The sequence below is a fragment of the Camelus dromedarius genome, chromosome X (assembly GCF_036321535.1).
Source record: "Camelus dromedarius isolate mCamDro1 chromosome X, mCamDro1.pat, whole genome shotgun sequence".
Taxonomy (NCBI): Eukaryota; Metazoa; Chordata; class Mammalia; order Artiodactyla; family Camelidae; genus Camelus; species Camelus dromedarius.
This window is the reverse complement of record NC_087472.1, coordinates 23,649,073-23,937,430: the sequence shown is the minus strand read 5'-3', so window position 1 is coordinate 23,937,430 and position 288,358 is coordinate 23,649,073. Positions and strand designations below refer to the sequence as shown.

At 34.9% G+C, this 288,358-nt stretch overlaps 1 long non-coding RNA gene and 1 pseudogene across 1 annotated transcript; one reads left to right on the top strand and one right to left on the bottom strand.

Annotated features, from left to right (window-relative positions):
• Positions 1–12,690: 12,690 nt before the first annotated feature.
• Positions 12,691–13,105, bottom strand: LOC105098902 (large ribosomal subunit protein eL42-like; annotated as a pseudogene).
• A 56,229-nt stretch (positions 13,106–69,334) lies between these two features.
• LOC135320276 (uncharacterized) lies at positions 69,335–244,539 on the top strand. The gene is made up of 3 exons (XR_010379524.1): positions 69,335–69,374; positions 114,957–115,084; positions 243,731–244,539. It is a non-coding gene; the product is annotated as an uncharacterized LOC135320276 (long non-coding RNA).
• Positions 244,540–288,358: the final 43,819 nt, after the last annotated feature.

Sequence of the window (288,358 nt, the reverse complement as noted above, 5' to 3'; positions counted from 1 at the left end):
GCAAGACCCACAAGGGTATAGCAAACTGAGAAACCGCTCTTAAAGGGCTTGTGTGCTCAGACTCACTGGTCCCAGGGACCAGTGCAGAGGCAACTGATTGAGAGGAACCCAGACTTTATGTGAAAAAGGCTTATTTGATTATCTTAAAGTATCAGCCTGAAAGACAGGCATCTAATTTTAAATCCATCCAGGTGCCTACTAAATTACTCTCTGGAGATGGAGGCTGGCAGGTCCTGTCTTCCCTCTCTCCCTGTATCACTCCAGCTCACTGGTATCTCCCAGAAAGGAGCCCATGCCCTCTTTTGGTATCCCAAATTCTATGGCTGCCACCCAGGTGACACGTCTAGATTGCCTGGTTCTAGTGGCCAAGAGGGCTTATGTTAACCGGTCCCACAGGACTGTAATCAACAGAGAGAGAGTTCTTAAAGGGCTATCACCCCAACGCACAGCAAGAGGCAACAGTCCAGTGAGCCCCATATTTCTGTTGAAAGAGGCCTATTAGATTATCTTTATAGCTGCAGCCTGAGGGGCAGGCTTTCAATAAACACACATTTAAGGACTGACTGTAATCCTTTCCAGAGGCCTAGGAGGGAGGGTGCTGTCTTCATATTCTCCCTCTGCCAGGCTCCAGCACCAGCATCTTTCAGGGGAGAGCTTTTACATGTATTTGATGCTCTAGTTCTTGTGGCTGCTGCCTAGGGGATGCGCCTGATCACCTGGCTCTGGAGGCCAGGGGCACGTGCATTCCCACAGGACTGTAACAATCAGAAAGACAGTTCTTGGCTGGCTGCCACCCTCAGAGCACTGCACAGGGACTGAAACACACCTCAAGTCATTCTGTGAAAGAGGCCTATTTTCTGATCCTAGAGCTTTGGCCTGAGGGGCAGGCATCTGGTTTGGCACACATCTAATGTCCTACTGAGGTGCTCTCAAGGGATGGAGGCCATTGGACGCCATCTTTGCAGTCTCCCTTTGTCTCACTTCACCTTGCTGGTATCTCCCAGAAAGGAGCTTGGCCCCTTATCTGGTGCCCCAATTTTTGTGACTGCTGCCCGGGGAACACCTCTAGATCGCCTGGCTCTCGTAGCCAGTGGGGCTTACACCTGCAGTCCCGTGGGATTGTATACATTTGCATACTTTAAAAACCGCTGCCTGAGGATCAGGTGTCCAATCAGCCTGAATCTAGGTACTGACTGAGATCCTCCCCTGTGGGACACTGACACGTCTTGGCACACCCTCAATTTTTGGGAACCACTAAAAATAAAGCAGGCTACTTGGACAGTCACAATGTTCACTCTTTAGGCTGTGAAGTTTAATGAGCTTTGACATATGCTTAATGTCTTTTATCTACCATTCTGGCATTAGAATAGTTTCACTACCCTAAAAAAATCTCTTGTGGTTTCCCTATTCAATCCTCCCCCTTTTACCTGAGCTCCTGGCAACCATTGCTCTTTTTAACTTGTGTGTACTTTGCCTTTTCCAGAATATGATATAATTGTAATTATACAGTATATACTCTTTTCAGATTGGCTTCTTCCCTTTAAAAATATTGAAGTTTTATCCATGTCATTTTATGACTTAATGGGTCATTTTTTTTGTACTGTTGGGTAAGAGTCCACTGTAAGGATGTACTACAGTTTGCTTATCCATTCACCTCTTTTTTAAATTCAAGTATAGTTGATTTACATTGTTGTCTTAGTTTCTGGTGTACAGCATAGTGATTCAGTCATATTTGTGTATATATATACACACATACACACACACATACATATTCTTTTTCATTATACGCTATTACAAGGTACTGAATGTAGTTCCCTGTGCTATATCATAGGACCTTGTTTATTTATTTTATGCATTGTAGTGTGTATCTGCTGATCCCAAACTCCTGATTTATCCCTACCCTTTGGTTTCCATTTGGTAACCGTAAGTTTGTTTTCTATGTCTGTGAGTCTATTTCTGTTTTGTAAGTAAGTTCATTTGTGCCATTTTTCTTAGATTTCACACATTCCATTCACCTCTTGAAGGACATTTTGGTTGCTTCCAGTTCTTGGTGATTACGAAAAAGCCTGTTATGTTTTTAAGTTCTATAATTTTATATGGCTCTTTTTTATAATATGTGTTTCTTTGCTGAGATTTTCTTTTTTCATTTTAAGAGAATTTGTAATTGCCTGTTGAAGAACTTTATGTCTGCTTTAAAAATAGTTTGACAGTTTCAGTATCTGACACATCTTAGCGTTAGCATCAGTGGATTGTCTTTTCTCATCCACGTTGTGACTTCTGGTTCTTGATATGGTGGATGATTTTCAATTGTATCCTGCATATTCTATCTACTAGGAAATTCTGTGTTCTATTTAAAATCTCAAATTTTGTCAGGCATTCACCCCGTTTAGTTCAGCATGCAGGTCTTAGCCTACTTTTGTGGTCTCTGGTTCCAGTGACAATTTAGTTACTAGAGCCCTGTGGTACTATTTTGGTCTGCTCGGCTTATCATTGCTGCTGTGATTTCCTCTGGCCCCTGCTGGTGCTGTGCTGCCTAAATGGGCAGCCTGGTGGGGGAGGACGGTCTTTGGCTTTCAGGGTCAGGTGCTTGTTGTGTCAAGTTCTCCCTCCATGCTGCTTCCTGGCTGCTTGGTGTCTCTGCTTGGGGAAGGCAAGTCTTAAGCCAGTAGGCACAAAGAGGCAGGGAACTTGGTTTTGGCAGAGTCCTTCTTGCTGATTTGTCTGCCAGCCCTGCAGCCTGCTATTTCTCGGGGTGGAGGAGTTTCACTCAGGCCTTGTAGGGGAAAGAGAGCACTTCCTGGGTTGGGATGCTTCTTGTGATGGATCCCTCTCGCCAGTGCTGTATTTCCACTTGGTTAGGAGTGCCCTCCAGCTGCCCGGTATCTCAGGCCTGTTTGAGAAGGTGGTTACTTCCCCTGGCCACTTACTGTCAGCTGGATTCCCATTCCATCCAGGAAGCAGGAGCCTACTTTGGTCGCCTTCTTTTGCTGGAAGGTGACTGGGCCTTAGTTAAAGTGGGGTCTTGTAAGATGCCCTCCCTCTGTGTTTTCCCTTTAGGCCTGAGGTCTCTAAACAATTTGCCTTTCTCTTTCCACCTTTCATATTTTCCTTTGGTTGTCACTTGTGTTATTTACAGGATTTATAGTTATACCTAGGGAGGAGGAGCATGGAGAAAGGAGTTTATGCCACCTTTCCTATACTAGAAGAAGGAAAAGCTTCATTCTTAAGTGTTTCATCCCAGGTGTAAGCTTTCTTGAATGATCGCTTGACAAATGGATTTGTGATTACTTATGTTTGAGCTTTTCTCTACCTTGTTTCAAATGGCGTTTTTCCAATGTATAAATAGATAGGCTTCCAGTGTTTTTATTGTTGTGTAGGAAAAGTCCACCACATTTCTGTGTGTAAAGCCACAGTGTGTATCATTAGTCCAGCTTTGACTCTTCATAAATGTCAGAATTTGTATTCTGTAGACCAAAAATCTAACCTAATGACATACATCTGGCTGAGAAACATAATAGGAAGGAAAATATTCTGTCTAGGAAGATGTAATCCTGTTTTTAAAAATGTCATTTAAAAGAAACTAAAGTAGCCAAATCAAAGACATATACTTACCCAAACTTATAAAATTTAAGATTTAGCTTTATAGCTACATGCCCTGGCCACACAAAAAGACCTATATATGTGTTATTATGTTCCCCAAATTCTATTATTTATATGTATCTCAAGCTTCCTGGTCCATATATGAGATTTACGTGATTTAGTGGGATCAATAAATAATAATTCAGTTTCTTAACTAAGTTTGGAACAAATTGAGGGATAGACATGGAAGTCAGAAAAATGGAGATAAACTTTTTTTTTTTAACCTTTGTTATTTATGCATCTAGAGAACACTATTTTGTATTTAGGGCTAAATTTTTTTTAAAGTTCCATATGCATTTAAACCCCAAGTCTCATCTATGAGACAAACCTATGCACGGGAAAGTTTCAAGTCTGCAGAACAGCATAGTCAACCTTCCATATCTGTAGGTGCAGAACCTGTGAATATGGAGTGTTGATTGTACTACACTATTTCATATAAGGGACTTGAGCATCCCTGGATTTTGGTATCCGAGGAGGGCCTGGAACCAATCGTCCATGGATACTAAGGGACAGCTGTATTACTAACATCAGGTCTAGAGAAAAGTGGGAAGAAAAAATGGAGTAAGCCCCCAGTGCTTATTATTTTTAGTATATTAGACCCACACATTCAAGAAACATGCCAATAGCACTTACTTTTCAACCAAGTACCTCATTCCTCAGAGTAGTAAGTAAGGGGTAAGGCAATAGTCCAATAGCATTAACCCAGGGAAGTTTCCCTACATGGAAAGAGGAAGAGTGGGAGATAAGCAATCCAATAACACTCGGCATTAATAATTTTTTAAATTGCCAATGTAGTAAACAAAATGTGATATCCAATTCTTAACAGTTACATTTCTTTGATTATTATAGATGTTGGACTCTGTTTCTAGTATTTTTTCTTACACTTCCTAAGTACTAATTTTTTTGACCATGTCCTAGAGGGCGAACATCACACATCTCCCAAAATATCCTGGGCTATCTTTGCTGAAAGGAATTCTACATAGACTGGTTGGGCCATGAGGTTGACTGTTATGAAAATGTTTTCCCTTCAATTCAGGTATCTTGCTAAATGCATGTCATACCTGTGTATAGTTTGGGACCCAATCCGTTTCTAACAATTTGGAGAAAGACAGGAGGTACAACATTTTCTACCATAACTGTAATGTGTCCAATTGTCTGACAGAATACAAGTAGGAGTTGGTTATGCTCCTTGTTAATCACCCAGAGGTAAACACATACCTGGACATTATAGATTCCCTTTATACCTTCATGAATAGAAGAACTGTAACAAAATTTCCATACATATTTAGAAGACATACATTTTGCAGGTTTTTCACAATTTGGTGGAAAAATCCAAGTTTATTCTTTGCATTCCATTTTTGATTTAATGTTTAATACTCTTACCTCAAACTTTACATTTGCTCTCAGGCAAATATATAGAAGCAGCAGGATAGAGTGGTGGCATGGTGGTATAGAGGGTTAGGAGTTGGAATTTGTGGGTTTAAGTCCTAAGCACTTAACATATTTATGGAACAACTCCCACGGTCCAAATTGTATTTAATTTGAACAGCTGAAGAGATAAAATCTAACTTTTCCGTTTGCTAGTTGTTTAAACGTACAAAAGTCACTTCTTTTAGCTTTAATTCTTCACTACAGTCATTGAGATTATGAAACAAGATAAAATTAAGAAAACTACTTTGTGCATTAGAAGTACAGCACACATGTAAGAGATTACTATTATTTTGCAATCACATCCCCTCTTCTCGGGCAACTGATATTTTCCCATGCCTTATTGGGACCATCTGTAATTCAGAACAATTATTTATGCACTCAGGCTAAGCAGAGATGATCTCTATGTGCACTTTCAGATTTCCGTATGTAGAGACATATCAAGCTCCTACATGGTACATTTGGTAAACTGAGAAATGTCCTGATAATGAGTGAGTCTAATTATCAAGTTTCAAATACTGCCTGCAGGGCTGGTTTTAGCTTTAATAAGGAATACCTCACTTGAGAATCAAGTTCATTTTCTTCTTTGATAAAGAAGGCTTTGCTAGATTAAAAATACATACCCTTTGGAGATTGGTAAAACTTGAGACAAAATACTCATTCTGTTAGATGATCTTTATAAAATCATATGATCCAGGATTTCAGGGGTTTTATATCTGTAAATATATGGGGTGAGAGACAAATTGTAGTTTTCGTACTCTGTGTAAGGGAGAGAAAAATACTGATTGCAGAGAAGCAGTAAGCAAAACCTGATTGCCTAAATTTAATGAACCCACCTGACCCTTGTATCTCAGAAGCTTTGATCCTGGGAGGGATATTGATCTGAGATCTGAGCTTTCTTTCTCAATGACTCATGCAAAATTGCATTCATCTGTTGGGCCTAAAGAAGGGTAATCCCAATGGGGCTTCCTTCTTTAGCTAATACAAAGTTACCTCCTGAAAAGCTGAAGTGCTGTGGCTCCTGGAGGGCACCACCACTGTGTATGTGTTTTAGAGGGTGTGAGGGAGCAAGTAAAATGGATCCCTTATTTGAGAGGCAAATTAAGATGGAAGAGATAGGAAATAGCAAATTAGCTAAGCAGATATTTTTCAAATGTATTAAATTTATTGGTTTTTTTCTTGAATTATACAAGTACTTTTTAAATGAGCTTTTTGAAGTGTAATTTACATATAATAACATTCATCCATTTAAGTTTACAGTTTGATGACCTTTGACAAATATATTCATACCTGTATCCACCACTACAATCTAGATATGAGGTATTTCTATTGCCAGAAATATTTCCATGGTGATTTCATTCAGTCCCTGCCTCCCATCCATATCCCTTGGGAATTGTTGATCTGTCATGTAGTGTTCCATTTTATAGAATTTCATATCAATAAAAGCTTACAAGATGTAGACTTTTGTGCCTGATGTCTTTTATTCAGCATAATAATGTTGAGATTCATCCATCTTGTTAAGTGTATCAGTGGCACATTCGTTTTTAATTCTAAGGAGTATTCCACTGTATTGATATGCAACAGTCTTTGCGTACACTCACCAGTTGATGGACATTTGAGTTGTTCCAGTATTTGACTGGTATGGAAAAAGCTGCCATGGATAGTGATGTACAAGTTTCCTATGGATGTATGTTTTTATTTCTCCTGTGTAAATAAATACCTAAGAGCAGGATTACTGTATTGTTGGTAATTTTTTGTTTTGACTTTATAAGAAACTGCCAAATCTTTGCCAAATGAGCTGTGGCCTTTTTTTTCCATCATCAATAAGTAAGAGTTACCATTGCTCCACGTCCTCACCTAAACTTAATGTTGTCAGCCTTTATGCTTAGCCATTTTAGGGTATGTAGTGGTATTATATTTAATTTTTAATTTACAATTTGCTAATGTGCTTTGTATGTATCATGAATATATCTTCTTTGGTTACATTTCTGTTAAAATTTCTTGCCCAGTTTTAGAAATCAGTGTTTTTATCTTATTACTGAGTTGTAAGGGCTTTTTGATATATATTCTGCATACAAAACTTTGACCAGATAAAAATCTTTGCAATTTTGTTCTTAATCTGTTTGCTTCTTTATTCTTGAAAGTCTTTCAAACATAAGACATTTTAAATTTTGATGTATTCCAATTTATATATTCTTTGTTTTACAATCTTCACTTAGCCTAAGGCCACATAAATTTTCTCATTTTTTTTTTTTAGAAGTTTTATCATTTTAGCTTTACCTTTAGGTCTATGTTCCATTTGAAATCAGTTTTTTGTGTAGTGTGAAGTAAGGTTAAGGTTATTTTACTTTAATTGTTTGCATATGGATGTCCATTTGTTAAAAAGCCTTTTCTCCCATTGAATTACCTCAGTATCATTTTAAAAAAAATAGTTGACCATACACGTATGTATCTTTTTGAATTTTCAGTTCTGTTCTGTTGATCTATTTGTCTGTTTTTATGCCAGTGCCACACTTACTTATTTGCTGTAGCTTTGTAGTAAGTCTTGAAGTCAGGTAAGGTAAGCGTCCCAACTTCTTTCTTCTATTTCAAAATTGTAATGGCTATTCTAGAATATATTCTAGGTTCTTTCTATTTCAGAGTAAAGTTTAGAATCAGTTTCTCAAGTTTTTAAAAAAAAATTACAAAGCTGGCAAGAATTTTATTTGGGGTTATATTGGATCTCACATCAATTTGGGGAGAACTGAACTATAAAATATTGGATCTTCCACAGTAGGGAGAATTATGGCCTCCATGCCCTGTGTCCTCTGGTGTTAGTCCTGTAAATATGTTACATTTCATGACAAAAGGAATTCAGAGATGTAATTCAAGTTACTAATCAATTGACCTTGATATAGGGAGTCTATTCTGGATTATATGGGAGAGCCAGATGTAATCAATTACACAGGCCATTAAAAACAGAAGGCAGGGGCAGAATTATAATTATTAGAACTCTAAATGTTCATTTTTCAACCCAATATAAAAAAGAACAAGGTGAGGAAAAGTATCTGTGCGCTGATTTTAATGTAAAGGTTTTATCTATTTAATTTAAGGCCTTGTATTGGGTTAAGCAGCAAATTTTGCAGAACAATTAGTGGCTGTTGTTGTTGTTGTTGTTGTTGTTGTTGTTGTTGTTGTTGTTGTTGATACAAACAGTGAAAAGGACACATCATTTCTGTGTTTGGTGTTTTTTTCACCCAAATCCATAACCTCACTGCAATCTTGGGAAAACACCAGAAAAACCTGAATTGAGGTCATTCTGTAAAGTAACTAACTAGGATTTTCAGTAGTCTCAAGGTCATTAAAGATAAGGAAACAATGAGGACCTGTTGCAGGCTGGAAGAGATGAACGAGAAATAACACTATAATGTGGAACAGAAAAGGGATATCAGTGGAAAACTGACTAATAAGGTCGATGGTTTAGTTAATGATATACAATACAAATGTTACTTTCCCATTTTTGATCGTTGTACCATGATAATATAAGATGTTAACATTAGGGGAAACTGGGCAAAGGATATAATGGGATATTTTATAACATTTTTGAAAGTCTGAAGTTACTTGAAATGAAAAAATATGTATATACTAAAGGAATAAAATATCCAGCACTTAGTAAGTTCTGATGGTGTAAGTATATGACAGGTAATCTTTGAATGGGTCATGGTCTATCAAGATTTGACTACAGGAAAGGGTGCCAGCCCTTACGGGCTGAGGATGAGAAACCTAGATGTGATCATCCAGCACAGAAGGGTCAAAGCAGTACATAAAAGGAATTTTTATGTCTCAATTTCATGTTTACCAAGTACCACCTCTACTTGAGTGAGCTCAAGTGTAGCTCACCTGAAGAACAAATCTGTGCCAACAGGTTGGTCCATCCCGCAAAGGAGAAATACATTTTCTTAAGCCTTTCTGTGAAGCCAATGTCTTAACTAAAAGGAATAACCTTACCATAATGGAGTTTAAGTATCATTACAGATCATTCTATCCAAAATTTGGAGGCAGATAAGTCCTTGGAACTATTCTTAATTTGTTCTGTTGTAGGTGGCTGCTGCTTCTGCTTCGTCTATATCAGGAAGTCTGGATTAATCTTTCTATTCTGACTGCTGTCTTATTAAATATCTGATATTTTTCTTTATGCTTTTACATTTTTTCTCTCTAGCATTGTTTTTACATCTTCTGTATGATTAAAGAAATGTTCTTGTTTAGTTCAGTTATTAGAAGCCCTAGAAATGTGCCTTTGTGAAGTGAGCCAGCTACAATTTGGTACACTGTATTACCATGGGCTTTAGCAGTTAGATTGTGGGACCGACCACTTACAATTGTTTCTGCTGGAATTTTGTGATTTGTAATACCTGAAGGGCACAGTGATAGTTTTGTACAGTCTTTATTTCTTAAAAATAATCTAAGAAATCACAGACTACTGAAATGCATTGTGATTGAGAGAAATGGAAGAAAGGTATGAGGAGAAGAAATAAATGTCCTTTTTTAATACAAAGGAAATATTCTGCTAGTGTTATTTTAAGAAGGCAAACATTTTCAAATATAAGCCTGAATTCAACTAAGAGACTTCTCTGTTTTGGTATATACATATATCCCTACTCTACATTTCTTCTGAATGCTGCAGGTACTTTATTTTTTCTAACGACTAGCTAAAGTGAACGTTTGTTTGACAGTTTCATCACCAGTGGAAAAAGTCTGAAAATGGCATTCTTACAGCTCTCTGAAAGGCAAGATAGCAGGCACTCTGTGGACTACTCCACAAAATAGTACCAAATACACATTTAGTTGATTAAATGTAATGAGAAACCAAAAGTTACATTATATTTTAAATTCTCAGAAAATGCATGAAATTGTACACGGGAATATCTGTGATCTCTTTCTCTCCTTTCTCTATGGCTCTCACACACACGGACACAGTTTTAGTTTTGTTTGTTAAAAGTCTCATCTCAGTAATGTAAATGCAATTTAATGTTAAAAATTAACAATATGAATCATATTTTTGACTAGAGTTTAAAGATTGCATATTTTCTCTGTATAAACAGATAAAAAATTTCAGAACTTTTAGTAAATGTTTATTATTAAAATCTGCATGCAAATATGAATAGATGAGAACATTATTTGATAAAGATTATCTACCATAAGCTTAAGGCAAATATATTTAATGGAGGAGAATTAATATACTTTCCCTTTAAGATAAGGTACAAGGCAAAAATGCTTGTTATTGCCATCACTGATTGATATAGTCATGTAACCTTGCCACAAATATTACAATGAGAAAAGGAAATACGTTGATTGGAAGAAAAGTAACTCATTTTTGTAAGTAATATGAGCATTTAGATATAAGAACCCCTATGGAATCAACATGCAAATTATTATAATAAAAGTGTTCATAGAGGAACAAAAATCAACAATTTTTCCATACCTGGAATAGCTGACTAAGGTATTATTTCTATTATGAATGAAATATATTCTTTTTACTGTATATTCTTGCCTGTGTAATCAATGTTACATAAGGAGACGTTAGAGATAATGAGGAAGAAGAAGTATATGAAGAATGATTGGTGATGATTGAGAACTTTCCAAAACTGTCAAAGGACCTCAATCCACAAACAAAAGAAGCACTATAAACCTCAGGAAGTATATCAAAATGACACCTGCACCCCCAATGTTCATAGCAGCACTATTTACAATAGCCAAGACATGGAAACAGCCTAAATGTCCATCAACAGATGACTGGATAAAGAAGATGTGGTATATTTATACAATGGAATACTACTCGGCCATAAAAAAGAATAAAATAATGCCATTTGCAGCAACATGGTTGGACCTGGAGGTCTTCACTCTAAGTGAAGTAAGCCAGAAAGAGAAAGAAAAATAACATATGATATCACTTTTATGTGGAGTCTAAAAAAAAAAACAAAACCACAAACAGAGCATAAATACAAAACAGAAATAGATTCATAGACATAGAATACAAACTTGTGGTTGCCAAGGGGGTGGAGAGTGGGAAGGGATAGACTGGGATTTCAAAATTGTAGAATAGATAAACAAGATTATACTGTATAGCACAGGGAAGTATATACAAGATCTTATGGTAGCTCACAGAGAAAAAAATGTGACAATGAACATATATATGTTCAAGTATAACTGAAAAATTGTGCTCTACACTGGAATTTGACACAACATTGTAAAGTGATTATAAATCAATAAGAAATGTTAAAAAAAGGAAAAAAACCTCTGGAAGTATAAATACAAAAAAATTGAAACCAAGTTACATTGTAGTAAGACTGCTGAAAATAAAATGCAAGGTGAAAATCTTTAAAGAAGTTCAGTAAAAAAAAGACATGATATTATTAAGAACAACAAAATGACTGAGAACTTCTCAACAACAACAAAAAAGGAATAAGAAGACAGGGAATAATACATTTAATGTAAAAATAAAATAATTGCAAATTTAAAATTCTATGATGTATTGAATTTATCCCTCATGTATTGAAGTGAATTAAATATATTTTTAGAAAACCAAAATGAGATAATTTATCATCAGCAGGCCTGCACTAAATTTAAAAAGTAGTATTTAGGCTTATGGAAAATTATTCCACATTGCAGTTTGGAGGTGCACATTGTTAAAAAGGTTAAATCTAAATGAATATTCTCAGTATAAAACTACAAAACATTATCATCATTAAAAACAACAGTGTTTCCTTAAATACATATATATATGTATCTATAAATACATATGTATCTATATCTATATAGATATATGTATATCTATATCTATCTATATCTATCTATATATAGATATATGTATCTATAGATACATATAAAGTATGCAGAATTCAGAAAGGGATGAGTGATATTAAAGTAGTCTAAGTTCTTTATATCATTTGAAGTTTGATAAAAATAGTAATTAATATTGGATTTTAAATCATGTCTTCAGGTTGTAGTCTTTAGGGAAAACATTAAACAGGAATGAAAGAATGTGTAACTAACAAATTAAAAGAATGGTAAAATGTTATAATAATATATAATAATGTTATTATAAAATGTTATAATAAAACAATTTTAAAAGTTCAGGAAAAGAGAAAATAAGTTACATAAGAGAGGTGAGACAAAGAGCACGCACATTGTACAATGGTAGATTTTAAATCAAATATATCAGTTATTCCATTAAATAGCTTAGTTTCCTAGTTACAAACAAATTCAGTTTTGATAAAAAACTAGAGACACCCTTTAAATAAAATGACAAATAGATTGAAGGGCAAAATATGAAAAATACCAAAACCAACAAAAAGAAATCTGTTCTAACTGCAATCATATGACAAAAATAGACATAAAAATAGAAGCATTATTAGAGTTTAAAGAGAATTATTTCATAAGGATAGAGTCTCAAAATACCAGGAATATATACAAATTCTAACTTTGTATAAACCTAATGAAATAATCAAAATATACAAAGCAAAGGCTAACAGAACTAAAGGAATAATTAATCTATAGTCCTACATGGAGACTTTAACATGGATTTCATAGTAAATTTAGAACAAAATGACAGAAAAGATATTTTTTTGAGTAAGAATATCACTGTATTTATTTTCATACAGGCAGTTTTTCTACAGCTTCAACATTTTCCTCTCAAAATTCAAAGAACAAAAGATTCCCAAAACTTAGAACTGGATCACCTGGCCCTTTCTCTTCTTATTTCCTCCCAGTTCAAAATGCTTGCATCTCTTAAGAGCCAGCATCCTCTTGGATCTGCAGTTGGGCTCAACACATTCAAGTCTCATCACGATCTTCTTTGTGGTTTTAGCCTTCTTCCGGAAAATTGGCTTTGCCCGCCGTAGCCACTCTGCTTCCAATCATAGCGCCTCTTTCCCTGGGCATACAGGGAATCCTTGCCCTACTTATACTGGGTCACTTTGTGAGGCTGATGCTTTCCACACTTCTTACAGAAAGTTCTTCGGGTTTTAGGTACTTTGACCATCTTTGCGGTAGAGCTGCCTTTACGATGAGCTCTGGTCCAGCTCGGGTCCTGGGCACTGGGGGCTTCAACAGGGACCGCTACCGCCCGGCACTCGGCTTACCGGGAAGCTCGGCGTCCACGTTCCTCGGAAAAGATAATTTAATATAGAAAAACAACAGTTAGCAAATTTGACTTTGACAGAAGGAAGGAAATGCTCAAAATAAAGACATAGTAAAATATAAAGCAAATATACAATAGAAAATAAAGCCAGACATTGGATCGTTTATAATATGTCTGATTGTTTTCACTTTGTCAAGACCAATCAAGAAAAAAAAAGTTAGGATACAAATAACCAATGTTTGGAATGAAGAGGGGGTGCTACTTCAGATTCTATGGATTATTATAAAGACATTAGCAGGGTAATTTGAACAACTTTATAAAAATAAAATTTTTAACTAGAAGAAAGGAGAAAGTTTCTTTAGAAATACATGTGAATAAATGAAACAAGAGGACATGGAAGTCTGAATAATTCTCTATCTATTAATGATTTTGATGTCATAATTTGAATATCTAATGGAAACGTTTCCCAGTTAGTTTCTGTTTATGCATAGAATAAAATGATGTGTCCCTTTGAGAACTAGTGCAAATGCCGGCTAATTTTTTTTTTTTCAAATATGCTTACAGTCATCAGAGAACAGGGGATAAGATTCTGTTCAAGGTTGAAACATAACAAGTTAAGCTGAAGATCTGTAGTCATTCAATCATTTTTCCCCTAGTAGCATTTGCCAATTTCAAATTAGGGAAGAGGTTAAGAAATAGAAAGCTGAGAAGAGACTGAAAGCAGAAGCCAGCAGAACTTTTAGGAGTCTTAGCAATGGAGCAACAAAATAGGAGACTAGGGGCCACAGATGTCTGAAGTTCTCTGAAAACGCTGGCTATATTCTGAACCTGTGGTGGGTAGTAGACTAAAAAGCTAAGTTAAAAATATATGAAAAACAAAAATTCCAAAATCCTGAAATGCTACAGATTAAAAGATTACAGTTCATGACCCATCAGCAAGAGGACTCCAGTGAACAAGACAGCAGATTTTAATTGGGCACTTCTGGTGAACTACAATACAAACACAGGGCAAAATGATTGTAAACTGTGGATAATGAATCATCCATGCATCCGTGGGTAAATGCCACTTGATCATGGTGTATGATCGTTTTAATGTATTGATGAATTCAATTTGCTAATACTTTGTTGAGGATTTTTATGTTTAAGTTCATCAGTGATATTGGCCTGTAGGTTTTTGTGTGTGTGTGTGTGTGTGTGTGTGATATTTTTGTTTGGTTTTGTTATCAGGGTGATGCTAGCCTTGTAGAATGAAGCAGAAGGATCCATTCCTCTTAATTTTTTGGAATGGAGTAAGAAAGATATTTTAATTCTTCTTTAAATGCTTGGTAGAATTGATCTGTGAAGCCCTTGGGGTCTGGACTTGTGTCTTGGGGAAGATTTTTTTAATTACTTATTCAATTTAATTACTGATAATTAGTTTGTTCATATTTACTATTTCTTCCTGATTTATTTTTGGGAGGTTGAACGTTTCTAGCAATTTATCTATTTCTTCTAGGTTGTCCATTTTATTGGCAAATAATTGTAGTAATCTCTTACGTTCCTTTGTTTTTCTGTGGTATCGGTTGTAACGTCTCCTTTTTCATTTCTGATTTTATTGTTCTGCCCTCACCCTTTTTTTCTTGATGAATCTGGTTAAAGATTTATCAGTTTCATTTCCTAGTTTCATTGATCATTTCTGTTGTCTTTTATAGCCTCTATTTCATTTATTTCTGCTGTGATTGTTACGATTTCTTTCCTTTTACTAACTTTGGGTTTTGTTTGTTTTTTTCTCTAATTCCTTTAGATGTAAGGTTTGGTTGTTGATATGGGATTTTTCTTGTTTCCTAAGGTAAGTTTGAAATGCTAGAAACGTCCCTCTTGGAATTGCTTTTGCTGTGTTCCATAGGTTTTTGGTTCATCGTGTTTTCATTTTCACTTGTCTCTAATTTTTTTTTTTTTTATTTTCCCTTTGATTTCTTCAATGATCCATGAGTTGTTTAGTAGCATACTGCTTAGCCACCACATGTTTGTGTGTTTTGCAGTTTTTTTTTCTTGTAGTTGATTTCTAGTCTCATAGTGTTGTGGTTAGAAAAGATGATATGATTTCAATTTTCTTAAATTTACTGAAGCTTATTTTGTGGCCATGCATGGGATCTATCCTGGAGAATGTTTCATATGCACTTGAAAAGAATGTATATTCTACTGTTTTTGGATGGAATTCTCTACATACTGATACCAGTTAACTCCATTTGGTCTAATGTGTCATTTAAGGCCTGTGTTTCTTGATTGATTTTCTTTCTAGGTGATCTGTCTGTTGACATAAGTGGGGTGTTAAAGTCCCTTACTATTATTGTGTTGTTGTTGATTTCTCCCTTTATGTCTGTTAAATTTGCTTTATGTATTTAGGTGCTCCTATGTTGGATGCATATACATTTACAATTATATCTTCTTCTTGGATTGATCCGTTTATACCATGTCCTTCTTTGTCACTTGTTACAGTCTTTGTTTTAAAGTCTGTTATGTCTTATATGTATATTGCAACCGCAGCTTTCTTTTTGTTTCCATTTACATGAAATACCTTTTTCCATGCCCTCACTTTCAGTGTGTGTGTCTCTTTAGATCTGAAATGATTCCTTCATAGGCAGTGCATAGATGGATCTTTTTTTAAAATTCATTCAACCACTTTATGTCTTTCAGTTGGAGCCTTTAGTCTATTTTTATTTAAATTATTTATTGGTAGGTATGTACTTATTGCCATTTTGTTAATTGGGGTTTGTTTTTGTAGTTATTTTTTGTTCCTTTCTTCTTCTTTTGCTCCCATCCCTTGTGATTTGAACACTCTTTAGTGCTATATTTTGGATTTCTTTCTCTTTTCTTGTGTGTGTATTTGTTATAGATTTTGAGTTTGTGGTTAATGTGAAACAAATAAACAAATAAAAAATATGTACATGACTATTTTAAGTTGATGATCTTGTAAGTTCGAACATATTCTAACAATCCTACATTTTTACTTCCCTGACATTTACTGTTTTGACATCTTATTTTCCATAGTTTTGTTTTGTGTAACCCTTAACTATTAATTGTGGATATGGATGGTTTTACTACTTTCTTCTTTTAACCTTTCTATTAGGTTGATAATGGTTGATCTACTACCTTTACTGTATATTTGTATTTATCAATTAGATTTTTAATTCGATAATTTTCACATTCCTAGTTGTGGTCTTTACCTTTCTGCTTAGAGAATTCCCGTTAACATTTCTTTAAAGTCAGTTTTGTGATGATAAACTCTTTTAACTTTTGCTTGTCTTTAAAACTTTTGATCTCTAATTCAAATATGAATGATAGTCTTGCCAGGTGGCAAATTTTTGGTTGTAAGTTTTTGGGTTTTTCTCCCCTTCATTACTTTAAATGTATCATGCCACTCCTTTCTGGCTTGCAGAGTTTCTGCTAAGTCACATGGTAGTCTAATGGAAATTCCCTTGTGTATAGCTACTTGCTTTCTTCTTGCTGCTTTTAAGATTTTTTTCTTTATCTTTTACTTTTGCCATATTCACTATAATGTGGCTTGGTTCATTTTATTTGGGACACACTGTATTTTTTGCACCTGGATGTCTGTTTCCTTTACCAGGTTAGGGAAGTTTTCAGCTATTATGTCGTACAATAAATTCTTTGTCACTTTCCCTCTTTCTTCTCCTTCTGAGACCCATATAATGTGAATGATAGTGTGCTTGCCATTGTCCCAGTAGTCTCTTACACTACCTTCATTAAAAAATTTTTTTCCTGTTCAGCTTGGATGTTTTCTACTACTCTTCTACAGTTCACTACAGTTCACTAATCCATTCCTCTCTATCATCTAATCTACTGTTGATTTCCTTCCAGTGTGTTTTTTATTTCAGTTATTGTATGCCTCAGCTCTGTTTGTTTTTTCTTTATATTTTCTCTTTGTTAAACTTCTTTGTGTATCCATTCTTCTCCTGAATTTATTGAGCATCTTTATGGTCATTACCTTGAACTATGCATCAGGTAGATTGCTTATCTCTGCTTTGTTTAGTTCTTTTTCTGGGGTTTTGTGTTTTTCCTTTGTTTGGAACATATTCCTTTGTCTCCTCATTTTGCCTAATTCTCTGCATTTATTTGTATGTATTAGGTAGGTTGGTTATGTTTCCCTATCATGTAGAAGGTGTCTTTTGTAGGAGATGTCTTATGGGACCCAGCAGCATACTCCCCTCTAGTCACCAGACTTATATGCCCTAGGGTTGCCCCCTATGTGAGCAGCATGGGTCCTTCTGTTGTGGCTAATTAGTGTGGGTGTACTGGTAGGCAGGGCTGGTTTCTGACACTGGTGGCTTTCAGGCCCTGCCTTTTATGGTGACTTCCAGCCCACTGCTGGGCAGAGCTGGTTTCCTGCTGCTGATTCCAGGGTTGGTGCAGGCACACTGGTGGGCAAGGCTGGCTCCCAGGGAACCTGGCTGCAGAGCTTAGAGGGGCTGGGATGGATGGTGCCAGTCTGCTGGTACAGAGGGTTAATTCTTGGAGTGCCTAGCTATGGGTTCTGAAAGGCCTGGAGCTGGTTCCAGCCCACTGGTGTGTAAGCCTCCAGCACTAATAGGCTAGAGGAGGACTCCAAAATGGTGCTTGCTACTACCAGTGCCCTCAAGGTAGAGAGAGCTCCCCAAAATGGCTGCTGCAGGTGTCTGTGTCCCCAGGGGAAGTCCCAGTTGCCTCTTGCCTCTCTAGGAATCTCCAAGATCAGCAAGTGGGCCTGACCTAGGCTTCTTTCAAATTACTTCCTCTGTGCTGGGACTCAGAGCATGTAAGATTTTGTGCATGCCCTTAATGTGTGGCATCTCTGTTTCCTACATACATCCTCCAGCTTTGCCAAAAATAAGCCCCACTGTCCTTCAAAGACAGATGTTCTGGGGGTGACTCATCTTCCTGCTGCCCTATGCCCTGGTTAAGGAGTCCTATGTAAGGCCTAGACCCCTTGCACCTTTGGTAGAACGTCTTCCAATTTATAGGTTGCCTATGCAAGTATGTGAATCTTGACTGTACTGTATCTCTACCTCTCCTACCCATCTTATTGTGGGTCCTTTTTTATATCTTTACTTGTGGACAATATTTTCTGCTAGTCTTTAGGTCATTCTCATAGATAGTTGCTCTATATATAGTAGTAATTTTAGTGTGATTATGAGAGGAGCTGAGCTCAGGGTCTTCCTAATCTGCCATCTTGGCCACACCTCTCAAGGTACAGTATTTTAAGTTTTGCTTTAATAATCATTATTATCTGTGTCCTCTTTAAGAAATCTTTTTCTACCCCAAGTCATGAAAGTATCCCACATTGTTTTCTTCTAGTTTTATAGTTTTAGTTTGTACATACATGTCTGTGGTTTATCTCAATTTAATATTTGTGTATGGCATGAAGTAAGCATTGTGTTTATTCTGAAAAAAATAAGACACCCAGCTCTTCTACCACCATGTATGGAAGAAAAAATATCCTTTCCTCATTGCATGATTTTGGCATCGCTCTCGTTTCTATTCAGTAACAGCTGCCAGTTGTATTATTGCTAATTTTCTGTTTATTCTCTTTTCTTCCTGATTACTCTTGATTTCAGGAGTTTTACAACGATTTTCCTAGATGTGAATTTGTTTATATTTATCCTTTTTTTGCTTATGATGCTTCCTGAATCTGTGGCTTTCTTGCTTTCCTTTTTTTGAGGAAGACTCTTGGACATCATCTATTCAAATATTGCTTCTGATCTTTCCTCTCTCACCTTTCTTTTTGGTTAACAGTTACATATATGTTGGAAAGATTTCTCTCAAACTTTTTTTGTAAATTGTCCACCTTTTTCCCTCTTTCTCCCTTAGTCAAGTTGTATTTTAGTAACCTATCAGTTTAATAATTCTTGCTTCAGATGTGTTTAATCTGCTATTTTACACATCTATGGAGTCCTTAATTTCAGTTGATTTCTTACTTATTTCTGTAATTTTATTTTTTATAAATCCAAAAATTTTTTTAAAGTTTTCATATTTTTATTTTCTTGAATGTTACTTTAGTTATTTAATTGATATTCTATTATGAAAAATCCAAAATATGGAAAAATTATACAAGTATTTCACTAAATGTTCTCATACTCTTAACATGGATTCATCAGTTGTTCACAATTTGCCACATTTGCTTTGGTGCTCTGTGTGCTTGTATATGTTTCTGTACCCATTCATTATTATCTGTTGTTTCGCTGAACCTTTTGAGAGTGAGTTGCGAATATGACCCTCAACCCCTGTAGTGGTTTGAACAGTGGCTCCCCGAAATGTATGTCCACCTAGAGACTCAGAATTATTACCTTCTTTGGAATAAAGGTCTTTACAGACATAACTAAGGTAAATATCTTGAAATTATCCTTGATTAGGATGACCCCTTAATCTGAAGAAGGATGTGTTTATAAGAGATACAAAAGGAGAAAACAGAAGAGACCCGGGGGAAAAGGCCATAGGAACATGGGGGCAGGCTGGAGTCTACAACAAACTAAGGAGCACCAGGTGCTGCCAGAAACTGAGAGAAGTAAGGAAGGATTCTCCCACAGAGCCTTTGGAGGGAGGATCACCCTGCTGACAACTTGATTTCAGGTTTCTGCCCTCTTAGAACTATGGGAGAATAAATTTCTATTGTTAAAAGCCACCAAATTTGTAATTTGTTGTGGCAGCCCTAGACAACTAACAATCCCTAAATATCTCACCATGTGTATGCTAAGAACAGGGATATTCTTTTGCATATGCAGTACAATTATCAAATCAATCAGAGCATTGAGCATTGTTATAACACTATGTCTGTATCTGTAGTCCTTATCTAATTTCTACATTTACGTCAATAATATTATTCAGTGAGTTTATTTTTCTTCAATCCAAGATCCAAACCAGAATCACACATTTCATTTATATCCCTTTAGGGTTATAAATCTGAAATAATACCTTAGCTTTTGTTTTTCAAAACATTGATTTCTTTTTTTTTTTAGAATGCAAGCCAATTGTTTTGTAGATTGTCCCTCAGTCTCAGTTTGTCTAATTGTATCCTCAGTTCTAGTTTCAGGTTATATTTTAGAAGAAATGCTAGATGAATGATGCTGGGTTTTTGTTTTTTTTTTTCCCTCAGTGCCTCACATCAAGAGGCACCTAATTTTAGACTGTCCCAGTATTGGTGGTATTAACTTGGATCACTTGGTTAATGTGCCCTCCACATTTCTCTGCTCAGAAGTTACCTCCTTTTTAATCAATATGTAATCTGTCTCAGGGATACTTGAGAACTGTGTAAATACCTTGTTAACCAACACATTTTTATCAAATAGTGTTATCATCCATTGGTGATCTTGCCTTGATCAGTCAGTTATTACCGTAATATTTTCAAGATGGTGATTTTCTAAGGATCATTTCTTGTACATTTATTAGTCTTCTTTCATGGTAAATAAAAAATTTCCTTCCTCTCATGTTTACTTTCTTCCTCTTTGTTCCTTCTTTCCTTCCATTCTCTCTTCCTCTCTGTTTTTGTTTCTTTATCTCTACCCACCGCCCCCTCTTCTGTCCCCTCTCTACCCTTGGTGTTTTTATATAGACTTTTCAATGTGTGGATTCATGAATTCTTTTTCAATTAATTTATAATCTAATACTGGCATTTTTGTTTTTATTGTACTAGATTTAGCTAGTATGAGGTAAAGTTTCTAATTCTAATCCAGTATTCAGGATCACAGTGTTCTTGTCTTCTCTCATTGCTTATCTGTGTCTCTCTTTTTTTCATGATCAGAATCCTGCTCCCTCCCAAAGGAACATATTTTCTTCTATAGAACACCAAAAATAGTAGATACAGAACTGCTTCACGCATACCACTGCCAAAAGAAAACCTATTAAATGAAGTTGATTTCACTGTAGTTTTTTGTCTTTAGCCTGAGGATATATGCCTTAAAGTAACTTGTGTGTGTTTTTCCCCCTTGTGTCTTTATTCTATCCATTTTTAAAACTACTGTGTTTATTATTTTTATGTTTAGTTTGATTTGAGGGTTTTTGCAAATATTTGTGAATTTAATTTTATTTTGGATTATATAATCACTCAATATGCTTCCAAACTTCAACTTTATACAGAGTCCTGTATTCAGAGAAGTGTCACCCAGTCTTTTCCTCCTTCCAACTTGTTCTCACTCTTTGCCTATTGATAACCAATTTGACTGCATTCTACTTATCCTTCCTTTGGTTATTTTATAAAACTAAGCAAATTATATATTAAAGTGGTGTACTTGTTTTTCTCCCTAAAAATATCCTGGAAATCTCTCCACATCAGGCCATAAATATCATCCTTACTCCCTTCCATCTACATAGTAACCCACTGTACATGTATAGCATAGTTTGCTCAACCAATTGCATATGCATTGGCTTTTACACTGTTAAAACAATATAACAAATAATATCCCAATCCGTAAGGGCATACATTTGCATTTTCTTACTGTTGGTGGCATATCTTAAAGGTGAAAAATTATATCCCCTAATTTGTATCTATCTTATTTTAAGTAAAGTCTAACATTTTAATATGTTTAAGGCCATTTTATAATGTTTTTGTCATTTAATGTTAATGAGTTTTCACCATTTTCCATCAACTTTTAGTCTTTTTTTCTCTTTTATATCTCTCAGCTTTCTTATGTGATTTGTCCTTGATTATATGTTACAGGTATATATCCCAGTTTGTTGTCTATTGACATTGCTTAAAGTGGTTTTTGCCATGGGAAGTTGTTAAAATTAATTATTTTGAGTTGAAGGTATCAATATTTCCTTTATTGTGTTGCCATTTTGAGTCGTTGTTTACAAAACATTGTCTTTCATACCCAGATTACAAATGTCCCCGTATTTTCTTCTTGTACTTGTAAGGTTATTATTATTATTTTTTTTACATTTAAAATTCTGATTGATTTGAATTTTATTCCTGTGTATAGAGTACAGTATGGATATAGTTTTTATTATTATTTAAATGACTATTCAGTTGTCCCAAGATGATTTGATAAAATATCCATATTTGTCCCAAGGATTTGGGATGCTACTTTTACTCTGTAGTAAATTTTGCTTTGTTCTTATCTACTGGATTTCCTATTCTCTTCCACTGCTCTGTTATTCCTTAACCAATGTAACATGGTTTTAATTACAGAAGCTTTATGGTATGTTTTGAAATCTGTTAGGGCTATTGCCTCCCCTTATTGCTCTCATTTTCCTGAGTTGTCTTAGATATTTATGTATATTATTTTTCACATGAACTTCAGAATTACCTCATCTAGTTATAGTAGAAAGCTTCTTGGTATTCTTATTTGGATTACATTAAAATTATACCTTAACTAAGGGATGGGGGAAATAGGAACTCTTGATGATGTTTACATATCATAATCAAGAAAAGTAGTGGTTACCAATGGTGGGTAGGGGCAGTACAGAGGTAGAGGAGTGGGAGGTACAAACTACTGGGTATAAGATAGGCTCAAGGATGTATTGTAGAAAATGGAGAATATAGCCAATATTTTGTAATAACTGTAAATGGAAAGTAACTTTTAAAATTGTATAAAATTTTTAAAAAATTTAATTAAAATAAATTTTAAAAAGAAAACTGAAGTTCTAAAAAAAAAAAAAAGTGACATCATTCCATTTTTGCATTTCCCCCTTTTCTGTTTTATCTTCCAGGAGATACTTGTGGTTTTCCTTATATATTTTTATATATTTCTAAATTTTACCTAAGTATTATATATATTATTATTATTATTATTATAAAGGCTATTTCTGACAAATACATTATCTGGATCCCCTATGGGTATCTTTTTGTTGTTCATTTTCTTCTTGATTTTAGATTATTTGATCTTGAGACTTGGTATGCCTGTTAATTTTTAAAAATTCAATGTCAGATAATATATATGAAAAAAAAAACTATAGAGATAATTTGAGGCTTTTGAATCTGGCCTCTAAGCTAGGGAGAGAACACTTTAATTCAGCCAGAGCTTGGGCTGATTATAGAGGCTGAGCTGCAGTCTTTAAGGAGATTGATCTATTTTTGGTTCATCCTTACAACCCTGTAAAGATGATCCACCTGAAAGCAAAATTATTTTATGAAACCCAACCACCTTGATCAGTCCTAAACTCCAATTTCTGTCTCCTTCGCTCCAAGAGAGTGCTAAGAGCTATGCTCACTTTCTTAGCTTTCTGGCTGTCAGTTTTGAATTTGTAAATGTCTATAGAGGAAATGCAGTAGCAAATGTTAGACTCACTTCTCTGTGTTTCACTTCTCTCTGGGATCTCGATCCCGCAAGCCTTGCTTTTATTTGTAGCTTTCTGATGCTTTCAAATATTTATTAATAAAAACCTTTTTGTTTTAAAGTAAATCATAGTTTCACAGGAAGTTAACAAAATACTGTAGAGAGGTACAGCGTACCCTTCATCCCAGTTTCCTCCAATGGTTATATTTTATATAGCTATAATATATCATATAAGGATATTGACATTGATATAATATATGTGTATAGTTCTGTGTCATTGTATCCCACATGTACATCCTTGTAACTAGCATTACAATGAAAATATTCCATATTTTTAAAAAGTTTTAAAAATATTTTTTCAACTTTTCTATTGATTCTTGGAAGTAAGGTTGGTCTAAGCTAACTAGTTCATCATGGCCACAAGCCGATGTCGTAAAATTAGCTTTATAATGTTTATTTTTCATATTTATATTAGGACTCTTTCTGACTCTAAGGTCATGTACAGTATGTGAAAATTTAAGATATCATAGCTGTAAAGTCATTACGGCAATGCATTTAAGCCAAAGCCATCAGTTCTAGTTTACCTACATGGCAGAGATCTAGCTTAACTTTTCTGGTATATTCAAGTCTTGTTCTTGGACAGTTTTATTTTTGCACATGCACACATCTGAAATGTTCCTGTATGTTTCAAAATCGCGAAATTTAAGTTACAATGGGGACTATTCTGCTCCACTGTTAGAAGAACTAAAATTTCAGATTAAAGTATATAGGTATTTTGTAGACAATGAATAGATATTAGTGGCTACTCAGCAAAGTAATGCTGCTTGATGAAACATACTATAGGAAACAGATTCTGTTAGAAGTGCACAAGATGGCTAAGATGTGAAAAGCAGTATTTCAGGTAGAAATGTCATGAATGGCCATTAGTTGCCCCAGGGGACCAGTAAGTTAGAATTTTGTATCTGTAAGAATTAGAATTTAAGTCCATGACTTTGTATAATGGAAGGGAAAATAGAAGGAGGAGGAAAGTGGAAAGGAAGTACAGATAGCAGACAGCACAGGGTTTAAAAAAAAAAAAACAGTTCAGAGGTATATAAATTATTTAAAGTACTAAGTTTTGGGCTTTTACATATTTTTTAATAGAAGTGCCATATAAAAATAAATCCAAACTTAAATAAGGAGAGAGAGGCTTTACTGAGAAGAAAAACTGTTGCAATATGGAGAGCGCTCTCATCTCAGACATCTGCAAATGTCTCTAAAGCAAACACAAGGGCTTTTCTTTTGTAAAGAGGGGAAAGCAGGTAAGTGTGGGGGAGTCAAGCAAATGCGAGGAAATGATCAGAGGGTTCTCACTGTAGTCAGCTAATTCTCAGGATAAGCTGATAAGGGGATATATATATATATATATATATATATATATATATACTTTTTTTTTTTTCTTGTAAAGTGCTTGCTCAGATTTGAGGACAAGCAGAGTTCAGGGACCTGTAGTGAAGACAGAGGGTAAGATATGGGCAACTGTGAACACCTGATCAGGAGCCAACACCACACACAACATATACTATTTCTAAAGGCATTCCAGTGGATAATAGACTCCTGGTAGTTATGCTATAGAAGAAATTTGTTGTTTTTAATATGGTGGGAATTTGGCCTAGGTGACCTTCAACAATTTCTTCTAACTTGAAAAACAATTCTTTACATGATTTAGTGAGGGTTAGTATTTCTCCAAAAAACCCCAAAGAGGTCTCTTCAGTGTACGTTCCTGCACAGTAAGATTTGCTACATCATCTAGTTACTTTATATAGTATCTTTCAATGAAAGTTAGTAAAAATCTTTTAAAAGCAAGTTTTGCAATCATCATTTTGTAGATTGTATAAATGAATTATTCAAGACTAAGTACTTCAGAATATCTATTATTTGAGACTGAACAGAATTGCTGTGTACAGGATATGCATTTCTTTCCTAGGAATGCAATAATAGTATGGAAAGGATGTGCAGTATTAACATTTAGATAGGTATCACTGGAAAAGCAATGCTTAAAATTTACCTAGGATGGAGGAAAAAGGAGGAAAGGTTTTGGTTAAATCTTATCAGACCCACCACTAGTCCATCAATTCAAAGCCAGCTTGGGGAGTGATGTTGCTTTTCAAGCTCTCATGAAAAGACTTCCTGATTTGTAAAGGAGGCAAATTTATTTATGTAAATTGACTATTTGGCAGTACTTCTGCTTCTTTTAGTGTTGACTAGTCCTACCTCTGATAAGACAGATCTAATTTCATTTCCATTAAAATGCAATGAAAGCACATTTATGAATTTAATAATTTCTTGCCTGAGTTTGATAGGAGCTTAAAATGGTTAGCTATGGAGTGTTATTAATAAATATTGCTTTTTAAAATTAGAATAGACTAAGAAACACCTATCTGGTCAAGGGTTTTTCTTCTACATATTATGAAAAAAATTGAGTTGGTAAAAGGAATGGTAATTTGCTAAAGAGTTTGTTTAATTGGACCTTCTTGCTTATCTCATTGTCAAATTATTTTTAAACCTAAGCTCTCCTATATAATTTAAATATTGGTGTACTTTGTTTTGCATAACTTATTCATCTTCCTGAAGGGAAAATGAAGCAAATATAAATTTAGGCTTTTTAACAAAGCATGAAAAGAGAAAAGTGACATCATGAATTGTTTTTCTAATTTGTCTTTCAGAAGGCTCTCTTAAAATTTTATTTTCTCTCATACTTCCTATACTTTTATATGAACTGCCTATGTAAATATCATTATTTCTGATAACTTAGTATGCCTACTTAATCCACAGTTCTTCCTGATGAAGTAGGATTTAGCTGAAGTTCTTTTGCATAATCTGCATAGTCAACAACCATTTGCTCTTTAACAAAAAAAGGGAAAATATGTGTGAAAATTAAAATAGAAAAGGCTTTTAAAGATTATGAGAATCACTGGTAGCAGAGCTGATCCTGATTTTCTGCCTATTTTAAGTTTCTGACTTTCCCTTCCCCAGGGCCAGGGGCAAAAAATTTACCTATTTATCACTTAGAAATCACTTGATTGAATTGTTAGGTAAGATAAGACAAATAACTTTCTTGACATCAAGAAACTTGTATATTGGGAAAGCGGACTGAGAGAATATATATAACAAAGTGGAAACAGTGGGTTGTATAGATTCAGAGTGCTGAATCAGTGTGGCTACAACTTAGAGTTTCTTATACGTAGTTACTTAAATAAATGCCGAATTTACAAACTCTTAATTTCCTTGACAGTACTGCACATCTGTCAGTCAGTTCCAGCCTATACTTTATTAAATGGCAAATAAAGAAGTCTGGATTGGAACAATTTTGAACAAATTTGAACAAAATTGAAACAATTTTTCTGATATCAAACATTTGTAGATGACTTGTTATGACCAACTTTCAGTTTAATCAAAATATATGGAATCTATTAATATTTCTGTACTAGCTTCCTTTTTTATATATCTATTTTCAAATATAAATATCTTTACCATTTCTTAAACACAATCTAAATTTATCATGCTACTTAAAATTCACAATCAGTTTTATGTGCAGACCTGGGTAATGTTTCATATATGGAATGAAAATAAAAATAATATAAAATGAATTAAATCCAAAAGCAGCAGTTTTCTCTTTAGGCCTCATGAGAGCCTTGACTGAAGCCCCTAATCCAAAATGAGTTAAATTCAATCAATAGCTAACAGTAAATATTTGAAATATACATTCTTATGCATATCACAAATTTATAGAAAATTAAGAAGGAAAACATCATTATATAAACATCTCAAAACTTAATGGCACAATATTAATAATTCATCCAAAATCAAGAAATAACACTATTGGTGGTAATAGTTATCATTTTACTAGATGACCTAACCAGTGCATTAAGACAAGAAAGGAAGAGATATAAATATTAGAAATTGATACAAAGCTGAGAATGCTTTCAAATGACTTGATTGATCTGATTGTCAAATAATTAATATTTGACTAGAAGGAGTTTTATAACACGTCAGCAATATCCAAATAATATATTGCAATTAGAAAAATAAAGATGCATATTAAAACAGATAAGAGCTTTAATTTTATTTTAGAATAAACGTAATCAGAAATATAAAAGGCCTATACAAAGAAAATGGTAAAATTTATTGACAGACATAAAGTTCTAACTAGGAAGACCAAACATTTTTCTTTCGTTCTAAAGATTTGTGAATTTAGTCAACTTTTAGAAATTTATTTATAATAATTCCTTAATAATTTTGTCATCTTCATTTCTTCTATTTACTCATTTGTAATTCCTAATAGTAAAATCTTCTCTTTATGGGGTTGAATACCTATGTCACTTATCATTGCTTTTACATATTCTTTGTCTTTTCCTTTCTCTCTGCAATAATACATGTATTTCTTAAACATTTTTTTCCCAGCGGCTTTATTGATTTACTTTCATATAATAATCATGTTTTGTTTTCTGATGCTATTTTATGACATTCAGTTTCATTTTTAATCAACTTTTTCATTTTGAGAAAGTTGTAGATTCACATGCAGTTCTAAGAAATAATATAGATCCTCTTATACCCCTTACCCAATTTCTCCCAGTGATATCTTACAAATCTATAATATAATATCACAACAGAGATATTAAAATTGCAACAATTAAGATATAGAACATTTCTATTACCATAAGGATCCCTCATGCTGCCCTTTTATAGTCATTCCCATTTCCCTCCCATCCCACCCCATCCTTAAACCCTGGTGACCATTAATCTGTTTTGCATTTCTATAATTTTGTAACTTCAAGCATTTCACTAATATCTTATATAAATACAGAATTTATATAGTGTGTATTTGGCTTTGTTCACTTGGTATAATTCTTCAGAGATTCATACAGGTTGCTACATGTATCATTAGTTCCTTGATTTTCATTGCTTATTATTCCATGGTATGGATGTACCACAGTTTGTTTAACCAATCGACCATTGAAGGGTATCTGCATTGTTTACAGTTTTGGACTATTACTAATAAAGCTAGTATAAACATTCACTTACAGGTGTTTGTATAAATAGAAATTTTCATGTCATTGGTATAAATGCCCAGGAGTGCAATTGCTGGCTTGAATGGTAGTTGTATGTTTAGTTATTTAAGAAATTGTCAAACTGTTATCCAGAGTGACTATACCATTTTACATTCCCACCAGCAATATGTGGTGTTCTCATATCTCTTTGAGAATACTAATTAGGTTATTTTAAAATGTCTCTTCTCTTTCCTGAACTACATTTATTCTGGGCTCAATATTCTGCTTGTTGTTTTTAAACTTACTATTTCATTCTGTTGATTTTTATCATATATGTTAAATTTCAGTTGCCTGTTCATATATTTCAGAATGAAGTATTTTGTTGACTACTGTAGGTAAGTTGAAATTGGTTTTCTCTGCTGTTGTGTAGGCAGGTGTGTTTTCTGGTGGGCTTCTCACCTGATTGGGAAGCCTACACAGAAGCTTTGTTTCTCGGTCTAGGCTGGACATTTTGAATGGCAAGCCTCATTTTAAGATGCCTGTATAAAGAGTCAGAATGGCTTGGGATCCCCAAATCCCAGACTGTGGAATGCTTTAATTCAGGTATCAAATTCAATATTTGAAGGCCTAACTACACATGGAGATAAGCACTCCAGTTTTGAGGAATGTGTGTATGTGTGTGTATGCACACGCATGTGTACATGAGTGTTTTGAACACGGAGCAGGAGGCAGGGAATTGGCCTTCCTGTCCCTCTGTGTGGAGGATACATACAGAGAGCAGGATAGGATTAGGATGAGGTTGGAGACTTGTCAAGATTCCATAGAAGGTCATTAAAATCAGCACCCTTCTAACTTCACTTTTCACCATCTCTCTGTGTGGAAGAGTTGGACAATATGGAATGATGGTAGAGATTGGCACAGGTTTCTGATAGGCATTCAAATTATCACCTCTATATCCTCTTGTGCATACTTGCTTCAAGAATAGATCCCCACTGGGGTTTTCCAATGAAGATCAGCTCATAGTTCTATTATAGGTACCATATTCATGTATTTAGAACCACATTTAGAACAGGATAAGAGAATAAGCTGTCCTGGGCTCCATGGTTTAGATGATCCCAATTATAAACACACAGAAAACTTAAACTTATTAAAGGACATATAGCAACTTCTGTCCCTTAGCATCTACCACTCCTGGACCACAACCCTAAGCAAGCCCTCTTGTGAGTGACATTATTTAGATCCAGGAGAAAACATTTTCCCACCTATCTTGCTCTGTGCCCAAGTGTATCCAAATACCAAGGAATTTTATGTGTTGGCTACAGTTTGTGAAAAACATTTCAATGTTTTATGTAGTAGAAAACAAAAATTAGTTAACATGTTTATCTTTTCTCTCAGACAATATGAATCCGGTAGATTCTTCCTTAAGGACGTATTATTTCACAGTAGTTCCAAGCATCCCTTTCCTTCCTTTTCTTTATGTTCCAAAAATCTTGTTTCTGGAGGGACACATGTGACTTTCATAACCATTGTACAATGCAGCTGAGAAACATTTTGCTATATTTAACAATTCCTTTTACATGTGCATATATGTTGTTCTTTATGTTGGCTAGTAGGTGGGCATTGAAAGGTAACATTGCAAATATCTTTATTTATAATAATATTTGATAAGATTTGACTAAATTAAAAAAGTCAATTTATTTCAGCTTTATTTTAGCATTTTAAAATTTTGATAGTTAAACTGTGTATTTGGCTTTTAATTTTAAAATGTTGAATATTATATAACTTGAAAGCATATATGAAAATAACTATGTTTTAGTATATTTAATTTTATGAACATAAGTTCAAGATTTGTATATTTTGACGTGATCACACTTTACATTTTAATCTTTTATAGCATTACTGTTAATAAGAAAATCTTTATTTTAACAACATTAAAAAAATGAAAAAGTATGGAATGAATATTCATCGGTTGTGAATTACATAGATCTATATTTTATTACTCAACCAAATATCACTGGCTAGTCAATAGAAAATCAAGTTATACATTAATAATTAAATTCAATTTTTAATATTCTGCCAAAGTTCAGTTATATAAAAATAGTCAACCAGGCTTTTAACTTTTTTCAAAACAGCAGAATATATATGTTTTGTGTGACAGATTGTGAGCTTGACTTAGAGATCTTATACTCTCACCAGGTCCCTGAATTGTTAAAGATGTGTCCCAATCCTATTTGAATTCAAAATGTGTTCAAATCTTTTTGCTATTTTTTCTTACTCTTTTTAGTTCAAATATTTCACAATGATATTTTTGGAAAATAACACACAAAAATAATTCTGCCAAGTCTTTAGTAAACACTTTCACCTCAAAATAAATGCTTTCTTTTGTTATACACTTGACTGCTTTTTTTCTCTTCCAAGACTGCATATTTTTCTATGGAACTCCCATGGTATAAATGCCGCGTGTGTGTGGGTGGGTGGGTGGGTGGTTGTCAAAATAAAGATGTTTTTCCATATTTGATCTCAATATCCTTGCTACTTAAAGTAAGGTCTGTAGATCAGCAACTTCTACATCTCTTGGGAACCAATGAGAAATGTAGCATCTCAGGCCCTAGCCCAGATTTACTCAATCAGCATGTGCTTTTTAACAAGATCACTGTGTGATTTATATCCACATTAGTGTTTGAGGGACTCGGTTCAATACCTTGGCTATCATAAATTCTGTGTTTTCCCTTTAATTCTATATTTAGGGAGAATTCTCTGATATAATAAAATTTTTCTAATTCAGGTATTCATTGTCATGTATGCTATTCAGTGCCACTAAGGAGTGTTTTATTACTATTATTGTTGTCTCTGATATCAATTTTTATTTCTGTGGAAGTTACCTTCTATTTTTATTCTCTCATTATACTTGTTGATTTCCCCTTCTCCTTGTACTCTAAATTTTTATGTATACTTTTCAGTTATGTAAATATGTGCATATAGATTGATAATTGTGCTACTTTCCTGGAGGACTGACCATTTTGTCATTTTATGAAATCTTCCTCTTTATCACTGGTAATGTTGCTTGCCTTAAAGTCTACTTGATTTAGTAACAGTCCTGTTAGAGTAGCTTTCCTCTTAGTATTTTCATAGTGAATGTTTTAATTGTTTTATTTTGAACCTAAGTATTTTCATTTAAATTGTGTTTTTGGTAAGTAGCACATAGTTGTATTTCTCCCATTATGTAATATGAACATCTCAGTCTTTTACTTAGAGTGTAACTCTTATATTTAATGTAGTTACTAATACAGACAGCTATCTTAACATTTGTTTTTTATCTGACTCTCCTATTTTATATTCCTTTTCTCTCTTGCCTTGTGCTTGCCTAAAAAGCACAATGTTTTAAAATTTTTTAAATTTTCTCTATTAACTTGTTAATTACAAATTCTTTTTTACTATTATGTTATAACTGTAGAAGTTACAATATATGTACACTTATTATATCTTAGTCAAACACAAATTATTTTTACTACTGCACCCATAAAAAAATAACTTGTAACATTTTAACTTCACTAACCCCCTTTAACCTTTGCATTTGATCAAATATTTCAGTTCTTTATAAAATTTAAATTCTATGAGACATTATTTAAGTCAGCAGTCATTTACTTCTACCTGTAAATTTCATACAGCATTACTTTTATCTTGTTGTACTGTCATAATTTACGTGAGCATATATTTACCTTTTCTATGGCTTGTCATTCATTCCAGCAATTATGTCTTTCTCCCTGGGATTCTTCTGCTGAAAAACTCCTTTTAGTATTCCTGAATCGAAGGTCAGCTGAAAAGTAGTTTTCCAAGTTTCATTTTGTTATTATATTTCATTTTATTTATTTTATTTTCTGCCTTTTGATCTTGAAATGCTTTTGTTTTGTCTTTATATAACTAAAAACCAAAATCCAACTGAGTACATTTGAAGATCTAATTGGCTTTATTGAACGATTCATGAATAGGGCAACATCTCATCTAGCAAAGACAAAGGAGCTCCAAGGAACTGGACAAGATGGAAGTCTTTTTTTAGACAGAAGGGGACAGGGACAAGGAAAACGTGAATTACCTCATCTTTCTTTGGGGATCAAAGGGGTCTATCAAGCAGATTACCTCCCTTCCTAATGCTGATATGGAAATTCCAGACTGGTTAAGGTTACATTCCTGGAAGGGTCTGAAACTGCTATTAGACTAGATACTAAGTCTTGGTTTGGTTTGCTGATGTGGGACTTAGCACAAGTGACACTATTTTAGGCCTGTTTGTTTTTAACAATATATTATGGCAAATTTGGCTATGTACAAAGTTCTACTTGGATTGTTTTCTTTTTGGACTTGAAGCTATCTAAGTCTGGTTCTGATACTTGCTTTGTCTCTTCAGAGTGTATTCTTTTCTTACCTTTTAGTGTATGCCTTGTAGTTTTTTTTTCCCACAAAAAAGCCAGACATGATATGTCAGGTAACATAAAAAAATATTACTGTGATGTTTTATGTTAATCAGACTATAAGATGGACTGTCATTCATGGTATCTGTAGCTGTAGTTGCCAGAGGCTTCAAATTCCTCTTATGACTTTGTTTTTGTCTCCTTTGTTGACTTTAGAATTCCCTAACTCAGAGAAAGTCTTTGTTATGCAGCTCTTTTAGCTGGAAGCCACTGTTATATGGAATCAAATACCTGTTAGTATGGTCACAAGGTATGGGAGAAGAGAAGTCTTCTTTAATTTTACGATTAAACGTCAGTCCCTTAGTGGGCTTATATCTCTGAACTGTGACTTTCATCAATGTTTCTTACCCTTAATATCTCATTTTAGGAAGGCTTGAAAGGGTAGAATTGGATAAATGCTCTTCTCCCTAGGTATAATAAGGCTCTGGTAAAGCCTTTTCTCCTGAAAGTAGCCCTTTGTTTTGGAGAACACTCTTGGCATATTTCAAAACGGTTATGATTCCCTTTCCCGTCTCACAGCTCATAGAGGATCCTTCCAAGATTTTCACTGTGAGGCTCTCATAGGGCTCCTGAAGGCAAAATCCATGAAAGTGTACCCCGAACACACATGCCAAAACGCTGCAGCTCTTAGGAGTTCTCCCTCATGCTAGTTCACACTCAACTTCCAGCTATTTGCCAGAATTACAACTTAAGTGTTCATAGACTTTTTGCTTCCAGGAGGTCTCAGCTGTGGTCCTCTATTTACCTATCTCTCCAGATTGCAAAATGGCAGTTTTGCCTGTGACTACAGGGGAAAGAAGAGTCCTTAATTTTCAGTTAGTTCAACGTTTTTCTTTTTGTGATGATGGAAATAGCTACCTCCCAGCTCTTTACATGTCAGAGTTGAAACTAGGAGTCTCTATTGGTTTGTTTATAACTTCTGAAAGAGTAAATGTTTTTAAGATTTTTTTTTATTTCATAAAAAAGTATATCATGCTATATGCAGTCTTTGGGGACTCATTTTTCCTTAACATTCCTATCACAAAATTCTTTCATACTTTTTTGTGTGTTGTTAGTTCATTTGTTTTGAATACTGTATAATATTCCATTTTAATATACCACAGTTAATTCATCTACATCATTGTTTAGGATCCTTTGGATTTTTTCCAGTTTGTTAATACTATGAACAGTATCAATGACTATTAGCATACTATGCTATGATTATTCCTCTACAGTGTCCTGTTGGAAATACACAAGAATTTCTCTTTAGTATATATGTAGGACGGCAATTCCTGGCTCATATATATGTCTGTTCAACTTTAGGAGATAATACTAATGGCTTATCAAGGTATATGTGTATATATATATATATATATATATATATATATATATATATATATATTTCATTCTGTTAATATAGTGGACTAAAATGATTTATTGTCAAATGGCAAACCAACTTTGCATTTCTGGGATAAATTCCAACAAATTGTGGTGTATGATTTTTGTATATTGCTGTAAATTATGTACTGATATTTTGAAAGGGATTTTGTATCTATGTTTATACAGAGAGATATTGGGAAAAATTTTAATTTTCCATAGTATTTTTGTCAGCTTTTGGTATCAGGGCTTTCATGTCCTGGCTAGCTGATTTAGGAAGGATTTCCTCACTTCTATTTATAGAAACAGTTTTTTTTTAGATAAGGAATTATTTATTGCTTAACTATTTGATTAATTAATTAATTGAAGATAATATCTGTGCCTGGAGGTTTTCTTCCTTCCATCCTTCCTCCCTGCTTTCTTCCTCCCCCCCCAATTCATCCTTTCTTTCTTTTCCTCTTCCATTTCTTCTCCCTCAATTCCTCTCTTTCTTTTTCCCTAACTCTCTTTCCATTTTATGTTCTTCTTTTCTTAGGTGGTTTCTGATTATGAATTGAATTACTTATAAAGAATGGTTTTCTAAGTTTTTATTTCTTCATCTGTCGGTTTTGGTAATTCATGGTTTTCAATAAATATCTCTAGTTACCTAGGTTGTTGAATTTAGTGGTATAGAAAGATTTATAATATTATTTTTTTACCCTTTTAACGTCTATAGTCCTTTTAGTATGTTTACTGATATTCTCTTTTTAATTACTGCTCTATGCACTATGTATGTCTTTTTTTCTTAGTCAATCTGGTTAGTATCTTACATTTTTTATCATTTTTCCTCAAAATACCATATCTTAACTGTATTATTTATTGTTATCTCTCCTCTTTCTTGATTTATGATCTTATTTTTAGATTTACCTTCTATTATTTTAGGTTTAATTTTCTCTTTTACTTGTCTCTTACGGTACAAGATTAGGTCATTTAAAAATCTTTTTTCTAGCAGTTATTTATATTTACAAATTTCTCTCTAAGCATTGCTTTGGTTACATTCCACAAATTTTGATACTTGGATATTCGTTGTTGATATATATGTTAGGTTTTCAGCTGACAAAATTTACTATTTTTTCTTGTGATTTTTTTTTTTGATCCATGGATTATTAATACATGTGTTCCAGAAATTCCAAAATTGAAGGAATTTCTTTATATTGTTTGTTATGGGTTGAATTATGTTCCTGCCTGAAAAAAGGTATGTTGATGTCCTAATTCCTAGTATCTCAGATTGTGACCTTATTGGGAAGTAGGCTCTACGTAGATATAATTAGCTGAGATAAGGTCATACTGGAGTCAGATGAACCTTTTATCCAGTATGACTGATGACCTTATAAGAAGGCAGCCCTGAGAAGATAGACAGAGAGGAAGTCATATGGAGACAGGGAATCAGAGTGATGCATGTACAAGCCAAAGAATGCCACAGATTGTCAAACCACTAGAAGCTAAGAAAAGACAAGGAAGGATTCCCCTATAGGTTTTAGAGGGAGATTGGCTTTGGTGACATGACACATTGATCCCCCACTTCTAGCCTCCAGAACTGAAACAATGAATTTCCGTTGCTTTAAGCTCCCCCAAATTGTAGTACTTTGTTCTGGCAGGCCTAGGAAACGAATACACTATTATTTGTATGTTCAATTATGTTAAATTCATTGAGGATTTTGTCTTAGGGCTCAGCGTACCTTCTACCTTGATAAATGTTCCCTGCACTTGAATATACATGCTGCACTTGTTGGTATAGCAGTCTTTAAATGTTAGATCAAGTTGATGGTGGTTTGCAAATCTTTTTTATCTTCACTGATTTTTTTCTACATGTTTTGTCAGGTATTGAGAAAGGGATGTTACTTCTCTGTGAGTGCTGATTTTTGTATTTTAGTCTATTGATTTTTACTTAGTATAGCTTTTTATATCAGCTTTAATATGTCATATTCAATTTTTATAACTTTCCTTAACTATTTACTGTCACTCTGTGCCTTTTCCATTAAATTGTTTCTACTAAACACCATATAGTTTAGTCTTGCTTTTATATCAGGTTTGGCAATGTCTGCCTTTTGATTCTAGTGCCAGTCAATTTATTAACTGATTTAGTACAGATATTTACTTTGTCTTTTCTGCAGATTCAGTTTTCTGTCATATATAATTTCTCTTCAGCCTGATGAACTTCTTTTATCATTTATTATGTTGTATGTCTGTTGGGGGCAAATTCTCTCAACTTTTACCTGTTGAGAAAGTTTTTATTTCATATTCATAGGTTGCAAAGATATTCTATGTGTTCTTCCAGCAGGTATATAAATTAAGTTTTTACATTTATGTCTATGATCATCCTGAAATGAAATTTTGTGTATGGAGTAAGATAGGTTCCAAGTTCATTATTCCCTCATAATCATATCCAGTTGTCCCAGTACCATTTGTTGATAAGGCTGACTTTCTTTTCCCCATTAAATTGTAGGAATATGTTTGTGGAAAGTCAAATGACCATATAATCTTAGATCTGATTCCAAATTCCCTATTTTATTCCATTTATTGACTCATCTATCCTTATATCAATAACATTACATCATGGTTAATGAAGCTTTTTTGTTAAGTCTTGATACCTGGTAGTAAATATCTCACAACGTCCCTCTCCTTTTGAAAAGTAATGCTGGCTCTTCTACAGCATAAGAGCATCAGACTGTCACTTTCTTCAGTATCAGAGCAAGATTCTTTCAATTCAGAAACATCAATTATCCCTCCATTTATTTAATCATTCTTTAGCATTCCTTATCTATGTCATGTGGTTTTCAGTAGTGAGCTCTTGGAAAATTTCATTAAATTTATTCCTAACTATTTAATATTCTCATGTCATTTTAATAATTTAGAATCAAAATTTATAATATTTTGTTGCTAGTATATACTGATAAAATTACTTTTTTGTATTTTAACTTATGTGAATTATAGTTCTAATACTTTTTATTAATAGATTCATGTAGGCTTTTTCAAGCACATAATCATATCTGAAAATAACAATAGTTTTATTTCTTATTCAATATTTATATATTTATCTGTTTTTGGTCTTACTGCACTGGTTAAGACCTGAAATACAATGTTGTTTAGAAGTAATAAGAGCAGACATCCCTGACTTTTCCTTATTTTACGGGGAAACTGTTTGGTATTACAACAGTAAGTATGATGTTAGCTATAGGTCTTTGCTAGAAGGATGTTAGCACACGGAGGGACTTCCCTTCTATTTATAGTGTGTTGAAGTTAGTTACTATGAGTTTTGAATTTCTTAAAGTCTTTTCTACATCTCTTGAGATCATTATTTTTGCTTCTTATATTTAAAACGGATTTATGATAATGTAAGTGGATTTTAGAGTTTTAAACCAACCTTACATTCCTAAGATAAACCCTCTTTGTTATAATCTATATTCCTTTTTTGATATTGATAGATTCTATTTATAATGTTTTCTTAATGAATTTTGACTCTGTGCTTCTAAGTAATTTTGAACTATAAATTTATTTTCTTATAATATCCTTGTGAGACTTTTGTATAAAGATTACATTGTCTCATATAATTAATTGTGATATGTTCTCACTTTTTTATTTTCTAAAAATGTTTGTACAAGGTTGATGTTATTTCTTACTTAAATGTTTGATGAAATTCACCAGTAAAATTGGGCATTATTAAAACTATCTGGGCCTGCATCCAATAAGACTTGTTATGTTGTGTTTTCATTTTCATTCAGTTTGAATTATTTTCCTAAATTTCCTTGACATTTATTTTTTAATCCATACATTATTAATATGTTACCAAATATTTGGTTATTTCTAGATACCTTATTGATACCAAATGGTTTTAAATTTCATATAATTGTGATCCAACAGCATATGCATTATGATTTCAGTCCTTTGATAACTTTGAAACTTGTTTTATGGTCCAGCACATTGTCTGTCTTGTAGAACTTTTTATGTGCACCGAAAATGTGTGTATTCTGCAGTTGTATTATAATGATACCTGTTAATTAGTTAATGTTAATTTTTGGTGGTTTTCTTATCTTCCATATACCTACTATTTTTTTAACCACTTGTTCTATTAATTAACAATTTATGGGGCTTAAAATTTCTAACTTTGTTCTAGATTTGTATATTTCTCCCTTAAGTTCTGTAAGTTTTTGCTTTATACACTTTGAAGTTTTGTTACTATCTTCAAAAGATTCAGATTTCTTTTCTCTTCATGATTAATCTTTGTGTCATTATGAATGTTCTTTATCTTTGGCTATATATGTTATTTTAAAGTCTACCTTGTCTGACTTTAATATAATTTTGCTAGCTTTTTAATGATTAGAATTTTCTTAATATCTCAGCCAGTGTCTTTATATTTAAAATATGTTTCTTCCTTTTTGACCAGTCTGACATTTTCTGACTCAAAATTAAAATGATTACTCAGTTTATGCTTAATGCACTTATTGATATAATAAGATTTAAATCTATCCTCTTGATATTTATGTTATGTTTTTACCATATATTATTTGTTCCTATTATCTTTTCCCATCATTTTTGGATTAAGCAAGCATTTAAAAATATTTATTTTTATCTCCTATAGTTTTAGCTAAAATGTTCTGGGTTATGTTTCAGTTATTATCCTAAAGATTATAATATGCACCTTAAGCATCATATTATACTATCTCATGAATGATTTAGTTACATTATAACACCATAATTCTCTCATCCTTTGTGTTCATGTTATAAACCTCACAGGATATTACTTCAATTTTTGTTTCCAACAACCCAAGATTTTGAAAGAAACAGAAATACATGCATAAAATAAAGATAATACAATTTTTAAAATATTTAACCACATATTTACTTGGTCCTGTGCTCTCTATTAATTTCTCCTTTAGCATTTCTTTTAGTATAATTCTGCTTGAGATCAATTCTTTTAGCTTTTGTGTTTTTTTAAGTATTTTGCCTTGATTTTAGACTATATTTTTTGCAAGGTGAAAAAATTTTGATGGCATTTTTTTCCTTGACTTTCCGCACTTTAAATATATCAGCCTGTTTTATTCTGGCTTCTATAGGTTTTATGAAAAATTAACTGTCATTCTTATTGTAAAAGCTTCATACAAGGAAGAAAGGAGTTAGTTCACACATCTGGCACTCCATCTTTTCCGAGGGGGTTTCTGAGATGATTGCCTTCTGTTTTGGAGCTCTGGCACAATCTAGCCACCTCAGGGAGAACAGACGTGGCACATTCGGATGGTAGATACCATTGATCTTATCTCCTACTCTGCACAGATTGAGCAGACAAAAAAATCTCAGCTCTCAGCTTCCCCCTTGGGAGGGAAGTAGTTGATCCATGTGTCCAGCAACCCATCTTCTCCAAGGCTGCCTGAAGACATCGCATCTGTTTTACCAGTTCCGAAATTCTGATGGCCTGACGCAATCCAGCCATCCAGGGACAGAATGGGTGTTGCACCTTCTGTGGATGACATTATTTCTCCCCCTTGATAAACATAGGGTTAATGGATAAAAAATATCCCAATTTTCAGCTTATCCCTGGGAAGGAAAAGTGTTGATCTGTACATCCATCCAATGCCCCAACTTTTCCAGGGCTGCCCAGAGAACTAACATCTGTCTCACTAGTCTTGAAGGTTTGATAGATCCAGCACAGTCTAGCCACCTGGAAAAGAATGGAGATAGCGGTTTATGCTGGTGGATGCCATAGCTACCCCTAGCTCCTGGGCTCAGCACGGAGGGAGTTGACAAAAACTACATCTGCCTGCTTTTTCTGGGGAGAGAAAGAGCTGGTAGAGGCCCCCAGAATCTCTGGCCCAGCTGATTGGCAGAGGTCTTCTTCTGTATGAGTCAAGTCAGTGAAAACTGAAAGAGGTGTCTCCTTTGTCAAATGCATAGACACCAACACACAGAACCTATGAAAGTGAGGTATTAGATAAGTTCCTGGTTATGAAAGTCTACATTAAAAATGATAAAGGTCTCAAATAAACATTCTAACTTTGTACCTCAAGGATTTAGAAAAATAAAAACAAACTAAACCCAATGTTATCAGAAGGAGTTACAAAAAAAAAAAAAAGAACAAATACACAAAATAGAAAATGTAAAAATAATAGAAAAACAGCAAAACTCAGAGTTGTTTTTTGAAATACTTAAAAATTTAAAAACCCTTGGATAGACTAAGAAAAAGAGAGAAGACTCAAAATCATAAATAAGAGATGCCACAGAAATGCAATGGGTCATAAAGACACTACTTTGAACAATTATACACCAACAAACTGAATAGCCTAGAAGAGATAGGTAAATTCCTGCAAATATAAAACCTACCAAGACTAAAACATGAAGAGAGTCTGAACAGACCTGTGTCTAATATGAAGATTGAATTAGTAATCGAAAAACCTCCTAACGAAGAAAAGCCGAGTCAGATGGCTTCACTATTCAATTCTTTCCAAACACTTATGAGAAAAAATACCAATCTTTCTCAAACTCTTCCCAAAAATTGAAGAAGAGAGGACACTTCCCAACTCGTGAGTCCATGACTACCCAGATACTAAAGCCAGACAAAGACCTACAAGGAGAGAAAACCAAAGGTGAATATCTCTGATGATTGTAAATGAAAAAATCCTCAACAAAATACTAGCAAACTGAATCCCACAGCACTTTAAAAAGATTGTGTACCACGACCAATTGGGATTTGTTTCTGGAATGCAAACATGGAAACATGCAAAAAAAAGAAAATTCATTAATGTGATACAGAATATGAACAGAATAAAGGATAAAAAATCACATACTTGTCTCAATAGATCCAGAAAAAGTGTTTGACAAAATTCAACAACGTTTTATTATGATATCTCTCAACGAACTATATAAATAGTAGGATTATTTCCTCAACAAAATAACAGAATGAAAAGATATCCTATGGAATGGGGGGAAATACTTGCCAACCATATATCTGACAAGTGTTGAATATCCAAAATATATAAGGAACTCCTACAACTCAGTGGTGAAAAAACCCTGATAACCTGGTTTAAAATGGCTTAAGAACTTGAATAGACAATTGTTCAATAAAGGCATTACCAATGGTCAACAGATATATGAAAAATGCTCCAGGTCACTAATCGTCAGGGAAATGTAGGTGAAAACCACAATGAGATGTAACCTCACACCTGTCAAGATGGCTATTATCAAAACAACAAAATAGAAAAAGTGTTGACTAAAACTTGGAGAAACTGGAACCTTTGCATACTATTGGTGGGAATGCAAAATGGTATAGTTGCTATGGAAAACAATATAAAGTTCTACATAAAATTAAAAATAGAACTACCATATGATCCAGCAATTCCACTTCAAGGTCTTTATCCAAAAGAATTGAAATATAAATCTCAAGGAGATAGTATCACTCCTTTGTTCATTGCAGCAGTATTCTCAATAGCCAAGATGTAGTAACAACATAAATGTCCACCAGTAGATGTATGGATAAAGAAAGTGTGGTATTGAATACTAACTGAATACAATGAAATACTAATCAGCCTTTAAAAAGAAGGAAATTCTGTAATATTTCACAACATGGATCAACCTTGAGAACTTTATGCTAAGTGAAATAAGCCAGTCGCAGAAAGACGAATACTGCATGATTCCACTTATATGAGGTAACTAAATTAGTCAAATTCATGTTGACTAACAGTGCTTGCCAGAGGCTGGATGGAGAGAAAGATGGGAAGTAACTAACCATTGGTGATAGTCAAGAAGAATGAATAGGCTCCAGAGATGTGCTATACAACATTGTACCTGCAGTCAACAGTAGCATAATATACGTTTAAAATTTAAGAAAGTATAACTCATATTAAGTGTTCTTTCCACATTAAAATAAAGAATAGACCAACAACTCAATACATAAATGAGAATAATACATGAGGAGATATTTCACAGTAATAGAAATACAATTGACTCTAAAGCAAGTGAAAAGATTCTCAACTTCAAGCATAATAATTGTAGGCTTAATTTAGTTGTCATTTCTCACTTAACAGAGTTTTAATTGTCAGCAGTCTGACATACTCTTATTTGCTGATGTTTTGGAGATACAGTCACATTTATATAATGCAAATTGGAGCTACTTGGCAATATCTATAAAAATGCAACTGTGTAAATTATTTGATCAGTAATTTACCCACATATGTCAAATTTCATGTGTACACGGTTACTGACCACCATATTTTCCCCCAGTGGGAAAGATGGAAACAACTCAAGCTCTCCTATCAATATAGAGGTTAAATAAATAAATCATAGTACATACGCCAAATGGAATATTAGGCAGCTATGAAATGTGAAGCATACTCTATACAGAATTAGCCCCATGGTATAGTGCTAGTGAGATAATCAATCGGCAGAGTGATATATACATTACACTATTTTCTGTAAAAAGAAGATAAGAATGTATGTTCTAATCTTTATTTACATAAGGAGAAAGTGTTAGAATAACCAAAAAAAGGCAAAATAAGACATATTATAAGTGTTATATACTGGAACCATGGGAGAGAAGCAGGGTGAGTGGAAACACTGGGATATGGGTGGAAGAGAGATTCTTAATGTAAATGTTTGTGAGTTGTGTGTGTGTGTGGATGTGAGGGAGAATCATAAGAATGTTTTACCTTATCAAAAATAAATTTTATAAAAGAAAATTGGAAATAGTAAGACAGCAAGGAAGGGTCAAAAACTTTCAAATATTCATTTTTATTATAATTTTCCTTAAGACATTTATAACATATGTCTCATATAAGAAAGCCTTCCGTAACCTGAATTCAGAAATTTACTTCTATTTTCTTTTAAATGGTTAAATTTTTGCCTCCTCAATTTAAGTGTTTACTATACCTACAATTGAATTTTTGCATATGTTGTAAAGTAGGAATAAAAACTTATTTTCCCCATCTGAAAGATGAATTGTTGTAACATTATCTATCTGCCTACCTACCTACCTACCTACCTATTTATCTATCTATTTTTATTTTGAGATATATTTTACATAAATAACATTGCATAAAATACAATGTGAACAATAATTATAAAGTGTGTGTAATTTGTAACTACCAAGGTGAAAAAAAAAGATCACTTTCAGCACTTCAGAAATTCCGCATGTGTTCATCTTTTGCTTCATTCTAAATATTTTTACTTCTATTATAATTGTTACCTTCCCTTTCTTTGTAATTTTACCTCTTATGAATATATGTCTATAAATATATTTTCCTCAATTTTGAGTTTGATACAAAGTGAGCCATACTAATATATTACTCTCTATTTCATTTACTGCTCAGAATTATGTTTGTGAGACTCAAATATTGTTAAATATAGCTGTAGTTATTTCATTTGCTTTGCTGCCTACTATTCTATTGTATGAATGTCTCCAAATTTGTTCATTGTACTATTGGTAGATGTTTGAAGTTTTGTCCAATTGAAAAGCATTACCAATAGTGCCGCTGCTAACAGTTTTTACACATCTCCTGATGAACATGTACAAGGGTCATTCTACACTATATACTTAGATGAGATACTGCTATATTATAAGTCAAGTATTATTTCAAATTAGTAGATAATGCTAAAATATTTTCCAACATAGTTAAGCAACTTATACTTTTCCAATCTTGAATGAGATTCTCCATTGCTTCACAGTTTTACCATTAATTGGTATCATCAGAGGTTTTAGTAATTGCCAACCTGTTGTGTATGCAATAATGTTTCATTGAGATCTTTTTTTATTTTGTCTGCTTTATTAATGAAGCTAAAGATATTTTTATATGTTTACTGGTGATTGCTATTTCCTATTTTGTAAAGTCTAGTAAAATTTATGGCCCATTTTTAAAAATTGGTACTTGGAGTTTTTCTTAATGGCTCCCATGTAGTTTTTGTTTGTTGGCTTATATTATAAACATATCCTTAGTTAAATATGCATTTAGCAAATATTCTCTCCTTACTTTCTTTTAACTTGTCTTCACAGTTTTACTGTGCCTTTAGATAAAGAGAGGTTAAGTTTAGTGTAATTGAGTTTATTGATATTTCCTTCATGCATATGGCTATTTGCATCTTGTTTAACACATCTTTCCCTCAAGTTGAAATTATAAAAATATTGTCTTATGTATCTCCTAATATGTGTAGTTTTTCATGTCACATGTTAGTCATTTTTCTGCCTGGAATTGATCTTTATAGCATTTGTAAAAGTTGGGATATATTTCCTATAACATATAATTCAACATTTTTTAAGTATGCACATAAGTGGTTTCTAGTATATTCACAATGATGTATAACCCTCACCACTGTCTAATTCCACAACATTTACATTTTCCTTGTAAAGAAGTTAGTGTAAATCACTCATTACTCCCATCCCCTGACAATCACTATTCTACTTTCAATCTGTATGAGTTTGCCTATTCTGCATATGCCACCGAAATGTTATCATAAAATGGGACATCAGAAAATTATAGACCTTCTAGATTCCAGGAATATTTTGGAGCTTTCCAAATCTTTAGGGACATTCCTCCTATATTAATCACTTGGGCTACCATAACCAAATATCACAGACAATGTGATTTGAACAACAGAAATTTATTACCTTACAGCTTTAGAGGCTCAGGTCCTAGAGCAAGGTGTTGGCATATTTGATGTCTCCTAAGGCCTCTCTCCTTGGCTTGAAGATAGCCACTTTTTCATTGGATTCTCACATGGCCTTTTTTCTACATTTACTTAGACCTTATGTCTCTCCCTATCTCCAAATATAGTCATATTCTAAGATTAGGGCTTCATCATATGAATTTTGAGAGGACACAATTCATTACATAAAATCTCCCTCACCTTTTTTTGTATATATTCATTTTTATTGAATTATAGTCAGTTTACATTGTTGTGTCTGGTGTACAGCACAATGCTTCAGTCATACATGAACATACATATATTCATTTTCATATTCTTTTTCACTGTAAGTTACTGCAAGATATCAAATATAGTTCCCTGCACTATACAGTATGAACTTGTTTATTGTATATATGTCAGTTAGTATCTGCAAATCCCTGCATGCGCTCTACCACTCAAGCTATACAGTCCCCCCTCCCAAACTTCTTGATTAGTCTTTTGTTTGCCACAGCCATTCCTTATCACCTATCATCTCAGATGGCAGAGACCTAAGATTGTCTTAGTTAGCCTGTACAAGTTTGCAGCAAATGCTGCCCCCTATCTGCAAGCAGCTTTAACACTAGACCAGTTACATGCTACTAACTTAAAGACAAAAATTTGAACCAAGAGGGCCAGGTATGGAAATGGGGTAAGTTAAAATGCCACAAAATTCTCAGTTCTTACTGAGAATCAGTCTTTTTGTTTGTTTATATATTTATTTATTTTTGGAAGCACATTCTCCAGATTGCTGCAAGCCTTGGTAAATTTCTGGATTCTAAAAAAGTTGATTCTGATTGTTTTTTCTGCTTTTAAGCATGGTAGAATTTGAGGTCATTTATTCTGCCATTTTTGCTAATGTCAACCTGGAATTGATTTTTACATATAATATGCAATAAGAGTGCTATTTTATATGATTCATCAATTGTCTCCACATTACTTTTTGTAAAGTTCATCCTTTCTCTCTGTTCTGCAGGGCCACCTCTTTCATAAATCAGTTGTCCATTCATAGGTTACTCAGTTTCTAGGATTTTTATTCTGCCTGAATGATTTCTTTGCCCATCCATAACCAAATACTATGTTTTTCTGATTATTTTACTGTAAAATACATGGATTTAAAAAAATATTAAAGCAAATTATTCAACATTTTTATTTTCTTTCAGGAATGCCTTGGCTATTCTTTTTTTTTAATTGAAATATAGTCAGTTTACAATGTTGTGTTAATTTCTTTTGTACAGCATAGTGATTCAGTTATACATGTGTATATATTCCTTTTCATATTCTTTTTCATTGTATGCGGTAACAAGATATTGAATATAGTTCCCAGTGCTTTACAGTAGGACCTTGTTATCTATTTTATATATAGTAGTTAGTATCTGCAAATCCCAAACTCCCAATTTATCCCCCCACCCCACCTTCCCCTGCTGGTAATCATAAGTTTATCCTCTTTGTGAGTTTGTTTCTATTTTGTAAATAAGTTCCTTATTAATATTTCTTTTTTATGTTTATTGTACTAATATATTAAGATTTTCATAATTTTCATCAGTGAATTTCATTGTTATATTATCTTGTGAACCTATTTCATTTAACTTTTCAAATATATTAGCATAAAATTAACAGTTCTTTTAAGTTTTAATGTCTATATCCATCTTTAATTTTGTTAATTTTAATTTTGTTTAACCTTGTTAATTTTAATTCCTGATATTCATTATTTGTGCCTGCTATATTTTCTTATTTTCTTAGTCTTACTAGAGGATAAATTTTATTGATCTTTTCAAAGAAGCTACTTTTACTGACTATATCAACGTTGTTTCTGTTTTCATTTTTATTAATTTCTGTTTTGTACTTGTTTTACTTCCTCTAGCTTATTTTCCCTTTTGATATTTCTTGATATGTATTAATTTATAACATATTTTCAGCTTTTACCATTTCCTAGTAGTAACACAAAATCTCTTTATGTTGCTTATTTGTATTCAATCATGTTTGATATGTTATATTTTCATTATTGATCATTTCAACATATTTTCTAATGTCTATTATTTCTTATTTGATCTACGTCACTTAAAAGTGGATTTCTTAATTTTCAAATATGATGGTACTCGTGTCATCTAAAAATTGATTTTTAACTTAATTGCGGAAAATGTGTTCTGCAAGGTTTGTATTATGAACTTTTGATGAAATTTGTCTTGTAATCTAGTATGTAGTAAATGTTTGTAAATGTCTCATGTAAAGATCTTGTAAAGAATCTATACACCAATTACTAATACTATCACCTTAAGGGATTAAGGATTTGAACATATGAATTCTGGTGAGACACAAATGTATAGACCATAGCAATGGATAAACAGAATCTGGTAAATACATGCAATGGAATATTAAACACAGCCTTAAAAAGAAGGAAATGTGTCACATGCTATAATACAGGTAAACCTCAAGGCCATTATGCTATGTGAAATAAACCAGTCATAAAATGACAAATACCTTATGATTCCACTCATATGAAATATCTAAAGTAGTCAAAATCATTGGAACAGATAGTAGAAAGGTAGTTGCTAAGGGCTAGAGCAGGGGAAGGAAACTTGTATTTAGCGGGTTCAAAGTTTCAGTTTTATAAGGTGAAAAATTTCTAGAGATCTGTTGCATGATGATGTGAATATACTTAACACTATTGAACTATAGACTTAAAAATGTTAAGGATGATAATTTTAGTGTTTTCTTAAACTACAGTAAAATAATTATTTTGCATTTCAAAGAAAGAATATATTCTGCTGCTGTTAAACACGATAATCTATTCATGACCATAGGGTCATGATTTTTAATTTTGTTATTCAAATCTTCTGTAGCCTTATTTGCTGTATGTTCTATCATTTTCTGAGAAAATTCTTTGTCTGGGTATGGTCTTTCAGGATCAAAATAAATTTCACAAAGAACTATGGAGATACTGCTCTATTGTCTAATCTGATTCTTGTTTTGTTTTAGGGATTGCTTTTAGATTTTATTTCTGGGGTTAAGAAAATTACTTTAAATATTTGTGGTTCATATGTTTCACCCAAGTGTTTCAGAGTTTTAAACTTAAAAATTTTTCCATTACACTTTTCATTCTGACAGTTACTTCATTCTTTTATTCAGAGACATTTTGTGCTATTTATTTCTCTCCTTCTCTTCATTGTCTATAGTCTATTTATTTTGCTCCCTATTAAAAGGATATTAGAACTATTATTTTTCACTACATTCCTAGAAAATATCTCAATTTAATCTTATAGTTATTAGTTCTATCTTTAGCTTGGATCATTCTATTCAGCCAAAATAATTGAGTTTTCATTTCAGTAAAATTTGTAGAAATTACAAATGAGTGCCTCCGAGGGATTTGAGAAAATGTAGCATTATAAAAAGTAGAGTCAACAATGAGGATGAAAATTCAATATTAAAATTAATAGGAAAAGATAAAATATTCATTTTAAGATTTCCTAATGTGTTCAATTTACAGAATTTTTATGCTTTCACTTAAATCAGGTTGGTTTTCTTAAATTGTTGATTTCTTGATTATATATCCATATTTATATATAAAGGTTTAGATTGATCAGATTGGCCACTTTACTTAGACAGAAATGATTCCCCTTTTTTTCTTGTCATGACTGTAGGTTTGAATTAACAGGTTACCCTTGGCTTGGATAGTTGTTGAGGGACATATTGTAGTTACTAGCATTCCTTTAGAGTTTAGTCTCTTGGGCTTCTGAATTTAGGAAATCTGTGTCCTTTGTGGTGGCTGACAGAAAATTAAAGCACTGCTCTTATTCCTATGTAAACAGTCATATTTTAAAGTGTTTTACTTGTGTTTTTATTCTGAGGTCAAAACACCAAAAACAGCCACTATAAGAGAGAGGAAATGAAATTTTTTTTATTGACTTTTAATTATGTGAATAAAGTACCCATGTTCTTTACAGTTCCTGTTCTGCTTGTTCTTATAGTTACACACAGGCTCTGCTTGGAATAATGTTTGTGGGGTCCCCTTTTTCTCTTAATGAGACTGAGGGTTCTTCAGCTCTTTTTGCTTTTGCTATTCATTTGTTCATGTCTTTTTTATAACCTTAAAAGTTTCTTCTCTTTGTCTTCTGGAGATATATTATCCTTTTTACCATGATATTAGAGTTATTACAATATTCTTTTATTTTAATAGAATTTTGAGAAAGTGCTAAGGTTAATATATGTATCATGTTATCAATATTGAACTAAATTTCCTGTTTACTTATTAATATTTTAAATTTAAAAGCCAACTAACTCATTATAACAAGTAGAATAATACAAAAATGCATAAATTAAATCGTAATCAAACTCCCTCCTCATACAGAAAGCATTGATACAGCAGGCTTAATTGCTATCCTTTGTAACACGCGTGCAAGGTTGGCCTTAGCTAGCATCTGATAACTTAGATTTGGGGAAGGCTCCTATCATTCCAACTGGTAATAGTGGCTCACTGTGCCTGCATGTTTGTATGAATAATGTGGCTTATACTGAACACTTACCTTCCTTCTGGGAGTATGCAATTTTGATACCTGCGAGGCAGTCAGTGCCTAATTTGATCAGCCCCCAGTAAAATTCTGGGAACTAAGTCTCTAATGAGCTTATTGATAGACATTTCATTTGTGACTTCACAACTCATTGTTGGGGGAATTAAGCATGTTCTCTGTGACCCCAGTGGGAGATGGCTTATGCCTAGTTTTCTCTGGGCTTTGCCCCCCTTGACTTTTCCCTTTGCTGTGGGTTCTGGCCAGCAGAAGTCCTACCGAGACAGAATGAATTACTCGAGACTCTGTGGGAAAAGTCAAGAGAGCAAGAGGGAGTCGGGAGCCAACTCCAGGAGCTTCCCAAATGCTCCCATATTTATTGTGTACAGTCAAAGGAGGAATCACTAACAGTTGGAATGCAGGAATTTAGGGAAGGACAGGGTGGGATCACAATGAGTACAAAGGCTTTGTTTATTGTTGGCGGTTGGCTCAAGGTTAGAAGACCCTTTTTGGTAAATCATGTTGTGTTGAGCCTTTCAGCTTATCAGGGCGGAACTTATGAGAAACAGCTGCTTAACAACATTTTTCTTGGACTCAGGCAGCTGTGCCTGTCTTTGGTTGCCCCTCTCAGGGGATCTTACCGGTCGCTGGCTAACCAGCCTTCTCACCTCTGAGTCTACAGCTTTTTATAACTTGTTTACCATTCCAGCCCAAGGCTGTTTTGAGTATAGAAGACTAACAGCAAGCACGCCCAGCGTTTATAGCAGAGGGCCTGGGTCCTTGCTAAAACCTCAACTATGCAAGCAAGGGGGTTACTAAGCACATTTGCTCTTCTTTAAGGAGATAAGCTGCTGGGGTCTGTTACAATTTGTTAACCCAATCATGGGCTCCCACACTTTGCCATTTTTGCTTTATATCCTTTCACTGTAATAAAACACAGCAATGAGTAGCATTAAATACTAAGTCTTCTTAGTCCTCCTAGCAAGTCATGAAACATGGGGTGGTCTTGGGGCCCCTAACACATTGCTCTAATTTATTCCCACACTCTTGATTTGTGTATGTTGAGCCATACTTGCATCCCAGGGATAAATCCTACTTGGTTATAGTGTATAATCTTTTTAATGTATAGTTGAATTTGGTTTGATAATATTTTGTTGAAGATATTTGCATCTATGTTCATCCAGGAAATGAACCTATGGTTTTCTTTAGTGTCTTTGTCTAGCTTTAGTATCAGTGTGATACTGACCTCCATAAATGAGTTTGGCTGTCTTCCCCCTCTTCTGTTTTTTTGTATGAGTTTAAGTATATTTGGTAGAATTTACCCATGAAGTCCTCTGGTCCTGGCCTTTACTTTGTTGGGAGGTTTTTGATTACGGATTCAGTCTCCTTATTTGTTACTGGTTTGTTTAGGCCTTCTGTATCTCCTTGATTCTGCTCTAGTAGGTTGTATGTTTATAGAAGCTTTTCTGTTTTTTTCCAGGTTATCCAATTTGTTGATATATAATTGTTTATAATAGTCCTTTATGATAATTTTTATTTCTGAGACATTTGTTGGAATGTCTCTTCTTTTATTTCTGATATTTCGTGTAAGTCTTCTCTCTCTTCTTCTCTCCTTTTTCTCTTGTACAGGGAAAGCCATGGTAGAGGGGATTCCTCTTGGCACTGAGTTGTACCAGCAGTGGCAATGGAATGATGCAGGTAAAACCTTCCTACACTTTCTATGCTATAAATGAATGTCTGGGTGTGGGATTCTTGCATTACCATCTGAAAAATTGTCCCACTATCTCTTAATTTTCAATGTAGCAGATTAAAATTTGAGTTTACATTGATGCCTGAAATTTCAATACTGCAGAGTATATGCTAGTCTTTTCCTAGTCATGTTTAACTCCTCTTCCCAACAGTGGGGAAAAAAGCTCTCATTATTTATGCACATACTTAAGAAAGACACACAGAGGTAGTTTCAGATTTTTGAATCCATATCACTTCAAAAAGAAAATCTATTCACTTAGAATTCAATACTTCTTTTACACCACTTTAATAGGTAAAATTACCATGCAGTGAAATCCACATGTTCTTAAAGTTCATTTTGATGAGATTGATAGATGCTCTAGAAAGTTTTTTCGTATCCCTTCCCAGTAAATCTCCTCCAGAGGAAATCTTTTTTTTTTTTCTTTTTCACATTGGATTAATTTTGCCTAATCTGTAACTTTAAATAATATTAACTGTATGATATGTACTCTTTGTTTCTATTTCTGCTCAGCATGTTAACAGTGAGATTCTCCTCCCCCCACCATTTATGTATCAGTATTTTTCCTATGTATTGCTGAGTGGTATTCCATTGTATGAATGTTACAATTTCTTTTTCCATTCTCCTGTTGCAGGATATTTGAATTCTATCTCAGTTTTAGTTATTTTGAATAAAGCCTCCATGAATATTCTTATACAAATCTTTTCATGGAGATATTTTTACATGTCTCTTTAGTAAGTTTTCATCTTATATAAAAAATATAATCCTAGTGGAATTATGATGGAAATTGTTTTGAAACAATCTGCTCTATTTTCCTCCATTCTCAATCAGAATCTATTCTGATCCACTGGTCAATTTATCATTGTACCACTACCACACTGTCTTAATTAGTGTAGTTGGAGCATAAACTTAAATTCAAATAATTTGTCCTTGAAATGTGTACTTACTTCTTAAGATTGTTTCAGCTATTGTAACTTCTTTGTATTTGTACATATAATTTATAGTCAGCTTTTAGAGCAGATATGTTGGACATATTTTTATTTTACTCTTAAATATTTTATATTATTCAGAATAGCATTTTAATTTTATTTTGTTTGCTGATAGTATGCAGAAATACAATTTATGTTTTTGTATTGACCTTGTATTTTGGAATCTTGCTAAAGCAATTTATGGCAGTAGCTTTTAAGTTGTTTAAGAAGTTATTATATAGAGAGTAGTATCTTCTTCCATTAAAAGAACAGTTTTGTTTTATCCTTCTTAATGTTCAGACCTTTTATTCCTATTGTCTTATTGCTATGACTGGGATATCTAGTACAATCCTCAATAGACATGTTTAGAGTAGGAGCATCACTGTCCCTGTCTGGATCTTAGAGGGAAAACATTCAGAATTTTATTATTATTATGTTAGCTGTAGGTTTTTCATTGATACTTTTTTAGATTAACTTATTTTCATTATAGTTCTAGTTTTTTGAGAGCTTTTATCATAAATGAATGTCAATTTTTGTCAAATAATTTTCCTGTCATATATTTTTATCATTCATTATGTTAGTGTGGTAAATTACCTGGATAGATTTTCAAATGTGAAACCAACCTTGAATTCCTGGAGTCAGCTCTACCTAGTAATGGTGTATAATCCTTTTGGCATGTTACTAGATTCAATTTATTCATGTTTTGTTGAGTAATATTTGTCATAGTTCATGAAGGTATTAGTCAGTAGTTTTCTATTCTTGTAATGTATTTTTCTGCTTTTGACATCTGGATTATGTCATCCTCATAAAATGAGTTAGAAAGTATTCACTCCTCTGTTTTCTAAAATAGTTTTGTAGGATTGGAATTATTTCTTATAACATGTTGGATACAATTCACGTGAAAACATTGGGGTATGCTGTTTTCTTTGTTGGGAGGTATTTAATTGATGATTTAATTATTTTAATAGGTAAAGGGTTACTCAATTTTCTATTTCTACTTGGGTCAGCTTGATAATTTGAATCTTTAAAAGATCTTGTCCAATTCATCTAAATATTTGAATTTATTGATATATAACTGTTACTAATATTCAATCATAACTTTAAAAGACTAAACAATTTGCAGTAATAGTCACTATTTTCCCTAATACTGGAAATTTGGTTCCTCATTGTGTTGTTCTTATTTGTCTATCTAAAAGTACATCAATTTTATTGATCTTTTAAAAAGACCAACTTTACCTTGATTGATTTTCTCCTTTGTCCATTTACTATGCCATTGGTTTCTGCTCTTATTTTTTTATGTTCTTTATTACTTTGGGTTCGATTTGTTCTTTTTGTAGTTTAATAAGGTAGAAGCTTAGATCATTGAGTTGAGGTAATTGTTCTTTTCTAATTTAACCATTTAAAGCATAAATTTCAATCTCAATACTGCTTTAGCTTTATTCATAGGTTGTTTAGAAATATGTTGTGTAATTTCCAAATGGAATTTTATTTCTTTTATTTTATTATTTTATTTTATTTATGAAATTTCTAGATATCTTTTTTTGGCATTCGTTCCTAACTTAATTTCCTTGAGTCAGAGAATATAGCCTGTAAGGTTATAAAATTTGAAATTAATTGAGAGTTGTTTTATGGCCCAGTGTATGGTCTATGATATTGAACATTTCATGTTTGCTTGAAAAGAATTTGTATCATGTAGTTTGGGGACTAGTGTTTAATAAATGAAAGCTAGGTAAATATGTAGTTTTGCTATTAATAACTGAGAGAAGAGTGATATAATTTTGAGGTATGATGATGGATTTTATCTATTTTCCTTTATTGTTGTCCATTTTTAAACATTCATTATTAGGCACACTGAAAGTTATGGGTGCTTTTTGTTTCTTTACAAAGTGACAGTTCGTATCATTATGAAATATCTCTGAGGAAGTACTCTTGTCTTGAAGTTTTCTTTATTTGGTATTAGCTTCTTTATTTCTTAGTTTTGATTTTCACATCCATTAACTTTCTTTTTTTCTACTTTCTTATATTTAAAGTGAATTTCTTGTAGATAGCTTATATTTAGTCTTTCCTTGGTATCCAGCCTGGCAATATCTGCCTTTTAAAAGGAATGTTTGAACTACTGAAATGTAATCTAGTTATCTATATGGTTGCATTAAGTTTACTGTTTTGCTGCTTTTTTTTCTATTTGTGTTATATGTCATTTGTTCTTCTTGTCTTTCTTACAATCTTTACTTTGACTTTAAAACTATTTTGCAATGTTCCATTTTAATTCTGCTTGTGGCCATTTAAGGCACACGTCTTTGCCTTAATTTTAAAGTTGCTGCTTAAAAAATTAAAATATACGTTCTTAACTTTCTATAGTATGAAGTTAATATTGTTTCACTTCATGGTAAAATATAAAAACCTTGCAATAGTATAATTACATTTCATCCCTTGTATTTATGTAGCCTTTGTCATATATATTTCATTTATGTATGTTTTAAACCACACAATACACTGTTATTTTTGCAAGAGGATTTTGTCCCCATGTTAATAATGAAAAAATGCCAGGTAATCTACAAAATCATAACTCTTCTTGAAACCACCAGAGAGCTGAGCTCACAAGGTAAATGCTAAATTTCATTTCCCCAAAATGACAAGATTCTCTCAGGAGAGACAAGAAACAGACTATTTCATGGGAAAAAAGAGGAAGCTTGCATAGAATGCTTAAGAATAAATCAGCTGACATTGCAACAAATTTCAGACAGTCAAGTGTGAACATGTCAGTTTGGAAAACCTGGAGCCCCCCACACATGGGGCAATGATATTGACTTAACAGTCTTTTACATGGGCCTCTACTGGTTACTCACAAAGATTAGGGTCTGGACAGAGGACAAGATTAAGAATAGTTATTGGTGCCAGGGTACAGGCTCCACTACCAGATGAGTAAAATAGTCCCATACTCTCTCAAATCCTCTCTTCTGTGAAGAAATTGCCTTAAACCACTGCGGGAGGAAAAGCCAACTGTCGTGTCCCTAGTACTCAGGCACAGGCAAAGATTAAATTCTTCTGAATGAGGGATAGAACTACAACCCTTCTGGCTCAGGGTTCAGACAAAACCCTACATTTTGGGGTAGGTTACAGGAAAGTCCCGTCTGCCCTTTGGGAAAGAGTAAGAAACCTTCTCTCCAGTTCACACAAAGCAGGAGAGATTCTGTGCTTCTAGAGGAGGGGTAATAGTGAAAGGCATCTGCCAGTGGGGGAGAGGCATAAAAATGTCTGTTATAAAAGCCCTTCCCCAGGGGCAGGGCAGAGTTTGCTCACACAAGGTGAGAGGGATAGGAATGATAAGACCTCATCCACAAAGGCCAAGTGTGCAGGTCTTGCCTAAAATATGAGATTAGACAAGAAAAATTGGAAATCTTTTGCCAACTCTACAAAACTAGGACCAAGTAGCAAGCAAGAGCACTCTGGGTGTGGGCAAGGGTGCAGAGGAAGACCTCTCTTGTGGTACAAGTGGGAAGGAATTGCTGAAACCTGAACAGAAAGGCTAAGAACTACTCCTTAGTAACCCAGCCTCACATCATGGACAGAGTAACAGCCACTTATCGTGGGGAATAAAATAGAAGACTGTGTTATACTGAATGTAGCAATACAACAGCCCAACTCAATTACTGGCTACATTTACTCAACTCCCCCAACTAGGGACCAGGCAAAAGAAGTATAACCATTTGTGGCAATAAATACTACTTGAATCAGTCTTTGTTGTTCTTCGAGATAGTAATTCTGGTATTTAATTAAAAAACGTAGCAAATCCAAGAAAAAATACTCATTTTTATAAGACAGAAGAAATAAATAGAAACAGACTCAGATGAACCAGAATTTGGAACTCTAAGGAAGAACTTGAAAATAACTACTATGGAAGACATGACTGTGTTAATTAGCTGGATTCACAATATATATGTATATCAACATATCACATTGTCTGTCTTAGATATATACAATTTTATTTGTCAACTATACCTCAATAAACTTGAAAAAATAAAACAATCACTGTTATATGTGAAAGGATCTAGTGGTAAATGTGCACAACATGCATGAAGAGACGTGGAATTTCAGTAGAAAGATTGAAACAGTGCAAATGCTACAACAAACACAGACCTTGTAATCAAACTGCTTAATAACAAAGGTAAAAAGACATTTGGGGGAAGGCAAATAGGGAGAGGAGACTAAATATAGCTGAACAAAAATAAAAATTCAACCAACTTCTCATGAAACACTTCAAAAACAAAAAGACAGTGGATTGAAATTATTAAAATATGGAAAGAAAAAAGTTGGCCAAGAATTGTATACTTTCAAAAATGAAGGTGAACTGAAAGTTTTTCAGTGAAACAAAAACTGGTAGAATTTTTTTACCAGCTTGCCTGCTCTGTGAAAAATTAAAATCACACAAATTAAGTTCTCTTATCATAATGGAATTAAATTAGAAATCAATAACAGAAACAAATCTGGAAAATTCCTCAATATTTGGAAATCAAGTAATATACTCTTTAAAAAACTAATGGTATTATATAATAAATTCTATCCATTATACCTTCAAATACTCTTTCTGCTCTTTTCTCTCTCCTCCTTTTGGGGCTCCTATAATGCATATGATGTTTCATTTGATGATGTTCCACAGTTCCTTTAGGCTCTTTTCACTTTTCTTTTTTCTCTTTATGAGCCTTTAACTCTCCCTTCTTCAAAATTGTAGATTCTTTCTTCTGCCTGATGAACTCTACTGTAAACACTCTAGTACTTTTTTTTCATTTTAATCATTACACTTTTCAACTCCAGAATTCCTGTTTGGTTAATTTTATAATTTGAATCTCTTTGTTGATTTTCTTATTCTGTTTTTGCATCACTTTCCTGATTTCATTTAGTTTTTTAGCCTTTTCATTTGGCTGTTTCAGCATTTTTAAAACAGTTTTAATAAAATCTTTGTTTAGTAATTCTAGTGTGTAGGCTTCTTCAAGGATGCTTTCTGTCAGTTTATTTTGTTCCTTTGATTTGGCTATGTATTCTTGATTCTTTGTTTGCCTTGTTATTTTTTGTTGAAAATTGGACTTTTGAACATTATTAAATGGTAATTCTGAAAATCAAATTCTTTTCCATCCTTGAGGTTTACTGTGTTCTTTAATTGTTGAAGATTTAGTAGTCTATTTGATTAATGACTTTTCAAGATTATTTTTGAGAAATCTGTATTCCTTTTTGTATGATTACTGAAGTGTCTATTTATTTAGCTTATGTTCAGCTAGTATTTATAGAAATTTCCTTAAGTTCTAGGAGCTAAAAATTGGGGGGGAGCACCTCTCATTCTTTGCAGATTGTCACTTTATTAGAATTATATAAAAGTTATCTGGCTTGGACTGAGCCTAGGGATTAGCCTGGTGTAAAAGTCTGGGGTCTTTTAAGATATTAATGTATGTGTATGTCTTACCTGCCTCTTGCTTATGGCTTTCCGAATTCGCCTATAAACATGGGTGTTTTTGAATGACCTAAGTTTTCAAAGAAACCGTCCCTAGTTTTTCCTTCCAGACTTTAGATAGTCTGTTATATGTCTCAACTTCAGTCTTTTGTTCCAGGCTTCTGAAGGTTGTTGTTCACCTTGCAAAGTTCTCAAGAAATGACTGCCACTTTTCTGGCCTGTTAGTTCTGAATTTGGTGGAACAGACAAGTGCCTAGTGTCAGTGCTTCACGTATTCCCCAGACAGGTCAAAGCCAACATACACAATAATTTGTAAGTCCTAATCTGTTCCTTATGTAACTTGAGAGAGGGTCCCACACTGGGAATTGCAGGCTGTCATATTCAAGACTGCTGTTGAGCCAGGAAGGAAATAGGAGAGGGGCAATTAAAATGCCACAAAGATTTCCTACCATTTTTAAATTGCTTTTTTCTTGATTCAGTGTTTGATTCCAGTAAACCTTTGACTCTTTTCCAGAATTATGCCAGAGTTGGTTCTGACAGTGCTTGTTTTTTGGTGTTGCTATGGGGAGATGAGAGCTTGGGACAGTCTACTCTGCCATTTTACTGATGTCACGCCTATATAATTTAATTTTAAATAATGGGAGCACGTTCACAAATTTCCTGAAAATTTGCCATTCAGTTCTCATGAGTTGATTCAGCTAGCTCTAGCACACCTCTGAGTTTAAATTCATTTGAAGGTTTCTTATCTATACTTTGAATTGCATCATGCTATCCAAGCAAAACCATGATTCTTGCCCTCAGAGAATTTTTATTCTAAAGAAAGTTCCAAGTAGGATACTGTGATACATGCATTAAAAAGAAACTTCCAGGGAATTTGTCTGGTTTTGATATTTTCATAAACCATCCTAGATAATCTCATGATGATAGCATTCTGATCTCTGGTCCCATCTTTGTGAGTGTGTGTGTGTGTAATGGTTCTGTCATCTCTTCCTAATTATGGCTTTGTCTCCCTACTGTAAGAGTTTAAATTTTTTTCCTGGGTTTTGCAATGCTTAGCTAGATGCTGGTAATCCTCTGGTCAAATCACACAATCCTCTGAGCATAGGACTGACATTTCTCTTAATTTTGTACTCTTACTAAAAATTAATGGCATTGCTTTTATATCATCTCTAAAATTAACCATTCTTAAATGGCTGAAAATACACCCTTGTGCAATTTTAGAACAACAAGAAGGTTTAATAACGTCTGTTATATATTTTAAGAATTGCTTTCTGATCATGCCAAAATAGTAATTGCTCATAGTGGGGGATTTATAAAGTTAATTTAGATATTGTTACACTGAAAAATAAAATCCTTTCATTTTTAAAATGAACACGTCCCATCTGTTGTATGAATTACTCTGCAACTTTCGGGAAAAAGCAAAACTGGCCCTCCTGTGTTGTTCACATGCCGGTGCTACATGTTAAATAACAGGAAGAAATGATTCTTGAGCTGGGTTTGAATCAGTTGCAATCAATTATCCATTGAATATGTAAAGCTTGGCTATGTTATACTTTTGGTTTCCTAGTTAATTAGACAATAGGGAAAAAAAAAAAGATTACATACGAGCAAAGCCACTTCCCAAAGAATCAAGTTTAGGTTTTCATATGATTGCAAAACTTATACTAAATAGGCTGATTTATATAATGTATGTAAGAGCCTAAAAATAACTTTAATTATTTCCTTCTATCCTCCAGTCCTTCCTGCCACTATTCTTTTGATTTAGAGACTTGCCAAAATTTACTCATTGGCACACGCTTTATTTTTAGATTTGTTGTTCTTTCTCAACTAAAAATCAATGATGCATAGAAGTTTTCCATTTATTTGCTGATGTGAAAATAGTAATACATGGTACTTTAGCGGCATGTCAAAGGAGCATACAATGCAGTCATTCTCCAAGCTATAATTGCAGGCAGTGCTTCAGTGTAAAGCAATTTGCTTTTAAACATGAGAGAGCATATGGCCTGAGGAGAGAGAGTCAGTGCTAGAAACTATTATTTCTGTTATTTATTTTGGGATCTCTCCAAAATCTTCTCTATATTGCTTAAAACAAGCAAGACATTGATCACAGAGCTACCATAGACCAATATGTCCAAGTCTACAGGATCACCTCCAAGCACATTGGAAAATAAAAATATAAAGGGTTTATGGTATCAGGTGGTTGTAAAAACAAACACGGAAAGAATATTTTGGGTCAGTGGAGCTTGAACACTTGCTCGAGTGCCTGAAGAATACATAACTGCTCCTATTCGGAAGTCTCCCAAACAAAACTTGTTCAAGGCTGGAGTTGTAAATATATGTAATGGTCTTTTTTCCTTGTGGTCTGAAGCTTTATGGAATCATAGAGGATGATCAATATTAACCATAGAATATATATAGCCCTCAATTCCTATGGTACAGTTTAGGGTAATTCCAGATAGTCAATTATGTTATAGTCATGAAAGTTTAGACCAAAGAGGACATATGTGAGCGGTGACTTTTACCATGTGTAAAGGAACTGTTTATTAAAGTGTTTTATTTTAATGACCAAAGAATTATTGGCATTGCTTTTCTTTCTATCGCAGTAATTGGAGCTATTACTTCAGCATCTCCAAAGAAATGAGGAGCAGATTGGGGATAGAAAACAATTTTCTGTGAAGATATTTTTTAGAACAGTTTGTTAATGTCATCATATCACTCTCTAACCAAGCTGGAGCCGTATATCTCTTTTTTCAACTAGGCTCAGAGTAAAACAGAAATAATCATTTGATTCAAGTATTGAAATTATAAATATTATTCCATTGTATGAAAATTACCAGATTGCATGGCTGATTAATTTCTTTTTCTTTTTCTATAACTTGGTAAGCTGTATCAGTGACGTTACCCACAACAAACTAGAAGACAGAGGCCGTAGTTAGCCAGAGTATTATTTATATGATAGTGGCAAAGTGCTTTGTAACTAAATTACTGATGAATTTGTAGTTCAGTGGTGGATAGGAAGCCCAAACCATTTGCTCTGAGGATGGAAAATTTTGTAATATAAAGGCACAGGAATGAGAGTATGCAATGCAACTGGCGAAGTTCAATCTGCTGTTTAGAGAATGCTACCACAATGACTTTGCCCACAGCTGTTGATCAATTCCCACTATAAAGGCAATGAATTGTGTGGGAATATGATGACGAATCTTAAGCACTCTCTGTGTAACTAAAAGTACTTCTCCCTGAGAATGATCCACTTGTGATTTGATCCTAAACAACTACTTTTCAAACCGCAAATGAACCCATCTATCAAATAGGGCCTTGTTCTTTAGTTTACCTTTCTTGTTGTATTATGAATGGAAGCAAAAATCTGTTTGAACCCTTCAGTTTGAATTGTGGCCTGCATATAGGCACCTTCTTACTCTGAAAATGTGCATTTTCTTCATTGTTAATAAGAAATGCCACAGTTCATACAACTGATGACTATTTAGAAAGCACTTGACCTTTGCTGTGATCACCGTTATGTATCTCCAAAGGTCTCCCCTAAGGTGTCAAAAAAATTAGCATTAAATTGACTAACATGCTTTCTTTTTCAGCTTGTATGGCATAACCTTTAAATAAAAAGGTGTTTGTTTTAGAAATAAATTAATAAATATTTATTTTATTTATTCACAAAATGCACTGACTGTTATATCTGTCAAGCACTGTGCTAAATCTTTTCATATGCATAATTTCCTAATTCTCACAAAACCCTTTTTTAAAGAGGAAACAAAGACATAGAAAAGTCACATATCTAGTAAAAGGCAAAGCAATTATGGGAACCTATTATCTGGATCTTAAGTCTGAATTTTTGCCACTTTTTTTTTTTTTTTTTTTTTTTTCCTCATAACAATCTATCCCCACCAAATGACAATATTTTAAATATACTGTTAGTTATAAAGAAGTAAAAGTAATACAGAAACCTCTAAACTAGGGTTCCTCAACCTGGTCACTTGATATTTTGGGCTACATAATTTTTGATGGAGAGGCATTGGGGGTGGACTATAATGTGCATTGTAAGATGTTTAGCAGTATCCCTGCTTCTAAGTGTTAGATGCCGGTGGCAAATACCACCTACTCTTAGTTGTGACAACCGAAAATGTCTCCAGTGTTAAATGTGCTGGGGGAAGGAGAATAAAATAACTCCTCCTTCTGAGAACTGCTGCTCTAGAGAAAACAATGCCATGGTTCCTCTTTCAGTCATTAAATTTGTTATTTGTTTTATAGTTTTCAGTAGCCCAGTAGTATCAGAAGTCTGTTAAAAAATATACAAATTTATTTTCTTTAATGTTATTTCCATGGAAACTAGGAGAAGGTCATCTTCTATTGCTCTAGTCTCTTGGTTGAAGTTTTAAGCTAAACTAGTCCTGTGTAATTGTAGGAATTTTTTAAACTGAAGATCAATTTAATCACTTGTTATTGTGACATATTCTAAGCTCCTTTTGAAAAAAGTAAGTGCTGGCATATTCTTGTAAGTTTTCAAGTGTGATCCTGGGTAACAGTTATGGCATTGCTGAAGTTTTCTTCAAAGATGGGCTATGAAGGGAAGTCTGTAGAAATCTCAGGCTTTAGAGCATTCTTGAAGTCCATGATATAATCTAAAAGGTAATATTAAAACTGTGCTACTTTTAATTTGTTATTCTACAAGCATCATAGTCTTGATTTAACCTTAAAAGCTCTCAAATATTTATCTATAAATTACAATGTCATGGGGTCCCATGAGGAGCACAAGATAAGTGAATGTGTATATAAAAAGCTACCTGAGTATTGTGATTAAAATAATTCCTTTTCCCTCAAAATGTACATTTTCTTTAGGCATTGTCAACTATTAATCTTATACCAAATCCATAGGGTAGTTTTGCTATTTTCATTATGGACCATCCATCCTTTTTTTTTTTTTTAATTGAAGTCTAGTCAGTTATAATGTGTCAATTTCTAGTGTACAGCACAATGTCCCAGTCATGCATATACCTACATATATTCATTTTCATATTCTTTTTTCATTAAAGGTTATTACAAGATATTGAATATAGTTCCCTGCACCATCCATTCTATTTTCACTTTGAAAGTCATTTCTCAGTCTCAATACTCATCAGCTATCCCTTTGTCCAAGGGAGGTCAGTCTGCTCATGAGTCTCCTATAGGCCTTTATGAAAGCCCCAATATATCTTTAAATGAAACAAATTGCTAGGCTAATAACTAAGTGACAATCTCTGGTAAATTATAATATTTGGTGTTTATTCAAATACCACATGCTCCATTTTTAGTGACGTAAACACAGTCCTAGTTTTTTGGTACTCATGGCTGCTTCATTTGCTTGGCTAAGTTTTACATTGAGGGAAAAAGGTACAAAGATTGTGTTTTTAAAATAAGATGCCATCAATAAAACACAGTCTTTGAGCCATTAGCTTTATCTAAAAATTTTTAATCTCTACTCAGAATCTGCCTCTGTTGGTACTTTGACATGGAAGAAGACTTGTTTATATTTTATAGTAACAGAAATTTGGACCAAAGAAAACTTTCTGGAGCTATAAACTCGACCTATCTTTTATTAATTTATTAATTCATTCATTATTGAAGTGTAGTTGATTTACAATGGTTTTGTTAGTTTCTGGTGTACAGCATAGTGATTCAGTTATGTATATATATTTTTTCTTTTTCAGATTCTTTTCCATTATATGTTATTACATGATATTAAATATAGTTCCCTGTGCTATACAGTAGAGCCTTGTTGTTTAATCTCTTTTGTATATAGTAGTTTCTATCTGCTAATCCCAAACTCCTAAATATCCCTCCCCCTACTTTTCCCTTTGGTAACCGTATGTTTGTTTTTGATATCTGTGAGTATGTTTTTGTTTTGTAAATAAGTTCATTTATTTGACCTATCATTTAAAATGGACAATGTCCAAGAGATGGCTGGGCATTACTGATGAATTACTCTCATCTAACTGATTCCTCATTCACCTTGATTGAAATCTAAAGTTAAAAGCTGGGAAAGAATGCAGCCACACCCTTCCTTACTAGCCCTTCTCAGGAAGGCTCCATTTTATTTTGCTAGCAGTGCTAATTGCTCCCTATTACTCTGCCATTATGCTCCCCTTCCAAAATAAATAATATTTATGAAACATTGGAACAATAAATACAGTGTGTTTATTGTGTTTATTCAACACTGAGGCTTCTTTTCCAAATTGCATGGCTCAGCTCTGACTGCTGTTCAAGCAGAGCCATCATGCTTTCCAAACTGCCCTGCCAACTTGTTTGTCTCTGCATATGCATTTTTTTCTTTGAGATTTGGAGAATAGCAATTAGGCAATTCCAGGTGGTGTGGTTACCAGAAGATAATCACATTTTGGAGCCATCAGATGCTTTACACACAGAGACTTTGTAATTCTCAGGGGTATGATTATCTCACCCCATCTCTTCTTCATGCCATGTCAATATCCCCTTCTGTTTTCACAGTACTCACAGATTCTTTAATCCCTTCCCCCCAATTATGTCCTTTTAACCATATAATCATACTAAGAACAGTGTCAGAAAACAACAGCCAGCACAAAAATCAATACAGCACTGTACTGAGCCAACGTTTTAAGTTTTTTTTCAACATTTAATTGCAGTATGTATCATATTTTCCAGTAATTTATTGTTTTTGGAAAACTAACAGGGAAATTTATAGATATCCAGAATCTAAAGGGAACAGATTTTGATCTCCAGCTTTAGCCATATCTCATTTTTCTCCATATTTTCAACTTACCCTACCTGTTCCAACCTCCCCTAACATTTAGCACAGAGCATGGGATAGAGTAGGTACAAAGTACTTGCTTTGTCTTGAAAATGTTCCAGCCACTTAATATAATACAGCAATGCTTAAAATAGTAACTCTAAGCCTAAATGTCAGTTATCTTCAGAAGTATTTTCAAATGAGTCACCATATTATAATGACTATGTTTCCCAAACCGTATTCCATAATACCATAATGTGCCATGAAATGTTAATAGTTAGACTGTACAAAGTAAAGCTCCATGATTAATCAAGTTTTAGAATGTCTAGATTAAATAAATTTCATTAATCTGTTAAAGGTTCTGAATCATCCTGTAGTCCTGAACATTGGGACTTCCAAGAGTGATTTTTTTTTTCCCATGAAGTATTTCTAAAATTTACTTGGCTACAGAATTCTTTATTATTTGCAAGATGCATTAAAGGAATAGCCTCAAAAAATGTAAAACCCAATGAAATTTAATAGTTAAAATAAAAACGCTTAGAGGTTTATAGCTTGAGGTCCATATGTAGGCTTCAGGGGATCAGTGTTAGAGTCTGCATTTTTCTTGGCTGAAACTTAAACCATTGGTTATTTGTGTTTGTACTCTTATAGGAATATAACATGGATTAGTAAGAAATTAATTTCAGCTGGATCAGGAAAACCAAGAAAGGCCTAATTGGAGAAGGTATCATTTATGTTTGGCTTTGAGGATTTCAAGTTAGAAATGATAAAGAAAGAACATTCTAGAAAAAGTAGACAACTTAAGTGTATTGGAAGAGTAAAATGCTGAGTATATTTGAAATGTGGTAAGAGATCTCATTAAGTTTGAGGTTAGGATACAGTGTATTGCAGCTTAGGATGCATGAGTAGTATAATGGGAAATAATGTTGAAAAAATACGTTGGAATTAGATTAAGCAGTTTTTGAATCCCACAATAAGGTTTTCGATTTTGATCTTTCCATTTACCCATTTATAATCTTTGATAGTCTCCCATTTTCTAAATAATTTCCCATTTTATAAAGTAATCTGGTAGTGATAGGATAGACTGGGGGAAGAAAATAATGACAGAAGAGTCAATTCAATGAACTTAGAAGTTTAGGTGTAATGTGATGAGGGCTCTAAATTCGTCAGTGACAATCAGACCAGAAAAAAAAAATGGTTTAGCTTTAGCTTTTGTAATGGCAAGTGTAAGTGACTATTGAGGATCCATGTACTATTCACTTTCCCCGTCTTAACATCCGCTGTCTAGACCTATGCTGTGTCATATGGTACCCAGTAGCCACATGTGACAAATTACATTTAAATTTAAATTAGTTACAATTAAGAAAAATTAGAAATTGAGTTTCTCACTAGAACTAGCCATATTTCAAGTGCTCAAAATACCCACATGTGGCTAGTAGCTACCATACTGGACAGTACAGATAGAGACCATTTCTATATCTGGAGACAGTTCTATCAGAAAACTCTAATCTAAGCTATAAAACCTATGCAGAAATGTAGCAGCCTGAAATGAGTGATTTGGGGATGGCATAATTTCTGCCAGTACTGGCCCTCATTGAATCGGGAAGGAGGAAAACCTGGTATTTAGTGTCTCCAGTCTGCACTTTGTGCCAAGTCAGTGCTTGCTTTCTCTCTCATGCTCTCATGTTGCATGTCTCTTCCTCTGTGTTCCCACAGCGCTCTGCTTATCTCTGTTGCAGCTCTTATGACACAGCTGACACATTGATTTACTTGTCCTTCTCCTCCGCAATATTGTATCCTCAGCATCTAGCACAGTGGGTAACACAAAAGAACTTACAGAGGAATTGCTTCATGAATTTCTGTGGATGAATGAATGAGGTGTCAAAGCAGCATCGTAGTAAGTCATTAGCAGGGGCATGGCATGAGGTATTTTTGATTAAGGTGGCCTATTAATTCTGCTTCTCAAAGAATATATTTCATGAAGAATTTTTTATACCTAAGTTTTGTTTGCTGTAAGTGCCTTCAGAATTGAGTTTGAGGAAACAGCAGTATGGAGTAGGTATATTGTCCCTCCACAGGAAGGAGTTTACAGTTGTAACCATATAGAGATGAAGCTTTTTCTGGACAGACAAGTACAGAAGTGGAAAAGTGTAACTGATTTAGCATCTAGAAGGAAAAGTATAATTCATTCTTTTCCTACTGGGTATGAAGATGTATCAGAGTCCATTTATTAGCTGGGGCAGAAGCAGGACTTACAAGGCAGTGCACTGTGGCTAAGCATACACATTGCTTTGTGTTAATTTCCCAGGATTATTGTTTTTGATTCTCCTTGTAATGAAATAATAAATGCATAGAGGTCACCTAAGTTGGGAAATAGATTACAGGCTTGGTCCCAGTGACATCTTTTTCCCCTCCATAAAAGTGGACCTGGCTGACAGATGGAGAGGCTCAGGCGCCTGGGACTGTCGATTAAACAGCACAGCAAGTATGTGGACAAGATGGCTGTTTTTGGTAATTGAAGCTGGCCTGTTCAGTACTGGGAAGTAACAAAAATGCCCTGCTTAGTTCTTTCATGTTTGCCTAAGACATTAAAAGCTCTCAACTTTTTCCCCCCTGTCATTTCATAGGCTAGCAATGCTTTCCCTGATAAATGAGGCTGTGTCTCTAGGTAAAGCCTGAGTGTGGTTTCAGAATCTGATAGAATAATGGTTCTCCTCTTTGCCGGTCTGTTTCCTGAAATGCTTCCTCATTTTAAATCTCCAGTTCTTGCATTTCCATTCCCCCTGTGAGAGCTCCATTCTCACTGTTGTCAGCAGAAGCAGTTGCTCAGTGCGGTGCAGGGAGCCTGACGGATGGCTTTAATTCACTGGTCCCAGACCACCTTTACGATTGCTGAGGTCCTGGAGAGAGCTGGCCACCCAAGGCAGCAATCAGTGCCTCTGTGTTTCAACACCTGTGTCGACAGCCTGAGGACATGGAGATTGGTGCCAAGTAGAAGAAATAGAAACAATATTTCGTGTGATTTCTGCAATGCTGGGGGCTGCCAGAGTGGGAGAGAAGGTCTTGACATTACATCACAACTGACCACAGTCTCCCATTTGCCACTATTTCAAGCTCGGGATGAAATAAGGGTTGTCTCCTTGTCATGAAGTGACATCAGACAGAAAATATAGATAACTCTTCTCTAAATTGAAGTTTGGGAGAAAGTTTAATTTAGATATATATAGAGAGAGAGTGGGATATCTCCTTGAAAGAAAGGTCTCTGTCAATTATAATTTCTTTACTATCCTGAGTCTAGGTTAAATTCTTCTCTTTTCTATTTCCCTTTTTTTACTTGTGTTTAATTATTGCTACACATACCCTTATTGCTGTACACAGATATGCCAGGAAAGTGGCTAACTGCCTGTAACTCGTATAATACTGGGCAGACCCCTTCTACTCTTTTCGCTTGTATTTCAAGTGAGTGGATTAGTTCAGATGGACAGCTTATACTTTGAGATGAGTTTTTCAAATTACCTTCTTGTTATCTAATTGCATATTACAATTTAGCTTTGTGACAGATTAGTCGTTTGTTACTTAAGAAGAGTGTGGAGATGAGAGCAATTCATGACTAAACTCGTGTTATCATAAGTTGGCATGGAGTCATCATAACCGGGCCATGGAGAGCACTTCATAGTTTACAAAGAATGTTCACATCTCTGATTTTCATTGAATCCTCATAAGAACACTATGAGAAAGACTGGATCCTCATTTTACAGCGCAGCACAGTGATAAGAAAAGTAGATCACAGGATTTGGAATCAGTATTCCTACAATTTTAGTCCCTTTAGCATTTCCAGCAGTTACACTGTGCTTTCCTAAGGGGCAGACTTATAAATGCGGCCGGAGTGGCATTAGGCAAAATCTGGACAAAGAGCCAATTGAAGAATTCAGAGAGCTACCTCAGGCCCTTTCTGGCAGACCTTGTCTGGTTCAAAGTGTTTGCTTCTTCCTTCTCAATTGCTGTGACTTTGGGCTTTGCAAAACTGTGGGCTCAGCATTGCCCCAAAATGGAAGTCATCTGACCACAGAACATTGGCGTTTTCTACAGGCAAACATTCTGGGGCTATCATGTTGCCCTTCTTGCTGTGCCAGCCTTGATCTCACGCCACACTTAAAATAATTTGGCCTTATTTCTGAAACTCAGCTACTCCCATCATTCTCCCATTTGGATGATCAGATCCTTATCCTCTTATTTTTAAGTTCCTGTTGTATAAATAATATTCCCAGTACCCTCAAATCAAAGGAGTTGATTTAAAAACTAGTATGTTGGCTCCATCTTCCCATTGTAGTTAACTATATAGGTGACCACCATCTCCCCAAATTTGACACTGTACTGATCTTCCCTTCTGTTGGCAACACCTGAATAGATGACGTGTTTTCTCAGTGTGGAAAGTAGTTTTGTTACCCCAAAAGGCAAAAGTAAAAGACCCCAGTTATTGTCATGCACAAAAGATAAGAATTCAAATGGGAGACAGTGTGTTGTATAGTGAAAGATTTTAAAGGCTTTATTTAGGAAAGAAAAAGACACCTCCAAGAATGGGAAGCAGGTTGATTCAAGGGAGGAAAAGCGGGTGTCTTTTTTGTCCCTTCCTTGCTTAGAGGTGGTCTCTTCATTGATTGATGACTCTTGCCCTGGAATGCCTAGTCATGTTTGTCCCCTTTTGCAAATGTCCTTACCCATGATGCACACAGAAAAACCCATGCAGGGGGCATCTAAACTGCAATGCTAATTGTATTACAGTGAGCATTGGGTCATGTCCAGTTAGATCCTTCTCTCTACCACAAGGTTGTGGCTGTCGGGTTCTAACTGGTTTCCTGCTGGCATTCATTTAGAGGAAGTAAAGCGCTTTATGCTGGAGGCGGGCATATTCCCATCTTCCGGACCGTCCTCCCACTCCTCCACCTTCTCTGCCCAGTGCCCCCACTTATCTAACTACCTAACAGTTCCACTAAGGTAAGCATAGTTTTTTCGTCTCTTTGCATTTAATTGCTTGGTGATCTGGTAAAGAAATTCAGATTACGAGCCTTTGTTCTCCTTATCACTGAGCTATTACTCATTCTAACAGTATTTCTGAGCACCCTTATTGTTTTCAGCACACTTAGAATTTAGAAACACCCTCTCCCGGACATGTAACTTTTGGAGTTTGCTTGGTAAGGAAAAACATTTGCTGCTCCATAAAGCAGAATAATATGTTATCTAAGTAAGAGTGGCTTTTTTTTTTTTCCTATTTCCCAATTTTCTGGAGAATTTAGGCAAATCAAAAATAGGTTAAAACATTATTTGCGAAGAATTGACCAGAGTGGCTGGCACCTTTAAGATTGCTGAAGGTTTCTCTCACCTTAAGAATCATACTGTGGTGAGCTGCGGCTTTGTGAAATCTGGAACAAGATCCCTGAAGATCTGTATTACAGACAGATCTTCCTGAACTACTAAGTGTATATTTCTCTTTCCTATAGCAGATTTTGGAAACACTGAGCAAAGATGAGGAAGAAAATGGCACAAATCAGGGTTGGCTACTCATCAAACACTTCTATGTAATTGGCTCTGAGTTGTATATGACAGCAAAAGATTTAATTTGTGGGGTTGTGCCCACAGAGAGGTGTTGTCCTACAGGCAGCCTCTGGGAACAATTGACCATTTAACACATGAAGAAAATTATTTTACAATCTGGCTTTGTTTCTTGACAGATATTGTATTTGTTTGGCGATAGTGAGATGGAGAGAATTAGCAGCACACAATCAGGTCCTTTTCCTTTCTCAGACTGTAGAGGTATTAGGTATGGGAAGGGATCTGAAGATTATTTATACCCCCTCATTTTGCAGATAAGGGAACTGAGGCCCAGCGACAGAAAATCACTTCTTTTATTACATAGAATTATTTGGTAGTACAGCCAAGAATTGAACCCAATTTAATAGCTTTTCTTTTGCACCATTTTACTTCCCTTCTTTTTTGGCCAGTAGGTTTTATTTTGAGGTGACATGGCAAGAAATCTGTAAAGACAGGATGCGGGTGAAGTTACCTCGTTCTAGAGGCAGATATTTGCCAGATCTCTTTCCACAGGCTGGATATGCTTGCCTTTCAATAACTTCTTTGTTCCAGTCCAAAAAGTATTAAACACTGGCATTCTTATAAGTATTCTGAACCAAGGTGCACTTTGTAAGTTCATCTTTGTCAGAATGCAAATCAGTGCAAAATGGCTCACTTAATTTATGTTTCTGTCAACAGTGTGTTTCTCCTGATTACCTGCACAGACTGTGTGAGGAGACTGTTGAGATGCTGAGTGGTCTCTATTTGTGTTGAAGAGGCCACTGGTAATTGCATACATGCCTCCCTCTACCTTAGTCACACTTAGTCTCACTTAGTATATCACCTAAGAAGAGAAAGTCCAAGATTACGCTTTGTGAATTTCATGCACAATCATTAGTTATTGTTTTATTTGGGAGAGAGGGCACCAGGAACATTTTGCTTTGTTTCTGTTTTGTGTCTAAAATATTTATCTGTGTGGAGCTACACACGAATTTGATTATTAAATATTTGCAGTAGGAATTATAGATGTGGAAAGGAACATACGAACAGCTGGTTTTCAAAAACATTTCACTAGTAGCCCTTTTCTTACATAGAGTAATAATATGCAAATAGATTAACATAGAGGTACCTTACTTGAAACAAGGGTTGGGAATCTGTATTTCTGCCTGCTTGTTCTCCTCATATAAACATAATTTATAAGTTTTACTGAGCTTCAAGAATTCTATGAAGAAGGATTTTACAAATCTTTATCTTACAGATTGGAATACTAAGGAACAAACTGCTCTAAGGGCAGTTTGTTCCTTAGTAAACCACTGGGTTTAGAGCAAATTTGACACTGGAACCCAGGTTGATAATAGTTCAGTGCTCTTTGTTCCACTTCTGAACAAGAGAGTGAGATCCTGGTGAACGAAAACTGAGGTATCGAATTTTGAATAATTGAGCTACTCACAGTGCATGGTAGGTCTTAAAGTGCTCATTGTTCAATTATTATGTAAAATGAAATAAATGCTGAGTCCATGACAATTACCACTTTCTACCACTATAACATACATGATGAAATTTTAGATTCTTGGTGTCAATGGCTTATTATCTCCTAAAGGAAAAGTTATGTGTAACAGCACAGAAAGTGGCACAGAACAGATTATAAAACTACCAAAACTAAAACTAGCTTTTTTCCACATTTGAAAGGTTATGGAAACCACTTCAATTTGTTTATTTTCAGCCTCATAAAAATTTTATTTAGAGCCTGACTTTCTCTACATTTCTAGAACAAGCAGTAGCAATGCACTATCATTATTAATTAATGTGTACTTTAAAACAATAAAAATTTACCCTTTTTAGTATATAGTTCTTCAGATTTTGATAAATGAATAGTCACAAAACTAGCAACAGAATCAATATATAGAACAGACCCATAACCCCTTTAATTTCCCCCATGTTCTTTTGTACTCAATTCTCCACCCCAGCCCTGGCAATCACTGATCTGCTTGAGATCTCCATAGGTTTTCCTTTTTCCAGAATATCACATGAAAGGAATCAAACAGCATGTGTCCTTTTGAATTTGGCTTCTTTCACTCATTATAATGTTATTGAGATTTATCCATATTGTTGCATGTATTAGTAGTTTGCTTTTTTGTTGCCGAGTAGTATTGTGTTTTATTAGCGGTGGGAGGAAAATTATGCTCAGAGATTGAGATTGTCTTTGCCAGTAGTTTATTTAACACAGATTCACTACACAAATTTCACAAGCCAGTAGCATACAGGGTAATGTGTCTCAATGAGCCCATAAAGAAATATACCCCAAACAAATGATAGATTAATTACATTATTGTTTTGGGCAAGGAGATGACATAAAAGTCCAAATTAAGTTGAGGTGTACCTTTGATCTGAGTTTAGTTTCTCAGAAGGTCTGGCTTAACCAACCAGGAGGGACTTTCAGCTGCCAGTGAAAACCAAAACTCCCTGTTGCTCAAGAATGAAGGTACTGGTGTTGGCAGCAGGCTAGGGTGCTCTGAGGGTTACCACACTAGGGACCATTGCCTGGCTTGCCCCACTGCGTACAAGGAGTGCCTCACCAAGGCGGGAACAGATGTTCCTTCTCTTCCTAAGACTGCTGTGTGCTTTAACACCACTGCTGACTGACCAAGGGTAGCCTAGCCACAGCAGGGGAAAATGTCTCAAGATCTTTGAAGAGCTAGATCAGCAAAGGGTAGCTTTTGCCCAGACTGAAACTCTTGGATATTCCTCACAAACTCTGGTATTTGTAGTCTAAATATCCTCTTGCCATAGTTGTTTCTCCACACGTTCTTATCCATGAGCCCCCAGCAGGGCCTCCTAGCATCTGTACTAAGTGCTTATCAGTGACAGCAGATGAGATGATGATGTTCTGACACAACTCACTTCATTCTTCTATCAAAACAACTTTACTTCTAAAAACAACTTTTTTGTTTGTTTTCATTGTCTTTATCATAAACAAGTGGATTAAAACAATCTCACTGAAGTCATAAGCAAGTGAACTTGAAATCATATCAAGCCAATACATAACACCATTATATGAATATACGTTTCCCAATTGAAGGCTATTTGGGCTGTTTCCAATTCAGGTCAATTATGAATAAAGCTGCTATAAACATTTACATATATGTCTTATGTAAATAGAAGTTTTTGTTTCACTTGCGTAAATATGTAGGAGTAGGATTGCTGGGTCCAAGTGATAGTGAATGTTTAACTTTATAAGACACAAACAATTTTTCAGAGGTAGCTGCAGTATTTTGCATTCCCAAAAGAAATGTAGGAGAGTTAGAGTTGTTCCACATCCTTGCCAACACTTTGTATTACCAGTGACTTTTTTAACCCATCTGATAGTGTTTAGTGGTATCTCACAGTTTTATTTTCATTTACCTAATGACTAATAATTTTGAGCATCATTTTATATATCATTTTAAATTTCTATAGTTTCTTTACTTTTATGTCTGTACTAATATTTTGACCATTTTTAAAATTGAGCTCGTTTCATTATTATTGAGTTTTTAGGAGTTTTTAAATACATATTTTGGATATAAGCACTTTGATATCGGACTTGCAGATATATTTTCTGTCTATAGCTTTCTTTTCATTCTCTGTCTTTTGAAGGGCAAAAATTCTTAATTTTGATGTTCAATTTATATGGATTTATTTTATGCTTTGGGGCAATGCTTAAGAAATCTTTGTCATACTCAAGTTCACTAAAATGTTATACTGTGTTTTCTTCTAGTAGTTTTATTGTTTTAGGTTTTACATTTAGGCCTATAATCTAATTTTGAGTTACATTTTTACACATGGGGTGAGGAATGGGTTGAGGCTTTTTGTTCCTTATGAGTTTGACTTTTTCCCCACATGTAAGTTATACCATATAGTATCTGTCTTTCTCTCTGGCTTATTTCACATAGCGCAATGCCCTTTCTACCTCTATAATTCCTACTGCATAGCATATCCATGTTATCAAAAATGTTAGGATTTTCTTCTCTTTTGTGGCTGAATAATATTCCATTGTTTATATAATTCATTTTCTTTATTCATTCATCCATTGATGGACACTTAGGTTGTTTTCATATCTTGACTATTACAAATAATGCTGCAATAAACATGGGGTTGCAGATAACTCTTTAAGATAGTGATTTAATTTCCTTTGGATGTATACCCAGAAGTGGGATTGCTGGATCATTTTCCATTGCTTTGCTTTTGTTTTGTGAGTGTGAATTCCCAATTGTTTCAGTGAAATTTGCTGGGAAGAATATCCAATCTATTTAATAGCCTTTACACGTTGGTCAAAAAATCAGTTAACCATCATAGCTGCCTGTGGGCTGGCGAGCAACCTTTGAGATCGTCTGGCATGAGGGCTTTGTAGCCCTTCCCTCCTCAAAAAAGGGCTTTATACTATATAATGGCCAATCAGAAACTTTCTTTAGAGGAGCTGAAATGAAAGCCCTAACATGACAGATACCATGGGGAAATTAGGAAGGGTCGAGTGAAGAGGTACAGAAGGCAGGAGCAGAATAGGTAAGAAGAGAGTCAGGAATTAAGAAAATATTAAGAAAATTGAAAACAGGAACAAAGCATTGGCTCACTGTAGTGAGAACACTAGAGTTGGGAGTAATGGATTCCTAGTGTTGAAGACACCAAAGAAGGAATGACTTGGTACTGCTGATCTGTATTCCAGATGATACTACAGTTCTCTGTGACTGGTTGTAACATTCAGATTCTTTCCTGTCCTTTTATATTACGTATAGTGTTCTTAGTATGAATCATACTCATCTGTGTGTGTTTCTCTCCTTTGAACCCAAAATGGCTCAAAATCAAATGTCAGGTTTTTGCCAGAACCAGTAGTAGAGTCTGGCTTCATCTGGTATACTGCCTACTCAGAGATGAAGTATCTTCTAAAGTCAGTGGTATTGGGAATAGATTTTGAGAAGGACTTTTGATTTATCTATGTTAGAATTTTTACAAGAATAAATTAATGTGTTGTGTAATTGAAAACAAAGAAGAAGAAAAAAATCAGTTGACCATATGTCTGTTGGTCTATTTCAGTACTATTTTTTTCAACTGAAATATATATCTATCCTTTTGCTTTTTGCTAAAACACTGTATGGAGTACTGTTTTATAGTGAGTCTTAAAATTGGGTAGTGTGAGTCCTACAGTTTTGTTCTTTTCTAAAATTGTTTTGGCAACTGTAGTTCCTTAGCATTTCTATGCACATTTCAGAATTATCTTGCTGATTTCTGCAATAGTCCTGTTGGAATTCTGTTTGAGATTATATTGAATGTGTGGATATGTTTGGATAGAATGGGCATCTTAACACAAGTCTTCAAATTCATAAACAGACAATATATCATTATTTATTTAGATCTTCTTGATTTCATTAGTGTTTTGTATGTTTTGGTGTACAGATCTTGTACGTATTTTGTTAGCTTATTATTTATTTTACTTTTTTTGTGATGCTGTAAACTGTACTTTAAAAAGAAATTTTGAAGTTTTTATTACTAGATTATATAGAAATAAGATTGATTCTTTTCTGTATTAACCTATGTCCAGTGACCTTACTAGTTTTAGTACTTTTTTGTCATTTTTATTGATTCTTTGGGATTTTCTACTAGGTAGTCATGTCATCTATAAATATAGCATATTTTATTTCTTCTTCCTTTAATTTTTTTTCTTGTATTATGGCACTAGCTAGGACGTTCATTTTGACGTTGAGTTGAATGGAGAGAGCAAATATAACCTGTTTTGCAATCTTAGAAGAAAAGCAGTCTTTCACCATTAATTGTGATGTAAGATGTTTAATTGCAGATGACCTTTATCAGTTGAAGTTCCTTTTCATTTCTAATTTGCTGAGAGTTTTTTTTTATCAAGAATGGATATTGAATTTTGTCAAATGTTTTCCTCTTCTTATAAAGACAATTAGATGTGTCTTTTTTAATCTACTAATATGGTGAATTACATTGATTGATTTCTGAATGTTAGATGAGCCTTGCATTCCCAGGAAAACTCCTGTTGATCATGAAGTATTATTTATTGTTTATACTGTTGGATTACATATGCTAAAATATTGTTAAGAATAGTTGAATCTGTATGAGGAATAATGAGCTGCAGTTATTTTTTTCTTGTAATGAATTTGTCTGTTAATGTTGATCATAGAATGAGTTTTGAAGGTAGGGTTCCTCTTTAATTTTAGGAAGAATTTTTTGTAGAACTGGTACTTTTTCTTTAAGTGTGTGTTAGAATTCCACAGTGAAACTATATGGGCTTTGAGGGACTAGTGTGTTTGTGTGTGTATGTGATAGTTTTAAAACTTAAGTTGAATTTTTCATTGATACAGTGCAATGTATGTTGCTTGTTTCTTCTTGAGTGATCTTTGGTAGTTTGTGCATTTTAAGGAATTTGTCAATTTCACCTACATTGTAACCTGTATTTATACAAAAATATTTATAACATTTACTTATTATCTTTGCCTTTGGTATCTGTAGTAATGTCTTCTGTCTCATTCTTGATATTGAAAATTCATGGTTTTCTTTTGTTAACTGATTAGCCTGACAAGAGTTTTATCAATTTTATTGATCTTCTCAAATAACCTGGTTTTGGTTTTGTTGATTTTATCTACTGGTTTTGTGTTTTCTGTTTCACTGTTTTCACTCTAATTTTTGGTGTCTTTTTGGATTTAGTTTGCCTTTTAAAGTTTTTTCTAGTTTTGAGAAGTTTCTAATGTAGGTACATAGTAGTATAATTTCCCCTTCAACATTGCTCTAGCTGCTTTACAAAATTTTTATGTGCTGTCTTTAACTTTCATTCTATTCAAAATGCATTCTAATCCTCTCTTTGATTATTTCTTAGGCTCACAAGTTATTTGGAGTGTTATTTAGAAGTATTTCATTGGTTACTAAATATTTAGGGATTTTTCTGATATAGATTTGGATATAGGTTTCTAATGTGAATCCATTGTGGTCACATAACAGACTGAGTTATTTAATAATTTTTTGTGTAATGTCATTTTTATTTTTGTTCTATTGTATATGTGTGCTTTTTTCACTGACTGCTTTTAAGATTTTTTTTTCTTTATCACATTTTAAAAACATTCAATTATAATATATTTTTGTTCATAACTCTTTTGCTTGGAATTTGCTGAACTTCTTGGATCTGTGGGCTTCTAATTTTAATTAAATTTGATAATTGTTATTTATTTAAAATGTTAATTTCTCTTATTTCTGTCCTTCCTTTCAGTAACTTCAATGACATGTGCATCAGGTCACTTGAAATTGTGATAAGTCATTTCTGTTCTGTTCACTTTTTTTTTCTATTTTTCACTTTGTGTTTCATTGTGTGTTATTTCTATTGCTTTACATTCAAGTTCACTACTATTTTATTTTGCACTGTTTAATCTGCTGTTAATCTCATATTAAGAATTTGTCTTCTCAGATTTTGTATTTTTCATATCTGTATATTCAATTGAGTTCTTTTAAAATATAATCTCTTACTTTTCTTAACATTTTTTGTTTCCCTCTGCCTTCTTAAATATAGGAATATAATTATAGTAACTGGATTAATGTCCCTATTAATGTCCAACTAATTCTGTCATCATCTTAGTCATTTCTGTGTTGATTACAAGTGATTGATATTTTCTCCTCATTGTGTGTCATATTTCCACATCCTTGAATTAGTGGCAATTTTTGATTGGACACCCGACATTGTGAATTTTACCTTGCTGCATGCTGAATATTATTTCATTTCTTTAAATATCACTGAACTATTTTTAAGACAAAGTTAAGTTACTTGCATGCAGTTTAATAATTTTGAGAAGAGCTGACTCAGTCCTGATAACACTGGTTCTTTTTCTTTGTTTATTGGCCTTCACAATTGCATGTCATGTCTCTGTTTGCTTTGTTTACTTCCCACATTTTTTTCCTACTATACATGGGAACTCTTGATGTTGTATTGACTATGAGCGCCAGAAACTCCAGCTTAGCAACTGTACTTAAAATAGAAAGTTTGCTTCACCCAGTGTATTTATATCAACCACAGGAAGGAATCTGATTTGCCTTCTTGAGTCAATTGAACTAACCATTGTTGCTAGGAAGATGAAATGTTATGATTGGCCTGCCTAATCAGAAGAAACAAGATAAAAAATAGTACTGAATAGATAGCACAACAAAACAAAACAATAGTTCTTTAAATACTACATCAGAGTAAGATTGGTATGCTCACCTATTACTGTAGGACTATTACATTAAAATGTATTTGGAAAGCAACTTTCTAATATGTATCAATAACCTCAAAAATTTAAATTTATGACCTAGCAATTCCATTTTAGGGAATTAATCTTAAGAAAATAATCAGACAGATATACAAAGGTTTATGTAAAAGCACATTTACTACAGCATATCAGATAACAAAGAAAACTTTAAAATAATCTAAATGCCCAAAATTAGGTCAGTGTTTAAATAAAATATAGAATCTCTATAAAATAGAATATAATGTGCCATTAAATATTATTTTAAACATATTTGTATTTTATAATTTTTAATTTATTCATATTATGTGAAAATGTGGATTTAAACAGTAGAACTGTAACTACGCTATGATAACTTACGTGAGTTTAATATATATGTGTGTTATGTGTACACACAAAAAACTTCAGAAAAGACTAGATGGCAATACACTGACGAATTAACAGTTAACATTACATGACAGTTGACTTATGTGGAAATTTTAGTTTTTCTTATTGTACTTTTTACTTTCCAAATTTTTGATAATGAACATCTATTATGTTCAAAGTGTTTTCTTCCCTGATGTATATGAAAAATGGCTGTGACTTACTGTTGTTAAGAACAGAGGCCAAGGGAACCCCTATAAGGCTCTCAGCTGATTTCTCTACACAAACACTACAGGCCAGGAGGGAGTGGCAAGATATATTCAAAGTCCTGAATGAAAAAAAGATGCAGCCTAGGATACTTTATCTAGCAAGTTTATCCTTTAGAATAGAAGGAGAGATAACTTCACAGACAAGCCAAAACTAGAAGAGTTTAGCAACACTAAACCCATGCTAAAAGAAATATTGAAAGGTCTACTCTAAATAGAAAAGAAGCAGGATGCTACAGAAATGAGAAAATCATAACTGGAAAGGTGATAACTACCATGAATTACAAGTAGAATAAATATAAAATTGTAAAAGAAGATATCTAAGTCATTAAGAGTGGGAGAGGGAAGCAAGAAAATATAAGGATTTTTTTTTCTTTTTTTAATTTTTTGTTCTCAGTAGGATGGGTTTGAGCTTATATTACTATCTGTTTAATACAAACAGTTATAGTAATGGGTTAATAGACTTACAAAAAAGGGTAACCACAAGCCAAAAACTTACAAGTGAGTCACAAAAACTAAGTAAAATCCAAGATAATACAAAGGAAAATTAAGGACAGAAGCCAAAATATAAAAGGCAGTCATCCCCTTAGCAAGACTTACTGGTTTAAGAAGTGAGTACATTAAGCAGGTCTGATCAGACACTTTACCTGATACATTCCCTGTAGACCTTCATTCTATTCAAGTCTAAATTTCTATTCCTGACCAACATTTCTGAATGTTTTTCCTGGTCATAAGGAGACTTGGAGAAAATTGGATTAATCCAGCATAATCTTTACCAAGGCTAGAAATAACTTTATATGTCAATAATCATTTTAGCTTTATATTTTCCTTAAAATATGACTAACTAGTAACTTTCCTCATGCAACTCAGGTTGCATGAATTACTTCTTTTTAATATATTTTTAAAAATTTTTTAATTCAAACATGCACAATGTTTAGCCTCCAGGAACCCCAAATCTATATACTATATATAATCTATATACTAGAATTACCAAGTTTTGATACTTATGCTTTATCTACACCCCCCCCTTATTTAATGAAGCATTTTAAAGAAAGTTCCAGAAATCTTTTAATTTCACTTCAATATACTTCAGTATGATCTTCAAAACCATGGATATTTCTTTATATAAGTAAAATGTCATTATCACACATTTGAAGATTTGAAAATTTCTTTATTTTAAACTCAAAGAATGGGCAGAAAACAAATAGAACCCTCAAAAAGGGTTAATCAAACTTCAATAGAAGGATTATTTACAAAGGCATAGGCAAAAGATTAGGAAAAGCAACAAGAGATTGACACTACTCTGGAGCTAATGGCATCAGGAATCCATTACCACTACTAGGTTTAAAGGATCAAGGAGAGGGAAGCAACTGGCAGAATCTTGAGAATCTAGCTAAACGGTAAGATTCACCCATAGTGATCAACCATCCTGATTTTCCTAGGACTGAGGAGTTTCTTGGAATTGTGGGACTTCTGGTGCTGAAACTGTCCATTAGACAAGAAGCTATCTTTGGTGGGGGATGCATCCAACATGGCCAGTTCTCTGGTCTTGTGCTAGCACATCCCACTGGATAAATGGGAAGCTGAGAGCAACAGTACCCTTTTATATAAGCCATACAGGTCAGCCTCCATGGGCAGAAAATGAGTAGAGAGTGGATTAAGAGAGGTAAATAACATATAGCAGCAAGATTGTATTTACTTTATGTTGATCATTACTCAAATACCTGATTGCCTAACATAAGTATCTACTTGAACTTGTTTTGTTGAATCAGAATCCAGCACATTGCATTTAGTTTAATGTCTTTTATGTTTTTAATCCAGGACATTCCTCCCTGCCTTGTTTTTTTTTTTTTTTTTTTCTTTTTTTTTTCTTTTTTCTTTTCTCATTCTACTAACTTTTTTAAGAATCAGGCTCAGTAATTTTTGTAATATATCTCATAATCTAGGTGTGTTTGCTTCTCTGTGATGCTTTTTAACTTCCTCTACCCCGTATTTCCTATAAACAAGAAATCATCTATTAAGGCTTGATTAACTCAATATTCAACTTTTTTTGGTGCATCGTAGGTGGTGGTGTGCAATCATATTGCATCACCTTAAGGGGCAAATAATGCCTTGTATTCCTTCCTTTTCTGATATTGAGTATTTGGTAGGTTCAGATGATACTAGTGTAATTCCTCTATTATAGAATTCTCCAAAAATCTTTCATTTAATGATTTTATTCATTGATTATTATTACTTGAATAAATAATTCATTAGGAATTGCAACATAATTATTTTTCTAATTCTAGCATTTCTTCCATATGAAAGGAAAAAGAAATAAGTTTTACTCATAAGTGAGGACTATTTGGTTAATCTGAAAGATAATTCATACTGTTAAATCAGAAATAATTCCTAATCTTTTTTCTTTAATCATCTATCTTGAAAGTACAGTTTTGGATCCTTACCTACAATAATAACATTTTATTTTTTGGTTTCTCTTTTTGAGTATCATTAGGATTGTTTTTTTAAATATATTCAGGATAATTTTTTTTTTACTGTTAATGAGTTTTTATTGTGTGCTTGCTATAAGTTCAATGAGTTTAACTGAATTGGATATTAGAGATGGTACGTCATACCTTCTATATCATACAGACAAACCATACATCCTGGTTTGTCCAGGAAGATCCCAGTTTGTTCCTGTTTTCCTACCATAATTACCAATAATGCCTCCTTTCTTTCTTTAATATGTCCTTATTTAGACTGTAAATTATATTGTCACTTTATATTATGGGCGGCACTACTTTAGAGTTATATCTTGAAGTTCTTCGCTAGAATTCAAGAAATAGTTCATATAAATTAGATAAACCCTGAAAGAGACAGCTGAAGAGTTAAAGGTGGAATGATTCTATACTGTGTTTCCAGGTGGGTGCTCTGGATCCTTTCAGCCTCTGGACTCTCAAGCATTTTTAGGACTGCTTGGATGGTGTGTTCATCCATCAGATACTGGAGAGGATTTGTTGATACTGTCCTATGATACGTGCTATTAGAAGTGCTGCATTTCTCAAATGCCCAGCTACTCATTAAATTCAGTTCATTTTGTTCTTGCTCTACTGCTAGCCTAATGATCAGTGTGTGCCTGTGGAAAGTCAGTTCAATTGCCTCAGTGCATAACAAGGGCAAAGATAGGCACAGTGTTCTTTCCTTTAAATTACAGGCCATTTTAATACCTTATCTCTAGAAAGGAAGAAAGTTCAGAACTGGTAAATTGCAACTTACATAATGGTTAAGTTGTTAAGGAGTATTTTACTAAGATGCTGGCTTCTGAGAACTGGTTTTTAAAATGTTCAGAATTTTTCAAATTCTCTAGGGATCTTGAGTTACTTCTATAAAGATTTGCAATATATGGTAATGCTAATAGAAGCAGAGTGAGGTTGATTGAGGGCCTAGACAAGATAGCAGCTCAGTTTTTTTTTTTTTCATTTTTGCACCCCTTCCACAAAAAAATTATTAAGTGACCCTGTAATCCTCGCAAGTTGAACATCATGGAAGGACTACTTTCCAGTGTCATGAGAAGGGAAATAGCATCATTAAATAAGCCAAGATCTTGAGAGGTCCTAAAAACCCATATTCCCATAGTTGGCATCTTTCTGGAAGATCAATGGAAGAAAAGAAAAACTACACATTAATTAGCTAATTAATGCATTGAACAAATATGTATGTGTGTGTGTGTATGTATTGAAAACTTATTGTTTGCTAGGCAGTGTTCTTGGCACTGAATTCATCAGTGAAGATAACAATATATATGGACATTTCATTTTAATAGGGGGAGACAAAAAATAAGTGAAACAGAATAAATAAAGAAGATAGTGGTGTTTCTGGTGCTGGCTGAGTTGGAGTAAGTCGCTACAGACGATTTCTCCAATTGATTACAACTAAAACTACTGGGCAGAATACAAAAAGCAGCTGCCTGAAGATGCTGAAAAGTAAGCAGTGGCAGGAAGGTTGTTTTTTCTTTTTTTTTACTGCTTTAAAAAGTTATTTCCCTGCTTTCTTGCCTGGCTTTAACCCAGGGTGAACCAAGTTCCAGAACTGCACTTTGAGTACAGAAAGCAAGAACTCTGAGAGAACTCTCTCTTTCTAGCCAGAGAACTAGGAAAAGAGGATCCTGTAACTCCAAAACTGTGTGAAGAATCCCTGAGTTGTTTTTCTTTCTTTCCTTTTTTCTTTCTTTCTTTTCCTTCTCTTTTCTCCCTTGGCCAAGAAGCTTGCATAGTTGTAGTGGCAGAAGAGGAGGCAATGTGGACACCTGTAGTCCTGAGAGAAAACCTGTCTCTCTGGCTAGAGGAATCTGCAAAGGGATCCCCTGTGATCTGAAGAGGTGGAAGGAGGTATCTTGAAGAAGACAGAACTAAAGTAGTGCTCTCCACATTCTGTGTATGAATCAGTCAAGTCTCAGACTCATCACCAGTGTTCCCCTATGCACATATGCAGCAGGCCCAAAGAAACATAACAAAGACTTTAACGATGGAACTACAATACACAGTGCCACCCAAGATCTAGACTAACCATTGAGATGTTCATGTGCAAGATAGATCTGAAGAGTGTAACAAAGGCCTTGAAAACCAGACATTGGAACCATTGCCTACATACAATGAGAAACAACTTGCAATCTAAACATAACCAGGTTAATTGTCAGCTAAAACAAAACCCAAACCAAAATCAACATTCTCCAGAGAATTTTAATGGGACCCAGAATCTTACAACATAATATTCAAAGTCTAAGATATAGTCCCAAATTATTTGCCGTATAAAGAGCCAAGTGGCCAATTCTGAAGGTAAAAGAAAATTAACAGATGCTAACCCTAAAATACTCCCAGGTGATGGAATTATAAAGCCTTTAGTGCAGCTATTATAAGCATACTCCATGAGGAAAAGGTGAATATTCTTTTAAATGAATGGGAACAGAGTAGTTCTCAGCAAAGAATTATAAGCTATGAAAAAAATGGAAATTTCACAGCCGAAAACAGATCTACTTCACTAGGAAAAAATGAGTTTCTTGGCAGTATGCTTAGAAAGTTTGATTTTTATGGCAAATTCCATTTTTAGAATTTTCAGTATGTAAAAGTGCATTATAGTAATTTGACCATCAACACTGTGGAAGTGAACAGTGAGGAGAAAGATAATTGCTCTGGATTAGGCTTCAGTTTTGGACAAGTTAACTTGCAGTGGGCTATTAGGCATCAGACTAGAGGTGTCAAGCATGAAGTTTTATGTAAAAATATGGTGTTTGGGAATGAAGATATAAAAGGAAGAGTCCTTGGTATGTAGTGGTATTTAGCACCATTGGGTTTGTTGAAATCACATAATATGAAAGTATAGACATAAATGGGCAGACATTCCAGGAATGAGTAGAGGGCACTTAATTATAGGAGACAGAGCAAGAAAAGGAATCTGAAGAGTAGCCAGAGAATTAGGAAGAAATCAAAAAGAGTGTAGTGTCATGGAGAACAAATGAAGACTGAATTTCAAGAATGAGATAATGATCAACTGTTGAATGCCGCTGAGAGGTGTAGAAGATGAGGACACAGAGGTAGCCATTAGATGTAATAAAATGAAGGTCATTGTTGATCTTGACAAGAGTAGATTCAGTGGAATGGTGGACAGAAAACCTCAATGAAGTGGGTATAATGAAAGACTGGGAGGTGAGGAATATTAGCTATTTTAATAGAATAGTGAATATTCGCCCAGTTTTGAGAAAATTTGCTGAGAAGCAGGGAAATGAGGAAGCAACTTGAGGAAAATTTGCAGTCAAGAGAGAGATCACATATTGCTGGAACTGGATGGACCCAAGTCGAAAAACTGAGGTCAAGATTGGAAAAGTGACTGGCTCAAAATTGGATGGTGGCAATTGACTTTATAATTCACTGTTGACTTCCTTCCTAATAATTTTTCTTACACAAGAGTTGAAAAGTTAATATATTTACTTGTATATTTTTCTGCACACTCAAATAAACAAACTCTGAAGATTTAAGGTACACCACAGATAGTAGCATCACTGTAAAGAGCAAAACAGCTTTCTATAAGCTTCTCATAAGAGCACACAAGTAGAGTGTGGTTTGCAATTCAGTGGATATTTATTAACAACCAGCTTTGTGAACAGCACTATGGGAAGTCCAAAATAAGTAACATACCCATCTTCTGTCCTCAAAGGGCATAAAACGTAGTTCTGTGTGGGGTTAATAAGATGTACATAAATAACTACCATAAAAAAGGAGTGAACTTCATATCATGTTTCTTATTCTCACCTATATATAGCATTTCCTTTATTCTCTTTTCTATAACAGTGAGTTAACTGTCTCTTCCATCTTGCCATCTCTGCAATTTCTTTCACTCACCCTCAGTACCCGGCACATGTTTGTACATAACAGGAACTTACTACATTCTTATTGACTTGAGTTTAATTGATGAATTAAAATTACAATAAACATCCATCGGAACTGTGTTGATGGTCAGATTAGATAATGTTCTTCCACAAACACTCTTCATTATAAATATAGAATTTACCAATAAATGATTTTCTTAACAAAATAATATGTAATACATTTTTTCTAGTAAGTGGCAGATGTATAACTAAAATCCAACACTTTTGACTCCAGTGAAAGATGAGACTTAAAATATAGTTTAAGACTTTCCATCATTTAGATATCTACCCACCACAGTCAGTAGACCTGTTCAAAAGTCTCTGCATAGGTTGACACACCCATCCCATCCTTGTGACATAGGTGGCTGATAGGCTTAGTTCCCCTCCCTCACTGTAGTAAGTTTCTCCAACTAAGAATCTCAGGTAGATAATTATACTACGTTGTATACTTACAAATCTAGCAAGAGGGGTAGATCTCATGTTCAGTGGTCTTACCACAGTAAAATAAAAAAAATTAAATAATCAGTTACTAAGCACATTGGTTAGAAAAGTAGGTATTCCTTTTGCTTTTTTCAAACTGTTCCTCTAAACTATCACCTGCTTCCAATCAAGCATCTCACGTTTCTCATGTATCTGTTTTCTAAAACACAGAGATTCGTGTCACTCATTATTTTCTATCTAATTGGCTGGGGCATTGTATATATAAAGCAATCAGTGAATGCACTGATTTTTTTTTTTTTTCCGATTTTTTGCCAATTGAAGTGGTGTCACATGATAATAGTTTATAATCCATCTCTGAGTTTAGCGGAAGTTCTTGGTTCAGGGAGAAATTGGAAATTTATAATCAGGCTCTCCCTTAATTAATAAGACAGAACTTACTAAAGTGTCCTTATTCTGAGCTGTTTATTAAAGAAATTGTGAATATGAAAAGGGTTTAAACAAAATCATATAAATAAAATAAACATTATTTATTGTTGATATGAATTGATAAAAACGCAAAAAGAGTGAATTCATTCGAAAAATTGACTCAAATCTTCCCTGTGACTTTTAACTGCTCTGAGACAAAATGTGAAGATTTCTTAATCCTCTTACACAAGTTTATCTGTGAAACAGCATGCTTACTCATGGTGCTCTCAGATAAGTGAATTTAAAGACATATGTTAGGAGGTGGGCAGGGAATAGATTTGGAATCATAAGAATTCTGTTTCAAGATGGAATCTGGAGTTGCTATTTACATAAGTGCTTCCTGGTGCTTATTTGAGTCTTTAGTGGGGGAGGGGTGGGAATGTAAGGACAAACTCCAAGTGCATGAAAGCTAGAAACTTCTACAGGATGCTGCAGGAAGGATTGGGACTGGAGGCAGAGGTAGTTTCCAGATGGGACTTACTCAGTAGGAATGAATCTGCTGAGTTTATCAAGCAAAACCAGGCTGAGGTTTATTATATCTCTTTCTGGGGGATTAGTGAATAGAGATGACTAGGAAGATTCCCACTCTCCATTTAACAACTTATATATTTCAATGTTCAAATAGAGTTGTGTTTAATATCCTTGGAGTTTTCCATGACTTTGAACCTTACTAAGGTCAGAAAGAGCTTTTAGGCACCCCCCCTTTTTTTTTTAAAGGAGCCCTTGTTACCTGCCCCATAGCAGAAACCATTTCCTCTTTTCTGTTACCCAGGGGGTGAGTATTCCTTCTTTCTTCAAATACCCTAAGTTAAATCCTCTGTTTAGGAATTACAACTTTGGCAAAGAAGTACTGCATAGGAAAGGAACTAGTATAGAGACATTTTATCAAAATAGCTGAGTGGGAAATGGTTGTAACATTGATAGCAGCACAGTCTTCCTTCTGAATAAATTGGTTTAATCTTGGCCTTGCAAAGATAGTAAAATTCTAATTACCCAAACAGCAATTAATCAAATATTTTAGTTAACTACATTTGAGGGGATTTTAAACTTTGAAAGGAAGAGACAAAAGTATAATAAAACAACCTCATGGTAGACTGTTCCAGAACACTATTGAGCATTTGCCCAGGCTTAGTGGTAACGTGTACTTTTACAAAAATATAATCAAAGTAGAAATAATGATATTTAATCTTTTCAAAAATCAGAATGGTGACATTTTGCATGAAAAAGCACTTAATACCTAACTTACAAATTATTTGTGCTCCAAAAATTCATTTATAATAGAATGGTTTCTTACTCTGGCAAAATGAGTTCCGAGTTCCAATGTTTTAAATGCTTGGTGCTTAGATTTTTGAGATTTAACCAACAGTATACTTGAAATGTCTACTTACAGCAATATTTCAACAATACCTAACTGCCAGTGTGATTTATTTCTATGGGTAAAACCAGTTTGAGTTACAGTTTAGGATAGCACAATGCTTGTGGCCGATTCTGAGAATAACAAACAGTCCAGCCTGACTAGTGCAATAGTTTGTGTAAGATGGTGTTGGGAAAAAACATTTTGGATATTTAGAATTGGATGAAATTTTAATGAGTCATGAAGCTGAGACCAAGAGGTTTTCTGGTAAATTCATTTTTTTTTAAAATTCCAAACTCTAACCTGTATTATCTGTCAAAAGCCTTCTCCAAATTTCTGTAATATGTTCATTAATCAAGAGACTGTATGAAGGGCACAGAAGTGTCTGGAGTAGAGACTATGACATTAGAGACAGGATGATAGCACTAGCCTGTAAACTTCAGGAGACCAGGATTTGGGGTATCTTCTTCACTTCAAAAACCCCAGCATCCAGCACACTGTTCAGTAAATAATCTAGATTAATTCAAAAATGAACTTGAGAACTGACTAGATTTGAGACTTGTCCAATGAGGAGGTGGAGAAGAGACAGTCAAAGGGAGATTCCAGAGTTCTGAGCCAGGATGGCTTTAATTCAGTTGACAGTTTGGGTCTCATTTCTGAGAGTCCCTCCTGTTGGGGGAATGTAGAATGATCTAACTGTGGCCCTTGATTGAGAGTGAAACCCACACCTAACCCCTATGAAAAAAATTAGGTGGATGGATTGAGCTGTTATTTGAGGAACCTGGCACTCTCTGTTCATAACTCATGATGTTCTTATCTGGTGACATAATATATTACTGTTTTTAGTTTCTGCAAATTAAATATAAGATGATACAAAGTACTTTGGAGCTGTGTCTCTGTGATAAATTATACAGAACCCCAAAATAGCTGGTCATTTAAGTAAATTGCACATAAAATTCAATAATGCTGAATATGTGGGATGGTATAGACAAAACATTCAAGCAAATAATTAAAATTTGGTTAAAAATTAACAGATGCTTATGCATCAAACACAACGCAGATATCTCTGTTTGGAACTATCAATATAAATAAGTAAATTAGAAAGTTTTTGTGTCCTTTACATGCTATAATAGTTGAAAGAAAACAAGATCCCCAAACTTCCAAGTAGAAATTTATCATTCTGAAGGCAGAGCCTATAATATATTAACTTTGTCGCTTTGATATCTTCTTTTCTTTTACTTAAATGTTTATCAAGATGCTTGTAGCTGCAATTATAAAAAAAATACTCTAGCTAAAATAGCAAGGGCTTTTTACTATCTCACTTAAATATGAAACTATGAGATGCCAAGGATTAGTTAATTAAGAGACTCTGTAATGTCAACAGGAATCCAAGTTCATTCCTTCTATTCTGCCATCCTTAGCAATTTGGTTACTTGTGTTTGCAAAATGGCTGTGTTATTTTGCGATGCAGTCATTGCATTCTCACATTGTTAAGTTTTGTAAATCCTTTTTTGTAAGCAAGTAAACCTGTCTCTGAACACCTACCCTCACATGAAGGTAGGGTAAGGGTAGGTATTCTGGGACAAGTTTACTTGCTATCTTGAACAAGAGAAATAAGATTATCTGAGAAGAGAAATAAGATTACCTTGATTGGCTTAGGCTAATCACATCATATCCCTTGAGACTAGAGAGTAGCTCTCTGAAACATTTGACCACCCAATAGCTGAACAAAATTGGGAAATGGTAGCAAGGAATAAGGAGAGAATGTTTGCTTGGTAGGCAAAAATAGATAACTAGTAATACATGAGATTACATGTTGTGTTAGATACTCAGACATTTTATAAAGCCGTTGGTTCTGTTTTTAAAGAAAGGTCTGGGGCCAGCATAGTATTTACATTTCTGTGGTTGTGCTGGAAAAGCTTTTAAGTCACAAATCCATCAGTTATTAAGCGAGTACCTATGTCAAAGGAAAAAATAGTTAGACTTCTTTAAATATTTGAAGAGGAGTTCTCCATTTTAATGAATATAAATGCTGGTATTTAGAATTGATGAAGGATGAAATTGAATGGTTTCTATGACTTAATCTTGGTGATGTCTATCAATTTTAGTAGGCATTTGTTTTGTTCTTTGTTGGTAGACTGATCAATTTATTGATTGGATTGAAATTAGTTCAGATTTGCTTTTCAGCATATATGAAATCAGCCTGATGATAAATTTTTAAATGTGAGCATTGGATTTGGCATTAGGTTAAGAGCATGGTTTGTGCCCAAGCAACTGGAAATAGAAATACAGAAAAAAAGACAAAAACTGCTGTATCACTGTTTATTCTTTTATTCTTCTTCCTTGTTCTCACTACTACCAAATCTTTTTTTAAAAAATAAATAAACTACCTATCTAGCAACAGTGTAGCCATTTGATAATTTTGAATGTTAAGCATTTAGACTGAAGAGGAAAAAGTGAAATTTTCCTTGTTTCCAGAACATTAGCACAAGCTTCATTCAGGATGACCCTACATAGAAATAGCAAACATTTTCTTATATAGTTGACCTCTGTATATCCCCATATTCCTCAGAAATGCCTTCTTTTACAGGCCTTCTGTCACATTACTCTTCTCTCTTCCTTTGTCTTATTATTACTATTTTGCAAATAGAGAATTCTTTATTCAGGGGTCTGTTAGCTATTGTTCCCTCAGAAGATGAGAAACAAATATAAAAATGAGAAGGGGAGGAATGAGTCAAAAAGGGATGAAGATTGGAGGTATTTGAGCCAGAGGAACAGAGACTGTCATCCTAGTGTCCTAAAGTAAGAGAAGTAGTAGGAATGGTGTAGTTGAATCCAGATTCTTTCAGTTGACAGGTTAAGAGGCTGATATTGTAGAGAGGGGCAAATGGCTTAATAAGGCTCACAAATCTAATTTGCAAAAGATCTGGTACAAGAACTCAGGTCAACCTGACTCTGAGACATTTATGTCACTTTCTTTACTGTTTTACTGAGGTCTTTCTAAGCATCCAATGCATATTGCTACTGCAGTAGCATCTGAGCTTTTATAGAAGCAGCCCCTCTGAATGAAAAAGCAACAGCTGCAGGAATCTAACAACAGCAAGCAAAAACGCACTGCAGTAACCAAGCCCAGAAGGATTCCTTTCTCCAGCAAAGTTCTTTGGCAGGCTGCAGAATTAGCGAGTGCGAATGAGTCATCAATTGACTTTGGTGAATAAATTGCCACCCATAGATTTCTTTTCTCTTTTCCCTTTTATTTTCTTTTAGCAGATTCACTCATTATCTTTTTATACTCATAGTGGGGCAGTGACAGTAAATTCTGCCTTATTAATGTCTTTTTCACACCTGAACTGTCAGGATCATCACAAATAAATTTCTGTAATTCCCAGAAAAGAATTAGAAAAAAATAGAAAGCAAAGATTTCAGAAAATGAAAGTCTGAATGACGCAGAGATTTATGCTTTCCTTTTACTCTTAAACAACATGTTGTGATTATTACAATGTAAGTAGCTCTACTCATGTATTTAAAATTGTCAGGTACAGGAGAAAAAAGAAATTCTGATACATATTTTAAAGCAGAAATAATGAAATGCATTTTATTTTCATTTTTTTCTGTAAGAGGACTTTCATTGATCTTTTAAAAAATTTGTTCACTAAAATTATAAATAAAACTACACTTTATTAATAGCTATTAGCTCTAAGTTGCAGTTTTATTTTATACATTATCTAGCATCATTTGCCAAGTCAAAGAAGCTGGCTATTTTATAGAGGAGTATGCCTTCTCCCTAGGGTTTTAATAGCCATTAAAATGCTCAGCCCCTGAAGTTTCTACGGAAGTGATGCATATTTGTAGATCCAAACCATTTGCAGCATGAATCCTCACATCCTCCAGCAACCAAAGCTCATATTATACAGAGTGTCTGAGAATTACTTTTTTCATACTTTTATCAGCTAGCCGAACATCTCCAAGCTAGTGTCAGTGGGCTAGGCAATATTACAGGAGCTAATCTCCCATTATTTAAGCAAGATTTCTGAGAAGCCGTGCTATTTAGAAAAAAGAAGGCAAGGCCAAAAAATCGATAAACATAATTGAATTCTTTAAGTATAAATTATTAGAACTAGTTTAGATGTGGAACATGTTGGCAAGATCTCTCTCTCACATTAAATGTATAAAACAGCAAAAGTATTGAAACCTATTTCATTAAAAAAAAATTGAGTCTACACTTAAATTACAAGCGATTTCAGGACCAATAAGTAAATTTAGGGCACTATGGGTTGAAATTTAGTGAATGCACATCTCTCAAGAAATGACACTTGCTGAAAATCCACATTGCTCATTTTGGTAATACTCCTAACCTTGAGATATGTTATTGATAATAGCTATGAACTGCCACATCGTATCTTTTAGGACTGTGTATAAAAAAGGAATCTGGGCTGAATGAACCATGATTCAGAGTTAATACCACAAGCAAGACCTTGATTTCATGTGTTGTCACATATGTAGAAATTATGCATTGTCAAATAGCCATGCCCTGCCTTAAAGGACTGGATGGATTCTGCCTAAATTCAAAGAATAAGCCATTGTCATTCAAATGCTAATTTACCTGTTTTGATCACAGAAAAATAAACAAAGCAATGGACCCCAAAGAAAGATTACATTGTATTGTGAACTTTGCAAAGTTGATTTTGAAAGGCAGGAAAACTGGTTTTCATTTGGCTGTGGGTTTCTGTGTTCTTCTTGGCTTGAGCTTGAGGTTAATTGTTAATCTCTTTCCTGTTAGCTCTCTTTTATAATGTATTCGACACTTTGGTTCATTTTGAATGGGTTTAAATGATATTCCCCAGTTGTACTAATTCTTTCTGGTAATTTGTGGGAAGAAGCACCTATTTGCAAAATGCAGGTGTTTGTGGCTGGGTCATGAAGGATAACTTCAATACATAGTGAAAAACATAGAGATACAAATTAAATGATAGGCTCTTATGTGGGAAAAAAGCCATCACAAACAACAACTAGAAGGATCAGCACTTTTTAATGGGTTCCCTTTCTTTGGCTCTGTGGAGAGAGAGTATTTCAGTCAGATATTACCAGTGTTAAAATCATTACCCAGTATAAGGGCAGATGGCTGGCCGATAATTGTTTATAGGGACAGATGGCAATTCCTTGTACCCTCTTTCTGGTTTCTGTGTTTTTAAAGCTCAGCAGTTGCAATGTGAAGCCTTCTTAGGACCATAAAATACAAACCGCTTTAAATAACTCTGAACCAGGATTTTGACTGATGTGCTTAAAAGAAACAGTCACAGTATGAACCTCAATCTGCAGAGAGATGCTAGGTGTATAGCCCTGCAGGTTATAATTTATAGGAATAGCAGGCTAATTTGGGCTACATCTACACACAGACACACAAACTGGCATCAATAAAATAAAGAATTGTATCCAATCAAGAATTTTTACTGTAAACCAGACAAAGGCACGTTTTCATAAATCCTCAATAATCAAACACCAGCATGTGTTGAGTACTTGGCTGGTGTTTACAAGGGCTACCAAAGTAGTGCCAGGCCTTTTCCTGACCTTAGTTAGCTGACAATCTAAATGGGGAGTAAAGTGATACCCAGAGAGAGATTATTTCAATACAAGGCAGAGGATGCTAAATGTAAGTAACTCAGACAATAGCACTAGAGAAGATCAGATACAGTCATCACTGTGGATGTGAGCACTTACTAGGGACGGGTAGGCATATACAGAGCAAGGAAAGGATCAGTGATGGTTGTGCAGGTGGAAAGAATGATGTAAGCAAAGACACGGGGAGAGGCACAGACCTAGGCTGAATGTCCTGTATTCTTGTTTACTGCACAATATTTTTCTTTCTTTCTCCTATTTCAGTCTCTTCTTATACTGTGGTAAGAGATGGGAAATAATATGCTTCTTCGATTAATGTAAAGGAATAATTTAAAAGAATAATAGCTGAGCCTGTATATGTGAGAACTTGAGTTCTAGGTTACAGATTTCAGATACCGTCCTTAAAATACTTGGGAGTGCTATTGAAGGTTTTTGAGAAAATATGATGTGTGCAAATGTTATTTTCAGAAGAATTTGTCTGGTAGTGTTTTGTGAAGTAAAGTTGAAAGGGAGAGCCTGAATAGAGCCCATTTAGGAGATTATTGCCATACTTCAGACTAAAGACAAGATATCTTGAAAACAGTAGAAATCTAGGGCAAGAAAAGGAAGCTGATAGCCACTGTGAAGAAAGAGTCAACATAATGTAGCGGTTGACTGTGTACAGCCAACATGACGGGCAGAAGAGCAAATGTTTGTAACTTGAGTGATTAGAAAATAATTTTCCTTTACAATAATAGAAATAAAGAAGACTGAGAGAAGAGGGAACAGTCATACACTGGAATTTAGTTTTGATATGCTATGGAGACATGGGCGTGGAGCTGTGCAGAAGTCAGGTGGAGGTGATTTGTAGAAAAGACAGATACAGGGGAGTCATTGTTGAAATGGTAAAAGTGGATGATACCACGAAAGGAGAAGTACATAAAGGAAATAGTAGTATAATGGGGACCAAAGCTTGGGAGCAATATCCTCATTTTAAAACTAGATGTTAAATGTCTGTTTTCAGAACATATTTTAACTGTTTTTCTCTCCGTGTGTGCGCACGCACTCAGGAATCTTGTGGCGTCCGAGGGTGAAAGCTTATATATGTGTTTGCTTAGTGAATATAAAATCTTTTTTCTCTTTCTTATTTTATTATCCTTGGAAATAATGGCATAAAGTCTGCAGGAAAAGCATCCCCTTGATTGGGTGTTACATTAAGAAGAAGCTGCCAAAAACAAATAAACAACAACCCACAGCAAATAAAAATACAGAAGTTTATGCTTGCATCAGCAGAAACATACAGTTTTGATTCAACTGAAAGTTTTTTTCTGCATTTCAAATGAAGCAAATGCAGTAGTAGTAATGTTATGTCAAGGAGTTTATTTTCCCTAAATGGTTCTTATCAGGGTCTAAAATAATAAATTTTACAGTGATTTTTGTGTAACTCTCATTTGCTTTCAAAATAGTTTAATTCTACTTCAAAACCCCATAATCATTGCCAGATATAAAATTCAGGGGATATAAACAACCTCACCCCCCAAAAAAAGTCACAGAGAAATATAGTATGTTTTAAGCTTTGGGGCTGAACACACTGGAGAAGCAGCCTCACAGCAATGCAGACTTCTTGACATAGAGGACGCTGCCGCTCCCTGCTCAGTGGGCCGGGACCCAAACAGATATGCGCTGCTTCAACTGGAGGAGGCGGGGAGAGGTAGAATGGGCTTTGTGTCATTTTATTTAAATGTAGTCATTATATAGAGTTTGAAGGGACATTAGGCATCGTGTCGTCCAATCTCCACCTTGTTTAGGCTCTAAGCAAGCAGACACAAACTTATATTTGATTATTTCAAGTGATAGAGAATCACTCTATACAGGTTAGCCCATTCTGTTTTCAGAAAGCTGAGCAGGAGAATGTCCTTGAGTATACTGAGCTGAAATCAGTACTTCAGCTATGAGTGATGGTTTGACTTTACAGAGAGACAAAAAAAATCGGAATGATTTGTGCTTTTTTAGTTGTCTTTTTAATTTGGGTTATGTGTCATTTATCTGTGCCCTCTTACCAACCAGTGCCGTTACAATAGACTTGCCTAGCAGTCAGTTACTAGCAGTGCTGAGGCGGTGTGTGGACAGCAGACTGTGAGCTCTTTGAATGCAGGGATTATAAATTACTCTTCACTGTGTCCACTGTAGATAGCAGTTAGCACAGTGTCTGGCACATAGCAAGTGCTTAGGAAATGTTTAATGAAAGGAGGGAGGGAAGAAGAAAGGAGAGGAGAAAAAAGGAAGAAATATATAGAAGGAGAATGAGTCATATTATCTTTGTCAGTTCTGACTTTCAATTTGGCAGAATCATTGAGTGCAGTGTGTCTGGGTTGATACACTTTACATATTTATATATGTATGTATATATGTATTTATATAAATATAAATTTGCTGGGATTATTTTTATGGAGTTTCTAATCTAAACTTGTATTGATCTTTTGTACAGAGATGTATTTTTCTTTGAATAACAGGTCTTCGTTTTAACAAAAACCTCTTGAAATGCCTCGAACTCACATTTATTGTCCTATACCAAATCTCACTACCATTATTCCACCTAAACACATCTGATCCTAAGTATAGTGACCTGAGGGAGTTGTAAGGAACCCTAACAGTTTATCATGGTGCCATGAATCTTGAAGGGACTACCCTGATGTTAACAAACACATTGAAGCCCTCTGTTACAAGGTAGCTACATTATTTTAAAAGGGAACTGTGATGATTTAATCAATCAGTAATGATCAGGTTAAAAAAAAATAGTTCCTTATTTTCAGTCTCCTAAAAATAATCTGAAGGAATATGGAGATACTTCCCTGGGTTGGTGGAACTATGACATATCTTTGTACAGATGGGGAAGACTATGGCAAGAAATGGTAAGAAAGCCAACTCATACATAATTATCATGACTGCCTTGAATTTCATTTTGACCTAGGGTTTCATTGCCATGTATTAATCCCAAGGTAGTAGAAATGCTTATTAGATTTATGTCTTGATCCCATTTGATGTCAATGAAGAGAAAAAGTAATTTTAAGTCTGATGGAGAACCAGATTAGCCAGTAAGAGAAAGGATTAAAGTCCCTCTTTGCTGTATGTCAGCTAGCTCAGCAGAAAGAGGTAACTTCGGGACATTGTACTAGTGAAAAAAATCAACCAGGAAGCCATCCACTTTTAGGAGGTTTAAAAATTAAGTACATAGGGAATAGAGTGAGCGGTCTCTTTATAGCAAATACTTCAAGGTTACAGAAAATGATAAGGATATTAGGATACTGGGAAGGGTATTAAGACTAGAAATCAAGGTGGTAGAATAGATGTCAGCTGGATGTGAAGGTAGAGAGAATGCAAAAAAAGAAGGGCTTTATTAGCACAGAAATATTTAGCAAAGTCTTGGCATGTAGTATATTTAATCATTTCCAAACACAGGGTGATTTTGTACCAAGTACACACACACTCCCTCCTATACATAGCCGCTCCCTGCCCATGTATACACATGTGCACCTACACTCCCACCAGCTCAACTGTACTACAAAGTCTCCATGTGTATGTACGTACACAAATGGGTGTGACAAATACGTTTAAAATCGCTTTGAGAAAAGAACCATGGAAAAAATGGTCTAATTCAGTCTTCAACTGGTGGAATTCCATTTCCTTTTAATTGTTGTTGCACAATCATAGCGCTTACTGTGTGCCCGGCATCCTTTCATATATGAATTTATTTCATTCTCACATCAGTCTGTGAAGTAGAAACTGTTACAGTGATTTTCCATTTAAGAGATGTACAAGCATCATTCCATCTCCAGGGTTATTTCTGAGGTGCTGTTCTGTCATCCTACTTAGGCTACTGTGATATCAACTCTTGGGACGTTGAGGATGCCCTTTCCCCTGGAAAGAGGCGTGTTCAATCAAGGCAGATAGTGAACCTAGCCATTAGGTGCCTTGTGTCTTCTTGCCTTTCACAAGTGCTATTTAATGTCCTATCAGGTATTCTCAAAAGTCAAGTTAGCTTCCTCCTTTATTGACGTAGAACCTGCGTAACTTTTGTCTTTCTTCTTTCTCCTCTCAGAGTCCAGAGCATATGCTCGCTCCTCTATTTTCCTATGCAGGTTGGTGTAGTATTCATTTTTGCACGTTTAAGCACCTAAGTTAAGGACTATTTCACCACAGTTTAAACTATTCTTCTGCCTGGCATATCTCCAGCTGTCACCTTAGCAACAGTCCTTGCTTAATGAAATCCCATAGGTGTTAAGAAAGTAGCAAACCCTTATAACAGCAATGGCCATATTAAGATAGAAGATGTGCTTTCTGATTTGGAACTGAGATAAACCATTCATACTACATCTCAGTCAAAACAGTACAGGGCAGGAGAGGTGAATCCAGGAGCCCAAATTTGGGAAATAGGGAACTCTGCTGCCTTTCCCATTACGTTTCAGAAGTGGTATCACTGGGAATAATAAGAAAACCCATCCAAACTGCTACAAGCCCTAAATACTCAATTTGAAACTTACAGTAATTAAAATATATGAAACATTGTGTATGATCAAATGGAAGTTTTTTTGAATTAAAAAGAGCCCTGGAGATCCCATAGTCCAATGGCTTCAATTTCCTTCCTTGTATAATAAGAGAAAGAAAAGGACCATGTCTCACTTATCTTTGTTACTGAAATACTTGGCATAATACCTTTCACAACTGGTGTTCATTACACGTCTGTACAGCTGTTTTATACTGAGGATTGTGAGTGCCCAAGAATACATAGCTAGTATTAAAGACCAGATTAGAACCCTCGTTTTATGTCTGTGACCTATGATTCCGGCCACTTACAACAAGACAGGGCCTATTTTAAAGGTCACATTTTGAACCCCTAGGACGTTACCCTACACAGCAAGAGTCTGCTCAACCCTAGATGGCTGCTAAGGTAGGCATTAGTCCTGCCCTCTGAAAACTGCAGTGTTAAGAGAAGTTGGGGCATGTACTTCTAGCCACTTCTCTTAGCCTTTGTTTTCAAAATGGAAAGGCCTCAGGACTCTCTTATCTGTAGCTGTGAGACTTCATTTCTTTTCTTCAGGGATAAGCAGTTTTAAAAATGTATAAACATAAGCAAATTTGTCCGGAGAGGACAATGCCCTCGCATTCCCATCCTCTAGGAGTTCAGGCTGGGAAAATATAGCTGTTCATTTTAGCCATAATTAATTACTTTGAGGTATTACCTATTTCACCTGAGGGACTGCAAAGAAAGCATAGAAAGCAGGCCAAGTTATAACAAGGCATCGTTCCCAGCAAAATGGAAGCAGCAAGGGACACTTAAGGGAATAGCCACACAGCCTCAGTCAAACAGGGCGTTCTCTTGGGTTGATATTATTGGAATTATTAACTTCTGAATTGCTTCTAGGAGGAGCTACTTCGTATCTGACAGGACCCCTGTGGTTAAGTGGAAAGAGAAACCAATAAATTACCAAGCAGCACACATGATTAAGGAGTGAAGCAAGGAAAGAAAAGGTTTGAGGTGTTTTGAATGTATGGTTAGCCCAGAGATAAATTGAGCAATATAAAAAGATAACCAAAAGGCCATGTGTACTAGTCTTTGCCTGCCCCGAGCCCCATCAGCTGCAGTCCTGAGAATTTTCCACTAACTTCAGGATCAGCAGTGCCCAGTCCTTGAGCTAGTTCTGACAAAAGCAGCCAGAAAGTCATTAATAATAGTGAGAGTCTTAGATGCCAGGTATTGTTCAAAACTCTTGTAAACTCTTTTAATCCTCACAGCGACCCTTTGAAGTAGAGACTATTATTACCTATTTTACAGAGCAGTAAACCAAAAACAAAGATGTTAAATAATTTGCCAAATTTTTTAGTTAAGATAATTCTGGCTGCTATAATATTTATATGTCCCCCTAAAACTCAGGACTTAACCAAAGAGTAATTTATTTCATGCACACAAAATTTTGCACACCTTATAAATGGCAAAGTACCTTACTCAAAGTCAGTTGCCTCATAATTGAATTAATTTTCCAACTCATTATTATTGCAAAGCAGACACTTTAACCCCTGTATAATAGGGTGATGGCTAGTTACATTGCTGAAACAAAGAATGAATACATCACCTCGATGGTTGTAATAATGGCAAAATAACAAATGTGTTAGATTGGTATTATAACTATGTAGGTTTAAAAATTAGTTTTAGGATTGGAAATAAAACCTGCCTGGATAATAATAGAACTGTAGACATGCCGGGCATATCTAAGTGCTTCATATATACTTTTCACTTAACTCTCACAATCTCCCAGTTAAGTTAGTACTACTATTGTTGCCATTTTTAAAAAGTTTGTGAATGCATTTCCTTCCTTAATTCATTTCTTAATGTTCTTATTGTAAAATATAGATTATGAAAACACACCGAATAAATGTATGGCATGAGGAGTTACAATAAGGTAAACAAACATGTACCCAATTCAGTTCAAGAAACAGAATTGTACCCGCTACTCAGAAACTCTTCCATTTTCCCTGTCCAGTCAAAAACCTCTCCTTTCCCCTCAAAAATAACTTCTTTCTTGGTTTTATACTAATCCTTTCCTTGTATTTATTTATTATTTTGTCTATTTCTATGAAACTTGTTATATTTTTAAAATTTCTTTTAACCTACAAATTCCCCTTCCAACTCTGCTAAAATTTACCCAGTGAAAAACCTGAAGAATATGTTGCATGCTTGTGGTGTAATTAAGCATGTTCCTCTGTCCTGGTATTTCCTATGAATTGACAAGTAGAACTGAAGCCTGCATCAGACTCAAGTTTGTTTAGTAAACTATAGGCAGAGTTGTGTTCCTTAATCATAAGGCACATCAATGTTTGCTTCTATCTCTTTTTGTGATGTTAGCAGTTGTTAATGTTCAATGCCTAGATCTGGTAATTAATTAGGGATTGAAAATGGTAAAAAATTATATTATTACTTATAGATTGTACACTTAGAAATAGATGTATCTTCTCATCTACTGATTGATTAATTAAGGGTAAAATTCACATAGAAGAGGTAGGATAAATGCGTTATTGTTCCTTTTATTTACCTGGTTCAATAAAAAGAAGGATGAACTTCCAAGGTGAACAATTTATTTATTGTTTAATATCATCATGTGCTCATGGATTTAACATATTTAATAGATGTCAATCAATTGGAATTTTTTTGAAATTTTAAATTTATGTGCATATAATATCTCACATAAGATTTCTAATTTTAAGCATTTTTAAGTGTACAATTCAATTCAGTGGCATTACATTCACAATGTTCCGTAACCATCATCACTATCTACTTTCTAGTTTTATGTGTTTTTATCATGACAGAGTGTTGGATTGTGTCAAATGCCTTTTCATTATCAATTGAAAACATCATGTTTTTTTTCCATGTTCTATAACGTAGTATATTACATTGATTTTCGTATGTTGAACCATCCTTACCTTCCTGTGAGAAATCCTACTTTATAATGGTGTGTAATCCTTTAAATATACTGTTGGAATCAGTTTGCTAGTATTTTGTTGAAAATTTTTGCATCTATATTCATAAGGAATATTGATCCATAACTTTCTTTTATTGTAATGTCTTTTTCTGGCTTTGGTAACATAAAATGAATTAGCAAGTGGTCCCTTCTTTTTGTATATTTTATGAAGGTTTGAGGAGAATTGGGTTATTTCTTCTTTAAATACTTGGTGGAAATTATGTGTGATGCCATCTGTTCTGTTCTTTGTTGGGATATTTTTGATTACTGATTTAATCTCTTGTTAAAGAGCTGTTGAGATTTTCTGTTTCTTCTTGAGTCAGTTCAAGTAATTTTTGTGTTTTTAGAAATATGTCCATTTCATCCAGGATATCTAATTTTTGTGTGGAACTTCTCATAATATTTCCTTATAATCCTTTTTATTTTATATCATTGCAAATAACATCTCTTCTACTTTGACTTCTGATTTTAGTTGTGTGTCATCTCTCCTTTTCCTTTGTCAGTATAGTTAAAGGTTTGCCAATTTTGTTGATCTTTCAAACCAACTTTTTAAAAAGTCTCTATTTTTTATTCTCTATGTTATTAATTTCTTATCCAGTCTTTATTATTCACTTCCTTCTGCTACCTTTAATTTAAATTGGTCTAATTTTTCTAGTTCCTTAAGGTATAAAGTTAGCTTTTCTATGTTAGATCCTCCTTTTTACATGAAGGCATTTGGAGATAAAAATTTCTCTCTGAACACTGCATTTGCTGCATTCTGTAACTTTTGATATATTATGTTCTCATGCTTATTTGTCTCATTGTATGATCTAATACCCCTTGTGATTTCTTCTTTGACCAGTGATTGTTTAGGAATATGTTATTCTCCACATATTTGTGAAATGGCTTGAGACTCCATTATTCATAGCACAGTAGGCAACATAAACTTCTGCTCCCATTGGTTCCCTTTGGCCCCAAGTCCCATCTTCCCATCAAGACAATGCAGAGGTGGGCTGAAGTAGATACTGCACACATGGTAAGTGTGTCACAGTTGAATAATCTTGAGACTAAAGAGGTCTTAATCTTGTATAGGGGTTACTGGCAGACCTGCATCTGTCTCCTACCTACTGGTTAATGAAGTAGGGAAGAAAAAGAGCCTTTTCTTCTACTCTTACAAGTTCTTGTCTGAGACTCCCATTCTGGAGGTTAAGAAGTCCAAGATAAAGGTGTTAGCAAGGCAGGTTTCATTCAGAGGTCTCATCTCTTGGCTTGTAAGTGGCTGCCATCTTGCTTTATGCTCACATGACCTCTTTCCATGTGTGCACATGGCAGGTCCTTTCCTGTTTCTTTGTATGCTTTTTGATATTTGTTGTTGAAAATGAGAAATTTGAATGTTATAATGCAGTAACTTTGGAAATCAGATTCTCTCTCTTCCCTAGGTTTGCTTTTTGTTGTTGTTGTTGAAAGCTACGGTAGTTATTTTGTTTAATGACTTTCTTAAACTATTTTTTGTAAATACTGTACTCATTGTTGTGTGTGGTTACTGAAGTTTTTCTTCCTTAGTATGTATTCAGTTAATATTTGGACAGATTTTCTTGAATGCCAGGAATTAAAAAATATGAAAAAGAAAATGCATGCACAGAAACCCCCAAATACAGAATACTTCTCCCAGTCATTGCAGATTTGCTCTGTTGCAGGGACATTACTTCCACAATTAGCCAAGCTTGAACTTTGGGATCAGCCTTAGTTGAAAGCTTTGTCTTCTCTAGTCTTTACTGAGCATGATGTGCCTTTCTAAATTTCCCTGTATCCCAAGTCCTTTTGAATATACTAATTTCCCCAAAATACTCTCCAGTTTTGTCTCCTGGGCATTAGGTAGTCTATTTTATGTTTTATCCCCAAGCATCTGTGAGTTGTTATTTTACCCTGTAGCATTTTTGAGAAAAGCCTACCACTTTCCTAGCCTGACTTCTGAATTAGTTGGAATAGAGATAATTGCCTTGCATTTGTCCTTCAGTGTCCCCCAGACAGGTTAGAATAGATGTATACAATAATTCTGCTCCCTTTGGATCCAAGGACCAGGATCCCACACAAGGAATTCAGATTTCCATCTTTAAGACTGCCATCATGCTGGAGAAGGAGTAGATCAAGGGCTAGTAAAACTTCCTTAAAGCTTTCCTATTGTTTCAGAGTTGCCTTTTTCTTGATTCAGCATTCACTTGATTGTTCTAAATGTTTGACTGCTTTCCAGAGTTCTGACAAATTTGGTTCTGATAATTTCTGATTGTTTTGTGATGTTTCTTGGGTGAAATGAATGCTTGGAGCTCCCTACTGTTTTGCAGACATTATTCCTCTAATGTAATCCTCCACAACTTTCCCATATTTGGTCAGTAAAATCCTTTCCAAACTAGACCATGAGTTCTTTTAACTTGACCCTAATCGTTTTTGATAGCATATGTAGTATCTTGTGTGATAAAATGTGGCTGACCTAGAATCAGCTATTTTTCTAAGATGACCTAGTGTCTTTTAATAGAACACAGTATTTCAAGTCTACAATTTTTGTGTTAGAAAACTCATTACTATCTGTTTGGCCAATGTTTCTAGGCCTTTCCTGTGTATAGATCTGGTGAAGATAGCTAGCTGGCTAGCTACATACTTACATGCATGCATGCATAGATATAATCCTTCACATGTATACTTCCAATTCCAGTTCAGGTCTACAGGGTTTTTACATTACATCTTTATCTCTTGTACATTACATCTTTATCTCCTTTCTTCTATTTTACATCCAGTCTCAGTTGTTATTCTCAATTTAGTCTGCTATATTTCCACTAAACCCTTTTAGGCTGTGTTGGGCCTCTTCTGTTCTAAGGCCCATGAAATGCCCTGTTGCTTCCCTTTACTTGATTCTACACACCTCCTGATACCATACTAGTTTTGATATCTGTCCCGCTTATCTGCTGGTATTTTGAGGTTGTAAGGGTATCTTGTCACCTACTTTTATTGTAAATGTTGCTCGTGAGTTTTTAATTTTGATGTCTAGTTGTTCTGTCTGCTTTTATTGGAGGATTCAGGGAGATTCAAAAGCTAAGCTGCTGTTTCTACTATGCTCCCTAAATTCTTTCCTGTTACTACCATTTTCAATGTGGGAAAATTGACAGAGAGAATAAGTGACTTTCTTAATGTTACAGAGTAATTACCCAAGCTAGCATTCAGCCCTTGTAATTTAAATAGAGCCCATAAATCTACTCTGTGCTGTCAAATCAAGAAAATACATGTTTATCATTACCTGGGGAGAGAATACTTTTTTACCTGTCCTATGATTCCTGCCTAGAACTTCATATAAGGGGCCTTCTGCTTCTCTTTTTTGGAGTAAGGAGAATATGGAAAGTTATTTTAGAGAGAATATTTCAAGTTTATTTTCTAAATCCTACACACTCCTTCCCAAGAACTATGTTTTAACCAGAAGACAGAATAAATGTATTGAAAAGGCAATGCAGGGTCACCTCAATCTCTCTCCTCTCTCCTATCTCTCTTGGACACCATGCATGCTGACAAAGTAAACTTCATTTGTGCTTACAGTCTTCATGGCATAAGCAGATCAGTTCTAGTGACTCCCAACTACTATTCTACTCTTTCATAATTTATTTACCTGGGTTGATAAATCATGCCTGCCCTTTAGTGAAGTTCATTATCTTGACATTGGGAGTGTTGAGGAAGTGGGAAGCGCAATTTTAGCTCTAGAATCAAATCCAATTTTCAAATTTAGATGTACCATAGATAAAGCTGATTATTTGAACCTCATTTGGCTTCCTGTGCCCATTCTCAATCCAGAATAGTGATAAATAATTGTCATCTGAAATGTAACCATTACCAAATATAGTATCATAGAGTCTTAGTTTTTGAGCACAATCTTCACTCTTGCCCAACCAATTTTTTGATAATCAAGTGCCTGTACACCAAACTCAGGTAACTATATAACCTCTCTTGAACACCTCCAATTATATGACTATATCTTAGGTCAAAACGACTAGCTTTACTTTGCCAAATACGTCTTCTTTTGGTCTATTATCTTAATAAGTGTAGAAGTAGTATAACATAGTGGTTCAAAACCTGAACATTTTATCAGACACATTTGGAACTTTGGAACTTTGAACAAAGTATTAACCCTGTGTCTTTATCATGAAAATGGGGCTAATAGCAGCTTCCTAATAATATTTTCATGAGGTTTAAATTAGATCATATGTGAAAATCTCATAGAGGTATGAATAAGGACTCAAAGATGTGTTGATTCCCTTCCTTTTCTTACTAGGCACTTTCATTGGTTGGTTTACTTAATACACAAGTCTCTGTGTTAGATATTAATCTTCCTGTGGACCAGGATCATCAGCATTATCTAGGAGCAAAGTAGAAATGCAGACTCTCAGGCCCCGCCCAGACTGACTGTACTAGAATCTGCATGTTAAGAAGATCCCCAGGGGACACTTCTTATGCACATTTAAGGGTGAGAAGCACTGCTCTAATTGACTGTGATATGCTACCTCACCCTTTAAGGAGATACCAATCTTAAAAAGAACAAAGTGAACTTGTGGAAGAGTAAAGGGGCCAGAGGCTAATGGAAACATATAACACCTGAAGGAAGCTTGTAGTAGAGAAAGTGGCAGTGGCCCTGCCGTGGACACGGTTGTAGATGTCACCAAGCAGCTGTAGGTCTGAGCCAGGCCAGAACACAGGTGGGGTAAGGACAGTGGTACATCCAGCTACCCAGAGCAACTGAGGGCTCTGCTGCCTTGAAGGGCACTTGCGTATCTTAGCTAGAAATTGACTACCCCAGATGGATATCCTTCAGAAAGTCCAGGACAAGGCAGAGGCGCTTCTGTGGTTGTATATTCATTTTCTTCTCACTGCAGGCATGGGGCTTATCACCAGGCTACAGAGGGAAAAAGAGGAAGGAGGTCTGACAAAGTAAGAAACCCCAGGACAGAAATGTGGAGAGCTTAATCCTAATAGAAGGTTCACTGTTACTCTGGCTTTTGGTTTCTAGGTGGCAGAAAATTAAGGTTATATAAATGTAAATTGCTTGAAATAAATGGGCCATCACTCTAAGGCTTAGAAATCTTTGTTAAACAGAAATTTCCATCACAATATTATTCAAGCTATGGTTACTGTGACATAAGAGCCCTAATGGCTATACTTTATAGTGATGGGCAGGACTGATGTATTAAGTATATGGGCAACTCTTAATTGAAACACAGTAGGCTGTGGTCTTTTAGTCTGTAGTTGTAAATGTTTGCAACAGACCAGCCTTCCATGTAGTCTAAGTAGTCAGTTGTGAATATGGTGAGCTTGCAGCTGTGCTTGGAAGGTCTCTTATACCAAAAGATGTTTTCTCCATCTGCTCACTGATGACAGTTTCTTTAGCTGGAGGTAAAACATCATGTTCCTCTATTAGAAAAGTGCTATGAAATGAAAGAAAAAACAAGGAAGAAAGAAAAGAATAAGTAGGGAAGGTGAAAGTCAGAAAGCCCACGATGTGGGTATTCAACGATTGGCAAGGAATTGAGTGTTACAGTTTAGTTGGAAATAAGAGAGAGGGTTAGGGTGTGCACATGCGCACATACGCAGGCTTCAACTTTTGACCTTGAGATGGACCTATGTGTTGTTCCATTCGTATGCCAAGGCAGGGTTCAGTGTTATCTGTGAGTAAACAAGCATTGGATTCCTACTGAGCCAAGACCTATAGTACAAATGTTTTCCAACTTCTGAACACAAGTTGCCCTACAGACAAACCTCAACCTGGCAAACAACCTATGTTCCAACACTTTAAGTGGCGTCTGGCTTCCCAGGCCAGTCCACAAGAGCTGATTTGATTGCTAAACAGTAAAACTAATGGCATAAGCTTGAGAGCTGAAATGCAAGGGCAGTGGACCATTTAGAGTGGAGGAGAGGAAGACAAGGAAAAAGAGTAAGCAGAAAAGCAGGGAGTATGGAAAAGGCAAAAAAAAAAAAAAAAAAAAAAAGATGAATAAAAGTGAGGAGAAACAGAAGCTATTGCAAGAGCCCCCTAAGCCTTTGCCCATGTAAACTATGGCCTCTCACCCTTTTCATCTATTCTCTACCTTCTTCCTGCAGTAATGGAACGAAACTATAAGTGAAATCATGATGTCCCATTGCTCATAAATTGTATTTCATTATTATTGTAATACAATTCTAGAGTTTTCAAGGTTCAATGTGATTTGTACTCTCCCTATATATTCAACCTAATGTTCTATTTCTTTCACCCTTGCTAAGGAACCTGGTTTCCTTTCAAGTCTTTGAAGACACCAAATTCATACCCCAGGCAAGAATAGGGATAGGAAAAATAGTTATTCATACAAACTGCTATCCACTCTTCAAGTCTTAGCTTAAATGTTCTTTATCAGTGTTGCTGTTATTATTACCCTACCCCCATCCCTCCAATCTGGATTAGGACTTCTTATACACTCTTAGATATCCTGCAGTTTTCCTTTGTGATACTTATCAGAATTATAAATTCTTGTGAGCATATCTTTAATTCCTGTTTTCCCCATTAAACGATAGGCCCCATGAGAAGAGAAAACAAGCCCTGATTATTCACCGTTACACTATCAACACTCAATCTAGTACCTGACTTAAAACTTTGAATGAATGAATGAATGAATGAATGAATGAATATAGGGACTAGAGAAGAGTTATTTACTTCCTATTCTCAGTGTATGAGTCAGGAAGTTTGTAGTAAAACATTGAAGACTAAATAGGCACTAGGAAACTATCATGACCTAAAAAATCCTCTCCCCTGACATCCTAAGTGTCCCCATGCTAACTTAACCCTCCTAAATTTACCCTCTTCTCAGTTCAATCCTACCACTTTAAGTGTTATATTCTAAAGGTTTTTCCCCAGTCTACCCTTTTTTCCATTTACTGCCATCATAATTTCCTTAAAGAGCTCCACATTAGTTTTTATAGGGTATCTTCCTTCTGGGATCTCCGGTGAAGTTGAAGAGAGAACAGGAGGGTGAAAGGGAACAGAAGGTACCTAAGGGGTTTGTTTGTCGGGGTTGATTTTGTATTCATTGACAGCTTCCAAGTCAACTGTTGCCATAGACCAGAAGTTACAAACTTTTTTCTGTAAAGAACAAGATAGTAAACATTTTCACCCTTGTATGCTATATATTCTCTGGTACAACTACTCAATTCTGCTGTTGTAATAGCAAAGCAGTCATAGACAGTTCCTAAATGAATAGGTATGGCTGTGTTCCAGTAAAACTTTATTTATAAAAACAGATAACAGTCTGGATTTGGCCCACAGGCCTTCGTATATCCACTCCTGCGTCTAGAGAGCTATTGGCCGGAGGCAGGGTGCCTCGTCTCATCACCTTGTACCTGTTTTAGACACTCCTCAGATTAGAAGCTATCCCCTAAGAAAGAATTCCTTAGTGGAAGGGCCTGATGGGAAATAGGACACTTAGAACACATCTGCCAGCTCTTTCTACCCCTCCCCTCTGACACCACTATTTTAGATGAGTAACGTGTGAGTAGGAGTCATGAATCTGTCTGTACCATTTCAAACCCTGACCTTTCTACAGCTTGTGTAATTACAGGTAACATAGGACTACATTAATATAGCAAGGGATTTGATCTTTTCTATCTCTTTTTTTTTTCTTTTTTTGGTGAATTGGATTTCTAGAGAACCAAACAGTACTGGAAACCCCTCGGGCATATCACAAGCTTGAGGACAAATACATGCAATTTATTACTGCATTTCTTTCCTGAAGGAGAGGAAAGGATATGGAGTTGTTTGGCTAGGGTGCAGCTCTCTGAGGAAGGGAAGAGCATACTAGGGAAGGTTACAGAAGATGAACGAGTTTGGAAGAAGCTGGTGAGTTTGGCACCATGCAAATCTCCTTACTAGCCTGGGCTCTGAACCAGATATTGCCCCTTCAAAATAGGCACTACATGCTGCAGGAGATAGCCCTTTGCCAAGGGGCATTATCCCTGAACAAAACTCTCGCTACTCCTCTTTGTTAGGTACTGCAGTATCTTCTCATTGTCTGGAGCAAAACCAATAAAAGAAATTTAAAATATGAATACAACTTCCTAATTGCGTATTTATATCCTATTTGGATGAAGAACTCTGGGCATTCTGACTTTGAGTGGCAAAAATCAGGCTGGGATATATATGGTATGCTTCTAGTCAAATGTAGCATAGTGCTTAAGAAAGTAGACTGGAGTCAGGTTTAGGTTCAAATCCTGGTTCCCACATTTAGTATGTGATTTAAGACATGTTACCTAAGCTCTCTGGACCTCAGTTACTAAAACTTTAAGATGAGATAATATGTGAGAAAGTGCTTAGTTCCCTGCCTGGCACGCAGCACTCAACATCTTAGCTGTTAGTATTGTCCCCTTTACTTTCCTGAGCTATTGCCAAAATGGATGCAAGAGTGTATAGAATGGTAAAGAGAGAGCAGCTTTGGAATCAGACAAATCTGAGTTTAGGTACTGATTCAAAGACTTATTAGCTGTACGAGCATGGACAGGTTATGTACATTAGTTTAGTTGATCTTACTGAACTTCAGTTTTCCTGACTGTAAAATGGGGATGATTTCACAAAAATAATATATTAATAATAATTGTTGTGAAGATTCAACCTTACTAAATGTTAGTTCTCTCCCCACCACTCTCTGGACCTCAAAGTTGTTTTAACAGTACAATACATTTCGTCTCTATTTTCTGAGTTCTCCATACCATCCTGCGTATATTGTAATGCCTCCTTGTTTCTCCGGATTCCTACTGTGGTGTCTTACCTTAATTCCTCCACCTACAGTATCCTGGATTTCAGCACTCTTGAGATCTGAAACCTAAGGTAACAGACTCCAAGGATGGTGCACTCTCATCTTGAAATGAGAGGCTAGACTAAGGATGTAGAGGGCAATCATTGTGAATGAACAGAGAGAGCTATAGAAGATGTCTACAATGATTTCAGACTGAAGCAGTATCTTCCCTGGGGATTGTAATGAGGAATACACAGTCATACATCCCTTGTACCCAACACAGAAGACATTCTTCTTTTCCAAATCTGTACAAATGTTGGCAGGATGTTCTTCAAGTTTTTCCCAATACTTCATCATGCTCTCCCAATACTGGTTTAGAGCATCACCTTATAACAAAGTATTTTCTTCAGCAACCCCTAACTGGACACTTCTAGGCCCAGCACTTCTGAACACATGAGAATCAATATTTCAGTAGATGATCCTGTAAGATCCTAAAGAGCTTTCTGAATCATCAAAGAAAGATAAATTGAGATGAACTGAAAGCTAATTTAAGCACATGAATTTTGAGTTCTTAATCTGTATTAGGTGACTTGAATTGTGCTCAAATTCTGTAAATGTTGCTAAACGCTCTGTATTTGCATGGAAAATGTACAGAATATTCAATTCACTGAAATAGTCCATTACTGCTGGACTGCTGGAAGACCAAGAATGGGCTGAATTAGATTGTTCTACTATAACAATCTGTTACTAAATAATATTGGGCTTGATAGCAACCTGCTGGTACAATATATACTAAACAGAAGATAGCTTTCCCTGGAACAGAAGGTGGATCACTTTTACATGTGCTATTAAAGGGATTTATTTACTCAGTGGCTTTTGATATCTCTGTGCGTACATGTAGGGTTTTAAATAATGTTCTACTGGAGCTTCCTTATAAAAAGAAGCTTGCTACATAGTGTATACACATGCACCTCTTTGTAATAGGCCATAGCTAAAATCTTTGCTCTTCACACCATTATCTGATCCCATCCTATTTCTCTAACTATGGCTATTTCTCCCTATGGCTACCCAGCAAAGAATCTAGATTTCATTAAAGTTCATTCACATTTTTACTCAAATTCTCCTTCCTGCCTGCAGTATCCTTTCTTTTCTTTCTCTCTGCCCAGCCAAATCTTAATATTCTTTTAAGACCCGTTTCAGTCCCCTCCAGGAAGCCTTCCCTGACTTCTATAACCTTCACACATGTCATTCCCTCTGTATGGGACATACTCTTTTTCTCTGACTGATTCCCATGTCTTGGCATACCTTTTTGTACCTCAGGGAGGCCTTCCCTGCCACACTGGACGACGTTAGCTTTTTTCTTAAAAGTTGAGCTGTGCATTATTTAGAAGTATAGTATTTAATATACAAACATTTGGGGATTTCCCTGGCTATCATTTTGTTATTAAATTCTAGTTTAATTTCACTATCATGACTGAACATATTCAGTGTGATTTTAATCATTTAAAATTTGTTGACTTACTTTATGGCCCAGTATATGGTTTATTTTGATAAATGCCCCATGTGCACTTGGAAATAATGTGTATGCTACAGTCATTTAGTGCAATGTTCTATAAATGTCAAGTAGGTCATTTTTGTTAATTGTTGTAGCAGATGCTCTCATTCATGTCCTTGGGCTGCTACCATGTGCTTTGGCTTACTTCAGTTGTCCGCGACTTGCAGCTCTGTGACTGAGGGCTTTGCCAAAAAGGTGGAGGGTCATGCTGACCATGTGCACATTGTAGGCCAGAAATGCAAGAGAATTTACTCCCCTAGAGAGTAGCCCTATAACTGATGACTCTTGGGAGCAGTTGTATAAATAGTCCAGATTTATTACTCCTTGGTTGGGATAATACTGAGGAAGTTTTTGTTTGTTTTCACTTTTTCTCAAAGATGACTGACAAGAATAAGCTCCAGTACATAGCAGTAGTTGGCTTTTATTTCCTTCAACAAGTCCCCAGCCCACTACCAGTATTCCCTGGACCTCCCAAATCAATAAGTAGCATTTAAGTCCTTGTCTCCAAATCTGTTTCTGGGAAAGCCTAAACTAAGACAATTTGTTTGTATCTTCCATATCCTCACTAGTTTTTTTTTTTTTCCAGTTGTTTTGTCATTTAGTGGGACAGATACGTTAATGTTTCCTAATCTGATTGTGGCTTTGTGCATTCTTTCCTTTCTGCCAATGTGTGCTTTATATATTTTTAACCTATATTATTGGGTGCATGCAGATTTAGAATTATTCTTTCCTGTTGAGTTGGCATTTTATCATTATGAAATTTGTCTCTTTATCTCCTACCCTCTTGCCTTTTTTTTTTTAATTTAGCTTACTTTGGGTTAATTGTATGCAGAGTGTATTTTTTTCACCCTTTACTTTTATGTTTTATATTTCCTTATATTTAAGGTATGTCTCAGACAAGCAGCATGTATTTGAATTTTATTTTCATTTTTAGAGTGATAATACTTGTCTTTTATTTAGAGTCTTTAGTCATTTTTATTTAACATAGTTACTGATATATGTGGATTTATATTTGCTAATACACCATGTACTTTCTTTTTGGCTTATCTTGGCTATGTTCTTCTCTTTATCCTTTCTTGGCTTCTTTTGAATAAACCAAAATTTTATTCTAGTATTTCCTTTATTAACTAATTAGTAATAAATCTTAAAATGGTTACCCTAGAGATTGCAACATGTATTCTTGTCTCATTAATATGTGATATAAATTAGTGCTTTTATTACTTCACAAAGATGCAAGGATCTTTAAATATTTTACCTCTATTCACACTCCTCTTACATTTTGTGACATGTTGCCAAGAATTTTTATTTTACACATATTTAAAGTCACACAATTTAGCATTATTATTGCTTTAAATGATCAATATTCATTTAAATTTACCCTTTCAGGAGTTCATCATTCTTTTTATACATTACTTTACTTTTACCTTAGATCATTTCCCTCTCATAAATATTTCCTTTTTAGTATTTTTAGGGCAAATTTGCTAGTAATTAATTTGTTAAGCTATTTTGTCTGAAGATTTTCTATTTTGCCTGCATGTATGAAAGTATTTTCATTATAAATTGTATGGTGAGTTTGCAGCTATTTGCTTTCAGTCCTTTAAAGAACTCCTATTTTATTCTTCCTTTAGTCTTTCCTGTAAGAAAAGTCAGCTATTTGTCTTACTGATGATTTTGGAACTTTTAAAAATTTCCTTTGACTGATTTTGACATTGTCTTTGATTTTCAGAAGTTTTACCTTGATGTGCTTTGTGTGGATACACACACACACACACACACACACACACACACGCACACACACTGCTTGGGGTTCATAGATATTCTCTTACCTACAACTTGATGGTATTCATCACTTTTGGAAAACTATTGGCGGATACTATTCCAAATATTCTTCTGATCCATTTTCTCTCTTTTCTTCTTCGATTCTGTTTACACATATAATAGGCCTTTTGTACTTTTATTTTCTTCTCTGTGCTTCATTCTGTACATTTTCTACTGACCTACCTTCACGTTCACTCTTCATCTATTGTACACTATATAATTTGCTGTTCAACGTAACTATCAAATTCTTAATTTGGGTTATTTAAACTTTTAAATTGTTAATTCATTTTAATTTTTATTTCTAAGATTTCCATTTGATTATTTTTATTATTTATTTCTCTGTGAAATTTCCCATCTTTCTGTCTACATTGTGGAAGACACTCATCATAGTTATTTGTAAGTTTATGTCTGATAACTTCAGTATCTGGATTACCAGTGGGTCTGTTTCTATTGACTGCCTTTTCTCTTGGACTTAAGTCAGTTGGTCCTGTTTCATGCCATACCTGTTAACTTTAATTGAATAGTAGACATTGTTCAAGAAAAAGTTAGAGGCTCTGGATCTCATTATTTTATACTTTTCTTCTTACAGGAAGATAGAGTATGGTCAAATTGCCTTGATCCTGTTGAGGCTAGTCTAGTTAGATTTTGTCCTTTCTCTGGGATACATCCCTCTCAGAGTCTTAGAGAAAGCCTTGATCATTTACCAGGGTGCTTTGTCCTTTGCAGGTCCTAACGCTCTATTTTTTTGACTCCTTAGTGCCATAACAGTGTGTAATCTCTGCTTAGCCTTTTCACCTCCTGCAGATACTTTTTGTTTGGTTTCTCAGAATAACCCTCCTTACAAGTAAAGTTTGGAACGTACAAAACTCCTTCAAGGGAAATTTGTATGTAGAATGTTAGATTTACTTTGCTGTGGTTCTCTTTTCTCTGAAAAATTGGCCCTTAATTTATAGCTTTTTTGGTAGTCCTAAATGCTAACATTTGTTTTCTAAGCCCAGTGAAACTGCTGCAAGCTCAAGAAATCTGCTTTTTGTTAGCATTCATGCTCCTTGTAAGAATTGGAAAATGTCTTAAAAGGAAGAAGAGCCACAGTTTTAGGGTTTACTTCAGTGTGCCTTCATCCTCTCTTGACCTTGATACATCAAGTCTTGGTGCCACTCGTATGTCTTTAAACAACTCTTTTTGTGTTTTTTATACACGTTCCAATTTGTCTTCATTCTCCCTGTGAGCTTGACTCAAGTCTTGGGTGTGCTTTTATGCCTTCAAACCACTTTTTATTCTTAATATAACATTATGACTTTTCTTGGTGGAAGGGGTTGTTAGATACCTGCTACTCAATCTTCGTCAGAAGTACCTTTTGATACCTTCATTTTGAAGTTTCTTACTATTTATAGAAGTATAGGTTAACAACTATTTTCTTTTAGAACTTTGAAAATATAATTACACAATTTCAGTTAAGTTATCTACATTTGTACTTTTTGCTCCCTTGAAGCTAATATATTTTTTTCTGGCTGGATTTAATAGTTTCCCTTTCCTTTGGTTATTAGAAGTTCTCTAATGATATATAGGTGTTGTCTTATTTGTATTCACATTCCTGGCATTTATAGAAGTTCTTTAATCTGTGGCTTAATTTCTTTTATCAGTTTGTAATGTTTTCAGACAATACCTCTTCAATATTATTTCTGCTCAACATATGAATCTCCTGTTTGTCTATTTTTAGTGTGTAGTTTTTCTTTAATTTCTCAAATCCATTACTTGTGCAAAGTTGGTTATATTTTATTCAAAGCCAAAGAATTATGTATAAAACTGTACATAATTTTGAGGTTCTGTATGATGTTTTCTTCGTCTAGAGATGATTTAATTTTCATTCTTGTAAATAGCTGGGTGAAGGCAGTAGCAATCCCAGATTTCCTTAATCCATGAAGGTTTGAGTATCCTTGTAAGGGTTTGTCTATTTTAGTAGTGTAGTAATGGAGTGTAGGTCTTCAAATTCCCAACTGAAAACCTTAGATATTTAATAAGAATTCTCTTCTTTTATGACTTTTGAACTATAATTAGTAGTTTTGATAGTATATAATAATTATAAGTATATATCCAAACACATAATATGTAGAATATATACTATTTGTGTGTAATTTATATTACATTATATTATTTTATATAAAAATATTATTTTTATGTTTTATCCACATATTCTTGGTGTCTTCAGTAGATGGACTGCTCTGAAATAACTAGACTGCCATTGTCAGAAACATAAGTCTACCAAAGACTAATGAAGTAAAGCCGGATAGAGGTTGCATAACTACAAATAAGCCTGGAATTCAAGAAACTTTCAGGGTGAGTAAAAAAAGAAATTTCACAAAGACCTACTTATATTACAGAGTTATTTAAAGTAGTCAAATGTTTACAAATAAGGTATTTCATTATACAAAGGTGTTTATATTTTGAAAATATCGCTTAATGAATGGTACATACTTTTTAAAAACACAATCTTTAAAATGTTTCCATTTGGCTCTTTTAATATAATTACATTTTAATTTTTTCGGTGCATGTGTGAGTGAGAAACTATGCTTGTCCATCAGTGAATTCTGGAGCACTTCTCATATGCGGTGCGTAGTGCTAACAGTACTTGTAAGCTGACTGTTCCTATAGGACTTCCTACAATTTAGGGCATGAGCCCAAAGGCCAGGAGCCACTACATACCTACCTACTGGCCAGCAATTAAAATAAATTGCTAAGTACCTAGGAGGGAATAAAGGGATTTATAGGTTCTAATATTATCAAATCTAATCATAAAAGTAATAGTAAGTGGCATAGCTGATCAAAGATTAGGATATTATTTGATTTTCATGTAGTAGTTCAAAGCAAGCCGGTTCACCTGAGGATTTGACTAATTACTGTAGCATCATTAGACCAGAGATACACCACCTAGCCCTTTCGGATATGCTATTTATAACTGCATTATGAAAATTCAAAGGAGAAAATTTAATGTCGAGCAAGAAATCCCACGTCATAATTTCTTTATTCAACGTGTATGTGTTAAGTACCCATTATAACCCAGGTTTTTATGTGAAGTGCTATGGCTATAAACATATGACTCTGTTTTCATGTGATTTGAATATAACAAAAACACAAATCATAGGAATAGATGAGATTTTCATGGAATCCAGACTGAGCAGAAAAGAAAGTGAAGCTAGAAATCGTTTATCTGGTAGAAAACATGGGAGTGAACAAATAGTAACTATGAATGAGACTGGAGGAAGTTGGTTAGGCAGGAATGATGGTAGGAAAGCTGGAATAAAAGGAAGTTTTGGTTTATATGTAGTTTTGGAATTTTAGTTTTTAAGAGGTGGAACAGTTCCTGCTAATCATTTGGTATCCAATAAATGATCATGGGAATGGGTGTCCCATGTGGCTTGATTGTGATTGAGCCAAGAAAGCCTGAGGCCAGGATTTTGGATGCAACAACAGTGCAAATATTGAGGTTCTACAGTCCTAAGTTGAAATGTGTGGTAGTGGCCCTGATACAGGTAGGAAAGGACAGATGAGGATGATCATGCAGGCAGCAAGACACAGAGGGAGAAGAGGGCTTACAGAAGGATGAATGAGTAATTGTGTGGAAGTGGTACTGTTAGCAGTGGACTTTTAGAAGATAGCAATTCTTTTCTGTCATACTCTCACCACAGAGTATCCATTTTAAGACCACTTTCAAAAGAGCACAAGAATCAGCAGAACATTATTTTCATCTCAGGTCTGCCATCTACTACTGTGATCATTGAGGTGACCACATAACTTATAATCAAAACTGAGGAAATTTGGAGAGTGAAATAGGATGCTGTTAAAAATTATATGAAAACAACAGTTGCAAACTGGGACTGAGCAGGGCAAAAAGATACACATCATTACCCTATGGGCAATTCAAGTTGTTTCACTTGTAAAATGTGAACGATATCCACTCTAAGACAACTGTGTGAAAGTATCGAACCCCATTAGTGAGTACTCAATTAACATTTGTCAAATTACAATATTTTTGTCCTGTCTTGTCCCAGGGACTGCAAGCTCACTGAAGTTAGAGGATGCAGCTATATTTGTAGCCCCTCAATAATTAGTACAGAGCTATGTATTCAGTGAGAATCCAGCAAGTGTAACTTTTGTTCTGTTTTTATAATTTTGTTTGAAGCCTACTACAATTTACGCTCATGCCTTGATTATTTTGAAGACAAAATTCATCCTTAATACAGATAAGAAAATAGGGGTGGGAAAGTTTTGCAAATTAGCGAATTCAAGTAGACTGTTATGAAAGCGAGGTTTTGAAAAGGAAATTCAGGTTTGTTTTAGTGCCTCGGGGTCTGGAGTTGAGCCAGTTCTTTTTCATTCAATCTCGTGAAGAGCTGTTCTGTCCTGTGGGCGCTAAAACTGGTTGGTTCCAAACAGATGGAAGTACTTTGGGCATGACTCTGACTTCCATTTTGCCAGTTCCTGGTGCTACTTAACCCAAATTCAACGAGTCAAGGACAGCCTTAAAGTTTCTCTCTTAGATGATACGGAAATTTGGTGCAGGCAAACTTAGGGTTAATACTTGCCACTAATCTTGTCTAGATTCTTGGCATTTCAGTCACCCTGGTGACTTAAACACTCTTCTTGAGACACAGAGGAGTAGGCATATTTTTCGTCATCTCTTTAGTAAACATGTAAGAATTAATTTAATGCTTGAATTACCTTACCATCCTCGGTGACTGTTTCTCATTCTCTTCTAAAATAGTCTTTCCTCATCCATGGCTGATCTCTTATTTGAGGCTGCCTGCTTTAAAGTGACTTGACAGCTTACATCACTTGTTACACTAACCTCAGATTAATTTTGGTTTCTCTCCTGCCCTAAGGTTCTCCTTATTTTACTCTTTCAAAATTTTTCTATTACTTTTTTGATAGTGAATGTGAAGTTTTCAAACTTACATTGGTTGTCTTACTTAAATCAAAATATTCTATGATCATAATAGAACCATAGAGGTTATAAAGAGAATTGGAAGGGACCCTTAAGACTATATAATCCAAACCCCTTCCTCTCCTTCAAAGATTTGAATCGTCCCTGCAACATTCCTAATATATCTTTACACCAAATGCTCCCCATTACTTGAGGATTTTCATCAAAGTCTACTTCTTGATCTATCCCATTCCATGTTTAGGCTGTGAATAGTTTTTTTTCTTATACTGAACCAAAATCTGTAACTTTGCCTATTGATCCTTACAACCTCTTGGGGCTATGCAGAAGAAAATGACAGCAGTCTTTAAGTATACACAGATTTAACAGGCCTTCTCCCAGGTAAATGTACTGAAATCCTGTAGCATTTCTATCTATAGCATGGATTCAAGTTCTCCTTAGGGTGACCAACTTATCTTGGTTTTCCTAGTTTTAGCACTGAAAGTCCTGCATCTTGGGAACTTCCTCAGTCCCCAGTGAACTAGGACAGTAAGTCTTTTAGGTTGAATTATCCTGCTCACTCTGACCATACTCTAGTGTAGGGCTGCTCTTTTCAAATGCAATGCCCGGAATTAGACACAATACGACTCACCATGGAACAGAATTCAGTATTATCAAGACACTTGTCCAATGGATTGCCAAAGGACCTTCATATTTTTTAGTCTAAGTCCAACAATTGATGTGTAAATTAGCTTTTCTTAGTATACCGAAGTATGAAACGGCTAAATCTGTCTAAGCAGCGGAATGTACATTTGTTCAAGCCGTTTTCACTAAGCCTCCTATGTGTCTACTATCTTCACACTTCATTTTCCCACAATACTAGGAAAAATAAACCTAAGAGTTTCAGCAAGACACTCACTATTTTTAGTTAGATATTTGGTGCTACTAGTAGAGTTACTTTGACTGAACTTCCTAATTTGTGTCTTCAGCATCAAGGTTAGCCTTGTCTTTAATAACTTCTTTCAGGGAATTATATGTATGCATATTTAGGGAAAATCCTAGATTTCCATGGAGACCAACATAAATGGGAACTACTAGAAAAGAAAAATCGGGTCTTATGCCAGATTCTCATTAAGCCTGTACCACTTTGAATTGGGCTTTGACCAGGTGGAACCTTTATAGACTATTTACTTGGTCACCATGAAACTGAAAGAAATATCTAGATGCAAATGTAATATCGTTGAAAGGTGAGAAGTACTGGATTATATGCTAATGTCCAGCTCACTGTCAGGTTAGATTTATTTGTGATGTATTGAATTTGAAATTAAAAACCATCTATCATCTGTACTCCCATGTTCATAGCAGCATTATTCACAAGTAGCCAAGGTATGGAAATAACCTAAGTGTCAACTGACAGATGAATGGATAAGGAAAATGTGAACCTGGAGAGCATTGTGTTAAGTCAAATAAGCCAAACAGATAAAGACAGAGTACTACTTGTATGTGGAATCTGAAAAAAGGAAAAAAAAGTCAAACTTATAGGGAAAAAAAAAAAAAAGAATAGAGAAGTGGTTGCCAGGGACTGGGAGTGGGGAAAATAGAGATTAGTATAAAGGTATAAACTTTGAATTATAGGATGAATAAGAGCTGAAGATCTAATGTATAACATGGTGATTATAGTTGATAATTTTTCACATAATTTAAATTTGCTAAGAGAGTAAAACTCAAATGTTCTCAGCACACACAAAAAAAGGTAAATATATGAAGTGATGGATGTGTTAACTAACTTGATGGGGGGAATCCTTTCACAATGTCTACATATATCAAATCATTGCACTGTACACTTTAAATATCTTACAATTTTATGTATTAATTATATTTCAGTAAAGCTGGAAAAAAACTTAAGAACTATCTATTTACAGAAGTCTAAAGCACAGGTCACAAACTGGCAACCTATGCCTCAGATCTAGCTTGCATTTGTGGACTTTTGTTGTTGTTGTTGTTTTTGCAAAACCATATATTAATGGTCTTTTCAGTGTCTTATTTGTTTTACTTTTTATTGAATTGGTCACTAATAGTTAAAAAGTGAGAGATCTCACATAAAAATCTAGATTTCTGGGTTCTTTTGAAAAATTGTAGCTTCTGGCAACATTTTGCCCATGTTTACGACAATAATATGTTGGAACTGAAGAGTAGCTGCTGCTTTTATGTGGGGCTTTGTAAGTCACCACAATCCCTGCCACAGCCCATTGTTTCCTGCCCCAACTGACTTCACTCATTATGCTACCTTCCAGACCCTTGTAGGCATTGGATATTGAAAATCCTCATCTCTTTGAACTATCACTCTGTCTTCCATATCTTTCATTTTAAAAAAAAACTGTGTTTTCTTAGCCATTCTTAGCAAAAAACAAGTCATAGCAATTCCTTTTCCTGGAGATGTCTGTTATTTTACTGGGAAGAAAAAAATGTTAACATGTTTGAGGCAATTATATAACAAATGGTTTAGATTGATTGAATTAATGGCCCCAATTTTTTTGGCCTCCCTGTGTCAACATCAATTGGCAGTGTCTTATATTGACTGAAGTTTGACCATGAAACTTGTTTTGTCCAATGAAACATTAGAAAATTTGATGCAGTTAGTAGCTTGAAAAAAGTACCTGGTGTTTCCATTTTTCTTTTTTCTCTGCCTTCACCATGATAAAATTCCTAGGATAGCTTGCTGGATGGGGTGAGACACACAGCCAGCCCAGTAATGGCTATTACCCTGGTTTTAGCTAGCCAACCTCCAAACATGTGAGTCAGCTCAACTAAGACCAGAAGAATGGCCCAGATAAGTCCATTCTAAATCATTAACCCACAGACTTGTGAGCAAAATAAGTGCTTAGTGATTGAAATCCCTGAGTTGGAGTTGTTTTGGTATGTAGCAGTATTGTAGCAGCAGATAATGAATACATAAATCTGTTCTTAGAAGAAAAGTATTGTAATATAGTATTGTGATAAAAATCTAAAATATGTGTCAATGGCTTTGGGAAAGGTAGTGGGTAGAGACTGGAAGAACAGTGTTGAAAGAGTGGAGGCTGGAAAAATGGTGAGGAAGCTGCTGTAGCAGCCTGGATAAATGGCAAACCATGTTACCTAGTGATGAAACACTTGGTAAAGTGTGGTAACTTAGAATATAGAAAATATAGCAAATTAGCTCTTATACTTGAGTTAAGATATTGCCAGATAGAATGTTGAAAATGTCACCTGGCTCTTACTAGCTGTGCATGATAAGGTACAACAATAAAGAGATGAGTTAGAGAAGGAACTGGGCAGTTTTTAAGTAAAATTTAGAGAATACCAGAACTCACTAGATTAGAAAAAAATATTATTTTCTCATCTCTAGCCTCTTGTGCTAGTAAAAAATTAAATCCAGGGAGCTGCCAGAAATGTATGGTCTTTGTACTAAAGACCAAAACAGTTGTGTAAGATTCTGCTAATATTTTTGATAGAATTAAAGAGTTTCTAAATAGACTGCCTCAACTAGACAAAAGTATTTCTAGAAATCTTAAGTACATTGTCTTGCAGCAGCCTGACATGTCAAAAGAAACACTAATAAAATCTAGAGAAAGAGAAGCCTATCTCTAAAAGAATGATGGCTGTGGCTTTTGCCAGTGGGGTGGACTTGAACTATATTTATAATGAAGCCCAAAAGTTTTAAGGGAGTTGTGTGGGCAAAAGTGCTACCAGCCTGGATTAAAAGAGAATGAGATTGTATAAAACTCAGAGAAGCACTGGGCCTTCAATATTCTATGAGCAGGAAGCAGGCTAAAATGTTGCTCAGAAATCAGATTTATAAATTTCCTCTTCAGAAGTGACCAAGCAGAATGGAAATAGAATATTATTTCAGAGAATAAAGTTAAGAGCCATAGGGATCAATGGACAAGTGAGCCACTCTCAGGAAACGTAGTGGGATATAGTTAAGAAACAGTCCCCACCCCAACTTCATAGGATTCTGACCTCATTTCTCCAGTGGAAATTGCCAAATAGGTATAGCAGGGTTAGATATTTTCCATTTTTTCCCATTTCTGAGAGTATTTCTGTATCCAGTCCCTCTGTCATCACTAAGTTTTGGGCATATGGGTGGCCAGTACATTATCATTTTATTTTATTGATCTTTGGATCCTCATCTGAAGAGCCATATCAGCACCTAGATCACGAGATACTGGATTCTGGGCCTGATGATGTAACTGAATGAGACTTTTGAGATCCTACATTGGAGGAAAGCATATTTTGCATGTAGGAAGGATGCAAATAAATATTACAAGAGTGGAATATGCTATATGGATTGCACTAACGGCCATCTATAATGAGTCTCCCCATATCATTGATTTTGTAGACTCTGGGCTTGGCCTTGTGACAATTTTTGGCTAGTTGGAAAGTAGGAACTTAATGCAAGCAAAGACTTTAAAAAGTGCTTGCCTATTTCTGCTTCCTTTCTTGCTGCTCTCCCTTCAGTATGGTGACTTGCATAGTTTAGACTGCTGCATGGTGAAAGACATGTGGCCCTGACACTCCTCCTATCAGTCAACTATCAATCACCAACCACCAGATTTGTGAATGAGCCCACCTAAGACCAGAAGAGCCATCCATCTGAGTATAGCTTAAATCCCAAACCCACGGATTCCTGACCTAAATAAAGGCTTACTATTTTAAAGCCCCTGAGTTTAGGTCTGGCTTGTTACACAGCATTATTGTGGCAGTAAATAACAGAAACAAGTTAGTGTATAATCAAGGGAGGGACACAGGGAGAAATCTGTATCCTTTGGAAATTGATGTCCATAGATAATGAAGAAGCCTCCTTTTTCTGAGATACTGTATCTGATATGGGTGCATTTCAGTGATCTAGCTACTGGAAAATAAAGCAAAGCATGGCTTGGCTTTTATTAAAATAATTGTTTGATTGGGTTCATTTGGTGAAAATTAAATTTGGCATACCTAAACTCTGACCAAATGCAGGATTTCATAATTCTGCCTTTCCTTTAATAATTCTGAAAAGTTTTTAAGTCTTTTTCCTATTTAATTTTAATTTAAAATTATTTATGACATTATACTTCAGAAGAGGAGATGGTTGGGGAAGAGGACATCAGCATCAAGATGCCTCCAATTGCCAAAACACCAACGTGGGCATGAAGAGTATAGGAACTCAGATTCTAGCTCTATAACCACTTTTATGAGCTTCAGTTTTCACATATGTTAAATGGAAATGATACTATACAGCTTGAAGGGCTGTCCAGAAAATAAGAAGTAATATATGTAAAGTACTTGACATATAGCAGGTACAAATCAATTATTAATACCTTCTCAGAATTCTGTAACTTTGCACCATTTTCTCTTGAAACCCCAAAAGCAAAAGATGTCTGTAGATAAAATATAGCAGATACAAAATGTCAGGAGAAACCACTTTTTCACCATATAAATGCAGAGCTCAGCTAACTTATTTCGAGGGTCCATCACATTTATACCTGTTTCAGGGGTTTGGCTCCATTACTGGAAGGGGCTCAAATGGATTAGGATGGTAGAAGGAACAGACACCTGGGTTTGAATTCCATCTTGGTCATCTTATTAACTGGGTAACCATGAGCACATTACCTAACCTGTCTGAGCCTCAGTTTCTATATTTATGTAGAAGAGAAATGCTGTGAATATTGAGATAATCCGTGTAAAGCATTAGCAAAAGGTAGGAGGCAATGTACGGCAGCAAATATGGATAGTAATGACACTTGGTCACCTTGTCATAATATCGTTACCTCAGTATTATGGTTTGAGTGGTGTTTTCAGCTTTGTTGTTGTCGTTGTATTAGCTATGACCCAGCCTGTGTTCTATGGCTTTTGAGAATTGGAACTCCTACTGGGAAATTTTCTGCTTTCAAAACTCTTTTCATCTTCTGAATGCTAGTTCCTGTGAGTGTTTCCAAAGGCAAAATGGCATTTCAGGAGCAATGATAAGTATACTTCTAAAATAGAAAACACACCAGGCAGTTTCCTAGGACAGAACAATATCCTGGTGAGAGCAGCTGGGCTGGTTAGGGGAACAAACGGTCAAATGCAACTCCCGAGGAAGTTCTGTAAGGCTGAGGGCAATAGCGACCTCATGAGCTTTGTTTCTTGATTTTTTTGAAAAAATAGTTTCCCATAGTACTTGGCCCTTCCTGAATGTGGAAACTTTGTGCTTAAAAGTAAAGACAGTTCCCTTCCAAGATTATTAGCAATACCTTATGATTTTTTAGCAGTAGTGACTACTTCCATTGTTTGGGAAGGGTCTATAGAAGTTTTCAAAGAGAAATTCTCTCTCAAAATTAATTCTTCTGTTTTTGTTTTCCTTTGTGAACTCACTGTGATTTCTTTCCCTGTCAACTTTATATCCCCATGTTGCTCCGCAAAAAGATCTGCATTAAAGATGATTATCATCTATTAGCAGCCTATGCCAGTTGTTCAGGTTACCTGTCCAGAGCCTTTCTACTCATTGGTTGGGGCAAGTACCCAGAAATTGAGAAAAAGATTTCACTTTCAATTGGCTCTACCCTGGAACTGGGTGCACAACAAAGTTTTGAGACTAGGAAATGCTGAGTTGGGAACTTGGAACTGGTGCTCCCTATATGCGTGCATGGGAGCCTTGCTTCAGGTTTATCTTCTCTCCCCGGCTGTAACATAGGTCTCTAAAAGGTAGGAAAAAAAGTATAAAACATGCATGAGTTCTCTTGTTCTGTAACCACCCCTCCCAACCTAGAGCCTGACACATATCAATATATACTTGTGAATTGATAGCTTGTAAAGACCCAAGACTATTTATTATTAAAAAATTCATTTTCCTCTTATGGAAAAATGACCTATATTGTCCTCCAAAATCATAACATCTTCAGTTTGTCAGCACCATTATTATACAATAGCCATAAGTAAATGTACCTATTATGTTCCAGGCACTATACGAGATACTTTATCTCATTTAATTCTCCAAACAGTTCACCAACTAGATATTATTATCGTCATTTTACTAACATGGAAACTGAAACTCAGAGAAATCAAGAGACAAAAGAAAAGTTTTAACCTAGTTTTTTTTTTCTGACTCCAGACCAATGGTTAGAGCCTGAAATGACATCTTGGTCAGCTATATGCTACTGCTCCCATGAAACCTTCCAAGTCACTTGCAAAACTTCAGTTAGTGGGTGAATTTAAAAAATCTTTTGCTTATTACCATCTTTCTTAGAATTGCTGCTGTGGAAGAAGTGACTCCTCAGTGCTAATAGGATTTTCCAGGATACGAGGAGTTGGAGAATATGATGAGCTTCTACCCATTTAGTTCTACCCCAGGGCAACTGCGATGCTTGTCCCAAAGTAACTGTTAAGGGTGCACAACTCTAAAGCGTACAGTTCTGACTATGAGTATTCAGATACAGAACATAGGTGCTCTGTATCTGTGTGGTATGTGGAGGTGGAATATATGGGGCCAGTAACTAAGGGCTTTATGGTGATGAGCTGACTAAAGTTAGTGATCCACTGGCTGTAGGTGATAAAGAAAGAGAGGAATGTAGGATAAACATTAGATTCTTATGTGGATTCTGAGTAGGTGTTGATACACTCATCATGATTGTAAATACAGGAGCAGATGAAGCTGATTGTGGGTGAAGGAAATGATTGTGAATTTAGTTTGAAACATGTTGAGCTTGAGTTATGTGTGTTAAATAGTAGGCTGCAAAAATTTAGTTCTGGGAAATTGGCTGGACTGGAGGATGAAGCTCTCAGAGTCATTAGTGTACATGTGATAGTAGAATTCTAAGGAATGAATGAGATGGCTGAGGGGAGAGATTGAGGAGTGAGAAGGGAAAAAAGCCGAGGAGCGAACTTGGCCAAAAGCAATGGTTTAAGTGTGACTACTTTTAGCCAATTAGTCAGTGGCATTTCCATGAGCAAACAGCATAGTAAGGATGAAGGAGGAATAATAAGGTAATAAAAGATGTAGCTGTGATCACGAACTGTCTTGGTATGTACTTTTATGTTAGATACTCTCTGTCATACAAGAAAAGAAGTGTTACTATGGAAGCCAAGAAAGCAACAATATTAAGAAGGAGTGGTGAACATTACACAATGCCAAAGAGAGAGATGAAGGTAGAGCATCCACTGGAATAGGTCTTACGTGTTTGGGGGAAAGCCTGGTTCTAGTGACTGTAAGAAGGCGTGAGGAGTGTGTAGCAGGACTAGTTTATTGCTTAACAGTGGTCCCAGAGACTGTCATCTTTTCTTAGACTTTAATTTTATAAAGTTAAAAAATTTTAACTTTCTTGCTGTTATTCCTTATGAAATATAATTATGTGTCATGACTCCATCAAATATTGGTAGGTATTTGTATCAAACTTAGATGCAAAAATATTAAAAAGATACTTCTTATTTAAGAATACTTTCAGCACTTTGTCAATAGCTAGTATAGCATATGCAAAAGTTGGATGATTGCATGTTCACACTGCCTGATAGATATAAATGGATTGCTAGTCTATTCTCTGGTTTCTTTCAATTCTAGGAAATGTGTTTTAGTATTCTTTGGAAACATTTAGATATGGTTTTTAAATATGCCCAGAGAAATGTCATTTATTTCTTTCTCTGATGAGTAAAGAATATTACCAAATATTCCAAAAGAGTCAAACCCTTGGTAATCAAGCTGTTTTCATCACAGCTGAGTTTCCTTATACAATTCTGCCATTTTACCTTCAACATAAAAATAAGCAAGATATCTTATCCTTGAAATGATGGGTTATATATCCCTAAAATGATAGCTTATATGTAAGAAATTTGTGATAATGGATCATTGCTAAGGTATGCCAGTTGAGCAAGTTGTTTAAAATCATTGAAATTCATCTCCAGTCCATCCCATCATTTTAGTCTATTTTCTTAAAATCATCACACTTGCAAAGTCACATGTTGGTATCACATACAATCAAATACAGAATCTCATTATGTGATTGTTCTGTGCTATAGCGTTTACATCACTATCTTTACCATTACTTTCATGTTTTGATGCACAAGTTTTGCATCATTGGTCCAATTTTGTTATTTGGAGATTTAACAAATTAATAAGAATTCAAAAGGAAAATATAATAAAGGTAAATAGTAAGAAATTAGTTGACTATGTACTAGTGTATATAACCTGAACCATATTAAATGTTAGCCAAAAATTAATTTATATATAATTCAACACAGGTCCAACCTTTAAGAATGCAAGAATTACTAATACTATAATAGGATTTTTCTGAAAATCACCCCTGTCTTACATTTTACATTTGTAAACTGTATGTGTGTGTGTATGTATGTGTGTGTGTATATATATATTATATATATAAAATTATACATAGGATACTAGTTAATTTACTCATTTATATAAATTTGCTTTGCTTAAATATTTCATGCTATGGTAGTAAGAAAAGCAGTGAAGGCAAGAGAGCATGACAGCGATTGCCCTCAAGGACACACAGTCCTCTGAGTAAGATAAACACTTCCGTATGAAATGAATCACATTCAGCAATTGAATCTTTTGTGACCTCCCTTTACCATCTTTGCAACATGGTGAACTTGAATTAGGTCACTTGTTCTAAGAGGAATAAAAGCAGACATATGAGGATCAACAAGGGGAAATATAATTCCCCCTTCCCTTTTCCACACCTTTCAGTAGGAAGACGAAGCAGTGTGGTAAAGTAGAAAGAAGACTAAGCTAGAAATCACTCTGGTGTTCTGGCCTGACTTTCTCATTTAGTGGCTGTGCACTTCCTGACAAGTCCCTTTACCTTCTGGGCGATAATTGGCCTTATGTGTGAAATGCAGTGGGTGGATTTGACCAGATGCAGTGTCTGTGATTCTGTGATCCATGAATCCCTTGTCCATTTCATATGGAAGCTCTTTGTGAAAATCCCCACGTATAATAACTTTTTGTTCTTTTGCAATGAGAGTTTTTTCTTGGGAAAAAAATAGATTCTTCTGATTCTCTTGTTTATAAACAGAAGTTGATTTTCATCCTTTGAACCAAGGGATGTAAAAATTTTAGCCTCTTCCTCCATTTGTTTCAGGTGGTAGTTTTTCCTCTTCTTTAGGAAGCAACCTCATTACTTCATTGCCAGCTATGGAGGCCTTTCTGTTCCGCAGCCTTTCATTTTGTTTGACACATTTCAGCTTGTTTTTCTTTTGAAGACATGTGATAGATAATGAGAATTATTTCTTATTCCTAAAAGTTGTGATCTAGATGCTTTCCCATTCATTTCATCGGAGAATTTATCTGGTTTGTAATGGGTCCCTGTCTTAAGGCTAGCAACAGTGTCAATGAATTAAAATGAAACAATCAGGAAATGGCAGCTGAACAGATGTCAGCTAATAAACGTGCATAATGCGTCAGACCCCAAATCCCCACCTTGCTCTGGGACGCTACCAAAGTAGTTTTGGCTCAATATTGGCCTACCCTGAAGTTCACCAAATCCCCATTTCCAGAAGTGTAACTCAAGAAAGGTTTCCCTGGGGTGAGAATTGAAGAAAGAAATGCCCAGGTGTATTCCATCTGTCAGCTCATGCGGAAATGGTTGAATTTTGCCTCACCTCACTGTCACCTCCTCCCCTGATACACTCAGAAACAGCTGAAAGGAAAACGCAGGGAAAGAACAAGTTGTTTCTTAAAAAGAAACACAAAGGGAGCAGGAGGCAAAGGCATAGTCTTTCTAACTTCTCTTACGTGATTGACAAACTCAAGATTATAAGGGAAAAAAGCTGTATAATCTATTCTTTGTATTTTTCAGAGTAATAACTCTTTAGAGACATAGAACATGTGTAGAAACTGAATTTCAAGCAAGGCTGAAGTGACTTGCTCAATGTCCATAGTATATAAGTGACAAATTTAGGTTTATAACTCAAGCCCCCTAAATTCCAGTTCAGGGCTTTTCATTAGACTTCACTCATTGATGTTTTCTTTTTCCTAAAGCCCAGGAAACCTTAGTTTGATTGCAAGACATAACTGCTCCATCTGCCCTTTAAAAATTGTGTTAGCATTGACCTTCGAGCTACCCCAACTTTCCCAGAGCCCACGTCGACAGAGCTGCTAAACAATGTATTTTAAGCATGTAGAAGAACCCACTACCCAAAGGCATAGTTTGCCTAAGAAGGAGAAATTTTATCTGAACCCCATCTTTAGTGAGGCAGGAAAATTATTTGAACAAATCCTAGAATCAAGCTTAAGAATTTAGACTTCATTGTTACAAGGACCAAGATTAGAATGCTTAACTCTGCCACATGCTGTGAAACTTTGGGCTGGTTACTTTGCCTCTCTGAACATCAGTTTCTTATTCTATAAAATAGGAATTCAATAACATGCCCTTCGAAGAGTTATTTATAAGGACTGAATACATGAGATAATGGATGTTAAGCATTTAGCAAGTGTCTGGCATATAGTGTTCAAGATGCTAGTCACTGTTATTATCAGCCCCTTCATTCAAGTCTTTGTGTGTATGTATGTGTGTGTATAAAATTTGTTTCTTTTCTATCTCCCTTGTTGGAAAGTAGAACTCATAAGAACAAGAATTGTGTCTATATTGTTCCTTGTTGTATGTCCAGTGTCTAGAGCAATGCTTTCTCAAAGAGTAGACAATCAGCACATATATGTTTAACAGATGAATGAGTCAGGTGGCCCCCACCTATATAGTGATCCATTGTGTTACAATATGACTTAACACAAAAGGAACTAATTCTTTTCAAACTCATCTTTGGACTTGGAATATATCATAACATTGTTATTCCTCTCTAATATTTGACATCTACTATTCTATGGGAACCATCTTCTTCAGTGATGGAAGGCAATTTATCCTGCCCTGGCCATGTTTTCAAAGATTCAATCTCTTTTTGATTAATACGTTCTCCTCATGAAATTACTCCTTTACTATATGTGGAAACATTTTGCAAATTAAATTGAACAAGACCACTCAGTTTGGTTATGATGAGTAGTGGTTATTCACCTTTTTATTCAATCACACCATTGATGATGATGATGATGATGATGATGATGATGATGATGATGATGATGATGATGATGATGGCGGCGATGATGGAGGATAATGGCCCATCTTTGTTTAGAGGATTGTAACCAAAGGATTAATGTGGACAATAGGAGATATTCATATCAAATATCTGCATTTTTGCTGTCAGTCTAGATAAAGAAAATCTGCCTGATGCCTACTCACTTTCTTTCATCACCCTCCTTCCCCACCCCCCACACATCCTTCCTCTACAATCTTTCCTACTCTATTAGATTTGCATATCTCTGGAATGACAGCGACCAATGAGTACAGAAAGGGCATGAATCGTAAGGTGGATTCGTGCTAGATCATGGGGTTCAGGCAAAGGCTAACCGACTGCACAAGTGAAGCCTGTTATCAGAATCTCTTTTCCATGTTGGAGTTGTTTCCTTGCTGGTCTGGTTTCTTTTCATGACTATCCATATTCCATTTGAGTAGCTCATTTCACAATGGCCCCACATAGGCTACTTTTTAAAAACCCTATTTAATACTAGCTTAAAAAAAAACAAAACAAAAACTGAGCTTAAGAATCAGAAAGCCAGAGGTCTCCACTCCACTGCAGGAAATGGACAAAAGCTAAAAATATTAAAAAGTTGAAATGACCACCTAGCCACAAAATCAAGCAATGCATCCCAAAACAATGTACCAGTCTGAAGATTAGCTCTTATTTTGGATTGCTCATGATTCCACTCAAAATTTTTTAATATGCAAACATGGTTAAATAATATCCATTTCCCCAGTCTATACTCAGATGCCATACTAAGACCAATGTTCACCTCCCACACACCAACGCCTTAAAAGAGCCATTCTACAGTAGTAAGAAGTTGTACAATAGATCAAAGTGAGCTGGATATCAAACAACCTGAGTTCTAGCCCTATTTCCACGAATAACTTAGATCATTTTAGACCAGTTATTTCCTCCCTAGATCTAGGTTGCGTACTTTGCAAATGGGAGTAATGGCTTTTAAAATGCCCAATTTATTTTTTAGGATTCTCTGAGATTCTCTGTTAATTCAGAAAGGAGTGTAAGTTAGTTTTCCTTTGCCTAATTATCTTCTATAGCAAACCAATAACAAAGTTGATGAAGTAGTTTAATTTGAATCCTTACCATACAATATGTAGCAAAGATTTAGTTGTGCCCTGATTTAAAACATCTCAAGCCATGCTTTACTAATTTGACAGTGGCTCCAATATCTTAAAATTTTTTAGTAAATGTATGAAAAATTATTACTTGACTTAGTCTCGTTGGTTAAACTAAATAGGGCACATATACACATTTAAGGCCTCCAGATATGTTAACACTATTGATTATTTTAAAAGATAATGAAAGAATTAGCGTGATGTTTGCAATTCATCTCAAATAACACTTTTTATGCAACAAGGGACATTAATACAGTTAGGAAGAAAAAAATAAGAATACTTAAAATGTTTTCTTTGATCCAGGAGGAAGTAGTGTCAGATTGGTACTGAAGACATGCATGTACTTAGGCCAATTCTCTTCTTAAAAGCAGAACATGGAAGAGAGCTGGCTTTTTACTTCACATACACGCATCTGAATCTGATGAATAAGCAAGAGACGGCTATAAAGAACTCTTGAGTACACAGGACATGGGTACAGAAACCCACATGCCTCTCTTTCTGCTTGTCTGTTATTCAAGACCGCTCCATAAGCTATTAAGATGTTTCCTACAAACCAACAAATAGGATATAGTCCTCAGATGCCTAACACCTACCAGACAAGGGCACAGAGGTGAACAGAGCCCTGAGAAGCACACTGCCATTTGTTTAATCTATTATCTTGATGCAGATGGCCATTGCCAGTTTGCTTACTTGACTTTTGCTTTTGGGTATTGACACTTGGGTTTACCTTTCCCACCAGTGGACAGGCACTCACTGTTGCCCAGTGAATCCCCAGTTCTCTAGACTTTTCCTTGAGGCTGCAAAAACTTTTTGTCATTCATCAATTCCTTTAGTCAAATGCCCTTATATAGCAAACTTGTTTTCACCAGCTCCTAAGGTCTGTCACTGTCAGAAATCTTAATGTTGCATCTAGCCCACATCTCCTTCAAGACTTTTCTAAAATGTCATTTTCTCTATGATGACTTCCTGCTTATTCTCCCCCATAGCTTTTATCATCATCTAACATGTACTATAATGTACTTATTATGTTTATTGTCTCTCCCTACACTAGAATATGAGTTTTAGGAGGCAAAGACTTTTCTCTGTAGGCTTTCATGACATATTCCCAGAACCTGGAAGGCTACCTGGTTTATAGTAAGTGCTCCATAAACATTTGTTAAATTAATGAATCTAGCCAAATCTCTCTCATATCAGCTCTTTCAGATGCTGACAGCTACCTGAATTAAAGTTTGACCCACACCTCCTTGGATTTGTTATATCAGGTTTTGATGAGTGATCCTGCCCCTTACAGACAAGGCTGTCTCCATTTCTGTTCATTTTCTTCATGCTCTGCTAGCAGGTATCTAGCTTGGTTCTCCTATTCTCTCCTCAGAAGTATCCCAAATATTTCATGTATCACTCTAGTGGAGGGGAATCTGGAAAGGACCACCTTAGCAATTAACGTATTTTACTTCTCACAAAACCTGGCAGTATATGCTCATCCCTCCCATTCAGCCTTTTACAGTTTGCCCACTAACCTCCTTAGACTTCTTTCTTTGTGTGTATTTGCATGTACATATTGGTAATCTTGGGTGCATGTGGCCCTTTTTTTCAGTCCATAAATATATTGTCAGTTCTTCCGTACAGATAGCAGGTTTACTTGAGAGGATGATTTCTCAGTTCCTACTGGGACTACCCCACTCCTGCCTTATTTTCCCAAGTGAGTTTGTTCTCTTTAGGCTACACAAAGTCATTTTAATAAACTAAGATCATTTTCCTTGGTAAATGGGAAAATATAGTTTTGTTTCTAAGAAACAACATTTCCTGCGTAATTTCCAGAAGAAATAATAACTGGTATTCAAAGATCAGGATCCGAGGAGAGATTCTTCAGGATGTTGGAAGGTTGTGAACACCAGCGTCATTTCTCCTAGTGTTGTATATTTGAAGCTTGGTGTGAATTTTTGGCTACATCTGTGCTGACTGTGTCAGTACATGTGAGAACAGTGTGTGCTTTCTCAGATGAGTGGCTTTTTGATGATAAGTTTGCTGCAATGACGCTGCTTAAGTAGGACCTTGGAAAAGACAAGCAGCAGCTAAAGAACAAAATGCACAGCATGTTACTCCGTAGCCTCATCAAAGGTATCCCAACTCACAAGGGAAATTACAAGTTAAAAAAACAGTGATTTGTATACTTTCAAAAAAAGTAACATAAAGCTCAGGCAAACACCTTCCTATCCAGTGATGCTCTATATACATAAAATTCTTATTGCTACTGTTTTTTCCTTTGCCAAAACAAATGCCAATTTGCCAAAAACCACGAAGTTCCTAAAAAGGACTCATTATCATTTCTAGCCTTCCTCCCTTAAGTAGTTTGTCCAGGAATGAAGGGGCATGTGCCTTCTCCCTAGTATTATGTATGGGTACCCAAAAGGAAAATTGTCCTAGCCTCCAGGGGTACAGTTTTAATAAATATCACTTTCAATTTATATGTATAAGATCTATTTCCTTCAAAACTTTCCCAGAGTTTCAGAATTTCTGATACCAGATAAATTTTAGTCTCAATTACATCCTGTGCATAGAGTCAGTAGATCATGCACCTCTCCAGTGATGCAGCCCTGGTTGAAATATGCTGAATGTGACTATATTTCATTTTCCCTCACTCTTTTATCTTTAGCTCTTACAAAATTCAAAGGTCAAGAGATTGGTAACTTTGAATCTCTAGAAAGAGTGGCTATCCCTTTTCTTTCAGGAATTCCAGGCTTCTAGCCAATTCTTGCTGATATTTCCCCTGGAATTTCCAAGGTCTGGAGGTGAACGCATTCAAAATGTTTGATAAGATGCTTTCCTGGAAACTGCATTCTGGGGTGTTAGTATATTGATCCTACGCAGAGTATAGGTAGGTAGATTGATAGGTAGGTAAGTAGGTAGGTAGGTAAATAGAATATAATTATTAAAGTATAATTGATTTGCAATGTTATATTAGTTTCAGGTATGTAACATAGTGATTCAATATTTTTATAGATTATACTCCATTTAAAGTTATTATAAGATAATGGCTACATTTCCTTGTGCTATACAATATATCCTTTTTGCTTATCTATTTGATACATAGTAGTTTTATCTCTTAATCCCATACTCCTACCTTGCCCCTTCCCTCTTCCCTCTCCCCACTAGTATCCACTGGTTTGTTAGTTTGTTTTCTATATCTGTGAGTCTGTTTCTATTTTGCATATATATTCATTTGTATTATTTTTTAGATTCCACATGTAGGTGATAACATATAGTCTTTTCCTTTCTCTGTCTCACTTATTTCACTAAGCATAATATTCCCTAGGTCTATCCACATTGTTGCAAATGGCAGAATCACATTCCTTTTTTATGGCCAAGTAGTATTCCATTATATATATTTACATATATATATGCACACACACATATTTTTTATCCATTCATCTGTTGATGGACACTTGGGTTGCTTTTGTATCTTGGCTATTATAAATAATGCTACTATGAACAATAAAATGGAACCCAATTAAAAAATGGGCAAAAGTCTTGAATAGACTTCACAGAATCAAAAGTAGTAGTGACCAATAAAAACATGAGAAGATGCACAAATATCGTCAATCATTAGGAAAATTCAAATTACATTCATAATGAGATATCATTATATACACTAGAGTGACTAAAAATTCAAAAGAATAATGGCACCCAGTGTTGAAGAGGATGTAGAGCTATTAGATCTCTCATACATCTACAAGGGAGTGTAAAATGATGCAATTGCTATGACTAAACATATAACTACCTACCTTATGATATAGCAGTTCTTCTAGATATTTTCTGAAGAAACATGAAAATATGCGTCCACACAAAGCTATGTATAAAAATGTTCATGGCAGCTTTAGTCATAATAGAAATATGCTGAGAATTATCTACCTATCCATCAGCAAAAGAATGAATTAAAAAGTGATGCTTCAGTCCATGGACTACTGTTCAACAACCAAAAGGAGGGGACTGTGGATACCCACAACATGGATGAGTCTGATAAACATACTCAGAGAAGTCAGACCCAATATAGTACCCACTGCACAATTACATTTTTGAATTGCTAGCATGGAAGAAACAAAGCTATGGAAATGGAAATCATAAAAGGGATTGCCACTGGGAGGTGCAGGGGGATAGATCAGAAAAGAACAGAACGGAACTTTTTAAGGTTATGTCAGTGCTCTGCATTTTGATCAAGGTATTGTTTTCAGATATAGGCATTTGTCAAAACTAATCAAAGTGTACTCTTAATATTTGCCCATAATCACTGAATGTAATCATAACTCAATAAAAAATGAAAAAGAATGTCATAGCCAAAGTTGAATATATATTAGCCCGAGCTAACTTTAATGATTTCCATTTCCAAAACTATACACAATGGCCTTGCTAGTTTCTATCTTAGATTAAAATATGAGTCACACAGAAGAGTGAACAATCAATTGTAATATGGAAATGTGAAGAAACTTCTTTTCATATACACTTGGAAAAATTGTACTTCTTTAAAAAGAAAAGTAGAAAATAGATCCTTATGGTAATTTTAGATTAGATAAATACTAGAAATAAAATGTTAACATACATCTTCAGTAGGAAAGTATTGTATTCAGAAGTATAATTAGAACCAAGAGAAGTTTTGTTTTTGCTTAAGTTTTTGTTTGAAAGGCTTTTTCCAAAGAGCCTGCCCAGAGGTAAACTGACATGCTCCCTTCCGGAATCAGGATACTGCTGCCACGTTTGCAGTGACACTTTTCCAGTTAACTAGACCATCTAAAGTCTCACTGAACACTCCATGTCACAAGGGAGCATAATATATAAAATATATGAAAGCAAAGTCACCTGGTTGAAGAGTATGCTTTTCTTCCCCCTCACCATCATCCCTGAAGCCACTCCTTTCTTTCTCCAAGTATAAGGCAGCTTAAAAATCGCTGGCCAATTCAAGAATACTAATGAAATGAGTATTCCTTTCGGAAGTAGACAAGACACTTCTGAAAGATAAAAGTGACAATGGGTATATGATGAAACAGTTAAGAAAGTTCTGGCAGCTCCAGGGGTTAATATGTCTGAGCCGATTCGCTTCAGGTTTTTGAAAGTAAGCCCCACACTACATCAAACTTGAGCCAGAATTTATTCTTTTGACTGACTCCCTTCTACCATCCCAACCAAAGCCTCTTGATGGTGGTACTCTGGCACCTGAGTCAGCTCTAGTGTGAACTAAGAAATCTTCAAAGTTTATCTGCGAGCCCACTCCCTGCAGACCTCTCTGAGTGCTCCTCATTTCCTTTCTTGGCCATTTTATTTTCCATGTTCACACTATTCAAATATGTATAACACATTTCCATCAGTAGCATCTCTTATTATAGCAGCATCTATTATTGCTTGCAGTAATTCTTAAATAGTAAGAGTGGGTTGCCTATGCACAGTTTTAATATTCTGCCCATGATAAGACCTTAATCTCATAGGTTATAATTAATGTGCTACTCTATTAAGGCCTTATCCTGCAGTACCTCACACTCTGAATCATTCTCTGCTCCTCTTCCTCATCAAAATGTAACTGGGTCTTCTTTGTACAAAGTTGAACTCTCTGTAGGGTGAGTGTTGATGTTAATTTGGTAATGAGATGAATTACCATGTTTACTTTGGTACACATTAACAAATTCAATGTTACTCATTAGCATGTTGGCTATGAACCTGTTCAGTTACTGTCTATGTGAGCTTGGGCGGTGTATGAATCTTCTCTGAGCCTCAGTTTCCTTATTTATGAAATGGAAATCATGAAGAAAAATTCCAAAACCAACTCAGCTTAGTAAAATGAGCACTGAGACGATAAATGGGGTAATGTAGCTAAGGCACTTAACTTATACATAGCACAGGGTAGTAGCTATCATTTATTAAAAGCTTACCACTAATATTACTAGTTAAATGCATATTTTTTCAAGGTCTTATCTTAGGCCCTGGGGCAAGAAGAGTTGAACCTTTTAGAGATCATAAAATACAATGTAGCTGCTGCATCATTTTCCCAGGTGGAAGGTTGGTCTTCATGGCAACTAAAAGAGAAAAAAAAAAAAAAAAGTGGAAAATGCTTGAATTCTTCACGATGAAATTTTCTAAAGCACAACTCTCTCCTTGACTAAGATCATAATCATTCACTCAACAAACATTACCTGAGTATGTGCCAACATAATGGATATTATTGCAAGAAATATATATATAGCATAAATATCTAATGTATAATTATATTAGATATATGTTATGCTTAGTAAAATAAATCAGAGAAAGACAAATACTGTGTGTTATTACTTATATGTGGACTCTAAAAAGGAAACCAAATGAATGTATATAACAAAACAGAAAGAGATTCACAGATATAGAAAGCAAACCAGCAGATACCAGTGGGGAGAGGGAAGTGGGGAGGGACAAGATAAGAGTATGTAATTAAGAGATACAAACTACTATATGTAGAATAGATAAGCAACAAGGATATATTGTACAGCACAGGGAAATATAGCCATTATTTTGTAATAACTTTAAGTGGAGTATAATCTATAAAAATATTGAATCACTATGCTGTATACCTGAAATTAATATAATATTTTAAATCAACTATACTTCAATACAAGTGAATAAATATATAAAATATATTAGAAAATAAAATATTTAAAATATGTATTATACATAAATACATAAAAAATAAATAAAATATATAAAAATAAACATATATGAGACAAAGAGATGGGGGTATGTACATAGATCTCACTGACAGTGGGTCTCTTCCATAAAACTTTGGGTAATTTTCCAGGAAACTACTAGGTATTCTCTGTTTAGGTACTCTATGTTATCTTCCTTTTCTAGAAGATTTTATCTCCTCTCTAAATTTCCTTCTGGGAATAGTCACAGTTGGACTCTGAGTATATGTTGACTCAAACGAAGGACTCTAGTTGGAATGTTATACTAAATTTCTCACGAGACTTCAAACCAAGGAAGTTGTTGAGTACTATTCCCTACAAAGGTATCCAACATTGATGGTGAATTTTACCAATCTAAAAATTAAATTAAAGAGGAATACTTGGTTATATCATCCAACATCTAAATTGATTATAAAAATATGGAGGATGGGTCATTTATGATGGATTAGCAAAGAGATCTTGAATTTCAGGGAGGATCTCTAACCTTTGTAGTTGATATGAATTAGCATACTTAGGCTCTCCTACAGCTTATTCTTTGGGACACATTAATGAGATATAATAGGAAAATGACTTGGGTAAGATACTAGCAGCATTTGTTGAAGTGACTATCCTTAAACCTTTGTGTGTTCTTGGTACCGTTGTCAAAGATCAGTAGACTGTCTATGCATGGGCTTATTTCTGGGTCCTCTATTCTGTTCCATATGTCAATATATCTGTTTTTATGCCAGTACTATACTTTTTTTTTTTTATTACTGAACCTTTGTGATATATTTTGAAATAAGGAAATGTAATACCTCCAGCTTTGTTCTTCTTGCTCAGTATTGCTTTAGCTCTTCTGGGTCTTGTGAGGTCCATATGAATTTTAAGATTGATTTTTTCTATTTCTATAAAAACAAATACCATTGAGACTTTGATGGGGATGGCATTGAATCTGTAGTTCACTTTGGGTAGTATGGACATTTTAACAATAGTAAATCTTCCAATCTGTTAACGTGGAATGTCTTTCCATTAATTGTGTCTTTTTTAATTTCTTTCATCAGTGTTTTTTAGTTTTCAGTATACAAAACTTTTGCCTCCTTGATTAATTTATTCCTAAATATCTTATTCTTTTTGATAACATTATAAGTGGGCTTATTTTCTTAATTTCCATTTTGGATGGCTCATTGTCAGTGTATAGAGTCCAGCTGCTTTTTGTATGTTGATTTTGTATACTGAAAATTTATCAGAATACATTTATTAGTTCTAACAGTTTTTTTGGTGGAGTCTTTATGATTTTCTACATATAGCATTGTGTCATCAGCAAATAGAGCTAATTTTACTTCTTACTTTCTGATTTGGATTAATTTCATTTCTTTTTTTCTACCTCATTGCTGTTGCTATTAATTCTGGTATTATGTTGAATAGAAGTGGCAAGAGTGAGCATCTTTGTCTTCTTCATGATTTTTCTCATGAAAAGGTATTAAAATTTGTCAAATACTTTGTCTGCATCTATTGAGATGACCATGTGAATGTCAATTCATACTTTATTCTATTAATGCAGTGTATAATATTTATTGATTTCATATGTTGAAGCATTCTTGTATCGCAGAGATAGATTTCACTTCATCATGGTGTATGATTCTTTTAATGTGCTGTTGAATTGGGTTTGCTTGTATTTTCTTGAGGATTTTTCAATCTGTGTTCATCAAGGGTATTGGTTTTTAATTGTCTTTTCTTGTTGTGTCTTTGCCTGGCTTTGGTGTCAGGGTAATGCTGATTTCAAACAATGAGTTTAGGAGTGTTCCCTCCTTTCATTTTTTGGAAGAGTTTGAGTAGTATTACAATTAATTCTTCTTTAAATGTTTGGCAGAACTCACCTGTGAAGCCATCTGGTCCTGGGCTTTCTCTGTTGGAAGATTCTTGATTACTGACTCAATCTCTTTGTTTGTTATTGGTCTGCCCAGTATTTCTATTTTGTTTTTTGTTTGTTTGTTTCTTCCAGTTTTATTGAAATGTAATAAAAAAACAAAGGTCAATAGTTGGAAACTATCAAGTTTGCAGTTTTAATGTCTTCGTCAATAATATCGGTGTTCCAGTGAAATTTCTGAGTGTCTTCTTACAGCAACAAGTGTGGAGGTTGTCCATATGTTAGCTGTTGTACTGATTTCTCTGACGTTTATATCAAATCATAGAGCTTCAGCGTGCAGGGCTTAGGGGAAAGGGCAGGTTTAGTTTTTAGTGACTCCATGTCAGAAGAGTTGGAAGAAATTCGAGATATTAGTTTGGAGCATTGTCGCCTGACTTTGGAGGAAACTAGAATTCAGGAATCAGTCCAGTTTACATTGACAACAAACCTCGAAGACAATAGGACTAGAATTTGATGCCTATAGGGGTGCACTATAGTTTTCTACTAAAATATAATTTTTCTCTTTACATTCACCCCCATTTTTACCAAAGATAATCTTTTAGACTAATTTGTTTAATTTGTTTGCAAAGTAAGTCCAGTGTCATTAAACTTGGCCTGATTATTTACATAAGTACAGGAAGAATAATGTTGACCATACAGGTCATTTTTAAGTTGACTTTGCTGGAACATTTAATAAGGAATCTCAGATTGGGCTTTTAAAAATCTCTCATGTCAAGCTAAGGACTTGCTATCAGACTTCACCAGCAATACCTATAGAATTGTGTGAATTCTTCCCTGCTCAAGGCCCCCCAATTATCCTTAGGTTCCTGGGACTGTCAGGAATTGATCTTCTTTAATATACTATAAGGCTGGAACCCTCTAAGCCAGGTAACAAGCCATTTTTCCCCCAAGAGACTTTATTGGCTCCATGAAGTAAGCCTTAGCTCCTTAAAATAATCTGGTTGTATCTAACTCTGTGAACATTCTCAAATATGACATTCCAGTCAAAGCCTTAATAAAGTGGACAATGTTTCCAGTTGTGCCCCTAATGAAGGAGAACAGATTCTTACTGAATTTATGCAAATAGTGACATCTCTATGAAAATAAGAGTACTAAATAATTAGAGTTTCTGCATTCTGAAGGGATCCGGTAAGGAGAAAAAAGTTTCAGTTCTGTTTATAAAGATATAATTGACCAAATATCTGTAAGTTACAGATAGCTTAAGAAAAAAAGAGAAAAGAGGTTTCTTTAAATTTGGAAAACAAAGCATTAACCAATGATATTTCAAACAAAAAGTCATAAAATTATAATCATCCTCAATGATTCATTCAATCCAACTTAATTAATTTTTGTTTTGCTTGATCTTGAGTTAGGCGTTTTATGAATCAGTTACTCCATTAGACTATTGGAAGTTCTTACTCACTTCAATGGTATTATCTTAAAGTTATCCAAATCCTGTACTTGTCAGTCTTTTCCATCATTCTTTTTGAGGATCAGCACTTTTGTCTCTATTTGATGGTAGTAGCTTTCAGGAAAGCATCAGAGTAAAAGAACTGTGGATGACAAAAGACTTCAAAAAGGCCATGGATAAAGATCTAGTGAGGGTTAATTATAATGTAATTAACAAGGAAATTTGGTTATTTCTGTGACATACACCATTTTAAGATAATATTTGGAATCATGACTGATTATATAAATAGTAGGGCCAGATTTCTAGGAATTCCTGGAACATATATTAATACAAGTATAATCCTACAAATATAACCTAAAGAAGATTTAATATCACTTCTTATTTGAAAATATTCCTGTGCCTTTAACATATCAAATAAACTTAATTAGTTTAACAACTCTCTTTTTATAAGGACCGACAAATCCTTTTGAGATTTTCTAGGGACCCTCTGGAAAATCCCAAAATTAGTTCAAGGTCAAAAAGATTTCATTTAAAATTTGGTTTTGGGAAATTGTCAGAAATGTCACAAGGTTTAAAACACTTGATTAAATATGACCATCATCTTAAGCTATCTGCCTTGGTGGCAGATTTTATAACATAGAGATAACATGAGCTCATTTGTCTAGTAAACTTAGGTAAATTAAAAGTTACATGTCTTCATTATGTTTAATGCTAACAAATTGGAAGGTATACTCATTTCTTTCTAAACTAACAATAGTGTTATTTGCCAAAGATTACCAAAGCTGTGTGAACTTGAAAAGCATTTGGGTTAGTACCTACCTTTCTGAGAAAATACCATGTTTATTTAAGTGCTTATTTTTCTTTAAGATAATTAAATACAGCTCTTACAGATTGATTTTGGCAATGCCATCATAAGGTAGAAAAATACACATATGTGTAACATATATACATATGCATATGCAAATCTACAGATAAACACAAACAGAGGTCTTATATCTTTCATTTAAAAATGTTAGCCATGTGTCAGGTATAATAATACAAAACTCACTAGTTTATAAAAGAATAGCCGGGATACAAATTGTGTTTCTGGCAGATGGAATAAGTTACGGTTATCCACTAAGATGGCTAAAGCTCCTTACTAAGATTTGTGGAGAAGACTTAAGATTTTTCATTTGCCCAGTTTGTTTCTAAATAGCTCCCTTTTCCCCCCTTCTGGTGAGTCATCTTTCTGAAGTTCGCATTTCAAAGAGATGGGTCTTGGGTCCCAGAGAAGACAGGGGAGAAAATTTACATCTCAAAGACAAGGAGAAAGGATGCAATTTTTCTCCAAGAAGGAGTTTTGGGGCATATTTGCTTATTACCAGAAATCTAGAGTAATTAAGTTTATCCCTATTTGCTTTAAGTTCAGGACAGCTTTTGTTTTTAATGTGCTGATCTTATACAATATCTGTAAGTATTGTAAGATTAATAGGGGAGATTTGGGGATGGGTAAGAAAGACAGGTAGGCTATGACTTGTTTCTGGAGCTGCATTTCTGTTCTTGTAAAGACTCTATAAAAAAGGAAAGTTGTTTTTAATCCCTCAAAGAATTGGATCTATAGCCAGAATATTATCAAAGGGCTAACCCACCCATCCAACTACATTATCTTCAGTTTGCTTCTTTATATCAGGGAGATTTCCAACTAAGATGGACATCAAAAGATCCCTATGCTCTAGATTTAGAGCTGTGTATCTTGCCTGTTAATGTTTTAATAAACTGTTTCACAGAGGACTGAAGATGTTTCTTTCCCTTTGAGTACATAGTTCCTTAGTTTATGAGAGAATACCTTTTAAAAATATAGTTCCAGAATGATATCAACAAGAGGATGGAGTAGGAGATCTTAGCACTCATTCCCTGACAAAACAAACAAAAAAACAAACAAAACTGGGCAGCTATCCATTGGGCTATGTAGTCAGAAAAATGTAGGTTTGAATCAAGCTCTGCAGTTCACTAACTGTATAACTTTGGGTAAATCACTGATTCATTGTGAGCATCAAATTCAATATTTTAAAAGGGACATGATACCTGTCTTGTAGGATCACTTCAATGATTAAATACGATTATTTATGTAATGTTTCTAGTAAATGCTTCAATATTATAAATAATGAGTATGCTTGTTTTTATTGTTTGTTCTAGACTCTAAGAGTCTACGTTGAGAAGAGTGTCAATTTTTTAAAAGAATTTCTCCCATATCACCTAGTATGGGTTTGCCTAGTTGACAGGGTTTACATATAGTGTGCCAAATGACTGAATCAGTCCCCTAATAAATGTCCTTACCCTGTAACTTTTGGTTAAGCACTTCTATAATATTTGGATGAGATTTAGAATACAATCATAGCCTCTAACTCAAATAACAGTTACAAATGAAGGACTCCGTGAGTCTAACATTTACCCTACAGGATTTGACTCTTTTCAACAATATGGTGGCAAGTAGTTCCAGGGGAACTCAAAGGACTTACTTCTGTGAGCTCATTATTTGTGAGAAGAATATGAATTGCAAGTGAATGAGGTCCATCAAAATGAGGAAAAATGTTTACTTCCCCTTTTAAATACTAGTCCTTTCTCTGCTTCAGCTGTAGATACTGAAGTATTTTTAATTTTGAAGAAGAAAAGTCATGGAGCATGTCCATACTCTCAGGCACTGTCAGCAGATGGCCAGAGCACGTGCTGTGATTCCCTAGGCTGGCAGTTTACACTTTGCGACCCTGCCAGAGAGCAACCGTGCAATGATTAATATTCAACCATCAAAGGTATTTCTCAGTTTCTGTTGTGAAACTCAGTAGCTGCCAAGATTCCTCTTTTAATGCCTCTGACTCATTTCCATCTTTCCTGATATCTGACCACACCTGAGCTTTTAAGCCTACTTGGCACAAAATGAGTGTTACCAACTTGACAAAACTTTTATTCTGGCTTTGTTACTAGGGCCCTTTAGGCTGTGAAGCACTCTTTAAAGCGTGGATTTGTCTGTCACAGATGTAGACACTTGACTTGTTTACAAAAAGGGATCTGTGTAAGCTTGCCAAGGAGCACATGAGCTTGTCTTTGTATGAGCAGTGTCATCATTGTCCTTGAGGGAGAACACCTGCTGTGGTGCCATCCCCAATTAGCACTTCTCTTTCTGCCCCCCACCTCTCCCTGTGGGAGGCTTACTCTTTAGTTTCTTGTGTTCTGAAGTTTCACAGGATTGTTTTCTGTGGGGAATTATGTGAATAAAATAATATGTGGCCTTTCTAAAATATCTGTGGCTCCTTGGTTACAGAGAATATGTGGTTTTCTATGGCACACTCTATGCAACCAAAAGGATATGGTTTTATCTATTTTTTAAAACATTTTTTTGGTGAGAGAGGTAATTAGGTTTATTTCTTTTTAATGGAAGTATTGAGGATTGAACCCAGGATGTCATGCATGCTAAGCACAGATTCCACCACTGAGGTATATCCTCCCCTCCAAGGATGTGGTTTTTAAAGAAGTTTGACGATGGATTTTATACCTGTTAAAATAGCAAAGCTATGTGACTCATTAGATAATTTTTCACTGAATATTGAAATTTACCACTCCCCATCTTTAATCTAGTGAAAAACAATTGATTTGAAAGTGTCAATAGTTTGCTTCCTCAAAGCAGGCCTTGGAAAGTATCATGATCTTTTCCTGACACAAAGTTCCCAAGGCCTAATATGTGGTTTGCAGACTGGCCACAGCAAGAGCAAACAAAACAGCTGGTACAGATGTATTTTGCTTGGTCCACACTGTGTCAGTCTATGCAATGTTTTCATTTTTATTTAGTTATACACATTTAAAATCAGGAAATGTCACAGAACAATCCACATAAATGGCTTTTTTTGAACAAGAAAAATCTAAGATCTGGGACATTAGGCCTGCATGCATGCATAACAACGTTTGGGTTGGACTGAATCATAGCCTTTAAGAGGTGTGCACTCTGCACTCTTCCACTATCTTCATCACTTCCTGTTCTCTCTCCAACCATAATGCATAGTGTTGATTACCATTTATCATATTAAATATGGTCTTTAAATGTGTAACTTTTGGTATGTGTTGTGGTGCCCTTTTATGTATTCTGTATCCAAGTTTCAAACAATAAATTTATAGTTTTGTGGGTCTTTGGATGGAGGAAATATATGGCATCAGTATAGCCAGATGTATTAGTTTCCTATTACTGCTATGAGAAATTAGTACAAATTTAATGATTTAAAAACAACTCACGTTTATTAGCTTACAGTTCTGGAAGTCAGATATCTTACATGAATCTTACAGGTAAAAACCAGGGTATAGACAAGGCTGATTCATTCTCCAAACCAAACCCATAGCCTTCAAGGCTCTGAAGGGAAAACTTCTTTCTTTGCCTTTTGCATCTTCTACAGGGTGTTCCTTGGCTTATGGTATATCCCTCATGTCACTCCAATCTCTAATTTCTGTTGTCACATCTTCTACTCTGACTTTAATCCTCCTAACTCCCTTGAGACCATCGGGATAATCCAGGATAACCTTCCCATATCAAGGTACTTAATTTACCCACCTCTGTAAAGTTTCTTTTGCCATGTAAGGTGACTTATTCACAGGTTTGGAGATTAGGATGTGGACATCTTTGGGGAGCCATCATTCAGCCAACTACACTGTGTCATCACTCAGGCCAACCATTCATGAAGATAGTTATTAGTAGGAGATGTTTACTTCAGCAAAGATTTTCCAACTGAAAAATAAGTCCCTAATGAAGAAACAGCACAGAATTCAGGAAGGGAGAGACAGCTATCTGTAGACATCGCCAAAAATTATAGAAGCTAATTGTGTTTAGAGAATTTGCATCTTAAAAATGGTTCAAAATGATACATTTATCAGAATGTTTACTAAAATTTTTTTTACAATATCAAACATACAGTATCTACAAAGTGCAATAAAGCAAAGTAAATAAAAAGAGGTATGTCTGTGTCAGGGTGAGGTACCAAGCCTGCCACCACTTGTTACTAAATTCAACTAGTTTCTCAATCATACGGAGCCTTCTTGCAGAAGACTGAATACTTGTTTCTTAGGAAACTCCATCTTGGGGAGAAAGTGGAAAGAATTTATATGCCCGCTCCTACCTCCTATTGGTGAAACTTTCACCTCTGATTTTCTTTAGTAGTATATTTATGTTCCTTTCAATTTTTTTTTGTATCTATTGTAGATTTTTGATTTGTGGCTATATCTACTTGTTTTAAACTGGTTATCATTTAAGTTCAAACACATTCTAAAAGAGCTACATTTTTTACTTCCCTCTCCATATTTAGTGTTTTTGATGTCATATTTTATATCTTCATGCTTATCTGTTATCTATTTGTTGTAGTTAGAGTTACTTACATATTTTTTAATCTATATACTGGCTTATTTAAGTGATTAAACTATAGTCCTTTCTCTATATTTGCCTTTCCTAGTTAGATTCTCCCTTCCCTATAGATTCTTAGTTCTCATCCACTTAGAGAAGTCCCTTCAACATTTCTTTTAGGGTAGATTTAGTATTGATGAATTCTTATGGTATTTGCTTGTTTGAGAAGTTTTTTTCTCCCTTATGCTAAATGATAATTGTGCCAAGTACTTAGGTTGCAGGCTTTTCCCTTTCAGTGCTTTGAATATATTGTGCCACTCTCATTTGGCCTGCAAAGTTTCTGCAGAGAAACCAGCTGATAGCCTTATGGAGATTCCCTTGCATGTGACTCTTGGTTTTTCTCTTGCTGTCTTTGGAATCCTTTCTTTAAATTTTTCCTTTCAATTATAATATGTCTTGATGTGAGTCTCTTTGGGATCATCTTGTTTGGGACTCTCTGTGCTTCCTGTAACTGAATATGTTTCCCTCTTTAGGTCTGGGGAATTTTCAGCCATGATTCTTTCAAACATTTTCAATCTCCCTCTCTCTTCTCCTTCTGGAAGTCCTGTAATGCAAATGTTGGAACACTTAATGTTATATCATAGGTCTCTCAAATTGCTTTCATTTTTTAAATTTGTTTTTCTTTTTGCTGTTCTGGTTGGGTGGTTTCTATTATTCTATCTTCCAGATCGCTTCTGTGTTCTTCTGTATCACTTAATCTGCTATTCATTCATTCTAGTGTACTTTTTATTTCAGCTATTGCATTTTCACCTCTGTTTTGTTTTTTGTAATAAGATCTTTGTTAAAATGTTCACTGTTCGTATCAGTTCTGTGTCCTAAATCAGTAAACATTTTTATTACCAATGTTTTAAATTCCTTGTCTGGACAACTGTTTATTTCTGTTTCTTTTTTCTTCTTCTTCTTCTTTTTTTTTTTTTTTCCCAGAGGATTTCCCTTGCTCTTTCAATTGGGACTAATTCCTCTGCCTTTTCATTTTGCTTAACTTTCTCTACCTCACTTCTCCCTGTGTCCACCACCCCCACCTTTTTGTGAAACTGTTCTGCAGGCCAGGCAGGGGCCCTTCTGGTTTCTCTCCATGTATCAGGGTGTGAGCTGTGGTGGATTGGCCATTGTCAGAGATCTGGGCAGCTTCTGAATTCCTGCTTAATTATACACCAACAATGGCCCCTGCTGCCCCATGTGGGCTTCACTCTGGGACAGGTCACCTTTGCATTCCCAGGTTGTGGCTGCCCCAGATCCAGTGCTGCACAATGGTGTGGAGTGAGCAGGGGCCAGAGCATTTGCTCCGCTTGGGCTGGGCCATGCAGTGAGCCAGTCACCAGGTGCCTGGCAGCTGCTAGAACAGACCTCTCTCTGCCCTGCCTCATGGGCTAGTCAGGCCATGTGGGCTCCTCAGGAGCAGAGTCCTGGCTTCCTCAGCCCTTCTGTTAGTCCTCCAACCAGCCATGGGGCTTATGTGCTCTATGTAGGAGCCCAGGACAGGGATGCCCAGTCTGTAGCTTGATCCACTCACTCCCAAAGGTGGGTGTCCCCTTGCATACTCTCCCTTTTCCTCTGCGTCCCCTCCCAGGAGCACAGGTCCCAATCCAATCACTTTTCTTCCCTTCCTACCTGAATCTGCATGGATCTTTCGTACAGCCTTGGTTGTATAGGGGTCTTTAAGCTAGTTTCCAGTTATTTTTTAGTGAAATATATTTCCACTCTTAGATGTATTTCTGATGTTTTTGTGGGAGGAGATGAGCTTCATGTGTTCTTACTCCACCATTTCAATCCACCAGCCCTCTATAGTTATTTTTTAAAACAATAAATGGAACTAACTCTATACTTGACAAGGGTGAAAAAACAATCTATGAATTGGAAACTGGTACTGGGGAATTAGAGCACATGGCAGAGAAAAAAAATGAAAATATGAAAGAGAAGGTCACTTTGAAAAAATCATGAGCTTGTACACAATTTTAAAAAAATCAACAAAAAACTGGAAGTAATTACTGATTATAGCAAGGTTGTAGGATGTAAGGTTAATAATCCAAAGTCAGTAGTGTTCCTATATTTCAGCAATGAAAAATGGAATTTTAAATTAAAAACACAATACCATTTACATTAGTACCCTCCAAATGAAACACTTATTTATTAATCTAACAAAAAATATATATATATATATCTATATGAGGAAAACTTCTAATTTCTGGTTTCCAAAATCAGAGAACTAAAATAATGAAGAGAGACTGCATTTTCATGGGTAAGAAGATTCAATATAGTCAAGATGTCAGAATAGTCAACATAATATTGAAGGAGAATAACAAAGGTGGAAAACTGACACTACCTGACCTCAAGTCTTCCTATAAAGATACAGTAATCAAGACAGTGTGATAGTGAAATAATAGACAGGTAATTCAATGAAAACTAATAGAGAGCCCAGACATGGACACGTGTATTTATGCTCAACTGGTCTTTGACAAAGGAACAATGGCAATACAATGGAGTGAAGATATCTTTTCAACAAATAGTGCTAGAACAACTATACATCTACATGTAAAAAAAAAAAAGAATCCAGACACAGACCTTACACCTTTCACAAAAATTAAGTCAAAGTAGATCAAATACCTAGGTTTAAAACAAAAAAATATAAAACTCCTTAAAAAAATAAGACAAAACCTATATGGGTATGGTGATAACTTTTATAGGTACAACACTAAAGACAAGATGATAGAAATGATTAATAAGCTGGACATCATTAAAATTGAAAACTTCTGCTCTGTGAAAGAAAGCCAAAAGAATGAGAAAATAAGCCACAGAGTGGGAGAAAATAATTGCAAATCATGCATCTGATAAGGGACTGTTATTTAAAATATATAAAGAACTCTAAAACTCAACAATAAGAAAATAAAAACCCATTTTAAATAGGGGCCAAAGATCTTAACAGACACCTCATCAGAGAAGATATACAGATGGCAAATAAGTATATGAAGAGATGCTCCACATCATAGGTCATCAGAGAAATATGAATTAAAGCAATACTTAGTTACCAGTACACACTTATTAGAATAGCCAAACTCCAGAACGTTGACAGCACCAAATGCTGACAAGGACATAGGCTAATTGGAACTCTCATTCGTTGCTTGTGGGAATGCAAAATGGTAGAGTCACTTTGAAGACAGTTTGTTGGTTTCTTACAAAACTAAACATACTTTTACTATAAAATCCAATAATCATGTTCATTGGTATTTACCGAGATGAGTTGAAAACATATGTCCACACAAAAACCTGCACATGGATGTGTACAGCAGCTTTATTGATAATTGCCAAAACATGAAAACAACCCAAGATGTCCTTGAGTAGGTGAATGAATAAACTCTTGTACATCCAGACTATGGATTATTACTCAATACTAAAAAGAAATGAGCTATTAACCCATGAAAAGATGTGAGGGAAGGTTTATTCCTGTTACTACGTGAAACAAACAAATCTTTAACAGTCTATGTACTGTATGATTCCAACTATATAATGTTCTAGAAAGTTATGGAGACAGAAAAAAGGTCCATTGTTGTCATGGGTTAGGGGTTTGTGAGGGATAAATAGGTAGAACACAAAGGATTCTTAGGGCAGTGAAACTACTCTGTATGGTACTGTAATGGGGGATACATGCCATTATATGTTTATCTAACCCATAGAATGTGCAACACTAAGAGTGAGCCCTAAGGTAAACCATAGACTTTTGGTGATTATCATGCTTCAATGTAGGTCTATCAGTTGTAACAAATATACCACTCTGTGAGACCTGGGGGACGCCATAAAGCTTACTAATCTTCAAATTATGGGGGTCCAAGGAGGAGTAACGAGAGCGCAAGGAGCAGAAAGAAATTTTGAAGAAATAATCTTTTCAAAGTTTGATAAATTTGATAAAATACATAAATCTACAAATTTGGTAAAATGCGTGCATTTACACATCCTAACCCTAATCCTAATCCTTGTTTCTCTTTCTTTTCTTATAAAGACATCAACTTGGATTAAGGCCCCACCCTTATGATCTCATTTAACCTTGATTTCCTCTTTAAAGTCTCTGTGCCCAAATATAGTAATGTGGGGTGGGAATTCGGGCTTAAACAAATGAATTTGGGGGAACACAATTGAGTCTATAATACTCGTGTAGTCCAGGAGCACAATTACAAAGTATTAGACTGTCATATCTGATCTATTCTTTTATCACATTTGTCATTTTTGTTTCTCTTGAATAACTCCATTAGCCAAAGTTCCAGGAAACATTTAATTACAGTCAGCCCTCTGTATCTTTGGGTTCTGCGTCCATGGATTCAATCAACTACAGATCAAAACTATTGAAAAAATTCCAGGAAGATTCAAAAGGCAAAACTTGAATTTTCCACATACTGACAACTATTTACCTAGCATTTACATTGTATTAGGTATTACTAGTTATCTAGAGATGATTTCAAGTATAAGGGAGGATTTGCATAGGTTATATGCAAATACTATGCCATTTTATGTGAGAGACATAAGCATCCATGTGTTTTATTGTCTGCAAGGGTCCTGGAACTAACCCCTCCTGGATACTGAGGGACGGCTGTCCTAATAATGCTGATTAGTCCTGCCTAATTCTGTTCTTTAATACAAGGCGATTCTAGTCCTTCACTGTTAAGCATGATATGATATACATACGTATGTAACCATGTATTATTTATCCGTGCATATATATGTATGTATATGTATATATATATAAAATCAAGATATATATCTATTAATATTTTACTGTTTACTAGAGATGTTCTTCCTTTTATCTGCTTGCCTGCCTGCCTGCCTTTCTTCCTTCTCTCTTTATCTTTTTCATTCTACTCATAAATGGAACTTAACTCTTATTGAACGACTCTTTAGAATTTATTGAAATAAGTGTGCTTTTTCCTTCTTTATGCTTAATATGGTGAATTATATTAATATATTTTCCAATACTGAGCTATTTTTATATTTCTGTAATTCAAAGAAAATCACTTGGTTTTGGTGAATTATTATTTTACTACAATTTTTGAATTATATTTGCTTTTATTCATGATTTCTGCATCAATATTCATACTGCAAATTAGTTTCTCCTTTTAATTCTATTTTTTATAGATATGGATAAAAATGAAAATATCACTTGGATGCTTTCCTTATTTTTCTCTATTCTCTTAAAATTTAACTGCATTGGAACTTTCTGCCTCTTGGAAGTTTGACAGAATTCACTCATGGAATCAGTTGGCACTTAAAATGGGGGGAAGGGGATGCGTTAGCTCTTAGAAAACCATAACAAACCGATTAATATAGATGCAACTGAGAAGTTGTGAAAACCTTCTTCAGTTGATAGTTTTTTTTATAAAATACACTTTCCAGTAAAAACCATCTATTTATTCTGGTTTTTAAGTTTCCATGTGTCATATTTGTGGCATGATGGTCATCATACCTAGTTATTTATTGTGGATTTTAATTTCTTATTTTATTTACTCTTAAGTCATTTATTTATTCAAATACTGAGTGATTGAAATGGGATGGTGTCTGTCAATTTTGTTCCTTTAATTGAGCCATGTTTTCTTGTTTCTCTGTATGGCTTATGATTTTTGTTGCAAATTGGGTATTTGATTATTGTAGTGGATAAGTCTGGAAACTAAATTCTCCTCCCTTCCCCAGGGCTTGCTATTTTGTTTTGTTCTGCTTGTTGAAAGCAGTAGTAGTTCATTTGTTTTGTGACTTTTCCAAACTGTTTTGCAAAACTATTTCTTGTTCTATGTGACCACTGAAGTCTCTCTTCCTTTAGCTCCTGTTCAGCTAATCTCTTAACAGAGATTTCCTTGAATGGCAGGAAATAAAAGAAGCAACACACCAAAATTTAAAAACAAACAGAAAAGAAAGAAGGAGACAGACAAAAAGAAGAAAAAAAGGTCGTCTTCCAATCTTTGCAGATTGGCCATGCTGGTGCGCTCTTTAGCACTTAGCTAGGCTTGCTCTGGGCCTAGGGAATCTGCCTAAGGTGAAAGCTTAGGGCCTTCTCAGATCTTTTCTGAGCACGTGTGTTGTCTGAACATGTATTTGGCTTTCTCTGTTTCCTCCTATACACTGCTGCTTTTGATTGTTCTGCTTTCCCAGAGCCTCACCCCAGCTTCTCTTCCATGCCTTAAATGGTCTGCAGTATGTATTCACCAATAATCCCTCATCCCAAGCACCTGGGAGTGTATAGTTCACTTTGTAGCTTTTACAGGCAGTGCCCAGTGCTTTTCCTGCCTGAGTTCTGAGGTAGGCAAGACAGAGTCAGGCACCTCACATCAGGTAGCCTTCTGCTAGCTTAGACTAGATGTACACAATCATTTGCAAGTAAGGTCTGCTTTGCTCACTCAGTTCTAGGGAAGGCATGGAGAACCAGGGTGGAGCTTCAAAACCAAAATCATTGCCATTCCAGGAGGGGGTGGAGCAAGGGCAAGTGAAAATGCTATAAAATTTCTTACCATTTTGAAGATGGCTTTTTCTTGATTGGGCATTTACCTGGTTGCAGTAAACCTTTGTTTTCCAGAACTCTGGCAAAGTTGATTCAGATAGGTTATATTTTACTCCATATAGTCCACCTTTACCTTGTAAAAGGTGTTGGTTATCAGTTTTTGTGTCTTTATATATTTTATGACTGTATTGATGAGAAGTTAGTAAAAAGTACTGAAAATGTTTAAGTTGTTACCAAGTTGAATTGGACTTTCAAATACCTCATTTTTAATACATACAAAAGTAAATTCATCAATTTTTCGTCTAACTGGTGGCTTTTCCTAGCTTTCTTGGTTCTACAGGGAGAACAAATTATAATCCACTCATCCCAGTTGGAAAACTTCTTGTTGATGACTCTACCTTTCCTTTTAACCTTATATAAGATATTTTGCTAGGACCTACTGATTTCATTGTATTTACCATATCTACCAAAATATTTTTTAAAATATTTGGCACCTCTGTCTCTAGTCTCCCATTCCCCCATCTGTTCCTCCCCAGTTCAATATTTTTTTATACCCCAGCAAAAAATGTTGTCTTTCTTCCCTAACAATTCACATCTTCCATGTCCTACAAGGCCCAGTGCCATAACTTTTATTCAGTAATAATTTTTCCAGCTACTGTTGTATCAACAGCACCCAGAAAACCACACATATTGAACGTTCAAAACTATTTCCTGATTTTCTGCTTCATTGAATGATTACCCTGCCCCTCAGAACTCTCTTACCTCTGAATTCCTATTACCATTGATGTTAAAAACAAAAATTATGATACTAACACTCTACTTCTTATGTTATCTTTGTAATGAAAAGACAAAGGGAAGGGAGAAGGAAATTAGCATGTATTGAGAATGTCCTATGTACCCAATATTTTGCAGGTGTTTTGTAAAAATTAAAAGATGTATATAATCATCCCCATTTTAGAAGTATGAGATTTTAGATAACATACCAAGTTATATAACTGGTAGGTAGTAGAACAAAACTGGGTCTGCCACTCTGCAGAACCCATCATGTTTTCCAATATACATACTAGCTCAGAATGGGTAGTATCTCAAAAGAGCTTCAGTATTTTTATCATTCTTCCACATCTACCATACCTTTCCGTTTTTGTTACCATCTGCCCCAGGTTCACATCACTTCACCCCTGCAGTACCCTCGTAAGTTTCCTATTTTTCCAACCCACTTCCAGCCTTATACACTCAGTTAAACTGATATATAAAGGAAAAGAAAATGAAATGAAACAAAACTAAATGCCAAACTCAATATTTCACCCTTCCTCAAAACTGTTCAATCACTATGCATTGACTTGAGGATACAGTGCACATTCCATAGTCTAGAATTCAGTGCCCTCTATGATTTTGAACCCTCTCCTAATGATCCTATCTTTAAATTTTATATGCCATACAAACCAAAGTATTTACTATTACTAATACTTCCACTGCACTGTATACACTTTACTGTTTCAGGCTTTTAAAAATCTTTTCTGTGGCTGTTCTCTGGAATACCTTGCCCGCAGTCTCTCCACACATTCAGGTCCTCTTCAACTCTTAATTTATGTACATGAGAAAGAGAGAATAAAGCTATAGTAAAATGTAGAAAATGATAAATCCTATCTTATCTTACTTGATAAATGGTATGCTCTGTAAAAATTTGTATTCTCAAATTCCCCTATGGAACTGGCACAGAGTAGGAATCCAACAGTTTGTTGAAAGTTTTAACAAATGCCTCAGTTTAAACCACTGAACAGTAATTTAGAGTGATATACTTAACGCTATAAAATACTCTATTTTTTGGAAAATTTACCTGAAGCTGCATCATCAGCACTAGTGGTATCTTTACTAGGGAGGGAGCTAATATTATTAAATATATTTTATCTCTTTTGCAGTGTATTCTTCTTTATGCTTCCCTCCATTATGCTTCCCTTAGAGCTGTAATTATTCCAAGAACAAAACTGGGAGTTAAATGAGTACTAATAGGCAGGATAGTTAAAGGACCCTTTTCTTTTTTTTTTTTTTTAATTGAAGTATAGTTGATTTACCATGTTGTGCTAGTTTGAAGTGCACAGCAAAGTGATTCATATATATATGTGTGTATGTATATATATATATACTTTTTCAGATTCTTTTCCTTTATAGGTGCTATACAGTGGGCCCTTGTTGTTTATCTATTTTATATATGGTAGTGTGTGTATGTTAATCCCCAATTCCAAATTTATCCCACCCCCACCCCTTTCCCATTTGGTAGCCATATGTATGAGTGTTTTCTTTAATTATTCATTAAAGGAAGATTGTTGCTTTCCTCATATTAACATTGACACTTACCATGACCCCCAAGTGTGCCCTCTTCAAAGAAAGAATATTGGATTAGATGTGATGTACGTCTAGCTCAGGGTAAAATTTCTGAATTCCACTTGTCAGAAACTAAGAAGCCACTCTCAAATTCTGTGCATCCAATTAATTAAAATCCTTTAATTCTACCTCCTGAATATTTTTAAATCTTTATCCCTTTATATACATTCCCAGAGCGACTTCTTTAGACGAAGTTTTTCTGAAATTTTGCAGTACCCATTCCTGCCTGTAGTATAGCCCTCACCAGTTATACCCCGTGGTGCCAGTGGAGTGATCGTTCTACACAAATATGATTGTTTTCTTCTGGTTAAAATTCCTTATTTTATCCCTAATGCCTCCTCTAGAAAACCTCCTGTTCTTTCTCATGACCCCACCTACTGTCCCAATAGCATAATATGTTTGACTCTAGTGTTGATCTTAGAAAAGTAAATAGGAGATTATAGTAGACTATGATTTCCTTGAGTAGACAAATTATGTCTTTATTTCATCCCCAGGGCCCAGTTGATTTCTTAGCACATATGAAGCATTAAGAAAGTTTCTGTTGAATGATTAAATAGAGTCTTTCTAAGATCTGGTCTGGAGACCAGGATAAATGAGAATTTGGGATTTATAAATATAGCTACTAGAAACCTGTTAAACCTCACTTTACTAACAACAGAAGCTATAATTTGTTGACTACATACCCTATACTAGGCTCTGGTGTTAGAAAAGAAACAAAACCTTTGCATGGAGCCTGTGTCTTTACAATGCCAATACACTCAAAAGGCTAAAAAGCCAAATATTCTGCTTGCTCTTTGGTCCACACAGTTCCATATAACTATTTGTAATTATATGATTTTGGGAACAAATTGGTTGACTCTGGCCTGCCTTTTTATCCAGCTTACTTTACACTAAAATAATATTCTTTATTTAACTTCTAAAAAAATCATATTGCAGAGGGTATGTAAAATCTCACTGAGATAATTTAAATGTTTTCCCTCCTGGTATATTTTGAATTAGGCATGGAAGAGATTTTTGGGTTTCTTTGTAACTGTTCAGATGAGAATATTTGGAAGGCAACATGTTATCAGTCCTTGTAATACAATAGAGTTGCAGTGGCCTGCAAGAAGCCTATTCAATCCTAGCAGCCTATTTCTCCTAGAAATCATATTATTTTGCTAGTTGGCACAGTGTAGAAAGTAATAGCCAGTTCATATTTACTGGCCTTTAAGAAATGTTCCAATTGCTGTTGTAGTGCTAAAGCATTTATTTTTGTCACAAACAGAAATTTCAGCCCTCTTTCCATTGCATCATGTTCTCTAGCTTTGCAGTTTGGGGCGATATTGGGCCGAAACTTGCAGTGGATTATTGCTATTATTGGAACGAAGAGTAATTTTCAGAACATTTCCTTAGAAAGCTATGGTTCAAAAGCAATTCCTTCTGTATATATAAATTTAATAACTAATTGAAAAAAATTGTCTTTGACATTTCAGAGAAGCAATTTTGACCACATACATTGTTAAAAATGCAATAAATATCATTTGCATTACCGTCAACTATGACATACCGAACTGAGTTCTAGAATCACTTTCTCTAATCAGATGGTATAAATATAAATAGTTCAATTGGTAATATTTATTATCACCATCACCATCATTGTTATTTATTGAAGTGTCTTCTAGGGTCTTTGAATACAATATCAGGTTTAAATATCTTGTTTAGAGATATGCAGAAAGCTAGAAAGATTTTTAAAATCATATTAATTTATGTGAAGAGATTTCCCCTAAGAAGTAGGCAAGTATCTCCTTGAAAATATGGCTTTTTTGGACCCAGTTTCTGTTACCTAGCATTTTTGCAGTTATGATAGACATCCATGATAAATTCATCAAGTAGAACTTCTTTTATGGCAGGAGTCATCTTAACTGTGGAATTAGAAGTCCAAGTTCTAATTGCTTAATGTCTGCTGTTGAGTGAACTGCTTTCTTTCACCAACTGGCAAAAAAGTGGATGCCAGAAGAAGGTCTGCCTGAAAAGAATTTTTTTTTTTAATTTATCATACTTACTCTCAAGAAACTCAATTTAGGGAGGAGGGGTGGATGCACAGTTAATTATAAGACAACATACAAAAATCTATGACAACATACTCAAATTGAAGTTCTGCCTAGCCTTGTTCACTGCTCTTGCTCTTCCCCATTTTTATCTTGATCAAGGCAGGAAATAAATGATGTAAGAAAAGGTACAATAGTATGTGAAAAATATACTTCGGAAAAGGGTTACTCCAGGAATTCATATATTTGGCAGAAGACTCAGATCAAAAATATATGAAGAACTTTTATAAGCCAATAAGGTGACAAACAGTCCAACTTAAAATTGGCAAGCAGTTTGAAGAGATACTTTACAAAGGAGTCATATATGTGATAAATGAGCACATTAAAAGATGCTCACCGTCATTAATAAAGAAGGAAATGAAAATTAATACCACAGTATGATACCAATGCACTTTCACTCAAATGGCTAATGTTTAAAAGACTGAAAATAACAAGTGTTGACAAGGATTTGGAACAACTGGAGGCTCTCATTCATTACTAAGAGCAATGTAAAAGGGTTCAACAGTTTTTGAAAACAGTTTGGCAGTTCCTTTTGACCTAGAGTTCTACTCCTAGGAATTTACTTAAGAGAAATAAAAGTATTTGTCCACACTGACTTGCCTACAAATGTTAATAGCAGATTTATTCATAATAGTCAAAAACTGGAAATAAAATAAATGATCCTCAACATATGTGATAAACAAAGTATAACAAATCTTTAAAATGGGATAGTTTTCAGAAGTAAAAAGGAACATACTGCTGATACATGTAACAATATAGCTAAATCCCTCAAAAACAGCATGCTAAATGAAAGAAACCAACTGCAAAAGAATACAGTACTTAACGGGATAGAGGGAATGGGAGGAAAGTTTAATAGGTGAAGCATGGGGGATTTTTATGGTGGTGAAATTATTTTGTATGATACTTTAATTATAGATATGTGACATTATGCCTATGTCAAAACCTATAGAACTTTATAGCACAAAGTGTGAATCTTAATGTATAAAATTTTTTAAATATACTTAGGACGTTGGGGGATCCCTGGATAGAATGTGGACTGTGACAAAAATCTAACAGTATTATAAGTGTTTGAGACAACCCCACTGAAGGGTTTTGGAGGATAGGCACTGCCTTAAGTAACTTTGGAAATGAGTGAAGTCTAAAAGAAAAACAAAAACAAAGGAACTTCACTCTAGTTTGTAAAGTTATTTCCCATGGGGGTACAGGTTAACAATTTTCACACTGCTTACAATATACTGCCCTTGAATAATTTAATAAATGAATAGTGTGTGGTGTGAACCAGGTTTTTAAACTGCTATAGTGGGAGTTTATGTATCAGTAAGAGTAAGAAGCTAGAATAGTCCACGTGGTAATGGATTAGAGCTGGAGATATCAATATGCATGTTCAGCTTAATATACACACAGAGGGTTACATATACAAACATTTATAAATATGTGTAGATGCCCAGGTTAATACACACATGAACATTTTCTTGCTCTGTCATCTGAGAGATCCTAGACAAAATGCTACCCAAGGAGGAGCAAACACACCTGGTGCCCATGTGTTGGTTTACAATACCATTCTCCAATTGAAGGAACCAAGGACTTTTTAGAGCAGTAGCTGATTCTGGGACTGTTATAAGAAATATACAAAATGAATCTAGAATACCTGTAGTGTCATAAAGTACGTAGATTCTCAGAAAGGAAATGCCCACTTTGATAGGAGTATGTCAAAGGGACACAGAGCCAATTTAAATAGCTCCCAATGCCCAAAGCTAGAAAATATTTGAGCAACAAAATAGAGTAGTATTGGATTATAAGCCAAAATATAAAATAAATATCCATGAGTCCATATTTAAATGAATATTGAATAAGTGATTCGATGTGGTAGAATAGACAAATCTCCCACACAGACTTCCAAATAATTTATGCAGATAATTTGCCCTCAAGGAGGTGAAACAGAACTCCCTACTCTTTTAAGTGTAAGCTGTTCATAGTGGCTTCCTTCCAAAAAGTGTAATATGGAAAGAGAGAGATAAGAGTAACTGTACAGTGGAAGAATCAGGCAAACTGCTTCAGACAAGGTATTAAAATCAACATTAACAGTGGAAAATCATGTTAATATCCTTGATATGATGTAATGAAAATGGCACTGTACCTCTGCGATCTTCCTTGCAAAAGACATAATCACAGTCTAATCCTGAGAAAAACATCAGGCAAATTCCAACTGGGGACATTCTACAAAATACTTGACCAGTAATTGTCAAAACTATTAAGGTATTCAAAAACAATGAAATTCTGAATATTTCTCATAGCCAAGAGAAGCCAAAGGAGACATGATGACTACTAAATTTAATGTGGCATCCTGAATAAGGTCCTGAAGCAGAAAAAGGACATTAAGTAAATACTAAAGATATCTGAATAAAGTATAGATTTTAGTTAATAATAATATATTTATATATATATATATATAAATACAAGTAATATAGCTCATTAATTATACAAATGTACCATAATAAGGCAAGTTGTTAAAAATAGGGGAAATTGTGTATATGGTACATGGTAACTCTCTGTACAATCTTCTTAATTTTTCTGTAATCTAAAACTTCTAAACACAAAGTCTATTTGAAAATAAGATTGATTAAAACTTCTTCATACTTTACTGAAGCTTAAGTATAAAGCAAGTATCCTGATATATATCCAGGCATAATAATGAAAAAAAAAAAGGTCACCTGAGCTTCAGGCTGGCTTCAGAACTTCACAGAAACACCCAGTGCCAAAATAAAATTACAGTGGAATGGGAAGATGGAGAGAGCCAAGTATGACTCAAGAATCTTACACCTAACCAAGTTACTGTTCTATTATGAAAAGTTTGACAAAATATATTGTCTGCATGAAAAAACTCAGTACACACAAGCATGTTTTGAAATATTTTCTAGAACTAGTCAATGGATCAAATTTTAAAAGTCAACTCTTGTAAATGTGGAGATTTGGGTATGAAAGAACCTACAGGAATCACTGAAGAAAATAATTATAGAATTAAAGTCAAACAATTGTGGGTATTGTTATTAAAGGAGAGAACATAAAATTATAGTAATTGGCAATGTATAATGCATCTAAGAAAAATGAAGAGGTTAAGGAAGAAAAGATGGAAGGGATTTGAAATGGTAATTTCCCTTAACTTTTTATTTTACTTTATTTTATATTGAAGTTTGGTCAATTTACAAAATGTCAGTTTCTGGTATACAGCATAATATTTCTGGTATATGTATACATACATATATTCGTTTTCACATTCTTTTTCAAGATATTGAATACAGTTCCCAGTGCTATACAGATATTGAATATAGTTCCCAGTGCTATACAGAAGAAGACTGTTGTTTATCTATTTTATATATAGTAGTTAATACTTGCAAATCTTGAACTCCCAACTTATTCTTTCCCACCCATTTTCCCCTTGGTAACCAGAAGTTTGCTTACCATGTCTATGAGCCTGTTTCTATTTTGTAGGTGAGTTCATTAGTGTCCTCTTTTATTCTTTTTTTTAGATTCCACATATGAGTGATATCATATAGTATTTTTCTTTCTCTTTCTGACTGACTTCACTTAGAATGATAACTTCTGGGTCCATTCATGTTGCTGCAAGTGGCATTATTTTATTCTTTTTTATGGCTGAGTAGTATTCCATTGTATAAGCTGTACAACAACTTCTTTATCCAGTTGTCTGTCAATGGACATTTAGGTTTTTTCCATGTCTTGGCAATTGTATATAGTGCTGCTATGAACATTGGGGTGCATATATCTTTTCAAATTAGAGTTTACATTTTTTTCCATATGTGTGTGTATATATTTACATATCTATATATATATATATCCCTTGCCTTTTATAGCTAGAGGTTAGTTTTACAATGACAGGTGTTTTGTTTTAGTCACCTTTGTCTACCTAAAACAGTACTTAAAATAATGCGTGTTACATAGTAGGCACTCAATAAATATTTATTGAATGAATAACAGAGAATCAATAAATATCATCTAAAGCTGGGAAATCAATAGAGATTGATAGGTATTATTTAAATTTTTGAGGATATAGTTCTTTCAGGTTATCAGTTAGGTTATCAGTTGGGGAAATACCAAACACAAACCTTATGCATAAGCAAGTACATATTACTAGCAAAGTTGATTTTAATAGCATTTCATTGATATACAGAGTATATTACACAGTAAAGTTCTAGCATGCATTTTTTACAACAAAATAATTTAGCATTAAAATACATAAAGAATAATTTGAAACAGAAAGAAATAACCACTGATGCTCCATCCCCAGGCCAGCCCCATCCCTGCCCCACCAGCTTCACTGAGATATAATTTGATGGATAACTTTATATAACTTTAAGGTGTACAACGTGTTGATTTGATACACTTATAGATGGCAGTATGATTACTACCATAATGTCAGCTAACATTTTTATCATATCACATAATTACCATTTCTTTTTTGTAGTAAGATTAAGATCTATTCTCTTAGCAGCTGTATATATTACAATATTGTTATCTATAACCACAGCATTGTGCATTAGATCCCTGGAACTTACTCATCTTCTAACTAGAAGTTTGTACTCTTTAACCAGCATCTCCCCATTTCCTCCATCCACCAACTCTAGCCCCTGGTAACCACCATTCTACTCTCTGTTTCTATAAGTTTGGCTTTTATAGATTTCACAAACGAGGGATATCAAATAATATTTGTCATTCTCTATTTTATTTCACCTAGCATAATGTCTTCAAGGACCATTTGTGTTGTCCCATAAGGTAGGATTTTATTCTTTCTCATGGCTGAATTTACATATATATCATAACTTCTTTATCTATTTTTCTGTTGACAGACACATAGGTTGTTTCCATATCTTGGCTATTGCGCATAATGCTGCAATAAACATGGAAGTGCACGATCTCTTTGAAATCCTGTTTTTATTTCCTTTGGCTATATACCCAGAAGTGAGATTCCTGGGTCACATAGTAGTTTTATTTTTAGTTTTTTGATGGCCCTTCATTCAGTTTCCCATAGTGGCTGTACCAATATACAGTTGCACAGACAGTACACAAAGGTTCCCTTTTCTCTACATCCTCAACAACACTTGTTATTTCCTGTCTTTTTTTTTTTTTTTTAAGAGGAGGTACTAGGATTGAACCCAGGACCCTGTGTATGCTAAGCATGCACTCTACCACTTGACCTGTACCACACCTGATCCTGTCTTCTTGATGATGGCCGTTCTAACAGGTGTGAGGTGCTATCTCTTTGGGGGTTTGATTTGCATTTCCCTGATGATTCATGATGCATGTTAAGGTCATCCGCTTAATGCATACAGTCAAAATGATTAAACAGGTGAATTCTTGTGAACCTCTAAGAAATATAAAATATGAATACTATATGAACTTTTCCAAGGTCAAAACCTAGAAAAAATGAAAATATAATTTATAACATCATCATAATGCTGGTAACAAACCCTTACAAAAGGGAACCCCAAAAACTATAGAAACCAATCTCCCTAAAACTGTTGATGCAGATATCTTAAAAATACCATTAGCAAATACCAGGCAGTTAATTAAGCATATATTAAACCATGATCCAGTGGAGCATTCATGAAAAATCTATGAATGATTCCATATTAAGAAATCAGTATTGTAATTTGCATATCAGTAAGCCAAAGGAAGAAAAACATAGATATCTCAATGAATTACAAATTGCATATTATGTAATTTATTATCCATTATAATTTTAAAAGCAAACCTTATGAAAATACAGTTGACTGTTGAACAATGCAGGGATTAATCCGTGTATAACTTATAGCCGTCCCTCTGTATCTGTGGTTCCTTTGCATTCATGGATTCAACCAACCATGTACCACGTAGTACTATAGTATTTACTATTGCAAAATATCTCTGTATAAGTGGACATGTGCAGTTCAAACCCACATTGTTCAAGGATCAACTGTATTTACTTACCATCAGTGGTGATATATAAGAAGCTTTTCCATTAAAATATGAAACAGGAGAAGTCTATTTACTAGCACTGTATCAATTTGATAGGTTTTGGAAATACTAGCCAGTGTAATTAGAGTGGAATAAATCATATTGGTAAATGAATAATGGAAACAAAATTATCATTATTTACAAATACAACATAGGATTGTGTGTTTTGAAAATGCAAAAGAATCAGCTGAAAAATTCCTAGAAAGAAGAAAAGTCAGTAAGGTGATTGGTTATAAAATTATATACAGAAGTCAATTGTATTTTTTAGAAATAAGTAAAAAGTTTGAAGAGATTATGGAAGGAAGCATCGCATTTACAGTAGCACATCAATGAAGTCTATGGAATGCCCATGACTGATAAGAAAAATTGTAAAACCCTACTATAATACATGAAAAACTACTTTGTTCTTGTCTAAGAAGATAATCTATTCCAAATATTTAGAGTCTCTTTAATTTTTAAATTTAATATCCTATTAACATATTAGTAAAATTTTTCATTTTTCATTGTGTTTTAGTCATGGCAAAATGAGTCTAAAATTATCTTGAAAAATAAATGTGAAAATAATGAGGATATAAAAGAGGAGTAATGAGGCAAGGCTAACTCTATTATATATCAGTTAGGTTATATACCAAGAATAGATCAAACAACAGAAAAGAATAGAGAAATCAGAAACAGATCTATGGAGATTCAGTATATTCTAAATAAGTAGGAAAATATGGATCATTCAATAAGTTTTATTGGAACAATTGACTGACTAGCTATTTGGGCAAGAATAATAAACTTTGATTTCTATCTCAAACTTTACACTGAGATAAATTCCAGTTTGGAATAAAAGCCCTAAAATAAAATATGATTCCATATGATTCCAAAAAATATTTTTATGATCTAAGATGAAAAAAATATTTCAAAATAAGACTTGGAAACCATAAATCCATAAAGGAAAAGATCAATACTTTTATGTAATAAAACTTCAAATATACTATAAAGTCAGAATACTGAAGATAAACTGAATGTAGATTTTTGTAGTATATTGGTACATGATTAATCTCCTTAATATAGAAAAAGATCATATAAATGAATGAGAAAAATATTAACTAGCCAGTAGAAAAATGGGGAAAGTGTTTGAATGAAAGTTACACAACAAAAGAAATAGAAATAGCCAATAAGTACATTGAGAGATATTCACCCTTACTCACAATTTAAGAATTTCACTTTAAAATTGACAAATATTTAAAGTCTGACAGCACTCTGCTTCTCAGTCTTTAGGAAGGGACCCAATAAATATTACTTCTCAATCCTCCATAATTTCTGTACAAATTGAGAAATAAGGCAAAAGAGTAAGGCAGAATTAAACCGAGTTACCTAATTGAACAGTACTAATCCTAGACATGGCTATCCTTTCTCTCCATTAGCAGATTGTATGCTCTCTGTGTGCAGCCTTACATCAAAGGAAGGGGAACTTGAAGTGACTAAGCCAAGTATGGCCAATTAATTCTTCCCACGTTTACCAAACACATAAATCATTCCAAGTCCATGAGGAAGTGGAGAAAAGGCAGGCCTGTGATATTAATTATTGTTTCTCCACATAGAAGAGTCAGGGCTGGAAAAAACAAATTCTCCTTCACTTAGTCTCCTGACTTTTATAATTTTAACCTATTAACCTTAGCCATTAAATCTATGTTCAGCTGGTGGTGTGGCTGTTTACCTCTGTGGAAGAGATCCACAGTCTTTTAGGACAGTCCTGCACCCACCATCATGAGGCTGAAACTCCTATAGCAACAGCTGATTTTTTGGATATCTTTCTGAAAGACCACACTTGGTCAGTGTAGATTTTGTTTGCAGAAAGTTCTGAAATAAATCATAAGCTAGGCCAGAATTAAATCCTTATTTTATTTCCCAGCTGAAGTTATTTCCAACCACTATGTTCAACACTTCCTCTCAGAGGCTCTGCAATGAGAATAAAGGGCATCATTAAACATTCCAACAATAAAATGCCAACCATAAGATCACTCGTATTTGAATATGTTGCCCCATTATCAAATTCCTAGGGAAAAATAAAAGTCCAAAAATTAAGTCTCCTAGAAAGTAAAACTCCAAAGATATTAAAGTCCAAAATACTTAAGACCCTAAGTTATTTTGTTCTTGCTAGTTAAAAGTCCAAACTAAAATGTTCTCCTACTTTTTAACCTCTAAATCTTAGACAGAGAGCTCATCAATACCTGGATAGAATTAGCATTCCTTTGGCCACTTCAGCCTGGGCTCTCAGTGGAATGAGTGTAGTTCCTTCAGATTCTCACTACCTGCATTGCCATGTCTTTCGTGATCCTTGATTTTCAAATAATTCAAAGAGTTCACAGGACACACAATTATCAGGACACCAGCCACAAACATGCCAAATTAATTTTTTAAGAAAACCTGTCCTATAGCAGTTATTTCAAGCAAAATCATGTTCCCTGAATGTAGTATGTACTGAATTGTGTCAAACACCATAACAAAGACTCAGTAGTATCTAAGAGAAAAAGAGTAGAAAAAGACATTCTTAATTTTAGCCTCACCAATATATTGATTGGAGGCCATTTTCCCCAAATCTACAAACTATCAACTTAAACTCAACAGGGAGAAATCTCCCTACAACAAGCAACTTTTGGCACTGTCCAAAGTAATTTCTCTTGGGGTGGGGAATCCACTTACACAAATTGGCACCTCCCTTAGGGAGAAGCATTTAAGTTAGCATAACCTTTTGTTCCAAGATTTCATTTAAATTAAAATTTTCATACAGAAAAGTTGAAAAAAATTTATAATGAACACCCAGATAACCACCATCTAGAGTCTACCATTAACACTACTATACTTGATTTATAAATTTGTCTGTTTATTCATTCCTCTATCCATCCATCAATCCATTTGTTTTTGTAGAATTTCAAAGTAATTTGCAGACATCACTACAGTTCTCCCTTCATACATGAATATGCAATCATTAATAAGAATTCAGTGTTTGTTTACAGTATTTTTCTTTTGATGTAAAATGTACATGCAAAGAAAGGCACATTTTAAGAGTACTATCACTGAATTTTGAAAAGTACATTCATCTGTATAACTCAAATTTCTGTCAAAGTGTGGAACATTAACATCAGCCCAGAAAGTTTCCTTCTGCCCTTCCCAGCATATCTCCATCCTTCCCATCCTAGGAAGAAACTAAAGATATAGCTTTGGCTGTGCTAGAACATCATATAAATAAAAACATATAGTATGTACTCTTGTGCCTTTTTTAAAAAAATTCAGCATATCATGCATGTGTGTAGCAGTTAATGCCATTTTACTTTGGCAACTTCAACTTGGGCTTTCAGTAGAATAGGTGTAGTTCCTTCAAAAGAATTACATAGTTCCTTCACGGTTTGTTAATGCATTCTTCTTTTCATGCATACATGCGTTGATTCTGGTTTTTGGCTATTGTGAATAAAGATGTTATAAATAACCATAGACAAGGTTTTTAAATGAAATACACAATTATTTATCTTGGAAAAATACCTAGTAGAGGAATTGTGTCCTAAGAAAAGTATGTGTTAGTTTTATAAGAAACTGCCAATGTTGTGGAGAAAAGGGAACCCTCCTACACTGCTGGTGGGAATGCAGTTTGGTGCAGCCACTGTGGAAAACAGTATGGAGATTCCTCAAAAGACTAGGAATAGACTTACCATATGACCCAGGAATCCCACTCCTGGGCATATATCCAGAAGGAACCCTACTTCAGGATGACACCTGCACCCCAATGTTCACAGCAGCACTGTTTACAATAGCCAAGACATGGAAACAACCTAAATGTCCATCAACAGATGACTGGATAAAGAAGAGGTGGTATATTTATACAATGGAATACTACTCAGCCATAAAAACCAACAACATAATGCCATTTGCAGCAACATGGATGCTCCTGGAGAATTTCATTCTAAGAGAAGTAAGCCAGAAAGAGAAAGAAAAATACCATGAGATCGCTCATATGTGGAATCTAAAAACAAAAAAACAAACAAAGCATAAATACAAAACAGAAACAGACTCAGACATAGAATACAAACTTGTGGTTGCCAAGGGGGCGGAGGGTGGGAAGGGATAGATGGGATTTCAAAATTGTAGAATATATAAACAAGATTATACTGTATAGCACAGGGAAATATACACAAGATCTTATGGCAGCTCACAAAGAAAAAAATGTGACAATGAATATATATATGTTCATGTATAACTGAAAAATTATGCTCTACACTAGAATTTGACACAACATTGTAAAATGATTATAAATCAATAAAAAATGTTAAAAAAAAGTGTATGCAAGCAAAAAATAATTAAAACTATTTTAAAATCATACATTTCAGGAAGAAATATTCTTCTTAAATAAAATATACAATTTAACTTTAAAAACAAACAAAAAACCACAAAAAAACCCACAAAAAAAGAAACTGCCAATGTCATTATACAATTTTATACTCCCACCTAAAATATATATGAGGGTTCTAGGTGTTTTACAACCTCACCAGCATTTGGTGATTTTAGTCATTTCATTTTTAGATAGTCTTGTATGTGTGGTGGTGCTAATTCATTGTGGCTTTAAATTGAATTTTCCTGAAGACAAATGATGCTGAAAACTTTTCACTTGCTTATTGGTGAATAGTATGTCTTTATTAGAGAAGTACCTCTTCAAATATTTTGTTCATTTTTATTGTTTTTTTTTTGTCTTTTTATCACTGATATATGAGTTCTACACATATCCTGGATAACATTCTCTTTACAGATACATATTTTGAGAATATTTTTCCCTGTCTGTGGTTTGCCTATTCATTTTGAATTCTGTCTTTTCATAAGTAGGATTTTAAAATTTTGGTAATATATAATTGATCATTTTTCCTTTATGGTTATAGCTTTTCTCCAACTTGTCTAAACATCTTTGTCTGAACTGAAGTCATAACAATATTCCTGTTTTCCTCTAAAAGCTTTATAATTTTTAATTTTGTTTCTCTGTAGTTAATATTTAATAAATGAGTATGTATGGTATGATGTAGATTTTATGCTTATTTTTCTATATCAATATATATTTATTTCAGTTCATTTTGTTGAAAACATTTCCCTTTCTTCATTGGATTGTTTTGATACTTGTTCTGAAAATCAAATGACCATAGAAGTGTTGGTATATGTCTAGGCTCTCTGTTCTGGTCCACTAGTATATTTCTCAAACATCAGTCAAATAAAACACTGTCTTCATTATTGTAGATTTATAGTCAGCTTTGAAATCAGAAATGTTATTCCTCCAACTTATTCTTTTTCAAAATTATATTAGATAATCCGTGTCTTGTTTTTTCCATATAAATTTAGCATAACTTTGTAAATTTTGAGGAAAAAAAGTTGCTGGAATTTTAATTGAGATTGCATTGAATCAGTTGATCTTTTGGGGGGAAACTGACCTCTTAGTAAAATGGACTCTTCCAATTTGTAAACAAAGTGTATCTCTCAGTTTACTTAGATTTTCTTTAGGTCCTCTAAGCAATCTTTTTTTACTTTTAGTGGAGTGGTCTTAATTCACTTCTTAGTCCTAGTAGTTACTTTGTAGACTCCTTAGGTTTTTCTACACTAAAACATCCCATCATTTCCAAATATAGATAGATTTCTGATTTATGAGTTTAATTTTTTTCTTGTCTTATTGTAATGGCTGGAACAATCAGTACAACGTTGAATAGAAGTGATAAGAATGGGGAGCATTGCCTTGTTCTCTATCTTAGAGAAATACCGTTCAATGTTTCAACACTAATTATGATTTGAGCTTTTAAAAAAAATTTTATAGATACCCTTTATTAGATTGAAGAGGTTATCTTCTAATTCCCCGTTTAATTAGAATATTTTATTATGATTGAATATTGAATGTTATTAACTTTATTTAGCTTCTATTAAAGTTATATAGTTTCTCTTCATTATTCTGTTAATTTTCTGAAATGTATTGATTAATATTTGAATGTTAAACCTGTCTTGCATTTTTGGAATAAATATTATCTGGTCAGGCTGTATTATCCTTTTTATATATTATTCAACTCAATTTCCTAATATTTCATTAAGAAATTTTTCTATATCTATGTCTATAAGAGATACTGACCTGTAGTTCTTAATACATTACTGTCAAATTTTGGTGTTAGGAATATACTGGATTATAAAATGGAGTGAGAAGTATTCTCTTCTACTCTGTTTTACTAAATTTTTGTAATCTTGGTGTATTTCTTTTTTAGATGTTTGATAGACTTTATCAGTGAAACAATCTGGGCTTGCATTTTTCATTATGGGAATATTTTGGTAGTAAATTCACTTCATTTTATTGATGTAGAGCTATTCAGATTTTATGTTTCATTGTGTGTTAATCTTGGTAAGTTGTATTTTTTTTAGAAATTTAACAATTTACTAAAGCTCATGAATTTTCTGGAGTTAAACTATTTATAATATTCTCTTATTGCTATTTAAATGTCTGTAGCATCTGTAGTGATAAATATTCTTTCATTAGCATTAGTAATCTGATTTCTCACTCTCCTTTTCTTAATCATCTTACCTATGCATCTATCATTTTTTTCCAATGTTTTTTAATTGAAGCATAGTTAATTTACAATATTATGTTAGTTTCAGGTGTACAGCATAGTGATCCAGTATTTCTACAGTTTATACTCCATTAAAAGTTATTACAAAATAATAACTATAATATTCTGTGCTATACAATATATCCTTGTTACTTGTCTGTTTTATAGCTAGTAGTTTGTATCTCTTAATCTCATACTCCTAATGTGTCCCTCCACCCTTCCCTCTCCCCACTGGTAATCACTAGTTTGTTTACTGTATCTGTGAGTCTATTTCTGCTTTGCTATATACATTGATTTGTATGATATTTTAGATTCCATGTATTTATCTTTCTCTCTCTGATGACTTATTTCACTAAGCATAATATTCCCTAACCCCACCTATGTTGCTACAAATGGCAGAATTTCATTCTTTTTATGGCTGAGTAATATTCCATTGTGTACACACACACACACACACACACCCCAGGACAGTTGGGTTGGCTATTGTAAATAGCAGTGCTATGAATGTTGGGGGTGCATATACTTTTTTGAATTAGTGTTTTCATTTTTTCCTGATTTATACTCAAGAGGGAATTGTTGGATCATATGGTAGTTCTATTTTGTTTTTTTGAGGAACCTTCATAATGTTTTCCATAGTAGCTGCACCAGTTTGCATTCCCACCAAGGGGTCCCTTTTTTCCACATCCTCTCCGACATTTGTTATTTGTAGACTTTTTGATGATAGCGGTTCTGACAGGCATGAGGTAATATCTTATTGTGGTTTTGATTTGCATTTTTCTGATAATTAGTGATGTTAGCATCTTTTCATGTGCCTGTTAACCATCTGTATGTCTCCTTTGAGAAATGTCTATTCAGGTCTCTGTCGATTTTTGATTTGGTTATTTGTTTTTTGATATTGAGTTGTATGAGTTTTTTAATATATTTTGAATATTAGCCCCTTGTCAGTCATGTAAATTGCAGATATTTTTTCCCATTCGATAGGTTGTCTTTTCCTTTTGTCAATGTTTTATTTATTGTGCAAAATCGTTTAACTTTAATTACTGTATTTGTTTATTTTTATTTTTATTTCTTTTATCTTAGGAGAAAGATCAAGAAAATATTGCTATGATTTATGTCAAAGAGTATTCTGTCTATGTTGTCTTCTAGGAGTTTTATGGTTTTAGGTCATACATTTAGGTCTTTAATTCATGTGTAGTTTATTTTTGTATATGGGGTGAGGAAATGTTCTAATCTTCTTATTTTACATGTAGCTAATTAGTCTCCCAAGCACCACTTATCAAAGAAATTTTCTTTTCTCCATTGTATACGCCTACTTTGTCATAGAATAATTGACCATAGGTATGTGGGTTTATTTCTGGGCTATTCTATTTCATTGATTTCTGTGTCATTACCATGTTCTTTTGATTACTGTAGCTTTGTAGTATAGTCTGAAGTCTGGGCAGGTGATACCTTCAGCTTTCTTCTTTTTTCTCAAGATTGCTTTGGCAATTTGGGGTCTTTTGTGGGTCCATATGACTTTTAGATTATTTGTTCTAATTCTGTGAAAAATGTCATGGGTATTTTGATAGGGATTGCATTAATCTGTAGATTGCTTTGGGTAGTATGGCCATTTTAACAATACTAATTCTTCCAATCCAAGAGCACAGGATATCTTTCCATATTTTTGCATCATATTCGATATTCTTCATCTATGTTTTATAGTTTTCAGAATATAGTTATTTTACCTCCTTGATTAAGTTTTTCCTAAGTATTTTATTCTTTTTGATGCAATTTCAAATGTTTTTTTCTTTCTCTTTCTGATATTTTATTATTAGTGTTAGAAAAGCAACAGATTTCTGTGTGTTAATCTTGTATCGTACAACTTTGCTGAATTCATCTTATGAATAACTAGTGGCTATTATTCTCTTATGGATTTTTGTATCTCTGTGGTATCAGTTATTATTTCTCTTTCATCTCTACAGTTTTTTACTCCCCTCCCCCACATTTTGTGTTATTGATATATTTTACATCGTCATGCTTATCCCTTAACTGTTTATTATAGATATAGTTACTTTTATATTTTTGTGTCTTTTAATCACTGTACTGGCTTAAGTAATTGATCCTTAGTCCTTTCTATATATTTGCCTTTGCTAGTGGGATTTTCCCTTTCCTATAGATTCTTTCTTCTTTTCTGCTTAAAGAAGATCCTTTAGTATTTCTTTAAGGATAGGTTTAGTATTGATGAACTTTCTTAGCTTTTGCTTGTCTGAGAAGTATTTACCTCTCCTATTCTAAATGATAATCTTGTTGCTAGACAATTCTAGGTTGCAGGCTTTTCCCTTTCAGGATTTTGAATAGGTCATGCCACTCCCCTCTGGCCTGCAAAGTTTCTGCAGAGAAATCAGCTGATAGCCTTATGGACATTCCTTTGTATATGACTTTTTTTTTTATTTCTCTTGCAGCCTTTAGAATTCTCTCTTTATCTTTAAATTTCCCCACTTTAATTATGATATACTTTGGTGTTGGTCTGTTTGAGTTCATCTTGTTTGGGACCTTTGGTACTTCTTGTACCTGGATGTCTGTTTCTTTCTTCAGGTTTGGCAAGTTTACAGCCAGAATTTTCTCAAACATTTTAAATCCCCTTCTCTTTCTGTTCTCCTTCTGGCACTCCTATAATGTGATGTTGGTATATTTACTGTTATCCCAGAAATCTCTTAGATTATTTTCATTTTTTAAATTTGTTTTTATTTTTGCTGGTTTTTTTTGCAGTGGTTTCCAGTATTCTATCTTCCAGATCACTATGTGCTCTTCTTTGTCACTTAGTCTGCTATTCATTCCTTTCAGTGTGTTTTTTTAATTTCAGTTGTTGAATTTTTCATTTCTGATTGGAGCTTGTAAAATATTTTCTAATTCCTTGTTAAAGTGCTCACTGTATACATCAATTCTTTGCCCTAATTCAGTTAACATTTTTATTACCAATGCTTTCAATTCTTTATCTGGCAAATTATTTGTTTCATTATTTTTAACGGGTTTTCTCTTGCTCTTTCAATTGAGAGTAGTTCCTCAGCCTTTTCATTTTGCTTAACTTTCTCTACCTCTATTAATTTATACCTGCTTATTGAGGTCTTAAACGAATGATCTTATGTGAGAGCAGCCCACATGTGCCCAGTGCCATTGGTGGGAGGGCTGGATTTGATGTGGATTCAAGTCACATCTTTCCTCAGGTTGTGCTGGCAGTTCTCATGTTGGTAGGGTGTGGAGCTGGAGATGGAGGGGCTAGAGCAGGGCTGGAGCATTTGCTCAGCTTGGGCTGGTGCATGAGGCAAGGTGGTCAAGGGAAACCCTGCAGCCCCTAGATCAAACCTCTCTCCACTCTGCCTTGGGGGCAGGCCTGCATGTGTGCTCCTCAGAAGTGGAGTCCAAGCTTCCCATTGCCCTTCTATTAGTCCCAGCTGTCCTGCAACCAGCCAAGGAGACTTGTCTTCCCCACATAAGACTGGGGTGTCCAACCTGTGGCTCAAACTACTCCCCAGGCTGGGTTTCTACTGGTATAAACCCCCTTTTCCTCTCTGTCCCTTCCCAGGGGCACAAGTCCTGACTTGATTGCTTTTTGCCCTTCCTACCTGATTACTTATGTCCCTTTCTTACAGTGTTGGTTGCACAGGAGTCCTCCTGCCAGTTTCCAGTTAGTCTTCAGTGAGAATTGTTCCACATATAGATATATTTTTGATGTGTTCATGGTGGGAGGTGAGCTCCACATCCTCTTACTCTGCCATCTTGATCTAAACCTCTCTATCAATTTTTTATATCTTTTCCAAGAACCAGCTTTTGGCTTTGTTAACTTTTTCTGTTGTTTGACTGTTTTCAGTTGTACTGATTTTTTCTCTTATGTTTATTATCATTTTCTTTCAACTTTCTCTTCTTTTCCTAACTCTGGAAGGTAGAATCTTAGATTATTTTTAGATTTTAGACCTGTCATTTTTCTCATATAAGCATTTAATGGTATAAATTTCTCTCTAAGCCCTGCCTTAGCTGTATCTCGTCAAGTTTGATGTTTCATTTTCATTATAATTCATTTTGAAGTATTTTCTAATTTCACTTATGATCTTCTTTGAACCATGCATTATTCAAAGTGTTTTTATATAAATATATTTGATGTCTTCTAGATATCTTATTTTGACTTATTTCCAATTTAAAGTCATTGTTGCAAGAGAACATACCCTATTTCAGTCCTTTTAAATTTATTGAGATTTGTTCTAGGGCTTAGCACAGGGTCTATCACATCTTTGTACATGGGCCATATCTACTTGAAAATAATTATATTCTGTAGTGTTAGGGTATAGTGTTTTATAAATATAAACTAGGTAATATTAATAGTGTTGTTCATATCATCTATGTTTTTATTGATTTTTATTTAGGTCTACCATGTTCTGAGAGATAGGTGTTAGAATCCCTAAATATGTTTGTGAAATGGACTATTTTCCCCTATAATTTGGCCAAACTATGCTTCATGTATTTTGAAGCTTTGTTATCAGATACATGCACATTAATGATTTTTATGCCCTCCTGATACTGACACTTCTATTGTTATGAAGTGTCTCACTTTGTCTTTTTGTTTCTTGAAATTTCATCTGATATTAATATAGCTCCTCCAGCCTTCTTATGCTTACTTATAGCCTTTTTAGGAAGTTTACAGGGAGGAGGGGAATAGATCAGTGGTAGAACACGTGCTTAGCATGCATGGGGTCCTGGGTTCAACCCCAGTACCTCCACCAAAAAAAAAGAAGTTTATACATTTATAAAATTGAAAATTCAATTTATCAGATCTTATTTGAGACTATTTTATTGCTTGTTCAAAACATCTTTATTCACACTTATATTTTGAACCTGTATTTCTTCACTGGATTGGACTCTTTCTTGCAGAGCAGTGTGCACATTGTTTTATAAACATGAATTTTCAGTCCTAGGTCCCAGTGGTAACTTCCGTTGCTGCTTGCTGTAGAATAGTTTAATTATCTGAAATCTGTCTTTGAGAGAAGACTTTTCCCCCTCTGTAATTAATGAATCCAGATTCATGCAGAGACTACATGCTTGGGAGTGACTTTTGAGCCTGTGGACTATCTACATGAATCCAAATTTGTCTCCTTCACTCTTGCTTCTTAGGCACTGAATGCAGCAGATACAGGGCTGCCTTTATAAGGCAGTAAAAATTTTTATATGAAAGCCCTAGAGCTTCATAATGTCTGGGGAATTCAGCTTTGTTTTGTCTTTCAGTTTAAAAGCAACAGATTTTGTTCTATCAGTGGCTAAAAAGCCTATGTATGGAAAGACTCTCTTTTCCTTAGATTTTATTCTTTGCCTCAGTTGTACCCACTTACTAAGGCGTCAGTGTCCCGTAATGTCTGCTGAGGCTTCCTCAGCTCCACACACATGTGCTCAGGAGAGTAACTATGTAGTTCAAATTCAAGTTTTAGTCTGCACCCTAAATTCCCCACTGTTTTGTTAAGGCTGTTTACTAAGAATGAGATTTTTCTGAGGCCCACACCTTTGCTAAAGCCAGTTTAGCTAGCATTTGTTGGCTAAGCCCCATGTATCAGTATTTTCTGCAGCCAGTCTATGGCTGTGGCCCCTGTAGACTTTCTTTGCTGAGGTCCGTAACTCTAAAAATTTCTACTTATACTTTGGATGAAACCTGAAACCCTAAGTTTGTGCATTTACTCAGTCTGGTAGACGCAGCACCTTTAAAGAAATACTTGTTTATGAAAAGGCTGCATAAGCTATATTCACCTGCCAAGGTCAAAACACAACATAGCCTAAGGTCACAGCAGTTAAAAGCTACCTTCACAACTGTAAAAGCCACCTTCACAACTGTAAAAGCCAGTCATTTTGTATTATATAGGCTACTATAAACTTGAAGGTCAAAAACTCATGTGTCAAGCACTTATATAATGCTCCCAAAGCTTAAGGTCATCCATAAAGGGCATGTAAGAAGCCTTAAGCTCCAGGAATTAGTTTGTCCCCCATAAGTCTATTTCTCAATATTTCCGGCTGAACCAAATAGGAAATAAGACAGACAGACAGACAGAAAGACAGACAGACAAAATACAATCTTTATTACTGAAAATTGATGTTGGAAAATGTGGCTTATACTTATGAGTAAGTGGGATTCCTAATACTGTATTCTACTTGAATACAAGGGCAAATGATTCTGATCAGGGAGGGAAACTTCAGTGTTAAAAATTATAGAGCTGGAGCAGTTTCTGATTTCCTAATACTTGTTTGCTGGTTGTGATAGGCTGCCCCTAGAGGAGCAGAAGAGAACTCAGCTAGTGGTAAGAATTTTCTCCTTCCAAAAATCACTAATCATATTAAATCATTCCTCATCCTCTAAGGCAAAATGAGTAAAGAAATGGAAAGAGACCAGGGATGTTATGCTAATAGATGTCTCTTTACATAAAAGAAAACATTGGAAATGAAGAAGCAGCATTTCTTCCCAGTTCCACGTTCAAAATATATTACTACAATGCAAAAGCCAAGTTGTAACTGGGTTTTGGTCTCATTTAAGTAATAAATAAAATGCATACAGGTAAGCCATGTAGACAAGAACAATGTCTTAAAAGATAGCAATTTGTTGAGAAGTGGAAAGGAAGAAAGCGTATGCATTTTAGACTACTTTCTCTATGTTTGGCTATGCAAAGATGAAAAAGCTATGAGAATATCTTTGAGGGCAGCACAAATGGGGAAGAAAATCATTTGGCTAGCAGAGAGGACAATATCAATGCTAAGGAAGAGACTGAAGATATGAACGGAAGAAGGAAATTATTGTTGGCCCCTCTCATTTGCTCTTTTCTAGGATTTGATCTACTAGTCCATCTGAATAATTCTGCATAGTTTAGTTTGGAAAAAAATTTGGAGTATTCATATTTTGAAACAGGTGAAAAAGGGTTAGGGAAGTGTGGAGATGTAAGTGTTCAGGTATGGAAGAAAGGTGTAAATTAAGGTCACACTGATTGCAGGAAACATTGTCTTCTGTTTTCCTCAAAAAGATAAGCTAAATGTGTTGAAAACAGTACAACTGGAGGACTTGAGGACAGCAGGGAAGTTAGAAGAACTACTGTAGGAAAACATTTTTTATGAATGCTTTCCTAACAGAAGCTCCCTTTTCTCATAACTGACACTACCCAAATTCTCTAGTGAAGTAACTGGCTGAGATGGGCATGTCTGTAGTACTATTTGCTGATCAGCTACTCAACCAAGCTAATCAAATATGCTGTCTCTTCTCTAGGAATTTAGATTTGAGGCACTGAGAGATGACTGCAGGTAGTTGTGGGAATCTGAGAGGATAATAGTGTAAGTGGACAAAGAGAAGCAGAGACGAAAGATCATGTGGCCTGAGAGGTAGCCAGAGAGAGACAGAATGAAAGAGACAGAGAAAGTTGGTGCCATAGTACACGATGGCATCCACTTACCAACTCTGAGTCACTTTGAGTCTGGATATATTAATTTTCATGAGGTCTCTGTACTTTTTCAGTACTTTATGCGTCCCTCATTCCTTCAACTTAACTCGAACTTCATTAAAATCAAAATAATTTTTGTATAAAAGGAATCACCAGGAATGAAGGAAATAATTGTGTAATGGTGTAGAAGTTCTAGCTGAAATATTGAAAATGATCCATTTTCAACGGAGTCAGTCACCATGTGTTGTGTGACATTCTCTGGTAATTTTCAGATACCCAGAAGTAGTCACACAGAAAACAGATATGCTGACTAAGGATTTTACAATTAATTGATTAGGTAGATACTGTGGAGGGAAAAGAAATTCAAGTTGCTGGTGAGAGTGCTCTTTAAGAAGCTTATCCTAAGTACTTAGGTAATATAGGAAGTTATGGGAAGGAGAGGGTAACAGAAGATGAAAAGTTTTTTTTTAATTGAAGTATAGTCAGTTATAATGTGTCAGTTTCTGGTGCATAGCATAATGTTTCAGTCATACATATACATACATATATTCATTTTCATATTCTTTATCATTATAGTTACTACAAAATATTGAATATAGTTTCCTGTGCTATAGAGAAGAAACTTGTGTTTATTTATTTTATATATAGTAGTTAATATTTGCAAATCTCAAACTCCCAATTTATCTATTTAGGGTAAAAGAATAGGGGAGGCTAAAGGATAGAAGAATGTGATGAGAGAGAAATCTCATTGTTAAATATTACAGAGGTGGAATAGTTCTGGGTGATGGCAATGGCCAGTGATTTTCAGTGTGACTGAATTGCAGAAATAGAACGTGGAAGATGGTCAAGGAAATTAAGGGAGTCATGGATGTGGTATCTCTTTTTTTTCAGTTGAAATATCAGAGGATTACTGTGGTAATGAAGAAACATATAACTGTAAAACTGTTGCCAACATCTTCAAAGACTGTGGGAGAGTAACTTGAAAATGAAATTGGACAGGAAGAGGGTAGTTTTATAGGCTTCAAAGGAGTATGAGATATTGAACAAAGGTGATGAAACCGTGTCTGAAAAATAGTAAGGGGGAATCAAGGGTATTCCAACCCATTTCCCTGGACCTAATGTATGTCCACTATGGGAGAATGAGGAAATGCCAGTTGATAGTGTCATAGGGGAATCAGTATCCATGAAGGAGAGCAAGGTTCCAGTTAAGGAAGAGAAATGATGGATAGAGAAAATGGTCCAGAAAAAGTTGAATATATAAACATACCTCTTTAAAACAGAATTAGGTTAGAGGTTGGGGATGTGATGTATTAGTGTAGTTTGAAATACTATATTGCCTTAAATTACATTTATTTTGAAGAACATACTCTTTTACTAAGTCACAAGCTTTTCTCCTGAAATTAGCCCAGCTGACACTCCAAGGCACTGATCTTTCCTGCCATTCATGTAGCCATGTAGTATAAAGCAACAAATTAAACTGGCTAACTTTAGAATCCAGTTTTCTCATCAGTAGATTTGGAAGAAACTCATCCAACTCCAGTTAAAACTCATTCAGATCACATGGCTTCAACATGAGTTGGAATCATTGATTCTTAAGTTCTATTTATCACCTTCATTATATAACATATTATTCAAAACCTGTAAATTTAGGCACCTTAGAGATAATTTGCAAAATGTACAATTTGGATTTAATTTTCTTCTTTTCCTTTAAAGAATGTAATAGAAGCAAAAAAATCTATGAAATACACAATAGATTTATGCTAACTTATAACATCAGCAGCAGCATTATAATTTTCTTGTCAAATAATATAATGTAAAAGACTAAGAAGTGCACGTCAGAATGCCTGGTTTCTACTCCCCACTTTGTCTTCTTTGAGCTAGTCCCTTCACCAATATAGAGTTTAGTTTTCTCTTCTGTCAAATGTAGATGGTAATCTGAATTGTCTCTAAATGACTTTCCAGCTAGAAATTGTGTTGGCTCCTCTCACTTCGTATATCTCTTTTCTATTTGCTCAAATATAAGGAAAAATGCAGAAGCAGCCATTATATTAGTCAGGGTTCTCCAGAGAAACAGAACCAATAATATTTCTATATGTATGTGCATATATTATATATAAAATTTTATCTTATATTTTCTATCATATATTATTCTGTATTATATATCATAATTTCTCATATTTATATATTTGTATATATATAAATATTTATATATATTTGTGATATAAAATACAAATATATATATGTATACACACACACACACATATATATAATAACATTTATTATAAGGAATTGGTTCATGAGATTGCAGAGGCCGAGAAAAGTCTCACGATCTGCTGTCTGCAGGGCAGAGACCCAGGAAAACGAGTGCTGTAAATTCCGGTCCTAGTCCTAAGGCTTCAAAACCAGGAGTGCTGATGCTATAAATCCCAGTCCAAGGGCAGGAGAAGACCAATATCTCGGCCTATGCAGTCAGGCAGGAAGAGAATTCAACCTTCCTCTGCCTTTTGGTTCTATTCAGGCCCTCAATGGATTGGATAATGCCCACTCACATTGGGGACAACAATGTGCCTTACTCAGACCCCCAATTCAAACGCTAATGTCTTCCAAAAGCACCCTACAGACACATGCAGAAATAATGTTTAACCAGCTATGTGAGTATCCTTTGGCTAAGTCAAGTTGACAAAAAATTAGCCATCACAATTCTATGCCTTGTCAATTTGGCATTCATGTACATCTCCTTAAATCATACTTAATCTCCAAATAAAGACAATAACAAGGTTATAATTCTGTCTAACATGATACAACTATCACACATACAATCAAAAATACACAATCTGCTTCCCCAAAACAGAAGGTAAAGTCTCTGAATAATGTTTACTCTTCTCTTTAATATCCCATAACTTGAATACTATGATGTAAAATTAACAATACTTAGACACTATGCTATAAAGTTAATGATACATCTTATGTTACATGATAAAGGAGAAAGAGAGGAAAGAAAACAAAGGTATTTGATACACACACAGATATATCCATAACAAAATAAAATAATGAGGAAATACTCATTATAATTACAGTCCTCGTTTCTGTAACTGGTCACATGGTCATAGCTGGTATTTATAACTGCCTTTTTCCACTACTCATTCTGTGTCCCCTTTGCCTTCAGGAAGTACCTCAGCTGATTGTGGTTCTTTACCTGGTGGGGTGACCCAAACTCTTATTCCTGAAAAGTCTGAGTTGTTAGGTCCTGCATGGATTCAGTTGTAGTTTTCCACTGACCTTAATCACAAGTCATGGTAATATTAAGAGATACCCTAAAGGATCTTCTGTGTTCCACACATTCTTGTTTACCTCTGTTGTAGAGTAGTAATCCAGTTTCCCCTTGGTAGTTAAGACCAATCACCCCAGCCAGCACAGTACTCCCTACTTTGCCTGTTGACTCAGAGGCATGAGGAGCCCAAAATGGTGATGTGGCAGCCTTATCTTCCAGTTTAATAGAATCATTGTTGTGTCTCCCATGGAAGCATTTGTCTCGCTGAAACTAAGACCTCTAGGCCAGCAGAGCACAGGGTCACAAAAACAGGGAACAAAAATATTGCTAATAGGTCACTAGGGTAATAGTGAGTGGTCACTCTCATTTCCACCTCTTGATTCTTGAACCTAAAAGTCTGAATTCTATCAGAGAAACAGCACAACATACTGACCACTCATTCAGAGCATATACAACCTTCTGGAGAACCTTGCCCAGCCCTCCAAGTTACTGCCACCCAGCTGGCACTGTAACTGAATCCTCAAAAGGTCATTACACAATTCTATCAAGCCAGCTGCTTCTGGATCATGGTGAATATGTGAAGACCAGTGAATTCCATAAGTATGGACCTGTTGCCTCACTTCTGTGGAATAAGTTCCTTGATCAGAAGCAATGCTGTGCAGAATAGCATGACAATGAATAAGGCATTCTGTAAACCCACGGATGGTAGTTTTAGCAGAAGTATTGCAAGGAGTGAAGGGAAATCTCCATATTTAGAGTATCTATTCCAGTAAGAACAAAATGCTGCCCCTTCCATGATGGAAGCAGTGCATGTAATCAGCCTTCCCCCAGATAGCTGGCTAATCACCCTGGGAAATGGTGCCATATCAGGTACTCAGTGTTGGTCTCTGGTGCAGGCAGATTGGGCAATCACTGGTGGCTGTAGCCAGTTTGTCCCTAGTGAGTGAAAGTACATGTTGCTGAGTCTATATATAACCTTCATCCTTGCCACCTTGGTCACTTCATTCATGAGGCCATTGGACAATGATAGGGGTGACTGGGGAAAAAGGCCGACTGGCATATACAGAATGAGTCATTCTATCTACTTGATTATGAAAATTCTCCTCTGCTCAAGTTGCATAGGAACTTGATGGCCCATGGTTAAATGCTCAGTCTCTAGTAAGGCCCAGTAGCAGGCCAAGAGCTGTTTCCCAAAGGGAGAGTAGTTATCTGCTCAGGATGCAGGGCTTTGCTCCAAAATCCTAAGGGCTGGTGCTTTACTTCACCTATGGAAGCCTGCCAGAGGTTCCAAATAGCATCCCTACCTGCCACTAATACTTCAGGTACCATTGGATTGGCTGGATCATATGGCCCCAGTAGCAGATCAACTTGCATGGCAACCTGGGCCTATTGCAGAACCTTCTCTTGCTCTGGGCCCCACTCAAAAACAGCAGCTTTTCAGGTCATGTGGTAAATGGTCCAGAGTAACACACCCAATAAGGAATGTATTGTGTACAAAATCCAAAGCAGCCCACTAGGTATTGTGCCTCCTTTTTGGCTGTAGGGAGGGCCAGATACAATGGCTTTCCTTCACCTTAGAAAGGATATCTCAACATGCCCTGCTCCATTGGACCCCTAAAAATTTCACTGAGGTAGAAAGCCTCTGAACTTTTATTGGATTTACTTTCTACCCTCTGACACTCAAATATCTTACCAATAAGTCTAGAGTAGGTGTTACTTCTCATTCACTAGGCCTAATCAGCATAATGTCACCAATGGTATAGACCAATATGATAGCTTTTGGAAGGAAAAGGTGATCAAGATCCCTGCAAACTAAATTATGACAAAGGGCTAGGGAGTTGATATACCCTCGAGGTAGGATAGTCACGGTGTACTGCTGGCCTTTCCAGCTGAAAGTAAACTGCTTCTGGTGAGTCTTACTGATAGGGATGGAGAAAAAGGCATTTACCAGATCAATAGCTATATAACAGGTACCGGGGAATGTGTTAATTTGCTCAAGGAGTGAAACCATATCTGGTACAGAAGCTGAAATTGGATCCACCATCTGGTTAAGCTTATGATAATCCACTATCTTTCCCCAAGATCAAGCTGTCTTCTGCACAGAACAAATCAGTGAGTTGAATGGCAATGTGATGGGAACCACCAACTTCAAGTCCTCAGTGGTGGCACTAATCTCTCAGATCCCTCCATGAAAGCTTTCTATTTACTGTTTTCCTTGATAGAGGCGGTTCTAGTGCTATCCACCTGGCTTTTACTACCATAATAGCCCTCACTCCACAGTTCAAGGAACCAATATGGGGATTCTGTCAGCTGCTAAGTGTATCTGTTCCAATTTTGTATTCCACAACTGGGGAAATAAATAGCGCCGCTGGTGTAGTGGTACCATACAAGATTCCCACAACTGGGGAAATAAACCACAAGATGGGTTCAGAGACCCACTGGGCCCACTGTAAAATGGACCTGAGTTAAAACTCTATTGATCACCTGACCTCCATAAGCCCCTACTGTGGTGGAACACAGTGACATTTTATGTCTTCAGGAATTAATGTCAGTTCAGAGTCAGTGTCCAGTAGTTCCTGAAAGGTCTGATTATTTCCTTTTCCTCAGTTCACAGTTACCCTGCTAAAAGGCCATAGATTTCTTTGAGGAAGAGATTAACAGTATAATTTTTTGGTAGTATATCAGGGTCCTTCTTCAACAGGACCCAGCCTCCCACTCATTCATGGGGTATTCTGGACCTATAAACTTTCTCAAGTCTAAGAATTGACTGAGGGGCTGTGACTTCTTTGCTGATACAGATCAAATAAGAATTTACGAGGCTTTCCATTTCTTTCACTTCTAGGAAGAGCACAATCAATTAGCCGACTTCATATGTCTGTATGAGTCTGACTATTCTGATTGCTGCTCTGACTCTGCTGTACATTATGGTAACCATGCCCTCCTTGCCTGTGGCCGCTGAGTGCCACCACTTTACCCCTGCCAATTGGGATCCAGTTACTCCCATTGCATTTAGGTTTCCCAATTCAGTGGCTGCACTTCCCACTCTAAGTTTTGGCCTTTAGAGAAGAGCAAGGACAGAGCTCTTCAAGGATGCTCAGGCTCCCATCATAAATTTATTTCTTACAATATGGGTGAAAGGTATGTCTTCTGGACCCTCCCAGTGTGATGAGTAGATCTTAAATAATTAATCCATTCTAACATTCCAGTCTACCTAAGCCTCTGAATCCCATTCTCTACATTAAACAAGGCAGGTCCAGCATTTCCATTTCACTCACTGTGGGCCACCTCTTCATTCATGTTTTAGCCAACCAACCAACCAAACTTTTAGAGCACTTTCTAACTTCCCAATCTGCAATATTAAGTGCAAGTTTTCTGCATAGTGAATTCATGTGAATAAATTCACCCTGATTCACTTTATGTTCCTTCCACCATTATCTCACACCCTCTGTATCCATTCCTACACATTTCCCTGGATTTCTGCTTGTATAAATCAGAAAACTCAAGTAGTTCTTTTGGAATGTACTATACTTCCTCATGGGCAACACTTTGTACTTGATTTTTAGGGATCTTCTAAGACTTGAGTTATAGGTCTAGAAGCAAAGGATGGCGGGGGTGGGTTCTGAGGAGAATCAGCATTATTTTAATGGCAACTGCCTCGGGGGATGCCATTACACTTTCTTCAGGCAATGCAGGGTTAACTCCCTCAGACATGGGTGGAAAGGCCAATAAGACTGAGAATAGAGAGGCTGATACCACTGTGGGTGGAGAGGCTGCTTCTGCTGTGGGTTGGGAGGCCACTTCCACTGGGAGTGGAGAGATCTCTTTCACTGGCAAAGAAGACTCAGGATTTAGGGGCTCAGGGTACCCAGTTTCATCGTGGACTTCCCACATGTCCCATCCCAATTTACAGGATCCCATTCTTTCTTAGTCATTGTCCTCACTTTAACAGTAGACACCCTAAGAGGCTGAGAATTCAACCTGAGTTGTAATTCAGCCAGTTTCCTTGTGAGATTCTGCATTTGATTTTCAGTTTCTGGTGAAGTTTCATTACTTTGGATTCTTCATGTACTGTATCACATTGTAAAAATTCTCAGTGTCGTCCAAAGTGTCTGAATTTCTATGGTTACTGGATTGAAGAATGATTCAAAGTAGAGTAATATGTTCTGCCTCTGGTACTCAGGAAGGGTCACAGACCTGTGAACAGTTTCCTGTCCATTATCATGAACCTCACATTTCTTTCTAAATATCATAAATGATTTTTTAAAAAAGAGAATAGCTCCAAATAGCCTATGAAGATGGCTAATTCTAACTAAATTTTCAGTCAATTTTTTGGTTTCCTGTGAGGCTCTGCTTTTATATCTGAGCACATGGCTGACTGCCCTGAATGGGTATTGGCAATGTTATTATTGTAGTTGTTGTTAATATTATTATATCATTAAAGTACTTTCTTTATATGGTAAGTTGGCTAACAGTACTTGAGTGGTGCTTAAATATAGAGATTATCTTTATTTTTTTAGAGGCACAGCTTAATTTGTTACATAATCACTACCCAGATTTTTAGAAAGTAGAACATTATCAGCACTGCAGATGCCCTCCTGATGCCCTTCCAGATCATGACCCCCACCTTTGTCATAAATCAAGTGAAAGATTGTCTTTCTTGACTTTCTAAATTTCTATCCATTCATTTATACATTTGTGCCATCTTTGATAGAGAAGAATGCTTGAATTTTGTCTTGGCTAAAAGGATAAGATTTTAACAGACAAGGAGAAAAAGCTCTGAACTAGCAAGGAAAACAAAAAGATATTCAAAACATCCAAATCCATCAATGACCTCCAAACAGGTATAAATGGGAAAATAACCCCCCAATGTCTTTTATAGCTGTTAGTTAGAGCTAATATAAATGAGTTCAGTATTCCTTCAGATTACACCAGCTAATTGTATTTTAACCACTCAAAAAAAAAAAAAAAAAAAAGCTCTTCTGAAACTGACTGAAGTGTTTCCCACATTCAATCTTGGTCATAAAAATCTAAATGTATTTATTCTTTTAATTATTAAAATCCGATGGAAACAGCCACCTAAAAGAATAACACTTTAGATTTTTGTTTGTGTCATTTCACATGAAAGAGTGCTGCTGTGGTTCTATGGATACACACTCACACACACACACAAACCCTGTTGTATCCACCTTGAACAAAATACTCAAAATGAAGAGAACTCAGAAGTCTGTAGAACTGAGAAAGAGTTAGTTATTTTTTTCCACATCTAAATAAGCCCAGATGGCCGTGAACTCTTAGGTATATTTTTAGAATGTACTTTTCGGCAACCCATGGTGTGTCTCTTCAAGGTCATCAAAATTGAAAGAGGCCTTGTCAGGGAGAAGAGTTCACAATGTATGGCCTGGCCTTTCTGGAAAGGCTGAAGTGGAGTTTGTCTTCTGAAAAGTATACGCTCATGGATTTCATCAGCAGAGGACTCACCAGTGTGAACTGCCACCATAAGCAATTTAGCACAGATTTGAGACTGTTAACTTAGGTTCAACTGCTAAGTGACTTAAAAGGGCTTAAGACTCACCACTTCTTCCCCTCCTCAGAGCCTCAGGCTTGCGTGTTCCTCACGCCTAGCTTGTGAAGTGCCCAAAGTGGAGACCATGGACCTGCTGCTGGTACTCAATCCCCATCACTGGAAAAAATGACATATTTTTAAAATTTTCTATTCCTGAATGCAGCAAAATTTTTCTTAAAGCACCGAATAGTAAATATTTTAGGATAAATATTTTATTTTGTGGGCTATAAGACCACTGTCACAAGTACTCAACTTTACTATTGTTGCACTAAAATAGCCATAGACAATATGGAAGCCAATGAGTGTGATTTGTTCTAATAAAATGTTATTTGCAAAAGCAGACAGCTGGCCAGATTTGGTTCACATGGAGTAGTTTGAAGACCTCTTGGCTATTCTGTACAGTTAGTGATCTTGGCATAATGCCGCCCTTATTTTTTTAAATATAATTCATTGCTCATGGTTTTCAATCTCTCTCTCTCCCCTCATACACTTTCTCCCCCTCCTCTCCCTCTCCTCCTCTGTCTTTCTCTGTCTCACTCTCTTCTTCCTTCTCTCCTCACCTCCTACCTGCCCTGCTCTCAGCTCTGATGCCTAATCTTCCTCCTGTTCCAGGACATGCTATTTATTCATTTACACTAGCTCATTTTCTGCCAAAGATTCTGTCTCCCACCGTTTCCTTTCCCTTTTCACCCTGCATTCTTCATCAAGCATAGTTCAGTAAGTTAGTCATTGAATCAGAGAGCAGTCATCTCACACTAGCTCACAGCTAAGTGTCTCACAATCAGAAGCCTCATTCTCTTCAGATGATGCAGAGACCCTGGCTCTTTGACTCCCAGTGATACAGTGTATGGAAGAAGTCAGGGGCAGTACTGAGGGCTGGGATGGGGGCAAGGAAGCTTAGTTTCTAGAGGGATGCACTGTCCTACTTATATACCTTAGTTTGAGGGTCTTATCATTTTCTAAAGGGTCAGAATGAGATTTATTTGACATTAAAGTGGTGTGGCTAGTCACTGTGTAGCATGGTATGTTGACCACTGCAATGCCAGGTACAGACTGTTACCCTAGTCTGCTCATTTATTATCACCAGCTGTAAAAAGAGAAAAAAGGGGGTGGGTGGGCTGGACAGATGCCCTCCTTCATCATGAATCTTAAAAATTTTTTCCTCCCACAAGTTAATTAAAATGTGCTTTTATAAGGACTTTGAGTCACTAGCAACCTAGCAGAAAGCAGAGCTCTAAGAAAATAAGACTGAGGACAGAAAAAAAAATATGACAGAAGGAAAATCCAGAGTGTAAAGCAATGTCTAGGATGACCTGGTAAAGATGTGGGAGGCTTCAGGCAGTAAACGTTCAAAATGAGGACTCGGAGTGCCTAGAGGAATAGAATAAGTCAGTAGATAATTCTGTCACAAAATTGCCTGGGGTAGGTTACACAGTGATGCTTTAAATATGAGAAATAAGGAAAGAGAGTCGGTATGTGTAACTTCAGTTTGAAAACTGATAATCATGATTGGCTCATCTCTAGCCTAGTTGTAGCTAGAATATCTGTTGAATGGTCCAAGGACAGCTGCAAATCCTCCTATAAAAGAGTCCTGTTATGTGCTAGACCCTATGCCACGTCTCAAGGCACACAGATAAAAACAACTTTCTCTCCATAAGTTCTCGGTGTTTACCTATTTTTCTTCCAACAGATTATTAAAACAATGTGATAAATGCTACAATGTGAATAAGTACAATATGCTACATGAGCACATAGGAGGGTCCCCTAACTCTCATTTATAGTCAAATAATGCTTCCTGGAATTAGTTACACTTGGCATGAGATTTGAACAAAATACATTTCAGATTGAGGAAGTAGCAAATTGAAAGGTCTAAAGTTGAGAGAAGCATGGCACATTCTTGGAATTGTAAGAAGTTCGGTTTAGCTGGAGAAAGACAGTGTTGGCTGCAGACAGCATTGAGGCATGAGGATTCTGAAGTAGCTGTGTGAGCAGGGGAAGCCAGGAATGTCAGCAGTTTGTAGTGAACATTTTGACCAATTTGCCCCCCAAACTGCCATCCCAGAAACCTCAAGAAATCCTCCATGGGATGGACTACATAGCCAAGTGGAAGTAATGAGTCAGTCTAATTTGGGCATAAATGCCAAGGTGACTTCATTTGCACCATTATGCTTATGAGGCCTGGGGACATTCAGTTTACATAAGATTGATTCCCAGCCAGGGCATTAGGGAATTTGTGGGTTACAAAAAATCCCTCACTATATTGAGGGTTAAAAATATAATTAACCACTGAGGAAAAGAGACACCAAGATTGTGTTTGGCTACCAGTTAAGGGAGGAGATCGATCAAGCCCTTCAGCAAGGACAGTCCAGCTGAAGGCCTTTGCACAGAATTTGTATTGATATACACAATGTTCGGGCCTTAGGGGCTCCTGGAGCTCGCGACTGATAGCTGATAGCAGCTTCCTCTTCTAGCTTATGTCCATCTACATGCAGAACAAACTGTTGTCCATAATTTCAGACATTCTGATCATTATAGAATTTGGCCTGTCATATTACAATTTTCAAAGAATGCAGTATGCTTAATATTGAAACTAGATAAATTTCTTGGTCTTTTTACCTAGCTCCATTTTTTTTCATGCAGTTACCCCAGTATGAGTTCTTCAGAACACTTGTTTGGTTTGAATCAGCTTGAGAGACATATAGTTAAGCAACAGGTTTTGTCATTGTTGTTGTTTGCTCGTTTCTTATTGTAGAACTTCTCAGGGACTTAAATATGCCAATATGAATTCTGGATCTACAAAAGAGGTGTATATTATACAACATCTGTTCCCCATAGTACCCTGAAACTTCTGTAAGAGCAGAGATTATGTCTGCTGTTCATTGCTGCATCCCCCTGTCCAATGCCTTCCCTGGCACCCATGAGGCTATTTAAATATTTGTAAAATGAATAACCATTTTAAGGGCTCATGTCCCATGGAAGACACTTATCAAATATATTAAGCAAATCTTTCTGTCCAATGCCAGCTAGCTAATTATATCATGTTTATGTTTTGTATCTAATCTGCAAAGCAGCACTGCCATTTGGTAAAATGTATATTGGTAGCTTAACACTGATGCCAGAAAATATCAAGATATAACAATAAGCATTGAGACAACAGGAAAATTTCAGAGACACATTAGTAGATGAGAATTCTATGTAAGTGGACTACTTCAGCTAAACATTGACTCTGTAATTTTTATTCTGCTTCTAAAACATTTTTCAGTTGTCATGTGGGCATAGCGATGTAGTCAAAAATGCTGTATGATGATTAAAAGATTGTATCCAAAAATTTCCTTGGATATTGAGAAAGTAAGTTTGTTTGGTTGTTTTAGATTTCAGTAGCTTCTCAGACAAAAATAAATAAGATCTCCTGGGAATCAAGATGTTTTATAAATGAATTGTATATGCATTCTGGATATCCATGCATTCTGGATGACAGATGCTGAGTTCAGAAACCTTTTGTCACTTTTTATTGGGAGCACCATCTTGCAAGGCACAATATGCTAATATGTCCTACTATGATTAGAAGAATCACTGCCAGTTACTGATGTGAACAGACAGCAACTGCTAATCCCAAAGCCCAGTTGTTTAGATCATGAAATGAAAACCCCTTAATTAAACCCCATAGCCAATTTATAATCACCCGTGCACAGGGCATTCCTAAAAATTTTTGTTATAAGCATGCACTAAATCTTTGGCATCTGGCCTTCTGTGACTATCCAGTTTACGAACTCTACCACCATGAGTGAAATGAGTGTACCCTATTCTTTTTGGCAGACTAGGGGAAGCAGGTAGAGGAAGTAATTCTTTTTTTTTTTTTTCCTGTAGCTGTTAATCTTGAGCAGGTCTTAGCACCATAAAAGTGGTCTGTATGTTCTGCTGGGGAAGTTAATGAATTAATTTCTTTCTTTTCCTTCCCTGTAAGTATTCAAAGATTCAAATATTTTTATTTGTTTGTTTGCTTGTTTCTTTAAGTGATGCAGGCTAAGAAAGAGAGTAAAATAATAGCAGTAAGAATTGAAAAGATGAGGTTGACATTTGTGCTGAGCTAGGCTATTGTAGCAGAATGTGACCAGAAAGATCTCCTAGTCCGTAAAGGATACATGGGCTTCAACTGGGGTGTCAACTCTGATTGCCTGTGGCTACCTGAAAAGCTGTGTTGAGCGAGATCCTGGCGTGATCTTGAAGCAAGTGAGAAAGATTGCCTTGATTGATTAAAGTGCCTATTGTGGCGAGATGGTGTAATCTAATGATTCCAAATCTATAATCTTCTGGTTATTGCAAGGACTTCATATAGGTTGAGGGTGTATACGCACTGAACCACACATAAGTGTGAAACTGTTGTCAGAATTATGGAGCAATTTATGTCTGCAAAACAACATCAGCCTACTGATTAAGCAAGTCTTGTCTCTTTTCCACTGCTAGACTTACTGCAGGTAAATGTTCTGTGACAAGAGCAGTATGTTTATATGCATGTGGCTAATAAATTATGAGCTACAACTGTGTCTTTAATATGTCTGGATATGTGGTGTTTGACTCCCATTGGCCACAGGCTATGCTAAGCAATCTTCAAGAGGCCTCCTTGTATAGACATTTTCAAACTTTCTAACTTATCTATTTGAGTAGTTTTGTGGAACCCTGGGATTCTGTGAACATATTTCAAGGGCCACCTCAGGGGCTGACAGGTATGGTTCCAGGCTCCTCACCCATGCCTGTGTACCTGTTTTGAAACTTAAAAGATAAAGAAATGAAAAGTTTCCAAGCACATTGTTGTTGTTCTTTTAGCAACAGAAAAATATTTTTAAAAATATTTAAACCACTGATTTATACTCTAGTTTGTTTTCTTATTATGTTTTGCGAATTATGCCCCAGAACAGACCTTGAGATTTCTTAAACCTTTTATGAGATTAATATTTTAAATGTTAATCTCTAAGAAAACATTGAGTTACCAACTCCAAAACAGTGTATCAAAACAGACTTCCATTTGGATAATCTAATTCTTATTTTACTTTTTCCCCTGAATCTCTCCTTCCAAAATTGAGGATGAGCTACCCAATTGAGAGGGAAGGAAATGGTCTTATTAATGAACTTTACTATTTCCTCAAATATAATATTGCAGGTGTTTTTTTGGTTTTCTTTTTGGGATTTTTTTGTTTGTTTGCTTCTTTTTTACATTTCACTAGCCCTGCTCTATTTACAGCAAACAGTGGTTTGCAAGAGCTCTCTTGTATGGCTTGGGAGAACATATTATTGAATCTTCAATAATGTTACAAGCCTTATATAAAATGCAGTCATTATTTTAAAATATAAATTATGTAAATTTACAATTAAATCAATTATATTTAAAAAAAAAATAAATACTCAAAACTCTTAACTTTATAATTATTCTGCAGTACTTTTTACTGTTACCTGTGCTATCGAGGTCATGTGTGTCTCTTGCATCTGTGCGGTGGAGATACTGTATATGGGTGTGCTGCCGTGCATCTTTGCCCAACTCCCCATCAGGTTGTTCGGGGACATCATCACTGATACTTGAAAGCAGAAATCAGCAAATGCTGCACATTGCAATTTTTCTCTTCCTCGATTTGAAAGGATGTTTCTATTTTCCCTTTATTGAGACTTATCTGCTTTTTCCCCCATTTCCACAATATATTTTTCCCCTTTGATCAGACAAATGTTTCTGTGCTAACAAGTAAAGGAAAAAGAAGCCTTCATGTGTTATTTGTCCTTGAATAGTTTTTGCCTAGTAAAAACCACTGTTAAGGGAATGTCTCTCTCCTCATCTAATGGGTATTTCACAGGGATGATTGGTTGCACTGACGCCTCTAGAGTTCTATGGCTCAGTCTGTGAAATGAATGACACAAAGAAATGGTTCATGTCATAGTGCTAACTAACTGAACTAACCAGATTTTCACCTTAAGGATAAAATCGTGCAGTGGTTAACCAGTTCACTCTTGGTATTTAACCCTGTTGATCCGTTTAGACATTCATCCTAGGGTAACTAATCTCTGGTTGGTAAAAATTTATCTTGTTATCAAGACAGCTTCATAAAAATGTCTACTTGTTAACAGAATAGTTTGAGGCAACCAGACTTTCTAAGAAGACCTAGGGTAACGTAATCCTTAGTACTTCTCTAGTACTATACTAGATGACAGCTGCTTCTAGAAGATATAAGGTAAGAAATCAAGGTGGATGGTGCTTTTTAGGCATGGACACCTGGCAATTCCCAGATCAAGGCTGAGTGTAGTAGTCAGAGTTGTTGAAAGAAGCAATACTAAGAGAACATGTAGTACAATGATTGTTCCAATATCACCAGGTTAATCATAGTCCATGAGTGTTATCTAAGATCTCCTTCAGATCTCCATACAACAAAAATAAGCACAGCAAAGTATGTTGTGCCCTAGTAGAACGTTATTAATTTCTCCCTGATAGCTTACTAGCTTGGTAGGTACTTATTAAGCTATCAATTTAAGGAAGGTGGCATTGCCATACACATTCAATGGAAATACCATCATTGTATCTTTAGAAAATCAAGCTTCTTTTTTTTCCTGTTGGTAATCAATATTTCCCTATCCTTATGAGTCTATGTTTGGAGGGGATAGAGTGTTCATAATTGTTGCCATGATAACTTGCCAAATAAGCTTTCATAACTCAGTGGAAACATTAATAAATCATGATATAAAAAGAATAATACTGATAAAATAAAGCCAAAACAGATGGTTAGATGCTAGTGAGTTCTTAGCTACCCAACAGTAACAGGAAAATATTTGACTGTAAAAACTCCAACTTCAATCTGGAAATCGGATGCACATGTTCCTAACTGTCCAAATAAGAAAGGCCTCCAGAGTGATATGAACTCATTACTTTGGTAAGTGGCTAATCACTCAGTTGTTAACTTCCTTCAGTTTCTTTTCTTTTGAGAGGATCATCAGTACTTGTTTTTTCATTGTTTTGGAGAATGAGTTTCCTAATTTTATACTAAATGAGAAATGCAGATCTGCAAAGACACCAATGAGCAGCTGATTTCCCAAGTTTCATTCAAATTTAAGTTGGAGATATTGTCTCCTCACCTTTCTGTTACAAATATATCCATATCTGTCCTTAAAAGTTATTTTAAACATATTCTAGGACCCTCCTCCTTGACTTGGTCAAAATTAGCGTTCTATGGCCACATTTTACAGAGTTGACCAAGATGATGCACAAAGCAGAAAATTAATTAGTTAAATTAGTAAGTATCATAAAATCAATGGGAAGAGGTTGTGCAACTTCTCAACCCTTTAAGATGGAAGAAGAAAATCACACTGTAATATTAAAAAGCCTTACTTCAAGTAGCTTATTACCTCACATAGAGTCCAGAGGAAACTACCAATATAAATATACCTTGTGTGTATATGATCAACTGATATTTGACAAGAAAACCAAGAATACTCTATTGGGAAAGGATAGTCTCTTCAATAAATAGTGTCGGGAAAACTAGATAACCACATGCAGGAGAATGAAAGTGGACCCCTATCTTATACCACTCACAAAAACTAACTTGAAATGGATTAAAGACTTAATACAACCTTATTTGTCATTATTCTGCTTAGATTTATTTCTAGATGTTTAACATTTCTGAAATAGTACAGTGTATCTCTGTGTGGGCTATTATTATGTTTTTTTGACCTGAAGGATATTTAGAATGTTCTTTAGAGCATTCAAGTCTTTCTTCATTTGTGGAAAATTCTCATTATTTTCCTAAAATATTATGTTACTCCACATCCTCTAGTTGCTCCATCTGGCACTTTGATTAGAAGGATATTTAAATTGATAGATATGTTTTATAGTCCCCTTAATTTGTCTTTGATATGGCATCTCTGTATCCCTTTATACTCTTTTCTGATAAAAGTCTGTAAGTTAGCCCTCCAGTTCACTAATTCACTCTTTTTCTTCACTTTTTGTGCTATTTTTTGTAATATCCATTCAACCAATATTCAATAACTATGTGTTGAATTCATATGATGTTAAATTATGTTAAATGTGCCTGTTACACATTAATGTGTACTAGAAGAAAAACAAAAGGATACTTATCGAGAATGGAGAATGAGGGAGGTACTATTTCAGATAAAGTGGTCAGAAAGGCCTCTTAGAGGAAGTAACAATTCAGTAGAGGCTTGAATCAAGTGTGAGTGTGGATGCTGCCTTTCCCTGAGGAAAGATTAGGTGCAAATGTACTGAGGGGAAATGTGTAACAACAAGGAAGTCATTGTGACTGAAACCTATTGAGGAAAAAGAGAATGAAAAGAGTTAGGGTTAGAGAGGTGAAATAGGCAGATTATACAGAGAACTAAAGGTCATCAAGAGAACTATTTATTTTATCCATGTTCAAAGTCAATGTAGTGCTTTAAACAGGGGAGAGGCATAATCTAATTTATATTATAAAAGGATTTCTCATTCTTTTTTAATAATGGGTTTTAGGTACAGGGACAAGAATGGAGCAAGGAAACCAATGAGGAGACTACTGCATTAATTCCAGCAAGAGATGATGTTGGTTTGATATAATGGACTGAATGTTTGTGTCCTTCCAAAATTCATATGGTGAAACCTTACCTCCCAATATGATGGTATTAGGAGATGGGGCCTTAGGGAGGTACTTAGGATTAGATTAGGCCATGAGGGTGGACCCTTCATGAATGGGATTTGTGCCCTTTTAAGAATCTCAAGAGGGTTTACTCTCCCCTCTGCTCTTGCTCATGTGAGGATACAGTGAGAAGTTGGCTGTCTGTAATTTAGCAGAGGGTCCTCACAAGAACTTGACTGTGTTGCCATCTAACTTGCAGATTTTCAGCCTCCAGAACTGTGAGAAGTACATTTCTGTTGTTTATATGCCACCAATCTATGGCACTTTGTTATAGCAGTTGGAAAGGACTTAGAAATTGGTTCCTGAGAAGTGGAGGTGCTACTGTAACAAATACCTAAAAATATGGAAGTAATTTTGGGGCTGGGTAATAAGTTGAGGCTGGAAGTTTTGAGGTGCATGCTAGAAGAAGCCAATATAACCATGAAGAAAGTTGAAAAGGCAATTCTGGGGGAGCTCATAAAGAAAGGAGGAGAGCTATCGGGGAATCTTCCATCTTCTTAGGAAGTATGCAAGTAATTATGAACAGAACATTGGTAGAAATATGGATGGTAAAGGCCATTATGATGAGGTCTCAGATGGAGATGACAAACATGTTATTGGAAACTAGAGAAAAGCTGATCTTTGTTATAAAGTGGCAAAAAACTTGGCTGCATTGTGTCCATGTTCTAGTCTTTTGTGGAAGGATTATTTAACTGAAAAGATTTCTAAGCAAAGTGTTGAAGATGTGGCTTCCTGCTGTTGAATGCTTATAGTAAAATGTGAGAAGAGTGAAATGACTTAAAGATGGAATTGTTAAGCAAAAAGGAGCTGGAACTTAAAGATTTGGAATATTGTCAGCCTATCCATGTTGTAAAAGATGGGAAAACATGTTGGATGAGACCACTTAAGGGACCCTTTGACAAGGAGATTAGTAGGGGAAGGAGCCATGGATTTAATCAGTCACACATGTAAGAAAACTACTGGTTTGAAGTGAGGTGGGAAGAGATGGGAAAGAAGGAAGAAAGGCTATTGGACTTCTTGGATTTTATAAGACAGAAGTGATTTGGCTGAAAAAGTACGCTATTCTTTAAGACAAAGAAAGAATGAGCCCAAAGGTGATTCAGAGATCATCAGGGCTACTTCCTCAGTTTGAAAAAGGGTGAGGACCATCACCTTGCTTTCAACAGGCTAGGAGATCTCTGCCCAAAGCTGTGAGGATGAGGTTGTCCAGCAGAGCCCTGGGAGCAGAAACCCTGCCTGGTAAAGTTGTGAGGGCAGGACTGCCATCATCCTGGGCCCAGAAGCAGACTGTGGCCCCACTGGGCCTGGAATGGAGAGATGAAGCCAAAGAGGATTATTCTTGAACCTTAAGATCTCATGTTTGCCAAGCTGGATTTTGAACTTGCTTGGGACCTAGTACCTCTTTCTTCTTCCTATTTCTCTCTTTGGAATAGGAATATTTATTCTATACCTGTCCCACCATTGTATTTTGGTTTAGTTTTGTTTATACTTGTTTGCTTTCACAGGTTCACATCTGGGGAGGAATTTTGCCTCAGGATCAATTGTACCTTAAGTCCCATCTATGCCTGATTTAGATGCTACTTAGATGAGACTGTAAACTTTAAAGTTGATGTTGGACCAAGTTAACTTTGGGGGCTATTGGGATGGAATGAATGTATTTTGCATGTGAGAAGGACATGGATTTGAGGGGCCAGTGGTGGGATGTTGTGGACTGAATATTTGTATCCCCCACAGAATTCATATGATGAAATCCTATCCCCCAATGTGATGGTAGTAGGAGCTGGGGCCTTTGGGAGTTTATTGGGATTAGATAAGATCATGAGGTAGGAAGCCTCATGACGGAATCAGTGCCCGCATAAAAGTCAGAAGAGGGTTTCCTTCTCCTCTCTGCTCTCTGCCTGTGAGGTTACAGAAAGTCAGCAGTCTGCAGCTGGGAAGAGGGCCTTTATCAGAATTCAACCATGCTGGCACCCTGATCTCACATCTTCACCCTCCGGAACTGTGAGAAGTAAATATCTGTTGTTTATAAGCCACCCAGTCTTCAGTATTTTGTTATAGCAGCCTCAATAGACTAAGACACTTGGTCTCTGAGTTTCTAATTTCAGCAATTTTCCCATGATCTCTAGTTGCTTCTGTCGTTTGGCATAAAGGGGGAAGCGGTATCTACTGCATAGATAGATAGAATTGTCAGCCCACGTATGCAGACACAGCCATCTGATTACCTTGTTAGTTTCTCTTAAGTCCCTTCCTACTCCTGGCTTCTATCTCCAGATGTGGAACACATTTAGTGCTGATCCTCCCTTCCTGGTAGCATAATGTTTTCACACTTAACCGTAACTACAGCTTTCTTCTGAGACTCTGTCTTCCCTCTGAGGCTTAATGTCTACTCCCCTGTTTTCAATGATCCCTCATAGTTTCTGGTCCACTGAGAATATTGATTTTCAATGTCTGTCTCTCTCTCTCTCTCCACCTTTGTGTGTGTGTGTGTGTGTGTGTGTGTGTGTGTGTGTATGCGTACGTGAGCATATATATGTCTGAGTATGTACTTGTTTAATATATTTCCATTTGTACCTATAATTTTGTGAATTTGGTGCAAGAAGGAGATGTATTTGTCTCTGTACTTACCTGGAAGATAGATTTTAAAATAGAATTTAAAAAAAAAAAAAAGATTCCTTGAGCAAAATAAGCCATGTGTGAAATCCCAGAGTTCCCATAGATTACACTGTGCGTAGACCTTTGATGATCAGTGCACACTTCTCTTTTCTTGGCATTTGATGTTTCAGGAGAAATTTATTAATCTGATGGCTGATATTGATCACTAAACCCTGAGGCATTATCACTACACTGTAGCCATTTAATAGAAAGATTATTCAGGAGTTTCTGTTTCAGATAATAAGATCCATTGTCCCCTATCTTTGCCTAGTTACTTTTGTGGATAAGAGAATGAAATTAAGTGAGATTCATATTCACTAAGCATAGTCAGTTTTCTGTGTCATAGGGCCTAAAGCACTAGCTCTGATAAGTTATCTCTAGGAATGGAGCTTTGGGTGACTAGATGCCAGTTACTTCCTGGCCTAGCATGTGGTGACGGATCCTCTCCAGAGCAGGAGCACCGCCGAACACATATCTTAATGATGGACTAGTTTTCTGCTTTCTCTTCTAGCTTAAGACTGCACAAAAGGTGTTATTAGAAAGCTGTAGACACTATATCCTTTTGATTGCTCCCTGTCCTTTAGCATAATATTCTTATTATTTTTAATTGAAGTAGAGTCAGTTTATAATGTACCAATTTCTGATGTACAGAATAATGTTTTAGTGATACATATACATACATATATCCCTTTTCATATTCTTTTACATTATAGGTTACTATAAGACATTGAATATAGTTTCCTGTGCTGTACAGAAGAAACTTGTTCTTTATCTATTTTATATATAGTAGTTAGTATCTGCAAATGTCCAACTCCCAATTTATCCCTTACTGCCCCCTTCCCCCCCTGGTAACTATGTTTGTTTTCTATATCTGTGGATAATATTCCTACTATTATAATTCAAATAACAACTGTTCACCTAAGAATCTCTCAGGAGTCCTTCTCCTTGGGTGATGGACCCAAAGGAAAACATCCCTTGAACCTTATTGGGACACATCAGAATTGTACATAATGAGTGCATGAACACATTGCGGCCCACATGCCAAAGAAAAGAAACAATATTGTGGAATTTTCTGTAATGAGGCCTAGGATTTTCCTTTGAGAAAAATGGAGACAGAGTAGCAGTGAACACTGCCATCAGTGGCTTCTGAATGCTGACACACTATGGAGGCACAGAAAAGTGTAGAGAAATTGGGTCTGCTCATTTGGAAAACTGCATCTGGGGGAAAAAAAGAGTAAAAATTGTAGTTCAATAAATGTACGGTCCTCACCAACAATTTTCAAATATTTTAGATAGATACTTTGTTTAGGTAGAAAGATACATTGTTCCATAAAAAGGTCATTCAGATTAGTAACAATCCTCCCTTGCTATTTAAGAGCTCATGGTCATAATAAATAAATGGGGAAAATAGCTGTTTTAGCTAGCACCCCATCAAGAAAGATGATAAATTTATTGCTAATTGAGACCTGAAGCCTGCCAGTATGGTGTTACATCATTGTTAACAGAAGCCTGTCTGCAGACTCCTCACATCACTTACAAAGAATTACTTGCCTATACAAAACCAGTACTTACTTGAGGAATGGGAAACACCACGCTTACTGCTGAAAAATGCTGGGAGTAAATGTTGAGTGGATGCACCCAAGCATAATTCTTAGGACTGATGATAATGATAATGATAATTATAATGATGATAATAATAATAATTCTCCTTTAATATAATCTCAAAACAGTGAAACACTGGTATGATCACAACCAAGAAAGAACACACTACAAAGAAACATTTTTCTCCTTTGAATCCGACAAGAATGACTCATCTTTATGCAGATCCAAATCCAAGAATCACAGGATGCTCCCTGAGTATTAATCTTCCCCCTTTCGTTCCTTTTTTTCCTTGCTCCTTCCCTTGCCTATTTCTTCCCTCCCTTCCTTCATCAAACACAATTTAACAAGCTTATCCCAATGGGAGGATATTTCTACTGGCACTTGAATGATCCTATCCCCTGAGAAATATCCTGACCCATATTAAATCTCACCATTCTGTCCTCAGAATCAAGCCCCCTCCTCAGAATTTTAGAAAATAACTAGAAAATAGTTAAGCAAGGAAGAGGGTTTATTGGAATTTTCCCCATCGTTTGAATCTCAGTTACAAGTATTAATGAGCGGGCGATGGAAGCTTTTTGTTGCAGGAATAGAGTAAGACTTGGAGCCTTTATAACAACTATTTGTTGATTTAGTAGAAATTGTGTTTCACTAGCAGGGTCATTCATCAGCATGAGGCACTAGCAGCAATGTGCCAAGGAAAATCAATTTTCCAGAAGACTCGGAGCTTACCAGAAGTCTTATGCTCTGAAGGCAGGAGATTCAGTTTGGTTGCTGACGAGTAAAAAGGAAGAATAAAAATGAGCATTTTAAACCAAGGCACACATCACCATCAGGCTGTGTCATTTTATCAGTCAAAGCTGTTTAACAAAATTTTATGGATTTAGTAACTTTTTTATAACAGAAATAAATCACTTGGGTTTCAGCAAATCTGGAACACCCAGTACTTCGGACAGACTTTCTTTCTGGATATGAGAATTCATTATCATCATCCTCCTCCTCTTCATCATAGTTATTAAGTATTTTGATTAATTATTGCCTATAAAAGTGACAATATTTTATTGTTCCCAAGACCATAATAAAGATGCATACTATTTATTCATTAGCATTTTCATATCTATTTTTGGTCCCCCCAAATTTTATCCACATTTGGGATTAGAGACAGGACATATTACAAGTAACTTTTCATCCAGAGTAGAGTCCCCACACCAGCTCATTTATCTGTCCCTGCCTTTTGAGGAAATGGCAGCTGAAATAAACTTTGAGCAGAGCTATATAGCTCTGAAATGAGTGGGACAGACCAGTGGTTACTTTGAAAGGCTTTGGGATGGGGGAAAGGGCACCTACAGGCCCTTGTCAGAATGAACAGGCTATGCATATGGGGTCATTTGGAATGACACCTAGAAGAAGAATGTCAGTTTTGTGTTAGGATACTTGAAGAGAGGGTGAAATGACAATACGTAGAAATCACCCACTTCACAGTTTTACTGAGAGCTGATGCTGTAATGATCTGACCTGCATATTGACCGTGTAACACTGCAGAAGGGAAAGCTTGGAACTAATTTATCATGAAAAGGTATAATTAAGCTACCAATTGTTTTGCAACAGCAGGCGACATCCTCCTTAGTAAGTCACACTCAAACTATAAAATTTTGTCTTCTAACTTGACAGATGATAAAACCAAGGCTCAGGGAAGGAAGAAATTAACTCAAGATCACCTGGGCAGGAAGTGGAGAGACAGGACTAGAATCTAGGTCCTAGGAATTCTAGCCATGAGCATCTTCCTAACACCATTGTTTCTGCAACTGGCAGAATATAAGATCAAGTAACAAAAGGCGAATACCATCCTTTTAGGATGTGTGTTTTCAGAGTCCTAGGCTGTCCTAGGGAGAAGAGAAGTTGCATTTACTGGTTAAAGTATATTCACCTCTGAAATCACATGTCTCTGTTACTCAGTAAACACTCCCTTCTAAAGCCGAGTTTGAGACTACTGACAGTACTGTTTCTTGGGAAACTCCTTTGATTTCTTATTGATGGTCTTGATGGATTCAGATGACTCAGAGGATGTCTCTCTCTCTGTCTCTGAGATACACAGTTTAGACTTTTCAGGTAGTTTTATTATTGTTGTTGTTGTTATTCCCGTTTCACAAATAGACACATAAAGCTCTAAAGGGTGATTTCTTCTTCAAGGACACATAGTTCTGAAACTAAGGACTAGGGACTAAACTTCAGATCCCACTCCTACAGTGCTTTGCATTTTTCTATCCTTGACTGTGAATAACTCTCTGAGATATGTTGGATGGAGACTGAGATTAGCTCCTCTGAAAATAAAATGAAGTAAAACCTCTATGAGTTATGTATGTGTTTTATAATTAGAGTATGTGTGGTAGACAGTGATAGGAGCTGAGCCATTACCTCAAAGAACCAGAGTGGGAAAGAAACTGACAACAAAAAGTTCTATGCTTAGGAACAAAATTATTTCCTGAAATAGGAAATGTTGGCTACAAAGGGGAAACAGAAGGAAATGAAGATTGATGGCTATTTTCCCCAAATCCTTTTGAAAACTCAGCCCACTAGGGAAGTAACTATTTATTTTATGGAATTATGAGATATTTACATTTTATAATTTATTCAGAACCAAGTGCTGAGATGCAATAAGCAATGTGTACTCATTTATGAAAAGGGGTCTTCAGGGGACAGTTGAATATTAAACCAAATTCTCCCTATATAAGTGTATTCTGTGATAGGACAACCTTGTTCACTGAAAGAAATTGACATTTTGTTCAATTTCAAATAGAAGATGTAGTAAATATTTCTTATTCAGCATATTTTGGAGTGGATTGGATGCCTATAAATAAAAAATTCTTTTTAATGATGTCCTAATTTGTATTATTTATGGTGGTTTTTATTTTATTATTTATGGCAACACAAGGATTTGAGAACTATAAGAAGAGTTTCTCAACTTGACTCTATGAAGCAGCTTTAAAGAAGAAAATTACTCACTGTGGAAATATACTGAGGTGTTGTGTTTTTTTTTGTTTTTTTTTTTTTTTTTTTTGCTATGAAGGAAAAAAATAGATGTGTGTAGGTCCCTGAGCATTTAGCTGTGTTCCCCGGGTACTAGAAGATTCCTTGTGTCCATGCCTGAAATCCTATGCATGGTTGTGGTCATCACAACACGGAGAAATTTCCCTCAAGTTTCTTCTCACTCCATTCCCTCCAACACATGAAGCTGTCTTCATGGAACAGTGCTTTCACCATGTTATCATCAAAATCAAGGACCTACAACAGCTCTCAACAGCTGGAAATGAATGCTTCTCCAGGAAGATGCCTTGTGTGGCAGAAATAACATAGGATTTGGAGTTAGACAAAGCTGGGTTCTAATCCATGTTCTGTCTAAGTATGTAATGTCTGCAAGTCATTCAAACTTTCTGAACTTTATTTTCTGCTTTTCTAAAAAAAAAATGCATGTCTACCTCCATGATGATTTTGAATATTAGAAGTAACATTGGTGTAGATTGTTTTAAATGGGGCTCAATAATTCCTCCCATTCCTGCATTCATGTTACTTTTAAATGTGACCTTGCAACTCCTTTCATCAAAAGGTGGAGTCTAGTTCTCTACTTCTTAATCTGAAATTGGCCATGTGATAAACTATGGTCAATTAAACATTAGCAAACAAGTTGCAAGCAGAGGCTTTAAACGTATTTGCACATTGCACATTGAATACTGCCTTATCCTTCCTACTTTTGGAACCTAGCTGCCAAGTGAAAAAACCCTAAGCTAGTCTGCTGGATGATGAGAAACACAGGATCCATCCACCCTCATTGGTGCAGTTGACAAGAAGCCAACTCCCAGAAGCTAACTGCAGATGTGTGAATGAGCCCAGCCAAGATCATCAGAATAACTGTCCAGATGAGCCCAGCCCAAATTCCTAACTTGCAAAAATCATGAATGTTTTTCATTTTAAGTCACCAGGTCTTGAGATAGATTGTTACACAGCAAAAGTTAAGTGATAAAAATGTACATAAAGTCTGCTATAGTCCATGGGATGTAATAGACACCTAAAAATGATACATCCACATTCTCCCTAATATAGCTTGACCTGAACATTTCCAGTGTTTGTTACTTACCTACTTGAACTTGCCCAAAGCACTGACATGACTACCATGCTTCTTTATCTACCTATAAAAATCTATTTTTCCACAACCTGTCATGATGTAAATATTTAATTAAAATCCCAACACCTCCACAAGGCCTTCTTTAGCCACAGAAGCATATCATTATCACTTTTATTTTTCTTATATTCTATTACTTATAATGTAAAATACATAATGTAGCACTTTAGGTATTAATTCACTATCCTTTAGCAATTGATTCATGTGTGTGGATCTTCATTTAGTGAATAAATAGTTATTGAATTGCTACAAGACCATGTGATAGATTCTGGGGACAAAGATGAATAAGATATAACTCTACCCTCAAGTTACTCACAGTAGTAACAAATGCAGACAAATAATAGTGATGCAGTGAAATTTGTGCTATAAGAGAAGTAAGTATAGTGGTGGAACAAGGCAGTTTTGAAGGTTGGGAAAATCTTTACTGAGGAACTTATGATTTAGAATTCCACCCCTGCCCCCAACAGTGGTGAATTCAGTCTTCCAATATTCAGAAGGAATAGGGTACACAAAGTTATTAAGAAACTGTGCTTAATCTTTGGTGCATAACGATACTTTCAGTTTTTCCTAAGTGTTTATTGTGAAAATCACATTATTTGTGTTCTACAGATGAGTAAACTGAGGCTAAAAGTGTTAAACAATTTGATCAAAATCTTGTTTTCTTTCTTCAAACTATACTGTATGCATTTCGAGGACAACAATCACATTGTAAATCTCTACTTTCAATAAAACATATAGGACCTAAATAATTTTCAGTGAACACTTATGGAATGAAAGAAAATGAACTGGATATAATAGTTTTCTCTCATGGGTTAAGAAGGAATTCAGTGGCCTCCCCTTTGTCTTAGCATAAAATACAAAACCTGGTCTCCAAGTCCCTGAAGGAACTGTCACTAATGTATCTTTACAAGCTCCACTCATGCTTGACTCAATTGTGCTATTTATGCTCTAGCCATACTGGGCTTTTCTCAGTTTTTAGAATGTGCCAAACCCTCTCCTGGGCCTTTAACACCTGCTGCTTCCTCTGTCTGGAACATTCCCCTCCTCTTGTGAGTCCCCTTCCTCCCTGTATCTAACTCCAACTCATCCTTCAGGTTTCTCCTGAAGCATCACTTCTTAAGGAAACCATGAATCCTCAGACTAAGACAGGTCCTCTTTGTTAGTGACAGCCACAAAATTGTATGCATCTCTATAATTTTAACTACATGTTTACATTTGGTCTTTTCTCCTGTACTGATAGCTCTCTAATAGGAATCTCCTGTTGACCGCTTTGTCCCTGATGGTGACGACATAAAGTAGGCATTAACAACATTTATTCATCAATTTGAGTAAATATGTTATTTGGTGAGGAGTCTGTGCCTCTCATGTGTAGAAATGGTTATTGTGTTGTCATGAAAAATATTTCATTTGGTGTTGTAGTATGGCTTTAAGTGGCGTCATGCTTGAAAGAGGGCTATGCGCATTGTATGCACTCTGCACTTGGGTCCCTGTTGTGCATTCAGTACCTTGATTGAGAATGAGAGGCATGCGACTCCCAAGCAGTCAGTGTTAATGCAGACATTTCACTTCCATCCACTTGGTATTGTCTAAGATTAAATGATGTCAAAAAGACCATGGGGAATGTAATTTTTTTCAAACAAATTGTGTAATGTTTGCTACAGGGAAGCTTTTTTAAGGTCTGAGAAGCTATTTCCATCAACATCCAGTGATACTCTATTTTTAACAAGGAGCCTGTTTGCTCATGAAATGCCTGTTGGATACATTTTGTTTGTGGTGAATGTTTCCCTTTAGATATGCCTTGTCCATGGAGTTAATGCCTAATGTTTTCCAACTCTTAAAAATAATAAACTCACTGAATCATCGTCAGTGGAAATGGTTGTCCAGAACCATCCAGTATCTTTAATCACTTTATGAAAACAAAATTGTTTTGAGAATTCTGACTCCAGGAAGCATAACACAACTGTTAAAACTCAGTTTTTGTAGTAGGATAAAGTTTGGATTGAATTCAGGCGCTGCCATTCTGTAGTGCATAGTGGTGGGACTTGGAACAAGTTATCTAATCTTGGTAGTCTCAGGTTTCTTATCTGTGAACTAGGGATCCTAATGGTATCTGCCTCACTGGGTTGTTGCAGGGATTAAAGACTATAATTCATGTTAAGTACTTTACTAAAATTAACTGTGTGCTTACCATTTGCTCGATGTAATTATTTAGTATCAAAATTCTTGATAATGATTATTATAAGGAGAAAGGATTAGGGAGACCATTTTAAGCAAATTGAATGAATAAATTCATGGAGATAGGGATACAAAAAGAGTCTGAAGTGTATTTAGGGATCAGTGAGGAAAATCCTCTACCTTGATGGCAGAGTTTATGGAGGAGACTAATGAGAGACCAGATTGGGGATATGTGTTTTGAGGATGAGAAACTGGAACTCTTATACTGTAAACAACAGGGAGTCATTGAAGCCACTTTCTTTTAAACAGGACCAGGTTTGTGGTATATGTTCTGCTACAATTTCAAAGTATCAGGGGAAGTTTTAGTTTCGACTAACTGCTATGGACTGAATTGTGCTCCTACTCCCCCGCCCCCAACCCATATGCTGAAACCCTGTCCTCCACACATGATGGTATTTGGAGACGAGGCCTTTGAGAGGTAATTAGGTTTAGATGAGGTCATGAGAATGGGGCCCTCGTGATTTTTAGCAGTGATACCTATATAGTCAGAGAAGTTTAAGTTTAAATACAAAAATGAGCTAATTTTTAACCCTGAGAAAAGACTGACTGGTGATATCTTTAACTCATCTCAAAGGTTTACTGAAATACACAAATCCTTATATGTTTTTAAATTGTGCTGTAGTTAATTTCCTATTTAATTATTGTACTTTAACAAGTAGATATGCTCAAGTGTTGAAGAAGGAGTCCCTTTTTGCCTTGGAATATTTTGAGTGTAAAAGCATGACTCTTTAACCACAACCATGGAGCATAGTTGTTCCAGATACAAGACTACTGTTGTAACAGTGTCAACATGGTGAGAGGTGATCCTAGCTGGGAGCCAAATACTTAGACATAAATGGTGTTTTTCCATCATTTCAAAATACCATTGAAAGCAAACAACTAGTTACTTTGAAGACAACCAGTTTATAACCATTGTTTCATTGAAAATAGATAACTGCTTTTCAGTCAATTCATTGTATGTAGATACAACCTTGAAGTGATGTCAGTTGTAAAGTTTTGGAACTACAATGCTCATATTTTATTACCTTTGGTGCACATATTTTCAGATACTCTTTGCATGTTCAATGCACTTAAAAGAGATCTAATGATAACCCCTACATGTTTATATGTGTATAACCATACATTTAAAAGTATTTTATGTGCAATTTCTCATATGATCTGAACAATATCTTTGAGCATGTTCCCCTTATTTTTACATATATGTTAATTGATGCTTAGGGAAATTAAGTGGTTCACCCAAGTTCACACAGTTAGTACATGGCAGACACACCACTAGAATTCAGGCATCTAACTCTCAGTACAGTGCTGCTTCCATGTCACCAAGCCAAGCATGTCTTTTCTCAGAGAAAAGTGAGAAGATCATCACCTTGAAACCCCTTCTTTAGAAAGACTAGTTTTTTTTTTGTTCTTTTCCTCATTAATCTTCATATTTCCTTATGTCTCTTTAATCATGGCCTTCTGTCACTACCAAGAACATCCAGCATTTTGCACTTCTCCTACCAACGTAGAACCACAGCATCCTTCTTTAAAAAGCTCACATAGGCTATTTTTTATGGTGTTTGTAAGAGAAATACTCTGGGAAACTGCAGTTCATCACTGAAACACTGTTAGTCTGTTCTCATGACTAGGATAGGATGCAGACAGTTCTGGATAGAAAACAAAAGTTGTGTAATTGTGTCATTCTTTAGGTAATCAGTAGGCTGAGTTTTTGAAACAGCTGCTCTAGAGGACTGAACAGAACAGATTCCCAGTAGATCCTAGGCATGCTAATTGATTGGCATGAGGCTCTGGATCACTTAGGAGACTAAAGGGAAACTAATAAAGATGAGCAGTCATGTGGGTCAGCATTGTCCAATAGAAATATAATGCAAGCCATATATGTCATTTTATCTTTTTGCATAGGCATACTTAAAAAGTGAATATAAATAAAAGAAATGAATTTAATAATACATTTTACTTAGCCCAATATATTCAAATATTATACCTATAACATGCAATAGCATTTACAAATTATTAGTGATATATTTTACTTTCCTTTTTAGTAGTAAGTTTTTGAAATCTGGTGAATATTTTGCATTCATAGCATGTATCAGTTTGGATCAACCATATTTCAAGCATTTAATAGACATATATGGCTGGTGCCTGCTATATTGGAGAGAACAAACAGCCTAGAACTTTTATTAAAGACTTTCATATATGGTCATGGAAATACTGGATTACTACTATTACTTGGAAAATGGTGAAGGTACAATTTCCTGCTTCTGGATGTGAATGCTCATATACATTGAGGATAGAAGTGAACTAAAGCCAGGTTTCTTACCCTCAGCACTATTGACATTTTTGGCCAGATAATTCTTTGTTGTAGGGGGATGTCCTGTGTATCATAGGATGTTTACCCATATCCCTGGCCTCTACCCACTATGTATCAGTAGGATTCCCTCTAGTTGTAACAACCAAACATACTTCCCAAATATGCCAAACGTACTGGGGAGGGGGTGATGTCACCCCTGGTTGAGAAACAGTGATCTAAAGAATGTTTCTAACCAAAGAGTTTTAGATTTAGACTGGATACACAAAGCAAAGATTTTTGAACTCTGAGCCCTTAATATCAATCCTCCATTTCATTGTCAATGTGTTCATCTTGGATGTTTGGATAAGAGGACCAGATGATTTGGTAACTTTTTCAGTATCTGATGTTGCCCAAGACAATGACTTTGAACCTAGATTGAAATGCTAAACTTTCCTTTCTTCAAGAGTCAGAGAGGATATTCTTGAACCTCTTCCTGAAGTAACCGGAAGGAGGAAGTAAAGAATGGATAGTTCAGAGAAAATCAATTTAAACAACAGAGGAGGAAAAATTGTGTCTGGCAAATGGTAAATTGTGAACAGCTATAGGCACATAATTCTTTATCCAGTCTAACAAACATTGCTCAGCTTTCAAAACCCTCCAAAATCTGACCTCCTCTTACTTAGCCAAAATATCTCTCACAGCTTCCCAAATAAAAGTCTGAACCATTAAACAGATTTTCATATAGTTTGCTGAATATACCATGGTCCTTCCCATAGTCATGCATTTGTTCATGCTGTTTCTCTCACATAGGATGTTCTTCCAATTTCCTTTTACTAATTTAAATTTAATTTATCTTTGAGATCCTACTCAGGCCCTAGTTTATTCTTGAAGCCATCTCTGACTTGATTTATATTGATCAATCTCTTTTTTTTAATGCTGAGACAAATTAAGTGTTGAAAGGTGCTATTTGTGTAGACTCGCTTTATAACCATAATGAGAGTGCAAGTTCTTGGAGGGCAGGGGCTTTTCTTTTTTTGTCCAAACACAAAAATACATAGACCCTGCAGATAGTACTTGGCAGGTTATAGCATGTTTCAGGTTGAATTCTATGAGAAGCAGATGCTCATTTAGAGTTTAGTAGGCTGGATGTTTGCTATGAAGTGCCCTTGGGATCAAAATCTGTGAAAGGGAGGAGAAAGAAGCAGAACAGATCAGAAGGAAGGGTTGAGCTGCAACGCAGGTCCAAGAGCCTCAGCTAACTCTAGAACTATAATGGCCCTCACTTGGCCAAAACTGCCAGACTTTTATAACCCTACCTCCAAAAGGTCATTATATATGACTTCCCCTTGGACAGTCCCTGAAGGGGTTGAGTATACTTTTAGCAGCTAGGTCAACAAACAAATCTTTCTTTAACGTGAGATTTGGACAACCTGTTTTCATGTCTGTCACAAAGTGATAGATGTGTAAAAGGAATTCAGTGAATGTTTATTGAATACTAGAAGATTTTGCAGTGGTGCTACCTTATAGGAGACTGAATCAGGGGAAGCTTTTGTCTGTCACTCTAGTGGGGTGGGCCTATTTGATCATCATGCAGATGGCTTTTCTAAGGAATAATCCTTCCAAGATAAGAAGAATGACTCAGTGTGATGCACCGCAAAATACTCCATCAGGGAGTAAAAGTTATGATGGTTTTGGAATATCTCCAATGACTGTTACATTATCAAACTGAGATAGCATAAAAACTTTGCTGGATATGTTCAAGAATCAGGTTAACCTAGTACAGGTGCTGAAAGACCATGCTTATGCTTGCAGGCTCAATGTTGTTAAAAGAAAAGCCAGTAAGCCATGCTCTCAGTTTCTGAATCTACCATTTTAGTTCCTCTATAGACAAAGAGTGGCTGGGGTAGGGTGGTGCGAACATACTTATTTAGTTGATACTATATACTAAATCTTTTATTCCCTTAGCTATTAACCTTTGCAACAATCCCGGGAAATAGGGAGCACTCTCTCTAGTTTTTAGATGAGAAAACTGTAGCTCTGAGTTGTAAATTATCCCTGATACCATCACCAGCATCAACATTATCAACATCGCCAAAACAGACACAGTACTTACTTTTTACTAGACATTCTTCTAAGTGTTTTACATATGGAAACTCACTTATTTCTAATAATTATTAAGTACGGACTTTTGTTATTCACACTTTACAGATAAAGTTACTGAGTCACAAAGAGGATTAGTAACCTGCTCAAGGTTATACAAATAGTGGCAAAGGTGAAATTTGAAATCCAGCTGCTTGTCTCTAGTTTCTGTCCTCTTAACCACTAAGCCAACTTGCCTAACTAGTAAAAAGCAGAAATGAGGCATAAAAACAAGATGGTCTTCTAAAGGCAGGCTTTTTTCACTACACAGGGTGGCTTCAAAGGCACTATGCTTATACATTTTGAAGAATCATTTTCTTCTGATAGCAGACAGGGTCTACATAGCAAATTGATGAAATGGTTATGAGACGACCTTTAGGACAGATATATGATTTAGTAGGTCATGGAAGTTGGCTTCTTTTCAGAAATTATGAGATTTCTGAAAAGGTGGCTGAGAATCAGATTTCATATTTGATGTCTTCTAGAAAATAGTATTTTTCTCATTCTAATTAGTGCAACCATTGAAGATTTCTGAGGCTTATTTGGCCTTGTCTAGAATCTACTGCCATGTTTGACTGCCCCAAGTGACAGGAGAAGGCCAAAAACAAATCCCAGCAACAGAGGTTTTAGCAGGATTCCACCTGCCAGAATCAATTGTGACAGAAATTTAGCCAGCTCCCACAGAATTACCCTCCAATTGTATCCTCTATGCTTGGCCTGTCTCTCCAAGTGAATTGCAATCTCACCCAGAGCAGAGATTGCATATTATTTGTATCCCCATCCCCTTCTACAATAGAGGGTAAATGAGGTTTTGAAATGAAATTTTGAAACCATGACTATGGAAACTTACCAGTAACTGAATCACAGGGCTCATATTTTCTTGACCATGTTGAAAATACTTTTTTTTTTTTTTACAACCCATTGTAACAAATTAAAATGAAATGCTTTCGATCTCAAGTGTTTCTGCAGAGGCTCACAGGCTGATAGCAATCCAATAGGTGCCAAGTACCTGGACATCCTAAAGCAAGGGGCTATATTAACAATCTAGACCACATTACCATGCATACAGTAGTTCCCCCTTATCCACGGGGGATACATTCCAAGACTCCCAGTGCATGCCTGAAACCACAGATAGTACCAAAGCCTATAAATACTGTGTTTTTTTCCTATATGTACATACCTATGATAAAGTTCAATTAATAAGCTAGACATAGTAAGAGATTAACACCTAATAATAAAATAGAACAATATAACAATATACTGTAATAAAAGTTATGTAGATGTGCTCTCTCTCGCATTCTCTTTCTCTTCCCCCTCCTCTCAAAATACCTTATTGTACTGTACTCACCCTTCTTCTTGTGATCTTGGGATAAACACATTCAAATGAGATGATAAAATAAGTGTGTGATGAAATGAAGTGATGTAAATGACATAGGCATGGTGATGTAGTGTTAGGCTACTACTGACTTTCTGATAAGTCAAAAGGAGGGTCATCTGCTTCAGGTGACCCTAGATCATCTAGCCATGTTGATGTCAATGGCTGGATGTCAGGAGCAGGTAATGCTGATGGTTGAGGATCCTATGCAGGGGAGCAAGACAGTGAGAAATTTCATCATTGCCATTCAGAATGGCTCATAATTTAACACCTGTGAATTGTTTATTTCTAGGTTTTTATATTTAATATTTTTGGACTTAGGTTGACCATAGGTAACTGAAAACACAGAGAGCAAAACTGTGGATAAGGGGTGACTATGGTATACTGTGAAATAGGTTTTGTTGCCAGCCTAAGATTCCATATAAAGTTGCTTCCTACTTAAGCTCTTTCCATTAAATTCCACCTCATTCCATAAATTCAGTGACATGCAATTTCCCATGAGTACCACATTGGTCTTCTCTGAGTAGTTCAGCTCCTCAAGTATACCATCCTAGGAATTTCATTTTCATGGGAGAATTACAGTTATCCTCTGCCCCATCCAGACTCTAATCGTAAGTATTCTTTTCCACTAAAATTAAGTCTTTGGGGGACAAACAGGCTTCATAACAGCACAATCATACATAGAGACCAATAGTATCTTCAGATGTTCCTCGAAATCAAAACATTGAGGCCAAAAGCTGGTATCACTGAAGATGTGGTAGGACTTATACTTAGAGACTAGGAATCTTCTTTAAGCAGGATAAACAAACACATTCAAATGTGGGCCAATCTAAATTAAAGAATCAAAAAGTCCTAAACCACTGATCTCCTTTTTTTTCTGGAAAAGCAACAACAAAATGTTAAAGTAGTTTGCAAAGCAAAAGGGAGACAAGGCTGGATTGGGAGTAGCCTGAATTTCCAGAGTTCATATTCACTAGTGAGTTCCAACCCATTTGGAATCAACTGACTCCAAATTAAAACATTTATTTTATATATCAGAGTAGAAGAAAGTTTAAAAAATGTTAATACCTAGGGGAGAGGAGGATGTGGAGAAATAAGATACAAAATAGACTAGCTGTGAGGGTTTACATTGGTACAGTATTTAAGGAGGTTAATTCAGCAATAATTATCAGAAGTTTGTAAAATGGGCTTATCTTTTAATGCAGGCAGTTGATGCCTAGGAACTTTTCCTATTGGAATTATAAGTATAGGTTTAGATATAGATATTCAGTGTAATTGTCTACAATTGTGAAAAAACCAGAAGCAGTCTATATGCTCATCATTAGGCAGTTAAAGAAATTATGATACATCCATTTAATTTAATGCCATGGGACCATTAAAATAACTATGATATCTATTTTTTATACATTCACATAGAAAGATGCCTAAAACATATGTGAAAAGTTCTGTTTATGTAACAATGTATATAGTATAATCCCATTGTTTTGGTTAAAAATACCTGAAATATATAAATATAAATATGTATGAATGTACATATACTACATAGGAAAAATTTTGAGAAAAATATGTTTATCACCCATGGTCTCCCTACAGGTCCATGCACCTTACATACATTTAAGAATCCTGCCATACCAACTTTCCTACTAAGTTTGGCATTGCACCTTTTTTGCAGGTGAGAACTATTTTCCTCTGTTTTCCCTTTCCAAACCATGCACACTCGAGTATTTTCAGAAGTAAAAGTCCTATTTTTTTCTTTCCAAAATTTTAATAGATATTAGCACCAATATACACTTTCATCCATAAAATGTCTACTATATGCTAAAGTAGAAATAATACAGTAAAAATATTGTTTTTTATCCAAATATCCTGCACACAATGACATATACTTTATATACATGTAAGTTATATAACTCTTATGTTGAGGAATATTTTAAGATATTCATAGCCAGCTATTGAGTCAACCCATATTGAGAAAGAAAACAATTGGAACTGTCAAATGAATTTCTTTGACTATGCCTCACTGGATATATGGACCAGAACATAAATGCTGTATTTCAGTATTATCTTGGGACAGATAATTTTTTATAGCGCATTTGGGACTCATTAAAAAATGCACTTTCAATCGAATGGGACTGTCAACACCTGCATCCTTAGACTTTGTTATTGACAGGTATTAAATGACATCATTTACATTGAATTTGGTCTTAGTGTTTGGAGGGAGTAATCTCACAGGCTTTTCAACTAGATCCAACATCATTGGTTTAACTAAAATATATGAATTCAATAGAACCAGCCCTGGATTCTTTAACACAAATATATATCCAAATGCACCCTCCCCATAACATTTAACCTCTAGAAATCTCAGTAATTCCTTTGCAGTTAGTAGGCAGGTCCACATTTAGTAAATGGCATTTTCATTTGGGTTTATTTTTCTTTAAGGTACTCTAGATGGTACCATTAAATACTTTATAAGCTCAGTCTATTATTCATTTATACATTGTTAAACATTCTGGGATTCATTTTGTTTATAGTAATAATCACAAAAAGCCTGTTGGTTGAGTATTGAGAAAGATCTTTTCTCTGAAGGAAAACAGAGTCCTTAACATGTTATAAGATGCAGCTTAGAATATCCATATGGCAAAACTCATTTCAAGGGGAAAGTCAACTTTCTCATTCAAATTGAGTAGATTTTGGTTTATCTTGGGGGAAAAAAACAGATCTTAGAACGCTTTCACATGCATTTCCAGAACATTTCCCAAAGACAGTTTTAAGATATTTTTTAAAGAAATGTATTTCATGCTTGAAGTTAACTTTTCAATAAGGATTATTGCTAGCTTGGAATTTAATTATCTCTTTGAGGTAGGAACATATTTTAGTAAGTTCAAAAGTAGTTTACTAATTCACGTTAATTGCTGGGAATTTGTGATGTAAGAAAACAAACAAGGTAGCTAAGAAAGTGGTCTTGTCTCCTTTATTGTAGAAAAGAAGGTAAATTAGTGTTAAATCTTTATTAAAGCATTGCAAAAGGCACAAGCAAAATTCCTGTTGCATATTTGAAAATAAAAATAGAACTTTGAAACATTACCGGCCATTAAATCTGTGCATATCAAAGCATGACTGCCATTGTCTTATATGTAACTTAAAGGTGACTTAAAGGTTATAAGCAGGCCAAGTGGAACTAGGCCAATGTCTGCAGCTTCATTAGACTTTTTGTTAAAATATATAATATAAAATATAGCAATTCTACATGAAAATGGCTTATCCAACTATTCTACCCTTGTTAGGTTTCCAAGCACACATTTTAAAAAGCATTTTACCTTCTTAATATTTATTTAACAGCTTAATTGAGATATAATTAACATATAGTAAACTGCATACATTTAAAGTGTAGATTTTGGTAAGTTTGACATATGGATACACTATGAAACCATGACATCACGGTAGTAAACATAGCTATCAGCCCCAAAAGTTTCCTCATTTCCATTGTAATCCCTCACTCACCTTCCTCCCCAGGCATCTCTTCACTATCCCTAGGCAAACATTGGTCTGCTTTCTGTTATCATCAGTTAGTTACTATTTTCTAGAAACTTCAGCAAATGAAATCATACAATATGTACTCTTTGTTGTCTGGATTCTGTTTCTCAGTACTTATTTTGGATTTATCCATGTTTTAGTTTATATCAATAGTTCATCCCACACACACACCATTTTCTTGTCTTGCATAAAATTCTGAATAAGTTTTTACCTGTTTAATTCAGATAGTATACAGAGATAGAAATCTAAGATCAAACTTTATTAGTGAGTTATGATTAATAAATAATATCATATTAGTTTAAAGCATTTAACATAGTGGTTCCATCTTTTTATATGTTATGAAATGATTACCATGATAAATCTAGTCACCATACAGTTATTACAGTATTGACTATATTCCCTATGCTGTAAATTACATCCCTGTGACATATTTTATAGATGGAAGTTTGTTCATCTTAATCCTCTTCATCTATTTCTTTCTATTCTGTTGGTACATATTTAAAGTGTGATAATCAACCAGCTAATATAAATTGAATATTCAATTCAAAGTATCCAGGAAACATCTGAATGTTTTAGGACAAAAGCATCAGACTTTGATAAGCCATCCTGTAAACACTTTTGACCCCTCAAAAAGTGAACTTTTGTACATTCAGATAAGTTAATTTTTAAAAGTTACTCCTTCTTTACTGAAAATTTGCATAGCTAGTAGATTGAAAAGTCGTAATTTTCTTGTCAACCCATGTTTTGGTTTTCTATCATGATAAAACAGATTTTGAATTCTATATCAGAATCCTATAGAAGTACAATATGTAGAGTGGATAAAAACTTATAGGAAGAAAGAATTGTTTTCCTATGCATGAAAGCACCCTCATGTCAAAAATCGTAAGGGGGTAATTAGAGAGGGGGCAAGGAAAAAGAATGCTAGAACCTTAAAGATAGAAGGGACTTTAATTGGTTACAGGGACCTGATTCTAACCACCCAGGACATATCATTATCTATTTTCTTTCTGATGTCTTCTTAAAAATAGATTGAATATACTCTGTTGTTGTCTCTCATGTTTTATCATAGTGGTATTTGAGGGGGTTTTTTCTTGTGTCTAAATAATTTCAGTTTTTAGCTTATACATATCTTTTCAGGTATCTTCCAGCATGAATCACACAAAAAAATCAGTCAGCATCTTTCTTATAGTAGCTATTCATTTTAATTGAGATGAAATGTGACTTCTTCTCTAGAACAACTCAATTTCCATATTAAATCTCCTGATAATTTAACTCTGTTACTTATTAGCTTTTACTTTTCCCAAATAATTCTTCAGACAATTTATATCTTCTTGAAAATATGATGAGCCCAAACTGCACCAACTATTCTTTTATCACTATATTCCACTCTCTTTCAGCTTACTTGTTTGTTTGTGGTCTCAACTATCATATCTCTGCTTTTGGCCTCTACCTTTGATCTTCTTCATAAGTATTAGTTTTGCATCTCCACCTGTGTCCTGGATATCATTGCTTGAATATTCCAATGTCATTCATTGGATCTAAAGGAAAATACCTTTCCTTTTACCCAACCCCCCCCTTTTATTCAACCCTGTGGTTATATTAATAAGGTTTTCATTTTCCCAGGCATCCAGGGTCATCCTGAAGGATAGGTGATGACCTCGCATGTCTTTAAAGTTTCATGGAATAAGGGCAGGGGCGAAGATGGGGGCCGTGAGATTTATAGATTGAGCCAGAAAAATAACAGCTAGGTTGACTAGATCAAATCTCATCTGTGCTTTGCTACTGATGATGTATTTAGTACATTGAAAGTGGCACACCTCTTAGAAATATGTCTCAAATTGCAAACCATCTAAATTCTGACAATTATATAAGGTAGAATATTTGAGTGTGTTGATCCATGGTAGTTTTAATAGAGAGGAGATAATAACTACAAGAAAAAAGAGAGTCTTCATTTGGAATACCTCTTCCTCCAGATAATCATGTATCTTGGCATAATCAGCTTTTTAGATAGGCACTTGACAAAACTGTCCGTATCATTACTGACTCATGTTCTACAAAAAGGAGTAAAAGCAAACTTAAAAGATTTTAATTTAGCTTTGCCTTTCAATTGAGTGAATCTTTATGACATTAGAACTTTATTTCTGATATTCGGCCTATAAGGTTAGACCTTCCCCCCACCATCTCCAGTTCAGAACTTTTAAAAATAAGACTAATTTGCTTAATGCTGGTATATAAACCAATCAAAATATTTCTTAGTACCAGTCAACTGGTGGAATGCCCTGGTGAGACTAGTTTTGGGCTTTTTTAGCTAGGGAGAAAGGTGTGCTTTTCACATTCTGACCTGTAAACTATCAAACATCAGTTTCAAAACTTTATTTTGAATTTGTTTTATTTCCATGCTAATGGAATTTATTATTACAAGACTTTTTGATTGGATGAAAGTTAATGTCTTTTTAGCTATAACACCCTCTATGACCCATTTGCAGGGGAGACAGAGTACAAAGTGGGAGAGCATATTTTGGACCAGTGCTTCTCAAAAGAACCGACACTAAACCCTAGAGATCATTTTGGAAATTTGTGGGGGCAATTTTGAACCATGAAAATTGTGGGTAGTGGGCTCAACTGGCATTTAGTGAGCAGGATGCAATCAATGATCAGGAACCTCAGAAAATGGTCCTGTGTCTTGAACAACTTTTGAATGTCCTCTTAGACGTTCATGTAAGTGATATTATTTGAGCTAAATGAATATCTGAGCCTGGAAAACTATGTGAGTCTAGAACCTAACTCCATGATATATACAAACAAAGTCATTTTGATTGATTTTAATAAACAATTTTTTAAACAATGTAGCTAGCATAAATTGAGGGAATAATGTACATTGTGTACTGGTTTGTTTAGAGCTTATCAAGACCTACCCATCATTCATAAAATTACATAGTATTTGAATTGGCAATTCAAAATTCCTGAATTGGTTTGCTTTTTTAGCTGTCATATTTGTGGGGATGCTGTTTTACAGGTGCAACTGTTGAACTACTTCATTGTGTTATCTTTGGTAGTTGAGTCCAAGTAACTACATATTGAAACATATTTTTTTATATTTTAAAAATTCTCTAAGTTATATATGAGGTATTGAGTTATTAATTATGCATCCACATAGGTTATATTAACTATGAACTCAATTTCAACATATTAAGGGAGATATCATGACATGTTTGTTATAAAAATAAATTCATTAGATCTGAGCTCATTGGAATTGTTTTATAATGAAGATTGAGTATGAGAATATTGTGTCCTGTAGAGATAATTTAAACTATCTGTGAAATTGAAGTAATAATAGTATCTACCCCACTGTGATGTTGTTGTAAGGATTTCATGCATGTAGACTATGCATGTAAAACACTAATTATAGTGTCTGTTACATAGAAAATACTTAATAAAAATAGGTTGTTGTTAGTAGAAGTAGTAGCATTGTCATGAGTTTATCATCTCTGATAATTTATGTCATGCTTCTTGGAACATAAATAATACATATGGTATAGAATATATATTCCATTTGACATGGTTGAACAGCTATCCTCCCTAAACACTTTAATTTTGCTTGTAGATCTTAAAAGCTTTTGAATTTTCTCTCATCTCATGATCTGATCCTTTTTACTCTCCTTTTCTCATTACCCTCATCCCCATAACCTCTTAACTTTGGAGTGTCTCAAGGTTCAGGGCTGGGACGTCTTGTGTTCCCTAAGCACAGTCACTCTGTTGAGTGACTCATCCTGCCCCAATGGCTTTATATGATATCTACATATCGATGAGTCCTGAATCCATACATGTGTCCAACTAGGAACACTTTCCTCAACTCCGGCCTCATATATACAACCGTGAAGTTGCTGTCTTTGCTTGTATATCTAATATGTATCTAAAACTTAAGATGTCTAAAACCAAATTCCTAATATCTCCTCATGTAAAAATAATTTTCTTTCTACTATTATTATCTTTCCTGTTATTGAATCTGTACTTCTAGGTACTTAGGAAAAATCCTGGAAACACTCTTAAGTCCTCTTTCACTCACATCCTATAAGCCAGTCTATCAGTAAATCCTCCTGTTGGCTCTACTCTCAAAAAATATCTTGATTGTAATCATTGTCACCACCTCCACTGCTGCCACCCTCTTCTAAATCACCATCATCTCAGGCCTGGATGATTACAATATCACCCTAACTGTTCTTTCTTTCACCCTTGCTCTTCATCTCCATTCTACTCACACAACATAATAGCCACATTCATCCTTTTAAAACATGAGCACTCTAGTGGCAGCCCGTATTGCTCAGAGTAAATGCCAAAGCTGTACAATGGCCTGTAAATTCCTAAATAATATGGCTTTCTGTTATATTAACAACCTCATCGTTTGCTACTGTTCCACTTGTTCTCTTACTCCAATTTCCCTGATCTTGGTGCTGATCCTGGAAAATCTTCCTACTCAAGGGCCTTTGCACAATGCTTCCTCTACCTAGAACTTTGTTTCCCCAGTTATCTGTACGGCTTGCTTCTTCATCTTCTTAAGATATTTGCTCCAATATCAAAAGCTTTCAGTGAGTTCTTTCCTCACCACCCTATTCAAAGTTGAACACACCCATCTCAGCACTCATTATTCCCTTATCTGATTATTTTTTGCTCTGTAACACTAACCACCAATATACTATATAACTCACCTGTTTATTTTATTTATTGCCTGTCTTTTTCTACTAGAATCTGAGGACCACAGGACAGGAATTTGTCTTCTTTTAAATTCATTTCTATATCCCCTGCACCTAATTTTTGGCACTTAGTAGGCACTTAGCAAATATTTATCAAATAAATGTATGAATATTCTGCCTTTTTGTTAACAAATGACTAAACAGAGCATGACTGATATATCACCTCTTCCATGATGCCAACATTCTTTACATAATTTTAGGGAATTTTTTCATTTAGAATTACTGATGTATGTACATCTATTTGCTGCATAAAGCAAAACAAACTAAAAGTGAAACCCAGTGCTTTTATAAAGTACTTTAAAACAGAAGTACACAAAATTGTTTCACATCTGTTTTTTCGCATGAACCTAACAATCTTGAGTAGTACACAAGGTACAGAATATTATGTTCATTTAACTGATAAGGAAACAGTTACAGAAAATAAGTGATTAGCCAAGGAACCTGTGTCTTTTCATTTCTAATCATTCTATTTTCCCTATTAGAGCTGTATGTGCACTTTTATCTATGATTCTGTGCATGCACGCTTACTGGAGCAACTATTTAGATGCATTCAATTGGCCATTTAATCCATAATTAATTATGACAAACAATTCACTTAGTATTTTTATTGTGGAATGGAAAAATGTGGCCAAGTTGCTTTAACATGACTAACCTTTTTTGTATGGACTTGTCATTAGCACTACATCTATGGTATTCATGGAATCTGCATCATAGCATTGGAAGACAAAATCATGTCTTCTCCATGTTTTGTTAATCCATGTCACCCATAAGATATTTTTGTGTGGTAGGAGCTTAATAAATAAGCGTTGGTGATAGATGAAAGCCCCAGTGAGTACAAATAGATTATGACAGTGTAACTCTTCTTGTCTACGGCCACACCACCCTGAATGTGCCTGATCTCGCCTGATCTCGGAAGCTAAGCAGGGTCGGGCCTGGTTAGTACTTGGATGGAAGACAATGTAATTCTTCTTTCCTAACCTCTTCCTGTAATAGTAATAATTGTAGGATACAATATCAGTTTTCAAATGAAATACCCCCAAAGAATGCATCTTCAATAGATATTCTAGCCATTGCTTTAAATATATGATGTGATCTTTGGGGAAATAAGAGATCCAATTGATGACGGAGCATATAATGATACCAAATGTCAACAAAGTTATATGAAAGGTATATATAATCTCAAGACACAATGGAAAGGTAATAAACACTTGGGGATATTTTATCTCTGGATAAATAATTTTTAAAAGTATCTGATCATAAGGATCTGCTAAAGTAAAATAGAACATATGCACTATCATTTGGTTAATCATTAATCTGATACCTGTGTACTGTGTGTTAAAAGAATGTTTTCAAGATGAGCCCAAAGAACCTGAAATTAGCAATTATAAGGTCAACTAATATTTGATAAGGGAACCAGGAACATCCGGGGGGAAAGGATAGTCCCTAAAGGATAGCACTAAGAATTAACAGACATCATTTGGATAACATTTTTACCCAGACAGGTAATATAGACCCATAAAACACCAATGGTTATTGTTTCATCCCCGATTTTTGTGAGGCTAAGGGGAGAGTCAATAATATTCTCTATTGTTTGTTGCCTATGTGACTATTAATATGGGAGAGGATAATTTTATTTTACTATCTGGTGAATACAAACCACATATTTAGTAATGAGGGAAGAGAAACAATGAAAGGTTGATTTGTACGTATTATAAAATTCAGGGTGCTCACTGGGAAAAGGGCTATTTCCAATGAGACATTTTCATTTATGAAAGATAAGATGGAGTATGGTATTGGTATTTAAAACCATTAACCTAAAAACTACATGAACTTGTCCTTTTATTATATATCTAGGGCTGAATTCTTAATGTAAATGTTAAAATGATCATTACTAAGATTTGATACACTGATTTCATATTTGAGATGTCACCATAGATCCATGTTCTATAGTTATAAATTGATCATAATTCTAGAGAATTAATTTATGTTTTGTAGAAAGGCACTGGATATTCCTCCATTTAGAGGTGATGTTATTTGATTTCTTGTAATGGTCCATCTACTAAGTAGTGAGATAACTTTTGTTAATAGGGGCTTATAGTGTCAACAGAGCAAGGAACATTTCATGTGGCTGTTTTCAGCATATATATATTCTTAGAGCAATAATTCCACTTGGTTATAATGTATAATTCTTTTAATATGATACTGAATTTGTTTTACTACTATTTTGTTGAGAATGTTTGCATCAGGTCTGTAGTTTCTCGTAGTGTCTTTGGCCTTGATATGAGGGTAATGCTGGTCTCAGATTAAGTTCAGAAGTGCTTCCTCCTCAATTTTTTGGAAGAGTTTGAGAAGGACTGATATATCTTCTTTAAGTATTTGGTAGAATTCATCAATGGATTCACATAGTCCAAGGATTATCTTTGTTGGGATTTTTTTTATTATTATTACAAATTAAATTTTTTACTAAGTATAGGTTTATTCAGAGTATCTATTTCTTTATGATTCAGTCTTGATAGGTTGTGTATATCTAAGTATTTGTTCATTTCATCTTGATTATCCAATTTGTTGGCACATAAGTATATATACCATTCTATTACAGTCCTTTTGATTTCTTTAAAATGGGTCGTAGTGTTCCTAATTTCATTTTGAATTTTAATAGAGTTTCTTCTCTTTTTTTCTTAAGCTAGTTAAAGGTTAATCAATTTTGTTGATCTTTACAAAGAAATAACTTCTGGTTTCATTGATTTTCCTCTATTGTTTTTCTATTCTCTATTTTCATTCAAATAATTATTATTTCCTTTATTCTAACTTTGGTTTGTTCTTCTTTGTCTAGTTCCTTAAGGTGTAAAGTTAGATTATTTATTTGATACCTTTCTTCATTTTTAACATAAGCATTTACAGCTATAAATTTCCCTCTTACTATTTATGCTGCATTACATGAGTTTTAATATATTGTATTTTTGTTTTCATCTATATCAAGATATTTTCTAACTTCCCTTGTGATTTCTTCTTTGACCCATTGATTACTTAAGTGTGATTGTTTAAGTGTGTTTAATTTCTACATATTTGAATTTTTCAGTCTTCTTCTGTCATTGATTTCTAGTTTCATTGCATTATGATTAGAAAAGATACTTTGTATGATTTAAATCTTTTGAAATTTATTAACTTGTCTTCTAGCCTATGATATGGTCTATCCTGGAGAATGTTCCATGTGTACTTGAGAAAACGTGTATTCTGCTATTGTTATGTGGAGTGTTCTATATATGTGTGTTAGGTACAATTGGTTTATGGCACTTTCATCTCTTCTGTTCCTTATTGATTATCTATCTGGATGTTTTATCTTTTAGTGAAAGTGAGATATTAAAGTCTGAAACTATTATTGTACAAATGCCTTTCTCTCACTTTAATTCTGTCAATGTGTGTGTCATATATATTGGAGTTCTGATGTTTGGTTTATGTTCATAATTATTATATCTTCTTAGTTAATTGACTCATTTATCAATATATTAGGCCCTTTTTATCTCTTTTAACAGTTCCAGATATGCAGCATATTATGTTTGATGTTAGTATATCCATCTTTGCCCTCTTTTAGCTACTATTTGCATAGCATATATCTTTCTATCCTTTCACTTTCAATCTATTTGTGTCTTTATATTTAAGGTGATTATCTTATAAACCCCATATAATTGGATCATGGGTTTTGTTTTTTAGCCATTTTACCAATCTATAACTTTTAAGTGGGGAGTTGTTAGTCCCTGTATATTTAAAGTAAATAATGATAAAGATGGGCTTACTTTTAACATTTTGTTATTTGTTTTCTATATTTCATATTTTTTTGTTGTTGTTCCCCATTTCCTCTATTATCCATTCTGTGGGTTTATTGATTTTTTTAGTGAGACGTTTAAGATTCCCTTATTTTCTTTTGTGTACATTCTATAATTATTTTCTTTATGGTTACCATGGGGCTTAACATATAACAGCTTCAAGTTATAACAACATAATTTGTATTGATACCAACCTAACTTCAATTACATATAAAACTACTCATTTATAGCTCTCTCATCACTTTGTTATCGATGTCACAAATTGCATCTTTATACACTATGTATTCATTATCATAGGTTATAATTATTTTTATACCTTTGTCTCTTAAATCCTGTAGAAAATCAATAGTGAAGTTACAAACTAAAAGTGCAATAATAGTTTTTATATTTGTCTATGTATTTAAGTTTACCAGAGATATTTATATCTTTATATGGCTTTGAGTTACTGTTTAGTGTCTATTTCAACTTCAAGGATTCCCTTAAGCATTTCCTATAGAGCAGGTGTAGTGGTAATGGATTCCCTTGGCTTTTGTTTATCTGAGAAGTGCTGATTTCTCTCTCATTTTTGAAGGACATTTTGTTGGATATAGAATTCTTTGTTGAGAGTTTTTTTCTTCTTTAAGCACTTTAAATATATCCTTATATTGCTTTCTGGTTTATGCTTATAAATCAGTTAATAATCTTATTGAGAATTCCATTTATGTGACAAATCATTTCTCTCTTGTGCTTTTAAGATATTCTCTTCATCTTTGGCTTTTGACAGTTTCATTATAGTGTCTCTTGGTGTGAGTCATTCTGGATTTCTCCTACTTTTATTAAGCTTCCTGGATTTGTAAATTCATATCTCTCCCCAGATTTGGGAAGTCTTTGGCCAATATTTCTTGAAATAATCGCTTTGTCCCTTTCTCTTTCTCTTTTCCTTCTGGGACTTCCTTAAAGCATACAATGGTCCTCCTGATGGCATCCCAAATGTCCTTTTGGCTCTGTCATTTTTCCTTACTTTCTAATCATTCTGCTCCTCAGACATAATTTTGATTGTCCTGTGTTCAAGGTAAATGATTCTGTATTCTGTTGACTAAAATCTACTATTAAACCCCTTTACTGAAATTTTCAATTAAGTTATTCTATTTTTCACTTCTATGATTTCTGTTTGATTCCTTTTTATAATTTCTACCACTTTGTAGTTATTCTCATTTTTTCATATATCATTTTACTGATATCTTTTAATTATTTTCCTTTTTTAGCTCTTTTTTGAAAAAAAAAAAAGCCAACTCTCTTAGACTTTGCATATAGGCTTTAGGGATAGTCTGTATTTGGTGGTGAACAAATGGAAATTTTCAAAAAAATTCCCATTCTTCTCAAAAGTTCATAGTAATTGTCAATGTTCTCAGGCAAGTTTTCAAAACTGGCTGGCTTGAAAAAAATGGTACACAGGGAAATGGTATCAACCTAAACCCTAAATAAGTATACAGAAAAAGGCATAAATGATAGGAATACACATATACATACACATATATTCATCTTATATCTTGGGTGGATTCTATTCATTATTTATTATACAGCATGGTTGAAGTTACTCACATTGCTTTACAGAATGTATGCCTATATGCATAAGCCATGAACAATTCTAGTACCTATATCAGAATACAGTGATTTCATTTATTTTGTACAATAATAATATGATACAGACTAAAGGTTATATAGCCTGGTCATGATGCTAAACATGAAGGACAAGCATGTCACATGTCTATTAATCTGGGTCAAATATTTGAAATGAGGACAGCAAGTAACAGAAGAAGATGATTGACAAATAGGTCTCTAGGTGATGTCAGAGTCTGGGGATAAAGAATTAATGCAACAGGGAAGGGTCCTCTGGTGTTTGCTGGAGAAGTTTATACTGTAGTTACTCTTGTAACTGTCAGTTTCTGTGGGTATTTAAATCAAAGCAATTGTAGCCTACATTTATCATTCCTATGCAGTCTGATGTAATTAACTTTAAAGAATTGATTACCTCTGGGTTGCTATGGGCTATGATCTATTTTTTTTTATGAACATGGCTGTGAAATTCAAAATCACAGGAAAATGGCTCAAGGGAAACAAGCAGACCAATCATTTCTAACCCATTCCCATCGTACTTATCACAATGGGACGATATTATTACTAGAGCTATTTAATACAGTGAATAAAGTTCATGTGTGCTTTTTGTAACACCTTTGATATCATTATAAGTACATGTTATTTACTAAATTGGACAGAAATATCATTTATGAAATAAGACAACTGAACTAATCCTAAAAAAAAAAAAAGTTCTCAGTTGGATTTGGAATATGAACAATTTGCTGGAATTAGAACATTTATTTTAAAAATGATTCAAAAAGATCACTTCAGGTTCAATCCAAAAATTCTGTTCAGAAATTCAACTAAATGACAAGTTGATTGGTCACTGGGGATTTCCAATCAAATAGCTCACAACTTCCCCTCAGGGAATCTGCTCCAAATGTATGTGTTCCCTCTGATAAGTGTGTTTCTCATCACATGAAAACCCCATGGTTATCTATTAGCATAAAATTCACCGTGGGAGTTCTTACAGGATGCAGCAGGCAAAATGAGTAGATTTAACCTGACTTTGCAATTTGGGGTGTTTTTTTCCAGCTATCTTCAGTATTGAGACATATCTTTTCACATTATTTCAACTGCTTAACCTCCCTATAGAAAACCTTTCAAATTCTCCTTCCAAATAGGATGTATCTAGCTCTTGATTGTCCTACATGTGAGAGGACAGAATCTAGATAATGCCAGAGACATCCATACGGAAACCGCAAATCTCTCATATTACACAACATAGCACACAATTCTATGACACCTCTCAGCCCCTTTAGGAGATGCCTCTGCTGATGGGATATGGTGGTTTTCTATTGTGTCAACCTAGCTAAACTTGAACCCTATATAGTTCTGGATTTGAGTTTACCATAGAGTAATTTGGACAAAATTTAGAAGGTAGGAGTGGGTCACCTAGTTGGCGTGGGGCAACAACAGGTCCCACAGCTCTTCAGTGTCCATCAGATCTCCACCTTGATCTTCTCCAAATCCTGATCCAAGCATGTATGTAGCTCCATGGCAAGGATATCAACTCATACTTCAAGTCACCTGTGCTGTTAAGGACAACGGTGATAGGGACAAGCATGGATTTCAGTTTGTCCTTGTGAATTCTAATTTGTTCTCATAGATTCAAATTTGTTCTCATGGATTCTAATTTGTTCATACGCTCTCATTTTTGACATCCAGCCTTTTCCCCCAACTGTTGGCCCTGCTGATTATAGCAACTTTAGAAATACCACCAGATACAGGGCAAGAGCCTTCCATACACATTTGTGTAAGTTTTTAGGATTGCATAAGAACTAACCTCTATAGTAAATCCCTTATTTTGTAACTCTTAGTGATTCTGTGTCTCTGATTGAAACCTAACACACTGTGTTACACATAAGATACATTGTCCTTAATGTAAGCAGATGCTACCACAATCCCTATTATGACTGCTTTTCTGGGCAATTTTGAATAAGATTATAACATGTTTGGTAGACTAGAAATTAATGTGTGGGTGATAGCTTCCAAATACTAATTCTATAAGAAATATAAGCTACTGCTCTTCCATTTACTGGCTAGGACATTTGGCATTCTTTTAAATGAAGATCTTACTATTTCGTAGCCCAGGGCAATGCTTTGACCTTTTCAATATTCCATAATTAGATTGGCTGCAATTCAACGTTGCCTCCTGTTTACAGCCTAAGCAGCCTCTGGGAAAGGGGCAGAGTGGCCAGCTGTTCACAGTGGAAAATATTCTAAAGGTCAAATAAATAGAGCATTTCAACTGTCTATTCTACTGAAATGTATTCACTTTTTTCAGGGAAATCTAAAGAAACAGAAAATATATTCTCCATAAAACAAAGCTGAAAAGCATGACATTTTGCTATTTCATTTAAGAAATTTCTCAACTGACCTAGATAGATGTCCGGGTCCTTAGACAAAGGGAGGTATGCTTCTCAAACTACTTTGGTTTGGGTTTTTCTTAGGTCACTCTTCTTCCCATTCACAGCACACCTCTCTCTATTTATTACTGCAAAAATAAGATACCTCAACAAAATTTAAAGAAAAATCTTATGTTTCCTTCTAGTAAGACAAATGAAAAATAAATAAAAATTTAAAAAAAGACAAACAGATAGAGTCATATTTCAAGAAATGCAAATGTTAACAACAGGATTGTTCTGGTTATAGAATTTGTGGGTTTAACCATAATTTTTTTATGCTTCACTCTTTGTTTCCCAATTATTTAAACAAATTTTCCTCATAGTGAGTAGATTCTAATGAATATCATTGAGTGCTGCCTTGATAATTGGGTCAATCATTTTAATATCAACAGTAATTTTCTAGGATTCGATTTGGGGAATTCACTTTTGGAGTGAATTCCTGAAAGAACTACTGACCTCAGAGTATAATTTGAAAGCTTTTGTTGTTGTTTCTCTGTATTCTTTGTTTTTAACTCAGCCAAATAATAAGAAAACAAGTTTATAACAGGGACATTTTTCTCTCTCTAGTAATTATCCAAAAGCCCTTTGATGATATTCTGGTTGGCTTGATAATTGAGGTTTAATGTATTAGAGGTAAATATAGTTACTGTTGCATAAACTTGAAAACCAAAAATATATTTTGGTGTATATGAAAAACTCTTCAAGAGATAATAAAAGGGCTGTTTAATCAGCTGTGGCATTGCCTATTTTACTGAATGGAACTTTTAAATTACATTAAAATTTTTTGTAAGATTAATATTTTTCCAGGATTAAAATTTGCCTTTGTGTTAATGTGTACTATGGAAAACAGGGTTATTTCTGAGAAGAAATTGGGTACTTTGCCAAGCTGCCTTCAGGGAGGAGCTCTTATCTGATCTACCTCAGGAAATAGTCCTTAGAGAGGCCTGATAACTGTAACTTGAGAAAAGATGTGGGAAGGGAGTGGGAGAAGATTCACATTCTCTCTGAGGCCTGGAGTGGTGTAGAGAAGCTAAAGGCATGATGCTGCAGTGTTACACAATCATGCTTCCTGAGGGGACCCTGATTGATGTAATGGCAAGAGCTCCAAGTTAAATAACTTTCACCAGGGTTACCAGTTTGGGAGAGTAGAGTAGAACAACCTGGAGAAGCCCTGCAAAAAGCCTGCTATTACAGTTATAGATGCTCCAGGGAAACATGGACATAAAAAACTTTACTGCTGGAGAAACATCATCAAGCGTGCCAGGAGTCATGCACACAAGGAAGAACCACTGTGACTTTGTCTAGAAGCGGGCCTGCTCTGAGACAAACAGGCGTATAAATCTTAGTGATATTGTCCAGAAGTCACCAGCCATTCACCAAGGGTAAAGATTGTCATTGAGATAGTGCAAGTCTTCTAAGATCAACAGGATCAGAGATAGATTTGATAAGCTTTTCCTAGTATGGAAATGATAGCAATTGATGACTATTGTGTTTCTAGACAAGTTATAAAATAAGAAAGAGCAGATACCAAAAAGTGAGCCCTTATGAACTCTTCACCCATAGATAAGTAGCATCCATTGGCTTGCTTGAAATACTAGATTCCTTTTCTATCCCTTTATGACACTCCAATGTTAAGCAAAGATTGCTGAGCATAATCCTTTATTGGGAACATAAGCAGTAATCTTACCAAGGACACAAATTTCCTTTCAAATGTGATAGAAATGCTGTTGAGATTAAGCAATTCCAGACTATAGCCTAATTCCCATAGTAAACTATTGGGAAGATTTAATGCAACCCTGAAGGGAATAATTAAGAATTATGTGAATAATCATGCTAATAATTTAGATGAGAAGTTTTATCACTTCTGTCATTTACATATAGAGAGGTCTCATAGGAATTATTTCATGTGTTATAATTCAGAAGTATACATGGTAGGAAAGAGGGGAGTCCTTTTAACTCAATAACTAGATTATCCATAATAGAACAATATACTAAATTGAAGAGTCAGACATATAGAGATAATTATATATAGCATGTATATTTTATATATAATTTTAAGGTATATTATTTTAAGTATCAACTTGTTAATCATATAGGGCTTATTATAGTCATATGATTCATATAACCTCATAGATATGACATGACTTACTAAACTATCCTCTGTAATTTATATACAATGATTTAAAGTTTTTAAGTTTCATACATACTGACTGAAATTGATGCTATATGTTTATCTATAAAAAGATGCACAATCATATATATAGCTTTATTTGTATGTGTGTGTATATATATGGTTTACATATACTATACTGTACTATTAATTTTGATATCAAATTTCAACTTGTTTCCAGATGCTAGAATTTAGTTAGGGAGACTTCTCACTATTGGACAAATGCAAACAAAACTGAAGATTCAAAAACAATTGAAACATATTTTTATATATTGAAAATGGCTGTAGAAGTGAGTAAGTAGAAGATAAGAAACATGAAAAAAGACTACAATTCACTAGAAGGAAGGGAAAGTTTCAGAGTATAATATGCCAATAATACAATAAGTTAAACATCAAAGACCAATGAAATAATGTGCCTTTTGGAGGAAAACAAAAGTATGGAAATTTAGTAGCAAACTAAAGGTCATAAATTTATAAAATACATTCATAAAACAATAATAATTAAAACTGTTGAAAGGGAGAAGGGTGATATCTCTGCCCCAATATAAAGGTAAGCTGAAGATTACTGGAGAGGTCTATGATTTCAAACTAGCTAGATGAAAAGTCTTGTGCAGTTTCTCTTGAGTAAGTCACAAGAGAAATCCCAAATAGCATATGTGAATTAAGCTAAATTCATTCTTCTTAAATATTAATAAACATAAGAATTACCTGGGGATTTTTTAAAATATATAATTATTGACCTCTACCATTGTAGATGCTGAGTCAGTGGGTCTGTTATAGAGCCCAGGATTAACTTTTTAATAAAACTCTCGACCAATCCCTAATGGAGGGATTCCAGCTACAAAATTACAGACACTCTAGAAAGTCTAGTTCTAGATTCACAAGATCAGATGGCTGGAGAAACTCAAAATTAATGGACAAATTAAATCACTGACATTCTTGCTTATCTCCTAGGAGGATAATTCCTGAAATAAAGGAGGCAGTCTCAGTCCAGTAGTACTGTTTTTAGCAAATATTTTTCATTTTGATGTAGTCCAATTTATGTACACTTTATAACATGTAGGAAAGAGTTATGTCTGTGCTAAGAGAGATCATAGATGTACTTCACTGAAGACCATGTAGAACCAATTTGGCTGTCCAGATAAAGGGGATGATAATCCAAGTATGGCACCAGTTTTTTAAATAAATGGAAATGTTTTAGACTAAATGATAATAGCAGTGAGAAAGTAAAATAAGGAATTAATCAAACTTCTCAGAATTTTTAATCTCCCTGGATCTTATTTCTAAATAGAAGACATATTAAATCCTGTCTGTACAACAGATCATTAAAATTCATAACAATGCTTGATGTGTATCTTATGACCAAAATTAATGCACTATTTGATCTTAGGGACTACCAAAATTATTTCAACTACAGATTATAGTGATTATTTTTTAAAAGCCTTATTGAGATATAATTCACATACCATAAAATGTATTCATTTAAATTGTACAAGTCAATATTTTTAAGTATATATACAGAGTTGTACAACCCTTATCATATCTAACTTTAGAACACTCTCATCACCCCAAAGAGAGACACCATGTACACTAGCAACTATTCCCCATTCTACTCCCATCCCTCTCAGCCTGAGGCAAACAGTAATCTATTTAATGCCTCTATAGAATTATCTATTCATTCTATTTTATATAAATGGAATCATACAATATTGGTCTTCTGTGACTCATTTCTTTCATATGGCAAATTGTTTTCAAGGTTCATCCACATTATAACATGTATCAGTACTTCATTAATTTTTTATTGACAAAGAATAACCCATTAATAACTCATTATATGATTATATCACATTTTAGATGGTTTTCACATTTTCGATATTATGAATAATAGTGCTGTAAATATTTGCATATAAGGTTTTGTACAGATGTGTTTTCATATACCAAGGAGTTTAATCCCTGGGTTATATGACTGCATCTTTTTACAGTCCCACTAGCAATTTATGAGGGTTCCAATTCCTTCACATCTCAACTGACACTTGCTAGTGTCTGTTTCATTGTAACCATCCTAGTGAATGTGAATAGGTACCCCATTATGGTTTTGATTTGCATTTTTATAATGATTAGTGATACTAAGTATCTTTTCATGCTCTTATTGGCCATTTCTGTCTCCTCTTTGGAGGACTATCAGATCATTTGCCCTTTATAAAATTAGGCTATTTATCTTTTCATTATTGAGTTGTAAGCATTTTGTATATATTCTGGATAGAAGTCTTTTACTAGATTTGAAAATATTTTTCCCATTCAGTGACTTGTATTTTCATTTTCTTGATGGTATTATTTATAGCACAATTGTTTTTCACTTTTTATCATCTAATTTAGCTATTTTTCTGGCTTTTGTGACATATCTAAGAAATTACTGACTAACCCAAGATCATGAAGATTTACTCCTATGTTTTCTTCTATGAGTTTTATAGTTTTAGCATTCACGTCTACTTCTATAATCCATTTTGTGTTAATTTTATGGTGTGAGGAAAGACACCAACTTCATTCTTTAGTATGTGGATATCCAGTTTTCCTGGTACTGTTTGTTAAAAAGAATATTATTCCTCCTTTGAAATATTATGACACCCTATTGAAAACAACTGACATTGAATGTAAGGGTTTATTTCTGGACTCTCAACTCTGTGACATTGATCGACATATCTACACTTATACTAGGACCACGCTCCCTTGATAATTCTGCATTTATAACAAGTTTTGAAATTAGGAAGTGTGAGTCTCCAAAATGTTCTGTTTTTTTTTTCTTTTTGATCTTTTTAAAGATATGTAGACTAATGTGGGTCCCTTGAATTTCAATATGAATTTTAAATTAGTATGTCAATTTCTACCCCCTACCCCAATAAAACAGTGGTGTTTTCACAGGAATTGTGTTAAATATGCAGGTCAATTTGAGGGAGTATTGTCATTTTTTATTGAAGTGTACTTGTTTTACAATATTTAGGTTCAGGTGTGCAGCAAAGTGATTCAGTTATATATATATTCTTCCAAATTATTTTCCATTATAGGTTATTATAAGATACTGAATATAATTCCCTGTGCTATCCTTCTTGCTTATCTATTTTATGGATAATCGTTCATATCTGTTAATCCCATACTCCTAATTTATCCCTCCTACCCTCCCTTACACCTGTGGTAACCAGAAGTTTGTTTTCTATGTCTGTGAGCCTGTATCTGTTTTGTGTATAAATTTATTTGTATTGTTAATTAGATTTCATGTATAAGTGATATCATATGAAATTTGTCTTTCTCTGTCTGACTTACTTCACTAAGTTTAATATTCTTAAACTTAGTGAAGTAAGTTCACTTCTCTTAGTGAAGTAAGTTCACTTCTCTAGGTCCATCTATATTGCTGCAAATGAAAATATTTCTATCTTTTTTATGACTAAGTAATATTTCATGGTATATCTATACCACATCTTAAGTCAGTCATCTGTTGATGGGCACTTGGGTTGTTTCCATGTCTTGGCTATTGTAAATAGTGCTGCTATGAATATTGAGGTGCATGTACCTTTTCAAATTAGAGTTTTCAGTTCTTCCAGATATATACCCAGGAGTGGGATTGCTGGATCATATGGTAGCTCTTTTAGTTTTTCAAGGAAACCCCATTCAGTTTTCCATAGTGGCTGCACCAACTTGCATTCTCACCAACAGTGTAGGAGTGTTCCTTTTCTCCACACCCTCTCCAGCATTTATTATTTGTTGACTTTTTAATGATGGCCATTCTGACAAATGTGAGGTGATAACTCATTGTGGTTTTGATTTGCATTTCTCTGATAATTAGTGATGTTGAGCATCTTTTCATGTGCCTGTTAGCCATCTGGATGTCTTTTTTGGAAAATATCTATTTAGGTCTTCTGCCCATTTTTTGATTGGGTTGTTTGTTTTTTCTGATACTTAGCTATATGAGCTGTTTGTTTTATATTTTGGATATTAAGCCCTTGTCAGTTGTGCCACTTGCAAACATTTTCTCCTTTTCCATAGGTTGTCTTTTTATTTGGTTGATGGTTACTTTTGCTGTGCAAAAGCTTTTAAGTTTGATTGTCACCTTTGTTTACTTTTGCTTTTATTTCTTTTTCCCTCAGAGATGGACCTAAGAAAATATTGCTATAATTTTTATCAGGGTGTGTTTTGCCTATGTTCTCTTCTAGGAGGTTTACTGTATCCATTCTTATATTTAGGCCTTTAAACCACTTTAAGTTTATTTTTGTATACGGTGTGAGGGAGTGTTCTGATTTCATTGTTTTACATATAGCTGTCCAGCTTTCCCAACACCACTATCTTTTATCCATTATATATTCTTGCCTCCTTTGTTGAAGATTAACTGACTGTAGGTGGGTGGGCTTATTTCTGGGTTTTCTATTTCTATTCCATTGATCTGTATGTCTCTTTTTCTGCCAATACCACACTGTTTTGATTACTGTAGTTTTGTAGTACAGTTTGAAGTCTGAAAGAGTTATGCCTCCAGCCTTGTTTTCCCTCAGGATTGCTTTGGCAATTCTACGTATTTTTGTGGTTCCATCTAAATTTTAGAATTATTTGTTCTCATTCTGTGAACACGAGTATGTTGATAGGGATTGTGTTAAATCTGTAGATTGCTTTGGATAGTGTGGCGGTCTTAACAATATTAACTCTTTCAATCCAAGAGCATGAGATATCTTTCCATTTCTTTGAATCATATTCAGTTTCCTTTGTCAGGGTTTTATAGTTTTCAGTATACAGGTCTTTGACCTCCTTGGTTAACGGTTATTCCTAGGTATCTCATTTTTTTGGACACAATTTTAAATGGGATTTTTAAAAACTTATTCTTTCTGATAGTTCATTGTTAGTGTAAAGAAATACAATAAATTTCTGTATATTAATTTTGTATCCTACTATCTTGCTGAATTAATTTTTTAGTTCTAATATTTTTTGTGTGGAGCCTTCAGGGTTCTCAATATAGAGTATCATGTCATCTGCAAATAGTGACAGTTTTACTTCTTCCCTTCCAATTTGGATATCTTTTATTTCTTTTTCTAGTCTTATTTCTGTGCCTAGGACTTCCAATACTGTGTTGAATAGAAGTGGTGAGAGTGGACATCCTTGTCTTGTTCCTGAATTTAGCAGGAAGGCTTTAAGTGAGGTTATTATAAATGGCTTTATTATGTTGAGCTATGTCCCCTGTATACCCACTTTGGTGAGAGGTTTTATCATGAATTGGTGTTGAATTTTATCGAATGCTTATTCTGTGTCTACTGAGATAATCATGTGGTTTTTATCTTTCCTTTTGTTAATGTGGTGTGTCACATTGATTGATTTGTGAATGCTGAACCATCCTTGTATCCCTGGAATAAATACAACTTGGTCATGGTGTATGATCCTTTTTATGTATTATTGGATTCAAATTGCTAATGTCTTGTTGAGTATTTTTGCATCTATGTTCATCAAAGATATTGACCTGTAATTTTCTTTTTCTGTAGCAACTTTGTCTGGTTTTGGTATGAGGGTAATGGTGGCTTCATAGAATGAATTTGGGAGTTTTCCCTCCTCTTCAGTATTTTGAAATACTTTGAAAAGTATAGGTAAAAGTTATTTGTATGCTTGGTAGAATTCCTCAATGAAGCCATTTGGTCCTGGACTTTTGTTTGGAGGGAGTTGTTAAAATTACTGATTCTATTTCACTTGTAGTGATTTCATCTGTTGCAACTATGTGTTTCTTCTTGATTCAGTTTTGACCAGCTGTATTTTTCTAAAAATGTATCCATTTCTTCCAGGTTGTCCAATTTGTTGGCACATAACTATTCATAGTATTTTCTTATAATTTTTTATATCTTTGTTGTATTAGTTGTTATTTCTCCTCTTTCATTTCTTATTTTGATGATTTGTGTCTTTTGTCTTTTCCTCTTGGTGAGCCTGGCTAGAGGTTTGTTGATTTTGTTTATCTTAAAAAAAAATAGCTCTTGGTTTTATTGATCTTTATTATTTCCTTCCTTCTGCTTACTTTGGGTTTTGTTTGTTCTTTTTCTAATTCTTTTAGGTGGTGGGGTAGGTTTGAGATTTTTCTTGTTTCTTAAGGAAGGCATGTATCTCTATGAACTTCCCTCTTAGAATTGCTTTTGCTGCATCCCATAGATTTTGTAAGGTTGTATTTTCAGTTTCATTTTTCTTGAGGTATTTTCTGATTTCATCATTGACCTATTGGAGTTTTAGTAGCATGTTCTTCAGTCTCCATGTGTTCATTCTTTTCCCATTTTTTTCCTTTGATTGGTTTCAAGCTTCATACCACTGTGGTCTGAAAATATACTTGAAATAATTTCAATCCTCTTAAATTGGTAAGAGGCTACTTTTGTTACCTAATATGTGATCTATCCTGGAGAACATTCCATGCATGCTTGAAAAGAATGTGTGTTTTGTTTTGTTTTGTGGATATAGTGTCCTATAGATATCAATTAAGTCCAACTGGTCTATTATGTCATTTAGAATCTCTATTTCCTTAATGATTTTCTGAATGGATGATCTGTTTATTGATGTTAGTGGGGTGCTAAAGTCTCCTATTACTGTATTCCTGTCAATTTCTCCCTTTAAATCTGTTAGTATTTGTTTTATATATTTAGGTGCTCCTATATTGGGTGCATATATGTCAATGAGTATAATATCCTCCTCTTGTACTGATCCTCTTATCATTACATAATGCTCTTCTTTGTCTTTCTTTATAGTCTTTGTTTTAAAGTCTATTTTGTCTGGTATGAGTATTGCTACCCCCACTTTCTTGGTATTTCTATTTGCATGAAATATCTTTTCCATCCCTTCACTGTCTTCCTGTGTCTTTTGCCCTAAAGTGGGTCTCTTGTAGGCAGTATATTGTAGGTTCTTGTTTTTTTTAAATCCAGTCGGCCTCTGTCTTTTGATCAGAGCATTTAGTCCATTGACACTTAAAGTAATTGTTGATAGGTATGTACTTATTGCCATTTTAAACCTTGTTTTCCAATTGATTTTGTATTTCTTCTTTGTTCCTTTCTTCTTTTTGTTTTTCCTTTTGTGGCTTTCTTTTGTATTATGCTTGAGTTCTCTTCTTTTTGGTTTTTGTGACTCTATTCTATTTTTTTGATTTGTGGCTACTCTGGTTTTCAAGTATATTAACTATATCTACTTGCTTTTGAGTGATAGTCAGTCATATAAGTTCAAACACACTCTAAAAGATCTACATTTTACTCCTGTCCCTTACATTTTTTGTTTTTGATGTCATATTTTACATCTTCATGTTTATCCTTTTGCTGTTAATTATAGTTATAATCACTTTTATAAATCTTTATTGTTTTTTCATCTATGTACTAGCTTATTTAAGTGATCTTCAATTCTATTATATATTTGCTTTTCCTATTGTGATTTACTCCTTTCCTATAGATTCTTGCTTCTGTTTACATACGACTCTGCAACATTTTAGAGTAGATTTAATAATCCTTTAGTTTTTGCTTACCTGAGAAATTCTTTGTCTCTCTTTCTATTCTAAATGATGATCTTGCTGTGTAGAATATCCTAGGTTGCCAGGCTTTTCCCCTTTAGGGCTTTGAATATGTCATGCCACTTCCTTCTGCCCTGCAAAGTTTTTGCAAAGAAATCAACTGATAGCGTTATGGGGATTCCCTTGTAAATGACTTTTTGTTTTTCTCTTGCTGCCTTTAGAATTCTCTCTTTAACCTTTGTCTTTTTAATTATGATAAATCTTGGTGTGGCTCTGTTTGGCTTCATCTTGTATGGGACCCTCTGTGCTCCCTGTACCTGGCTATCTGTTTCCTTCTTCAGGTTTGTAAAATTTTCAGCCATAATTTATTCAAATACCTTTTCAATTCTCTTCTTTCTCTCGTTTTCTGGAATGCCTATAAAGAGAATGTTGGCCCACATAATGTTATCCCAGGGATCTCATAAATTGCATCTATTTTTATTTTTCATTTCCTTCTTTCTCCTGACTGACTGGGTGGTTTCCATTATTCTATCTTCCAGATCACTTATGTGTTCTGCCTCACTTAGTCTGCTATTCATTCCTTCTAATTTTTTTTATCTCTGATATTATCACTTTTGATTGTGTCTTTTTAATATTTTCTAGTTCCTTGTTAAAATGATCAGTTAGATCAATTATTTTACCTAATTCAGTTAACATTTTTATTACTGATCTTTTGAATACTTCATCTGATAAGTTATTTCTCTTTCATTATTTTCCCAGGTGTTTTTCTTGCTTTTCCAATTGAGAGTATTTTCTCTGCCTCTATGAATTTAGTTGAAACAGTTCCCTATTTTGATCTTGAAGGGATATTTTTATGTGGGAGCATCCCTAGGCAGACTATGTATGCCCAATGCTGTTGGTGAGAGGGCTGGATTTGATGTGGATGCTAGTTACAGTTTTCCTCAGCATGTGCTTGCAGCTATCACCTTGGTAGGCAGTGAGGCTGGAGAACCTGGAGCCTGCACAGGGTATGAGGTTGGACTTCCTCTTTGCTCAGGGTTGGAGGCTAACCCCAAGTTGTGGTAGTAGAAGCCATAAGGGTCAGACTCAAGTTGGCTTTGTTCCCTTTAAAGTGTGTTTCCTTCTTCCTGCACTGAGTCCTTTGCCCCACAGTAGGGGAGTGCTGAAGCAAATGGAACTTGTGTACCTACAGAGGTCTGATGCTTTCCCTGTGTAGGCATCTTCTGCTCTGCTCAGATGCAGACCATAGTAGTATCTTCTCCCTAGTCATGTCCATCCCAGATCTTGTGCTGTGGTGTGGAGAGAGCAGGGGTGGAGCATTCTCTGGACTTGGGCTGGATCTCACAGTGAAGCAATTTGGGAAAACCCAGCAGCCACAATGCCGTCTAAAGCCTGGGCTGTTTCTGGGGTACCCCTTAAGTAAGTGCCAACAGTGGCCACTGCTGCCCCACCTGGGCTCCACCCTGGGACAAGGTTGCCTCTGTGTCCAAGGTTGAGTCTTTTCCAGGTCATGGCTGCCCTAGATCCTGTGCCAAGCTGTGTTGTGGAGTGAGTGGAGCTGGGGCATACACTTGGCTCAGGCTGGGGAATGAGGTGAGATGGCCGCAGATAACCCAGCAGCTTGCTGCTAGGGGCAAGCCAGCACTCCTGTGCTCCTTAGGAGTGGAGTCCAGGTTTCTACAGCCTTTCCCTGTGTCTCAGTGGTTCTTCAACAAGCCAAAGGGGCTTACATGCTATGCATAGTACCTACCCCAGGATTGGGATGCTCGGTCTGTGGTTTTACCTGCTTACTTCTCAGGGCTGGTGTCCTTCCATATATTCTCCCTTTTCCTTTGAGTCCCCTCCAGGGGCACAGGCCCTGACCCAATTGCTTTTTCTTCCCTTCCTAACCCCATGATGTTTCTATCTTTCTTACAGTCTTGGTTGGACAGGAGTCCTTCTGCCAGTTTCTGATTAGTTTTCAGTGAGAATTATTCCACACATAGTTGTATTTTTGATGTGTTGATGGGGCGAGGTGAGCTCCATGACTTCTTACTCTGCTATCTTTCTCTCTCTCTGCTGTTTGTGTCTTTAAATCTAAAATGTGTCTCCTGCAGATTCAGTATAGATTGTGCTTTTTATCAAGGCTGACAACCCATTCTTTTGATTAGATTCTTTAATCCACTCACATTGAAAGTTAGTTATTACTAACATAAATAATAAAGTTATTACTGATATAGTTGGACTTATATCTGCCATTTTACTTTTTGTTCCTCTTTCTTTTTTACGATCTTCCTTTGTATTAAGTGAATAGTTTCTAGGGTAGCATTTTAATTATTTTTTCAGTATATTTTTCATTCATTTTCTTAGTAGCTGCTTTAAGGCTTAACAGTGTGCATCCTAACTTTCAGCATCTACTTCAGATTTATACTTAACTCTGGTGAGATATGGGAAATTTTACTCCTATATAGCTCTTCTCCCTCCTCCTTTTTGGTGCTGTTAATGTTATACATATTATATCTTATTTATCATTTCTGGTTTTCTTCATTTATTCCTAGGGATTGACATTACTCCAATTCATCTTCCACCTTAAGCCTATTGTTGCCAAATTACCTATTTATCATTTCTATAATTTACAAGCTCAACAATACAAATTATATAAATGTTACTTCATGCAATTGAGTTTTTAAATCATTTAAGAGAAGACATACAATTTTACTCTTCTATATTTTCATAAATGACACCCTCTTTTTTCATGTGGATTTGATACTATACTGTCACATAGTTTCAGCCTTAAGAAGTCCTTTTAGTGTTTCTTGTAGTACAGCTTTGCCAGCAACAAACTACTACAGTATTTGCTATGGACTGAATTGTATACCCCAAAAATCCAATGTTGATGCCCTAACCTCCAATGTGATGGTATTTGGAGATGGGGCCCTTCGGAAGAATTAGGGTTACATGAAGTATGAGGATGGACCCTCACAATGGCATTAATGCCATTGTAACAAGAGGAAGAAAGAGAGATTGCTTTCTCTGTGTGCATGTACAAAGAAGTGGTCATGTACATATAGAGCAAGATGGTGGCTTCCTATAAGCCAAGGTCTCAGAATGAATCCTATCTTGCTGGTACCTTGATCTTAGACTTCCCAGCCTCCAGAATTGTGAGATATAAATTTCTGTTGTTTAAGCCACCCAGTCTATGGTACGTAGTCAACTCAGGCTGCCATGACAAATACATTGTTTATTTTGCCTTCATTTTTAAGATAGTTTTGATGTATTTTTTTTTTCCTTTCAACACTTTGAATATGTAATCCCACTTCTTTCAGACTTTTGTTTCTGATTGTAAGTCAGCTGTTAATCTTACTGGGCTTCCCTTGCACATGAGATGTCATTTTTCTCTTCCTCTTTCCAAGATTTTCTTTGTCTTTCAAAAGTATGATTCTGTGTCTCATTGTGGAAAACTGAATTTGAGAAGTTTCAGCCAGTATTTCTTCAAATAAATGTTCATTCTGATTATTTTTCTCCCTCTCCTCTTTCTGGCACTACTATTACATGTTTGTTTGTGTGCCTTATGTTGTCCTAGATTTTTCTGAGGTTTTTTTAATGAACACCCCTAGTGATTTTTCATTTTTATTATACTTTTCAACTCTAGAATTTCATCTGTTGTATAATTTCTCTATCCTTATAGTCTTTTTGATGAGATTATCATTGTACCTTCTTAATTCTTTAAACATGATTTCCTTTAGATATTTGAACATATTTAAAATAGCTGCTTAAAAGCAACTTTGCTGTGTTTAACATCTGTGACCATGAGAGGGAGATTATTTTTTGCTTGTTTTTTTAACTGTCTATGGGTCATACTTCTTCTGTATGTAGCTCATCATTTTTATTGAAGACTCAATAATTTTAGTTATCTAAAGTTATTACAATATATTAACTGGTCTTTCTTGGGAAGAATCTATGTTTGCTCTTTTGTGTGTTTGTTGAATTTTTCTATCCAAGTCATTAGAAAAACAAAGTCTATTTCCCCCCAACAGTGTACAAACTGCTGTTTTCTCAGAGCATACAGCCTTGGGCATACACTCAAGTCTTCCTGTCTACTACTGATGACTATAGTTTTAGCCAGGGCCTCTGTTTCTTTCCCTGATATTCCTGTTTATGTCTGATCTACATATACTGGTATCACAACTAAGCTGTTAGTTTCCACCAATTGCTAGTTAATTTATCTATTGAGTACAACAATACCTAGGGGTATATATTAGTCTACAGTCTGATCTAATTAAAGTTGGATCTTTGGCAGGGTTGGGTGTTCCACTTTTTAAGGCATGATCCTACCCTCCCCCAGGCAGAACTCAGTGTTATGGAGCACAAGCTGTGGTGGATGGGAACAAGAACTGGTGCCACCACCTACATGGATAGTCCTGAGCTCAGCTCTGGGAATGACAGGACATACTGATATTCACCAGGTAATGAATCTCCCCAGATTAGTTCTTTCTTACATTCCAGGAACCTGGGGGAGATGAGATCTTTCAATCCACTGCCAAGCCCACCAGAGCATGTCTTCCACAACACTATGCTGTGCACACTTCACCATTCACTCTTTGTGTGGCAAGAATTGGGGGTAGGGTAAATGGTTGCTTCTTGGCCACTGCCACCCACTAGATATATGCTATCTATAGCATAGAAATATAAAATATTAGATCTGGCAATGGTCATCAGCTGAAATAACTGAGAATAACTCTTCAACTCCATGGATCTAGAGGATATGGGAAACTGCCGTGTAGCTGACCAGCCTTCTGAAACAGTTTATCCACAAGCAGAGTTTTGAGAGCATGGATGCAATCCTTAGCTAGAATGCCACTACCTTTCACTCTTCTTACCAAGTTCCTATAGATTTTTCGGAAGAAATGCTTCTCTATTGGTTGTAAGCCCTTTAATCAGGCTCTAGAGATTTTAAGTTTGTTTTTGCTAATTTTGATCAGTTTAATAGATGACTCCCTGGGCTCCTAACATTGTCACCATTCCAGAAGTCTTTAAAGGGTTTTGAAAATAGAAATAGATGAGAAGCATAAGATCTCTGATACATATTTTTTAAACTTTTATAATTAAAAGACTTAATCTTAATATGCTAATGTGTGGCTATGAGTCTCCATGAGGATGATACAGTATACATCTTGTCCCAATTTTATGTGACCAATTAACCATTTTGTATTTAGTTTGTGTTTTGATTGCTTGTATTTTATTGAACATTTCTCAAGACTTGCATTATTTAGAATACTCTTTGGAAAACACTAATCTAATATATTACCTTTTTAAAAAGAAATTTACCTGGCTCTTTGCAGTGCCTGACTGACAGCTTAATCTGGGAACTATGGCATTTTCCACACACTGCAGAGTATATATGAACATCTGGGGTAGCTCAGGGTATTGATAAAGAGCTAGCTGCCAAACAGGATTTATGGAGAAACTTAAAAGTCCCAATTTGGATTTCCGAACTTCAAATACAAAGGACACACAGTGATAACTGAGCCCCAAGCCCCATATTGAATAAAGGGGACTGTTGAAGTTTTTAGCTAATATACAGGCCAGGTCATTCCAAGGACTAATGTAATATTACAGAAGGGTTTATCTTCATATGGGTACCATAGTAGTACCATTTCCTGAATTAATGTACTCAGTGATATTTTAAAAATTCTTATGATCTGAAATAGGTGCTATTTCTTGCCAATATTTGAGTAATTTTTCTTTGATTCTTAAACTACATGATCTTTCATCTAAGAGACAGCATAGGTTCGAATTCTTACTCTGCCCTTACCAGTAGTTGTGACCTTGAGAAATTATCTTACTTGGACCTCAGTTTCCTTATCTATAAAATAGGGATGATAATACTTGTTAGGATTGCTTGGAAATTCAAAGCTAGTCTAGGAAATTTCAAATATTTTGCACATATCATAGCTACCATCTATGACCCCAGAATTTCAGCCCCTTTCAATGTAGTTAATGTGTTTTCTACCAATTTTTTGTTCTAAACAATGTACATGTAACACAGTCTTAGCATCTAATAACATCTAATCTAGAATTTAGCAAGGATTAATAAGCGTTCATTTAATTGAAGGGAAAGATACAAGTGCAAAGAAATGTTTGTTTAACACCAATAGTATACCAGAACTGCTACATTAATTATTTTTTGGGAGTTAAATCATCACAGCATTTCTGTCAGCACTATTATTTCCATTTAATTAAAGGTTAAGATAATTCATTTATTTGCTAGTACTTGTTACTCAGCTAGTAGTAAGTAAAGCCAATATACGTCTATCTGACTCCAAATCTTATATTCCTTCCAGTATTCCAAACTACTATTTAACAAATTTGGGGATGTTTCCTAAACGCAGATTATACTTTTCTGGCCAGGGCATTATTCATATTATGCTGTTATTAAAAATGCAAATCTCTAATAGCATGTTGCTAATATGGCTGTAAGATTTTTATGAAATTCTTGATAAAAATTTCATATATTTCTAAATAAGTTAATGCCCTGGCAAGCAAGATTTCTTTAAAAAAAAATAGGATGAGACAACATAAATACATAGAATCTTGTGGATCTACTAAATGACTACTTTAACATAAATGTATGAGTACCACAGTAAATGGAAAAGTATGAAAAAACATACCATATATTTGCATTAAAGTACTTCATTCTTCTAGGTAAAAATATATTTGAAAACTTTCAACTGGGAAGAAGGATCAAGATGGCTGATAAAGAGGACAAATCAAAAATACATCTGTAATGTGGAACAATTCTCACTAAAGACCGATTGGAAAATGGCAGGAAGATTCTTATAGAAGCTAAGGCGGTAAGAAAGATACACAGAAAATCGAGTAGGAAGGGAAGAAAAATGATCTGGTCAAGACCTGTGACCCTGGGAAGGGTCTAAAGAAACGGAGGATACGTGGGCAGACACCTACCTGGGGAGTGGATGGTGAGAGCCATAGATTGGATGCCCAAGTCCTGGGATCCTACACAGGAGAGACTAGCCCCTGGTACTAACAGGAGGGTGGTGAGAAGCCTAGACTTCACTTGTGAGAAGTGAAGACACACTGGCTTGCCCCTTAGGAAGGGAGGAGAGAGGTCTGCTCTAGCGGCTGCCAGGTTTTCCTGGACATCCTTGGTACATGCCCCAGCCTGAGCCAAGAGATCACCCAGCCCTGCTCATGCCTTGTCACAGTGCAGCACTGTATCTGGGGTGGGGTGGGGTGGTGGTAGCCACTGTTGATACTTACTCAAGCAGCATATTTGCTCCAGCAACTGGAGATCAGACCCCACCCCCAATAGGACAGTGATGGCTACTAAGCAGAGGGGCAGTCCAGACTCACACATCATTCTAGCTCTAACACTAAAGGCATTGGACACACAATCTGTACAGGACCCTCCCACATACGAACACCTCTTCAAGACCACAATAGGTGGCTGTTCACCTAAACGCATAGAGGCAGGGCAAGTTAAGCAAAATGAAAAGGCAGAGGAACTACTCTCATTGAATGAGCAAAAGAAAAACCACTGGAAAAAAATAATAAAATATAAATAAGTAATTTTCCAGATAAAGAATTGAAAGCATTGATTAAAAAAAAAAAAGTTAATTCAATTAGGGAAAAGAAGAGATGAACACAGTGAGAAATTTTACTAGAAAGTATAAAAAATGCCCAATCAGAAATGAAAAATTTAATAGCTGAAATTAAACACACACACACACTAGAAGGAATGCAAAAGTGATCTGGAAGTTAGGATAATGGAAATCACCCAATCAGAACTGCAGAAAGAAAAACAATTAAAAAAAATAGAAGCAGTATAAGAGCTCTCTAGAGTAACATTAACTGTACAAACATTCTTATTATAGGAGTCCAAGAAAAGAATTGAAAATGTACCTGAGGAAATTATGGCTGAAAATTTCCCACACATAACAAAAGAAATGGATATCTAGGCACAGGAAGCACAGGTCCCAAACAAGATAAACTGAAACAGACTGACACCAAGACATATCATAATGAAAATGGTAAAAGATATACATAAAGAGAGAATTCTAAAGGCAGCAAGAGAAATACAAATAATCATATACAAGGGAACACCATAAGGCTATCAGCTGATTTTTCTGCAGAAACTTTGCAGGCCAGAAAGAAGTAGCATGATATAGTCAAAGTCCTGAAAAGGAAAAACCTGTGACGCACGATACGCCACCTAGCAAGATTACCACTTAGAATAGAAGAAGTAAATACCTCAGCCAAGGAAAAAACTAAAATAATTCATCAATACTAAACTGACACTAAAAGAAATGTTAGAGAAGACCCTTTAAGATTAAAAGACATAAGAAGCAATAGGAAAGGAAAAATCCTACTAGGAAACGCAAATAGATAATAAGGTCTCAGATAAGCCAGTACAAAGATTAAAAGACAAAAAATTGAAAAAGCAAGTATAACTACAATAAACATTTAAGAGATAAGAATGGAGATGTAAAATATGACATCAAAATACAAAATGGGTGGGGGGGAGTAAAAAAATAATGTGTTTAAACTTAAATGACTACCACTTTAAAACAAGTGGATATAGGGCCACATATATGAACCTCATGGAAACCACAAATGAAAAACCTATAATAGATACACAAAAACACACAAGCATACTAAAATCATCAAACCAGTAATAAATGACAATAAGCACATACATATCAATAACTATGTTAAATGCCAATAGACTAAATATCCAGTCAAAAGACATAGGATGGCTGGCTGCTGATAAGATTTAAAAAACAGGACACTTCAATATGCTGCCTACAAAAGACTTCAGGGCTAAAAACACTCAGAGACTGAAAGTAAGGGGATGGAAAAAGAAATTCCATGCAAACAAAAAAGATAAGAAAGCTAAGTAGCAATACTCATATGAGACAAAACAGACTTTTTAAAAAGGTTATACCAAAAGAAAAAGAAGGGCATTATACAATGATACATGGATCAATTCAAGAAGAGAATATTATACTCATCAACATATGTGCACCCAATACAGGGGCACCTAAATAAATGAAGCAAATACTAACAGACATAAAGGGAAAAATTGTCACTATCTGCAGATGACATGATACTTTAGAGAAAATCCTAGTCTCAACCAGAAAACTGTTAGAACTAATAAATAAATTCAACAAAGTTGCAGAATACAAGATTAATATACTGAAATCTATTGCTTTTCTATACACCAATAATGAACTATCAGAAAGAGAAAGCAAGAAACAATCCATTTAAAATTGCATCAAAAATAAAATACCTAGGAATAAATTTAACCAAGGAGATGAAAGACCTATACTCTAAAAACTGTAAAACATTGATGAAGGAAATTGATGATACAAAGAAACAGAAAAATACCCCATGCTCTTGGATTGGAAGAATGAATGTTTTCAAAATGGCCATACTACCCAAAGCAATCTACAGATTTAATGCAATCCCTACCAACTACCCATGACATTTTTCACATGACTAGAATAAATAATCCCAAAATTTATATGGAACCACAAAAGACCCCAAATTGCCAAAGCAAACTTGAGGAAAAAGAACAAAGCTGGAGGTATCACGCTTCAATGATTCAGACTATATACAAAGCTACAGTAATCAAAAGAGCAGGTACAGGCACAAAAACAGACACATTGATCAATGGGACAGACTATAGAACCCAGAAATAAACCTATACCCCTATAGTTAATTAATCTATGACAAAGGAGGCAAGAATGTACAATGGAGAAAAGACAGTCTCTTCAACAAGTTGTGCTGGGAAAACTAATCAGTTACATGTCCTTCACACCAAATATAAAAATAACTTCAAAATGGCTTAAAAACCTAAATGTATGACATGACATCATAAAACTAGAAGAAAACAGAGGCAAAACATTCTCTGACAAAAATTGTAGCAATATTTCCTTAGATCAGTTTCCCAAGGAAAAAGAAATAAAACCAAAAATAAACAAATGGGACCTAATCAAACTTAAAAGCTTTTGCATTGCAAAAGAAACTATTAACAAAATGAAGAGGCAACATACAGAATGAGAGAAAATATTTGCTAGTGCTTAGACCAATTAAGGAGTTTATATCCAAAATGTGTAAATGGTTCATACAACTCAACATGCAAAAAAAACCTGATTAAAAAATAAGCAGAATACCTGAATAGATTTTTTTTTTCCAAAGAAGACATACAGATGGCTAACAGGAACGTGAAAAGATGCTCAGAATTGCTAATTATCAGAAAAATGCACATCAAAATAAGAAGATATCACTTCACACTGGTTAGAATGGATATCATCAGAAAGTCTACAAATAATAAATGCTGTAAAGGATATGGAGAAAAGGGAACCCTCCAACACTATTGGTGGGAATGTAGTTTGGCGCAGCCACAATGGGAAACAGTATGGAATTCCTTTAAAAAACTGAAAATAGAGCTACCAAATGATCCAGAAATCCCACTCTTGGGTATATAGCTGGAAAAAAGTAAACCTCTAATTCAAAAAGATACACGCACCCCAATGTTCATAGCAGCACTATTTACAATAGCCAAGACATGGAAACAACCTTAAATGTCCAATGACAGATGACTGGATAAAGAAGCTGTGGTATATTTATACAATGGAATACTACTCAGCCATAAAAAAATAAAAAATAATGCCATATGCAACAACATAGATGAAACTGGAGAATGTCATTTTAAGTGAAGTAAGCCAGAAAGAGAAAGAAAAATACCATATGAGATCGCTCATGTGTGGAATCTTAAAAAAAAAAAAAAAAGATAAATGAACTTATGTTAAAAACAGGCATAGACTCACAGACATAGAAAACAAACTTATGGTTACCAGAGGGGAAAGAGAATGGGAAGGGATAAATTAGGAGCTCGATATTTTTTAGTATACTAATATATATAAAATAGATAAACAATAAAGTCCTACTGTATAGCACAGGGAACTATATTCAATACCTTGTAATAATCTATAATGAAAAAGAATATGAAAAGGAATATATGATGTTCATGTATGACTGAAGCATTATGCTGTACACCAGAAATTGACACAACATTGTAAACTGACTATACTTCAACAAAAATATATACATACAAAAAAACCCCTGAAAAATAGACTTACCCTATGATCCAGCAATCCCACTCCTGGGCATATATCTGGGGAAAAGTCTAATTCAAAAACATGCATGTACCCCAATGTTCACAGCAGTACTATTTACAATAGCCAAGACACCCAAATGTCCATCAACAGATGAATGGATAAAAATGTTGTGGTATATATGTACAGTGAAATACTACTGAGCCATAAAAAAGAATGAAATAATACCATTTGCAGCAACATGGAGAGTGTAAAAATTATCATACTAAGTGAAGTAACTCAGACAAAGACAAGTATATATCATTTATATATGGAATCTAAAATAATGATACAAGTGAACTTATTTGCAAAACAGAAAAAGACTCACAGACATAGAAAACAAATTTATGGTCACCAAATGGGAAATGGGGAGTGGTAGGAGGGATAAATTAGGAGTTTGGAATTATCAGATACAAACTACTGTATATGAAATAAACAGCAAGGTCCTACTGTATAGCACAGGGAACTACATTCAATAGTTTAACCTATAATGAAAAAGAATTTGAAAAGAGTATATATATATATATATATATATATATGTATAACTGAATCACTATGCTGCACATCAGAAACCAACACAATATTGTAAATCAACTATACTTCAATTAAAAAATCATTGTAATCAAATTAGTAAAAAAAAATTCATCATTAAATAAATAAAATATCAAGTTGTGATTTTTCCAAGAATTTAGTCAGTTTAAACTTTCAAAGTGAATGTATCATATCTCATTAACAAAAATAACGGACTGAAATGATTTAAAGTATTTCTATACACATATATACATATACAGAATGGAACATTACTCAGCCATGAAAAATGAAATCCTGCCATTTGCAGGAATGTGCATGGACCTACAGAGTATCATGCTTTGTGAAATGTCAGACAAAGACAAATACAACATGATATCACTTATATGGGAATCTAAAAAATAGAGCAAATGAATGTATATAGCAAAGCAGAAATAGACTTACAGATATAGAAAACTAGTTTTTACCCGTAGGGAAAGGTAAGAGAAAGAGGCAAGATATGGGTGATTAAGAGATACAAACTATTATACATAAAATAGATAAGCAACAAGTATATATTGTATTGCACAGGAAATTATAGCCATTATCTTGTAATAACTTTTAATGGAGTATAACCTGTAAAAATACTGGATCACTATATTGTACACTTGAAACTAATATAATATTTTAAATCAACTATACTTCAGCTTTTAAAATGTAGAATAAATAATAAAATTTTCAATTGTAATACAAAAGAGTAGGCTTCGACAGGAATAGCTACAGTAGAAGCAGTTTATATCAGGAAGACACAAGTTGTGAAGGTTCTGAAATGTCCTTTAGTAAAGGGGAAAATGGAAAATATCTCAAGTAAAGGAACAGAAAATATCACCAGTATAGAAAGATTTTATAAGTTCAGCCAGTGTATGAGAAGCCATAAATAGGGTTCCTTTTTTAAATGAACTTGATAAGAAATTAAACTTAACAGCTGAAGGTTAATATCTTCTTTCTGATAAAATAGATATAGGGATCACTATACTTCAGAAATGGCTGGAACTAGACGTTTTAGGTTCTAAAACAGTGTTAAAAGCAGTAGAACTGGAAATACCACAGTTTAAGTACACCACAAATAGAAAAGTTGACTGTAAATATTAGATTGAGCTACTGATAAAAAATTAAACCATGAAATAAGTGGGCAAATGTGTATGTATTTCTTAAAAAAATATTGGGGATGTCATTTAACTTAATTGTATTATTGTCATTATTGGCGTCACAGTTTATATTCATTGTCAAGGAAAAACTCCTATTTAAATGTAGACTTGCATTTTAATGTCAACCCTTAGTTTTCACTTTGGAAAAAGAACTTAATCATCTGACTTGTAGTCTGTAATGTAAGCCTCCACAGTTCACCCAGTGGCAGATACCTTGTGGAGTTGTCAAACAGCCTCGAAAATGGGCCTCCTGAAAATGTTTCAGCATTGGTCACAAAACAGTGGATAAGAAATTACAAATGTCATAAAATAGTGGGTAAGAACACTTATCTGGGAGCAAAAGCAATCTTGAAAGACATACACTTGGTTAATTTAAGCATCTTAAATGGTGTTTCCAAATTAATTTAAGTAAATGGTAGTCATTATTCTTGCCAAACAAAAACTTTCAAGATAAAAATATTTGTAGTGGATGCACTATACTTATTTTACACCCTATCTCTTTATGCCATTGCAGCACTGCCATTTATTGAAAGGTTTCCATAAAACCTCATGTATCTGATTGATGCAATTCATTTAGCATTCCAAACATTCATACACTTGCTTTTTTATATTTGGAATGCATTTGTAGTGAGCAGTTACAATGTTTTAAAAGTTATTGGTTTTCGTATAATCTATTCTTATATGTTGGATTCAGAACAACTTTAATTTATAAGTACAAGTGCAAGCCTGAAGGGGCAAAAAAGAGTGCTTTCAAAGTATTAACTACTGTAAATTGCATATCTAATTTAAGTGGTACTGTATTTTACTTTATGATTTTTGATGGGTATATGATATAAACTAAGAATATTCCAAAGGTATGATTTATAAATGCTTTCTAACAACATTCCCAAGAAATGACAGTCATTCCATTTAGTTATTTCAAGATACATGCACTAAATGATAAATATAAAATGCATCAAGTTAGTACTAAACCAATGTTGTGTGCAGTAAGCTTTCTCGCAATTAAAATTCACAGCAGCCAACCTTTTGAAAAAGTTTGCTTTCAAACTGTAGGTAACCAGTCTCTGAACTTCATGATATTGCCTATGTAGGTTTTACTCTTAAACTTTACTCAGTAAAGTGTGGTTAATTCAGAAAGACTCTCGACAAAATAAATATTGATCTGGGTTCCAAAGGCAGGGGTCATTTATGTTTGGTTTAGATGTGCCATACCCTGACTTCTTCCTCATAGATCAGTGATAAAATAGGCATATGTTGGCTTCTTATGATGCACTTAAAATTCATCTTTTAAGGCTCTCAATTTAAAAATCAAAAATTTCTATAGGAAAGTTCCTAGAGAATGAAAAGCATCAGGATTTAACTATTAATTAACTTGGTAGCTAAGTTCTTAGAATAGACAACTTCACTGATGTGATAACTTTTCTTCCCATAATCTTTGGCAGGCACCATTTTATACATTCTCTCTCAAATATGAAATACAGTGAGAAAAAATAAGATTTTATAGACAATTGCTAACCTCTGCATATTCCAGTTTGGTTCCTTTTTCTGATTATGATAGATCATTGCATTTTAAAATCCAGGGAAAGATATGCCAAGTCTCTTTCCAAATCAGTACTTGGAATATCTCTGCATTCAATTTTGCAATGTTTCAAGAATATTCTTTTGCTATTTTCAAAAGTAAAATCAGCAGATTTGAGGTAACAGATGTCAGAAATTATCAAGGCCATTACAAGCTAATTATTTACCAAAACATCATCTTAAAGGCAAAGTATTCAGAAATAATTATGGCTTTCTATATTACTCATTACAGCCATTAGAAATTTCTTTGAAGCTCAAGAACTAAAGTTTTTTCCAATCCCTCCTCCTGCCCCACTTAGCATTGAATCAGACAGTGAGACACCTGCTTCCAGCTGCATGGAAGATGAACACATAGAAAATTCTGTTCACTTATTATTCTAATATCCACTGGATATCTTTCCCTGAGAATTATTGAACAATCTAGAAAACCATCGTGGTAAAAAACCAATATGCAGCAGAATCACATTAGCTTCCCCCTCAAAATTTAGAAAGCTTCTGTATTTTACCTTTTCCAAAATACATATAGTAATGCAATTGGTTATAGATGATCATTAATAAAACTTTACTGATCTCAGGATTCTAGTGGTTAAAAATTAATAGTCTGTACTTTTTAGTCATAATGGTCTAGAGGCAATAGGCCAGACCTGTATGGAAGAAACAGCAAGTTCTTACTTTATGACCAAAAAAGTATCTCAACTCCGAGAGTGTGTTCTATTTTATGCTATCATAAATACTTTCCATCTCCAGTGCAGAATCAATTGATTGACCACCTGGAGTGCCATGCTGAGAAATAATCTTCAGCTGTGTCACTGTTCATTAGGAAAGGCTATCATGATTAATTTGTATCTTACTTGGATATAGGCGGGGGTAGCAAACTTTCCTGTGAAAGTAATTTGCCACCCCTGCAATAGTAAACATGTTCCCACTTGAAGGTTCCCTTGTTGGAGAAGGAAGGGAACCATTAGGGTAAACAAGGGAACAGTCAAGAGGAGAGGGCAAAGAGAAGTAAGAAAACAGACAATTTAAAAACAAACTTTTTCCCCCATATATCCCTCAAAACTTAACAATGCTTCTTCCCAACTACTTCACCTGAACAGATTTACCATACTTTAAAAAAGTCTTTTTAAAACTTTGGGAAAAACAAAACTGTTTTGTCATTCAAGAAAAAAACATTAATACCTGAATACATTTTGTATTTTTTTCAATCAGTTAATTGTCAGTTTGGCTAAAATACAAATAAGATAAAAGTAGCCAATCAAAAACCTTTTGCAACATTTAATTTTATTTATATGCAGTATTCCCTATATTTAAAAAACTAATCTTGTGCTGCTTAAAAATTAGAAATGTATACTAGACTTCTGTGAACTCTGAGAACACTCGATTATTTCTACAGAAAGCAGAGCTTGGTTAGTGGTAAAAAACTTGTCTGCCTGGGGTGAAAATTCACACTAGAGATTATCCAAATTGATTGGCCACAGTTTAGTGAACATATGTCCTCCTGCAAAGCTGCTTTCTCCTTCCCTAACATATCCAAAGAAGCACAAAAATAGATGGCAGGAGAAGGGATATACAACAGATTTTATTATCACTGGTCAGACAGTAGCAGCTGTCACATGAAGTTAGGTTTGCCAAGCAGACAAATATATATATGTTTTTTTTCCTGTGACTACAGATGATACATGTTTTCTCTACACAAAAAAACAAACTGTTCTTTATTTTAGATATATTTCTATGAAGTCCAAATAATCACCTTTTCTATTCTGCATTTTACTGCTAGTCCTTAGCCAGCAGAATAAGGCAAGAAAAATAAAATGGTAAGGACTGATCAAATAATGACAGTAACATTTAAGTTGATAATTGTTTACATAGAAACTGTAAGAGGATCTAGAGATAAAATACCAGAGTTAATAAGAGTGTTTAGCAAGATTGATTGGTTTAAAATCAATATCTGAAAATCAATTGACAAACTTTTGCAACTAATAAGCAATTATAGCAAGATTTCAGAATACAAAGTTAATATACAAAAGTCAGTCACTTTCTGTTATGCTCTGAAAGTATGTGTGCTCCCAAACCTCACCCCTATTTAAATTCTAATCCTTAAGGTAATGGTATGAAGAGTTCAGGCCTTTTGGAGGTGATTAGGTCATAAGGATAGAGCCCTCATGAATGGGATTAGTGCCTTAAAAATGAGGCTCCAAAGAGCTTGCTTGTCCTTTCTGCCATGTAAGAATCCAACAAGAATTTTGCAACCCAGAAGAGGGCCCTTACCCGACCACACTGGCGCCCTGATCTTGGACTTCTAGTATCCAGAACTATGAGAAATGAATTTCTGTTGTTTATAAGCCACCAAGTCTATGGTATCTCATTATAGAAGTCCTACAGACTAAGACACTTTCCTATATACTAGCAATGAGCAAGTAAAATTTGAAATTAAAAACACAATAACATTTATATTATCACCAAAAAATTGAAATATTTAGGTGTAAATATAACAATATACATACAAGAACTATATGAAGAAAACAACAAAACTCTTATGAATGCAATCAAAGAATAAAATAAATGGACAGATATTCCATGTTCATGGATAGGAAGAGTCAATATTGTAAAGATGTCATTTCTTCACAACTTGATCTATACATTCAGTGCAATCCCAACCCAACTCCCAGCAAGTTATTTGTGGATATCAACAAATTGATTCTAAACTCTATATGGAGAGACAAAAATATCTATAATAATCAATACAATATTGGAAAAGAACAACAAAGGTGGAGTACTGACACTACCCAACTTCAAGACTTACTATAAAACTATAATACTTAAGACAGTGTAGTACTGGTGAGAAAGCAGACAAATAGATCAGTGGAACAGAATAGAGAACCCAGAAATAGACCCACATAAATATAGTCAATTGATCACTGACAAAGGAGCAAAGGCAGTTTAATCAAGCAAAAATAAGTTTTTCAATAAATGATGCTAAGACAACTGGACATCCACATGCAAAAAAAAAAGTTAGTCTGGACATAGACCTTAAGCCTTTCATAAAAATGAACTCAAAATGGATTAAATACCTAAATGCAAAACCCAAAATTATGAAACTCCTAGAAAATAAATCTAGATGACCTCAGGATTTTGTAAAAAATGATTTTTAGTATAACACCAAAAAACAATCCATAAAATAAATAATTGATAATTTATACTTAATTAAAACTAAAAAATTATGCTCTGCAAAAGACAATGTCAAGAGAATGAAAAGCCAGTGCAGAGACTGGGGAAAATATTTGTAAAGACATAGTTGATAAAGAACTGTTACCCAAAATATACAGTCTTAAAATTCAACAATAAGAAAATGAACAATCTGATTAAATAATGGTTCAAAGGCCTTAACAGACACCTCACCAAAGAAGATACACAGATGACAACCATATGTAGAGATGTTCCATATCATATGTCCAAAGGGAAATGCAAATTAAAACAACAATGAGATGCCTGTACACACCTGTCAGAATGGCTAAAACATCAGAAAACTGACAATAAAATGTTCATGAAGATTGGGAACAACAGGAACTCCCATTCATTGCTGATGGAATTTAAAATGGTACACATTTTGGAAGGCAGTTTGGTAGCTTCTTACAAAACTAAATATACTCTTACCACGTGATCTAGCAATCGTTCTCCTTGGCATTTAACCAAAGGAATTGAAAACATGTTGACACACCTGGATATTTATAGCAGCTTTATTCATAACTGCCAAAACTTGGAAGCAATCTAGGTGTTCTTTTGTAGGTTAATAGATAAATAAAATGTGATATATCTAGATAATGAAATATTATCCAGAAGTAAAGACAAATGAGCTATTCAGCCTTGAAAAGATACGGAAGAAATTTAAATGCATATTACTAAATGAAAGAAGTCGATCTGAAAAGGCTATATACTGCATGATTTCAACTATGTGACATCCTAGAGAAGGTAAAAACTATGGAGACAGTAAAAACATCAGTGGTCATCAGGGGTTGGGGGGAAGGAAAGATGAAGAGTAACGGGAGCAGAGGATTTTTAGGGCAGTAAAACTTCTGTTTGATACTCTAATGGGGAAACCATGCCATAGTCCAAACCTATAGAATGTACAACAACACCAAGAGTAGTTCCTAATGTAAGTTATGGACTCTGAGTAACAATGGTGTATCAATGTAGGTTCATCAATCTTAACAAATGTACCACTCTGGTGAAGCATGCTGATAATGAGATAGGTAAAACATATATGGAGAAATGGGATACATGGAAAGTCTCTTTACCTTATGCTCAATTTTGCTGTGAATCTTAAACTACTCTAAAAAAATAAAGTCTATTAAAATAAATGATTGATAAATAGATAGATAGATAGATTTAAAGCAACTGTTGCCATGGAGGAAGCCCTAATTCTGATAATACTGGTGTGATATTCTTTGAAGGAAGAAACTTATACATGTAAATATGACCAGAGTAGAAAAAACCCTCCCCAGAATACCATGAAACCATACATAGCTTTTAATTCCTACCTCTCTCTTTCCTTTTCTGTACCAAATCTTGGCAAGCTGTTAAAAACAATAGCATAGGTGCTCCCTCCTTTTGTGTCAGTGCAGGAACCCTCACATCAGCCCCACCCTCTAACCACAATAAAACCCCAAGCCAGACTCCTTTCTCTGCCTGTCAAGCAATTCTTAGTTCTTGGGAGCATACTACTTTCTCCCCAGAAAGCCTTATTATGTGAGAAATAACTTTTTCACACCCTCTTAGTATATTTGTGGCATTATCAGTCTTGACATCTAAACCAAGTTTAGATGTAGATGGGGTTAGAAGTCTGTCTCATTTCTGTGGATGACAACAATATGGGTGAAGGAAGTTTTATTTTCACAGTAGTATTCCAGTTAAGGAATAAAGAAGGACCAATAGAATATCACCATATTGCAACTCTTAATGAATAAATGAGTCTAGTCATTGATCTGCTAACATTTCAAAAAGACAAATTATTTGCCTTCTGGTGGTAAACCCACCAACATCTCTTAAAATAATCTTCAAAAAAATTAATCTGAATCTGATAGTTTTGAGATCTAGTACAATTTACATGAAATACAGAAAACCTATTAAAACCTAAATGATGCCATGGGAATACAATTAACAAAATTCAGAATGTGAAAAATCTATAGGACAAATAAACTAGTTTCTTAAATTTAAAGGAAAATGGAAGTGTTATTAGGAAAAAAAAACAGATTAAGGGGCTTAACAGGTATACCATGTAATCACAATGTGAGGACCCATTAAAATCCTAGTTTAAACAAACTATCAAAAACATGATATTTATAAGAGAATTGGAAATTTGAATATCACCTATGTACTTGATGATACTAAGAAATTATTGTTAATTTTAAGTGTGATAATGGGTTATGTTATGGTTATGATTCTTATAGTTATTATTTTGTATAGATTCAATAATATATTGTCTAGATTTATTTCAAAATCATATGGGAATTCATGGTAAAATCTACAAAATCTAACACTAAAAAAACTACAGAAAAGAAGTTCCTCGGCCTGATAAAGTACATCTATAAAAACTCTATAGCTAATATCATATTTAACGGTGAAAGACTTGACACATTCTAAGATTAAGAAATAGAAAGTATATCCTCTCACCATTGCTATTAAATATTATATTGGAAGTCTTACCTAGTGCAATAAGAAAAATAAAAAGCATACAGATTGAAAATAAAGTAACAAAACTGTCCTTATTCATCGATGATATGATTGCTTTAAGCAAATATAACAAGGTTGCAGGGTACAAGATCGGTACGAAAAAGTCCATTACTCTTCTATGTACCAGCAATTAACAAGGGGATTTCAGATTTTAAAATACAATACTGTTTACGATAGCACCAAAATAATGAATTACTTAGGTATAAATCTAATAAAATATGTGTATTATCCATATGAAGGAAACTACAAAACACTAAAAACCTCAAAGAAGAAGAGCTAAGTAAATGTCAATGTATTCTATATTCATGGATTACATAATTAACTATTGTTAAGAAGTTGTTAACAACTGTTAATAACTGAACTGTTAAGAAGTTAAGATTTCTTCCCAACTTGGTCTATAGGATATATATAATCCCAATACAAATCTCAGAAAGCTCTGTTGTAGATCTTGATAAACCAATTCTAAGATACATATGGAAAGGCAAAGGGCCAAATAGCCAACACTATACTTAAGAATAACAAGTTGGAAGACACATATTACCCAAGTTCAAGACTTTAAAGCTACAGTAATCAGAACAGGATTGTACTGGGGAAATAATAGATGGATAAGTCAATGGAAGAGAATAGAGATAGCAAGGAATAGATCCATACAAATGTCTACTTATTTTTTGACAGTGGTAGAAAGGGAATTCAATGGAGAATGGATAGTAATTTCAATAAATGTTGCTGGAAAAATTGGACATCCATTTACAAATAAAATAAAATAAACCTAGATACAGAGGTTACACCTTCCACAATAATTTACTCAAGATGGATCATACACATAAATGTAAAATGCAAAAGTATAAATTTCCTAGAATAAAATATAGGAGAAAATCTTTGTGATGTTCACATTGGTGATGAGCTTTAGGTACAACGAAAACAATGTATGACAGAAAAAATAAGTTTAACTGTATTTAAATTAAACCTTTTTTTAATCTGCCAAAGACACTGATAAGAGAAAAGACAAGTTACTAACTATGAGAATTTATTTACAAATCACATATCAGTTGAAGAACTTGTATCTAAAATGTACAAAAACAATTAAAATTAGATAACAACTCAACTGAAAAATGACCAAAAGATGTTAATAGACAGTTCAGCAGACAAAGTATACAGATGGCATATAAGCATGTGAAAAGAAGCTCAATATGATTGTTATTAGAGAAATGCAAAATTGAAATAACAATGGGGTGTCGCTGCATACCTACCAGAATGGTTAAAATCTAAAAAGGCTGACAATGTCAATCGCTTGCAAGAATGTAGGCAAGAAGAACTCTTATACCTCTTATACGTGGCTGATGGAGAAGCAAAATGTTGCAGCCATTTTGGAAGGCAGTTTGACAGATCTGTATAAAGCTAAAGACAGTGTTATCATACAATCTAGCAGTCACACTCCTAGGTATTTATCCAACTGATTTTAAAACATATGTCCACAACAAAAGTTGTGCACGGGTGTTTATAGCAGCTTTACTCATTATTGCCAAAAATTGTGAGCAACCAAGATGCCTTTCAATAAACTGTAGTCATACTTACAATTGAATACTACTAGTGATAAAAAGAAATTAGCAATCAAGCCACACCAAATCATTGATGAATCTTAAATGTGTATTACGAAGTGAAAAAAGCCCACTTAAAAAGGCTACATACTGTATAATTCCTTTCATATGCCACTTTGTTTGAAAAGGGCAAAAACACAGATGAAAAGTAGATCAGTGGTTGCCAAAGGTTTAGAGAAAGGTCCAGGTTGAACAGATGAAATACAGAGGAGTATTTTTTCACATGGTGAAACTGTTTTATATGATACTGTAATGTTGGCTGTATGACACTATGCATTTGTCAAAACTCAGAAAACTTTACAGTCAAAGGAGTGATACTTAATAAATACAAATTTAAAATAATTATTTAGGAGGTTAGGGATCCCAAGATGGAATACAGACTGTGACAAAGGAATTTAACTGTATTTTATATGTATCTAAAATTACAAATAATTATACATTAATATATAATTTTTATAAGTTATATACATATGTGTGTGTATTATTACATATATATGACCATATTTCCACATGGAAGGAAGGTGAGGGGAAAGCTTCTGACCTAAGTAACTTTGTAAATCAGCATAAGTTTATAACTTTCTAAATGAATAAAGTAACTTTGTAAATGAGTTTAAAGGTAAAAGTAGCTATATATAAGCACTGTATCCTAGTTGGTAATGTTATTTCACATATTACTGGTTAACAACTCCAAAACTCCTATACTAGTGTCTCAGTCAGTTCAGGCTGCTATAAGAAACTAGCATAGACTGGGTGTCTTACACAACAAGCACTTATTTCTCACAGTTCTAGAGGCTAGGAAGTCCCAGATCAGGGTGCCAGCAGATCCCATGTCTGGAGAGAACGTACTTCCTGGTTTGTATATGGCTGTCTTCTCACAGTGTCTACACACGGCAGAGAGCAAAGGGAAAGGAAGCAAGCTCTCTCTTGTCTCTTTTTATAAGGGCACTAATCCCATTTATAAGATTTCCACCCTCATGACCTAATTACTTCCCAAGATCCCACCTCCTAATATCCTATCATATTGAGGGGTAAGACTACAACACATGGATTTTAGAAAGACAAACATTCAGTCCATAACAACATATATATTGCAGTGAACAAATAAGTAAATAGATGGCAGACGATGGGAGCCAGGTTTCTCATTGTTGAAGTGAGAGGTTACAGGCAAGCAAGGGGATAGGCTAGAATGATCTATGTGATAAAGAATTAAAGTTGGAGGTATCAGTATGAACTCATGTTTAGCTTAATATTAATAAAAATAATTACATTCACAAATATTTATAGATATGTATATATACATAGGTTATTATATGTACATATTTCCTTGTTCTCTCAGCTTCAAAGGCCTAGAAGCAAAACCCTTGTAGCAATGAGCACATCCAGTGTCCAGATCTTGGTTTCTGGGGGAGAGTATAGCTCAGTGGTAGAGTGCATGCTTAGCATGCATGAGGTGCTGGGTTCAATCCCCAGTACCTTCCCTAAAATAAACAAATAAATAAACTGAATCCCCCCCCCAAAAAAAAAACTCCCCCAAAATTGTAAAAATAAGATCTTGGTTTCTAATACTTTAGCATTCTCCAATAAAAAGAACCAGGGCTTCTTGGAGAAATGACTGAAGCTAGGGATGAAAAAGGGAATAATATGAGATGAGCCTGGAGCATCTTTTAGTGACAGAAAGTAAGGAAAAGCTAAGATCTGTCTGTCTGTCTGTCTGTCTGTCTGTCTGTCTCAAACACACACACACACACACACACACACACACATACATGATGGAGGGTATGCTAAAAGGACATAGGAGCCACCTGAAAGAGTGTCCAATGGCCAAAGCTATCATAAAATAAATATTGGATAAAAATTAAAATAAGCATCAGATTATAACCCAAAGTATAAAATAAATATAAGTCTATACTGATAAAAATAAATGATTTAAGAAGTAATAAATGGAGAGAATAGGCAAATCTGTGCAGAAGAATTCCAAATAATTTGTGTAAAACTGTACTCTCATGGAAGTGGACTTTTAACTCCCCACCCCTTGAATGTCACTTGGTGATTTGCTTCCAAAGAGTACACTATGAAGGGAGGAGAAAAGGGTAATTCTACAGTAGAGGAAATGACAAACATTACTTCAGTCAGGTGATCAAGGTTAACCTACTAATAGCGTGTACTTACGTTGATATTATTTGGTGAGAATGGCACTTTAACGTCTGTGGTCTTTTCCTCAAAAGTCCATAACCTCAGTCTAATCATGAGAAAAATATCAGACAAACCCAAGTTGAAGCACATTCCACGAAATACTCCAGCAGTGCTCTTCAAAACTGTCAAGGTCATCAAAAGAAGGAAACTCTAAGAAACTGTCACCATCTGGAGGAGCCCAAGGAGACTTAATGTCTAAATGTAATGTGGTTTCCTGGATGGAATTGTGAAGCTGAAAAGGGACGTTACATAAAAATTATGGCAATCTGAATGAAATATGGACTTTAGTTAACAATAATAATGAGTAATAATATGGAAAGAGGGAAAGTTGTTGAAATATAGATGAAAACTGGCCATGTGTTGATAAACTGTTGAATCTGGGTGACGGGCATATAGAAGATCATTGTACTGTTCTAATTTCCATAATATAAAGTTTAAAAGAGAAAATAAATAAGATAAACAAGTCTTAGAGTAGGAGAAAATATTTTCCATATATATAACTGACTAAGATCTAGTATCCAAGATGTAGAAAGAACTCTTAGAAATCAAAAAGGAAAAGACATACCACTCAAAATGAAAGTAGGCAAAATATTTGGAAAAGCACTTCACAAAAGGAGAAGGAAGATCCCCCAAATTATTCTCCTTGTGGTATCTGGCTGTGTAATCAACCCTCTTTATAATTCCAGCTCTCATGTCTTACTCCAACCAGGTGCAAATGCTGTGAGTTTCCCATGAGATGACGTTGGTGAAAGCACTTTATAAACTATAAGTCTCATTGCAATGTTGCAGTATTTGTTATTGTTATTATTACTTTTGTTGCCCAATACTGGCATTACATATCAGGAAGACTAAAGAATATTAAAAACTAACAACCAGACTTATTCCATGCCCAGTCTGCTAGTATCACTGTCCTAATCTGTTATATTTCCTAAACTTTAGTTTTCTGCTTCCAATTTTCTCTGTTCATTAAAGTTAGTCTGTCTGCTGTTAAAACTGCTCAGAGAGAGGTGAAATTAAGTTTTTATTTTCTTCCTACTATGTGTCTGGAAACTCTGTCTAAATTTTCTCTTTGGATTAATGGTTGCAATCTCTTTGTACTACAGCATAGGCTTTTGTTACCTGGAACCCACTTTAAAACCTTCTTATAAGTTCCTTCTCTTTCTAACAATTCAGACATGATTTTTTTTTTAACGTTTGTGTAATGACACCGTCCTGTTTAATACTTCGTAGAAATTCGATCTCAGCTTATCTATTTACAGTTCCCTTAGTTCTGATTTCCTCAGGCCTACAATTGTGTTTCTAACCCTGTTCTGCAGAATAAGCTTAAATCCCTGGCCAAGGCACTTTTTATACAACTTTGCAGTCTACCTTGCCTTATGATTTAACTTGATTTTCTTAACTAGTCCAGGTCTATCGCACCTTGAAGTTACCACTGAGTCATCACAGGAATCAACTGATTTGACCTGCAGGCTTTCAGAGCCTTTATTTTCTTGTGTGGCTAACAATAACCAATTTCCTACCCTCCTCCTGAACAAGTTGTTTTTCAGATCCTGACCTGTCTTGACATCTAGCAAACTTAAGATCTTTAAACTGCAGCTCACTTGACTAGTGTCCCTGTCTCTGCTACAAGCTGACTCCTATGTAGAGACATAAAACTGAGTATTAGATGTTTCCAGGACATAGGCAGAGGTTGCGTTCCTTTCTTAATAATAATGGTGCTAATAATAATATCAGGAGAATAATTTAGATTACTTTATCTTTAGGCTTGAACATCTGTGGACTCATTGATAGAGTTCCATATGACCAGACTGCTGTTGACACCATGACTGAGAGAACACACTTATGTGATTTTAAGTTCTATGTGACATGCATGTTTTATTCTAGAGTAAAATCTAGTCAATTATAGTAATATCTCAGAAGTATCTCCTTTGGCTTCCTGTAAATCCACAGTTAAATCACACAAAAGGTTTCTTTCATGCAGTAGAATCTGAGTGGCACAGAATAACCATGACTTCGATGGAAAGTTTGATTTCTATGTCTTTGATGACAGTGTTAATCAAAATCAAGTGGAAAGATTGACCTATATGCTCATACCACAGCCTGGTTTTATAGATTGGTTTACTTGATTATTGCATTGGCCAAAAATATCCCTGATTGCTGTCACTTCATGGGAAACATTTTCAGGATTAGGAAAAAATGGCTTTTCCCCCTGAGATAACAAATTGGAAAATGCTATTCTGACACAAATAGTCTTAGCTTTCCACTTCACTAGCCATGAAGGACAACATTTTGCACTGAAATGGGAGTTCCATTAGAATGGGTAGTAATCTGTGAGTCCATAATGCCTCTACAGAAAACTTATCCATACCCCAAATTAAACTGAGTATGCTCTAACTACATTTTACAGCTGAATTTTGAGATATAAGGTACAGTTTTAATTAATTATAAACTCTCTATAATTCAGAATCTGTTCCTATGAGGCCTCCTTTAGAAATGGGATTGATTTAGTACATGTATGAGGCTCAAATCAAGCCTATTTAAGTAAATTAAAATTATCTCCATGATAAAAGAAATATATGCAGTCTTAAGTGAAGTCTTTTCAGCAATTCACCAATCAGAATATAATGTTCTGATTTTAACCTTGTAACTAGGCTTCATACATTGTTTTTTCCTATACTTTTCCTCATTTATAAACCAAATAGCAGCACTCTCAGTATGTGTATGCAAATATAGTTAGGTGTGTGGGTGAAGGGAAGGAAGAAGGGAGAAAGAAGGGAGAAAGAGAAAAGAGATTTAATTTACTAACTACTATGCTAGCATTTACATCCGCCTCTATCTTCACACTGTATTCCCTCTGTGTCTCTTCACATAATCCTCCTTGTGTCTGTGTCCAAATTGCCCTATTTTATAAGGACACCAGTCATATAAGATTAGGGCCTACCCTAATGACTTCATTTTCATTTGATTACATCTATAAAGATCATATCTCTAAATAAGGTCACAATCTGAGGTGTTGGGGATTAGGACCTCAATATATCTTCCAGGGTAACACAATTCATCATGTAACATACGCCTTTCTCTATCCTCTAAGGCATTCCCATTATGTGTATCTTGGTATGCTTGATTGTGTCCCATAAGTATCTAAGGCTTTTGTTCTTTTTTTAATTCTTTGTTATTGTTCTCAGACAGGATAAACCTAATTGACCTGTATTCAAGTTCACCAATTATTCTGCCTACTTATATCTGCTATGGAGTCCCTCACTTGAATTTTTCATTTTAGTTATTTCTGTTTTCAAATTCAGAATTTCTATTTTATTCTTAAAAATTTATCTTTGTTGATATTGTCTATTTGATACCACATAATTTTTATACTTTCTTATAATTCCTTAAATATGGTTTCATGTAGTTATTTGAATTATATGTATTAATGTTTTTTCTAGTGAGCTCCCTCAGGGACAGTTTCTATTGCTTTTTTCCTGTGTATGGACCATACTTTTCTATTTATTTGTGCATCTCAAAATTTTTAATGAAAATTTAAAATAATATATAATAGAGCAACTATGGAAATCAAACCATGGTTTGATTGGTTACATGGTTTTTTGCTTCTGATTTTTGTTGTTGTTGTTGTTGTTGTTGCTATTACGGATTGTTTAGTGACTTTCCTTGATTAATTCTGCAAAGTCTTTTTACTCTTTGTGATGTATGACCACTGAAGTCTCTTAAGAGTTTAGCTAATGATTGGACATAGATTTCCTTAAGTGACTTGAACTAATAGATTTCCCACTTTTCGCCAGTGGGCTCTGTGAGTGTGTTGGGACACACCTTAACTGCTTGAGTCCTTACTTCCTGCTTGTGTAAATTGTCAAAGTCAGCCAGAAGCAAGAGATTAGGACCTTCTCAGATCTTTCTTAGGCTGATACACAGCCCTTCTCATATGCATAGCCTTCTAAAATGTCCCTGAAATCTGTTCAGGTCCCCTATAGAAATCAGATTCCTCAGTTGTTGCATTTAAGTTTGTGGTCAGCTTTCCATTAGACCAACTGGTATCGCACCTCAAGCAGCTAGGTTGTCAAACAATTATAACTGATTGTGAACAGTCTTAATGCATTTGCTGAAAACAGAGTCAGATCTGAGTCAGGTCAAAGAACTTCAAGCCTTGAGAATGGAGCTTTTCAGGGATATTCCAGACAGGTCAAATAGTCGCAATTCTCTGAGAATGGGCCTTTTGGGGAATTCTAAATCCACTCTGCCCTCTTCAGTGACTCCTGTGCTTCTGATTTCCACAGAGAGTTGTAAGGCTGTTAGTTTTCAGGGCTGTTACAGACAAAGAGAGATGGGTTGGGGCAATAATAGGCAAGTAAAAATGCCACAAAGCTCACTAATCTTGCTGAGATTCAGCCAATGTTCTTGAATAAAAGCTTGGATTGTTGCAAGCCTTTGGTTAATTAATTTACAAGAGTTATGGGAAAGTAGATTTTGACAATTTTTGCTAGTGTTCGCTTTACTCTTATTGAGGAAGAATTTTTCAAAGGATCTTACTCTGCCATTCCAGAAGTGCTTCTTAGTTAATTCTTTTCCTCAGATAATCACATTGATGACTACTTTTTCTAGTTTCATTTGCATGTAAGGATAAACTCCGCAAATTTTGACTAGAATGGCATATATCTCAAGTCTCCTATGAACCACATTTCTACAATCCATTTGTGAAAAGAAAATGTCACTTCTTCCATTATGTCACTTATTCCATTATGAATTTTTACAATTACGTTATTAAGAATTGTCATAACTTTGCAATATTGGTAACTTCTTACCCCACAGACACAGATGTGATTTTTGAGCTTTCAATTTGTCTCATTGCATGTGTGACTTTTTGTTTTAAGTGGGAATGTATCTTATAAATAAGTAAAAGTAAATACTAGATAATGAATTTCTGAGTGAGGTCATGGCATTCCCAGTATTAGGAACAGATAAAACACTGATGTAAGATTTCTAACTTTTGATTTCTGGGCTCAGAATGAGACCTGTCTAGAGAGGCATATGATGCAAGAGTTGCCTTAGGGAAGAGAAGAGACTAAAATGGTATAACTATTTGCATATCTGTGCTATATACCTTGATGGAAAGACAAAGTCTAAGGAGAGAGGGATAAAAGCCCTCTCTGTGAATCCTATCTCAGAGCACGCTGGGAATCTCAAACCAAAACATCCTTCTTTCATCACTCTCACTTGTTCTCCTTACAAATATGTAATATTCAAATATTCTTCCTCATTTCCAGCATATTTAATCTTCCCACTCTATTCCTTTTTAAATATTCCCTTTTCCACATTACTTATAACCTGACAACAAAGCCATAATGTATGGCTTTTTCACTATCTTTTACAACGGTTTCTCTCCCTCTATTGTAATTTAAGCTCTACAAGGGGAGACATCTTTGTTTGGCTTTTGTTTGTGTGTGTGTGTGTGTGTGTGTGTGTGTGTGTGTTTTACTGATATAGCCCAAATGCTTGAGACAGTGTCTAATATATAGTATATGCTCAGTAAATATTTACTGAATGAATAAATCGATGAATGTATCAAAATTAAAAAAAAACTTGGAGTGATGGTCACAGCCTAGGTATCCCTGTTAAATGGTCTATTCTAAGTGTCTATGAAGATACAAGAATTGTGTAAACTAAATCCTTTCCCTTACATCATAGACTATCAAGAAATTGATGAGATTTCTTGTTATACCTTTGCCTGGATGTATTTTCGCCAACAGGAGCCATTTCATGGTATAATTAGCACCTAGGTGGCAGTATATGATGAATACTAGTCATTCATTAAACCTTTGAGAAATGAATCAATGATACTGATAGGTAGAAAAAGGAGTGCTCATCTGAGTCTAATTTAGCACATCTAAATGTATGTCTAAATTATCATGACAACAGTTTTCACTGTCTGGCAGCTAGTTTATATTCTTTCTGGATGTCATGCAGATACTATATACTAGCTCTTCAATTTCTCATCTACAGCCATCTGTTTGCCTTTGATTTATCTACTTATGAAAGAGAACCTAGAACTCGAAAACTTTCACCTTTGCCAACTATTGTGTCCGAGGTCATACTGTTTCTGAACTCACATGTGAGGGAATTGCCTGTTTCTTCTCTGTACATTTTACAAAGAAAAATCACAGCATTTTAGGTATTGTTACTTTGGTTTTGTTTAAGGGGTTAGCCTTAGAATCTACCAATATGAAGCTCCCTGACACTTTTTTTTTTTTTACAACTTGCTTTTCTCATGTTTTCTAGTATTTCAGAAATATTTCCCATTTACGTGGAAATGGGAAAAAAATCATTCTCTTTGGTTCCTTTAGCCTTTTCAGTTGTCAGCTCGACACATTACTCCTTACATAAAAATTCCCAAACAGTTGTGCCACTCAATTACACATCGTATAAGTTACTATTGCTAATTCCCCTCACAGAAAAGGAAATAACAAGCATGAGACCACAACTATTGGTGGAGGGTGTATTAATTCCTTACAAAGGCCATTATGCTTAAGTATAAAACAATGAAGAATTCCAAAATCAGAAATTAAATGTTAACTGACACCCAGGGCCATCTGCTAACAACCCTTTAAAATATTTTTATACATAATGATTCCACTGATCTGATAATGATCACAAAAGAGGTCTGGCTCTCTTGCTAAATAGTAAAGCAAGCCTGTTTTCCTGCAGGTAGTGTCACTATAGGTATAGGTGAGGAACAGGAAGCAGTCTACCTGCAGTAGTTCCTAATGAGGGCCATATCACTGCTTAGTGGGCATTTGGGAAATGTGTACGGGGTGTATTTTCATTGTTACAAAGATGAGAATTCCGTGATGTATTTAGTTGGTGGAGATTAGGAAATCTAGATGTACTGCAATGTAAGGAGCAGACCCACATGGCAGATAACTGCTTTACATTCTATATGATTTCCAAGTATATTCACTTAGTCATGTAGGAAAAATTGCTTGAACCTAGAACCTACTGATTTGGGGGATATGGCTTTAATATACATGGAATTTTCACAAAGTTTTTGAACTTTGAAATATCTGGCAAGCAGCAGTGTAAACCACTTTGAACCAAAAATAATAGGTTAAAATGGTGAGAAAAAAACTCATGATCTGAGCTGCTTGGTTCTAGCATACCACAAGTTTAGGCTGCCCAGTTGAACAGTTGAGTTTTTGTTTGAATATAACTTTTAAATAACAAAATTAAATTTTAAACATATAAGAAAAAAAAAAGATTTCACATTTGGGCATGCACAGAATGAAAAGTAATGAAAATTAGGAAATAATCCAAATAAGAGCATCCCAAATGTGTCATCTTTTCTTTCCATACCAACTGAGGAGTGGTTGAGCTTTAATCCAGTTTCTGTTTCCAGGCTGTTACAATCAGACCTGATAATATACACAAAGACCCCTAATATACACAAAGAACATTCAGAGATGGAAATAAGTTTCGGTTCATGTGCCATGTTCAAATGATTCAGAACTGACTATCTGTAGTGTTAATATTTGTGCTTTTGACATAACAATCCAGAAATTTGGGGTGTGTATATTAATGGTAATTCCATTGCTATATATTTGGGTTTTTTCCAGATCAAAACCCTTAGGGTCCTTCTTTTCTCTTTCTCTCACACTATACATCCAAACTGCCAGCAAATCTTGTCGGTTCTATCTCCAAAATAGATCTAGAATTTAATGACTTCTTGCCATTGACATAGCCATGAGCTTGATTCAAGCAACCATCATCACTTCCTTGGATTATTATACTAGCCTCCTAACTGATATTCCTGCATCTGACCTTGACTTCCTGCCATCTATTTTCAACACAAAACCAAAGTAAACTTGTTAAAACATAAGTAAGATCCTTTTACTTCTCCACTCAAAACTATCCAATGGATTTTCATCTCACTCATGTCACCTACAGTAAAAGCCAAAGTCCTTACTAAGATTTGTAAATCCCTACATGATCTGGCTCTATTATCCCTCTAATTTTGTTTTTTATTACTCTCTTCTTACTCATGCTCAGTCACATTGGGATCCTTGCTGTGCCACAAACATGCCAGGCATGCTCTCACCTCATAGCCATTGCACTTGCTATTCTCTCTACTAGAATGTTTTTACCCAAAATGTAAATGTATGTGTCTAGTGCCCACATTTCCTCCAGACCTTTACTCCAAAGTCATTTTCTCAGTGTGGTTACCCTATCTAAAATTTTATCTTGTGAATTATCTTCCTTACTCCACTAACATAAGTTCCCCAAAGGCACAATTTTTTTCAATACTGTATTTCAATTACCTAGACTTTTTTTTATACAACACTCAGATATTTCCTAAATGAATAAGGGAAAGGGGAACAACACAAATGCTCATGTTTGATATGAGTAGAGACTCTTGACCTGAGAGAGAGAAGTGACATCAGTGTGGGGTTCAATTCAGTCTTCCACTTTTTATCAGGAAAGATAAAATACAATTAGAGTTTGCATTTAGGAATCCAGGTAAAAATCAGAAGAAACAGATGACTGAGGCAATCTGGTCCTCAAATATCTCTATTGGTAATGAAAAATCATAACCAAGTTCTATAAAAAGGTAAAAGAAAAAACTATACTGGAAAAAAGATCCTTCTAGCACTGTGGCAACATCTTTAATTGATAATGATATTCTTTTCCACTGAACTTAAATAAGGCTTTAGAATCCTTAACACAGCACTAGAGATAGTCAGCTCTCAATCATTTGAACATGGCATATGAGTTAAAAATTATTTCCACTCCTGAATGTTTTTTGAGTATATTAGGGGTACCTAACCAGGTCTCAATCTCCCTTACACTATTAGAAGATTCCAGAGTAACAAAAAGAGAAATTAACAAATATTTTGATGACCTCTTCTCTGGCCAGCAGTGTGGGAGGTTGCAAAGCGAAGTAATACGAAAGACAGCTTCTACACTCAAAAAAATTTTCTGCAAAATTTGTAGTAAGAGGAAAGGATAATGAGATAAGCAGATCTACATATCAAATGGTCATTGCTCCCTTCCAAGATCTATATTTAGTTGTGCAAATATAGAAGTGAAAACTGAGATATACTTTTTTTTCTTATGGAGCTTAGCCCTGCTGCTTTTCCTTTCTCCTCTCATGAATGAATACCTCAAAACTATGTTATATCAAATAAGGTAAAGTTAAATGTTGCAAATATATTTGATTATGTTAAAATTAAAGCTTAAGGTCATCAAATGACTCCATTAAGAGATGAAAGAGCCCCAAAGTGGAAGAAAAGATTTGTAATACATATATTAATACCAAACACATAGAAATAATTCTTAGAACTCAATAAGGAAAGGACAGATAAAATGGGCAAGAGACTTGATCAATCACTTACATAAGGCATAGACTCTTGCTGAGTGAAAGTAGAAAATTTGGATAATATACAAACACTATTTGTTTTAATATGCTAAAGAGTTACTGTGACTAAAAGGACTTAAAGGGCCAGACCAGAAGAAGGGAATTTCAATGTGTTGAGCAAACTTCTGTGCACACTGCTTTCCTTCTGGTCATTGACCAAATCATCACAAGTAGAAAGAGACTGAGTAGCAGGGTAGAAGTGGCAGCTAACAGACAGAGGAGCCAGAAGATCTCACACTTCTGGGAAGAAAAATATTAGAATTCAGGACTGACAAGGAAGTGAGGACTTTAGAAGCCAAGATCCTTGAGGTCAGAATAAGTGAGACCAACAATCAGCACCAGCTTTCCCTCTAAAGAATTTGCTAATTAAATTATTAGGGCAGAAGGAGATAACCAAAATGCTGTGAGACAGCAAAGCAAAAATTCTAGTCTTTCTGTGCTAGGAAAAAAAAAATAAAAAAGAAAGTCAAGATGCAGGAAAGAAGGAGTCCTTGGGAGGAAGAAAGAATTGTCATTTGGGTTGCCTAGAAGGCTACACCTAAGGAGTAGTGACAAACTACAGGTAGACTAAGACTTACAAAAACTGCAAAGCAGCACTGAGTCAGTTCAGTCTCAGTCCCTCCACTTCCTGCTAGAACAGCAGTTCTCATACATTTTGATCTCAGTATCCCTTTGCACTCTTCAAATTATTGAGGACTCCCACATGCTTTTGTTTGTATGAATTATATCTATTGATATTTGTCATATTTGGCTAAAACTGATACATTTTTAAATGTTTATTAATTCATTAGGAAATTAAAAATTCATTATATGTTACATAATTAATATATTCTTATAAGAAATAACTTTTCCAAGAGAGCAAAAAATAGTGAGAAGTGTGGCACTGTTTAACATTTTTTCCAAATCTCTTTTATGTCTGGATTAATAGAAGACAGCTGAATTCAATCTATTGCAATTTCTTATTTTTGAATTATTTGAAGAAAATACAATCTCATCAGATATTAAGTTGGAAAAAGAGAAGAGTAATTTATTAGCCTTTTCAATAATTATATTATTTCTTAAAATTCAACAAATGATATTTTTAAAGGTTAATTGCAATGTGGAATCTAAAATTATACCAATGAACATTTTTACTCTGTTAAATTAAAATCCATCCATCTATCTTGCATTTTAAATTTATCTTTTATCTATTCATAATTGTGCAATAGCATGGATTGGTGATATAAAATATAGATTCTCCAAGTTTTGTAGATCATCCATTAAGGACCACCTCACGTTTACATTTCCTATAAAAATAATGTGATATAAATTGAAGTATGTAGAGGAAATGCTAAAATAATCCCCACATTTTTTCAGAACAAATTCTGTAGGTATTCCATTGTGAATTTTCTTTACCACAATACTATATTATAAAAGCATAGGTAGCCACATCAAACTAAAAGCCATCAGAGCTTTTCACAGACATGGTAAGTTTCTCCCCTGATGAGGCCTGTATTGACACCAGGAAGGAGATCAGACAAGCTTTATACCATGTACATAGAATAAAGACCAGAGAGAAAGCCTAGTTGTGTAAACATGGACCTTAAGAGGTTATCTCAATTAATTAAAAAAAGCATAATGAAGTTATTAGTTAAAGAGTTATTCCACACATTCAGTCATAGCTACTTCAGTTCCCTCAGATCATTTTGATAATGGAATGAACTTACATCACAAGTCCTTTGGAGTAAGCTTTGATATAAAGATTAAAGCATTAGACAGGCATTATGAAGAAACTATTCAAAATATTTTAAATATCCATTGTTTAGTAAGAAAGATTCCTTACAAGCCTGGTTAACTGATAAAGCATGAAGACAATTAAACAATTCTGGAACACAAAACAAGGCAAATGAAACAGTATTTAACAAAAAGAATTCCTCAAGAAAAAATGCAATGTGAAAAAGAAGCATGCTTTGGACAATGTCAGCTTCTTTCCATCAATAAAACACCAGAAAAAATGAACTCAATGCACACCAAGTTGTGAAACATGAAATTTTCTTATTAAAGACTAATATAAAAAACCACAAGAGAGATAAGAAACCAACAATGCCATAGCAGAGTTTGAAATAGTACTGAAAACTTAAAGTAGTATAAATATTACATAAAAAAGAATCAGTGAGGTAGAGGACAAATATGAGCCTCTCTCAGTACTCAAAGGAAAAGAAAAAGAAATGAAAATGTTAAAAAGAATGGTAAATATAAATGATGGGGAAGAGAGATACAACTAATAGGAAAAAAAGTATCATGAAGAAAAGACTACAACAAGTAAGAATAATGTGATGGAAGGTAAAAATTTGGAATGATACTGGGTTGAGAAATACCTGCCTCTGTAAACTGATAGGACTCATTAAATACCAAGCAAAATTAATAATCACGTGCACCCGAAATTATATAAAAAACTTTAGGTGGAGAAAAAAATACCCAGGCAAGGGAAAATAAAATTACTTATAATGAAGGTTGATCTCAAATATTTTTGGAGATATTAAATGCAACAATAGAATGAAGTAAGAGGCAGAGTTTTGAGAATTTTATAGCTAAAGAACTCTATACCCCATCAAGTGAGTAAAGTTGGTATTTCTACTACTTTTGTGCATGAAATATACTCTCTTAACTTACCCTTCCCTGAAAGGAATATATATCATAGAGACCAAGAGACATATTTAAAAATGCATGTGGCAAAATTCAACATCCCTTCATGATAAAAACTCTCAACAAATTGGGTACAGAAGAAATATACCTTAACATAATAAAGGCCATATATGACAAACTCACAGCTAACAGCATACTCAATGGTGAAAGGATGAAATATTCCCCACTAGTATCAGGAACAAGACAAAGGTGCTCACTCTCACCTCTCCTATTCAACATGGTACTGAAAGTCCAAGCCAGAGAAATTAGGCAAAAAAAAAAAAAAAAAAAAAAAAAAAAAAGAAAAGAAATAAAAAGCAACTGAATTGGAAAGGAAGAAATAAAATTGCCTCTACTGATGAATTCATCTTGTATATAGAAAATCCTAAAGACTCCACCAAAAAAACTCTTAGACCTAATAAACTAATCCAGTAAGGTGGCAAGATTCAAAATCAAAACACAAAAATCAGTTGCATTTCTATACACTAGCAGTGAATAATCTTGAAATAAAAAATCAACTCAATTTACAATAGCATCAAAAACAATAAAAAATTTAGGAGTAAATTTAACCAAGGAAGTGAAAGATCTATACACCAAAAACTATAAGACATTGAAAATATAAATTGAAGAATGCACAAATAAATGGAAAGCTATCCAGTGTTTGTGGATCAGAAGAGTTAATACTGTTAAAATGTCCATCGTTTCCAAAGCCATCTATAGATTCAATCCAATCCCCATCAAAATTCCAATGGTATTTTGTAAAGAAGTTGAAAAAACAATCCTAAAATTCTTATGGAACCACAAAAGACCCCAAACAGTCAAAACAATCTTGTGAAAGAACAAAGCTGGAGGCATCACACTTCCTGGTTGCAAAGTATATTACAAAGCTGTAGTAATCAAAACAATATGATATTGGCATAAAAATAGACATAGAGCAGTGAACAGAATTGAGAACCTAGAAATAAACCCTTGCATATATGTTCAACTAATATTTGACAAGGGACCCAAGAAAATTCACAGAAAAGAACAGTCTCTTTAATAAATGGCATTGGGAAAACTGGATATCCACATGCAAAAGAATGCAATTGGATCCCTATCTTATGCCACTTACAAAAATTAATTCAGATTAAGGATTTAAACATGAGGCCTGTAATCATAAACCTCCTAGAAGAAAATAGGGAAAAAACTCCTTGGAAACAACAAGTTTCTTCTGTATAGCACAGGGAACTATATTCAATATCTTGTAGTAACCTATAATGAAAAAGAATATGAAAAAGAATATATGTATGTATATGTATAACTGAAACATTATGTTGTACACCAGAAACTCACACAACATTGTAAACTGTACTTCAATAAACAAATATTAAAAAAGTAAAAATTAAATTGAAAAGAAAAGCACCTTGACCTTGGTCTTGGCAATGATTTTTTGAGTACGACACCAAAAGCAGAAACAACCAAACCAAAAATCAACAAATGGGACTACATAAAACTAAACTACTTCTGCGCAGTAAAAGAAACAATTGACAAAATAAAAAGGCAACCTACAGAATGGGAGACTATATTTGCAAGCCACATATCAGATAAATGGTTAATGTCCAAAATATATAAGGAACATATAGAACTCAATAGTAAAAAAAAAAAAAAAAAACTGACTAAAAAATGGGCAGAGGAAGTGAATAGACATTATTTTAAAGACATTTAAATGGCCAACAACTACATGAAATGGTGTCCGATATTACTCACTAAATCATCATGGAAATGTAAATCAAACCACAATGAGATATCACTTCATGCCTGCTAGATTGGCTATTATAAAAATGACAAGAAATAAATGCTGGCAAGGATGTGGAGAAAAGGGGACCCTGGTGTACTATTGGTGGGAATGTAAATTGGTGCAGCCACTATGGAAAACAGTACAGAGGTTCCTCAAAGAATAAAAATAGAACTATCATATAATGCAGCCATCACATTTCTGGGTATATATCAAAAGAAGGTGAAATTACTATGTTGAAGAAGTATCTGCACTCCCATGTTCATTGCAGCATTATTCATAATAGCCAAAACAAGGAAACAACTCAAGTGCCCATTGAAAGATGAATAAAGAAAAGGTGGTATTATGTGCAATGGATTATTACTCACCTACAAAAAAGAAGGAAATTCTGTTTTGTGACAAACATAGATGGACCCTGAGGACATTATACTAAGTGAAACACATCAGACAGAGAAAGATACATATGTATGATCTTAGTTATATGTGGAATCTAAAAACATGGAATTAATGGAAACAGAAAGTAGAATAGTAGTTGCCAGGGGCTAAAGGGTAAGGGAATAAGGAGATTTTGGTCAAGTGGTACAAACTTTGAATTATAAGATGAATAAATTCCAGGAATTTAATGCACAGTATGGTGAATATAGTTAACATTAATGCATTGTATCTTTGAAAGTTGAAAGTAGAGCTTTAAAGTTCTCACCATAACAACACAATACTCAGTAATTATGTCAGGTGAAGGATGATTAATCTTATTGTGGTAAACATTTTGTAATATATACATGTATCAAATAATCTCGGTGTACACCTTAAAGTTATATAATGTTATATGTCAATTATATCACAATAAACCTGGGAACAAAAAATAATCATTATGAAAACTGGTAGTAAGAAAAATGCAAAGCTCAAGAATTGTGTCCAAACAATAGCTGTAAGTATAATTAGTAAACTAAATTCTCATGACCAAAATACTTGAGAGACACTGTAAAAATAATTTAATGATAATAGATGAAAAGTAGGAAAAGAAGTAAAATAAATGTTAATTTTCCTCTCCTATGAGATAGGAGTGTATAGGTACTGTTTTATTTTTGATGTTGATAATTAAGGTTTTGAAAACTTACTTGAACTTATATTTCTTTTAAAAGAACAAACAACTGAACTCAAACACCCTATGCTCAATTAAAGCAGAATATACGTCTTTTACAAAATTAAACATGCAATGAGGACAACAAATCCTTCATCATGATACTGAGAGAAAACAAAAGAGCAGAAAATATATTTAACTAAAGTAAAAAAAATGGCTAAATGTAAATTTTAAAATATAATTTGTGACAGTGATTGTAAACAGTAGAACCTCCCTATTAAAATAGAGAGACGCAAGTAGGGATTTGAAAAATATGTACTACACACAAACACACACACACACACACACACATAAACCCCTAAAAGAAAGCGATTCAGAAAGGTTAAAATTTCCAACTAAACAAAGCAGAACCAGGGCATCATAATATTAATGTGATAGAAAGTAGAGTTTACCATAAGGAGCATTAAATAAGACAGAGGGCCATTATCTGTTAATGAGGGATCAAAATACATATATTAAAACACTGTTTAAAAAAATCCAAAGATGAACTGGCAAAACAATAATAAAGGATGATTTAAATACACAGTTTAAAGTTAAAATACAACATTAAGAATTAAAAATATAGAGCTATTAAAAACATAATTATTTACATTATGTTTGTAAAATGTTTGCCTAAGAAAATAAACATTCTTTTCAAGTACATAAAGGACATTTATATGTTGATCATAAATTTCAAAAAGCAGAAATTATAGTATCCTGCCACCTACAAATAACACTATAAACTGTGAATCCAAGCCTAAAACACAAACAATTCACTCAATAAAATGAATAAATATTTTTGGATCAAAGGGTAAGTCAACATTTCAATTACTAACTCATTGAATAATAATGAGAGCCCTCTTCTTTCTCTTTCTCTCCCTTCCTTTCCCTCCTTTTCCTTCTGTTCCTTTCCCTTCCTCTCCCTACACTTTCTTCTCTTCCTCTGCATTAACAGTTCAGTCCTAAAGCTACTAGGTGGGCAGAGCAAGATAGGCATAGATGGTAGTTTGAATTGGGGGTGCCCATGATGGACCAGTGCCGGGCATCAAATCCTGAATGAAATGAAGAGGATATCTCTATTGAGGAGTGACTTGGCATTGAGTGTGAGAGTCCAAGTGAGATGAGGAGGGCATTCATGAGGTACCAACTTGAAATTAGAGTTCTACATATAGATACATACATATAAAGCATATGTTTTTTGGATATATTCCATGTATATATGTTCATATATTCCACAGCTCTGAACACTGAAAGAGCATGGGATCAGCAACACCTAATAGCAGTGAGCACACCTAGTTCCCAGATCTTCTCTATGTATTTTTTACCAAAAGAATTCAAGGCTTCTTAAAGAACCAGCTGATTCCATGGCTAGAGAAGGTATAAAATGGACCTGGTACATCTTCTTGCGCCACAAAGTAAAAAAGTGCTCAAAGAATAATGGGTTTATGTCAAAAGGACATGGAAATTAGATTGAATGGATCCCCAATGGCCAAATTGAGGACAATTTGAATATCAAAATAAATAGGGACAGTGATGGAATAAAATAGGAAACTGAGTTCATTTAGATATAAATGACTAAATTAAAATTTGGATGGTAAGTAGGATGTGTACATAATTTCAAAGTACTTCCCCATAAAATGAGTATTAATTCCAATGAGACACAGTAATCTTAGAGTGGAACAGCTTGGCAGACATCATCTTAATCAAAGGATCAAAATGCACATCAGTAATGGGACGAATTGAAATTATCCATCATCTCATAGGATGCAGTGAGGACTCAACATTACTTCTGTGATATTCCTGCCAAAAATGCATATGCTGAGTTGAATCATTAAGAAACATTAGTGAAGTCTCAACTGGGGCACATTCTACAAAATAACCGGCCTATGATCTTCATTTGTCAAAGTCATTCTGCCAGCCATAGAGATGAAACCTCTCAGCTCTCCTTTTAAAAGGATATCAGTCACAAGGAGTGCAGTGAGCTGACAATTTCCAATATCTGCCCAAGGTTTTGATCTGGAGCCATACACATGAAGAAGTATCCAGCCATTGACTAAACAAAGAGGTGGAGAAAGGGTTCCAGACTTTGGCCAGTATTAGACTGTTATATGGAAAAATCTTTAAAGCAGATCTCACCACTGGGTTGGCAACACTTTCTCAGAGATAAAGCAAGTATGAGACTCTTCCTATGCTATTCTTCCTTTCCTCTCTCTTTTCATTGGTGTTAGATCTGTACTGTGGTGGGAAAATTTCTTCTTCACTCTCCTGTTCCTTCTCCACTATCTTTTTCACAGGATATACCACCCCTCAATAAATATGTTGCACTACTAACTTCATCTTGGTGTCTGCTTTCCAGAAGATTCAGTTAATATATTAGGTGCCAAAAATGATGCAAGACAGCAGGCAATTGGGAGGAATTTGGGGACTTTTCAGTCACCACTTGGATGGGAAGGAAGATCATATCCTGAATGGTATGTCGATGTAAATAATCCCTGAAAAATGATTGTGGTCCGACTGCTAAACATTCCCAACAGTGGGAATACCATCATGAAGGAGAAGATGCAGATTAGGTCAATAACTCAGGTATTTGAAAAAGATAAGTGGATCAATGAATTCAAGGACAATGGAATTTATTGGTCATTGCTAAAATACATTGATACTATGCAGAGGGATGATGAGAAAATGAGGGTAGTTAACAATACTTAAAAACTAAGTGTGAGAACCAATAGACTTCTTTGGTAGCCTACAAAGAGTCAATTACCTCCAAATTGAGAAAGCAGGAAGAACTAAGGAGTAAGTTTAGAATCTAATAATTATGTTTGCAAAGCTTCAAAGAAGATTGTTTAGTTGAGGGAACTCTCTTATGCTAAGGTCAGAGTCCTATGTGGGAATGGACCCTGACACACTGGGATGGAGAAATTTGGGTGAATATTCTTGAATATTATAGGTCTCCAAATAGCTCTAAACCCTCAGGGCTGCAGGGGTACCTCACTCCTCTCAACTAAGATTTAGTATTACCCCTTTGTGCAAGGGTTCAGAAGAATATTTATAGTGGTAAATGCCTGCATTAATAAAGCAGAAAAATATCATATCAACAACCTAACTGTGTGCTTTTAAAGACTACAAATGGAACAAACAATGTTCATAGCAGCACTATTTACAATAGCCAAAACATGGAAACAGCCTAAATGTCCATCAACAGGTGACTGGATAAAGAAGATGTGGTATATTTATACAATGGAATACTACTCAGCCATAAAAACTGACAACATAATGCCATTTGCAGCAACATGGATGCTCCTGGAGAATGTCATTCTAAGTGAAGTAAGCCAGAAAGAGAAAGAAAAACACCATATGAGATCGCTTATATGTGGAATCTAAAAAACAAAAACAAAAACGAACAAAGAAAGAAACGAGCAAAAACAAAGCATAAATACAGGACAGAAATAGATTCATAGACAGAGAATACAGACTTGTGGTTGCTAGGGGGGCAGAAGGTGGGAAGGGATAGACTGGGATTTCAAAATTGTAGAATAGATAAACAAGATTATACTGTATAGCACAGGGAAATATACACAAAATGTTATGGTAGCTCACAGAGAAAAAAATGTGACAATGAGTGTGTATATGTCCATGTATGACTGAAAAATTGTGCTGAACACTGGAATTTGACACAACATTGTAAAATGATTATAAATCAAAAAAAATGTTAATAAAAACAAATGGAACAAACAAAATGAAGAGCTAACAGAAAGAAGGAAATAATAAAGAGTAGAGTGGAGATAAATGAAATAGAGAATATGAAAATAATAGAGAAACAATGAAACCAGAAGTTAATTCTTTAGAAAGATAAAAAAAAAAAACTTTCACTAGACCTACTAAGAACAAAAGAGAAAATGCAAACAAGCAAAGTCAGAAATGTAAACAGGGATATTAATACTAATTTTATAGAAATAAAAATTATTATCAGAGAATATTATACACAATTGTACACCAAAAAATGAGATAATCTAGATGAAATGCACAAATTCCTAAAGGCAAACTACCAACTAACTCAAGAAGAAATAGAAAAAAATAATACAAAGACATCACAAGAAATGAAAACTATAGGCCATTATTCCTTATCAATATAAAGGCAAAAAGCCTCAAATAATAATAGTATTCCAAATCCTGGAGCACATTAAAAGGATTGTACGTGATGACCAAGTCAGATTTACCCCAAAAATGCAGAGTGATTCAACATATGAAAATCAAGCAATGTAATACACCACATTAGTTAAATGAAGGGGAAAAAAACCACATGACCATCTTAATTGATACAGAAAAAGCAGTCAATAACATTCATCACTCTTTCATGATAAAACACTGAGTAAACTAGGACTAGAAGGAACTTCCTTAAATGATAAAGGACATTTATGGAAAACCCACAGATGATTTCAATGGTGAAAGAACAAAAGGTTTCCCCCTAAGATCAGTACAAGACAAGGGTGCTCAGTTTCACCATTGCTATTCAATATTTTTTCCCATTTTTTAATTGAAGTGTAGTTGATTTACAATGTTGTATTAATTCCTGGTGTACAGCATAGTGATTCAGTTATACAGATATATATATCTATATCTACATATTCTTTTTCATATTCTTACTACAGCTTACTACAAGCCATTGAATACAGTTCCCTATGCCATATAGTAGGCCTTTGTTGTTTATCTATTCTGTACATAGCAGTTAACTCCCAGTTTATTCCTCTATCCCCCTTTTCCTCCCTTGGTAACCATAAGTTTGTTTTTTATGTCTGTGAGTCTCTGTTTTGTAAATAAGTTTGCATTTTTTTAATATTCCACATATAAGTGATATTATATGGCATTTGTCTTTCTCTGACTTACTTCACTTAATATGATTGTCTCTAGGTTCATCCATGTTGCTGCAAATGACATTATTTCATTCCTTTTTATGGCTGAGTAGTATTCCATTGTGTGTATGTCTCACAACTTCTTTATCCAGTCATCTGTCAGTGGACATTTAGGTTGCTTCCAATGTCTTGGCTATTGTAAAAATTGCTGCTATGAACATTAGGGGGCATGTATCTTTTCAAGTTAGATTTTCTCTGTATATGCCCCAGAGTGAGGCTATTCAATATTGTATTAGAAATTCTAGCCAGAGAAATTAGGCAAGAAAAGGAAATAATATCATTCATATTGGAAAGGAAGAAATAAAACTGTATTCACAGATAACATGATCCTATCCATGGGAAATCATAAATAATCCACAAAAAACCTGTTAGATCTACTAATCAAATTCAGCAAAGTTTCCAGGTACAAGATCAACATGTGAGAATAAGTTGTATTTCCATACACTAGCAATGAACACTATCCAAAACAGAAATTAAGAAAAAATTCAAAACACAACGCCATCATAGAGAATAAAACATGTAGGAATAAATTTAACTAAGGATGTGCAAGACCTATACACTAAAAATTACAAAACATTGCTGAAAGAAAACAAAAAGACCTAAATAAATGGAAAGAAATCCAAAGGTAATGGATTAGAAAATTTAATATTGTTAAGATGGCGATACTCCCCATAATGAGCTATAGAAAATAAAGTTGGTTACTTGTCTCACACTATACACAAAAATTAACTCAAAATAGAACAAAGACCTAAATATGAGAGGTGAAACTATAAAATTCGGAAGAAAACATAGGAATAAATCTCCATTTACTTATATTTGACAATTAATTCTTAAATATGACAACAAAAGCATGAGCAACAAAAAATAAATAAATTGGGCTTCAACAAAATTTTAAAATGTTTGTGCATCAAAGGACATTCTCAAGAAAGTGAAAAGGCAACCTATATAATAGGAAGAATATTTTAAAATTACGTATCTCAAAAGGGTTTAATATTCAGGCTATTATAAAGAACAACAACACAATAGAGAAAACCCACACAAAAAGTAACAACAACAAAAAAGAAAAAAAACAAGAAACCCCCCACAATCTGTCTAAAAAATAGGCAAAGGATTATTTCTCCAAAGAAGATAAACAGATGGCCAGTAAGCACTTGAAAAGATGCTCAACATAATTAGCCACTGGGGAAATGCAAATCAAAACCACAAGGAGATCCTACTTGATATCCAATGGGTTGGCTGTAATAATAAAAATAAAAAGTAACTAGTGTTGGTGAGGATGTAGAGAAATTGGAACAGTCATACATTTCCTGTGGGAATGTAAAAATGATACAGTATTGTAGAAAAAAGTTTGGTTGTTTCTTAAAAAGTTAAATATACAAGTACCATATAACACAGCAATTCCACTCCTGAATATACCCAACAGAATTGAAAACAGGTGTTCAAACAAATACTCATACACAAATGTTCATAACAGTAGTATTAACAATAGCTAAAAGGTAGAAATAACTCAAATGTTCATCACCTCATGAATGAATAAATGTGATATATACATGAATTGAATATTATTCAATCATAAAAGACTGGAGTACTGATATGTGCTAAAGTATGGATGGGCCTCAAAAACATTATGCTAAGTGAAATAAGACAGACATAAAACATCACTTATTATATGATTCAATTTATATGAACTATCCAGATAAGTAAATCCCTAGAAACAGAAAGCAGATCAGTGATTTCCAAGGCCTCGAGACTAGGGACAAGGGGGAATGCTTAATGGACGTAGGGTCTCCTTTGGGGTAACGAAAACATTTTGCAACTAGAGATTGGTGATGGTTGCACAACAGTGCAAATGTACTAGATGTCATTAATGGTGAATTTTATGTTATGAGTATTTTTACCACAATGTTTTTAATGGCTTGATTCTATCTCACACTTCTTATCCATTGAGAGTTGGCAAGGGAGCTCTGTTCATCATGGTCATCCTGAGACCCAGGCTAATGAAAACCTAATCTCAATATGTGCTTCCACAATAATCTTAGGAGGGAAAAGTGAACATGGTTATCTCAAGGAAAACAACGTAGAGTTTGTTGCCCATGATAAAATTGGAAAATTTAAGGGTAAATTACAATTTGGGGAAATTCAGTCTACCACAGTGAGCTTGACAGCTTCTCAGTATAAGTTCCATGATAGTATTAACTGTTACTTTTTAATGATCCATAATGAAATGTGTCAACATTTGAAAGATCTGCATAAGTCAATGAACCAATATTTATAAACGATGTCATAACATTATGCATGAGTAAATGACCTATTCAAAGTATAAGATGGGCCAACAGATTTTAATGTAACATAGCATAAAAAACTAACTGGTATAGAATCTGATTTAACACTGCAACTATCTTTAACAAATTATCACTTGTTGAGTTTTAGTATAATATCAAATAAGAATATCCATAATTATCTGAAAAGGCAATTAAAGTTCCCTTTCCTTTTCCAACTACATATTTGTGTAAGGACAGATCTCCTTCATTATAGTTTAACAATCACAACCAAAAAAAAAAAAAAAAAATCACAGTATGTTGAAAAGTAGAAAAAGACGTTAAATCCCACTGTCTTCTATGGGTAGACCTTATAGAGGTTACAAAAATGTAAAACAAAGCCCCTTTCCCACTAAAGTTTTTTTGTTTTAAAATGTAGTCATTTTTAACAGAAACATTTTATTTATGTTATTATTCAATGTTATCAAATAAATAAATATGCTAAATATTTGTTTTTAATTTGTAATATTTAAATATTAATAGACATAATCCACATAATCAAAACATCTTTGGGCTCTTTAAGTTTTTAGAATATAAAGGGATTTCTGACACCAGAATGTTTGAGGGCCACTGGACTGGGAAAGTATAGTATGATTGCTGGATGGCCTTAAAAGTCCAGTCGAGATATGTGGACAAACTGTTGCATTTTTTTCAGCCATGTTCAGTGGCAAAAGTATAAGCATGGAATAAGTAGCAAGTTGGATTTTGCTTGACCACTGATTTTTCTAAACAAAAATGTTTAAATTGTATTAAAAGGAGTGTTTTTAATATGAGAATATTGAATTTAATCTGGGTAATATGTGGAAAGAAAAAAATCAAGATGATAAGGGAGTTCAGGTTCTGAAATGTCAAAGGCTTGCTGGAGTAAGGATAAAAGAAACTGCAAGTATAAGATATGGTGGTCAGAGCATGGAATTCATTAAATTGAAGTTATAGGGACACTGCAATTTTTGATAATAAGTCTATGAAATGATCATGGCAGTGAATGTCTGATAGTGAATAAATTTGATGGAAAGAACATTTTCTTGTATATTGAATTTACCAAAATTAAAAAAAAAAGAATAGTATTGAAGTTAATGAGAGTAAGGCTGGTTCTAAAATCATTGAGGGACTGGGAGAGAGATCAAGATGGCAGACTAGAAGGACATGGAGCTCACTTCCTCCCACAAGTACATAAAAAATACATCTATATGTGGAACAATTCTCATAGAATACCTACTGAACACTGGCAGATCTCATAAAGCCAAAACTACAAGAAAGACCACCACATAATCGAGTAGGATGAAAGAAAATAAAAAGGAATTGGGATGGGATTTGTACCCCTGGGAGGGAGCTGTGAAAGAGGAAAAGTTCCCTCACCCTGGGAACCCCCTTGACTGGCTGGGAGATCAGCCAGGACAGATATGAAGCTTCAGAGGCTCAGAGGAGAGTGCAGGAGCCAATTTGTGGCAAGTAGAACACAGAGAGATCAACACAGATCAACACAGATCCTGGCCACCAAACTGCACTCCCCAGCCCGAGACATGCATCTGCTGGTACATAGGGGTCATGGGTGCTGAAACTTTGGCTTCAGTGGACAGACCTGGAGAGAGGACTGGGGTTGACTGTGTGGAGGCAGCCCAAAGAGACAAGAGTGTGGTCTGGGCTGCAACTTCGGATGTACGTAGGACAGCCTGGATCCACCATAGAAGCCCCATTATTAACATGGTGAAGGGTGGGGTGGGGTTCCACCATAGCAGCCTCATTCTCAGCATTCTCACGGTGGTCACAGCTCCTCCTCTATGGGCTCTAGGAGTTTTCAAGTGCCAGCAGGTTGCCCATACACAGAGGCAGGGATGAAATCTGAGCCATGTCCTGGTGCTTCAGTGACTTCAGCAGATTTATGCTGCCACCTGCTTTGTAAGCTCAATGCCTGTGGGGTATCTAAGCAGACTACTTGGTGCTATCATGGCTGGGGTGAATCTGGCATTAGCAGTTGCAGGTTTTGCAGGTGTGCAAACATGGCGGTTAGGCTGGGGTCTGAGCCGATTCTGTAGCTCCCACAGCAGGTCTAGGTGCACAACTACAGTGGTCCCATTGTCTGACTTTGGCAGATCTGTGCCATCAAATCTGCAATGGTGCCTTTGTGAGCATAGCCCCTGAGGGACATCCAGATTGATTGCCTGCATTCCCATGGCTGAGGTGGGGCCAAGGGCAGTGCCAACAGTGTACTTTGTGAGTGCACACAATGGGTGACAGGCAACACTAAAGATTGCACTTCCTGGTAGAAAGTTCCTGCAGAGGAATACTCAGTGACTCCTCTCCCAGTGGACATTCTCCAGTCCCACCTACCTCACACCAAAGCTCAGAACTGGATCTGGGGGCTTCTGCTCCAACTGGGGAGCAGACCCTACCCCTGACAGAGCTGTGACAACCACAGAGCAAAGAGAAGGCCCCACTCAATATCCAGTGAGGAAAGATGTGGCGGGCATCCATACTAAAAACAGCCATTGCAACAGAAATATTGGACTCATTCAGGCTACAGAGGTATGCTCCCACATAAAAACTGCCTTTAAGATCACACTATATAACTGTTTCTCCTAAATTCACTGTCAGAAATATAAGTAAAATGAAGAAGCAGAGGAAATACTCCCAATTAAAAGAACAAGAGAAATCCCCTAAAAGAACAATGAAACAGACCCCTCCAGTCTATCAGATCCTGAATTCAAAAAGAAGGTAATAAAAATACTGAAGGAATTAAGAAAGGCTACCTATAGAAATGCAGATCACTGTAACAATGAACTAGAAAATTATAAGCAGTATACAATCAAAATTAGAAAACTCATTTGCTGATATGAGAGCTGAGCTAAAGGCAATAAATAGCAAACTAAATTATGCAGAAGAACAAGTAAGTGATCTGAAAGACAGAATGGAAATTACCCAATCAGAACAACAGACAGAAAGACAAAAATGAAAGCAATATACGAGACCTATGGGATAATACCAAGTGAGCCAATATATGCATAATAGGGATCTCAGGAGGAGAGGAAAGAGAAAAGGGGATCAAAATGTATTTGAAGAAATTATGGCTGAAAACTTCCAAAAACCTAAAGGAAACAGATAGCCAAGTACAGGAAGCACAGATCTCAAACAAGATGAACCCAAACATACTTACAGCAAGATATATTATAATTAAAATGACAAAAGTTAAAGATAAAGAGAGGATTCTAAAAATAGCAAAAAAACAAAGAAACAAAAAAACAAAGAGTTAGTTACAAGAGAACCTTCATAAAGCTATTAGCTTATTTATCTACAGAAACATTGCAGGCCAGAAGGTAGTGGCAAGACATATTCAAAGTCCTGAAAGGGAAAATTCTGCAACCTAGGATACTCTACCCAGCAATATCATCATTCAGAATAGAAGGAAAGGTAAAGAATTTCTCAGACGAGCAAAAACTAAAAGAATACTCTCTAAATAGGAAAGAAGAAAAATCCATAGGAAAGAGAAAAATCACAATTGGAAAGTAAATCACTTAAATAAGCCAATACATAGTTTTTTTAAAAATCAAAAAAAAAATTGGGAAAACAATATAATTCCATGAACAGCAAAAGGATAAATATGAAGATGTAAAAGAGGACATAAAAATCATATAATTTAGGGGACAGGATTAAGAAAATGTTGGGGGTTTTATTTAGAATGTGTTTGAACCTATATGACTACCAGTCTGAAGCAAGTAGCTATGGTAATGTGTTAACATACTTGAAAACCAGGGTAACTACAAATGAAAAACATACAGTATATTCACAAAAACCAAAAAGAAGAGAACTCAAGCATAATACAAAAGAAGCCATTAAACCACAAAAGGAAAAACAAAAACCAAAAGGAAGGAACAAAGAAGAAATACAAAATGAACTAGAAAACAAGGTTTAAAATGGCAATAAATACATATCTATCAATAATTACTCTAAATGTCAATGTACTAAATGCTCTGATCAAAAGACACAGAGTGGCAGATTGTATAAGAAAACAAGAGCCTACAATATGCTGCCTATAAGACACTCACTTTAGGTCAAAAACACAAAAATTGAAAGTGAGGGGATGGAAAAAGATATTTCATGCAAATGGAAATGACAAGAAACCAAGAGTAGCAATACTCATATCAGACAAAATAAAAATAGACTTTAAAACAAAGGTCATAAAGAATGATAAAGAAGGACATTATATAATGGTAAAATGATCAATACAAGGAGAGGATATTACATACACATCCATTCATGATAAAAACTCTTACCAAGGTGAGTACAGAGGGAACATATCTCAACATTAAAGAAAAGCTATTTATGACAAACCCACAGCCAACATAATAAGGTGAAAAGCTGAAAGCATTCCTGCTGAAATACAGAACAAGAAAAGAATGCTCACTCTTGCCACTTCTATTCAACACATAATTGGAAATCCTAGGCACAGCAATCAGACAAGAAAAATAAATTAAAGGTATCAAGTTGGAAAGGGAGAGAGAAAATTATCATTATATGCAGATGGCATGATTATATATATAACCCTAAAGACTCCACACAAAAATTACTAGAACTGATAAACAAATTCGGCAAGGTAGCAGGATACAAGATTAACATACAGATATATGTTGTATTTCTTTATACTAATAATGAAATATCAGAAATGGAAGTTTTAAAAAAACCTCTTTTAAAATCACATCAATAAAAATAAAATACTTGAGAATAAACCTGACCAAGGAGGTGAAAGCCTTTATACTGAAAATTCTAAACCATTGATAAAGAAAATTGAAGATGAGTCAAAGAAATGGAAATGTATCCCACACTCTTGGTATGGAAGAATATTGTTAAAATGGCCATACTACCCAAAGCAATCTACAGATTTAATGTGATCTCTATCAAATTACTCATGATACTTTTCACAGAGCCAGATCAAACAATCCTAAAACTTACATGGAACCATAAAAGACCCAGAATTGCCAAAGCAATCCTGAGAAAAAAGAACAAAGCTGGAGGCATAAATTTCCCAGATCTCAGACACTACTACAAATCTACAGTAATCAAAACAGCACCATATTGGCACAAAAACAGACATATGAATCAATGGAAAAGAATAGAGAACCCAGAAACAAACTCACACACCT